Here is a 241494-nt window from a genome sequence, read left to right as displayed (position 1 = left end):
TTCAGCTAAGGCTGAAACCTGCGGCCTTCTGGACCAGGCAGGTGATGTGGTTCTGACCCTCAACATCTGGTTGGACTGGAGAACGCGCAGCTTCCTCAGGGTGACGGTGCACGTGATCGTGGACTTTGAGTTGAAGACCAGACTGCTTGCTTGCCAATGATTTCTGATCAGGCATACCAGCACAAACATTTACAAGGTCTTTGAGGGGATGTGCCCCTCTTTCCAAATCAAAGGTGTGGTACAATGTGGGCAACATGATGAAATCATTCATGATAAACTTCCCTTCCCCTCAGCCACTGCCCTTCCCTCCTGGCACATCAGCCAGGAGGATGAGGAGGACGAGGTCAGCCTTCCTGAGGCGGCAGGGGGCACCAGGGTGGAAAACACAGACCTCTGGCACAATTTGGGGGACAACATGGTTTTTTCCCTTGTGCAGCAGGCGGAGTCAGCAGACCCGAGCATCCCTTTGAAGAGGCTGTCATGCTCTGCGCTCAACCTCCAGCTCTGTGTCAGTGACGGCTTGAAGGAGGTCAAGATCCAGACCGCCCTGGCTGTTAAACTGTGTAGTCTGCTTCACACCAGCACCATTTTCAAAGACATGTCTGAGAGGAGCTTGTGAGCATTCCGCAAGTCACCAACACGCGCTGGAACAGCACCCTGTACCGCTTCAATTCCTTCTTTGCTCTGGAGGAAGAGTGGCTGAGGTTGATGCTAGACAGTGAGCCAGTCCAGCTTGAAATCTTCTCTCAGGGAGTACTCGTAACTGAAATACTAGAGTGGGGTTCTGCAACCCTTTCTAGAGGCCACTCAAGCCATGTAGACTGAGAGGGAGGTGTCCATTTCTGTGGTGGAGCCATTGGTGGTGGGACTCTATCGCCATCTGTGCAACCTGCAGCCCTTCCACTTGGTACAGATGGTGGAAACTCAGCATGGAGGACCACTTTGGCAGCATTCTGGTGATTGCCGGTTTGATGCCCATGCCACAGGGTCCAGGGGAAAAACTGCTCAATGAATACCTGTACTTCATGGCTGCCATGTTGGACCCCAACTTCCATTTCTGGTGGCTGTGCAAGATTAGTGACTGTGAGGAAGACAGCCTCCCGGTGAGGGAGAAGGGGGTCTCCGAACTCCAGCAGTTCTGCGACCTGGTTGTTCAGAATATGCTGAAGAGGTCTGTGCAGTCTGTGATGACCAGCAAGGAAGGCTGTGACACCCAGGTTCCAGCTATCTGAAAGAGAACCTCTTCTTCCTCTGTGCCTACCCACGGATCTGCAAGGATGAGAATCCTGCTGCTGCCACCACCTCCTTCAGCACAGTCCGTTTTGAGCACAAAATGCGCCACTGCAGTGACCTGGTCGATCAAAGTGCCACATGCCTTCCCATCCAGGTGTTCTGGAGAAGTCACTGCAGGGAGCTCTGCCAGCTCAGTGCTGCCACTCTGAGCCTGTTCCTGGCTCCTGCCAGCTATGCCCCTGTCAAGCAGATGTTCTGCCTGGTGATGAGGCCTCACTGCAGCAGGCTGGGAGCCAGTCTCCTAGAGAAGATTTTCTTCCTCAAGTACAATGGAGCTAAGTTTGCCTGATGACCAGTCTGTGGTTGTGTTCTTCAATAAACAGAACTCTGTTTGGTGTTCAGGCAGCACTCATATTCTGACTGCTTCCTGTTGGTTGTAATGTGGTAGTGGGTGACTTGTGGGGCGGGGAGTGCTCTAGGTCTTTGCCCCAATTCTTCATTGAGCTCTGCTGTGGTGGACAAGCTGGTGCCAGCCATGGCCTCTGCCGTTCTCCCTTCCTCCCTCCCTGACCGCCCTGCTGCACTCACTGGACTCTTCGGCTGTAGTCTCTTCCTGGGCTTTCACCCCTCATAGGGGCATCTGTCCAACTTTGCTGTCACCATGTGAGCCTGTTTCACCATGCTCAGGCCTGCACAATCCAAGTGTGTAATCACATGTGCGGCCCTGGCTGAACCAGAGGGTAGAGCTGCCCCCTGGGAAGGGGAGGAAGTACCTTACACCCCTTCTGTATTTCCAGAAAGGACGACCTGCTGCCTGTGTCTCTCGTACCAAGCTGAGCCTGCCACTATTGCCTTAGTTGGAACTCTTCTTGGAGGTCCCTTGCAGGCGGTCAGCATAGTACCACCCTCTCTTCCTTCCGGGGGGGGGGGGTTATCCACAGGGTTGTTGTTTGTTGTGAAGTGTCCTTTCCAGGGTCCAGGTGGTTTTGGAGCACATTGCACACCCTTCCTAAATGTATTCCAGAAATAACAGCCTCCGTTTTCTTTGTCTCCCTACCTCAACAACCCTCCCTTCCTATTGAATCCTACTAGCACACACTCCCCCTCCCCCCCCCCCCCCCCAGTATTCCAGAAATGCAAGGAAACCATTCTGTGGGACCCTATCTGATTATTCAGAGCTGGGCATTCATGGGAATACTATAATTCATGGAAATACTATAATGTTGCCGCCCCGTCAAGGTGACTTGACAGGGGAGGCAACATTATAGTACGTGAGGTTAACAGTCCTCTAAACCACTTTGTGCTGCTGGCTGAAGGAGGTTCACTGTCCATGACTCCTGGTTGTATTTGTCTCCCCACCTTATCCACCCTTCCTATTGAATCATACCAACACATCCCTCCCGTATTCCAGAAACGGCAGTATACTTGTTAGGAGGACTGCGACTGCTATGGCTTGAGGAACTGCCAGTGCCTCACTCATGCTGCAGCCCCTGGTGGTCCACATCGTTCAACCCTATCTGACCACTCTGTGCCAGTGGCAGAAGAAGGCCCAATGGGTTTGGACCCTCCTCATCATTATCATCGACGCTTCCTATCATATCATCTGATATATCATATCGCATCGCATTGTATCATATTGTATTGTATCAAATCATATCGTATAGAATTGTATTGCATCATTATCGTATCATATCATATTGCATTGCATCATATTGAATCCTATTGCATTGTATCCCATATCGTATCATATCATATCTCGTATAATATTGAATCATATTATGATATGATTTAATCATATTCTGATTCCAGAAGCCTGTCGCTTCTGGAAGACTGGAGGCATGTCTGAGCCGCACCACTAGCTCATTGGCTTTCCCCTGCCTCCAGTCCACAGTACAGGTACCCCATCATTTCTGGAATACCAGAGGTGTGTCTGAGCTGTACCACTGGGACATTGGCTCCCTGTTTTGCCAAATTCCCTCTCCAAACTTGGTCTAGAGAACTTATGCCCACTTTAAGTTAATTAGTCACCCAACTCAAACCCAGCTAGCTCTAGGGTCATATAATACTGCTGAACCCCAGCACCAGTGGAAAGGTAACGTAGGTAGCTTGCCTGTGGGACTGCAGGGTCCCTCCTCCCAGTTCTCCAAGCAGCAGCCCTTCTAGTTACAACAGTACCCCCTCAGCTCTCCACCACTCAGCAGTCTCCATTCAGCTAATTTGCCAAGCAATCCATTAGCCAGTTCATTAGTCAGTTAGCCAATCCGTGAGTCAGTCCACCAGTTAATTGTCCTTCTGCCAGTTCATTGGTCAATCTGCCAGGTTGTTAGTTTGTCCACCAGTCCTTTGGTCTGTCAGCCAGTCAATCAGTCAGTTTAGTCCTCTCTCTTTCCTTCCTCCAAGCTCTCTTCCTTCTACTACCCACAAACTCTCCCTGCTCCAGGTGTTGCTTATATCCTGTAATGATCTGGCTGCTTCTAGTGGCTGCAACTGTGCACCCACAACCACTGCTAATTAGAACCCTGGAGTTTTCCTGGTTGATCCTGAGCAAGGAGCCATTGCTAGCACCACACCCTATCTCCTCGGGGGGGGGGCTCTTTCTTGTTTTCCCCTACACTCTCCCCCCCTTTTGTTTCTGACTACAGGTCACTGGACCATTCTGTTCAGACCATATGTTTTTGAGCAGCACAACACACATGCTGGCCAGGCCGCTGCCTGCGGTTGTCTCATGTCCAGCATCCAGTTAGGCTGTCACTGGTTGCCTGGATAGTGGGTACTTTGGCCCCCCATCTTGGAGAGAACACCAGCCTCTAAGTCTGGTGCTCCATTGGTGACAGACTGCCTGTCTCCTGTAATTCCCATGAAGCTCTGAGACCTCCTTGTGGGTCCCAGCTGGTCAGGATCGTCCTACCAACTGTGGTGATGTATAGTGATGTTGTGTGGGGGTGGGAGGGGGTGTTCCCTTGCTGGCGGCTGGCGCTTTTCCTGCCTCCTGCTTACACTTCCGGAAGCGACGGGCAACCTATAGTGTGGACCTGGAGCTGGTGCCCGGTGTCTACCCACAGTGACATACGCTGCTGCATCAGCCCTTCCTGTCCTGGGCCCACCAGAGTGCCTGACTCAGCCCCAGTGCAGCCCTCCCTGAGGGCTGAGGCTGCAGCAGTAAGCAACCCTACTGCAGGCATTCAAAGTCAATCACGAAACTTAAAAACCACCAAGATGACTTGCTGGTGGAAAGCGGCCTGGGCTTCCTGCCCGTGTCCATCTCTCCCCACCATAAGTATCACAGTACACCCCTCCTGCCTTCCAGATGCTTTATAGAATTCTTTGCAGGTTTGCCGTGACAGGTGTCCTCCCTTAGAATTGGGGCATCATCCTTCAGCCCCCCACAGGGTTCATGTCATTCCTTCCTGTGAAGGAGAAGGACTGGGAGGGGCTTCATACTCCCCATCTCTTTGGTGCATTGGTGAAAAGGAGGAGGTCTGGGGTGCCTGCCCATGGGCACTCTGCCTTAACTTATGAGCGGCACAGTTTGTCTGATCTGGTGCATGGAGAGTTTTTTGAACACCTCCCCCCCATCTCGGAGAACAGGACACCCCTCCTTTCTTCCAGAAATACCTAAGTGTGCATTGGAGCGGCATCCAATCTGCTGCATCAGAATCTTTTTGAAATCTCCCGCTCCTGCCCCATCTTGGAGAACGGAACCACCCCTCCTGGAAATGCCATGTTGTCAGTCATTGTGTGTTTGCCTAGTGAGCAGCACGTTGTGCTTCCAGCCTGCCTCCCTTGATTCAGCCTGCCTGATGGGGTCCATGGAGCTCCTCCTGGTGCTGCCTGCCAGCCACTGTCTCATGCCAGTAGTGATGTCACCACCAGTGCTCTCTCCACCCCTGGGGGTCTGGCCACGCTGGTGGCAGGCAAGCAAGCAAGTGCCCTCCCTGCTGCTGCTGATTGTGGGGTGGAGGAGAGGCTGGGGTGGATCCTCTGACACCTCCTCTGACACCTCCGGTCCACAGTACAGGTCTCTGAGAGCTGCAACATATGTTGACCAGGCAGCTTAGATGAGGCAGGCTGAAGAGCTGAGGTGTGTCATGCCTCACTGCCTGCATGCTGTCTGCTTGACCTGCAGAGGCCTCTCCCATGTCCAGGCTGTTAGGCTGCTGTTATTATGGGATGCCTGGATGGATAGTGATCCCTATCCAGCCCTATCCATCCATATCTTTCCCTATGAGGAAAGGCTACAGCGTTTGGGCCTCTTCAGTCTAGAAAAGAGGCACCTGATGGGTGACATGATTGAGACATACAAAATTATGCAGGGGATGGACAGAGTGGATAGGGAGATGCTCTTTACACTCTCACATAACACCAGAACCAGGGGACATCTGCTAAAATTGAGTGTTGGGAGAGTTAGGACAGACAAAAGAAAATATTTCTTTGCTCAGCATGTGGTTGGTCTGTGGAACTCCTTGCCACAGGATGTGGTGACGACATCTGGCCTGGATGCCTTTAAAAGGGGATTGGACAAGTTTCTGGAGGAAAAATCCATTACGGGGTACAAGCCATGATGTGTATGCGCAACCTCCTGATTTTAGAAATGGGCTATGTCAGATGCAAGGGAGGGCACCAGGATGCAGGTCTCTTGTTATCTGGTGTGCTCCCTGGACATTTGGTGGGCCGCTGTGAGATACAGGAAGCTGGACTAGATGGGCCTATGGCCTGACCCAGTGGGGCTGTTCTTATGTTCTTCAGGATGTACCATATGACATTTCACCTACTGACCTCTACCATCACAAGCATGCCTACTAACTATTCCAGCCTCCCACAGATCCAGGCACCCTCTGCCACTCCTGTTAGCATCAATTACGCTCACATTCTTACTGCTTATTTGATAGGTATCAGCCTCATGACATATGACTTGCACATACATACTATGACTTGTAACCCGTAATGAACTTTTTCTTCAGAAATTTGTCCAATCCCCTCTTAAAGGCATCCAGGCAAGATGCCATCACTACTTCCTGTGGCAAAGAGTTCCACAAACTAATTACACGCTGGGTAAAGAAATATTTTCTTCTGTCTGTCCTAACTCTCCCAACACTCAACTTTAGTGGATGTCCCCTGGTTCTGATGTTATGCAAGAGGGAAAAGAGCGTCTCTCTCTATCTACTCTGTCCATCCCCTGCATGATTTTGTATGTCTCAATCTTGTCCCCCCCTCAGGCGCCTCTTTTCTAGACTAAAGAGGCCCAAACGCTGTAGCCTTTCCTCATAGGACTGGAAATCTTAATGATTTCTTTGGGGGGGGGATTTAGGTTTTTGCAGGCAGACTACAGAGAGCACTTGGTGGAACAGGGCTGGCTTCCCCATCTCATCTCCCTTTATTTATTTGTTTTACTTTGCTTAATTGTTCATTTTAATTTATTTATTTTAATTTATTTAATTATTTATCGCCTGCCTATCTAGGGAAAATAGAACAGTTTCAGTGCTTGCTGCATTCTCAGGAAAGTACTTCCTGCTTGATTATGTCACTTCCGGCCATGACATAACTTCCAAGTTAATGAAGTCACTTCTGGTGGGTCATGGACAGACTGTCATGCTAAAAAGTGGGTCCTGGTGCTCAGTGGTGTAGCTAGTGGGGGGTGGTTCACCCTAGCTGCCAGCCTTGGGGTGGGGTGACACCACAAGTGATCAAAATTGCTAAAAATCACAGTTTTTAGGAATAATACCATCATGTCATACTATTCAATGTGGAATTTACAAAATAATACAATGAAATAACCAGAGTCTCAATTCTACTGAAAGTTATGGCCAAAAAACCAGAAAACAAAAATGCATGAAGCCCTACGGAGAGTGAAACGGAGTCATATTGCGCATTTACTTGCAAGTTGGTGAACCTGCCTTAGTCCATCAGAAAGGGCAGACTGAGAGGAATCAGAATGGTCCCGATCCAATGAAGGCAGCCCCCCCAAAAAACCAAGAAGGCAGTCCCTCCCTCCAGTCTGACCAATGTATTGAGCCCTATGGAAAGCTAAACTAAGCCACATGGTCATGTTTACTCATGAGTAAACAAACTTGCCTTGGCTCATGGTCAGGTCAAGCAAAGAGGAATGCAAGGCCACCAGCATGGTCCTGATTTGATGAACATGGAGCTCAACAAATACTCCAGAAGGCACTCCCCCCCCATAAAAAGAATAAAACAGAGGCTTGAGCTGGTAAGGTGAATTTTTTTAGTTTTTTAGACTTGTAAAGTTAGGTGGCTCCTCATAGTGATGTAGTTTAAATATAAGAACAATTGATCTGGGCAGTGAGTAAGGCTGAAAATCTCACTGATTTTTTGTAGGTTTGTTATTGCAGGCAGGTTACAGAGAAAATTTACTTGGTGGAACACGGCTGGTTTCCCCTTATTTGTTTTTCTTTAATTTTAATTATAATTTATTTTAATTTGCTTGATGATGTCACTTCCAACCATGACATCACTTCTGTTGGGTCCTGGACAGATTGTCATTCTAAAAAGTGGGTCCTGGTGCTAAAAGTTTGAGAACCACTGCCTTTACTCAAAACAGACCAATAAGAGACATCCTGAGGGAATGACCAAAATTGTGGAAATCATGGCTTTTAGGAATAATACCATTATGTTATATACCATTTGATGCAGAATTTCATCCATTGCTTTATTTAATGCCAATAAAGGTTTGATTGATTGATCAATTGAAGACATCTTCCGTGGTCATGTGGCCAGCATGACTAAATGCCGAAGTGCATGGAATGCTGTTACTTTCCCACCAAAGTGGTCCCTATTTATCTACTTGCATTTACATGCTTTCAAACTGCTAGGTAGGTTCTGCTAAAACTGGTTAAAGTGGGTTCACATGTGATCAGCACCACTCCAATTACTAGAGAAAAATTAAAAAATGTGACATTTTAATTTGGTGGTATGAACATCATGAGGGGGTATAACCTCATAGCACAGGTTAGCATTCCAGTTAATTATTTTCTTCTGAAAATTGGGCAAGGGTACTTGCAAAGTTGTTTTTTTTTTAACATTTCAAAAACTTTTTGTGACCCACCAAAAATCAGCTCGCAACCCACTGGTGGATCCCAGCCCACAGATTGGGAGATACTGATCTAATGACATTATTTAGCCTTTGTCACCACCAACACTGCCTCCTTGTCTTGTCTCATTTCCTGTCATTTTGCTCGTTTTTTGTCTTGGTCCATTTATGGTGGCCTACTGGCCAGATCTTGACAGGCCTGATCCCAATTTTTAACCATTTTTAACCAAAATGACCCATTCTCCAAACTGCAAAATACAAAGCCAGATGACAATTCAGTTGAATTGTTCTTGCTGAGGGTGTGGGCAGTCTCAGAAACATGATCCAATGTTAACTGATGTAGAGAGAGAAGTTATTGTGTTGTAACACCAATTTTTTGTTTGGTATCATGTATATTATGTACATATTTTCATACTAGGTATTCTTTTTCCTTTTTTTAATTTGTTTTTTTTTGTTTATTTTTTGATTCAATAGTAAAGGATAAGGTAAAAGAAGAAGAAAAACCCTACTGTGTTTGCTGGAACTTGCTCCCAAGTCAGTGTGTGTACTACCACTCAATGTAATTTAATGCAGAATGTAATTAAACAAACCATGTTGAAATATCTGTATTCTATCAAAAATTATAGCCAAATAACTAGAAGAGGAAAAGGACTTATGTAAGGAAATGTACATTTTGTTCAAATGTAACAAAATGTATAGTTATGTACAAAATCTTATGAACTTATGTAACAAAATGAACATTTTGAGGTAGGATTTCCCTGCCTCAAAACTGTCCAATGAGACTGATTGTTCCAAGAGCCAATGAGGTGTTGTTATAGCAGGGAACCAGTCAGGTGTTAGTACGAGTCAGCTTTCATTTCCATGGATCAGAACTAATAGGAGAGCTCTTATTTAGTTGTGTGTCAAGTTGGCTAACAGTTTTTGTTGGTTACATCAACCCTAGCGATGCCACTGCTTTTAGGCTGTATGATACTGAAATTTATTCTGTGTGGGAGGAGGTCCACCATGGGGGTGTTGCAGTGAGCTCTGGCACCAGGTGACACAAACCCTAGTGACTCCTCTGATGGGAGGCCTGCTCTGTGGTTTGCACAGCCATGTGTCCTTCAATCTCAGCCTCATGAAGGGCAAACTTTAATCAGTTGTGAAAGCTTCATTTGATTACCCTGCCAATTAAATTGACAAAGCTTGCAGCTCTAGCCTCTTCCCACCTGTGTATAAAAGCAGATGCCAGCCTCCCCAAGTAAACATGAAGTGTAAGCACCTCCTGCTCCAGTCTTTTAAAAAAAAAAAAAAAAAAAAAATCATGGTATAATCATACCTCTGTGGGAACTTGGCCAGAGATGGACCAATTTGGGCCAGTTGGAGGAAATAGCTGAGAATCATACCAAACCCTGTGGTGATTATGACCCCATGCCCTTGTGTCTCCCACCTTACCTGCATCAATTTACCTGTTCAGGAAGGGGCAGGACAGAGACTCCAAAGCAAAGGCCCCAAGAAGAAGCAAGCAGCTGTCCACCACTATCTTCTGCAGCTTACCTTGTAGAAGCTCCTTCACTGAGCATGCTTAATAGTTCTTACAGATACATCCCCAATGCCTTATGTGCAAAGTTGCTAGAGGCAACTTAGGGCGCAATCCTAACCCCTTATGTCAGTGCGTTCCAGCACTGGCATAGCAGTGCCAATGGGACATGTGCTGCATCCTGCAGTTGTGTGTCACTCATGGAGGCCTCCTCAAAGTCAGGGAATGTTTGTTCCCTTACCTCAGAGCTGCATTGCCCTTATGTCAGTGCTGGAAAGCACTGACATAAGGGATTAGGATTGCACCCTTAACAGAGTACAATTTCTCCTCGTGAAAATTGTTAACCATGACCAAATCTTAGCGCAACTGTAATCTTAGCGCAACTGGTAGAAGGCAAACAGATTTTGATTTAGGAGTACTGAGAACCCTCCACCTAACAAATTCTCCATCATCATTCCAAGCAAGCTCCAATTGTATCATTTATTTACCATTTTATAATTCTGTTTATATATATATACATATATATATATATATTAAAAAAGCCATTAAGAGAGAAATGCAGATAGCAGAAGACCTGACAAAGAGTACACAGGGCAGGAAAGTTTAGGCAGGGGGTAAATGGCATCACAGATCAGGAGAAAGGGGACCTTGTAAAATGTGTTTTTTTTTTCCATAATTTTGTTTAAATTCCAAGCCACCTAAATAGACCAACTAGAAGACTTCAAAACACCAGTCCTAAGACATCTAAAACAAACTCGAGCACAAGGGTTTGAAGTATTTACAGACTAGGGAGAAGGCAGGGTTTAGTGTAGGGCTTCTCAAAACATCTGAGTGCTTTTCTTAATTTTTTTTCTTTTTTCTTTTTATGCAAAAAAGCAAGAATTTATTTCATCCCTGACAAGCAAGGGGAAAAAATTACACCAGATGTTAGTGGAGATGGGAGTGGGGTGAGGGCTGATTCGGTGAACAAGAGGCCACTTTCAAAAAGACAGAATGTGTCGCAAGGCAGCTGTGTGAGATGCATTCAAGAAGCAGGGAGATTCTTGGGTTTCACTGTTGTTTGTGGGGAAAGTTGGGAGAGTGGGGAACAGGGAAAGAGGAAGGTGTTTGTGAAATGGTGGAGACTTGGCCCAGTAGAAGGAGAATGTAGATTTTGGTCATCAGAAAGAAGAGGGACATGGATGAATGTGGCACCCAAAAAGGAAAAGAAAGACAACCCTAAGTGAGAATTCAGCACCAGAAGGGGACAGAGTTCTGACAATAGTTTTCAGACTGTGTTCTAGGGCAATCTGTCCCCCACTATATCACTTTGTATGATCCACCTATTGGAAGTACCACTGGAAGTCATTGGTGATGATATCATTGCCAGTTACTTCCAGATTGGGAGGCCAGATGAGACACAACAGACGCTGGTAAGGGTTCAGGGCGGATGGGACAGCTTTTACAAGCGTGTGAAAAAGCAGCTTGCTGGAGCTCTATCCACCAAGCTGAATCTCCTATCACTGCTCATTGCATTGCATTGCATTGCTGGTAGGTGGCACGGATCTGGGGGTCTTGCACATACCCCCAGACACCATCTCAAGTACCACCAGTGGTACGAGTACCATTGGTTGAGAAATGCTGTTCTAGAAGGAATCCTGGGTTTTCTCATAGGTTTATCAGGAGGTCTTCAATGAGAAGTGAAGGAAAGGCAGCTAAATTTCCTTTCGTGACAGTTTGCCTGCCACCATCCAGCTTTCCTAGCAATGTGACATATCAGGGTGTTATAGTGTGCACTCAGTTCCCACAGAGTGAGGCCCAGCAGACCTGTCTGTCTCATGAACATAATGCTAGCTGTAGAACAAGGGTCTCCAAATTTTTCAGTATGAGGGCAACATATTTTACACATTTTTGCAGGCTGAAAAGAAATTAGTTTTATAAACGAATGAACAAGATTTAAAATTTTCCTTGGATCTGTTTTGTAATCAGCATATGATTCAGAACAAAAGAGAAATGTGACCATTACAAAGAAACAATGCCATGCTTAAACGGAGAATGATATATAATGAGTAAAAATGTCAAGCATTAGCAAATACTCTTGACAGAAAAAATGTTGCTGCAGGCCGGATACAATGTGGTGGTGGGCCGGATGTGGCCCCCAGGCCGTAGTCTGGAGACCCCTGCTCTCAGAATATGACTCAGAATCCTCTGCAGTGCAGCATGCCAGAGATTCACAGTAAACTTGCAGGAATTCCTTGGCAGAGGAGGGGGAAAGGGCTTCCTCAAGGCAGAATGTTTGAAAGCTACTATTCTAAGAGAACTATCTCCTGGGTAAGGTGTACAGTAGTTTGGAAATACAGCAGAAAAGAGAAGGAGGTCTGGCAGATCTAAGGAGCAGGGTTCAGGGGCTTCGGCTGGATCACACCTCCCTCAAATAGAAATGTCAGGAGACCTCAATTGTTTTTGTCCCAGAAAAGAATAGGTGCTTAGCAAAATCAAGACTCACCCCATTTCAACTTTCCAGCCCAGTGATGCTCATTTCCAGGACTGAGCATCAAACACAATTCTAGCATCCAGCCCTTTCACTTATCCCACTAGGCACCCCTCCTCTCCCAGAAGCAGGGAAAGAATCCTAGTAACGCCTGGCCCCCAGCCCTTACTAGTCCACCACCTGTTTTGTCTCCTTTGTTTGTCTGGGTGGGATGGAACTTTGCAGCACCATCTACCTTCCTCCCCTGACTTGTACAAATAGCAAACATTTCTGGAACTTGGGAAGTTAGCATCAGTTCTTTTGGCAACTTTGAACTCGGAGCCTCGCTGATGAAGCCCCACCTGTATCTACATCCTGTGATTCTGTCATTACTCTTCTCTCCCCACCACACACACACAAACATATCATTTGGCTGAAGGATAACTGGTTGGGGGGGGGCATAAATGAGAGACTGACTTTGCTCAGGGTTGGGAAGATGAGTCTGAGAATCCCCTGATTTTCTAACCCTCCCTGATTTGGGGGGAGGGGGTCAGGTAGTGAATTCCCCCAATTATTTCTATTGGAGGGAGAGGATATCATCATGAGGAAATGGGCTCTTTCCCTTGGTGAGGGAGGGATTACCATTTTGCCCCCCTAATCATTCACAGGGAAAATCCTCTTCCCCCAGAGTTGGGGGTATCCTTTGGGGAAATACCCCCTTTTATTCCAGGACAGTGGCCACATTGGTGGGGCTGGTAGCCCCTGAACTGTCATTGCCGCCTCCATCTTTGCCCTTGTGACCGCTGTACTGGCCGATGAAGGAGCCATCCTCATTGAACTGGACATCCACACTGCCCCCATAGTCTGCCAAACTGTCATCGCTTCCCAGGGCCTTGATGTCACCATTCAGGGAGGGCTGACTGCTTGTGAAAGGCTTCTCCTCATTATCACTGCAGAGAGAAAAGGAGAGTGATGAGACAGGGCAAGCTTGCCAGCAGGTGCATAATTTCACCAGGCACGAGATACTTTGAATGGAAGCACATCAGCATTCTAGGGCAGGGTGCACCAAGGAAACACAAGCAAAAGGGCAATTTTCTTAGGTGTGTAATCTTTTTTGCATGCATGTGTGCCAGAGTGGGAGGGCCATCTTGCTCATTACAAAGCGGCTTCACACAATGTAGAAGGTGGTTTCATTTGTGGAGGGTTCAGGTCACACACAGAGGTGGCTTCATCATGAGATAAGAAGGAACAGCCCCTCAGGTTGGAGGTCTGGGGTATCATCACTGGTGTGGCTAGAGGTGGGGCGGTGCAGTAAGTTTTGCAGAGAGCCTCCCTGCAGTGTGCAAGCGGCCCCTCCCCTTGGGAGCCATTCACCTCCATTCCCCCCCAACATGGCTCCAAAGGGGAGGGGAGGAGCCGCTTGCACTCTGCAGGGAGCCTCCCTGCAAAACTTAGTGCACCGCCCCCCTCCAGCTACGCCAGTGGGTGTCATTACATGCAACATAGTGAAATGCTGGCAAATCTGGCCTATGAGGCTCAAGGAACTGATATGTTTTCCTTCACAAGCCCTCCATTCATTTCAGTGAGGCTTGTGCAGGAAAATGTCCCCATAGTCTATCTATAGATATTGTCTAAATGTCTATCTATAGATTATCTATCTATCTATAGATTCCATGTCAACTGATGGAAGGGGTGTGACATCTTGATTGTCCACGTCAGGTGCCAAAATGTCTTGGGCCACAATGCTTCTACATGGAAGCATGCAATTTAGGAAGCATTATGTGAAAACCTTTCGGAATGTGCAAAGTACTCTTAAGAGTAATGTATACTGCACAGCAAAGTTCAGTCTCTTCTACAGAAGACCATCACAACACATACTATGCTAGGTGCACATTGGGGCAGGGAAGGAAGGCATTGAATGGTCATGTGAAAGAGCAAAAACCAAAATACAAGGAGCAGAATCCTGCAAAAGTTAGCCACAAGTAATTCTCACCCAGATCTGTGGCTGCAGAAAGGAATTACATTCCATTGCTTTTAAGTGGTCTGTTGTGCTGAATCACATTTTCATTTATTAAATAATTTTAAGACAATAAAATTACAACGTTCATAAACTAAGAACATGAGAACACGAGAAAGGCTCTGCTGGATCAGGCCCCAGGGCCCATCTAGTACAGTTTTCTGTATCTCATAGCGGCCCACCAGATGCCACAGGGAGCACACAACCACAAGATACTTGCATCTTGCTGTTACTCTATCTATAGATAACTTTTGTCTGACTTAGCACACAATCCTAACCAACTTTCCAGCACTGACATAGCTGTGCCAGTATGGCATGCACTGCGTCCTGCAATGGGGAGGTAGTCAAAGGGGCTTCCTCAAGGTAAGGGCCTGTTTGTTATCTTACTGCATTGCGGCTGCATTGTGGCTAGGTCAGTGCTGGAAAGTTGGTTAGGATTGCGCCCACAGGTTGCAATCCTATTCATGCTTTCCTTGGAGTAAGCCCCATTGAACACAGTGGGTCTTGCTTCTGATTAGACATGCATAAGATTGTGCTGTTAATTCCTTAGTTGGGGGGAGGGGGCTCAGGTAGCCATATCTGCCCAAGGTCTTCTGCTGTGAAGACAGATGCAAAGACCTCTTCAACTTCTCTGCTATCTCCAAGTCCCCTTTTATCTCCCCTTTCATCCCTCATCATGTACTGGGCTGACTGCCTGTCTAGCAGGTTTCCTACTTCTAACATACTTGAAGAAGCTTTTATTATTCCTCTTTGAGGAATGCTGGTAATGTGTTTCTCAAAGTCTTTCTTGGCCTCCTGCATCACCTTAAATTTCTTTTGCCAGAGTTTGTGTTCCTTTCTATTCTCATTTGGGCATGATTTCAGTTTATGGAAAGAAGCTTCCTTGTCTTTATAGCCTCTCTAACTTTGCTTGTTGGCCATGCCGGCATCTTCTTGAACTTTCTAGTACCTTCTTTCTTTGTGGTACACACTTCTGCTGGGTCTTGTTTTAAACAGCCTCCATGCACTATAGAGAGACTGGACTCCTTTGACCTTTCATTTCAACTTCTTTCTAAACTCCTCTTTTGAGGGATGTCTGCCCTTTGGAAGTCAAGGGTTTTTGTGTCAGATTTACTTGGACTTAGACTTGGTGGAAACAACTGATTCCGCTTCACAGAAGCAACCAAAACCAACCCCCCTGTTTCCTCAGGGCCCTGCAAAACCACCAATAGTCTCTTTTCCTGAGTACTAGACACTAAGTAGAAAAACCCCACTGTGGCAAAGCATTCATCTCGTTTAACAGACAAGTTTTATTCCCTGTCAGAGAAGGTTCTCACCTCTCTTCAAGTTCCACCTATGGATTCTCCTGTGGCTGCCCTTTCCTCTGCTGCTGTGATTCTATCGGAGGGGGAAGGCAGCCCCAAGGATGTATGCGACAAATGTATTGAGGATTCCCTGAGATGTGGTTTTCAGGCATCTGCCCAAGCATTCAGAACTTCCATGGCAAACTCTTTAGCAGTGAGAGCGGCCTTTCTATGGGCAGAAGAGTTGGTGGTCTCTGAACCAGGCCTCTCCAGCAAGGCCAAAAGCTGTGGCACATGATTCTGTTAGGATAGTCATGGTAGCACAGTTGTTCCTGAAATGGAAAGGAGTTTTCCAGCTCTACAGTTCCCAACTGGGGGTTGGGAAGCCCTCCTACAGGCTGAAGTCTTGAGAGTTCAGCTGACCCTACCTCCAAGTAGGAGGGGAATTCTCATAGGTTAGAATGCTCCCCTTCCTCACCCCAGAACTGGAATTCTCAAGGTAAGAAATTCCGACGATGTGGTATTAACACTGAATTCCGAGAATTCAATCTTTGAGGTTTTAAAATACGTTGCAGCACAATCCTTTGCTCTATTCAGTCTCCTTCAGTTTGTTTATTAAATGAACTGTTAGTAAGTGTGTTAGGATTGCAACCTCTCTTGGCTTTCTCAAAGGTAAAGATGCTTAAACCTGCTACCTTCAGACATTTTCTGGATTTGATAAACACTACAAAGTCTGATGTTATGGGTGTTTGATAATAAGAGCCTATAATCAGTGTAATATTACTGAATATTACCAATAGTGTAATATTACTTAGCCTACATAAGAAGAGTCCCACTGGATCAGGCTGAAGGCCCATGTACTCCAGCTTCACAGTGGCCCACCAGATGCCTCAGGGAGCACACAAAACAAGAGGGCATCCTGGTGCCCTCCCTTACACCTGGCATTCTGTGGTAGTCTACTTCTAAAATCAAGAAGTTGCACATACCCATCAGATCAGGACGAGACAGGGTGGATGTCAGTGGCCTGATAGATCTATGTGTTGCCGGCATGGATCTGAGTAGGTCTACAGGAACCAGGCAGTGGTTGGAAAGGTGAGTACAATTTTTCTTTACTTATCTCTCCTTGCCAGCCTGGTTCCCTGCTGGCGCATTGAACAGCATGGCTGCTGCACCAATGGCCCTTCATCCTGTGCACCAGCAGCAGGTAGGACTGGCTCATTAGTTGCTCACAGTCCATTTTTGTTGAGAGCATTCTGAAATTATGTCTAAAAGGTGGGATAATAAAGTAAATAAAAATCTCACAAAAGTTTTGCACTCCTGAGAGTTCAACGCTACTGCTCATGTATGTGCACACAACTGTGTGTGAGTCAATATGCATCTAAAGGCATGAATGTGCAACAAGGGAATGCAATGTGAACATACAAAATTGAAAATACAAGGTTGGGTGCTCCTGCATAAGGAGAGAACATACACACTTCCAACAATATGTGTGCCAAGCATTACTGGATACCACAGAAGAGACATTCTGTCAGTGTGTCCACTGAGGTGAATGGCATAACATTTGAAATGGAGGTGCATGTTTGTGGACACAGGGCTAATATGTGCCTGAGAGCTCCAATCGATTCAGGATCCCAGGGGATGTGCTTGCAGACATTTTCTTCTCTTTTGGTTGTTACAGTGTCTATGTACAATGGACACACTGCAAATGCTCTCTCTCTAATTACGGAGTGCAAAGGGAAGAATGTAGAGTTAAAACAAAAACAAATGCCCACAATGCATGAGGCAATGAAACAACATACAAATGGAGCATTTCAGGATATGCCCCAAAGGACAATGCTTAACTATGCAAGAACCAAAAACCGAAAATACTGTCCAGGCAACCATGCAGTTGGGAGCGGTAGGAGGGAAAGAAGTGTGTGCACACTTGGGAAAAGCATCTGCAGGAAGACTGTCAAAAACAAAACCATCCAGACTTGTTCACGTACACAATGGCAGTGGTACTTCAAGTTTCACAGCCATCAGAACAAGAAGCAAAGGGTTTCTTTCCCTGAGTGAAAGTGAGATCCTCAGAATGCCAAGCTTTTGCTACTACCTGCTACAGTGCTAGCACATACACACATGCATGCACATACTGCGGAGTCAGTTTTACTTTCAGAGAAAAATTCAGTTGTGCAACAACACACGTATTGTGATGGCTTCTGGGAGAAATTAGCACTTGCGCAGTATCCAATACCAGAATGCTGAATAAAAGTGGTTGCTCGTAAAAGTGTGCAAACATGCTCATGACTAGTGAAGCAGATGATGCTAAGGACCATTGTGGATCCCTGTGACTCGGTCTCACCAGCTGTACATGTCAGTGGCCATTGCACATAGGAAAACTGGGAGCATGCAGACTGCAGTGCTTAGGGTAAGCATCTATGCAGGGTCTCCCAAAGGAAGGGGCAGGGAACCCCAGTTCCCCATCCCCAAGACTCAGATGGGGGCAGCTGAGAGGATGTAGCTTTGGTGCACAGGGAAGGTAAGTCAGTGCAAAAAGAGCAAAGCAAAAGAAGGCAGCGGGCAGAAAGGTTGTTACCTAATTCTGAACATTGATGAACTTCAAGGAAGAATGACAAATGGGAAAGAAGGAGGTACTACAGTCAGATTTAGGGTCAAATAACTTTATATTCTGATCAAGTTTACTCTGATGGCCTGACTATACAGCGAGATTACACAGATCTAAAGTGCTCTAGCGCTCTCCCAAATATTACATAAAATTCAGGGCCCAATCCCATATCCAACTTTCCAGCACTGATGCAGCTGTGCCAACTCGGCAGGTGCTGTATCCAATCACAAAGGCCTTCTCAGAGTAAGGAAACATTTGTCCACTTGCCTTGGGTGCTGCATTGTGGTGCTGGAATGTTGGATGGGATTGAGCCCTCAGCCTCATAAAAACCAGTGCAAGTTTTGCCATTGGTTGCAATGGGAGGTCGTCTGTACTTGTCAGTATAAATGGCTGCTTCTTACAGAGAAAGTAGTAACTGCATAATTATTGTCTTAAATTGCTGCATTGATGGTCAATTGCTTAGATGATTACTGAATGATGTATTTTACACTCTCGGGAGTATCTATTGTAAGTGTGGCAGCCATGTTGCATGAACAGATCCATGAATCTGTGATTCATGAACAGATTATGAGGTGTGGTCTGAACAGATAAGTAGCCCATTCCTCCTCCTCTCAAAATCACCCTTGAACTGCTTGCCATTCAGACATGTGCTTAGGGAGCAATTTATGGACAAGCTTGGTGAAGGGTTAAGTGTGTGTGCTTACTTGTGTGCATGTATCTGAACATGAACACACATACACACCTCTACTATAAATCTCTTCCTGAAACTGCTTTTCAATTTAAAAATAAAACTGGGGGTTGCAAGCCACAGTCAGCTAGACTCAGAATCAGGAGTTGAATCACAGAATTGGAAGGGACCCACCCACCAGGTCATCTAGTCCAACTTCTTGCCTATAGCAGAAAATCCTCCTACAACATCTCCAACCTGTTGAGCATTTGCATGAAGGTCTTCAGTGAAAGAGAATCCACCTCTCCCTCGCCAATCTTTTCCACTGCCAAACTGCCCTTACCATCAAGAATTTCTTCCTAATTTCCAGTGGGAATTTCTTGCAATCTGTACCCATTTGCTCTAGTTCTACTCTCAGAGGCAGTTGAAGATTGGGTTTGAAACGGGCAGTGAGGGCTCTTAATGGAAAGAGCCCATTAAGGGGGGGAACACGTATCTATTCTTCTCCCCCTTTTCTTCCCCCTCTATTCTTGAGATGTGAGCGTTTGTAGGACAAAGAGGCATCTGAGCACCACCGGTGAGGATAGTGGTAGTCCTACTGTGAAGCAACGTGAGAAAGCTGCCTCAGGTGGCAGATTCTGGATGTGGCAGAGTGGGAGAAACTCAGAGCTGGTTTGTGTTCTTGCTCTTGTTCTTGCCACAAAATTCATATAACAGTTTTCCAGTGGATTGTGCCCCACGTTGAACAATACATTGGTAGGGTGGTGGTGGTGGGGAGATTTGCATATCGTTTCAAGTGCCCAAAATGTCTTGAGCAAGCCCCTGGGCAGGATGGCTCCAAGTCAGAGGCACACCACAAGGTGACTTTTCCAGATTAAAGGCATTTCTTCTCCATTCAACCTCATGTGGAAGAATCTGATAGAAGAATCCATTGAGGGGGAGCACTGCTAAAAAATTAATCGCCATTGTCACAATTTGACACAGAGTGCTTTTTAATCTGGAATGCACCACTTATAAATGTTGCCAATATGAGAGAGAGAACCATTTTGAAATTAATGTAAGTTCTATTCCAATGTATCTTTGTCACTTGAGTTATACGGACAGGAAGAGTAAAATGCAACATAAAATGCAAACACTTGGAGAAAATGGTCTACAGTTCTCCCAGGGGTGATAGGGACAGTGAGAAAGACAGAAAGGGAAGCAAGTAAGTGACTGTCCTGGCTCACCAGCACCAGCCCTTTCAGGCAACACACAATGCCAGCCCATCCCCCTTCCTTTCTTACCTCTCCAGGGACCTGTATTAGTGAAGCAAAAGATAGAGAGAGAGAGAGAGAGAGAGAGAGAGGACACATCAGATTTCCAGGGCAGTCAAGGAAGGGTCAAAAGGCAGAAATATACTAAGAAGGATGTGGGCATTAAGCATGAGGATTGCTACACAGTCTCTCTTTCCTATGGATCCCCACTCCACCCCATTGCTCCAACTAGGAACCTCCTTCTTTAGCCAAGTCTTTTGAGAACCATGAAACCCACAAGTTATTAGTTTCTCACTACCCTGTTCACTGTCAATCCCTAACCACTATATGTTTTGTTCTTCTAGTGTACATCAGTGGTCTCCAAACATTTTTGTGCCATGACCCCAATATATAAAGAATGAGACTGGGGACCCCACAATTGATCCTGCCCCCTCCTGAGACCCTACTTGCCCACCCCTGCCAACACCCACTCCCAGCCATCGTAATGTCCTCCCAACACTGTTCTCTGTAATCAAATATTCTTATTAGAGCAAAAAAAGTACCTATGAACATTAGTGAAAGTTATTTTAGCACAATTGCTAAAAACCTGATCAGGATGGGAAAAAATCTCCTGGTACCTGAAGGAGATGGTACCAGATGCCTCCCCCTTTACCTGGTAGTGCTTTAGGGGTTCAACCTATTTCGTTTCTATAAATTGCCGTGATCCCACAATTGAGGCTTTGTAACACCACTGGAATTCCAACCCCAAGGTTGAAGAACACTAGAGTGTAGATTATAAACCCTCTAGATAGGACTGCATCATGTCAGCCGTCTCTACATTCTATTGGTGCTATATTAATGAAAATACTTGATGTAATAAATCAGCAAACATTCAAGAACCCTTGAGTGATAGTTGCCATCGAAATATCAGTATCTGTCAGGGCCCAATCATATCCAACTTTCCAGCACTGATGCAGCTGTGCCAATAGGGTATGTGCTGCATCCTGCAGTCACGGAAGCCTCCTCAAGGTAAGGGACCATTGATGCCCTTACCCTTGGAGCTACATTGTGGCTGTATCAGCCCTGAAAAGATGGATAGGATTGGGCCCCACGTCTCTCAAACATTTAAAATTCAGCATCCCTTCTAAACTTACTTGATCTACTGATAACCTCCCTATCCACCCTCTGCCCTGCATCCCAGCACCAAGCATCTCTTGGTGGAAAAGTGACCTGTGCATAAAGATCTGTGAATCCAGCCCAATCCCAACCAATTTTACAGCACCAATACAGCTCTGAGGTAAGAGAAAAAATTCTTTTGAGAAGGCTCCTGTGAACTCTCAGCAGGATGGAAAGTTGGTTAGGGCTGGGCTGTTAATATTCACGGCTCCCCTTAAAAAAAAAAAACCTGCACCAGGATAATCCCAATTCTGTGTTAGGAAAACTGGATTCTGCAATCTGTATATATTATGCAAATTAATGTATACATACATCCAGGCTGCAATCCTATACTTACACAGTGGAGCTTACTTCTGGGTAGACATGCATAGGATTGTGCATGCAAGACTTATGCATGTTTTAATCTTATTTTGTCTAATAAATTCCTCCTTTGCAAGTCATAGGCCAGGCAAGGAGCTATCCAGGGCACTGAATTTAAGCATTACCTACAGGAGCATACCTTTGCCACTGTTAGGACTAGAAACTTGTCCTTAAAAAAAGAAAGTCTAGATCCTACAGCAGGAAACTGGTTTCTGTAGGCACATTTCAGTAAGGACATCTCTATGCCAACAACAGGCCACAACCTTCTCAACTAGTCGTGCGAACTGGCTGTGGCTCCTGTCTGACTTAGAGATACAACCCTGGCTTATGACTCCTTGGCCACACAGGAATTGGGTTGTGACCCAATTTTTGGTGGGTTGTGAAACTGACCAGGAAAATGTATTGAGTCCTATGGAAAGTGAAACTGAGCCACACACGCACATTTATTTCCCTGTGACTTTGCCTGAGCTCTTATCAAAAGCCGGGCAAAGGGGAATATCCACCATAATGGTCCTGATCCGATGAACATGGAACTCAACAAATGCTCCTGAAGGTGGTCTTCCCCTCTCCCACAGTTAAAAGGATAAAAACAGAAGTTTGAGCAATTTATGAAACTTTTTTTTTAAAGTTTCATAAGGTGGGTCCCAATAGAATGTTGTTTAAAAAGTGGGTCCCAATGCTCAAAAGTTTAAGAACCACTGACTTAGATCAAATGTTAAATTGCGGTGGTGGGGTAATGGTTACTTGCACTTGGGCAAGATAATCCGTTTCATCACCCCCAGCACAACCCCCATCTTGTTTACCCTCAAATTTGGAGGAACCCTCCCACTTGTCTGCCTTCTTGTACCTGTATTCCCCAAAGGTCTCATCCTTCATTGGCCTGGCCTCTGAATCCACTTGTGTGTCTTCTTTATCTTTAACTAGAGCACAAGAGAAAACATGTTAAATTAGGAGAAAATGTGGGTGGGCAAGAACCACCCAAAGCAGGGATTAAATTTCCTCAGGGTTGGGAGGTATTAGTAGTGGGTGATGGCTCCAAAAGATGGCCAAGCAGAGGGAATGCTATAAAAATGGAGGGGAGGAGTTGTATGCTTCTGATTTTGAAGCATACAAAATCTCCTTTTGCACATCTCCTTTTCCCATGAGGCATTGTGGTGGGACCTATAGGAAGGTGGGTGGGTGGTTAGAGATTGTTGGGGTACTGCCCCACAGCTCTTGGGCTCTGAAGGGCTGGATGGTTACCAGAATGGGGACTCAAGCTTTTGGAAGGAGATAAAAGATTTTCAGAGAGTTGAAGGTGATGTGAGAGAGACATGTTTATCCATGGGCCATGGGCCACTTGTTTTTTCTGTTGCACTGTCATCTCTGGTTGAACAGATTTTGCAGGTCTTTGAAGCAAATGACCACAGATGATGATGGGATCTTCTATGAACAAGTGCTCTAATGTATTGTTTTAAATTTTTGGTTAAGGAACAAATCATCTGTCTCCAGCCTGGGGCTCCTAATGTTCTAGGCATAACAAGTTAGCAAGGAGGGCATGCCAACAATTCAAAAAGATTAGCCAGCTTTTAGACAGTGCCAACAGTTTTTGTGCACTTGCAAGGAATCCTGGGAGCTATAGTTTTGGGAGCAAGCAGAGAATCTGATCGAGGAGGTCTCAATAATTACAATTTCCAGGTTTCCTTAAACAAGTATCATTAAACCAGCTTAAGTTGATGGTATAGGCATGTCCTAACCTAGGGTCCACCCAGCATTTAGGCTTAACCTGCACTGTCCAAGGACTCAAATCTTGGATCTCAACCAGGACACCTCCACTGTGGTCTTCACTAGTGCCGCTTCCACACTTTCCCAACTTCTCAGGCTCAGCTTCTTCTTTCGTAAAATGGGAAAGATAACAACCTACCTCACAGGACAGTTATGAGGACGAATGACACCAGGCACACTAAACGTGCTATATAACTGAAAATGGTAAAAGCCTGGGGGAAGGCCCACGGGGGTCTGCTGCGAGGTGCTAGGGTGGGGCTGGGGGCACCTCACCCGAGTACTTGCCGCCCTTGCTGCGCTTGATGAAGCAGAGGAGCACCAGAACCAGGATGAGGAGAACGATGGCGCTTATAAAACCAATGAACCAACCTTCTTTGGCAAAGTTCGGACTTGGAGTCGCTGTGAAGAAAAAGCAGAATAATGGTCATGCTGTGGCAGACCTGTGAGCTGTCCAGTTCCCAATTCTGATTGCCAAGAGATGCACCTCACAGGAATTGTCTAGTGGGAACATGGAGACTCTCAGTCTGATATAGTGGGCATAACAGAAACCCGGTGGAATATGGAGAATCAGTGGGATACTGCAAACGCAGGCTATAAACTCTATAGGAGGGATAGGAAGGGGTGTTTTGGAGGTGGGGTGGCCCTCAAAGAAGGGGTAGAATCCAGCAGAGTAGAACTAAAGGCAGGTCCAACTCCACCATAGAATCACGTGAGGAGCGATGTAATACTGGGGGCATGCTATTGTCCTCCTGACCAGAAACCTGGAGATGACCTTGAAACGAGGAAACAGATTAGGGAGGTGTTGAAGAGAGATAGGGTTGTAATCATGGGGGACATCAATTATCCTCATATCATTGTCTGGTCACGAAAGAGAGACCGGATTTATTGACAAGCTAAGTGACTGTGCCTTAGAGCAGCTAGTCATGGAGCCCACCAGAGAATAGTTGATTGAATTTAATACTAGTACTCAGGATCTGGTTAGAGATGTAAATGTTTCTGAGCCATTGGGGACCAGTGACCATGCAGTGATTCATTTCGCCATGCATGTTGGGGGAGGCTATCAAGCAAATCTGACACAAAAACCCTTGACTTCTGAAGGGTGGGCTTCCCTCAAATGAGGAGACTAGTTAGAAAGAAGTTGAAAGGGAAGGTAAAAAGAGTCCAATCTCTCCAGAGTGCATGGAGGCTGTTTAAAACAATGGTAATAGAGGCCCAGCGGAAGAGTATACCACAAAGGAAGAAGGGCTCAACTAAGTCCAGGAGCGTGCCTGCACAGTTAACAAGCAAAGTTAGAGAGGCTGAGGAAACTTCCTTCCGTAATCGGAAATCTTGCCTGAATGAGGAGAATAAAAGAGAACATAAACTGTGACCAAAAAATGCAAGAAGGTGATATGGGAGACCAAGAAAGACTTTGAGGAACACATGGCCAGTAATATTAAGGGAAATAATAAAAGCTTCTTCAAATATGTTAGAAGCAGAAAACCTGCCAGAGAAGTGGTTGGCCTGCTGGACAGTGAGGGAGGGAAAAGGAGACTTAGAGATGGCAGATAAATTAAATGAGTTCTTTGCACCTGTCTTCATGGCAGAAGACCTTGGGTGGCCCCTCTTGACTAAGGAATTAAGGGCGCAATCCTCATGGCCACTTGGGCCAGTGCAAGTCCTACAGTACTTTTGCATTGTAAAGCACTTTTGTGCCACTTGGAAGAGAGTTAGGCCAGTGCATGGACATGTGTCAACCTCCCCACACCGCCACAAGCCCCAGAGGATGAGTGAGTTGCACCAGCTGAGCTTGGCTGTTGCAGGGGTCTGGGGGAGATTGGGGAGGGTGGGGAGGAGGTTGGAGGGAGGCATTCCAGGGTGGAGGAGGGTGGGCAGCGGGCGTTCCCTGGGCTGGGCAGGTGGGGACTGGAAGGCGGGGGCAGGAGTCAGCGGTTATGCTGTGTCCTGACCCCCATTTCTGGGCAGCGCAGAGCAGCCTCTGGCTACTTCATTCTGCTCGAATCTGCACCACCTCCTGAGGTGGCTCAGATCCAAGTAGATCCATTGGGGCTGCTGCAGCGCCACGTGGGGTAAGGGGAAGCAATTCCCTTTGCCTTGAGCTGTTCTGCTTTTGGCCCCAAACTTGCGCTGCATACAGCGCAGGCCTCTTGGCCTGCCTGTTCCAGAGCAAGTCAGGATGGGGCTGTAAGTCAGACAGAGGTTAAAAGAGAAGACATTTTCAGACCTAATTGACAAATTAAAAATCAATAAGTCACTGGGCCCAGATGGCATCCACCCAAGAGTTATTAAGGAACTGAAGAATGAAGTTGCTGATCTCTTGACAAAAATATGCAAATTGTTCCTTAAAGTGGCCATGATGCCAGAGGATAGGAGGATAGCAAATGTCATACAATCTTTAAAAAGGGAAGGAGAGGGGACCTGGAAAACTATAGGCCATTCAGCTAACATCTGTTCCAGGAAAGATGGTGGAATGCCTCATCAAAGATAAAATCTAAAAACACATGGGGCACAATCCTAACCAACTTTTCAGCACTGACCTAGCTGCAATGCAGCCCCAAGGTAAGGTAACAAACATGCCCTTACCTTGAGGAGGCCCCCTTGATTGCCTCTCCACAGCAGGATGCAGTGCATACCACATTGGCACAGCTATGTCAGTGCTGGAAAGTTGGTTAGGATTGCACCTATAGACGAACAAGCCTTGCTGTTGGAGAATCAGCATGCCTTCTCTAAGGGTAAATCTTGCCTCACGAACCCTTTAGAATTCTTTGAAAAGGTCAACAGGTATGTGGATGTGGGAGAACCTGTGGATATTATATATCTGGATTTTCAAAAGGAGATTGACACAGTCCCTCATCAAAGGCTGCTGAGAAAACTCCACAGTCAGGGAATAAGAGGGCAGGTCCTCTCATGGATTAGGAACTGTTTGAGGACCAGGAAACAGAGTGGGGTGTCAATGGGCAATTGTCACAATGGAGAGAGGTGAAAAGCAGTGTGCCCCAAGGATCTGTCCTTGGATTTGTGCTTTTCAACCTGTTCATAAATGACCTGTAGACAGGTTTAAGCAGCAAAGTGACCAAGTTAGCAGATAACACTAAACTTTTCCAAGTGGTGAAGACCAGAAGAGATTGTGAGGAGCTCCAAAAGGAACTCTTCAAACTAGGAGAATGGGCGGCAAAATGACAGATGAGTTTCAATGTAAGAAAGTGTAAAATAATGCACATTGGGGCAAAAAAAAAAAAAATCAAAACTTCACATATAGGCTAATGAGTTCTGTGCTGTCTGTGACAGATCAGGAGAGGGATATTGGGATGCTGGTGGACATCTCAATGAGATTGTCAACCCAATGTGCAGCAGCAGTGAAGAAGACTAATTCTATGTTTGGGATAATTAGAAGAGGTATTGAGAATAAAATGGCTAATATTATAATGCCATTGTACAAATCGATGGTAAGGCCACACGTGGAGTACCGTGTCCAGTTCTGATCACCACATCTCAAAAAGGATATAGTGAAAATGGAAAAGGTGTAGAAAAGAGTGACGAAAGTGATTACTGGGCTGGGGCACCTCCATTATGAAGAAAGCCTTTTCAGGTGTTTGGGGCTTTTCAGTCTAGGAAAAAGGCACCTGAAGGGGGACATGATTGTGACATACAAAATTATACAGGGGATGGATAAAGTGAGTAGGGAAATGTTCTTTTCCCTCTCACACAACACCAGAACCAGGGGACATCCACTAAAATTGAGTGTTGGGAGAGTTAGGACAAAAGAAAATATTTCTTTACCCAGCGTGTAGTTAGTGTGTGTGGTATTCCTTGCCACAGGATGTGGTGATGGCATCTGGCCTGGATGCCTTTAAAAGGGGATTGGACTCATTTTTGGAGGAAAAGTCCATCACAGCTTACAAGCCATGATGAGTATGTGCAACCTCTGATTTTAGAAGTAGGCTACCTCAGAATGCCAGATGCAAGAGAGCGCACAAGGAAGCAAGTCTCTTTTTGCAAATTAATTAATAATAATTAATTAATTAATTCATTCATTCATTCATTCATTCATTCACATTTTTATACCACCCTTCCTCTGAGCAGCTCAGGGTAGTGTACATGGTTCCTCCCCTTAGTTTGCAGTGAGGTAGTCTCACAACAACCCAGTGAGGTAGGTGAGATAGAGATAGTAATAGTCATGACATGGAATAAATAATAATAATGGCCAGAAAAATAAATGCAATGAATATTTCCCCACAAGCAACGGATGAAATTCTGCATCAAATGGTATATAACATGATGGTATTATTCCTAAAAGCCATGATTTCCCGAATTTTGGTCACTAGGGTGTCACCCCCTCCCCCCGGATGTCTCATTGGGCTGTTTTGAGTTAAGGCAGTGGTTCTCAAACATTTAACATTGGGACCCACTTTTTATAATGACAATCTGTCCAGGACCCACCGGAACTGATGTATGGAAGTGATATCATCAAGCAAAATAAAATAATTATAAATAATTAAATTAAAGAAAAACAGATAAATAAGGGGAAGTCAGCCCTGTTTCACCAAGTGAATTTTCTCTGCAGCCTGCCTGCAATAACACCCCCCACCCCACAAACAATCAGTGAAATTTTCAGCCCTCCCCAGTGCCCACCTTACCAGCTCAAGCCTCTGTTTTATTCTTTAGGGGGGGGGTTGCTGCCTGCAATAACACCCCCCCATTAATAAATCAGTGAGATTTTCAGCCCTCCCCAGTGCCCACCTTACCAACTCAAGCCTCTGGTTTATTCTTTGGGGTGGGGCTGCCTTCTGGAGCATTTGTTGAGCTCCACTTTCATCGGATTGGGACCATACAGCTAGCCTTGCATTCCCCTTTGCCTGACTTGACTAGGAGCCAAGGCACATTTGCTTATTCGTGAGTAAACGCGACCATGTGGCTTACTTTCGCTTTCCATAGGGCTCTATACATTTGCCTGCTTGGAGGGAGGGACTTTTTTCTTGGGTGTTTTTTGGGGGCTGCTTTCATTGGATAGGAACCATTCTGGTGTCATTGGATTCCTCTCCACTTGCCCTTTCCGACGAACTATGGCAAGTTTGCCTACTTGCGAGTAAACACATGATATGGCTCAGTTTCATTTTCCATAGGGTTCCAGGCATTTCCCCCCCCCCCCCGGTTTTTTGGCCATAACTTTTGATGGAAAGGAGATATTTCAATCCATTTTTTTGCATTCCATTCTGCTGGAAATTCAACATCCAATGCTATATATAGCATGATGGGGTTACTCCTAACCTCCGTGATGTTAGCGATGTTGGGGCATTTGTGGTGTAACCCCCCCAAGGGTGGTACCCAGGGCGGACCGCCCCCTGCCCCCGCTAGCTATGCCACTGTCTTGTTGTCTTGTGTGCTCCCTGAGGCACCTGGTGGACAACTGTGAGATACAGGAAGCTGGACTAGATGGGCCTTTGGCTCTTATGTTTTTAACTCTTAAAATTTTCATGTGAGTTATGAAATCCCTGCCTTCCTTCTCTTTTCTAAAGCCCAGACATACCAGAACCTTTAATGCCTCCAGGGCCTCCCCCTCCCTGGAACACCTCCTCCCCATCCCCGTCCCTGCCCCCACTTACTGTGCCACAGCTCGGCGGTCCGAAGCTGGGCTACCATGGGCGGCAGTCTGGCTGAGAGGCTCTCAAACGTCCCTTATGGCACATTTGCAACAGTGCTTGGAGGCATGAAGTTGTGCCACCGAGCACAGGATTGGGCTCTTAGTTGACAGCATTATAATCAGGCATGCTGGAATTCATTGTTGGAAGCTATCCAGTCTAAGGATACAAGGTGCTTTTGGAAAGTAATTGCTAGAATTAATCAGAGACATGACACTTCTGTGACAAAGATTCTTCCCCATTCATGGGAAGTGTATTTTAGGGGAATGTTTTATGATGACTGTTTGCCTGTGGAGACCCATGATTCTAGTCTGCTGGATAATAAACAGGAATGGCCTCCAGTAACAACAGATGAGATAAAAAGTCTTATTGTAAAAGTGAAATCAGGCAAGGTAGCAGGCCCTGATGCAGTACCACCAGAATTAATTAAGGCAGAACCAGATTGGTGGGCACCTATTTTAGCAGAATTATTCACAAGTGTTGATAAAATTGGAATTATGCCAAAAGCTTGGCAGCAGTCAATTATTGCACCAATATATAAAAGGTGATAAGAGTCAGCTTAGCAATTATCGTCCTATAAGTTTGTTATCGGTGATAGGAAAGATGTATGCTAAACATCTACTTAATAGATGGTCCAAAGGTTTTGGCAGGAGGGCCACATCATCTCTCTGACACCGTGTCGGGGGCCGAATTAATTTACATTTCAAATTTGAATAAATTTACATAAATGAATATATTAAAGATGGACTTATATGAATGAATGAAGGTCTTGCAGTAGTTCAAGGGCTATAAAAGGCCTTGCACAAAGCAAAGCTGGCCTTTCCTTTCCTGCTGATACTGCATCACAGACGTGAAACAACAAGCAGTGGAGGAAGCCCTCATTCCACAGCTCACTCAAGAGGCCAAGCAGTTGCCCTCACACTGAGAGCAGTTGCATCGGGCCAGTGTGGGCTCCAACAAATCTCTGGAGGGCCAGAGGCTCATTGGAGGCTAGGGGCTCCCTGAGGGCCACATAGAGAGGCCCCCGGGCTGGGGTTTGGGCACCCCTGTAATAGACTGACAGAGTGGACAAAAGAAACCAACGCCATCGGTCCTGAGCAAACAGGTTTTCGGTAAGTCCACCATGACTAACTGTATAGTCCTATCTCATTTAATTGTTAAGTATGTGACAGCTTAAAGGCTGTTTATATGTTGTGTTCCTGGACCTTAAAGCTGCCTTTGATTCTGTGAATTGAAAGGTATTATGGAACATTCTGGTGGACTTGGGACTTGAAAAGTAGGCTCCTGTATCTGATAAAAAATCTTTATTAATAGCTGTCATATTAGACTTGCTGCCTCTAACATCTTGTCAGACCCGGTGCAAATTAATAAAGGAGTGAAGCAGTACCAGTAAGCAGGGGTGCGTACTTGCCTCCACACTTTTTAATTTATATCTTAATAATTTATCCCCTCTCTTAACTTCTATAGATGCTCACATCCCAAAGTTAGGTTTTACTTCAGATTCCTATTCTGTTATATGCAAATGATATGATTTTGCTGTCACGTACTAAAGTCGGTCTGTCACGCTTGATTAATGCAACAATTGACTATTTCCACAGACCAACCACACGCTGAGTAAAGAAATACTTTCTTTTGTCTGTTCTAACTCTCCCAACACTCAATTTGAGTGGATGTCCCCTGGTTCTGGTGTTACGTGAGAGTGTAAAGAGCATCTCCCTATCCACTCTGTCCACCCCCTGCATTATTTCGTATGTCTCAATCATGTCCCCCCTCAGGCACCTCTTTTCTAGGCTGAAGAGGCCCAAATGCTGTAGCCTTTCCTCATAAGGAAGGTGCCCCAGCCCCGTAATCATCTTAGTTGCTCTCTTTTGCACCTTTTCCATTTCCACTATGTCCTTTTTGAGATGTGGCAACCAGAACTGGACACAATACTCCAGGTGTGGCCTTACCATCGATTTGTACAACGGCATTATAATACTAGCCGTTTTGTTCTCAATACCCTTCCTAATGATCCCAAGCATAGAATTGGCCTTCTTCACTGCTGCCGCACATTGGGTCGACACTTTCATCGACCTGTCCACCACCACCCCAAGATCTCTCTCCTGATCTGCCACAGATAGTGATTTTTTGCAAACCAGGGAAACTCTTATATCCCATCAGCCATAAAGGTTTTTAATACTAAAATAATAGCTCGATTGTTATATGGTAGCCCAGTGTAGATGACAGGTTTTTCTAAACTCATGGAGCAAGTTCAAGCAGCATTTCTTTATAAATTTTTGCTGTGGCGCATTGCGCACCTTATGCTGCTTTATGTCTTGAGTCAGGACAAAATAGAGACGATAGCCTGGGCCAGGTATATTAAAACCTGAATGAATATCCGTTACCAGGCAGATGAAGATCCCCTGTTACAAAACGTTCTGAGGGATTCTTTTCTATCCCCAGGATTATCCCAATTTTATAAAAAAAATATAACAACTAGGTCTTTCAGGTGATTTGACAGGCACCTTACCTCTAATATCTTCATATAAAACAGTAAGTATTAGATTGTGGGATATAGAAAAACAAGAACTAACAGCAGCAGCTAGAAAAACTTGCTCACCCCCTTTTTTTCATCTCTCCTGGGCGCAAGAATCAAGCTGCAATTATTTATACTGTTTGACCAGTCCCCAGGAACACCGAGCCTTCAGCCTATAGGTTCAATATATTTCCATCTAATCTCCTATGGAGTAGATTTTCAGGAATGGAGATAAGTAGAAGATCATGTCCTTGTGATAAATGTACTGTTGAGAGTCTTGCGCATATGATGTTTACTTGCTGCTTATATAATAATTTGCAACTACAAAACTTAGATCAGATAGTTACCCTGTCAGGGTGGGAGGGGCAGGACATGGTGCGTTTCTTGTTAGCAGGAAGAGATCAAGAACGCATTTGTATGACTGCTAAACATCTGTCTGATTTTTAGTAGGCACAAACATCTCCATTATAGATAGATATATAATATAATATATAATATATGAGCTATGATCATTGAGAAGCTGTGAAGGGGGGAACTGTGTGTGTCTTCTACAGCTCTGTGTGAATTGAAAGATGTGTGATTTTTTAGGCTATTTTATTGTCTCTTTTTTGCTTGTTTTATTTGTTGTCTGTGATGCCAATAAAGGTTTCTTATCTGATCAAAAAGTAGACACTGCATCAGTGGGGGAGGGGGGCAATTAGATCACCTGCAAGAGGTAAGTACAAACATTTTGCACTTACCTCCTGGAAGACTACCCTAGTGCCAATGAGTCTCCTTGGATACAGGTCAACTATTTTGCTGGTGTATATCCAAAGAGAGAAAAGGGGTAGGGAGGTTTGAAAAGGAGGGGATAAGATCTGGTGTGCACCACTGCCACCAGATTCACTCCCTCCCTGTCCCCAGATCCACTCCCCTCCCCATCCAAAAATGCTCCAGATCCTCCTACTCTATCCCCCTCCCCACCCACTGCCTACTCACCTCACTGAGCTTTCCAGGATAGATCAGTATCCAATCCCAACCAAACAAGTAAGTTAACAACAAGCAAAGCGTGAGCATGCAAAGAGTGGCGGACTCCCAAGGGGAGTCTTGGCCTTTGCTGTCACTCACCCACATTCTCGGTTTCCACATCTGTCTCCCAGATGGTCTGATTATCCCCCGTTCGGTGCACTTTCACAAGTCGGACCAGATAACGCTTGCCAGGCTGCAGGTCTGGGATGCTGTATGAACCCTGGCTGGAGCTGGCCTTCCCTACGATACGCCACGGTTCTTTATCTGTTGAAATGTGGAAAAAGACTGAAGAGACCTTACTGTGTTCAAATCCTTTAACAGCCCTGCGGTAGTTAGGAAGCTTCTGCTTTACCCAGCTTTACTTTTGACTGTCTACAGTCAGCACCCCTGTGACACCCTCATTCTTGTTCTGGGTACATTGTGCAGCGCAATCCCGGACAGCACTGGAACAGGCAGGCCAAGAGGTTTGTGCTGTATCCAGAGCAAGACAGGGTGTTAGTAACTCTTCCCCTTACCCCCAGGTATGCCACTGCAGCACCTATGGGTCACCTCAGACTTGCACCACCTCTGGAGGTGACACACTGCTTAGGAATGGCTGGATAACAGCCAAGTCCCAGCCCCACCTCCCACTCCTTGGGACCACCCTCCCCCCACCCTCGAATACCTCCCTCCCGCCTCTGGCAGAGCTTGGCCGACACAACTTACCTTGGGGAAGCTGCCGTGGAGGCTGGATGCAGCCTCCGTACTCCAGCGCACCTCCATGCAGCTTCCTTTTGAGGAGGTGCAAACATGTTTTACAGCATGTTTGCAATCCTCCTAGGACTTGCACCAGCCTAAAGTGGTTAGGATTGCACCCTTAGGGATTTTGCTCTTCATTCATGCAATCCTTAATAATAATCTGTCTTTAACAAGGTTTCTGGAGTTCTTAATCGTTTGAAATAAAACATGGGATAGTACCCTGAAAGGGGACAGATACCGCTCTTCATTGGGAAGAATGCCTTACTTACAACAGATCTTAAATACCTCATTAACTTGTAACTCAAATGATAAGGTATCCAAATTTTAAGTCATATAAAAAATTTGGCTGGAAAGTTCTCTGCCCTCCTTCCTCCAGTAGGAAAGAGAGTCTACTTTTGTAATTACAAGTGTCTGATAGTCCAGTCCTACCCACCACTACCCCAGCATGCTGTATCCACAGGAGAGGGAGCAGCTGAAAAGGTTTCCTTGGATGGGGTGAGTGAATACAAGTGAACTCTACTGGGACTCCTGTGATCTATGCTTGCTGTTTAACAGGCGCAACTCTAGGGGGTGTAACAGCAGCAGTAAGGAAGACGGATGGGGTTAGGATATTAGCACACATGAGTGTAACCCATCTGCCCCTGATCCGCCTCCCACCTCACATAGGAACACCTTCATTCCTCCCCCCCTTGCCCCCACCACTGCTGGATCTACTTTTTCAGGTCTGGTGGCAAGCCTTCTGCGGTTTTGGTGTGATGCCAGTGGTGCCACATGGTGTGCTGCCAGTGGCCATTTTGCAACAGTGGGACTCTGTTCTGTTGTCATATACCCATGTGCATAGCAGTCCAACCCTACCATTGGGCAATCTGCCTCTCTCTACTAGATGGGAAGAGTTAGTTCAGAATTGGCTCATTTCTTGTGGCCAAGATAAGCTCACACTGCTAAATATGTAGGCCTTTTAAGAGCTTGGCTCAGGCATGCATTCACAGGCTGACCATAGCCCTAGGCAAGTCTCCATCTTCTGACCTCAGTTCCGTCATGTGTAAAATTACAGCAACATCAACATCCTACCTTATGTGTGATGACAAATATGAGGAGGGAAGGTTGCCGTTGTGTCCCCTTAAGGGAACACAACCTTAAGAAGGGCACCATCCTACCCTTTTGCTCTTACCAGTTTTGCTCATAACATGGACTGCGAACTCCACATCCCGCTGGTTTGGAGGCTGGGACCAGATGATGGTGGTAAAGTTCTCCCCAGTCTCACTCAGACTGATGTTCACAAAAGACAGGTTCACTGGGCATAGAGGCGGGGAGAGGGAATTTATTAACACTTTAATGCCTTCATTCAAGAGACTTACAATGCAAAGTGCAACCGGAGGAACTACTGAAGGTCCTCCTTAAAGAACAGCAACATATTCAGGGTGGCACGATATGCTTGGTGACATTATGACTCCAAAGACTTTCTGCCTGCATCCTAGTAAGGGCATCTGAGCCCTCTCCCATGTGCTCCTCAATGCTGCCCATCAAGCAGAGAAGCACTACATGAACCACTGCTGCTTGCTGCTGAAGCCATCACACTAGCCTTGGGAAACGCAAGTCTCCTGGACCCTGCGCAGTTTTCCCTGACCTTCTTCCTTGTGGCAGCCCTTCTCAACTTGATCAACCACTGCCCTTCCCACCTCTGAAACAATGTCTTTACCTGCTGGAAAAATGTGCCTGCAGAGCTCTGTTCAGCACCCCTTCTCCATGAAGTGCACTGGTTCAAAACTTTGCCATGTGGTGTCAGTTCCTCCCTGACTTGTTCTCAGGCTCTGCCACATCCATTCTTGCCAGCTCTGGCACCTCCTCTGCCTGGCCCTTTCAGTTTTCTTCAGTTTGACATCCCAACTATGAATTTGCCTCAAGCAGTTTATGTCTGTTGTTCATCTGTTTTGCTGCTCTAGGTGAATTAACATCCCCCCCCCCCATATCACAATGTCTGTGAAGCAGTATAGCAACAGCTTATCTCTCACATCTTCCTCCAAAGAGCTCAGGGTGGTGGGCATGATTCTTCCCCCACTGTTATCTTAAGAACAACCCTGTGAGGGGGTCAGGCTGAGAGACATTTATTTATTTAAAGAATTTATAACCCGCTTTCCGTATCAGAGATGTGCCCAAACCAGCAAACATAAGAAAGTATTAAAAATCAAATCAATAAAACAGTCCCATGAACAAAAAGACAGTAACCTTTGTAGAAGCAGCAGAACAACACTTCATTATAAAAAAAAATTAAACCAAACAAAACAGCTTAACTGCAGAAATCAAAAGGCCTGTTGGAATAAAAACCTTAGTAAAAAGCAGCAGAACACCAGCAGAGAAGGAGAAAATTGCATTTCCCTTGGCAGGGAGTTCCATAGGATGAGTGCCACCATCAAGAAGGCCCTTTCGCGCGCCACCACCATCGGACCTCCAAGAATAGTGCGCAGGAGGACCTCCTCTGAAGAATGCAGGAGACAGGCAGTTCTACATGATGTGACAGGGACTATCTTCTCACGTTCATTGTTAAAGTCTGTCACTTGTTCCTGCTCTGGGCAACTAATGGAGACTGGTTGGAGATCCAATGAAGATCAGCAGACTTTCAGCTGTCCCCTGAAATGCAAGACATAGCACCCATCCCACACATTTCTACGCTGCCTTGGTATGCCTCCTTAATAAGTGCAGGCAACAGCTCCCTTTCCAAGATATTAACACAACTGAAGCTGGCACCCCTGGAAACCTGGCATCCCAGGTGAATGGTCAGTTTGCCTCTAAGTTAGACTGGCCCTGTATGAATTGGACACATCTGCCTGACCCTCTCCTTTGGGAAGATCAACCCAGGCTGTGCTGCTTGCCTCATGACTAGAGGCTTTGATCCTGCAGGGGGGATCCTTCCACAGGAGAGCAGTAAAAAGTAATGTAGGTGCTAACTTCCATGAGCTATAAATGTACTTCATCTCAGACTGAGATCTGCAACATCTTCCAGCATGTTGTTGGCATCCTTCAGTCTCAAAAGACTATGGTGTCACGCTCTGAATGGTGGTTCTGGAACAGAGTGTCCTCTCCAGAGCGCGAAGCCTGGGTAAAGTAGGTATGGAGGATAGGCTGTTACCCATGCAGCAAATCCCCCCTCTCCACGTCGCTGAAATGGTCCAATGGAAAGGCAGAGGCCAATACGGTTGGTTCCAGCGACGTCGCAGGAGTTGCCAGAACGTGACTGTGTTCAGCCATGAACTGCCTCAGGGATTTTGCCTCGAGGTTGACTCCTGAAGCCTTTTCCATAACTGGATGTAGCCACAAGGCAGTGGAGGTTTGGGATCAGAGTTTTCCTTCTCTCAGATGAGCTGCCTTCCCAGGCTAATGAGTCCCATCTAGCCGGTGGCTGTTTAGTCGCCTCTTACGACAAGTACAGCCAAACTGAGGGCCTATTCTTATCCCCAGCCCCCAGGGATGCCTTCCAGCATATATATGCCTTCCAGCATATAGGCAAATAAACTATTCTCATGAGTGAAGGCAGTCATAAAAATTAATGCAAAAACCAGTCCTAAGTTTCTAGTCCTCGTAGTCATGATGAAAATACATTCTAAAACATGCAGATAATAGTAATTGTATCTGTATAATGTCCCACTCCATTTAGCACAACACAAAAAATAACACAATAAAACTGCATTAGGATCTATTTGAAACACATTTTTTAAAAGAAAGAAAAAGAAGAGAAGGGAAAAGACAGAATAAGGAGTGGAATGAACAAATATTTTAAAAGCACCTGGAGGACAGAATAGCCATCATGATAATTGTGATTGTGATTGTGTGTGTGTGTGTGTGAGAGTGAAAGAGAAGCTTAGATCTAGGGAGCAAGTTCCACACAGAAGCAATTCCCATTTTTATGCAACAGATGCCTAGAACTCTAGTCTTCACATAAGACACTCCCTGCTGGATCAGGCCAAGGGCCCATCTAGTCCAGCTTCCTGTATTACAGCTTTACAGTGGCCCACCTGATGCCTCAGGGAGCACAAAGACAACAAGATATATGTATCCTGTTGCTACTCCCTTGTATTTGCATTCAGAAAGAAACCTCTAAAACATGGATATACATATAGTAAAAATGTCTTTAACCTTGTCGTGTGGGAGTGTGGGTGCTCACTCCTCTGTGGTACCGCACCCAGCCACCAGAGACCCCGATGGGAAGTGGGGCATGAGCCGACCAGCCAGGCCTAGTGTCATGAGCTGGGGGCTCAGGGATCGAGCAGCGTGCTCACTGCCACGGACAGGGAGGCCCGGACGGAAGCAACCCCTCATCTTGCCTTTGCCTGACCCTACTGTGAAGGGATGCTAGGTGCCTCTCTGTTAGGGGGCCGGAGCTTCCTTCAGGGTATACACTACCCCGCCGGGAAGGGGAAAGAAGACCAGGCACCAAAGGAGTCCTCACCCAGGTGGCCCAGAGGTGGGAGAAAACTGCTGAGGAAGGAAGCAGCTAGGGGAACCAGACCAAGCTAAGGTAGCTAGCCCCTCCCAGGACCAGCCCCTCCCCACAATCAGCCCCACTCCAGGACTATTGGAGAAACTACAGCCCCAGGCAAGGCCTGACGGGTCCAACACCAGGGAGGGGCCAGCAGGGGAACCAGAAGGGGCAGCAGTCAAGCCACAGCCAGGAGCGGATGGCCCAATGAAACTCATGTTAAATGGATGTTGTGAGGGTCCTTGTAACAAGGACCCCATGAGGGTAAAGCTACACACCCAAAGAAATTGACTCTGCAAGGCAACTCAAAGGCCACTATGGTCCTTCCCCAGTTGGTAAATCTTTAACTTCCTGAAACCAAATCGTGAAGGCACTAGGACCCCTGCCATGGACGTGACAAACCTGTGATGGACTTTTCCATCCCCGTTAAAGATATGAAATCCCCTTTTAAAGATATGTAGGCCAAGTGCCATCACAACATCCTTGGGCAAGGAATTCCACAGGTTAATTGCATGCTGAGTAAAGAAATGCAAGTATTTCCTTTTGTCTGTTCTAACTCTCCTGCCACTCAAATTTAGTGGCTGTTCTCTAGTTTTGGTGTTGTGCGATAGCGAAAAGAACTTCCCTCTATCTATTTCCTGGTAGTATTTATATGTCTCGAACATGTCCTCCCTCAGGCACCTTCTTTCTAGACCAGGGGTGCCCAAACCCCAGCCCTGGGGCCACTTGCGGCCCTCAGGGCTCTCAATCTGGCCCACAGGGAGCCCCCAGTCTCCAATGAGCCTCTGGCCCGCTGGAGACTTGCTGGAGTCCGTTCTGGCCTGACGCAACTGCTCTCAGAGTGAGGGTGACTGTTCGACATGAGCTGTGGGACGAGGGTTCCCTCCACTGCTTACTGTTTCATATCTGTGATGCAGCAGTGGCAGCAAAGGAAAGGAAAGGCCTTTTATAGGCCTTAAGCTACTGCAAGACCTTCATTCATTCATACAAGTTCCATCTCTAATAAATTCATTTATGTAAATTTATTCAAATTTTAAATGTAAATTAATTCTTTTTTTGCCTGGCCCCTGACACAGTGTCAGAGAGGATGTAGCTCTCCTGCCAAAATGTTTGGACACCCCTGTTCTAGATCAAAGAGCCCCAAACACTGCAGCCTTTCCTTGTAAGAGAGATGTTGCAGTTCACTAATCATTTTGGTCTCTCTCCTTTGTACCTTTTCCAGTTCCACATTGTTTTGAGATGTGGCAACCAGAACTGGACACAGTACCAATCAATTTATCCAATGGCATAATACTATTGACAGTTTTATTTGATCCCTTTTATAATGATCCCAAGCATCCCTTTTTTAATGATCCCATGCACTGGGTTGACACTTTCATTGAGCTTTCCACCAGCTCCCAAAGATTCCTCTTCGAAACCATCACAGACAACTCAGAACCCATCAGCGTATATGTGAAATGTTGATTTCTTGCTCCAATGTGCATTGCTTTACATTTACTTATATTTAAGCTCATCTGCCATTCTGCTACCCATTCCACTACTTTGGATCTTTTCACAATCTGGAGATCTGGAGCTTTTCACAATCACTTCTGGACTTCACCACTGAGAAAAGCTCATCCACAAACATGGCTACCTCACTGGTGTAATATTAGCTATCTTCTAGTCCTCTGGCACAGTGGTCATGTTAAGGGTCAAGTTGCATATTTTAATCAGAAGATCAGCAACTTCATTTTCCTTAAGAATTCTTGAGCAGATGCCATCTGGGCCCAGTGACTTATTGATCTTTAATTTGTCCCCTTCTGTTATGAAATGTCTTCTCTTTGAACCTCTATTTGACTTACAGCACAATTCTATGCATGTCTACTGAGAAGTAAATCCTTTCAAGTTCAATAGGACTCACTTCTATCTGAGTGCATATAGACTGTAGCCTTAATTCTTTAGTCAGATGGAGCTGTTCAGCTCAGCTGTTCAGTATCTGCCCAAGCTCTTCTGCCATGAAGACAGAGCTCATTTTATTTTTTTATTTTTTTTTTGGCAATCTCTAAGTTCCCTTTTATATCCCCTTCCCCCCAACACTGTCCAGCAGGCCAGCTGCTTCTCTGGCAGGTTTCCTGCTTCTAACATATTTGAAAAGATTTTATTATTCCCCTTAGTGTTGCTGGCCATATGCTCCTCACAGTCTTTCTTGGCATCCTGTATTGTCTTTTCACATTTCTTTTGCCAGACTTCATGTTCCTTTTTATTTTCCTCATAAGAGCAAGACTTCCATTTACAGAAGTAAGCTTCTTTACAGCCTCCTTTACAGCCTCTCTAACATTAGCCTTGCTGGCATGCTCCTGGACTTAGAAGAGCTCTTCTTCCTTCAGGGTATATACTTCAACTAAAACGCTATTACTGTGGTTTTAAACAGCCTCCATGCACTCTGGAGAGATCTGAGTCTTTTTAACCTTCCCTCTAGCCTTCTTTCTAACTAGTCTCCTCATTTGTGGGAAGTCTGCTCTTTGAAAATCAATTATTTCTGTGTCAGACTTGCTTGGCAGTCTTCCCCCAACATGCACAAAGTAACAGATCACAGCTTGGTTACTGTTCCCCAATGGTCAGGTAACATTTACATCTTGAATCTAAGGTCTGCCTCCCTGCAGTTCCCTCTTTTGTCCTGAACAGAGCTGTGTTGCACAGGCCAAATCCCCACTTGACATCAGCCAGGACACCAGCAACACTATGAGCCTTGGCCCCTCCCCTAACCAGCAAGCTATGGTTTGTACTAAAGAGGAACATATTGAGTTGGTGTGTGTGAGAGGAGGAGAGAGCACATGAGCATGATGCTCATTCAAATAGCTATGAACCATGGTTTGTCATTATGTATGAACTGGAGCAGCCCTGGATCCTGTGTTCAAGGAACAATACAGGAATCATCATTGTCTCTCTGTAGCCCATACAGCTATGTCTCACCATAATTTCCAAAAGGCTTTTGTCTGGGATCAAGCTAAAATCCCTCCAGGGAATTTGAACTCATAGCATCATTGCAAAAAAAGGAAAAACAGGGTCAGATAGGAAGGGTGTAAACGGGCACTGAGGCCATTATGACAGTACTGTAAAACTTCTGCATGGACAATACCATTTCTATCTGTATGCAAAAGATCTGTGTAGAGGCCAATCTCTGAGGAAGGTAAACTAATGAAGGGCCCATTCCTATCCAACTTGCCAGCATTAATGCAACCATGCTGCCGTCCCAAGGTAAGGGAACAAATGTTCCCTTATCTTGAGAAGGCATCTCCCCACTGCAGGATGCAGTGCATGCCCTGTTGGCATGGCTGCATCAATGCAATTAATAGAATTGGGCCCTATGTTCTCATTATTTCAATTGCCTTTTCTCTATATTCAGTGATGAGTTCTGCATAACCAAAAGGTCCTGATCTGTGACAGATCAGGAGAGAGATCTTGGGGTGGTGGTGGACAGGTTGATGAAAGTATCGACCCAATGTGTGGTGGCAGTGAAGAAGGCCAATTCTATGCTTGGGATCATTAGGAAGGGTATTGAGAACAAAACGGCTAGTATTATAATGCCGTTGTACAAATCTATGGTAAGGCCACACCTGGAGTATTATGTCCAGTTCTGGTCGCCGCATCTCAAAAAAGACATAGTGGAAATGGAAAAGGTGCAAAAGAGAGCGACTAAGATGATTACGGGGCTGGGGCACCTTCCTTATGAGGAAAGACTACGGCGTTTGGGCCTCTTCAGCCTAGAAAAGAGGTGCCTGAGGGGGGACATGATTGAGACATACAAAATTATGCAGGGGATGGACAGAGTGGATAGGGAGATGCTCTTTACACTCTCACATAATACCAGAACCAGGGGACATCCACTAAAATTGAGTGTTGGGCGGGTTAGGACAGACAAAAGAAAATATTTCTTTACTCAGCGTGTGGTCGGTCTGTGGAACTCCTTGCCACAGGATGTGGTGCTAGCGTCTAGCCTAGACGCCTTTAAAAGGGGATTGGACAAGTTTCTGGAGGAAAAATCCATTATGGGGTACAAGCCATGATGTGTATGCGCAACCTCCTGATTTTAGAAATGGGTTATGTCAGAATGCCAGATGCAAGGGAGGGCACCAGGATGAGGTCTCTTGTTATCTGGTGTGCTCCCTGGGGCATTTGGTGGGCCGCTGTGAGATACAGGAAGCTGGACTAGATGGGCCTATGGCCTGATCCAGTGGGGCTGTTCTTATGTTCACATTTATCAGGTCTTAAGAGAGTTGAAAGGAGCAGCAGTTACCCCACTGTGAAACCCCACTCCATTCTCCATATACCCAAGGATAATTCCCATATGAGAGACCATGAGCATTGCTTTCCATATTGAGGACCAGCACCTCTCAGTCAGTTCACATGGCATATGCTCTGGAATCCATGCAATGTTTTAAACACTCCCATAATCACAAAACAAGAAAGATAGCAAGGCTTCTATATTTGTTTCTGATGGTATGTGCTTCAATCAAAAAAGAAAAAAAAGGCACCAGCAACTTCAATGTCTCAAAACCAGAACCAGCTCTTCTTCAACATCAGCAGTTCCCAAACTCTTCAGCACCATGACCCACCTCAACCCCCATGGTAGGTCGCAAAGCGATACTCCCAGTAGTGCTATAATGCCTTATTGGGAAGCCTAAGAGACTTTTCTGGGTTGTGCTGGATCCACGACCCTCTCTACTGGCCTCTGCAGGTCTCAAAATGGCTTGCAGAAGTGACCAGAATTGACTTACAGTAAAACCAAACCAGATCATGTCAGGAGCACTGCACTGGGCCCAGTGACATAGGGTCAAAACCTATTGTAATTCACCAGTGGTTTACAACCCACAGTTTGGGAAACACTGCTGTATAATGTAACAGAAAATGTTTTTAGATCCATTGAGTTGCTTAGACATTTCTTGGTTGGTCCAAGGGCAGAGCTTGGCACAAGAGCTGTCTATTTAGCCAAGGTGTACAGCATTTTTTTTAAAAGGAAAAAAAGGGTGCCTCCTCCTTGCTTTTCTGGCAACTAGCTCAAAAGCAAAAAGCAACAATGGTCAGTTGGCAATACTCCCATCAGTCCCTGTTGTAGGATTGTGAGCCTCAAGCCCCCTTTCATTTGTGCAGGGAAGAATTTTTCACCTTCCTATCTTCAAGTAGGATTTGTTATTATGTCCAGCCTTGCAAATTCCAGCTAGCTCTAACCACAATTTGAGAGCAAACCAGAACATCAAACTGGAGTTAAACTCCCAGGCTCATCACCTGGCTCCTTTCCATATCTTTTTCTCCCTACAAACATTTCCTTTCATTGAGGAAAACTTTTGTTGGACTCAAAAAGTTCACTCTGTACCATTATTAAACAGGTGTTGTTTTTTGTTCTTCTATAGATTTTTCCAAATGAACCAACATAGCTACTTGTTGGTGATCCACTAGGACAGGGGTGCCCAAACCCAGGCCTGTGGGCCAAAACCAGTCTGCAGAAACCCAGGATCCGGTCCCCCGAAGACCCAAACCCCACAAAGACCCTCCGGCCCACAGCCACTTAAGCCTGAGCCCTACAGACCTTGGGCGCGAGTTTCCAGGCTCCTGCACAACCGACAGGGCTCTGCAGAGCTTGTGCGAGGTATTCACAGCTCTCACAAGAGGCCTGCAAATCACTACAGGGCTCTTGCGCGAGCTCTGCAGAACCTCCAGGTTGGGAGAGAGCATGGAAGCACCTTTGTGATCTGCAGGGCTCTTGCACGAGCTGTGCAGGTCACCTGAGAATCCTGAAGCTCAAGTGTAAGCTCTGCAGAACCCTGCAGGTCATGTGAGAGCTTGCCTGGAAGCTTCAGGGCACTCAGGGAACCACATGAATTTAAACTGCAGAGACCCACGGAAGAAGAACCATGTGGAGAGGCTGCTAGTGAAGAGACTGTGCTGCTGCTCCTATCACTGACCCTAGTACTGCTTTCCTCAGTCAGGTCTGTGAGGGAGGCTGGAGTTTGTGTGTGTATGAGCAGAAAGAGTGAGAGGAAACTTGCAAAAGCGCTGCTTTCCCCTTTTCCCTTCTCTTAGTTCCTGCCCCCCATTGCCCTTCTGTGCACCAGCATAGCTCCTCCTCCTCTCCCTTATTACTGGAAGTTTCAGCTGCCAGGTTAAAAAGCCCTGCTTCCGCTCCCCCCACTCCCAGAGCCTGTCCCTCCAAAAGCCCATCTTTATACCATGCTGCAGTGAAAGGAGAGATCAAAGGTGTGTGTGTGTGTGTGTGCGCGAGATCGGTGTGTGTGTATGTGTATGGGTGTTTGTGAAACCCAGGGATGTCTCTTGCAGGCTGCTTGTTGTGAGAAATTAACTTCTGCAGCTTTAAATAAGCCCTTTGGGGGTGGGGTGAGGATCTGTTTCAGAGTTTGCTTTATAGGTGACACTTAGAGATGTCTCTTGCAGCCTACTGCAGGTTCTGAGATAGTTCTGTGCATTTTAATAAGGTGTCTGGGGGTTTTGGTGCTTACTGAAATCCAGCAACATTGCTGGTTCTGAGGTACTTAGTTCTGTGTATTTTAATAAGCTGCCAGTGGTGTGTTTTGGTGCCTTGTGAAATCCAGCAACTCTGCTGGGCCTGAGGTACTTAGTTCTGTGTGTTTTAGGCTAACCACACCTAACCTAACATCCTAACCACATCCTAACCACACTTTCCTGAGAGTAAGCCCCATTGAACAAAATAGGACTTCCTTCTGAGTAGATCTGGTTAGGCTTGTGCCCTTAGTAAGGTGCGGGGGGGGGGGGGAATCCTGGACACTTTTTCCTGTAAACAGCTGGTTCTTAGTTCTATGCACTTCAGTAAAGTTAATTTTGCCCTCTGCTCTCCTCCTCCTTCCACCCCACCCACATATTGCATTCAATCAAACTCTCAGCAGATTTGTTCTTCATGTATGTATTTATTTATTTATGGTATCTGACTTGATACCATGTCAGATCTTCAATGCAGCCCTTGTGCTGAAAACTTTGGACATCCCTGCACTAGGATAAGAAGAACCCATTCCACTTAAAAGCAACTGTACTGTCTACTTTTCTTAAACAGGAAGTCATTATGATTCTTGCACAGACATTTTCTATCTAAAACTATTAGTTTAGGAGCAAATATTTGTGAGACTTCACTTACCTGACTCACGCATTGCATGCTCCTCCAGGACAAAGGACTCTCCTTGGCCCTCTGTAGTTTCTGCAGACAAGTAGAACTTGTAAGGCACTTGGTGGATCAGGTCACTGAGGTTGACTCTGAACTGGTCGGGTGGGATGCTGATGCTGCCGATGAGACCTACTTCTGTCACGTTGACTGTCTGATTGACTAGACACAAAAGGGCAGAAGGGTGGGAATTAAAGATTACAGACCTTGGTATAATCAAGTAGGCAATATTCAGCCACTTGGAGCAGTCTTGAAGGAACTGCATAACCAGAACTGCATTCACAGGGAGAGTTTTCAAATATTTAAAATGATCTCAGAAAACAGAAAGGGGACAGGTCTCCACAACATCAATCCAGAAAAGGGAAAAAAGCACAAGGCTGGATCCAGCCAAAGTTAATGCCTTTGAATCCCATTGATTTCAGTGGAGGTGTTAACCCTCCACAGCCATTAAATATTTACCACTGAAATCAATGGAACTTAAGGCAAAACTGCACATTACAAATAAATACATCAGCACACTAACAGTCCAATATGTTATGTGTCCTCCCTAATCAAGCCTCAGAAAGAAGGCGAAACATGATATAAACGTTTACAGAGACAGGTCTGTTGCATTCACATTTTACATGTTTAGGGGTAACTAAAAAAATCTTAGGTATATTAAATAAAATCAAACCTTTATTGGCATAGACCAACCATTTTCAACCACTGTGCCGTGGCACACTGGTGTGCCATGAGTGGTCCACAGGTGTGCCACAGGAATTTGGGAGAAGGTCATTTATTAGTAAGGCCAATAAGGGATGTGAGCCCCTCACTGGCAGTATGGTGTGCCTTGTCAATTGCCAAAAACATGATGGTGTGCCTTGACAATTTTAGTGCTTTGTAAGTGTGCCTTGAGATGAAAAAGGTTGAAAACCAATGGCACAGATGATAAAACCCAAATATTAGTCCTAAAAAATATCCATGTCATGCATGGATTATACTCAGCTTCTAGAGACAATTCCTATATAGATATATTAAAGATACTCAGCCATGATAGTTGATACAACCTCATTCCTGCTGGTTAATAACTGTCTGACGATATCAATTTCAATCCATTAAGTGACACAAGAAGAGGGCGTAAGTAATGACTCCGTAAATCACAGACACAATTTAGTAAAATATGAGAGAGTGTCTCAAAGGAACCTGAGCCACAACAACATGCTTTAGATTGTTGAGCACTGAACCTGGCTTTCCTCTCATTGAAGGGGAAAGAACTAAATCTAGCTAGGAAAACACTCTATGTTCTTATGAATTCGTTATGATAGTTAAATAATTACTACCGAAATCAGCCGCCCAAGTTAATCTGAAGTGAAGCGGAGAACAAGATTTTTTGGCTTTAGCTAGAAGCTCTTGTTTTTCAATAAGCATGGCACCATACCCAGCAAATCCAAGGAAAGCCCTAAGGATAAGACTTTCTTACTGAGTAAAGTCAATCCTTGCGGGTGAAAGGAGTCTTCTAGAATATTTTTCAGTAGAAGGTCCTTTGCAGTGGCACAGCCAATTCTGAACCAGTGTTTGAAGAAGCGGAGCCAAGCTAAAGAATCTCCTTTGTGTGGCCCAGCTTCCAGACATAAAACAGTGTAAAGTACACATCAGAGTACTGTAAAGATTTTATAAAGAAAGAGAGACTGAATCCTCTCAACCAACATGCAGTATGCAGAGATCCAAATGGAGATGCCATATAGGAGCTGTGCCACTAAGCACTGCAGATAAAAAAGAATTTCCCCAAGTGTAAAAAAATTGACTAATTGCTTGAGCTGTTACACTACTTTTTTGAATCACTGATTGTTGGTGTGCTGTCCACAAATGCCTAAAATGAAATAAAACTCCTAGATAATTAAAAGTTTTCATTTGTTGGATGGAATGACCTTCAAAGCTCCATGTTGTCAGTTTCCAGGAACGACCAAAGACTACTAATTTCAATTTATCCAAGTTAAGGGCCAGCTTGTTTTGATCAAAGTATTTTAGATATGTCAAGATTAGCTGCTTTAAACCAATTTTTGTGCGTGCTAATAAAAGCATATTATCCGCAGATAATAGTAGAGGCAGGACTAATTGACCAGTTTTGGGTGGATGAACTTCTACCGTGCGTTAATAAGGGAGCTAGATAATTTAAAAACAGATTGAAAAGGGTCAACACGCAGCCTTGCTTAACACCTTTGTTCACCATTACTATGTCCATCAAGGTCCCATTAGAAGATAGCCTAATCTGACGGGAGGCGTCTGTGTAGAGACTCCTAATTAAGAAAAATAATCTTGTATCCAAGTCCAAGGTTCCCAGTTTGGACCACAAAAGATCTCTACTGATTAAATCAAAAGCCCCCCTTAAATCCAAAAAGGCAGCGTATAATGCAGAATTATAGTGGGCTGTATACTTCGCTATCAAGTGTGAAAGGACAGTGCAATTATCAAGAGTAGATTGCCCAGACCTGCAGCCAGATTGTTCAGGGCCCAATATGTCATTCTCATATAACCAAGAAAGCAGTTTCTGGTGAAGATGCATGGCATACATTTTCTCTGGAAATGAAAGTAAACTGATCAGCCGGTAACTGTTTGGGGTGTTTTTATCACCGTTTTGAAGATAAGAATTAATGTTGATTTCTTCCAGGCATTGAGTATTTTGCCAGAGCTGTCAACCACGATAAAAAGATTGGCAAGAGCGGGAGCCCAACAATCAGCCCTTATAAATTCAGGTAGGATAGAATCAGGGCCTGCTGCCTTCTTGGGCTTAAGTTGGGCTATTGACTCCAGAATTTCAGTAGAGGAAACCGGGGGCCAATCTGGCACATTATCTAAGCTCTTCTGAATTCTATGCTGCAAAACTTGTTGCTCTTCAAAGTATAGTGACCTATAACGTTAAGTGTGACATTAACACCCATGTTAAGGGTGAAATAGGGGGTGTGCTTGAGGAAGATTGGCGGAAAAAGCCTCCAGCCACTTCCCAGAATTTTTTGTTATTATGGTCAATAATAGCTCTACGCATAGCAATCCACCTAGCAAAATTTAGTTTCTGCTGCGCTCAGGTGACCACTGCACGTAGCTGCTGTTGTAACTCAAGATACCTAGCTAATAAATCCTTACCCCGTTTCCCTAAATTCCTGATAAACTCTATGAACCTCCATTTTCAGAGGGTATATCGTGTTATTTAAAGAATTTGGTAAAGCTAGGGTTGATTTGGTGTTCTTGATAATCTTTGCACCCCTTAGAGAAGTTAACAGCTTGTCAACAGTTCATAATTGTAGACCAAATCGCACAGTTCATAATTGTAGACCTGGGGCCACTCGCGACCCTCGAGGACTCCCAATCTGTGATGTGGTAGCAGCAGCAGCAAAGGAAAGGCCAGCCTTGCTTTGTGCAAGGCCTTTTATAGGCCTTGAGCTATTGCAAGACTTTCATTCATTCATATAAGTTCATCTTTAATATATTCATTTATGTAAATTTATGTAAATTTATTCAAATTCTAAATGTAAATTAATTATTTTTTTCCCCTGGCCCCCCGAAACAGTGTCAGAGAGATGATATGGCCCTCCTGCCAAAAACTATGGACACCCCTGAATTAGATTAACAAGACTGCCAAATGGTCTTCCTTTAGTGCGGGATTTGGAGTGCAATCCTAACCAACTTTCCAGCACTGGCATAGCTGTCCCAGTGGAGCATGTGCTGCATCCTGCAGTCAGGGGGTAGTCATGGAGGCCTCCTCAAGGTAAGGCAATATTTGTTCCCTTACCTCGGAGTTGCATTGCTCTTATGTCAGTGCTGGAAAGTTGGTTAGAATTGTGGCCTTAGATGCCAGGAGCTCAAATACTGAATAGCCCTCAAACGTAATAGGAGAGGGCATCCAAGTCTCCTGCACACAAATTATGTCATTTTCCCTAATCATTTTAAGGAAGTCACTGTCCTTTAACTTAGTCACCCACCCTGCTATATTTCAGGAGAGTAACTTAACTAGCCTTTTGGCACGTGTATAATCAGTCGAAATTTGGCATCAGTTTGAATTGATATCTAAAGAGGGAGTTTCTATCTCCAAATGCATACATGCCTGTTGGTCATCATAAAATGGGACAGAATGTTCAAGAAGGTCTGCTTTAACATCAGCTAAGTCAGGGGTGTAAAACTCGTTTTATACAGCAGGCTGAATAGCATTCAAGATGCCTGCTGAGCACCGGAGATGACGTCATTCAGTAGGAAGTGATGTCATTAAACAGTCATAACCAGAAATAAGCAGGTTTTTCTCACTTAGGAACTCATTAGCTGCAAAAAAGAGAAAATATGCAAATCTTGATCATATTTCAAGATAAGGGAGAGCCCAATTATCATGCAGGCTGCCCTTTCACCTCAGCACTGCTCAGCAGCGAAGAGCTCAAGGGCCAGATGAAAAGTTTCAGTGGGCCACATCTGGCCACTGGGCCTTATGTTTGACACCGGAGCTAAGCAGTCAATGATTTTTTGCCATCCTTCCTGAGGTAAGTCCTTGATGGTTTGCATGACCTTCTGGTCAATCACGAGCTCATCAGACTCCAGTTGGTCCAGTAGTGAGGTGATACATGATTCTTCATTTCATAGAATCATAGAGTTGGAAGGGTCCTAAAAGAGTTTGTTGATTCTTCATTGGATACAGTGCCACTTGTTGCAATGATTGTTACTTCAGCATCTCCTTCCGGCATAACAGCAGGTCTGGGGTGTAGAAGTTGGAGTTGTTCTGATAAATCTTCCTGAGCGTGCTTGTTTGGTTGAAGGAGATCTGTAAAAACTGTAAAATCCATCCTGGACGTTCTGGTATTGGTTAAGGGATGTTGCAGATTAGAAGATTCTTTGGACAGTCTTTCCTCTTCCGACCTCATCACATCGATATTCTTAAGCAATTCTTCTTTAACTTTCTCCAGTACATTAACAACCCTCTGTTGTTCAGGGCAAAGAAGTTTTTTTGTAGCTGTTTGTTAATAATTTCCTCCTCCTCCAGGTCGGGATTTAACAAGAAAGCTTCAATAGAATCTTTAGGAGCTAATCCATTAGAGCAGTCAGAGGCTGGGTCGTTAGAGTTGGTTTTATTTACTGTCCCACCACCTGTCAGCTTCTTTAAGGGATTATTTTGTGAAGATTCACAGCTTGCCAGAGCATTTGGAGGAACAGAAGTAGTGTAGTTCCCGATCACCATATCAATAGGCCTATGAGCAGTCAGATCTGTGACATGAATCCAATTGTCTAAACTATTTCAGAAGTGCTAAGTCAAGTTCATAAGTCTGTCCAAATTTCCATTATTTAAACCCTCCTTTGAATAACTGATCTGCTGATTTGTTTGCTCATTACTACAGGAATCTTGTGGAGACTTCTCAGACGTCTGGGCAGAATGCTGGGAGTTACCAGGTGTGTTGGATGGAGCCAAATCAGTAGATAAGGTTGCTTGGTTTCGTTTAAGAAGATATGAGGGTATTTACCAAAGAGGATTGCAAACATCCTCTTTGATCTTATTCTTAAGGAAGTCAAACATTTCCTCATCCTTATTAAGGTCAGAGGAATTGTTGGAGATGTAAATGTTAAATGCACCCTTTTCTTGTAAGGCCTGTCAGAAAACCAGTAGACCTTATCCAGATCAACTTGCAAGAGGTCCACTCGAAGTAGTTTGCTCAAGGAAATAAGTACCGCCCAACTATTATCCCACATGTTCCTCTTAGGGCGCAATCCTAACCCCTTATGTCAGTGCTTTCCAGCACTGGCATAGTGGTGCCAATGGGCATGTGCTGCATCCTGCAGTTGGGTGTCACTCATGGAAGCCTCTTCAAAGTAAGGGAAATGTTTGTTCCCTTACCTCAGAGCTGCAGTGCCCTTATGTCAGTGCTGGAAAGGGTTAGGATTAGAATGGGTTAGGATTGCGCCCTCAATTAAGGTATTCCCAATTTCCATAATAACTTGACTAGGTTGGAAGCAGCATGAATTAGAGGTAAAGCTACTGGCATGTGTAGTTCTTTGATGCTATTTTACTCACAGAATCAAGTCTTGGGGAATCATTCATAGTACCCAACTGAGTCAGCTTTGGGAAGCAAGAGGATTTTGTGAAACCGTCTATTGTGTTAAAGCATTCCTGTAACAAGTCAAGCTGGCAGGAGGTGTGGCAAAGTTTTTGAAACACAGCATTAATTAACAAGCCAGAAGCTATGTAGTGTTCAGACAACAAAGATAAAAAGGAGGAGTTACCAAAGTCAGAATCAGCATATGTTCCTGGGAGCAGACGTCTATGAACTGCCGTTGTTTCATTCATTGCCTCCTTTAATAAGCCTGTCTTTGGGGTGTTTGCTTGAGTCACCAGAGTCACCAGAACAGCATCATTATTTTTTAAAACCTCATCTATTAAGTTGTTATCTCTAACTCCTTCTATCACAGGCTCAGAACCCAGAGAAATGTATCTATTAGAAGAGGTAAAAGTAGAGGAGTTGTTCTCACCCACTGACTTCTTCCCAGCTAACACCTCCTCCAGGCAAAGTTGTTTTGGAGCCTTGCTGGAAGAGCCTGGGGAGTCACTTGTTAATGTCTCTTCTTTCTTTTAGACATGCTTCCCCAATTAAAGTAGGGTATCTAGCACACCAAAATGAGTTATGTCGGAGTTTATCCAAAACTGAATTAAACAAATTAAAGAGCCTCTGTAGTAAGCTAGGAAAGGAGGTCAAGGATGAGCTGCTGACTCACCGCCATCTTGCTGCTCCCTCTTAGGTATATTTATTGTGTTTGTTTTTGTGTGTTTTGTGTTTGTTTAAATCCTTCTAAAAATACAATTATGACAACTATGACAACTACTACTATTATTTATTATAATAATTAGACTTTCAAATGTGATGTGTGGAAGCTTCTCCTCAAGCCTCCATCTGCCCTCTATAGTTTAACCCCCTTTCAAGCCAAAACCTTCTGCAGGCTCACCTTGCTGGTATGTTAATACGTATCTTCGTAAAATTCCATTGGGGAATCTCGGGGGTTTCCACTCCAGCATCAGTGCTGTATCCGACAGATAGTCCAAATGAAAAGATTCAGGGGCACTGGGCACTATGTGAGAAGACAGAGAGAAATAAAAGAGTGAAGGAAACAAGGGAAATATTCAGGAAGAAGTTAGTCACAAGTGGGAGAAAGAAGAACTCTCCTCTGAAAAGTGTCTTTCAGCTTAAAATTTGAGGCGGGCAGCTAAAAGAGCTTTGAACAGATACCAGTTGTAGGCCTCCCACTAAAAAGAGATCTAGAGTGTCATCCTTTGCATGTTTACTCAGAAGGAAGTATCACCTGGTTCAGCAGGTGAACTTACTCCCATGTAGGTGTTCATAAGACTGCAGGCCATAGTGGCCACTCCTATCCCAAGGAAGAGAACTGCCTGACTCCCAGCAAGGATTCACCACTCATGCAGTCCTTCATTCACCCTCCCTGATGATCTTCTTAGTACTGCTGAAGGCAGAAGAGAATGACTCAAGGTTTATGACTGCTGTCCTGGATACAACAGAGCAATGTCCAGAAATTGAACCCTTTTCCTCTCTCCCTCTCTCCCACTTTTTCTGTATCTGCTGGTGTCATGGCGGCCTCTTCAAACATCCATGGTCCCCAAGCAGTTACTTGACCTTGCTGGTAGCTGATACTGGCTGCAAGAGAGATTCTAGTTCAACCCTCTGGCCTTCAAAAATTCTGGACCTTGAAATGACCAGGCAGGTACTCCCCAATCCCCCAAAATAAGGAACACAACTTTTGATTCTCCAATGCTAAGGGTTTTTTGAGGGGGGTAGGAAAGAGGGCAATATAAATAGGATGGAGCTAATCAGGAGACCAGAGAAACCCATGAGATTAAGAGGCTAGATTATTGGTTAACTTGAATGTAAAAATTCCAGTTCAAATCCCCTCTCAGAAATGAAGTTCTTTGGATGACCTCAAGCAAGTCTCTCTCTCTCTCCCCCCCCCCACTAATCTATCACACAGGATTGTTGTGAAGATACAATGAGATGACCCAATCTTGTCATAGATTGGGGAGAGACAACATCCTCCTTTAGTTATATCACTGCTCATTTTGCTTGTGGAATATTAGGTGGAAAAAGAGGTTGAAATCAGGAGATTGTATCAATCTCAGGGTGGGGAGAAAATTGTGCCAGGAAGTGATATTCTGGAGGTAGAGGTGATAATAATATAATGCATTTATATGGAATATTTTGAACTTTCAGAGCATGTCACATATGTGATCTAAGAGAGAAAATATGGCATTTCTAAGTAGGTTTTTGAAAGTATTGTATTCTCATTGTAGTCTCATTGTGTATCTTTTCAATAAAGTGTATCTTTTCAAAACCTGGAGCATATTTTCAGAAAATGACTTTGCAAATTTTTAGAAAGGCCCAATTAGAAACAGAGAAAAGCAGGCTGTGGAGGACACATATTGGCTAGAGCAAGGGTGTCAAACTCATTTCATACAGAGAGCCGAATAGCATTCATGATGCCTGCTGAGGGCCAGAGGAGATGTCATTACACAGGAAGTGATGTCATTAAACAGGCCAAAACCAGAAATAAACAATCTGTTCTCGTGTAGGAACTCATTAGCTGCTAATGACAGGAGAGAAAATACACAAATCTTGACCATATTTCAAGATATGGGAGAGTCCAATTATCATGCGGGCCACCCTTTCAGCAGTGTCACCTCAGCATTAGTCAGCAGCTGAGAGCCCCGGGGCCAGATGAAAAGCTTCTGTGGGCCGCATCCGGCCCCTGGGCCTTATGTTTGACACCCCTGGGCTAGTGTCTGTAAAATTACCCACACATGCAGCCTTTACCCCACCCCAGGGGAGATTTGCAGCTTTTAAAAAATGTTTATGAGGTGAAGAACAGATTTATGAAAAACCATAAATATGCCATTTTTTTTTTTTAAAGTGGACAGCCTGCTTGCTGCATAATGGGTGGGGCAAATTGATGACCAATCCAGTGTTCAAATGGTTAGAATGTAAGGCTGCAATCCTAATCACACTTTCCTGACAGCAAGCCCCATTGAACAAAATAGGACTTACTTCTGAGTAGACCTGGTTACGATTGTGCCCGAAGTCTCATAACATAAGCCAAGTTCACACCCCAGAGAAGACTGTTGTGACTGATTTTAAATGGCCAGGTGCCTCTTCACCCTCAGCAATGCTTACTACACAGCTATAACATATTGCCCATGGCTTGCAGAGGGTATGGGGCAGGGACTGCTAGCTTAGCAAGTTCAAAGCAAATGTGAAATGTGAATAAGAGTATCCCAATTCACAAATCACATAGCAGCTCTAATTGCATGGAGGTGTGTGGAATATTTAGTGGTCTAGTAGCTCAAACAAATTCAGACTGGTGACCCTCCTTGGCCAGAGCATGAAATGTGTCATAGTAGATCCAATTCCTTTATCAGAAGCTTCCTGGCAGAAGAGGCTCCACAGATGGGGCTTGGTGGGACATGGGCAGGCCCACGTCCATGCAACGGATCACACCTATACCAGACCAACGCCTGAGGCAGCGAGGGCCTGCTGCTGCTAGAACTCCACTGCCTGGCAGGCCCAGGCCTATGGGGATGCTTACTGGGTGACTGTGAAAGAGCAGCAGCAGCAAAAGAACTTCTTCTTCCCCCAGTGTCATTTGGCAAATCCTGCAAGCCAGAAAGGAGTCCAGGCCCCAGTGGAGAGGCTTCCCAGGGGGCAGTGGGGAGCAAATGGCATGCCAGTCATCATTCACACCATCATCTATAACCATCTATAGCCAGGGCAGTGAAGCAGGACTGTTGCCTGTCTGCTACCTGGTTTCCAGGCTCTAGGGGAGGCATAGTTTCAGAGCCAGTTTTAACCAGTTAGGACCAATTGCTCTCGGGCCCTGTTCCCAAGAGGGTCCCATGCTAGGGTAATCTACTTTAACCTTGCAGGCCATTTTATATTAAAATGTGCTTAGATCCATTTGGTCCATTAACTCATATGCTTTTTAAGCACACATTTTGATTGCTTTCCATTTTACCACAGAGATAAAACATCTATAATAAATTTTATTTATATCTCGAAGATTTTACAGAGCTGTGAACCTGGGCCCCCTGCAAAAGATGTTTCCAATTGGGCCCCGCAATTCCCAAGGCTGGCCTTGTGTAGCAGGTTCACACACAAGCTTTCCAAAGCATTGGGGGGCCACAGGCCCACCCAAAAACTAGAGCTGGACTTGCCTCCCTAGTCTCCCCACTTTTTCAGTTATATAGATGTCCTATGTTATCCATGGGGGTTCTGTTCCAGATCTCCCATGGTTGCCAAAACCTGATGATGAAATCCACAAGTTTGGGCACCTTTAACCCTCTGGAGGTGATGGGAGCTGTGCTCCCATTGTTTCCAGAGGGTATTCCGAGGCCCACAGAGGCACACCTTCAGGAGGCCTTAGAAGGTCACTTCAAGTTTTTGAGGTGGGGGGGGAACGTTTTAGACATAAGGAAGTGACATTTTAGACTCATATAAGGCTTTACAGGGAAGCCTCTCCAGGCCTCAGAAAGCCTTATAAAGGCCTAAAACATCACTTACTCCCTGAAAACCAGAAGTGACCTTCTAAGGCCTCAGAAGGCATCCTGAGGCCCGTAGAGGCCGCATGCCTCCATAGGCCTCAGAACATCCTCCAGAGGTGAGAGCAGCCCAGTTCCCATTGCCTCCAGAGGGTCCATGTCAGGCGAACGCCACAGGTGATCAAAGTCTTTGGGTAATCCAATCCACGGGTCCTGAAACCGTGGGTAAAGAGGGCCATATACCACCTTGAGGTATATGTTATTAAAAACAAACAAAAATAATGAAAAAGAGAAATATCACTGATGTTTCAGAAATTGAATTGTTTTTGTTTTTTGTTTTTTTAAAAAACCTATTGTGTATCACATCCAAACAAACACACAAAAATCAATGCCAGGGCTCAGAGAGTAATATGAGAAGTGTCAGCCCTTGGAGTTTGAAACAGAAATTGGGAATAGGTTACCAGTGTACACTGAGATCGTATCTGAAAGACCTGAGGTTGATGGATTTAAGGTTGGTGGTTCTTACCTCCCTCAGGTGTGACAAATGAGAAGATCTCGCTGCGGGGCCCCTCCCCCTTTCCATTGAGCACAGTCATCTGAAGGTCATACATGCTCCAGGGCCTCAAGCCTCCCAGTCTGACTTTATATACCTCCCCCTCGATCAGCAGTTCCCCACCGTGATGATTGTGGGAACGGGTGTGCCGACGGCTACGCCTATCTGCATCTCCTTTCCTCAAGTAATAAACCTGGGGAGGAAGGGAGGGAGAAAGTTATTTACCCACAATTCTGTAATCTTCTCCACCTACACTCTCGCAGTTGTTCATTTCTGGCAACTTTTGTGTGCAAAATGCCTCTGAGCATGTGTGGAGAACATTCTCCACTCCAAGAGGAATAATTTTATTTAAAGGCTGTAAAGGAAATTGTCTCTGAGCATCTGAAGAGCAATTTCTCCTCATGCTAAGCAGGTTTTTAATGTAGATTTCTATAATCCCTGAATGCCATTCAGCATGCGCAGGGAACATACTTTTCTGAAGGACATATTTTTAAAATGCCACTTAAAATGTCACGCAGGGAAACAAAACATTTAACACTATAGTGATGCTCCAGTATCTGCAGGGGTTCCATTTTGGAACCCCCCATGGGAACCTGAAACCACAGATATGGGGAACATTCCCCACACCCCTCTATGTCTTTGGGTGACATGAGGTGAAGGGAGTTGCTAACGTCCACCCACAGCCTCTGTGGGACTCAGAATGACTGTTAGATGCAAAAAACATTTAAAATCATAAAAATGTCACTTTCGGTTTTTCTGAAAAACAGGAAGTTGCATATTTTTGCAGCTAACAGTCATTCTGAGCCCTGCAAAAGCGGTGGTCAGATGCACGCAGTCTTTGTGGGGCTCAGAAGAACCTCCCCCTTACCTCTGGAAGGGTTGCGGGGGCTCCCCGCATCCATGGAACCGTGGATAAGTGAAACTGCAGATACGGGATCTGTGGATACAGGGGCCCCTGTAGTTTTATTTCGGCCTTACATACAGTTCCCCAGACAGCTGGCCAGAAGGATTAAATTCTGCCTGCTTGGTAGCCCTAGTTCCAGTCCTGATGAAGCCCTCAGACCAGCCAGAAGTGTTTTTATTTTGCGCTAAAAAGTAAATCAAAATTTTAAATTCTGCAACAAGGTAATCCAAATTCGGCACCACAAAAAGCTAAATTCTACAACACATTTTTAGAGGTTGCCAGTCTCTAAATCCTGACTGGTCCTTGGGCCGGTGCACGTCCCTTGTGCTGGCCCAGGAGGGTCACAAATGTGCCGTAAGAAGGCTCTGAGCCTTGCACTTTATTTATTCTGCCATGGCCTGCTATTTCCAATCACTACAGGGCTTGCTAGTCATAGCATAGGAGAAGGATCACTGAAGTGCTAACCTACAACCCTGAAAATCTTGAATCATTCATGCTTTTTGTTACTGAGTTTCACTAGATACAGTGTCCAATGCAACTCTGTGCCATAAGGGCTAGAAACATACAAATTTCTCCCCCCTCCCCTGGTTAGGCTCAGCTGCATTCTACATCTTCCTAAGGGGCAGGGCATGCTTGGCAGCAAGCACTAACTATGGTTGGCAAAATTTGTGGAATCCCTGATTAAAGAAGCATAAGATCAGGATGCATATCAAGCTGCACACTGTATTCCTGAACCTCTACAAATGCAGCCCTCTCTGTCTGAAAGCTGACCAACTGCATTACCTTGAATCCCTTGATATGCCCCCAAACTCTCTCTTTGTCAGACAGAAGCCAGGAAAGCTTGATGGTAGTCGAGTTGATCACTTCAATCCCTATGCCATCAGGAACAGCTTCAGGAACTGTGGGGAGGAGAACAATAAATCATTTACAGACTTTATAGAATGGATGCAGTAAAGCCAGGAGACCCAGAATCAGAATGCATGATGCCACCGCTTTGCTGAAGCTAAGCAGCTTCAGTTCTGATTAGCATTGGGATGGACCACCTCCTGGGAACCCTCAGATACACCATCAGAAGATGCACCATAGAGGAAAGACAGGACAGAAATATAATTACATAATCAGATATTCTACTGATATATCCCGTGAACCCCGCCACCATATGGGACAAACACTAAAGAAGAAGAAGAATCACATATTATACAGAATTATAATTTCAGTATGTTCAAGGTCACAGAGCAGGAGGTCTCAGCACCTCTCCTTGGCCTCCCAAATGCAGTAGCACTGAAACATAAATATGTGATCCTAATTTCAAAGGGTCCACACTTTAAAACTGCTCTGGGGGGTGGGGGCTAGGTCTCCAGTTCACCCTGTATGTATTGGCAACCTTCAGTCTCGAAAGACTATGCTTTCCTACATACATGTCACAGACAAATATTTGTGTCTGTCACAAATGTCACAGGATCCAATTTAGAAACTCCAAAGCAATGCTTTCCTGACCTCAGTGAGGGGCATGTGATGGGACAGTGTTTTACAATTGAAAGCTATTTTTTTCTAATTCTGTTTCCCCCCCCCCCAAGTACTCTTATCTACCAGTAGAATGTAAGATGGGTTAGATGAATTAAAAATGTAAATTCACGTGCTGTGACATGTAGACACTTTCCACAGTGGTGTCCCCCCCCTCACATGACTCACTTTTTTCTCCTGAATAGCCGGAGAAGATGCTGGGTTCAGGTCCTTTGCCATATTCATTACGTGCCTGCACCTTGATCTCATAAGGTGAAAAGACAGGGGTGCCTCTCACCACCACAGGGGGGACTTCAACTTCTGTCTCATTCCATGAATCATGGTCCTTCAGCCGCCATTGCACATGGTAGTGGAGGTGTGGGGCATTCCAATCTATACGCGGCAAGGGCTGAAAGAAATATGAGGGAGACAGAGAGGGAACAAGACGTTTTTTACATTTCCTGTTTTTTACTTTTTCAACACTTATTTGACATATTTCACTGACTCAGGTTGCAATACATCTTAACATACAACTTCACTAACTTCCCTAAGTTATTGCAACCCTGAAAATTGGCCCAGGAGGGTCGCAAACGTGCTGTAAAGCACATTTGCGCCTTCTCAGGAGTAAGTCGTGTGGTGGTTTCCTCCGCGAGGCTTGCGTTGGCCCACCTGGGCCAATGCAAGGCTCTAGGAGTGGGAGGGAGGGAGGCAGGAAGGAGGCGTTCCTAGGTAGGGGGAGGGTGGGCAGTGGGCAGCCCCATAGGTGGACGGGGAAGGAGCAGTTATGCCGGATCCCAACACTCATTTCCGGGGAGATCCGCTCCACACTCCTTGGACTTGTGCTGCCTCAGGAGGTCGCAAGTCTGAGGAGGTCGCAAGTCTGTGCCGCAAGTCTGAGGAGTCCAACAGCAGAAAAGGTGCCTTACCCAAGGGCAAGGGGAAAACTTTTCCCCTTACCCCGGGGAGAGCCAAAGTGGCCCCAATGGGTCTGCTTCGATCCTGGAGCTGCTCTATGCTGCCTAGGGATCTGGCATAACCACTGGGTTCCAACCCCACTTCCCATTCCCCGCTTGCCCGCCTCTGGGAATGCCCTCCCTCCTCCCACCTGAAATGCCTCCCTCCATCCTCCTCCCCACCCTTCCCACCCCCAAACCCCTGCCGGCTTGGCCAACATAATCTTACCATGCCGGGCCTGGATTCGGTTCAGGGAGCCCAGTGCAACTCCCTGCACTGTCCTCCCCGACTCTTAAGTCGAAACAAACCCCCGGTCAGCGCACATTACTTGCAGCAGCTTACCCTGGGGGTTAGGATTGCACCCTTGGTGTCATATACCATCTATAACTCATCTTATATACATTTTCTTTGATAACACTTAAAATAAATTTCGTATGCTTTGTCCATAATTTCTTCAATATTTCCATTGAAAGTTCATGACCCACATTTTTAGGCCATTGAATCATACATTCTTTAACCTGTTCATCTTTTGTTTCAAATTTCAGGAAGAACTTATAAATCTTATAGCACAATCCAATCTTGTGCTGGAACAGGCAGGCCATGAGGCCTGCGCTGTATCCAGGGCAAGAATGGGGCCAGAATTGGCTCAGCGAGAGGCAAGGGGAAACTCTTCCCCTTATCCCTGAGTAAGAGCTCAATCCTGAGCTCATTGCTCTGGCTTTTCGCCAGAGTGTACTGTCACAAACATGACTTGTCCTGGCCCAGCACAAGAGATTTATGCTGGCCTAACTGATAGTTAGGATTGAGCCCTTAGGGATTATCTGCTCTTCTGATTCTAATTGTTTTTTTAAATATTGATTCTTCCTCTTCAAATCCATACAATTCTTTTAGCGATTTTAAATTTTTCTGATATTTGTACCATTGACAAGTAAAACCTTCTTCAAGTGTTGGAAATATAAACAAGTGTTGGAAATGTAAAAAGCAGAAGAGATCATTTTATCCTATGTGGTGGACATGTACTGAAGCAAAAATGTACTATATACAGATACATGCACAGATACAGCTGGTTTTAAGAACAAATGTGCAAATGAAACCTGAACTATTTTTGCTGGGCATGATAGATGAATTTGAGGGGAAAAAAGATCCAAAACTTTATTTTTATATATGATAAGTGGCTAGAATACTTTATGCACAATGTTGGAAAAGTACAGACATTCCACCAATAGAAAAAAGGTGGGCGAAAATTATGGACTTTGCAGAAATGGGCAAACTTAGGAACTCACTTAAAGAGAAATAACAAAATTTTTTATGAAGAACTGGAAATCATGAAAGAGAGAATGAATTTCTGCATGAAAGAGAAAAATGAGTTAATGAGTTGCGGATTTTAAGATTAGATTAAAAGGAACAGAGAACCTTAATATGAAATAATAATATGAAATACAATAATAATGGGAAGATAAGATGGACTGTCATGTATATAGGTGGAAATTTAGATTATTGAGATACAAAGCTGTAAGTAATTAGAACATTTGACTTTGCCCTTGCTACACTATCAGAGGTATTCCATGTATTTTTTACATTTTAAATGCATCCTTAATGTTATCTTTTTTCCTATCTATTTTCTTTTTCTCTTACCTGTTTTTCCTTTATTATTATAAATAAAAATTTTTTAAAAAAAGTGTTTCACATAAATTTAATAAAGTAAAATGATCACCAAAAAAGACAATTAAAACCTTCTTCTATTAATTCTTCTCCAGACTTCAACTTATTTTGCTCCTGTGTAAAACTCAATAGGTTTCTATATAATAACCATTTCTCCCTGTACTGTACCCAAATCAAAATGTACTTCTTGTGGTGAAGTCGATAATGGAATTTTGCTGTAACACCCATTTTTAAATCAGTTCCATATCCTCCACAATGCATGTCTAACATAGGACACAATCCAGCCCTATGCGCTGGCCCTTGCGCCGGCCCAAGAGGGTTTCTCGGGAGGAAGCCAGGACAGTGCTCAGAGAAGCGCTGGCCTGTGGAGACCGATGCAAGCCTCCGTGCTGGCTTCCTAAAAGCGCCTTGGGTTGGCCTGCCAGATCCCAACCTGGATTCTTACAAAACACACCAATTCATCCTTAGCAAGATTCTTCCAACTCGCAAATCTTGTGTTTACTCCACAGATCCTTTCAAGATCAATCTTCAGGTCTCCCGGGTCAATCTGAAGAAATCTTGCTAAAATATCTCTCATTCTACTCTTATCTCCTCTCCCATCTGCTTTGGTATTCCCCTAAATCTTAAAATTTTCTCTTTTGTTGCCTGTTCCATCAGTGCGAGCATATCTCGAGTCTTATCTTTAACTTCCAAATCCTCAAATTTCCAAACTTTCAAATTCTCAAAGCCCTTATGGGCTTTCATTCTGCCATTCATTCTGTCATTTATTTGTTTTATCTCTGTCTTTGTTTCTTTTCATGTTGCATATCTTTTCATCTCTTGTAATTCTTGATGTAATGCTTAAATTTTCCCTCTATCTTCCACCTTTTCAAATAATTTTTGGATACTTTCTATATTTAATTATCACACTGGGAATTTCAGAGGCAATTTCCCCTCTTGTAGCTGATAAAGCATGTTAAGTCTCTTTCTTGTAGCCATTTTTTCTTTATTTGTAATTTAGAAATTTAAACACAGTTCAGCACAATTTGAAACAGCTTAGTCCCAATTCAGTCCCAATTAGTTCAGCAAATTCTTTTATTTTCCCCAAAATCACCACTAGATGTCAGCATTACTCCATTCTAAATGTCTGCTGAAAAACCATTCCAACATCAACAAAAGACTAAGGAATGTTGTAAGAATGAGTAAACTTTCATTCTGGAATTTCTATTAGTTCTTTAATATTTAATCATTTCTTATCCTGGCTGTTGGTATCACGTTTATCTTTTAAATCCAGATGCTTTCTCTTTATCTCCTAAGTCCATTCTCTGCTACATACCCCAGAAAAGTAAGCTGCAGAGGAGGTCAGATTTACTTGTTTGCTTCTTAAGCTTGACGTTTTCCTTCTCCCTTGCTCTAAACTGTACTAGACCTTTTGTCTAGAACTGTACTAAACCTTCAGTCTACAACTGTACTAGACTAGACCCTCAGAGCCTTTGCTTTAAGGGGATAGGACAGAAGTGTTTGGAAGATTTGTGGTTTATCCCATTGTACACCCTTTCCATTCAGGGGGTATCTTGTTTAAATCTTGTTTAGGTGCAGAGCTATCAACTATGTTGCCAGCCTGTACCTTTAGCCTGTACCTTCCTTTTTCCTAAGGAAGGGGGAGTTTCTGCAATACACTGGTTTGTTATTCAGTCAGATCCCTTGTTCCAATGGAGTTGTGTAGTTCACTAAGGGCCTAATCCTATTCAACTTCCTAGCTCTGGTGTATTCACAATGGAGCCCTGTGGTAAGGGAACACATGTTCCCATACTTTGAGAAGGCCACAGTGTCTGCCCCTCCACCACAACATTCAGTACACACCCCACTGGCACAACTGCATCAATACTGGAACATTGGATAGGATTGGACCCTAATTCCCCTAAAATCAGCTCCATTGGTAACAGAGTGGTATAAAAATGAGAAAAATAAACCTACTGGGGGGAGCAGCACTGCATTATTATTATTTTTTCTTGTTACGTTCTTGTTCTACATGAACGTGCCAGTGATGAGTATGCAGGGTTGTTACCAAACAATCCAGACACTGAACACATATAGCAGGGCAGCAGTACTCTAGTTGTTTGTCCATTCCCATGCATATTACCTGCCAGTGGAGTAGCTAAGAGGGTGCAGGGGGTAGCGGTTGCACTGGGCATCAAGTTTTGGGGGGGGCAACAAACTGAGCTTGACACTAGTGACCAAAATTGTGAAAATCTTGGTATGTATGAATAACACCATCATGTTATATATCATTGGAAAGGTAATTTAATGCAGAATGCAATGAAATAAACTGCATAGGAATATCTGTATTCTATCAAAAGTTATGGCCAATTAACCACAAAATGAAAACACAGTTGCCTTATGGAATAAAAAATGGATTTTCTTAACTCAAAACTGAACTATGAGACTGATTATTCTGAGAGCCAATTACATGTTATTGACATGTTGCAAGGACATGTTATTATGATACAGCATCGAACCAATAAGGTGCTAATATGCAGGGCCTAGGAGAGGGGAGTAAAGGGGGTAATTTGTATCCAGGCCCAGGGTCAGGAAGGGAACCCAGGAGCCAAAGGAGGGGGCCTAGAAAGTTCCTGGGATCTTACATTCTCCAATCTCACTACCCACGCAGGATGCTGGGGGCAATACTGTGGGCACATGACCACAACTATTGCCATACACACCAGGCCCAGGATTGCATACATTCCTTAACAGTGTCACATCTGGGAGGAAACTGACCTGCTACAGTAGCACTTCCATTTGTGGACCTAGACTACAAAGACTATTCCAGCTGGTGCCACTTTCCCCCTACCTGTTTTTCCCCCATTGCCACCCCCACCCCATTGTTTCACCCCTCCCTTTTCGGGAAGGGGCCCAAAGAAACTCTGTACCCCCTGATAAAATTCTTGTCAGAGGCCCTGCTAATATGAGTGAACTCTCATTTCTATACATAATAATACAGTTACCCCTGCTAACTGGGTAAGGATGAGATTCTTTAAGTGGTGCTCTTCTTATATTTAGCAGGGGAAGAATAACGGTCCCTCTTCACTCCAGTGTCTGAAACCAATCAGGGGCACGCCTACCTTTAATTATTTACTTAATTAAATTTGATTTTGTCTTGTCTACAAACCTTCTTTGCCCCAGGTAGCAGATATATGCCTTAACTATGCCAGTGGCTGGGGGAGGTGGCAAAGCAAGTGGGTGGCGAGCTGCTGGGGGGAGGAGGTAGGTTTCCCCAATTTTCACAAAAGTCTGGGCGTGATGTCACTTCCGGTTGTGACGTCACTTCCAGGGCATCATTTGAGTTCAGCACTGGGCTACACGATCATTAGCTATGCCACTGTTACCTGCAGAACTGCTGATGGCACAGTACTGCCAGGGCACAGTAAAGTGGAAGGAGGGGGAACAACAGGATCGAGATGGAGAATGGATGTAAAATATTACTGCAAACATCTTCTTTCTTGCTACAACCACATCTGGAAGTATGGGCAGGTTGTGAGTTGGGAAGTGGTTCCTTCATCACTAAACCAAACAGGCAAAGTATGATTGTGAATTCGTACCCAAGTGTAGCAAGGGATATGAAAGAGTAGAGCAGAGGTGCTCACACTTTTTTGGCTCAAGAGCTACTTTGAAACCCAGCAAGGCCCGGAGATCTACCAGAGATTTTTTTACAATGTTCGCGCCATCATAACATATAACATTTATGTGTACAATGTATGTTGGTGTACCTTGAGCCCCACTGAGTATAACAGGACTTACTCCTGAATAGACATGCCTAGGATTAGGCCGTGAGGCTGCAAACCTAGCCACACTTACCTGGGAGTAAGCCCCATTGAGTACAATGGGGCTTACTCCCGGTGTTTCCTCCCAGAGGCACCTGAAGGGGGGGGTCGGCACTCCGCAATCTACTCATTTTGCCTCGCGATCTACCGGTAGATCGCGATCCACCTATTGAGCACCCCTGGAGTAGAGTGTCAAGAAGATGTAAGCTTGTGAAAATGGAACATGACAGAAGGAAAAGGTCAAGGAAGCTTTGCATTTGAGGCACTGTAATACTCTGAGAGTCCAGAAGGGGTTGGCACTGACTAAGGGCTCAATCCTAACCCGAGCTGGAGCAGGCAAGCCAGGAGGCTTGCGCTGCATCCAACGCGGGATTGTAGTGAGCAGCGGCTCAGCCACGGGCAAGGGAAGCTCTTCCCCTTACCCGTGGGTAAGGGCTGCGTGCCCCTATGGGTCTCCTCGGGCCTGTGCCACCTCCGGAGGCGGCGCAAGTCCAAGGAGAGCAGAGCGGCTTGAAGCTGCTCCACTCGCCCTAGGTGCGGGAGTTGGGACCCGGCATAACCACTGGGTCCCAGCCCCGCCCCGGCTCCTCGCGCACCCGCCCCGGGCCCGCCCTCCCCCCGCCCAGTAACGCCCCCTCCCCACGCCCCCCACGCCTACCTTTGCTGCTTATGTCGGCGCACTCGCGCCAACACAAGCGGCAGCGCGGGAGCCGGGGCGGAGGCTTCTGCCTCCTTCCGCGCGTTGGCATATCTGAATGTGCTGATGCAGCTCCTGACTAAGGAGGCACAAACGTGCTTTATGGCACATTTGCAACCCTCCAAGGCCACCTATACTGGCATAACTGCCGGTTAGGATTGTGCCCTTAGATGAACATCAGGGGCAAGGAGAAAGAAAATCAACAAAGGAACCTTCTACCCCACAGCTATATACACAAATTAAACAGGTGAAGTTTTCTTTTCTCTACTTAAAACGTCTATTCTGGGAAATGTTTCACCTGTATTTTTTATACTGTTAAAAGGCCAGTGTCATACTGTAGAACAGTGGTTCCCAAACCTTTTAGCACTGGGACCCATTTTACAAAATGACACTCTATCAGGACCCACCTTGCTTTATGAGACTAAAAAAAAAAGCCACTCATTACCAGTTGCTCATGTCTCTGTTTTTATTACAGGATTATTTATATTCTTTTTCTATATATATCTTTGTATTTTTTTACAGAATTTATTATTCTCCTGGATATAGGATTTTTATAGAATTTATTAATCTCTTGGAGCATTGTTGAGCTCCATGTTCATTGGATCTGGACCAGTGGAGTCACTAAGATTCGCGTCACCCGGTGCGGGAGACCTGCGTGTCACCCCATGCAGTGGGCGGGGCAACGCCCCAGGTGGTGGGTGTGGTGATGTTCCATCGCCCTGCCCGCACTGGTTTTTTGGCTGTACCTTTTGTTAGAACACAGATATTTCAATGTGGTTTGTTTCATTGCATTCTCCATGAAATTATGCATTGATTGGTATATAACATGATGGTCTTATTCCTCCAAATTCTGATTTTAGTGATTTTGAAAACTTGTAGAGTCTCACACACACACACACACACACCCTGTGTCAACTTACTAACAATTTATTGCAGCAGTTCTCAAACCTTTAGCACTGGGACCCACTTTTTAGAATGACAATCTGTCCGGGACCCATTGGAAGTGATGTCTTGGCCAGAAGTGACATCATCAAGCAAATTAAAATAAATTATAAATAATTAAATTAAAATAAAAGAAATAATTAAATAAGGGGGAGCCAATCCTGTTCCACCAAGTGAATTTACTCTGAGTGAATTTACACAAGTGAATTTACTTTACACAAGTGAATTTACTATTGTGGTCAATGGGGCTTACTCTCATGAAAGTGTGGGTAGAATTGCAGCCTGTGGGCCTGTAAGCCACCACAGTATCCCAAACACGTGTAATTAGGAGAGTGAGGGGCTTCCTCTGACAAAAGCCACAATGCAGCATTCAAAAGGAAAGTGAAACCAAGCAGTAGCTTTTTGACATGTCAAGAATGAAGAAGGGAAGAAAGAAGAAAGCTGGGCTGGCTGTGGCAATGGGAATTATTTCCTCCTTACTGGGTGCTTGCTCTGTCGCCAAATGATTTTGGTATCATTTGCCAAGCTGAACATGGCATAAGTCTCCCTGAACTGAAATGTCTGGCACCTGCTCTCTCCTGGGAACACAGCCCAAAGATCCATCATCATGGCAAGCATAAATCTTCAGGGACAATGCTGGAAGACAAACACGTTGCAAGACGAACATGCTGCCCCTTCATGCTAGAATGCAAACAACATGACAGCCCAAACACAGCCAAAAGCCACAGGTGGTGCTTCTGTGTATGCTGCCCCAGCACAAACATGCCACTCTGACATACTGCAGCACACACACCATATCAGCAAAGAGGCTGCTCCCACACACACATACACAGCAAGTCAAGATGATGAGATGATAGTGGGGCACAGATCCTTTGGGTTCTCCCTGTTCTTTAGGATTCTGCCTCTTCAGTTGCATGATGCTCTTCTGAGTAAACATGCAGAGGCTTGCACTGTGCCTGTAAGCAATTCAGCTTGTCAGCCTCCTTACTTCAGCATGTCTCCCTCTCTATAATAAGAGGATAAAAATACTTGGCCTACATTGTCTTATTTGAACTGGAATAGATTTGGAGGGGGGGGGGGCTAACTGGCTTTAATTGCATTAGTTTGCTGCATTTTGTAAAATTATTTGTTGTCAATTTGATATGCAATATTATAATGATTTGCATTGGAGTTTTTCGTACACAATTTTGAATTTTTTGGAAAGTTGGCATAAAACCATATGGCAACCATATAAAACCAACCAAGTTGGCATAAAACCATAACTAAGCATTAAAAAATAAAGCCCCTTGTGACTTTCCTTCCAGAATATAAAGCCTGTTTGGTTCTGCTCGACTGGTACCTCTGTGGGAGACCATGTCATGAATTGTGCTCCACCCACCCCATGCTGCGACTGGCCCTTTATGTGTTGAATGGTTTAGACACTGACAGACATTGATAGACACTGTGGCAGAGATGCAACTATAGAATGCTGTACTTATCATTTTGACTTACTCCTAAGTTATACCCCCTGCCCCAAGATGGTACTTCTTGGTCAGCAGGGAGCCTACTACTGATGATTGACTTGAGAGAATTTATTAGGAGATTCCAGCTTAAGGTCAGGGACAAGTGACACTATAATGATATTTCTTTATTATTTTACATTTATTTAAATTAGCTCCCTTGTGTCAGCCACTGGAAAAAAGGAAAATAAGTGATGAAAATGAACAGCAAAATAAAGACAGCCAGTCATCCTGCAATTCACCAAGTCAAATGGAACCCGTCAGCCCATCAGGGACTTGGTATACCTCCTATTTTTGTTGCCTGCAAAAGCAGGAAGATGGATGAATGGACAGGGCCTGCCACACACCTGGCAGTTCACATCACACAGCTGGCAGATTGCATGCAAGTCTTGAGGTCACAAACTGTGTTGACCTGCTTAAAGTTATAACATATTACAGTAGCATCGCTAGGGGGGTGCGGGGGGGGGGCAGACCACCCCGGGTGATGCGCAAGGGGAGGTGACGCGCACTGGGAGGGTGACGTGCTAAAATTGTGGTGGTTAGGTGGTTAGGTGTAACCCTATCATTTTATATACCTTTGGATGCGGAATTTCCAGCTGAATGCAATGCAAAAAACAGGAGTGAAATATCTCCTTTCTATCAAAAGTTATTGGCAAATAACCAGGAAACAAAAAATGCATGGAGTCCAATGGAAAGTGAAACCGAGCCGTATTGCTCATTTACTCATGAGTAGGCGAATGTGCCTTAGTCCATCCGAAAGGGCAGGCTGAGAGGAATCCAACAACACCAGAATGGTCATGATCCAATGAATGTAGCCCCCCCCCAAAACACCCGAGAAGGAGGTCCCTCCCTCCAAGCCGGTGAATGTATTGAGCCCTATGGAACGCGAAACTAAGCCACATGGTCGTGTTTACTTGCGAGTAAGCAAACGTGCCTTGGCTCCTGGGCTGGTCAGGCAAAGGGAAATGTGAGGCCACCAAAATGGTCCTGATTTGATGCAACTGGAGCTCAACAAATGCTCCAGAAGGCAGTCTCCCACCCATAAAAAGAATGAAACAGAGGCTTGACAGGGTAAGGTGAATTTTTTTTCTGTTTTAGGCTGCAATCCTATCCACACTTTCCTGGGAGTAAGCCCCACTGACTATAATGGGACTTACTTCTGAGTAGACAGGCATAGGATTGGGCTCTCAGACTTGTAAAGCCAGGTGGGTCCTGATAGTGATATGCTTGAAATATAAGAACTTGAATTGAACTGGGTACTGGTTAGGGGTGAAAATCTTACTGGCTGCAGATAAAATTCACTTGGTGGAACGGGGCTGGCTTTCCCTTATTTATTTAATTTATTTATAATTATTTATTTTAATTTGCTTTATGATGGGTCTTGGACAGATTGTCATTCTAAAAAGTGGGTCCCAGTGCTAAAACTTTGAGAACTGCTCTAATAAGGTGTTGGTAAGCTGACACCCTTGGGGGGAGGTGACACCACTAGTGACCAAAATCACTAAAATCACAGTTTGTTTCATCACATTCTGCATTAAATTACACATTGATTGATATATAACATGATATTATTTTTTCAAACTGTGTTGAAATATCTTTATTCTATCAAAAGTTACAGCCAAAATCCTGCTCTTTAGGATTCTGCCTCTTCAGTTCCATGATGCTCTTTTGAGTAAACATGCAGAGGCTTGCATTGTGCCTGCAAGCGACGGTAGATCACCACATCCACTACCTGGAGTGTTGCCCCGCCCACTGCATGGGGGGGTGACACGCTGGCCTCCCATACCGGGTGACGCGAACCCTAGTGATGCCACTGCATATTACAGGAACATATACTATCAAATACCACCAAAATTATCTTTAAAAACAAAACAACGAACCAAAAAACAAAACAAAAACACCTTTCCTGCCTAAGCAACGACTTCCAAATTCACCTCAGATTTTTGCTTCTGCAAGGTAAGATTCAGCAGCAGCCCTATCAGCATACACTCAACACACCAGAAGTCCACCCTACCATCTTCCAGATTTTGCCACTGACATCAGTGTTGTGGAAGACAGGTAGGTTGTCCTGAGAAATAATATGAGTGGTGCAACAATATTTTCTATTTTACCGTCCAGGTGATGATCATATTATTCGGGTCACTTCCCTCTCCTTTGACATCAGATGGATTCCGCCCAGGGGCTAGAAAGCAATAGATTATTATTGCTCATTATTATGCATGTTTATATACTGCTCTTCAGTCACAAAAATTCACAAAACAATTTCCATAAACAAATAAATGATTCGCTATCCCAAAAGGTCTCAAACCTTAAAAAAAGCGGCAGAAGAGAACAAGCATACAGCCGTGAGAAAAGAAACTATGTTGGGGTGAATAAAGGCAGCGGTAACCCCAATCCTGGGGCTATTCTGCACTTCTGTCAAAATACAGAATCTTGCAGCCCACCCTGCAGTCTGCAACTGCCATAGGAGCTGGGAGCACCAGTATCTCCATATATGCAACAATGGCTGCCCCTCCTGACAAGGAAAGTTGTCTATAGGGCGTCACTTCCACCTCCACAGCACATGGGGCCTCCTTACCTGCAGGGTCTGTTTCATAATGTCTAGAAGGGGGGCTTCGGTCACTTTCCCCATGTTTGTTTTTGGCTAGCACTTTGAAGCGATAGTTTCCATATGGAGAAAGAGAAAGCATGGCCCATGGCTGGTTTCCTGGTACGGTGGTTGCTTGAATCCATGTGTTTGGCCCAGAGAAGCTTTCTTCAAAAAACACAACATACTCTGTGGGGAGGAGAAGAGAACTGGTCAGAGTGAAAGAAAGAAAGAAAGAAAGAAAGAAAGAAAGAAAGAAAGAAAGAAAGAAAGAAAGAAAGAAAGAAAGAAAGAAAGAAAGAAAGAAAGAAAGAAAGAAAGAAAGAAAGAAAAGTTCCAGGTTGCCCAGCACTTGAGCAGGATGCCCTGCTATCAGCTACTGGGGTGGAACTGTATTCTCTGTACATTGTCAGAAGCACTAATTTCTTCAAACCATCCCCCACATCAGTAAAAATAACATCATAGTGTTGTGTTGCATTCCTCTTGGAATGCTCTTCTTAGCGGACTGAGGCATGTTCACGTATTCATGAACGAACGCACACGTTTGAACAAATATGAACAAACATTCACTTCCATAGGGCGCAATACATTTTCCTTGTCAGTCTGGAGGGAGGGTGACTTCTTTCTCGAGTGCTTGGGGGGCGGGCCTGCATTTATCAGATCGGGAACATTCTGGCAGATTTGTGTTCCTTTCAGCATGCCCTTCAAAGTGCACCAAGGTATGTTTACCTGAGTAAACATTCGCATGTGGCTCACTCTCCATAGGGCTCAATACATTTTCCTTGTCCGCTACTAGCTTGTCAGTTTCAGTTTCCCACAAACAATAAGGTCGTGACCCAGTTTTGGAAACACCAATTTAGACTAGAGCATTATTACCACTGATAGACTTGCAGCACAATCCTAACTTGCGCTGGAAACAGGCAGGCCAATGGGCCTGCACCGTATCCAGCACAAGTTTCATGAACTTAGTAGCTCAGCCCGGGGCAAGAGGAATCACTTTCCCTTACCCTGGGAGAGCCACTGCAGCCCCAATGGGGCTACTCGGATCTGCACCACCTCCAGAGGTAGCACAAATCCGAGCAGCCCGTTGCTGGTCCAGGCTGCCTGGAACAGGGTTAGGATTTGGCATAACTGCCGGATCCTGGCCCTGCCTCCCGCTCCCTGCCCACCCACTCCCAGGACCACCCGCTGCCTGCCCTCCCCCAAAACACCCCATCCCTGCCTCCTCCCCACCCTCCCCATGCCCGCTCCAGATCCCTGCGTCGACTAAGCTTGGCCAACATAAACTCACCATCCCTGAAGCCAGCAACAGCTCAGTTCAGCTGGTGCAAGTTCCTTGCACTGGCCGAACTGCCTCCAGGGAAGCACGAAAGTGCTTTACGGCACTTTCGCAACACCCCTGGGCCGAACTACCAGTTAGGATTGAGCCCTTAATTTTTCTTTAGTTAACAGCTGCTAGATTGGGGGATCAGGCCAGCATGGAAGAGAAGAGGTTTTACCTTTCCCTTAATGTCTCAGTCTGATTGCTATTATCTAAAGAAAAAATAAGCTGAGCATGGCTAATGGTGATTTAAATGTTGTATGTGGAATAGCCCTAATTTCTCATGCAAAGTGTATCAATATTTCACTAGAAATATTCCACACTGAGATCTCCCTTTGCATCAATAGCAAAGTGGTGTTTTTCAGTTTATAAGGAAACTTCAGGTTTTAATTTTTTTTCTATCTCTATGATTTAAATTAGGTTAGGTGTTAGGTTTGTGAACATTTTTGTTGAAAAGCTTTTTTTTCAAGCAATGTTTTTTTGAAAATAATAATAATAATAATAATAATAATAATAATAATAATAATAATAATAATAATAATAATAAAGGCTAAGGGTCCAATCCTATCCAACTTTCCAGCTCTGATGTAATCACAATGCAGCCCCGTGATAAGGAATACATGTTCTCATACCTTGAGAAGGCCCCAGTGACTGCCCCTCCACCACACGATGCAGCGCACACCCCACTGGCACAACTGCACCAGCACTGGAAAATTGGTTAGGATTGGGTCCTAAGTAATTGAGGAACATGGTGACCATGTTCTACAAAGCAGTTCTCTAAAGTAAAGTGGCTTCAGGTGCTGCTCTGAGGGAAAGAGGGAGGGATGTAAGAGAAGGATGCAGACAGAATCTCATCAGTTCACCCAAGAACATCCTTGAATGATAGTTTTGGTGCAAGCTCACAAATTCAGAGGCTCTGGATGAGAATTCCAAACTGATAGCCTGTCTTTAGTCATAAGGCACTAATCATTGTTTCTTACTCTCGATAGGAGAGTTGTGATCATCTGCCGGTGTCCATGTCAGCTTCACCTCCCAATCCTGCTGCACTGACAGTTCCAGATCTGACACAGGGCCAGGCTTGCCTGAGATGAAGACAATAACATGAGCCAAACAGGACCCTGAGATGATAAAAGCCCCTAAATTTTCCTTCCAACTCTAGCAGATTTCACAGGGTTGACCAAAACATTCCAGAACCTAAGATGGAAATTCAATACCATAATAACTTGTAGTGTAATCCTATGCACACTTACCTGGGAATAAGCTCCACTGAAAAGACTGGACTTACTTCCAAGTAAACAAAGCATAGGATTATACTGTTAGCTGTCCACAGAACAAGAACAATTTAGTTTATTAATCATCTGCCTTTTAAAACAATTACATGATTTAATACAATCTGTGTAACACCATAACCTCAAAACAAGTGCCTTTTGTGGTACATTGAAAGAAGCATAGGTAAAGGGTGCTGAGCATTCACATATGACGATTCCCTCGGAGGGAGTCTCCAGTTGCCACCCAAACCTTAGACATTTAACAAGCCTAACCCTTCAGCAAAGCATTCTGGGGAAAGGGCACCCTCTAGGGAAGTGGCCCACAAACTCACTAGTATGGGCTGGTGTAAGTCCTTGTGGTGACAGTGTTCTTGCTATTGCTTTTTGGTCTTTTTTAATACTTGCCTGGGGCAGCACCAGCCCTCCAGAGGGTGTGGGGAGCAACACCCTCTGCGGGCCTCCCTGCGCCTCAATACTGCTCCAAAATGCTATCATGACCCAGTTTTCATTGTGAAACTGGAAGTGGACCTCCAATTGCATTTTGAAGCAGTTCTGAGGTGAGGGAGGCCCGCAGAAGGGGCCGCAGGCTCCCTGCACCCTCTGGAGGGCCGGCATTGCCCCAGTAAATATTTTAAAAGCCATTTTTTTCCCTAGCAGTGGCGCAATCGTGGTGGTCCCATTGTTGCTGTCGCTGTTTCCTCACCCGTTAAGAGGGCAGTGACAGGGCTTCCCTGGTTGGGGCGTCACAATGTCCCAGTTTGGAAACTCTGCACTGGGGGCAAGGCTAAGCTGGATGCAATCAGTTGGCCCAGGTAACACACAAGGAGGTGCAAACGTGCTTTCACCTCTCAGGTCAGTGAAAGGTACTTGCACCGGCCAAGTGCTCCTTTAGGATTGCACTCATGTTAAAAAGACTATCTTTAAATATGTTTGTCCTTTCAATCGCTGCTGAAACACACCAGAACCAAAGCGGACTCAAAAAACAACCATGTGCCCTCAACTCACAGCCCCCCAATTAACTTGGACCCCATTGATTAGAAATGACCCCTACAATTCACCAACTAAAGCCTTAGTTGATTCATCTGTCAGTTAAACTTTGCAGCCGTAACGCCAATTGGCTACCCTTCATCATTCACCCTTTGATCCTCTTCAAATCTGCCACATGTGGCAGCAACCTCACTTTGACCCTTTGATCTCATGCTGACTTTCAGTCAGTGGCCCCAGGAAAGAAAGAGCTTGTGTCCTCCTCCTCCTTTTTGGTACTTGCCAACCACCAAGAGCCTGGCGCTTTTCTCCACAGAGTCAAAACGTGTCTCGGCCAGGCAGCTGTATGTTCCTTGGTCAGAGTAGTCCAGGCTGTTGATTGTTAAGGATGTGTAATTCATAAAATATCTAGGAAGGGGTAGACAGACAGGATGAATGTGGCTATGTGGTTTCTCTCAGGGCTATCAGCCTTCAAATAACAGTGCCCTGGTCACACCACTCACTTGTCACTGTTGCCTAGATTTTCAATGTTCCGCCCATCTCGGCGCCACTTGGTAGAAAGCTTTGGGATGGTCTTGTCAAACTGCACTATGCAATGGAATGTCACACTGTAGCCTGTCTTTGCCTCTATGTACAGAGGCATCACCTCAACACGTGTTGGTTCTGGAATAGAGACAGAAACAGAAATTGGGTCCCCTCAATATCATGATGGCTTGCTGCAGATTAAGGAAAGAGACCTCTCTTTAGTAGACTTCGATAAATTTGGCCTGTGTGCCCCGCTTTTCCCACCATCAGTCAGTGGACATTGAGCTCTTCCACTACAGCAAGGCCAGTCTAAAATATTTGATGCCTGCAGTGGAAAATTAAACAGCACCCAAATCCCAATGCCTCTGATGTGGCAATTTCATTGTCCTATAATTACAGCTATCATTGGACTGGCTTTACACTATCTCATCCTTTTAATTTTGTACCTGGAGGAGTTATTTTTAGGTCAGCCTTAACTGGGCAAAAAAACCCAAAAAAACATGTATATGAATCAATGATTAAATATACAGATAAGCAATAACCTTCCCTGCCCCTGACTTAGAGAGGAGGAAAGCCTGCTATGGGGAGATAGAATAACAGGCTGGGAGCCCACAACCACCCAAGACCCAGGAAAGGCTGATTAGTCTCTGTTCACGGGGTGGGAACAGAGCTCTGGCATTACCTGTAAAGGCTATTAGTGAAACTGACTGAGGAGGAATGGGGAGAATCTTAGGACCAACATGTGACATTAAATGTGTCAACATGTATCAACAAGCTTAAATCTACTTGTAAATAGCAGGTGCGCCGGACCACAATTTGGATCATAACTGCAGCATGGAGGTAGGGAGCATTTAACCCTATAGGTCACATCGTTTTTCTCCTGAACCCCCCTTCCCCAAGATTATTTGCTCCCAAAAGTATCAATGTAGCAGATGATCTTAGGGCTTAATTATCACTTTGGAAGGATGGTTTTCAACTAGAAAACAGTGTGGTCGTAAAACGTTGAATGCTTTCTGTCTCCATGCTGCGGTCATGAGGTATACTGCAATTGTTTGCACCTGCTACTCACAAGCAAGCTTAAACCTATAAAACAAGCAGGCTTATCTTAAGTGCTCCCTTAGGCATTTGTTTGGCCACTGTGAGATACCTGAAGCTGGACTAGATGGGCCCTTGGCTTGATCCAGCAGGGCTCTCATATTCTTATACACCAAATCATTCTATGGCTTTGTATAGTTTGACCTTTGGATAAAGCTGTGCAGGAGAAGACATCTATTTTTCACCATTACCCTGCCCTATTGATCTATGACCACTTTCTTTTCATTCTGCCTCACAGATAATTGTTCCCCATTACAGATTTTTCCTGGTTTCCTACAGTCACCATTGTGGCTTGGTATAAGCTGGCAACCCAGTACCCACCTTTGACAAGCAGGATGGCAATGATGGAGATATTGTTTTGATCATTTTCAGCCACACAGGTGAAGTTCCCTGCATCCTCAAGTTGGACTTGCTCAATCTGCAGGGATCCATTTGTGTACTCAGACATCCGGCTATCTTCAAGGGCAGGGTACATGTCCTCTGTAAACCTTGGGGTGGGGGGTGAGAGGGGTATGTGAAAGAGAAGGCTCTTTGCCATCAATATGCCTGGAGTTGCCACTCTTTTTTAAAATGCTGGCAAGCTTTCTGCACCTTCAAGATCTGCATGGCAGGCATTCACTCAACAAATGAATCTTTCCTCCATCCCAATCACAGTATCTGTATGCCATAGTGAACTTCAGCAAGTCATGTCACCATTAAAGGCAAAGACACCTGAAGAGAAAGAAGCATGATGGAAAACCTAAACACTGAAATAACTCAAACACCATTTCTTGGAGAAGGGGGATCCCTGCTTGAAATAAGCATCCTTGCCTTTCCCTTGCCTTTCATGATTTGCTTTGTCTTAATTGCCATGACAGGTCTACTCTTCAGAGAAGACCGAACCAGAATTTGACTCTCTTAGTTGGTTGCCGGAACTAGAAAATACAAAGCCAGACAAAAGAAATCTAGTCAAGTCATTCATATCATTCGTTCATGCAGGAGCTATTAGAGCTCATACTTGAGCACAAGGGCAGCACATGGCAGGTAATGGTTGCATTTGATTCTAGGGCTTTGTTTCTGCACCATGTGCACTGTGAAGATGTGGGTATTGAGAATGCAAAGTGGACACACTGTGCTGCCATCTAGATCTTTGCCTCACCATGAGAGGTCATGCAGGAGGCTGGCACTATTCTGCAGGATGCATTCAGGGAGACTATGGCTCCAATCCTAACCACACTTTCCTGAGAGTAAGCTCCATTGAACAAAATAGGACTTACTTCTGAGAAGACCTGGTTAGGAGGATTGTGCCCTATGTCTCTACATGTTGCTCTCTCAGACACCTCAAATGACAGGCATACCAGCCAGCCCATCAGCTGAAAGACAACCTGCCACCCTAGACAGGCTGAAGGTAAGACATAAACCGGCCACCCTAGACAGGCTGAAGGTAAGACATAAACACAGAAGCTAAACACAGACTGCTTGGCACAATGAGAGGATGCAGGGATAAAGGAGATAATAAGCAGCCCATCCTGGGGGATTCCATGCACAAATGCTTTTATGCAAATGCCCAAAGTCTCTGAGTGAAGATGGGAGAACTGGAATGTTTGATGACTAGAGAAAACTTTGATATAGTGAGCATAACAGAAACCTGGTGGAATGCGGAAAATCAGTGGGATACCGCAATCCCGGGCTATAAACTATACAGGAGGGAGGGGTGTGTTGGAGGTGGGGTGGCCATTTATGTTAAAGGGTAGAATCCAGCAAAGTAGAAATTGAAGGTGGGTCTGACTCCACCGTAGAATCTTTGTGGGTTAAATTACCAGGCCTGAGGAGCAATGTAATACTGGGAGTGTACTATCCTCCTCCAGACGAGAAACCTGAAGGGGACCTTGAAATGAGGAAACAGATCAGGGAGGTGACAAGGAGGGACTGGGTTGTAATCATGGGGGACTTCAATTATCCTCACATCAGCTGGGTCAATTTGTGTTCTGGTCACGAAAAAGAGACCAGATTCCTTGACATGTTAAATGACTGTGCCTTAGAGCAGTTAGTCATGGAGCCCACTAGAAGACAGGTGACTCTGGATTTAATATTGTGAGGTACTCAGGTACTCAGAGATGTCAATGTTACTGAGCCACTGGCGGACAGTGATCATGCTGCAATCCGTTTTGACATGCACGTCGGGGGAAGAATACCAGGCAAATCTGTCACAAAAACCCTTGACTTCCAACAAGCAGACTTCCCTCAAATGAGGAGGCTGGTTAGAAGGAGGTTGAAAGGGAAGGTAAAAAGAGTTCAATCTCTCCAGAGTGCATGGAGACTGTTTTAAACAACAGTAATAAAGGCCCAGAAGAAGTGTATACCACAAAAGAAGAAGGGCTCGACTAAGTCGAGCAAACAAGCCAAGTTAGCGAGGCTGTAAAGGGCAAGGAAGCTTCCTTCCGTAAATGGAAGTCTTGCCATAATGAGGAGAATAAAAAGGAACATACACTGCAGCAAAAGAAATGTAAGAAGGTGATATGGGAGGCCAAGAGAGACTATGAGGAACACATGGCCAGCAATATTAAGGGGAATAATAAAAGCATCTTCAAATATGTTAGAAGCAGGAAACCCAACAGAGAAGCGGTTGGCCCTCTAGATGGTGAGGGAGGGAAATAAAAGGCGACTTGGAGATGGCAGATAAATTAAATGAGTTCTTTGCATCTGTCTATCAGGTTCTTTGCATCAGGTATCAGGGTAGATACCTGAAAGGCCCCTCCTGACTGTGGAATTACCTTAGATACTCACCTATAGTATGTAAAATTTTTGCAAAGTAATCAAGCTGCAATTATCACTTCACCTTATCTCTGGGTCAATCAGAGGGCAGAGCCTTTCAACTCCAAAAAGTTTTGGTTCTTGCTAAAGCAGGCTCATTAGAAAGCCTGCTTAAGAACATAAGAACAGCCCCACTGGATCAGGCCATAGGCCCATCTAGTCCAGCTTCCGGTATCTCACAGCGGCCCACCAAATGCCCCAGGGAGCACACCAGATAACAAGAGACCTCATCCTGGTGCCCTCCCTTGCATCTGGCATTCTGACATAACCCATTTCTAAAATCAGAAGGTTGCGCATACACATCATGGCTTGTACCCCATAATGGATTTTTCCTCCAGAAACTTGTCCAATCCCCTTTTAAAGGCGTCTAGGCTAGACGCCAGCACCACATCCTGTGGCAAGGAGTTCCACAGACCGACCACACGCTGAGTAAAGAAATATTTTCTTTTGTCTGTCCTAACCCGCCCAACACTCAATTTTAGTGGATGTCCCCTGGTTCTGGTATTATATGAGAGTGTAAAGAGCATCTCCCTATCCACTCTGTCCATCCCCTGCATAATTTTGTATGTCTCAATCATGTCCCCCCTCAGGCGTCTCTTTTCTAGGCTGAAGAGGCCCAAACGCCGTAGCCTTTCCTCATAAGGAAGGTGCCCCAGCCCCGTAATCATCTTAGTCGCTCTCTTTTGCACCTTTTCCATTTCCACTATGTCTTTTTTGAGATGCGGCGACCAGAACTGGACACAATACTCCAGGTGTGGCCTTACCATAGATTTGTACAACGGCATTATAATACTAGCCGTTTTGTTCTCAATACCCTTCCTAATGATCCCAAGCATAGAATTGGCCTTCTCACTGCCGCCGCACATTGGGTCGACACTTTCATCGACCTGTCCACCACCAACCCAAGATCTCTCTCCTGATCTGTCACAGACAGCACAGAACCCATCAGCCTATATCTAAAGTTTTGATTTTTTGCCCCAATGTGCATGACTTTACACTTACTGACATTGAAGCGCATCTGCCATTTTGCTGCCCATTCTGCCAGTCTGGAGAGATCCTTCTGGAGCTCCTCACAATCACTTCTGGTCTTTACCACTCGGAAAAGTTTGGCGTCATCTGCAAACTTAGCCACTTCACTGCTCAACCCTGTCTCCAGGTCATTTATGAAGAGGTTGAAAAGCACCTGTCCCAGGACAGATCCTTGGGGCACACCGCTTTTCACCTCTCTCCATTGTGAAAATTGCCCATTGACACCCACTCTCTGCTTCCTGGCCTCCAACCAGTTCTCAATCCACGAGAGGACCTGTCCTCTAATTCCCTGACTATGGAGTTTTTTCAGTAGCCTTTGGTGAGGGACCGTGTCAAAAGCCTTCTGAAAGTCCAGATATATAATGTCCACGGGTTCTCCCATGAGATGAGCTAAAGCAGGCTCGTTTGTTTCATAATGTCCACGGGTTCTCCCATGAAATGAGCTAAAGCAGGCTCATTTGTTTCTACAGTAACTTTCCTGGGAATTTCCCGCCAAAGTCAACCTTTTATTCTCCTTCTTTCTCATTTGCTGCCGCAACCTGATTCCTTTTTGCAAATGCATGCATTTGGCAGAAGCCTTTTTTTTTCAACATCAGGATGGGATCCTCCTTTCCATTAGAAATAAAGTCCCAGGCTACAATTCAGTGCACCATTACACCCAGGGAAAGCCTTTTTACTTCTGAGTAAAAAGGGTTGCAAATATATGCAGCTGCATCTCTCTGCTGTGAATTGAATTGCACACTCTCAGTTATCTGCTATGGGTTGTATGTTATATGTAGACCTTCTGGCTTAACACACCAGACACCTTAAAGGTGGATTTGATTCATGGTTCTCCTGCAGTGTTTCCCAATATTTTTCACTTGCATATCCCTTGGCAGCCTGTTTCCATAAATTGTACACTTCATATTAGCAAAATATTTGTAATTAATAATACAAGCCCTCATCTCCTCTATATGAAAGCCCAGACTTCATGTATTCATCACATATTTTCTCTTTTCATCTGTTTGAAGAACAGAAGACTCTGCCTTTGCACTGTTTTGCACCAGAAGTGTGTTGAGAAATTCTGGCTGATTGATCACTTTCCATATTACGTTACAGCTTTTTTACTGTGCTGATTTTCAATCACTGGTTCATACATGAATTGATGACCAAAAACTAGCTATTGGTGGGGCTTTCACACCCAACTAGCTACCTCCCTTCCTGCCTTGCTGGTCCTTGCAAGGCATTCCTTGCAAGGACCAGCAAGGCAAGAAGGGAGGTAGCCTTGCTGGTAGCTGGAGCACGACCTGCCTTTTTCTCCTATTATTCCATTCTTTTTCAAGTACCCCTAAAGGTCCTGTTGAGTGTCCCTGGGAGTATATGAATACCAGGTTGGGAACTACTGTTCTACTGGTATGTTGTTTACAGTGCACTTACTCTGATAGTGTTTACAAAATGGTGGTGAAGACCAGAATTTAAAAAGAATAAAAATGTATCTTAGAGACTACAGTTCTTAGGTAACAAATAGTGGTAGGTTATTTTTCAGGATCTGGCCTCGGGTAAAATCAGACAAAACTATAGTCAGACACCCCCCTAAGTTTAACCCCCGACTTATCCGAGGGTCATAGAAAATTCCATGATTTTGGCTCAGAACCTGCCCTCGACTTATCTGTGGTGTTGACTTATAGGCGGCTTTCTATGGTGAGTCGAATAGAGGTTAAAAGAGAAGATGTTTCAGACCTCATTGATAAATTAAAGATCAATAAGTCACTAGGCCCTGATGGCATCCACCCAAGAGTTATTAAGGAATTGAAGAATGAAGTTGCTGATCTCTTGACTAAAATATCCAACTTGTCCCTCAAAACGGCCACGGTGCCAGAGGATTGGAGGATAGCAAATGTCACACCTATCTTTAAAAAGGAAGGAGGGGGGACCTGGGAAACTATAGGCCAGTCAGCCTAACATCTATACCAGGTAAGATGGTGGAATGCCTCATCAAAGATAGAATCTCAAAACACATAGACAAACAAGCCTTGCTGAGGGAGAATCAGCATGGCTTCTGTAAGGGTAAGTCTTGCCTCACGAACCTTTTATAATTCTTTAAAAAGATCAACAGGCATGTGGATGCGGGAGAACCTTGGACATTATATATCTAGACTTTCAGAAGGTGTTCGACACAGTCCCTCACCAAAGGCTACTGAACAAACTCCACAGTCAGGGAATTAGAAGGCATGGACTGAGAACTGGTTGAAGACCAGGAAACAGAGAGTGGGTGTCAATGAGCAATTTTCACAATGGTGAGAGGTGAAAAGTGGTGTGCCCCAAGGATCTGTCCTGGGACCGGTGCTCTTCAACAGGGTTGAGCAGTGAGGTGGCTCAGTTTGCAGATGACACAAAACTTTTCCAAGTGGTGAAGACCAGAAGCTATTTTGAGGAGCTCCAGAAGGATCTCTCCAAACTGGCAGAATGGGCAGTAAAATGGCAGATGCATTTCAATGTAAGTAAGTGTAAAGTACACATTGGGGCAAAAAATCAAAACTTCACATATAGGCTAATGGGTTCTGAGTTGTCTGTGACAGATCAGAAGAGAGATCTTGGGGTGGTGGTGGACAGCTTGATGAGTCAACCCAATGTGCAGCAGCAGTGAAGAAGGCCATTGAGAGAAGGTATTGAGAACAAAACAGTTAATATTATAATGCTGTTGTACAAATCAATGGTAAGGCCTAGTTATAAAGGACATCTCATAAAGGACATAGTGTGTACTGATTATGCATAGTAACATTAGGTTTTAGTGAACGTGGCAACAGCGAGCACACTCGCTTCTGCGCAGAACGTATTCTGAGCCGGCCTTGTTCATTGCCTGATACCTAGTAAACAGGATGAGATAGTGTTTTAGAGATGCGTTCATATCTTAAGAATGTGTGGTTGCCAGCTAGCGTTATCAGTGCCCGACAGTAACCCCAGCGTGCTCTGTATTGCTTGAGGAGAGTAAATAAAAGGCCGAGGGGGAGACTGGTATAACGGCTTCCCTCCCTGCATCTACCTTTGAAACCTACCTGCCGTCTCTTCATTCTGCCTCTCTGATTCCTCACTGCCTCTGCTCCTTGCACTATATCAGGCAACCGACTCTGAGTCTTGTTTGCTTCCCAAGTCGTTGCTACAATAGTGGAAATGGAAAAGGTGCAAAAGAGGGCAACTAAGATAATTGCTGGGCTGGGGCACCTTCCTTATGAGGAAAGGCTAAGGCGTTTGGGCCTCTTCAGCCTAGAAAAAAGACTCCTGAGGGGGGACATGATTGAGACATACAAAATTATGCATGGGAAGGATAAAGTGGATAGAGAGATGCTCTATTATCTCACATAACTCCAGAACCAGGGGACATCCACTAAAATTGAGTGTTGGGAGAGTCGGAACAGACAAAAGAAAATATTTCTTTACTCAGCGTGTGATTGGTCTGTGGAACTCCTTGCCACAGGATGTGGTGACGGCATCTGGCCTGGATGCCTTTAAAAAGGGATTAGACAAGTTTCTGGAGGAAAAATCCATTATGGGTTACAAGCCATGATGTGTATGTGCAACCTCCTGATTTTAGAAATGGGCTATGTCAGAAGGCCAGATGCAAGGCAGAGCACCAGGATGCAGGTCTCTTGTTATCTGATGTGCTCCCTGGGGCATTTGGTGGGCTGCTGTGAGATACCGGAAGCTGGACTAGATGGGCCTATGGCCTGATCCAGTGGGGCTGTTCTTATGTTCTTATTAACCTAATATGCATACCTGAAATGAAGGCTAAGTACATATAGCTGCACTTGGTCATATTACCAGAATGTCTCCTACAGGCCATGATCTGAAGCCGGGATGAAATGGTGTGAGAGTGGCATGTTTCTGAAACTTGTGGACATTGTGCGCAGCCATGGTTTAATCCTGGCTCCACATGACATCTGAACTCAGCCTCTATAACACATTATGTACCCTGATGATGCAATACATTACAATACTAAATAACAATCAGATTTCACAGCATACCCTGACAGTCTTCTGACAGGCAAGGAAGCATTTTCATTCATAAATGGAAAGAACTCCACACATGTACAATGACACTCATGACATACAAGAAATGGTATATGTAGCTAAAGACAAAGCAATCTCCAGCACTTTTTTGGGAAGCTGACCTATAAAATCATGGGCAAGGCCCAAACTCACCATTTTACAGTAGGTCCAGGTGCCCCAAAAGTTTTGCAGTCCAAGATGACTGTCTGGTTCACGACCACACCATATTCTTTCCCATTTGGGGTCAGGATCTGTGCTGGCAGGCCTAGAAGAAATAAAGGAACATCTCGATTCATGATACACCTTTGAGCACCAGATTGACCGGTTTGTTAAAGAGGCCTTTAGGGGAAGACTGAACCAGTGAATATTTTTTACAGTGGCCAAACTGGATTTTATTGACTGCCAATTCTGTGAATATTGTATTTTATGTTGTTTTGATTCTTTCTTTATTTTTACTGTCAGTAGAAATGCTGGGAAGGTATAAGACTATGCCACAGGTAGGGTGGCATTGAAAGTCAACGTGGAAAAGGCAAAATCGAAAAGAAAGAAGCTTAGTTATTTACAGTGCAATCCTAAGCAAGTTTATTCACAAGTAGGTCTCCTAGAATTCTGTGGGCTTTATTTCAAAGTAACTATGCTTAAGACTGCAGCATCAGTGTATCAAATAACATAATTCATTTTAAAGTATTTTAACTAAATACCAAGTGCTTGTCACTCAATAAAGTTTTTTTTGCAATCATTGGCCAGAACACCAGAAGAAGGCAATAGATTTACTTCTTACAGACCGATTAGGTACTAGACCTGATTCGTATTTCCCTGTAACTTCATGAAATAATACTATTACACTAGGGGTCAGTCTAAATGGCCCTTCTGTTTACTGTTACTGACCTGGGGGCCTTGGTGTAAAGTCTTGCACTGGCGTTGTGCCCCCACCCCCGGTGACGTACTGGGTGCTAACACTATCACTAGTGCTGAGGATTCAGGGGTCAGAAGCCACAAGGGCTCTCTTGTTATCATGGGCTCTTTGTCAGTGCTCCACCTGGTTGATCTCTGTCCCTGGTTATGGTTATCATGCAACTATATACTGATTGTTGTTTTTATTTTTTAATAAAAGCTGACAGTTCAGAAAAGGGGCCTGGATGACTATGCCCCTTAGTACAGTCTCCATGATTTGGGGGGCACCATTCATTGGCTCTTTAATTCAGAAGTGCTGAAGGATGCAAACTGATTCTCTCCTGATGGAGAAGTCTCATGAGGGCTCCGAAGTGAGAATGGTGGCAATATTTGGGGTAGAGAGCCCCTTGCTGGGCTCCAGAAAACAAATGACCTCACCACCCTCTGGAACCAACCCTGCCCTGATCCAAGGTGAACAGAGAAACTCACGGACAACATGGATGTAGGCATTGGCCAAGAGGCTGCCATGTTTGTTGTGCGCCTCACACTGGAACACAGCTGTATCATTTGGTTGCACCTTGCTGAGGATAAGGGATCCTTGGTGGTTTCGGGTCCTTTTTGGGTCTGCCTCCAGCTCTGAAACCCAGACCAGAGTATTTAGGCAACAGTGGAAGAAGTCCAAAGCTGTGGCACCTCTGGTCCTTCCCACTCACTCACCATCCCATAGGACCCCATTTACTCTCCAAGTCATCTTCGGTTTGGGTTTTCCATAGGCCTTGCAGTCCAAGCGCACATTCTCTCCTGGTCCATAAATCTGGCTAACCGGCTTCTGTATCCAGTATGGAGCAGCTGGGGAAAGAAGTCTGGGTGAACGGAGTGCCCCTCAATATTGGCCTGCAACCTCACTGCCGATTCAACACACCACAACTGTCAACATCCTCAGGTGCAGCCAACAAACAATTAGTTAATAATACTTGCCAATATTTGAAAACCCAAAAGAGAGAAATTCAGGTTTCTCCTCCCCATCCCCACCTTGGCCCTTAATGAATGTAAAGTCCTCTCTACTGTGATCCAGGCAAAAGCAACATGGTTTAAAGCAGTGGTTCTCACACATTTAGCACCAGGACCCACTTTCTAGAATCAGAATCTGTTGGGATCCACTGGGAGTGATGTCATGACCAGAAGTGACATCATCAAGCAGGAACATTTTTAACAATCCTAGGCTGCAATCCTACCCACACTTACACATGAGTAAATCCCATTTACTATCATTGTTATAAGAATACACATAATAGCTTGTTAAAAGTACAGATCTGTAACATTTTCCCAAATGCAGTCACTTACCATGGTAGCAACAAGTCTACTATTTTAAAAATAAAATACTGAAATAAAAGGGGACCCACCTGAAATTGGTTTGTGGGTCCCAACCCACAGTTTGAGAAACACTGGTTTAAAGAATGTTGGGCTGCCCTTCCTGTGCTTTTTCCCTGTCATCAAACTTTAAGCTTAAAACTTCAAGGTTTTGAGCACTTCAGGACAGTGTCATGACTTTTTTTTCTGCTTGTACTGTAAAGTGCCATGCACACTGATGACACTGTATAAACAATGAATAATACTGGATGTTACTCAGCCAGACTGGCCTGAGTCCCACTGACTGCAATGGAAGAGTTAAGCTGCACATGGAGTGTTTACAGTATTTCTAAACATGTCCTTGAGTTTTGCTCCTTCAACTGTATACCCTCACCTACATGAACATTTCCTTTGTCTTCAATGACTCCACCCAATCTCCCTTGTTGCACATTGGGCCTGGAATTCCCTCCCAGATTTTCTATGTGACATCACTTCCCTAGGTTCCCTAACACCTAGTTATCATAGCCCTTCAATGGTGGTCAACAGCAAGAAAATGGAAGACATTTTTGACTTGTGAGGCATATCTTGCTCCAGCACAGGTTGGTAGTGTGACTGCCAAACTTACTCTGGCAGTTCTATAAATTCTATTCCAGACAATATAGTAAAACAGAAGACCCAATTTACTGTTGAATGCTACAAAACATTTTCACCCGGTATATAACTACACCAAATTATACCAGGTATATAATGAAATGTTTGAGACAATGACTCTCCCTTTTACAATGTACGCTGGCTATATAACATTAATTCCCAAACCACATAGAGACCATACCAAATGTGCTAGCTAAAGACCCATTTCTTTAATGAATGTTGATGCCAAAATTTTGACTAACGTTCTAGCCAGATATCTCCAAAAGGTTATCAAGACATTGGTCACTTCCCTACACTGAAGGTGTAGCAGCTTCCCTACACTGAAGGTGGATTTGAATTCCCAGACCTTGGCTTATATCAGGGGTACCCAAACGTTTTGACAGGAGGGCCACATTATCTCTGTGACACTGTGTTGGGGACAGGGAAAAAAGAATTAATTTACATTTAAAATTCAAATAAACTTACAGAAATGAATTCATTAGAGACATACTCATTTATGCATTTCTTATATCATATATAATAAATTTTCCCAAACTCCCTATAATATATTTTCTAAATATTCACTTTCTATCAGTCCTCAACTAATTCAATTACTCATTAGTATTAAGTAAAAATAATCTAATTTCCAAAGGTCAACAGGCATGTGGATGCGGGAGAACCCGTGGACATTATATATCTGGACTTTCAGAAGGCGTTTGACACGGTCCCTCACCAAAGGCATAATAAAGATATATATTCCAAACTATGATGGAACCAACAATCTCTTATAATACAGGTATATTCTTTACCATTCTTCAATCTAATTACAGTTTTTTTCTTTGATATAATAGCCACATATAAAACAATTCTTCCACACGTTTACATTTCCAGCTATTTTTTTAATACATTCTAATTCATATTTATCAATTTTGTATGTATTTTTTTTAAATAAGTTTGAGCCATTGTTATTAACTGAGTAACAGCCCAATCCTGAGCTTCCTGCAGCGCCCATGCTCAGAGGCTTCGTGGAGGGCTGCCACTGGATCCTGCGCCTCCCACGCTACCACGGGAGGCACCTCGGGAGAAGGGGATGTTCATCCCCTTCCCCTGAGTAAGGGAAGCAGCCCTGCAATGGGGCTACTCTCTTTAGCGCTGACCAAAAGGTAGAAGAAAAAAGATATGCCTGATGTATAAGCCAGGGGTGCCCAAACCCTGGCCCGGGGGCCATTTGCGGCCCTCAGGAACTCCAAATCTGGCCTGTGGGGAGCCCCCAGTCTCCAACAAGCCTCTGGCCTGCAGGAGACTTGCAAGAGCCCGCACTGGCCTGATGTGAGCCGTGGGACATGTTTTCTCTCCATTCATCGCATTCTGCATGAAATTACACATTGATTGATATATAACATGATGGTATTATTTTTGCAAACTGTGATTTTAGTGATTTTGGTCACCAGTGGTGTCACCTCCCCCCCGGGTGTCAACTTACTAACACCTTATTGGAACAGTTCTCAAACTTTTGCACTGGGACCCACTTTTTAGAATGACAATCGGTCCAGGACCCATCAAAAAGCAAATTAAAATAAATAATTATAAATAAATTAAAGTAAAATAAATAAATAAGGGAAAGCCAGCCCTATTCCACCAAGTGAATATTCTCTGTAGCCTTTCTGCAATAATGCCCCCCCCAAAAAGAATCAGTAAGATTTTCACCCCTACACAGTACCCAGTTCAATTCAAGTTCTTATATTTCATGCATATCACTATCAGGACCCATCTGGCTTTACAAGTCTGACAGCCCAATCCTATGCCTGTCTACTCAGAAGTAAGTCCCATTATAGTCAGTGGGGCTTACTCCCAGGAAAGTGTGGATAGGATTGCAGCCAAAAACAGAAAAAAATTTCACCTTACCCTGTCAAGCCTCTGTTTCATTCTTTTTATGGGGGGGAGGGGTTGCCTTGTGGAGCATTTGTTGAGCTCCAGGTGCATCAAATCAGGACCATTCTGGTGGCCTCACATTTCCCTTTGCCTGACCTGCCCAGAAGCCAAGGCACATTTGCTTACTCGTGAGTAAACATGACCATGTGGCTTAGTTTCGCTTTCCATAGGACTCAATACATTCACCAGCTTGGAGGGAGGGACCTCCTTCTCGGGTGTTTTGGGGGGGGGGGCTACATTCATTGGATCAGGACCATTCTGGTGTTGTTGGATTCCCCTCAGCCTATCCTTTCAGAAGGACTAAGGCACGTTCGCCTACACATGAGTAAATGCACGATATGGCTCAGTTTCACTTTCCATTGGACTCCATGCATTTTTTGTTTTCCGTTTTTTTTGCCAATAACTTTTGATAGAAAGGAGATATTTCACTCTCGGTTTTTGCATTGCATTCAGCTGGAAATTTTGCATCCAACGGTATATAACACAATGGTATTATCCCTAACCACTGGGATTTTAGTACGTCACCCTCCCAGTGTGCATCACCCCCACCTTGTGTGTCACCCGGTGCGGTCCACACCCCCCGCACCCTGCTAGCGACGCCACTGCCTGACACCAAGATGTTAGCAGATTTGTTTTCTGGCAAGTAGGAACTTTCAAAAGTTGGAAAAGTTTCACTTTCCCTTTTGGTTCCGGAAAGTGTAATGAGCAGATCAGCAGCAAGAAAGGAGGTGGAGTTTCTGCAATCTAGAGAAGCAGACAACCCTCATTTGCAACCTTTATGCATGGGAGAAGTCAGGAAAGAGGGTGAGAGACCTGGTACTCTGTAAACTCCAGCAGGCACAAGCAGTCACATTTGCAAAATTTACTTTGCATGGTGCACGGTAGAAAATGCTAGTTGTCTGTGAAATCCAACAGCAGCAAAACTCATTTGCAATTCTGTGCTGGGTTTCGTAGGAGACAAAACGTCCGGTCCATACACAAGCATGACCCCAAAACATGCTTATCTTTATATGTACGTTAAATGCAGTACTAGCAGGTAGGGATGAAATCTAGCAGGTAGTTAGATGTTTAAAGTTTGTATGTTGCTAAACGTTTAAACTAGCCTCGCTTTGCAAATGCTATAGCAGACCTTGGAAATCATGCAGGGACAGTGCTCAACAAACACATTAGGCTGGTTGCTGGGGGTGGAGCTGAGAAAAAGGTAGAGCTGGGAAAGGGCATCATTAAGTTTTACTTGTATTCTGCTGCTTCTCTATTCCAGTTGCCACAAGAACAGATCATGCTCTTGCAACAGCAGGTCAAAAATCCACTGCTTGAATATAATTTAATCACAATTTCCCTGACTTTCCCTGACTTCCGACCAATTTCCCTGACTTTCCCTGACCAATTTCTATTTCCCTGACTTGCGAGAAAGTGGCAACCCTGGAATGACAGCATCCTGTTAGCAGTAGGAAAGAATCTCCTCATATGTTCCTCAAGATCCTCTTTCTAGCTCTGCTCCTCATTCAATCTGATCCTGCTGGCACCCTTATGTAACAGTAGTGAACATACCCTCAACAGTAACGTAGTAGTTGTGGCGGACTGTGCCATGTTTGTTGTGAGCGATGCACTGATATTCTCCGTCATCCTCCACCACTACATTTGGGATGTGCAAAGTTCGGTTGAAGTTCTCAAAGACCAGCCGATCCGAAGGTGTCAGCCTATTCATTTGGACCCATTCCACAGAAGGTGTTGGGCTGTGGCGGGAGGAGAGAAAAGCAAGAGAATGGGTAACACCAACGGTCTAACTCTGCTCTGGACCACCTAGTTTGATTGGTATGTTCTCCACCCCCAGTTCCATGTCACTGGCAGGATGGCCTTAATGTTTAGTTGGTTCATCAGTAAGGTAACTGAATTAAAAATATTCTGACAGGCTGAAAATGTGCCCTCATTCACATTGTCTATTTATACAATTTCCTTAGAACCTTTGGAAGGTCTGATAGTTGTGGTTTCACTAGCTAAGGAAACTATCAGCCCAATCTTATTGTGGCTACCACCCCATAGTATAGCGACACCAAAACAGCTGCTGCTGTATCCTGTGGGGCAAGGAGGCAGCCGGAGGTCTCTTCGGGTAAGTGAACATCAGTTCCCTCACCCCATGTCGAGCACAGGCAGCCCCATGGATCTATTTGGATCTGCACCAGTTCAATAGCTGGCACAAATTTGATTCACCCATGCAGAGCTTTCAGGAGCAGGAGGGGGATGGGATGTGGTGGCAGCCTTTGCTGCCATCCCTGCTCCCCTCCTGGGCCTGATCTACTCCCTGGGCCACCCTCCCTTCGCCCAAAAACACCTTTCCCAGGACCAGGCTAATGATTTCCATTTCCCTGAACCAAGGAAATGGGGGGGGGGGGGTTTAAATCTCAGAATACATTCCACAAACTTTTCTTTTCTCCTCCAGGGGCAAGATGCAATAGACACACCTGCCTGCTGCAGGGATTTCCTCCCTTATACATACAAAGAGTCACTGTGATAGCAAAATCCTCTGCATCTTTACTCAGAAGTAAGTCCTATTAAGAACATAATTATGTTCAATAGGGCTTGCTCCCTAGTGAGTGAGTATAGAATTGCAGTCGACAAACACTTCAAGACACACATATAGGCACTGCTACCCAATGGCGTAACTAAGGAATGCCAGGGGTATCAATTGCCTCGGGCTCCATGCTGCGGGGGAGGGAGGGCTCAGCAATTACTCAGAATCTGCAGGAGCCTGTAAACAAGGACGCTTTACATCACAGATGCCTTTGAGTCTTCTTCAGCAACATCCTTTGTACCCTTGACAACAATTCATCAAGGTACTTACAATCCTTCCACAATGCATTCCAACACCAAGTCCTTTCCCAGCAGTGCCACATACGAACTGGTTGTCCCCTTTGGCAGCATTAGACGTGGCCTTCGGGCCACTAAAGAGTTGGCTGCATGAAAGAGAAAGAAGGGAAAGTTTCTGAGGCAGCAAGGAACCAGCAGACTCTGAGCCCACACCTGCTGGGGAGTAACATGGTCTGCTGCCACCCCACCCAAACAGCAGCAGCAGCTCCTTGCACAAACAGGACCACAGAAGACTGCAAGTAGGGAATGTTTTGTTGCCTTATAAGGACTGTTGGTTTCTAAGAACATTCTTACCTCTGCCCTTTAATATGCCAAGGGTAACCCACCCATATACCCAGATCTGATCCAAACTATGCAGTGCCAAAGTTGTCTCCCTTTTTTACCCTCTACCTAGCAGCTACCTGGCAGCTTCTTCAGCACAGGCCAGATGGAGCATATGAGGAGAAAGAAAGGAAGAAATCCGCCTATGCTCCCAGTACACTCTGCCCAGCCCATTTGGAAGGAATGGCCGGGCAGGCCAGAAGGAGGTGGCAGAAGAGAAGCAATCCTGTTCTGATCATTCTCCTGGAAGGGGAGCAATCAGATCAGGGTTGCAGTAGTCTCTGCTGCTTCTTTGCCATCTGCTGCAGTCTTTGCCAAGCTTCTTTGCTTGCACTAGTGGTGGGTCGCCCTGCTCTGATCATCTCCTCACTCTCAGTGAGCAAGAATGGGATTGGAGCACCAGATGAAATGGCTGAGTGGATGGCAGGCTGGGGAAGGCAGAAGGCAGGCACTGGATGCAGGACACCCCCACCAATTCACTGCCTCTCCCAGACCACTCAATGCAGCTCTCCACCTGGCCTCTTGGGAGGGCAAACCCAGTTGCGCACCTGTCATAGACTTAGATGGGGCAAAAGCCCCAGGCGCCAGCTGCTAGGACCCTGCGGAAGCTTCTCTGGATATCAGATCAGATTAGGAATCAAATGCAGTTGTGAGCCACTTAACCACAGGGATGTGGACCGGCATCCCTGTCATCAAGCAGGGTTTGATGCTATGTGAAGCCTCCAAAGGCGAGAGGAAGCTCCACTCCCCTCGCCTCTGGAGGCTTTTCTGAGCCTCCCAGAGGCAGCACAGGTCTGCGCACTGCCTCTGCAAGGCTTAGAATGCCAGAATCATGTGAGAAACGCAACTTCTGGTTTCCTCCTGGAAACAGAAAATCTCTTGCATGATTGGGCCATTCTGAGCCTCGAAAGACATGCGCTGCCTTTTGGAAGGCTCAGAAAAACCTCCAAAGGCTTGGGGGGTGCAACCTCCTGACCAGAGGCAGCCATCACATATATGACCCATTACTGACCAGAAGTTTGTTAAGGTGTGCATGCCTGTACTAATTAGGAACGTTGAATAGCTGTTAGACAACCCATGCCAAAATCTGCTGCAGTAGTTTTGGGAGAAGATTGGGAGAGGTGATCAATTTTAACACTATTCTCCAGCACATTCTACATTCTAATTCTTTAATACCTCTTTAATACCACTCCTTTCTTCTCAATACAATCTCAAAGGAGTTCGCATATTCTCCACAGAAGACACAAATTGACTGAGGAGTCAGATGTTTATGGAAAGGTGACTGATGAATTCTTGTAATAAACAACTATTTTCCTATCCCAGAAGTGGCTACATCTCATAACTGCAAGATATCCTGAGGACTTACTGGGATAGACTTTTAGTTCAATAGGCTCCTTCTGGATGATGATTCGGGGACCTTGGAAATGGACGTTACAAATATAGTCTGGATGGCTATCGCGTATCTCCACATTGGCAAAGTAAAGATTTCCATCCTGGCCCATGGTGACTCGTTCATTTTGTGAGAAGTGCTGAATCACTGGGAGAAGGAAGAAGGTGAGAAAGAGGTTCGGTATAGATACTGTATACAATACAGTTAACAATGTCTCCACAGCCAGCAACACAGGAAACACCCCATTCCCTCCTCCCCCAAGTAATTTAGCTAATATCCATATGTGGATAAGCAAATGCACACTGGAGAAATAAGAGAAGTTGACTTTATTGTTATTTAAAGGCTCAGCTGTGCCATTCTAAACAAGTACCAGAGCAGAGCCCTGAGGAAACCCTGAGACAAATGACATCCTGAGAGTAAGCAACAAAGTTCACATTGCTGGAGTTATACTTTCCAACCAGGACCAAAAATACTTCCTTTTTTCAAGGTGCCTATCTTCATTTTCATGAGAACATAAGAACTAACTTGGTGATCTTTGTGACCAAAGATCTCCTTATAACCTTTTGCTTCCAGCCAGATGCCTCTGAGAATCTCACAAGCAGGGCATGAAGGTCAAGGCCTTGGGGCTGGGTTTAAGCCAATTGGTCCAATTGCTCACAGTTGGACTCCCATGCCTAAGGACCCCTGGCGCTAGGGTAATCTACCTTTAGTCTTGTATGCTATTTTTATATTAAAATGTGCTTAGTGGTCCATTAACATTTGGTCCATTAACACACATGAACTTTTTACATACCCATTTTGATTGCTCTCCATTCTACTATACTGATATAAAGTCTATAAGAAAATTTATTGGCTGTGAACCTGAGGTCCCACAAAAGAAGTTTCCATTTGGGCTCTATGGCTCCTAGGGCCAGCCCTGACAGCCTTCCCAACCCACATTTGAAATGCTGAAATGCAGAGAACCTAAATGCCCCTTGGCTACCAGAACCGCTATGACAAGTTCCAAGCAAAAATACCATGCTTAAGCCATCATGTGACACTGTCCTGGGCAAAAGTTCATTTGAATTAGATAATCTACAACATTATAGTGGATCCTCATTATCCACGGATTTGGTATCTGCAGATTCAACCAACAGCAGGTTCTGAACCCACAGTGGGAGCACCCACAGAGGATCTCCCAGACATGACCTCCAGATATGTCGGGGGGGGGGGTCCTATTTGGGTTAGACAGTGGATTTCTTTATCTATGGTTTTCAGCATCTATGTGGGTTCTAGGAACGGAACCCCTGTACAGAAGCCGAGGCACAATCTATACTGTGTATTCCAACAGGTTTAATAAGAGATGTCAAGGTCTGAAGCTGGGACTTTATACATTTAGAGACCTGGTTCCACCATGAAGCTGTCTCCCTTTCCAAAACCCAGTCAGGCAACAGTGATGACCCCTTCACTCCTGAGAAAACCTCCATAACCACTCAACCAAAAAGTGGGCTTAGTGCCTACATTTCTAGCTGAGTGCAAAAACAATGAGAGATCCTGTCTTGGTTGTATCAGCCTTGACCACTTCTACAGACCTGGGGAAGAACAATCAGGAATACTCACTGCTGTTGAGCCAATAGATTTTAGGGGAGGCAGCACTTGTGGGTGGGTTACAGGGTAAGATCACAGAGGCCTCTTCCTCCACTACAATGGGTGCCACCTTCTCCTTGGGCCATTGTGGAGCACCTGGACAGTAAGAAAGAGTGAAATTGGTGAGCAGTGGGTGGCAGGTGAGGGTGATCAGAAGTGGGATAAAGGTACCGTAGACTGAGAGGCATCATGTGCAAAGTCCCCTGGAGCCAGTTCTTCACATACATATTTCTTCCTTGGCCTTTGGCAAGAATATACATCTAACAGGGCTTTCATTATTACAAAGTAAACAAAACACTTTGCTTTGGAATTTCTTATTTATCCCCTGCTCCCCGCATCACACCACCATTCTTTGAAGGTACCCAATCTGTATACACAAATAGTGAACTTGGTGGTCCTAGGCCTGTTACTATGGAAATGAGACAGGGCTATCCACAGACAAGGAAGAAACTTCTGCATATTCAGAGGACTCACAGGTCTGCAGAAAAATATTAGTTTATAAATTAGAAAGGAGAAAAATGGAAAAACTGGCCTGATAGGGACTGAACATGCTCACTGCTTTTAAGGAGTCATAGATTGCTGGGGACAGTTCAATGTTAACTGGGAAAAAAGAAAATGGCATGGAGTGGGGAGATATGTCCTGCTGGAACTCCTCATAGTATCCTGGAGGGGGAGCTTAGAGTTGGGGCAGATGAACCGTAAGGTGGGCATCCCTCAACTCTGACAACCCACACCATTCAGAATGCTATAATGCTAAGGACTTTGAAGCTAAGAGAGGCCTCTCTCTCACAAACTCTTGGGTTGTGAAAGAGCAGAGACCCCAACAGTTACCGTAGATACTCAGTAGTGAAATTTTTGCCAAGTAATCAAGCTCCAATTCTCACTTCGCCTTATCTCCGGGTCAATCAGAGGGCAAAGCCTTTCAACTCTGAAAGGTTTCGTTTCTCAAGCGGCAGACAGGTGCCAAGTTTCTCAAGCAGCAGGCAGGCAGCAGGCAGGCAGGGCAGAGATAGTCTCTACGGCAGGGGTGCTCACACTTTTTTGGCTCGAGAGCTACTTTGAAACCCAGCAAGGCCCAGAGATCTACCAGGGGGGAAGGAAGCGTCTGACAGACACCCCCTTTAATGTATGGAGCCCTGCTGGAGTCTAGTCAGTTTCGTCAGTTTTGTTGCTGCATGCCTGAAGAGCAGCTAAAGTGTCAGTTTCAGTGTCAGTTTAGCTAAATATGTCAGTTTTGTCTAGTCACTAGATGAAACTGACATATTAGCAGTTTGGAGAGACAGGGCTCCGCGATCTACTCATTTTGCCTCGCGATCTACCGGTAGATCGCGATCCACCTATTGAGCACCCCTGCTCTACGGCAACTGGGACATTCCAGCCAAAGTTAACCTTTTATTCTGCTGCAGCCTGGTTCTGCTTGGCAAATGCTTGCAAAGCAGGTTTGTTTTTTGAAAAACCAGGATGGGACCCTCCTTCCCAGACTGCAATTCAATGCACCATTACTTCAGAATAACACCCATGGAAAGCAGTGGGTCTACTTCTAAGTAAAAAGGGCTGCAAATATATGCAGCTGCATCTCTGCTGTGAATTGAATTGCACACTCCCAGTTATGTGTTATATGCTGTATGTAGAGCTTCTGGCTTAACACACCAGACACCTTAAAGGTGGATTTGATTCATGGTTCAACCTTTTTCACTTGCATATCTCTTGGAAGCCCATTTCCATAAATTGTACCCTTCCTATTAGCAAAATATTTGTAATTAGTAAGACAAGCCTTCATCATCTCCATATGAAAGCCCAGACTTCATGTATTCATCACATATTTTTCTCTTTTCATCTGTTTGAAGAAGACTCTGCCTTTGCACTGTTTTGCACCAGAAGTGTGTTGAGAAATTCTGGGTGATTGATCACTTTCCATATTTCAGCTTTTTTACTGTGCTGATTTTCAATCACTGGTTCATACATGAATTGATGACCAAAGACTAGCTATTGGTGGGGCTTTCACAGCCAACTAGCTACCTCCCTTCCAGGTCGTGCATTCTGGAGCACGGTCTGCCTTTTTCTGCCATTATTCCATTCTTTTTCAAGTACCCCTAAAGGTCCTGTTGAGTGTCCCTGGAAGTACATGAATACCAGGTTGGGAACCACTGTTATGTTGTTCACAGTGCACTTACTCTGATAGAGTTTACAAAAAGGTGGTGACCAGAATTTAAAAAAGAATAAAAATGTATCTTATGATCTTTTACTGTGCTTTTAATAAATTAGAGACTACAGTTCTTAGGTAACAATTAGTGGTATGTTATTTTTCAGGATCTGGCCTCGGGAAAAATCAGACAAAACTATAGTCAGACACCCCCCTAAGTTTAACCCCCGACTTATCTGAGGGTCATGGAAAATTCCATGATTGTTGGCTCAAAACTTGCCCTCGGCTTATCTGTGGGGTCGACTTATAGGTGAGTGTCTGGGGTGAGTGTCCTGGAGCAAAAGATGAAAATTAGGAAGGGGGATATGCTGAGCTCAGCAATCTCAAGCTGTTGAATAGGGGTCAGCATTGTCAGACAGCAAAGTACTATCAGACAGCCAAAGACCTGGGACCTCAGAAGGGTCCAATGATGATCTCCCAAGAGCCCCTCTGCGCCATAACCTTCATGTGGCGGATGGACTCCCTTCAGGTTTACCCAGGTAAGAGAGAGCCAATGGAGAGCAATTTGCCAAGGGCCTCCTGAAACCTGAAGTCAATCCTGCTTCTGAGCAATGGTGGAGTGGAGAAACCTCCGAACTGTTCCTCATGCCTGATGTAATACTTTGCAGGCACCCCACTGTGTTTTGGTAAAGCAGACGCATAATGGGCTATCAACTTGTTTACCACCATCACTCACTATAAATGGCACCCAATGAAATACAGTGCAGTTAGGGAAACGTGAAATGAAAGGTTTACCCTGTGCCCTTTATGTGAGAAGGAGGCCTCTGTGTTAGCAGCATGTTCAACACCAGACTTAGGTAAGACTGGAGGTAAGGTCTAAACCAGAAACTTCCTAGCTTATAGCTCATGTTCATATTCTACATCATCTCCACCATCAACAATAGTAATATGCAGTGAAGGGCAGGCAAATTTCTATGCCAGATGAAAAAGGATGTTCCAATTGTGGAACACAAGAAGGAAGTTTTCAAAAAATTGCAGAATACCACCATCTAGCCTCAAACACGTTCTTTTCTGATATCAGTTATCTTTGCTGGTTACATTCAGGATCCTTAACATGTCTTCTCTTCCCTCCCCCCCCTTTTATTCCTCCTCAGCATGCATGGGGAGGGGGAGGCAAAGCTGGAGAGAAAGGGTGGGGGAGGGGCCCACAGAGGTGCTGATGGAGAGGACTGGCAATTACATCACTCCAACACCATGAATCCATGGCAACTGTTTCCATAGAAACAGGAGCAACCGGCTGCACTTCAGGGAGTCCGGGCAGGTAAAAGCAGGGGGGTGGGGGGAGCTGGGGATAGACATTTATTGTGAGGGGGAGGGGACAAATATATTACTCAGAGAACTGGGGTGTGTGTGTGCGCTCGTGTGCCATGTGCATTTGTGGCAGTCATTGTGAGTCCAGGAATGAGCAGCATCAGCAAAGCTTTGGCGAGAAATATTACAGTGTGTGTGATGTAGAGCTGGAGAGAAGAAAGGAGTGATAAACATAATAGGGTAGAGGGGCTGGTGCAGGGACAGCATGGTGAAGGGTGAAGGAGGCTGAGGGGCACTGACAGGTGGTTACTCACTTTCAGCCACAATGCGGCTTTCTGTGCTCATGGCAGTGCCCAAGCCGTTGCTGGCATAACACCGATACACCCCCTGGAACCTGGTTGCCACATTTCCATTGTTTGTAGTGATGACCAGAGTCCCTGAACCATTCCGTTTCATCATCCCTGGTTCACTATCTGGGTCAAACAGTAGCCCATCCTTGGTCCAGCGGAACCTGCCAGATGAAGAAAGCATGACAAAGTCACAGGGGCACATGTTGAGCAGAAGCCAGGAGGGAAATCCCTCTTATGTCAACCGAGCAGTTGCGTGGACCAGAAACAGAGACATCCCTTAGGCTGATTGTGGGTTTTTTTTTGTTTTTGAGGGTGGGGGGGACAACATGCATGGGTGGTACTGGAATCAGTTTCATGCAAAAGCTGACCATTGGGGAAAGGTTTAGCAGAAAGGCATTAAGGACTGGCTTATGTACAAGTCTTGCACATGTTGAAGATTCACCGATTCACCAATTCACCGATTCACTGGATGTTCATACGACAGGAGAATTTTACTTTTAGGGGATTCTCAGGAATAGTACATGGTGGGGGGGGGGCTCAGAGAAGCAGTTGTGGTAATGTAAGGTGATAAGAATGAAAGGCTGGGGAACAAGATTTTCTCTCATATTAATGATTGTTGGGTAAAGACTGGGAAGTAGGTTACGTGATGCGTGGAGGTCAGAGTAAGGTCAGGGACATTACCAGAACCTCACATGAAGAAAAAATTGAGACATTAATTACAGAATGAAGTGGGGACTGGAATACTGTGCACTCTGAAATATCCAGTACCATCAGCCTAGAAACCAGTTCCTGAAAAAGGCCCATCTTGAGGCTGTTCAGTCTGACTCAGAAATAATTTCAGTGTGCTGCTCCAAAATGTAATAAAAATTAACAGAACTGCATCCCATATGTACTCTTTCACATACATGCATTATGTTGGAACAACTTAAACCAAACTTGTCATTTGAGAATTTGGAATGTGTTTGGTGCAGAACAGGGTCAGAGTCAAAAGGGAAGATATCTGTAAGGCAGTGGTTCCCAAATTTACTGCGGTCATGGACCCCTGTGGTTATGGTACTCTGTTGTAGTGGTACCACTGTCCAGCTCCATTGGGTGCTGCCATCTTGAATTGTGCCAGATCTTGTGTGATTAAAGATGGTGACACCCAGGAGAGCTGGTAAGAAAAGGCCACCGGGTACATCCTGTGGCACCTTTGTGAGTTTGTTTTGGTGCCTTTGGGTGCTGCAGCACACAATTTGGGCATCACTCTTTCCACACCAGCCAATGATTTCTCCTAGTGTCTCTATACCACTAGCTGAGTAGTCAATCCATTATACCTTTGAAGACTACTCTGGAACTCTAATTGCTTCAAAAATGCATTAGCTAAATTCTTGGTTGGCATGAGCTGCAGAGTTCTCATCAAGACATGATAGCATTACACTGCAACACTGACGCCTGTTCATTTACAGGCACCATGGACAGTCCAGCCAGGAAGTGACCCAATGTGACTTGTTTCGGCAGCAGATAGTAGAGGAAGTGGGGGGTGGATTTGGGGTTGCTGTTCACCTGGAGACTGCCGCCATTCAGCCCGCCACAGACACAAGCCGCATTGATCCATTGCCTTTTTGCTAAAAATAAGAATTGGATCATCCTCTTCTCTCCCCATGCTCTGTCCTTACATGGGGTTTAAAGTTTAAAGGGAATGTGTCCTTTTAAATGTTAAACCCCATGTGAGGAAGGAGCACTTTGCTACTTTTGCTACCCCCTCCTTTTGCTCCACATCTATGCGGCATTTAAAGGTATGCATTTCCATTTGAGGGGAGGAGAATTTGTGTTTCCTCAAAGTCAGCAGCAGGAAGTTGCAGCAAAGGCTGCATCAGGCATTGAACCCTGTTGGGCCAGTCCTGACAGGCAGAATTCAAAATGCTGATTTGAACATGTGAAGCCCTTTATGGTTTGGTACCTCAAGGACCATCTGCTCCTGTATGAATCTGCCCAAGTATTAAGGTCATCATCAGCAAACTTTCTCCAGGTGCTTCCCACTTCACCTCCAGTAGCAAGGCAGGTGGCAGCTGGAGAGAGATGGCTTCCTGGGTCATGGAGCCCCAGCTGTGGAATGCTCTCCCCCAAGTGAGCTCTACTTGGCTACTTCATTGCTGAGTTTTAGGGATCGGTTTTATTTGATTTCATGTACCTATTACTAGTGGCATAGCTAGGTCATTTGACATTTGGGGTCCATCAATTTTTGTCACCCCCCCATATGTCAACATTAATTTGTCAGGGTGCCTGCTAGGATGGGGAGCAAAATTGGGCAAAACCAATCAGAATGGGAGCCCAGGTCTATTTGGCAGGTAGATCTGGGCTCCAAGTTCAGATGGGAGCCCAGGTCTACTGCCCAGCAAACCTTGGCCACAGAGGTCAAAGTTCAACCAGGAGCCCAGGACTACCTGCCTGGTTGACCTGGGCTCTGGAGGTAAGGTAGTGCTCATGTCCCCCCAACAAAAACACTGGATCCACCCCTGGTGTCACCCCCCAGGGTGTCACCTTGATAACACCTTATTGGTTCCATAACTTGGATCCAGAAATGTGTTATAATTACATCTCATTGGCTCTTTGAGCATCTCAGTCTCATTGGTCCAGAGTTAAGGAAATTGTACTTTTTGTTACAAAAGACAGTTGCATTTTTCTTTTCTGGTTTTTCAGCCATAACTTTTGATGGAATGGAAATATTTCACTCCAGTTTGTTCCATTGCATTCTGTTGTAACTTATGCATTGAATGCTATATAACATGATGGTTTTATTCCTAACAACCATGATTTTAGCAATTTCGGTCACGAGTGGCATCATCCCCCAAGGGTGGCACCTGAGGCAGACCATCCCTCACCCCCACTAGCTACACCACCACCTATTACTTATTGTCCATAGCTACTAGCATAGCTGGATTTAATATTTTATTCTATCTCTTTTTTTCTATTAAATTTACTGCTGCTGTTGTCGCTTGATTTTATATTTGGCAATTTAAAATAACCATTTGCTGTTTTGAGAACATTTCAGTTGAAAAGTGAGCCAAAATTGATTGTTCTCAATCAACCAACCAATCATTCAATCATTTAATCAATATGTCAACTCCAGAGCTAATAAAGAGCAGTAGTTAAGAAACTACTTAACTGCAACTGTGCAATTGTTCAACTGTTCAACTGTGTAACTGAAGTGCAGTTCACATTTTGCCTCTGCCACAAATTCACTGGGGGCCTTTGGTATGCCACTCTGCTCTCAGCCCACCATGGGCATGTGGGTGATAATAATACCAACCTACCTGATTGTCAGAGTGACAGGGATAAGGTATAACTAGTGCTCTGAACACTCTAAAGCAATGTTTCCCAAACTGCGCGTTTGTTGCAAGCCAATTTTGAGTGGGTTATGAAAGAAAAGAAAATCAAAAAATCAAAGAAAACAAAAAAGTTTGCAGAAGAAAATTGTTAGTTGGAATGCTAACCTGTGGAATGAGGTAACCTTCATAAATCCAAATTAAAATGTCGTATTTTCCAATTTTTTTCTAGTATTTGGTGTGCCATATTATCATGTGTGAACCCAGTTTCAGCATTTTGTCTGCCTGGAAGTTCCTGACTGCACATCTTGCTTTCCAGTTCAGCTTTCTCGGTACCTTGGAATGACTCTTAAGGTTTGGGGGAACAGTACTTTAACTCAGTTTCTGGAGAGAGTCTAGCAAATGTCTACACACGACCAATATGTAGAGTTCCTAGCAGCCTTGGGAGCATAGAACCCTGATTATTAATTAAAATAATAATAAAATAATAATATAAATTAAAATAATTAATTAAAATTATTATTAATTTTAAAAATATTTTAAATATATTTTTAATAAATATATTTAAATATATTTAAATAAAATTTAAATTTTAAATTTAAATATTTAAATTTAAATATTTTAAATAAAAATTAAAATTAAAATTAAAATAATTAATCGTTAGTTAATTAATTAATTAATTAATTAATTAATAATTATTAATTAATGAATAATAATAATTTCTTTGTCGTCGTTATAAATAAATAAATAAATAAAATGCTAGATTTAGTGGGTCACAATAGATTGTCATTTTAAAAAGTAGGTCCCAGTACTAAAGAGTTTTGGAACCACTGCTCTAAAGTACTACATCAATGGATTCTGTATAAGGATTCTTATACAGGGTGGCCCTTGGTATCCGCAGGCAGGGCCTAGGAGAGGGGAGTAAAGGGGGTAATTTGTACCCGGGCTCAGGGTCAGAAAGGGGGCCCAGAAGCCAAAGGAGGGGGCCCAGAAAGTTTCTGAGATCTGACATTTTCCTGTCTCATCTGAACTCGCTGCCTGCACATGATGCTCGCACACAACCACGTGCATACAGTGTTAACAGCTGCTGCAAGCCATACACACTGCACTCAGGAATGTATCCATGACCCTCCTGAACACAGTTTCAAATCTGGTAGGAAACTGGCTTGCAGCAGCAGCTCTTTAGCTTGTGGATCCCATTACCATGAAGGAGTGTATAGAAGTTCAGGGACCCAGGTGCGGGGCTACTGCTGCAGCATAAGTTCATTTTGGTCCATTGTAGTGTGAGCCTAAATACGATGATGCTAATTTTCTGCAATCGATTTTCTATATTTCAAAGATTTTAGAGAGACTTAGGAGTGGGTTTGGTTTTCCATATTACTTTATCTAGCTGCCAGTGCTGCATGATCAGGTAGATCTGGGCTCTGCATCAAGAAGACTAGTAGACCTGGGCTCCAAAGACTACTGTGGCTGTCAGCACCCTCCCCCTGCCTTATTTTGCCCCCATTCTGCCTGCTCCCATTGCCCCTCCCTCCCCTTCCCCAAAGGGAAGACTTTGTACCCTCTGATAAAATTCCTCTCATAGGAATTCATGGAAGAAATTAAATTTGTACTGGGGGCTTCACCGATTCACAGCATAATTTCTCAACCACCATATAAGATGTTTCACATGCACATGTTAAAACAAAAACAAAAACGTGTGAACAATCTAAATAGGTGACTATAACGTGTAGATTCTCCAAACAAATCACTGGCCTCACTTCCTTCCAATCAGCCTTCCCTAAGGCACAGATACTATGCCTTGTATCTCTGTTGAGTGTGAACAGACATGCCTTGTCTCTCTGTTGGGACATGACATGAAGAACTGACATGAAGAACATCCTGAACCGGTGAAGACTCCTCTAATGTGGGTAGCTCTTATTCTAATACAATCTAACAGTAAACCATTTTAGGTGTGAGCCTCCAAGTTTAATTCATGGAAAAGGTATACTTCAAGGTCAAAGGAGTTCCATGGGAGTGTGAGTGTGAACTTGATGGTGACTGTGGCACTGGGGCATAGCACATTTTGTGTTTCCAAAGTGTGTTACTTGTATAATATTGTAAACCTTACAACAAACTTGTAAGGTAAGAAAATACTATCATCCCCATCTTGCAGATGGGAAGTTGAGGCTGAGAGGAGGAGGCACTAGGGTAGCCCTATTTGCAGTCAATTAGCCATGTGGTTTTTCTAATCTAAATCCCACCCATCCATACCTTCTACTATTATTACACCACAGATATCTGTCTTTTTCCTAGTCAGCAGCTAAAAGCAGCCTGCACAGGGGGGAAAATCTGAATGAGGGAAATGGGGGAGGGAGTTAAATCCCACTCCCCCAGTGCCATGAACCTGATCCAGGTCACCTCGTGCCCTGCAGGTGCTTTAAATGAAACAGAAATCAGTGGTGGCCCTGGTGGTTTTCCTACCAAGGGCCAGTATCCCACTCGCCATCCTTGATCCAGAATTAATTGCGGTGATGTCATTGTCACTGCAGTTGCCTCCTCCATTCCCCCTTTGATAAAGGGGGAAGGAAGGAGGCAGCCCAGTCTCCAAAGGAACCATTCTCACCACTTCTAGCACTGCCCACTTTCTGGGCACCTTCCAGCAGCACAAAAAAGCTCCTCAGGAGCCTTCTGCGCTGCTACCGTGTTTCCCCGAAAGTATGAGCTACCCCCAAAATAAGACCTAGTTGTGATCAGGGCCAGGACGGGGGGAAGGTGTCCTCGGGCGGGGGCGGGTGGACAACGTGACCAGGAAAGCTGCACTCCCATGTGTGCCACCTAGAAAGCGCCTGCTGTGCTGCCTTGGGCAGAGGATGCTGAGGAGGAGCTGAGGCGGGAAGCAGCAAGCGAGGCAACCCTGCCTACCTGGCTCTGAGGCTCTCCACACTTTCCAGGGAGTAAGTCCCATTAACTATAAAGGGACTGACTTCTGAGTTGACAGGCAGGCACGGATCCTCCTGGGTGCTAAAAGGATACCCTCTCCACACCTTCCAGGGAGTAAGTCCCATTAACTATAAAGGGACTAACTTCTGAGTAGACAGGCAGGCAGGCAGGCATCCTCCTGGGTGCTGAGGGGATATTTTTGTAAGGTATATTTTTGTACATGAATGACTATGGATTGTTGTACATTAAAAAAAAAAAAAGACCTAACCCGAAAATAAGACCTAGTGTGTTTTTTTGAGCCAAAAAAATATAAGACAATGTCTTATTTTCAGGGAAACACGGTAGAAGCAGTGCAAACAGCTCTTTGAAATTTGAAGTAGCACGAGCCTCCACCAAAATCAGATAAGAAGTGCGGCATTTCCTGCCAGGTGGGCTCCTTGGCCATTCTGAGGGCCATCCTCCGCTTCTCCCCTTTCCTTAAAGGGGTGCAGCCACTATATGTGTGGTTCATCGCTGATCGGAGGGTTGCCCTCCTCTCCTCCCCTTTAAAGAAAGCCACTGCAGCCACTGTTGGCATGGTTTCAGACTGCTTCAAAAGGCAGTAGGCGGGTCTCAGTGCTGCCCCTCTGGGCGCCTAAATTCCTGGCACCTGGGGCATTTACACCCCAGTCCCCCTGGGTCCACCACTGACAGACATTACATCTAGTTTGGGACAAACAGAGAGACATCACATTTAATTTGGCCTTCAACTATCAGATTTGGAAAGCATTGCTCTCCAAATGCTGCAGAAGGACATGCTCCCTTCTGAGAGGGGTTGAAGGGATCAAAAGAGCCTCTTTTCTACTGACATTAGTTCAGGCTTCCCGGTGGCCTCGCACTTCAGGGTGACTTCATCAGTGGGAAACACAACAATCTCCGGCTCCGGCTGCTCCGTGAATTCAGGTGGTTGTTGCACTGCAAAACAGAGGCAGAGAGGAGAGTTACAAGCAGAAATCCCCAAGGTTCAGGGAACCCAGGCCTGGAGGCCTTCACCCCTGCTCACGAAGGCCATGACAAAATAGCTGGCCCTTGCAGAAGGATATGACAAGATTTGTGTCCTTCAGATTCAAAACACTAAAGGAGACCCCTCCTTAAAACTGCAACACCAGTCAGCTCTAATTTTAACTTCACCCCTCCATGGGCAACACCCCCCACCCATTTCCTGTTAGACTTACAGTTCCTTTGGTCATCTGTTCCAGCAAAGAAGCAAAGTGGAAAGAGAGAAAAAAGTACTGTAAGAGTTTGTTCCACTGAAATGGTAAAAAAATGACAAGCGCATGGATGTGGAAATAAGCATGGGGGAGATGGGTAGCATACTGGTTAGTAAGACCTAAGGGGTGTGTTGTGTGCATGCACACACAGGCAGAAGACTACATGCCCATGCACACGTTGCTTCTTTGGGGGACTGAACATATCACATCCAGTTCCACAACTCACATGCCTCAGTTTGCCTTCACAAATGATTGATGAAACAACAGATAAACTAGCAGTGATTGGCTGTGCACTCTGCCTGTACGGCTGGTTTCTTGCAGGGATGGGGAAGTCAGGCATGGCTTGACTCAAGTCAAGTCACAAGTCTTCGCCCGTGTGACTTGACTTGAGAACGAGTCGTAACGGGGGCACTTTCTGAGTCGCCTTTCTGCATCTCAAAAAGACTCGGGCCACAAGTCAATCCTTTAAAAAGCACACCATGGAAAAAACAGGGCTGTTACCAGGGTGTGTACATGTGCGTGAGAGTTCTCTTTAAACACTCCCCTGCTGTCCCTGCCCATCTGCAAACAAGATGGGAGGGGGGTGGGACAGACAGTGTGAGAGCCAGAACAGAAGTGGCAAGAGGAAGGAGGGCCCTGTGCAGCAGCTGCAAGGCTTACCAGGATGACCCAATCCTTTGCATCTCTACTGAGAAGCGGTCCCATTTGTACTGGTTGTTCAATGAGGCTCCCTCCTCCCAAGTAACAAAGGAGCCATGAGGAGGAAAGCATGATAGCTACAAACTACCTCCTTCCCCTCCCTGGGCTTTTCCAGCTAATCCCAAGGCTTTTCCAGCTAATTCCCTTGGGTTCCTCTTTCTGACCTAACTCAGTTAAAGAAAATATCAGACCTTCCATCCTTTGTCCAATGATCAATGCTTCTTTCAGAGATGGGCAAGATAACCTGCTCCCGCCTCCTGCCTCCTATTTGTTTCAAAAGCAAACATTAATCCTTCCCTGCTTCCTGGCTGGGACTTCCCTGCTGCTCGCCTGGTCTGAATGATAGCTCCACAAGGTTTTTTACGCTGTGAAAACAGTAAGCAAGTACACCCAGAAACAGACTTGAGTTTGTGTGTGTCGGGACGAGTGCCAAGTCAAGGGGCCCTTGACTCGAGTGTTTTGCTGAGTCTTCCACATGAGCAATTTGAGTGTACATGAGTTGGCAAAAAACACGCATTTTTGCAACTCGGATTCCAGTCACCCACCCCTGGTTTCTTCCTTTCATTGGGTGGCTTGTGGGGAAAGACTACGCCTCCCCTTGGACTGTGTGTCACAAGACCAAACTGGGAGTGCCAGTGACTGGCTTGCTGTGGCACTAGGATTGCCTATGGGCCAGAGGGGGAAAAACACTCTGTTCTTGTAGCATTAACAGCATCTTGATGAGTAAAAAGAAACAAGTGAAGCTGTCCATGGCATGGAGAGAAAAATCTTCACCTACTAATGTCTGAAGATCAAGCTGTTATTTAAAAGGCACAGCTACAGGGGCTGGTTGAAAAGCTGGCAATCTTCCTAGCAGCATGCCTTATGTAGTGAGCCACTAATTCTGTTAGCATCTCAGTACAGATCAAACAAAGGAAGGGGGATTTTCCCAACATGCCATGAATCACACTAGAAGTTCAGGCAACCTCCTGGCTTTCTCTCCATGATCCTCTTAATGCAAGCTGAATTGATTCTTGTAGGAAGCATTGCATCTGGTTGAGTCAATGACAGGTTGGAAAGAGGCTCCAATTAGGGCAGGGAAAGAGTCTCCTGGGATTGTCTTGCCTGCTCATCCCAGATGTAAGGAGAGAAGAGAAAAGAGAGACACATAAACATGGAGAACCAGGAGGGGGATGGGATAGCAAGAGATAGCATAAGGTGGAGGGATGAGACCCCAGGGGCTTATGGTAAGTAAGCTCTTAGGGCCCGAACCAGAGCCTAGTGCACTGGCTTCCCACCGGCACACACTGTTGCAAGCACGCCATAAAGCATGTTTGCGAGCCTTACTGCAGGCCCAGCACCAGAGCTGGCCCAGTGGGGGCTCACAGTATGAGCCCTCACTGGGCCAGCTCTGGTGCTGAGTCCACATTCCACCACCCAGCACTTGCTTGGGCCTCCAGGCAGTGAAGAGGTGAGTGGGGTTGTGGGGGGAGGCATGGGGAGGTGTTCTGGGATGGGGAGAAGGTGAGGTGGGGAGCGACCAGGATGGGAGGAGGGCAGGACAGTGGAGCTCAGTTCCACCAGATTCTGAGCACTGTGCTGGGTTGTGCGGCCAGGCATGCGACTCCTTGATTCTGCACCAGCCCAAGAGCTGCTGCAGAATCACCTAACCCTGTTGTGGGGTTACTTCCCTCACCCGGGGGAAGGGGATGAATGTCCCCCAAGGAGCAGCCGCGGGTTGCCTGGGGCACGTTGGATGCCGTGGTAGCCATTTTTGCACCATGGTAGCCTTGCGTGCCAGGCAGCTTAGGGTTGGGCTGTTAGTCACTGAATAACTCTTCTCCAAACTAAATTATGCAAACCATTAACTGGTGCTGGCACAGCGCCAGCGCTCCCTCCTCTCTGGGTGTTGGGGACATGCCTTATGGCATGTTTGCTACACCCAGCGCTGGCAATGGAGCACAGCGCTGGTGGCCCATAGGATTGGGCCCTGTCCTATTATAGTCAGTGGGGCTTACTTCCAGGTAATGGTCCAATTCTCTCCAACTTTTCAGTGCAAATGCAGATGCAATGAAGCCTCAAGGTAATGCAGCCTCATTGAGGAGGCCTCCATGACTGCTCCTCTACCTCAGGATGCAGTGCATGCCCCATTGGCATGGCTGCATCAGCCCTGGAAGGTTGGATAGGATTGGGCCCTTTGTGTGCTTAGGACTGTAATTGTAAGCCTGAGAATTCTATACACACTTAACTTGGCAGGAAGTGCCACTTAAATCAATAGGTCTTATTTCTCAGTCGTCGTGCATAGTCATTGGATGCATTTTAAATATGAATACAGAGGAACGACATATGCCACAAGACATAATTGCATCCATGTGTTTCTGTGTTTCTTTTTCAGTTTATATGATACGTAGTGTACAGCATGCACGATGACATCACTACGGTCAAATGCAATGAAATGTTTTTGGGATTCATTTGTAAGCACAACAAAATTTGTCTGGAGTATCCACCTACTCCTCTAAACAAAAAAAAGTCTTTTTTTGATTACCAAATGAGGCGGTTCAAACATGTCCATTACTGTCCTGGTGCCTGCAGCATCAAAAGGTTACTTGTATGTGTCAATAAGCCACCCCATTCATATTGCCACAGAGTGCAGTGATTCTCCATGGCATCAATTCATCCATGCAACTGCAAGTCATTAACGGTTAAGTAATTCAGTCATGAGAAATCTTAGGGATGTACCTCCATGGGTGAACATATCCTAAATATTCATTGGGGCAAAACACTTCTGACTACACATATCCACAGAAGGGTTCTGAACCGACTATAATTCCTCAGGAAGCAGCTCTTCAATCAGAACAGAAAATGCTTTCTGAAAGAATTGACTCATGTTTTAAAGGAAGTATGTAGTCAGACAAATGCAATGCTGGGGAGCAGTTGAAAACAAGATAACAAATATCAGAGGTCAGTTCCTCATTTAGGACACTGCATGCAATCCTACTCATTCAGTTCCAGGGAACCCTGGCTGAAACTATGCAAATTGCCCTGAAGTTTAAACCTCATTTTGGACAGGAAAACCAGGGAAAACTACATCTCAAATCATGAACATGCTTGCTTTGTCCTGTCAAACTCTGGGCGCAATGCTAACCCATTTCAAGCACCGACACAAGGGCAATGCAGCTCCGAGGTAAGGGAACAAGCATTCCCTTCCTTTGAGGAGGCCTCCGTGAGTGACACCCAACTGCAGGATGCAGCACACGTCCCATTGGCACTGCTATGCCAGTGCTGGAAACTTAGTTAGGATTTGAGCCTTGGTTGTATGTCCAGCCCTTTCTAGATACTGTGGTTTATCAGGTAAGGCCTATACAGCCATCACTAAACAATGGAAGCTTTTCTCCTTCCATTTAAGGAGAACACTATCAGAATCAACCATAGCAAGGGCAACGTCTCAAAGTTGTCTACTCCAACCCACACGTGCACCCAGGCGCGTGCGCACACGCACGCACACAAACATACACACACCCAAGTGATTAAGAAAAACAAAACTTGGGCCAGCACTTGAATAATTTCAAGTATTACATGCTTTGGCCCACAGAGATGACGTTGCTCCAGCAAGTGTTTCCACAGTTATGATTACAGGAGCTATAACACCACTGATTCAAGCTGCTGCTCAGCTGTAGGTCTTGCCCCAATGATATAATCATGCAAAATAATGCACAATGATGCTGTATGAGTATTTTTTAACCCATATTAGGCCAGTCTTCGAACTTCTGCATAGATAGGAAGGATTTCTGCATTACTAAGAGGGAGTGGTTTGCATATGGCTACCTCCTGAGTTCACGGCGGAAGAGAGATTCAAACCAGGGCTTCGTGTTTTACCAGTAGAGTTGCTTGACAGAAGTTGGTTATCAGCCCAAGACTCATATCTGGAGGGCCATCTCAGGTTCTCCAGATAGGCTCCCAGATTTCAGGCTTTGAAAGGCCTGAGACAAGCGTAAGGAGGTTACCTCTGCTTCCTCCCTGGCTTTCAAAATCTAGTTTGCACTGCCACTCCACCTCCTCCAATTGGCCTAGAGGACAGGAGTGATTTGGCCAATGAAGTTTGGTAGCAATGTATGCGGCTGGAACAATACAATGTGAAAGCACTACTGTACTTTAACAAGTACCGTAGATACTTGCCTAAATAGCAAGAAATTTCTGCCAATAAATCAAGTCTAGCTCATCACCTTGCCTTATCTGCAAGGTTACTCAGGGATTAGGGCTTTTCAAGCAAGTCCCGGCACAGGAGAAGCAATGCAGAGACAATTAGAGGGCTGTTGATCTCCAGGGCAACCCCTCCACTAGCAAGCTGCAGCCACAGTTACCCTTTTATTCTCCTCCTGAGAGAAAACAGGGAGATTTTTGCCGTGAATCCCCTTTTTGGTGGTCTCCATGTCAGGGTCAGTCGTGCATTCTGGGTAGCTCCTCCTTCCTCAGGTAGGCAGGTCAAGTGAAAGTTTTCCTGAGGAGGAGGGGCTCCCTGGATTTCCCAGACTGTCCAAGCCCAGACTCCTTCCCAGACTGTTCTGGTCCAGGAATGGCATTTGAAGGCTCTCTGGAATAGGATGTCTGACTCGGGGCATCAAGTGTCCAGGTTGTTCGTGGAATTCTGGCTTCACCGCCGCATGTGGCTCGTGAAAGAAGAAGGGGAGGGGGCAAGACAAGGAGGTCCTGGGACCTATCTAGTCTCTTTCCCTCCCCAAATCGTTGGTGTTATTTTTTTCTTCCCACACGCTTCTGGCTGTGAGGGTGGACCAATTGACCCTGACATAGAAATCACTGGGGGGATTCACAACATGGAAATCATGAAGGGGGATTCGTGGTAAGTAAAAATCTCCCCGTTCTCCCCATTCTCCATGTCAGGGTCAGTTGTGCATTCTGGGATATGCCCAGGTCATGCTCCTCAAGGGTGGAAGCTGCCAGAAGCATGTGAGGCTATGCTCTGGAGGATGCACCTGGCAAAGACTGCATCCCCCGACACATAGGCGTCAGTTTTGTAACATTTGATGAATGTGTTGGGCGAGCTCCAGGTGGCTGCCTTGCAAACATCCTCCAGGGAGGGGTGTGCCCTCAAGGCTGCTAGGGTGGCGGTTCCCTGTAGGGATTGGGCCACGATCCCCTTGGGGGGGATCCCTGCCTTTTAGCCCTGTAGGCTTCGGTAATGGCCTCCCTCACCCATCTGGAGATGGTGGAGGGGGGCCCCTTCCTACCCTGGTCACTAGATCTGCAGGGAACAAACAGCGCTTTGGTTTGCCAAAAGTCGGAGGTCCTAGAGAAGTAAAAACTCACCATCCTGCGAATGCCAAGGGTATGCCATTCGTGTTCCTTGGGGTGGGAAGGGTTGGGGCAAAAGGTTGCGAACACCACTTCCTGGGACCTGTGAAAGACAGTTCACCTTTGGGAGAAATATGGGGTCTGCGCAAAGGACAATCCTGTCCTCCTGGACTACATAGAGGTCCCTGGCAACGGAGAGCGCCGCCAGCTCTGAGACCCTCCTGGCTGAGCTGACTCCCACCAGGAAGGCCGTCATCTGGGTAAGGGTCTTAAGGGGACAGGTCACCATGGGTTCAAAGGGGGTCTCGTTAGGGCCTTGAGCACCAGAGTGAGGTAAGTTAATGCTCTGTGCACGAACAGGGGGGTTAATGAGACTTACCCCACGGAGGAATTTAAGCACCTGGGGGTGAGTTGCTAGGGCCCTGCCCTTGGGGGACCCCAGGATAGAGTTGATGGCCGAGACTTGACGCTTGAGAGTGACCGTGCTGAGGCCCTTCTCCACGTTGGACTGGAGGAAGTCCAGAAGGTCCTTGACACGGATCTTCTCCAGGTTAAGCTGGTGGGGGGAACTCTCCATGTACTGCTGTAGATTCTATTAGTGAATCACCTCCTGTTGGCCAGCAGGGTTGAGAGGACCAAGAGAGAGTAGCCTAGCTTCATTAGCTACTTCCGCTGAACCTCCAGGCAGCAAGGTGGAGTATTCCTAGCTGGGGGGGGGGAGAGGATGGGGCCCTGGGAAAGAAGATCCGGGTGAAGGGGAAGGAGCATGCGAGGTACCATGGACATTTCCCTCAGATCTGTGTACCAGGCGCGTTGGGGCCAGTCCGGAGCTACAAGAAGGACCTCTGCCTGCTCTAGCCTGATCATTTTGAGGACCCCTGTGATGAACCTGAAGAGGAGGAAGGCATACAGGGTGCACTTGGGCTAGGGGCGATGAAGAGCATCAATCCCTTCCGGGCTCACACAGCGGTGCCGGGAGAAGAATCTCGTAAGGCGGTGGTTCAGGCTGCTTGTGAACAGGTCCATGATCAGAGGGCTGAAGCGGTGATTGACGTTCAAGAATACTTGTGGATGAAGGCTCCATTCCCTGGTCCAGTCTGTGCGGCTGCGTCCACCACAAAAGGTCAGAGATTGTGAGTGGGTCCAGTCTGACACTCTTGCTCCCTTGACATGCAATGAGGTCCTGAAAGGGGAGCAGCAGGCACTGGAGGGACCGCACTCTGGCCCAGGGGATGATGTCGTGGCATGATGTGAGCATGCCGAGGAGTCGGGCCAGGGACAGGATGTCTGGCCTGTAGGGTCGAGGAGATCAGCGCTGCTGTCTTGTTCCAGCGCTCCTGGGACAGGAAGACCTTGAACATTTGGGTGTCAATGACCACTCCCAGGTGTTTGATGGTCTGGGAGGGTGTCAGATGGCTCTTGTCCAGGTTCACGATGAACCCATAGTGGGTGAGTCACTGAATGGCCCCAAGCTCCAGCGATCTCAATCTCAGGAGGATGTCATCCAGATACGGAAAGACAGCCATGCCCCTTGCACGGAGGTGGACTATCAGGACGATGAGGATCTTTGTGAACACTCTGGGTACAGAAGACAACCCAAAAGGGAGGGCGCAATACTGGAAATGCTCCCCCTGATAGCAGAACCTCAGGAACCGGCAGTGGGCAGGGCGAAATGGCACGTGAAGGTATGCCTCCTGGAGATTCAGTGAGGTCATGTAGTCATGTCTCCTGAGGGCAAAGAGGATGGATCAGAGAATCACCATCTTGAACTTCTGGTGGCGTAGCCAGAGGTTGAGCAACTTAAGGTCCAAGATGGCACTTGTATCCCCGGACTTCTGGGGCACTGTAAAGAAGTGCAAGTACACCCCAGAACCCCGTTGCTCCATTGGGACTGGTTCTATCACTCCAATCTGAGTAGGTGCCAGATGGCTTTGCACATTTGGGCATGCTTCGGGTCGAACTTGGGCCTGTGCACCTGGATGAACCGATCTCGAGGAATGCCGCGGAACTGGAGTACCCCATGCAGTGTCCCCAACAGTGTCCCGCACCCATCTGTCAGTGGTTACCTCATCCCATCTGTCAGCAAAGAGCTGCAGCCTTCCCCCAATGAACTGGAACAAGGATTGCTGGGCGTCATTGAGACTTGTGCCCCTTGGGGCTGAAACGCTGGGACGGCTGACTGCATAGTTTGTTGGCTGGCTTGCATGGTTGCTAAATGGGCTGCTGGCTTCTGTAGTATCTCGCTGCGGGGAGGTTGGAGTAGTGCTGACTTGAAGGACAAAAGGGCTGGTGCTAGGGCTTGTGGGAAGATTTGCAGGGTCTGTCCCTGGATGACAGCACTTTTTTCTTTCTCTTGGACCCGACCAGCAGTGGGTCCAGGGCCTTGCCAAAGAGCTTGCCGCCCTGGAATGGAACACTGACAACGTGGGATTGAGAGGAGGCATCTACATGCCAGTCGTGCAGCCATGTAATGCGTTGAGTCACCACCCCGGCAGCCATGGACCGGGTTGAGAACTGGATGCAGTCCGCTGTGGCATCTGCCACAAAGGCAGAAGTGGAGGCCATCCTCCTGAGATCAGAGTGGGCCTTGGTGGAGAGGGGGTACTTCCTGATGAACTCCTGCAGCCATAGGACCACGGCCCAGGCACAGAGAGAGGCTGCCACAGAGGCCCAGATGGAGAAGGTGGAGGCCTCAAAGGCCCTTCTGGTTGCCAGCTCGACCCTCTTGTCAAGGGGGTCCTTGGGAAGGCCATCGCTGTCTGCTGGGAGGACTGAGGGGCACCCCACAGCAGCCACCAGTGCATCGACTAATGGAGACTTAAGGGTTGCCATGACCTCATGGGGCAGGATGTAGAACCTAGTAGAAGGCCTGGTTGCGTCCCAGCTCTAGGAGGGGCTAACCCACTCCTTACTGATTAGCTCTTTAAAGTATGGTGGCAGAGGGAACCACTGGGAGGCTTACTGCTGGTTGGGCAAGACTGCCGCTGCTCCCCACTTGGGTTTTGATCCCAGCCTCCTCGGTAGGGCTCTTGTCCCTCTGCAGCTCCAGAACCTCCAGCTTCCTGGAAATGATCTTGCGGAATTGCTCAGGGTAGAAGAGGAGGGAACCCTGCGGTAGATTCTCTTCCCCCAACAGCTCCCCCTCCTTTGTAGAGGATGCATAAGTTTTGGTCCTGGGTGCTCTAGGCCTGTTCTGAGAAGGTGCTTTGGATCCCCTTTGCCGCTTGGGTGGAAGGGCTGGGGGTACCTCCTCATCCTCAGGAAGGAGGTAGAGGGACTGGCAGGGGGAGGTAGCTGGGGTTGCCCCTGGCCTCTGGAAGGCCTGCATGGCAGCTGTGATGTTGGCCTGCACGAGCTCCCTTATGGTGTCCCTGATGTCTCCCCAGTCTAGGGCACTCAGGTCCAATCGGCTTCTAGGGCCTCTGCTGGGCTGGCCATGGACACATGGGGAAGCAGGAGTAAACTCACCACCTGCTGCAGTCGGGTGTTGAGCTGGGGAGGCCTTGGCTTGATTCATGCGTCCTCCAAGATGGTGTTAGAGGCTGGGGCAGAAGCAGGGCTGCTGTGTCTGGCCCGGGCTACTTTGCACTCCTTCTGCTCCCTGTGAGGGCAGCCGCACTGTTCCTGGGGCGCCTGCAGGGGCTGAGGGCTCATCTGCATCGTCCCTGCCTTTGGGGGGGCAAGAGGCTCCTCACATATGCGTCATGCATCCTCAAAATGGCCACTGCCTGGAGGGAGAGAAGTGGGGTGGCCTGATGCAGCCATGGAAGGCCTGTTCTTCACCCCCACGCTGGTCCTGTGAGCGGCTGCAGGGGCCTGGAAGCGCCAGAGACAGCAAGGCTTCCATTGAAATCAAGCAAGCCTCATTCTCTTTAGCAGACCCTGCTGCAGCCTCATTCCACTTTGCAAATGCTTAGCAGAAGTCTGTTTTGTTTAAACACCAGGATGTAATCCTTGTTTCCATCTGAAACAAAGTCTGAAACAAAGTCCCAGGCTACAATTCAGTGCACCAGATGCAGTAATGGGTATATATCTGAGTAAATAGGGCTGCAACTATGTGCTGCTGCACTTTCTCACAGCAATTCCTTGTTGCCTGTCTGGGCTGTGAATTGAATTGCACATTCCCAGTTATGTGTTATAAGTTGCATGTTATATTTAGGCAACACACCAGGCAACTTAAAGAAGGATTTGATTGATGGTTCTCCTGCAGTTGTTCCCAACCTTTTTTCACTTGCACATCCCTTGGCAGCCCATTTCCATAAATTGTACCCCTCATATTAGCTAAATGTTTGCAATTAATAACATAAGCCTTCATCTCCTCTATGTGAAAACCCATACTTCATGTATTCATCACAGTATTTTCTATTTTTATCTGTCTTTTTATCTGTCATAGAACTGAAGACTATGTCTTTCACTGTTTTGTACCAGAAGTGTCCTGAGAAATTCTTGGTGATTGATCACTTTCCATATTATGTTTCACAACAAAACTATTGTCAGACACCCCCCTAAGTTTAACCCCCAACTTACCCGAGGATTAAAGAAAATTCTATTATTTTTGGCTCTATGATTTTTGGCTGCTTTCAACTTATCTGTGAGATCAACTTATAGGCGAGTATTGATGGTATTTTATGTATCCTGAAAATATTGTCATTATTCCACTTGAAAAACTGCAAAAATCCCACTTGAAAAAATTAGGATTGTTTCCCAGATTTTTTTTTTCCCCATTTAATCATATGCACTTACATGACATCACCACCACCTCCTGAATCTCAAGTTTGGGGGTACTTCCAACCTGGCAACCCTATTTAACAGTCATCACTGTGGGGTATCATCACTCCCTCCCTACATGAACAAACCATTATAAAATGTGTTTTCCCAGTGTTTTCCTCCCCTGTGAAAGTCGTGTGCTCACTAACTCCAGATCTTGACTGCTTCTCTCCTACAGCTAATGATAAAATTGCCTTCCACACTGCCCACAGCAAGCTACGTCTGACAGCTTATTGCCTTCTGTTGTGGAAGGATTGGAATATTACTAATAAAGTACTAAGAGAAAGCAACAGTATTGCTCTTAGAGAGACCCTAAATAAGACAGAACGCTAAGGCATCTGGGTGTCCAGTCATGCATTTGCTTACCTGAATGAATGTTAAGTCAGCAGATTCTGCAGAACTACACTCTTGGGTGTAGGAGGAATTAACTACAAAAATCTCAGGAACACTTGCAACAATCTTCGAGGAGGCTCAGTGGCTCCAGCAGACAAAAAAAGGGCAAACCAACAGGGAAGCACTTTACAAAGCCTGTCTACAACACCCATCCCTGTGAAGTTGTCAGAAGAAATCAGGAAACAACTGATTTGAAAAGCATGCAGAATCCAATGCACATCTGTGGAGAACAAATTATGTGTAGCCAAAAATAATCTCCTGTCTTTGACAAAATAATTCATTTCACAGACAAGATGAACAAGGTAGAAAAATTTTGAGCACAGGAACGTTTTGGATACTGGTTCAGTTTGACTTTCTCACAAATAAACTGGAGACATCTGGGCTGAAAATCACTGCTAACCTGAACACACAGCTGATAGCTGAGGTTCTTAAAGTGGGACATTGCAACGCGCCAACCTGAGAACCTCAGCCTCTGACCCCTTAAGGGGAGGGGGAAGGGGGAAGGCAGCAACGCATTCCCCAGGCTCACGCTGCTGCTGGGGGCCAAGGAGGAGTTGTACTCACAGCAGCAGCCTCCAGGAGGTGCTTGGAGCCCGTGGAGCCCTCCTCACGGCTCCCCAAGTCGCAGAATAGTAAAAATAAGCAATCAGAAACCACTCCCAGTTTTACAATCGCAAACTAGAAGAGGTTTCCAATCGCTTATTTTTACTATTCTACGATTTTGGAAGCCCTGCGGAGGGCTCCACAGGGCTCCATGCACATCTTGGAAGCTGCTTTGTCACCCTGTAAAAAATCCCCCCCACGGCCCCTGGCAGTGGTGCAATCCTGGGGATTGCATCGCTACCTTCTCTTCTCTCCTCCCAAGACTTAACCCTGTTCTCAAACTCCGAAGGAGTTAAAGAACCGCTGACTGATAGGAAAGACACATATGAATGTTGTATTATTAATGGAGTGGGACCACATGCAAGGTAGAAAGCAACCAACAATGTTTCACAAGTGTGAAGCTACTCAACATTTTTGGGAACTCCATGAAGAAAGGGGGAAGAGAACACTTCAGTCTCAGCACATGAAGCAAAAAGAAGAACAACCAATACTGCAAGGGACAGAATTAAAATTCAGTACAGCAAACTGGAAGATGGAAGTCCTGAAATTAAACTCAACCATGATGGGGGAAGGATGGGGGAAGGAAAAGTGAGATTGAGCAGGTACAGAACCCCAGCATAAGCTTGAGTCACACTGACACCATAAATTATAAACTATAAACATTCTGAAAAACAAAAGTTTGGTCTGTATTCCCAAAATGCTGTCACAGAATAATTAGGCAGTACTTGATTTTTAAAAAGAGGACTCAGGCCCAGAGTCACTGAGACCAGGGGATACAAAGTTTCTTTTGGACCCTTTCCCTTCAACTGTGAATTCAGCTCCTGAGCCCCCTTTTTTGCTCCCTTTGGCTCCTTGGACCCCTTTTTGACCAGGTACGTACCCCCTGCACTCCCTCAAGTTTTACCAACTCCCCTGGAAAAAAGTTCAATTTCTTAGCCCTACGTGCATGGTAACAGTCTGTAGGTGTTTAGTAGCTGAAGAAATGTACTATGTACATGTTCAGTGGAACAGTACTCTTTTTAAATTGTATATTTACTTCACATCTGTTTCTTTAAAGAAGGGTCATGACCACAAATAGAAGAAATGAAGAAGTGGTGAGCCTAAGAGACCAAGAGATTCTTTTCTTCCCAACTTATACCATAGGGAGGCAAATGCAGAGAGACATGGAAGGAAGGGAACTGATTATGCCTTAACACTAACAGAAGAAATAGATCTATGGGTTAAAGTCGGACTCATTCAAAGCATGTCAGCAATTATTTGCACACAACCATCAACAGACATGACACTGCACAGAATTTCATCAGCATAAAAAGGCAAGTCCCTGCCCTCAGACCTTACAGTCTAAATGTTGACAATGAAGAGGCAATAACCAAGGCTAATGGAGGGAGGGAAAGAATAGAGGAAGCAAGGGTAACAAAGGTTGAAAATTAGCAAATACAAGTGCATGTGCTGAGATTTTCTTTGGGTGTATTTATTAATTACAGTATGTATTACTGGGGACATATTTTATTTTACTGCAGCTTTACTTTTGTTCTGTAAACTGTCTCAGGTTGCCTTTGTGACAAGAAATTTTTATTATTTAATAAAAATAATATCACCACCCCCTCCATTAATCACAAGCCAGCAAGAAAAGCCAAAAAGTAGGTCACTCCCACTTCCCTTGAATCTGCGAAATAATATTGTAAGTCACACACATAGGAGCTGCCAATATCTATACTAGCACCAGCTGTCTAAGGAGCTCCCAATTCTGTGGCATTTTTCCCTGTTGGATGCTGGCCATGAATGCTACCCACACTCTTCCCCCCCCCCCCCACCAAACCCATCCCTCAAGCTGGACTGTCTTCTTTGTACAGAAATGTTTCCCCCTCTAGATCGATCTCTCACCTCACCTGCCATTGCAAGCAATCAGCTCCTTTTCCCACAGAAACCCCACTAGCCACAGAACCTAGCCTACAGTAGAGAGGAGGGCAGGGATGGTATCACACTAGGGAGCAGTCTGTCACAATGCACAAGACAGTTGCAGTAGCTCTCTCTCTCTCTCTCTCTCTCTCTCTCTCTCTCTCTCACACACACACACACACACACACACACACACACACGCATGCACGCACACGCACACATGCACAGTGCATCTGCAGCACCTGGAGAGGAGGGGTTGCCGAAGCCAGGCCAGTGCCAGTCACCACTGAGCCACAGCGCTGGCCAGCAGTAAGTAGTATCGGGGCTGGGGAGAGGCAGGGCGTGGGCGGAACGAGGTGGGGGAGAGGAGGTCGGTGGGAGGAACCAGGGTGGACAAGAGGTGGGACCGAGGGAGTTCTGCTGCACCAGACCCTGAACTCTGTGACAGGTCAGAAGGCCCGACACAGAATCTCTCAACTCTGCACCACCAAAATAGCCGGTGCAGACTTGAGAAGCCCCATTGCGGGGCTTGGAGCTTTCTCAGGGGGAAGGGGATGAAAGTCCCCTTTCCCCAAAGAGACCTCCAGCAGTTGCTGTGGAGCCACAGGATACAGTGATAGCTGCTTTGGTGCCACTGCACCCAGCAGCAGCACTGCCTTTAGGATTGGGCTGCCTGTCTCTCTCTCACACACACATGCATCTCAAAAGACACATTTTCACAAAATTCCCACAAGAGATATGGGTCAACACTGGTTTGTTACCTGTTTTATCCACCCACGATGCAGTCTAGGACAACTGAGGCCCGGTTGTCACAGAAGAGTTAAGCTCATATCTGAGCTGCACAAGTTCAGACTTCAGGTCGGAGGTCATGTGATCAAATGCTTCTCCATACACCAAACATTTCCAAACATAAAAACTAGACTGTTAGGGAACCGTTTTCTAGTCCAGCCCTCTTGCTTCCAATTTTCTTTGTGCAGCGAATTTTATTTTGTATGGAGGAGCATTCAACTACATTATGTGTAAGCTACATCATTTCAAATTGCAGGGAGAGGTTCACGAATCTGAATGCTTCTTCATTAAAAAAAAAATCCCTCTATAACAACAATTTGTATGTAGGCTAGTTGGAAAACTTTCCTTGACTTGCTGGGATTCTGTGTGGAGGGATTTTTCTGTATAGAGTAGAATTTCATCAGGAACCGCCAGCTGCAGTCTAACATAGTGCAGTCCAGACAAAGGTTTTCCACCTCAGTGAGAACTAGGCCTGAGTGGATAACATGAGGGAAAATCAACACATATATGCATTATTCCTTTTCCACAGAAAAACAATAAACCAAGGGACAAAGTACCCTAGACTCGCCTATAGGGTGAGAAATTTCTGTCAATAAATCAGTAGATCATCTCCTCGCCTTATCTCCGAGGTCACTCAGGGGACAGGGCTGTTGAGGCAGCAGAGAAAATGACAGGGCAATCAACGTCCATGGCGGGCTCCAGGGCTAAGCTGCAGCCAAAATTAATGTTTAAACTGTCCCTGAGACTTCCATCACACAAGGAGCACTTTGGATTTCTCCAAAGTGCTTGAGAAGCCTGATGTGGAGAGTGGAGACTGCTGTATGGGTGGTGGCAAGGGGAGATTTCCGGGCGCCTCCCCCTCTGACTCCAGCAGCAGCTATTACAAAACATTTAAGATCAACTCCACGCGTAAGAGCCAGTCAGCATCTTCCACCTTCCAGGTCTGCCAGAGCTTCAGGCTGTACCATTCCAGCTTCCCTGCTCTGGAGATGCATTTTCTCCTTTCTTTGATGCTGACTTTTGCTTTCCTTCTCTGTGTACTCCCCTGCTTTTTGGAAGTGTTTCCAAACAAGACATTAAGAAAGATGCAGCCAAATTAGAGCAGGTTCAGAGGAGAGCAACAAGGATGATCAGGGGGTTGGAGGACAAGCCCTATGAGGAAAGGTGGACGGAACTTGGCATGTTCAGCCTGGAGAAGAGAAGGCTAAGGGGATATGATAGTTCTCTTCAAATACCTAAATGGCTGTCATATGGAAGAAGGGAATAATTTATTCTCAGCTATCACTGAAAGTAGAACTACAATCAATGGGTACAAACTGAGATTTCAAATAGACATCAGGAAAAAATTCCTGACGCTCAGGGCAGTTCGGCAGTGGAACAGATTGCCGAGAGAGGTGGTGGGCTCTCCCTCCCTAGAGATATTCAAGCAGAGGCTCGACAAGCACCTGTTGGAGATGCTGTAAGAGGATTTCCTGCCTAAGGCAGGGGGTTGGACTAGATGACCTATTAGGCCCAACTCTATGATTCTATGAACACAGACGTTTTCGCTACCTCACTGCCCGTCCCTCCCTCTTAACATTTTTATTTCAGTGTAGATTTATCTGAGGAGCTGCATTATTGCAAGCACAATAACTTCTTAAAAGTTCTTCTTTTTAAAATCACTTCTCAAAAAGCTAGCAGCTAGTGAAGTGAGCTGGGCTTCTCAGCCTATATTATTTGCATAATACTTGCAAACAGATCAGAGCTGGTTGCTCTTTCCTGGAGCCATCCCCTTCTCTGCTCTCAGTTCAAGATTTTTTCTTTTTTAAGCCATTTAGTTATTTGATTTTTCTCTGTAAACCACTTTGTGAACTTTTAGTTGAAAAGCGGTATATAAATACTGTTGTTAATTGTTAATTGTTAAGCACAGAACAAATCCTGTATGTAAGGCTTTCTTTAGTGGATTCAGCCAATCTCTTCACATGTGGGAAATGCCAATGTTTCTGCAGTGAATGTGTAACATCTATGTATAAAGAGGCATCAGACTTCACTTGCTCCCAGTGTGGAAGGGATTGTCACTCCCAAAACGGCCTTTTCAGCCACACTAGACGCTGTTCCAGAACCACCATTCAGAGCGCGATACCATAGTCTTTCAAGACTGAAGGCTGCCAACTTGCATGCCTGGGGGCTTTAAGTTGCTGCAGGAAAATCCATAGGTTTCTGCAGCCAGCATGCAAAGTGGAAGAAAGCATGCTTCTGGCTGCTTTTAAATAGCTACATGCTTGCATGTTTGAGTAATACTTGTTGACATGTTCAACAGACTTCCAGTTTATACACTTGCTGCAAAAAACACCATATTCTCTGCAGCAGTCATAATGCATAGAACTGACTAGACATTTGTCACCTATACCACAATATAGCTGTCATTTCTACTTAATGAGTTCCTAGGCAAGAACAAAACGTTTATTTGTGGTCACTTCCTACTTCCTGACATCACTTTTCAGCCCTCAGCAAGGTGCCATGAGTGCAGTTCGGCCCCCTGTATCAAATGAGTTTGACACAGCTGATTTAAATAAAGCAAGATGCCTTCTCTTTTAGCAGACATTTTTGCACTCCTGTTCCATTTTTCAAATGTCTGATTTTTAAAACACCAGGATGTAATCCTCGTTTCCATTTGAAACGAAGTCCCAGGCTACAGTTCAGTACACCTTTACTTAAGAACAACACCCATGGAAAGCAATGAGTCTACTTCTGAGTAAATCAGGTTGCAACTACGTGTAGCTGCACTTGCTCAATCATTCCTTGTTGCTTGTCTCTCCACTGTGCACGCTCCCAGTTATGTATTATATGTTGTATGTTATATGTAGAGTCTGTGGCTTAACACACCAGGCATCTTAAAGAAGGTTCTGATTAATGGTTCTACTGGTATGTTGTTTAGAGTGCACTTACTCTGATAGTGTTTGCAAAAAGGTTGTGAAGACCAGAATGTAAAAAACTAATGAATAAAAACGTATCTTATGATCTTTTACTATATATTTTTTAAATAAATTAGAGACTGTACAGTGCTTAGGTAACAATTACTGGTAGTTTATTTTTCAGGACCTGGCCTCAGGTAAAATCAGACAAAACTATAGTCAGACTGCCCCCCCTCCACCAAGTTTAACCCCCATCTTATCTGAGGGTCATAGAAAACTCCATGGTTTTTGTCTCAAAACCTGCCCTCAACTTATCTGCCTTATAGGTGACTGCCTGTGGTAGATGAGACAGAAGCAGGCTTGTTTGTTTAAATCTGGGTCCACCTCAGTCATGTACAATGTGAGAGGTGGTGTCTGATCTTTGGAGCAAAGTGAGGGCTTGTATATGGTGAGCTGAACCTCCCTTCTGTTTCTATCTTACCTCCCCATTCTTCCCAGAGAAACTTTTCCCTCAAATGAATTCCAGTACCAGAAGTTTTCTCAAAGCAGAGAAAGAAAACATGATGGGTCAGAAACTACAGAGAGGTACGTGACCAGATGTGGGCTGATCAAAGTCTCCTTCCCCTGGCTATAAAACTCAGGCTCCCAAGCATGCATGAGCTAACCCCACTTAGGGCACAATCTTGAGTGCGCCTTGGACTGGTGCAAGTCCCTTGCGCTGACCCAGGAGGGTCGTAAACATGCTGTAAGGCACGTTTGCACCTCCTCAAGAGTTGGCCGGCGCAGGGACACGCGCCAAACTGCGGAGGTTGAATCCAGACTCCGCAGCAACTCAGGCAGAGAGGGTTGCATTGGCTGAGCTCAGTCGATGCAAGGGTCTGGGGAAGGTGGGGAGGAGGAGGGAGGGAGGTGTTCCAGGATGGGGGGAGGGTGGATGGAGGGTGGTCCCGGGGGTGGGTGGGTGGGGAGCATGAGGCGGGGTTCAGACCTGGCTGTTAGACCGGATCCCAACCCTGTTCCCCAAGCAGTGTGGAGCAGCTGCAAGCTAGTCCACTCTCCTCTGACTTATGCCACTCCCAAGGTGGCACAAGTCCGAGGAGACCCATTGGGGCCGCGGTGGCTTACCTGGGCATAAGGGGAAGAGTTTCCCCTTTCCTCTGGCTGAGCCACCTTGGGTCCCTATCTTGCGCTGGACACAGCGCGAGTTTCCTGGTCTGCCTGTTCCAGCGCAAGATAGGATTACGCTGTTTATCTGTGATCATTATCTAAGATTAAATGGACCTGCCACCATCATATCTAGCTTGGAAGGACCAGCTTAGTCCTACAAACTAAGAGAAGCCCAGCTACAAGAAGCTCCAGAATTCTGAATTTAAAAGAGAGATTCTCTGTCTTCCCAGCCACTACTCTACAAACATACCACAAGGATTCAGGCTCTCAGGTTCCATTGCATAGTTAAACCCAGACTATTTGAAAAAGTCCTGCCTAAAAGTTCTTTCCATGGTTCTGAAACGGTGAATTGTCAACTAGCCAGCCAGCCTCTATGCACTATACTCGGAAAGTGTTGGGCAAGCACGTTTTGAATGCAACCTGAACTTCTCAAAGAATCAGTTTTATGAACTCCTCAAAAGAATTGACAAACAGGCAAGAAGACTGAAAAGGAGCATTAACTTCAACAGGAGAGGGAAAAGGAAGGAGGGTTTACAGCTTCTCCTAACTTGGTGAATTGTTGCCAAAGCAGCAGATGCCGCTGCATCGGTAGTGGCAATGTAAGCTTGTGAACAGATTGCTGGGCTTGGGTCTGGAAGTCCAAAGACCAAACATGGGCAATCATGGACACCTTGCATGGCCTTGATCAAGTCGCTATCTCTGACAGTTTTGTTCCCACCCATTTAAAATGATCCTGTGACAATTAATCTTACAGAGTTTTGGTTAAGATGGACAAGGTCTATGAACCTCTTTGCAGAGTGCAAATGCTACATACATTAGAATCGCTATTCACAACTAGTAAGATACTCACCAAATAGTTTGTACATGTATGAACATGTGGCCATAAAGATGGGACATAGAGGAGTGGGTGGGGGACGTGTCAGACCTAATGTCTTTTCACAGTCGGCTTTACCCTGGTTTTTTTCCTCTAAGTCTAGAGCTATGACTTTTTCCTCTCTCTGTCCTTTGCAATTCCACTCCTTTGCAACTCCTCTGTCTCCACTTCCCCAAAGTCTGCACCTTCACTTACAGTGCAATCCTATCTTGTGCAGGAACACGCAAACCAGGAGGCCTGTGCTGTATGCAGCACAAGATAGGTACCCAAAGCAGCTCAGCTGGAAGTAAGGGGAAACTCTTCCCCTTACCCCATGGTAAGTCACTGCAGCCCCAATGGGTCTCCTTGGATTTGCCTCACCTCCGGAAGTTGCATAAGTCAGAGGAGAGCAGAGCGGCTTGCAGCCGCTCCATGCTGCTCGGGAATGGGGACTAGGATCCAGCATAACTGCTGGGTCCCAGCCCCACCTCCTGCTCCCTGTCCGCCCATCCCCAGGACCGCCCTCTTTCCTGCCCTCCTCACCTCAGAATGCCTCCCTCCTGCCTCCTCCCTGCCTACCTCCGATCCTTGCGTTGGCTGAGCTCAGCCAACACAAGCCTCCCCATCTGAGTTGGGTCAGAGGCTGGATTCAGCATCCGCGGGCTGGCATGCATCCCTGTGCCGGCCCAGGCAACTCTCTTTACAGCATGTTTGTAATCACAAGGGACTTAGTGCCGGTGCAAGGTGAGCCCTTCGTTGTATATCCAATCACAGCTGTGCTGGTTGTTGCTCGCATTCAAGATTCACATTTGAATCTTGACCTTTGCATATTGTTATGATGGCAATTTTTGTCCCTTTCTTCAGTGTGAGCTATCCTGGTTGCTAAGCATCCAAATAGGTCTGAGATGAAAGTGGGAAGCAATGGCTACTGATGTTACAGGAGAAACCAGTGCTATCCTCTTGTGAAATGTCCAGGAAGAAGGGACATTTAGTGAATGGGGCTCTCTCACTGGTGAAATGGTGCAGGTTCCCCAATGAAGTCTGCAACCCTGTTCTCCCTTTTAAATGGTACTACTACAACCACCACTAGCAAATGAGTTCAGGAGAAGGTGATCAAATAGACAGATTGTCAGTCACTCACAGATGCATGGGACAATATTCCAAAAGGTGATAGCATAATGCATACATAGAGAAAGTTGCTGCAGATGAAACAGTGCTCTGTGCAACAAGAAATGCAAAATGCATGCAAGTCTCTAAGTTCATGGAGAAAAGTCAACAATAGGGAGAAATGCACAAATTCACAAGTTCTCAAACAACAAATCATTGCCAGAATGCATCACTACCCACTCTCACATTTAGTGAGCATGCCAAGATACACAGCAGCAGTGGATCCCATCCCACACATTGTCAACCATGGCAAGAAGATGCAATGAATTCATTACTCACAGCCTTCAGGTAACTGGATGGACACTGCTGGATCACAGAGAAGCAAAACCAAAGTCCAGAGCATCAGCAAACAGGACAGCATTGAGGCCGTCTTCCCTGGCATCTTCGGCCAGGGCTGCTCGCTGAATCTGGGCAGTAGCGCAGCAACAAAGGAAGAAGCAGCATGCAATCCTCAGAGCGACTTGTGGCTGAAGGAGGGAGAGAAAGAGACCATTAGCAAAAAAAAACATCTGTGTAATCGCAATACCCCCTCCCCCACAAAACACCCTCTCCCCAAGGACTTCAGCACAGACACAAAACTGGAATTGGAGAACAGGAGGGAGCAAATGCAGCCCTGAATTTATTTATCTCTCTCATCCTTCACTCCAACTTGTTGGAGGCGTATGCCATGTGTACAAGTGAGTGAGTGCCTAGCCTCGCATCCCCATTCGCACTAGCCAAAAAAAAGTGGGATTATAAGGAGAGAAAGAGAAAGAAGATGATCCTTAAATGGGAATAAAGGCAAAATGACACGCAACTTGGCCTGTGCAGTGCATTTTCCAGGCAGAAAGAAAGGGGAGGGGCCCTTTTGTTCTGGGAGGAAGGGTGGGTCACAGAAAGGCAGAGTAAGGATGAGTGGGGGGATGTTTATGGGGAGAGATGGCTGGAGAATAAGAGAAGCGGTAGTACTAGTATTTACAGAAATGAATAATGGGTTGATAGAGGGAGAAAGTGGAGGATGGCAAAAGAACGGGGGATAAAGTGAGGGGGAAAGGACGGGAAAAATATATACATGTCATAGAAAAAGATAACTAGAAAGAGAGAATGAGAACAGACAGAGAATTAGATAGAATCTATCTGGCTTATAAGCATTCTTTATCAGTTGACGGCCAAGTTTCATACATCCCCTGTCCTCATCCAGATAGATATTTCAAGTGAATATGAGAGGCATAAAACTTCTGCAATACACTGCAAGATCTCAGTTCATCATCTCCTCTCTAAGAAGTTCCACAGATGTTGAGATGTGGGAGGGCAGAGATATTGCAGAGGTTTCCTCTAGATAAAGGAACAATCATTCCCTTGCCCAGAGTGAAGCATTGTACCTCTGTGGTACAGAGAGGTTCACTCAGAACTGTGACAGCTATTTTGCTGTTAGAAGTCTATGTTGACCTGTGCTGCAGGACTGGGCCCAGGAAGGGGATTAGGATATCGGCAGCACTGGTGGCACCAGACCCAACCATTCCTGGGCCCGATCTGACATTCCTCTGCCCCCTCCCCCTGCCCCACTTTGCCTCCTCCACACTCCTATAACCCTGCCTTTCCCACTCTGCTCAACAGGAGACATGATGATGTGGACAGGAAGGCACAGGCCTTCCTGCTGGCGCTCCTGGCAGTGCACTCTTACAGCAGTCAGTGCCATCACAGGGGAGGAAAAAAGGCAATGCGGGAAGTTTGGGCTGTAACACTGCAATTCAATACATGTCTACTCAGAAGTAAGTCCCACTGGGTTCAATGGGGCTTACGCCCAGGTAGGCATGCATAGGATTGCAGCCTAAGCTCTGCTTAGAGAGTTACTTGTATGTGTGTATTTACAACTCCATTCAAAAGTCATTATGCTACAGATGGGGGAGCTGAGATTGAGAGAGACTGTCTTGAGAAGCAAACAACCTCTGACTCACCAAGCCAAAGATAGTTCACCAGGCATGTATGGTTCCCCAGCAGATGCTCAACACCTCCCTTGTTTTTGCTCCTTGTCTGGGACTGCAAAACCAGGAAGGTTGTCAAGCACTTGGCAAACTCCAAGGCAAAGCTGGCAGGCAAGGATTGGTTTAATGAGCCACAACTTGTGCAGACTTGGCCTAAGGCCATCGAGTGAATTCATGGTAGAGATAAAATATGAGCCAGGGACTTCTTGGCTCATTGCTCACACTCTTCACAACCCTGCTACACCACATTTCTTTGTAATGTCAGAATGGTCTGAAGTGATTCTAATAAATAATCTACATTTTTTAAGGGGGCACAAAATGAAAGAAGCAGCCCTGCAGCTTGGTTGCCTCCAAAAAAAGGCTTCCATGTGGCAAGGAGTCTCCATTCAGGTTTCACCTTGCATGCAACAAGGCAGTATCATTAACCCTCTCTTACCACACCAGGAGCCTTGGATCAGGTTGAGTTGTACTCCATTATATCCTTGTCATGCTCCCTGAATGTGTCAGTCCTCACCTCACACACTTCACAGGCTTCCAGCACAGCCAGTTGTTGGTGATATCAACTCCTTGTTCTTGTTATCTTGGAGTATGTGCAGACAATTCTGGCATGGCTTTGGGACATTGACTGGGTGTGCTAAGATTGCATTATGGTGTTCATTTCAAATTCTAAAATCCACACCATTGTTTGGCAGAGATCAATCCATACATCTAAGATCTGCCAAAACTTTCTAGAGTGGATCCAAGTGTCTTCACTCAACCCTAGTGAATAAAAATGGTAATTCACAAGCTTACTGCAGTGTGCATATCAGCATTTGTAGAGCCAGCCATCAGAATCATCTTGCCAAGTGAAGAGAACTATATCACTCCTTCTTCCTCCACAACCCAGTTTCCCAGATTTCAGATCATGACAAGAAACATGGTAAAAGTCTTCCTTCAATGTGGCAATGCAAAGAACTACCTTAACAAAGTGGTTGCATGCACTCAATAGTAAATTGCCCCTTAGTAAATGATCATCAATATTCCCCTGTTATGTGCATAGAAAACAGGGCATTGTTCTGGATTCCATTAGTCCAGAAGAAAAATTTTGTGTATGGCTCATACCTCCCTCCACCAAGTCCCCCCCTGCTTGCTACCCCGTATTTCCCGCCAGTCTCCCGTCTTCCTCTATTCATCTGGCAATTACCAAGTGAGGGGCTTATGTTGTTAGCTCAGCAGGGGCCCAGCAAACAGCAGCCAGGATGCAGATGGAGCCAAGGGACAGCTATAGGGAACTGAATTATTTAAGAGAGGAGGGAGAGGAGAGATGGCAACCTGTCAGCCATGGTGGGGGGAATGGTGGAACCCCACAGGGGACAGGCCATGATTCTGATTATGCTGCCCAAGAAGGTCAAGGCAATGCAAATAGAAAGGTCAGCAAGGAGGAATCACAGACTGGGGAAAAGAGAGATGTTTCTGATCAATGTTCTTTCAGATCATAGAATGATTGGCTGAGGAAAGAACTGGGCCTGCTTACTTAGCCTACAGAAGTGAAGATTAGACATTAGAGGAGTTGAGCCCACAATTTTTCATCTGATTTTTTAAAACATCAGAAAGAGATCCTATCTGCCAAGCAAAAAGACAAGAAAGCAAGGAGGCTGAGAGCACATGTGGAGCTGGATCAGACTACCTATGTCAGTATTCTGTTTCCAATAGTGGCCAGTCAGATGAGCCTGGGAAGCCCACAGGCCCACAGCCCACAGGAAGACCTGAAGGTGATGGCCTCCCCGTCTCCTGAGTCCCCAGCCAGAATACACAGAAGCCCACTGCTGTCTTGATTCAATTCAGATCTCACAACTAGTTACCATTGATCAATGTGTGAACAGAATCCTCTCTTAAAGCATCCACTTACGTTAGGAGGACATTGCCATCCCTTGTTGTAGTGAATTCTGTGATGCGCTGTGTGAAGGAGGACTTTCTTTGGGCAGTCTGAATCTATAGTCAGCAAAACATATTGGATGACTCAAACCATCAAGAAATAGCTGGAATAACGTGCCTAGGGGTATAGCAGAGTTCTCCTACCTCAATGGGAATCTCAGGAAAAGTTCATGCCAGGGACGATTCTGGGAAGGAAAAATATCATCTGCCCTGGGACAGAAAGCTAAATCATAGACTTAAAGAAACTGACATGCAGTCCTGAACCCGTGCCAGCACCAAGTTGCTGGAGGCTTTGGGAAAATACCCCTCATTGGGCTCCCATGTTACACACACGCCGCATAATCCCTGATGGCTACCATGGCACAGGCTATCACTGCCACTGGTCCTGAGAGCTCAGGAGTCAGCCTAGCCCAGTGGACTCTCTGATGAGTTTGGGCCCTTGGTCAGTGCTTGACCTGGGCAACCTCTAATGCCGCTCATGGTAATGACCTGAAAGCTGTTATCTGTGTGATAAGGCCACAAGACAGATGCATCCATATAGGCAGGGCTATGGGCAAGGCCCATCTATGAGGCCAACTGAAGTGCTCACGTCAGGCAGCAGAATGGCAGGGGACCTTCATTCCATCCACCTGCACATCTCCACCAACTTTCCTCATCCCACGCCTGAACTGAAAAACAAAGAGGAGGACAAAAAGAAGCATGGAAGAGAGGAAAGCTAGAGGAGCAGAGGATGGCGCATCACCAGGTAGGGGGCAGTATCTGGAATGCCACCACAGGCACCAGCAGGTCTTGGGCCAGTCCAGCATATAGTGAAGGTTCAATTTGCCTATCACTGGTTACCACCCAAACGAGAACATTCAATTTTGTATGTGATCTGCTGCTGAAATGGCAGTAGGGTGGGGAACACTTGAGCTGGACAGGATCATCCAATCATCCTTTCTATCATATGAATCAAGTCCTTTGAAGCCTGCGGAGGCCTCAAAGTGAACCTGCAGCTCTCATCATATAATACTTGATACAGCATTTCAGTAACTCTTACAACAGCCCTGTAGGATGCTTAAATATTATTTACACAGTGGGTGGGTGGGCTGAGGAAATTAGCTTGCCTAAGGTCACCTAGTGACACTTAGTGACACTTTGAAGACACCTAGTGACACTTTGAAGAGACACTTTGCCAACAGTCTGAGGCTAAGAGGCAAAGAAGGAAGGCCCATAGCCAGGGAGACAGACCAGGGACAGACTGCACTTGCTCCCGGTGTGGAAGGGATTGTCACTCCCGGATTGGCCTTTTCAGCCACACTAGACGCTGTGCCAGAACCACCTTTCAGAGCGCAATACCATAGTCTTTCGAGGCTGAAGGTTGCCAATACAAAGGTCACCTAGTGAATGCATAGCTTTGATGAGATTTGAACAAATAATTTCTGGGCACATTTTCTACATCACACTACACAGGCTCTCAATATACCCCACCACTGAACCCCACGTGCCATCACTCTGTAGGGGACCTTTAAAGCTTCATGTGCTCCCTTGCTGGGAAAATGTATCCCCTCACAGCCCAGGCCTAAGGGGTCTGGCTGGGAGTGGAATGCGCATTCTGCTGCCAGAGACTGTTGCAAAAGCGCTGGAAAGTGCTTTCCAGCAGAGTGCTCTGTAGCGAACTGCTGGGACACTGGTGGGAAGGCGGGTGCCTTTCCACTTATGTCATTGGCTCTCCCACTGCTTGCCGTAGCAAGTTAGCAGGAGAGGCAGGGGGTGGGGAATGGTGTAATGGGGTAGGGAGAGGTAAAACTGGGCAGGGAGGATGCATAACGGGCAGGAAGGCTGTGGGAGGAATGGATCTGACAGCAATGGTGCTTGCTGGATTCTATTCCCCTTTCCTGCAACCTCCCTGTGGTGGCACGCACCACCTTGCGCTTCAACTTGTGCTTAACACAGATGCAAGGAAATCCACTACAAGTCAGGTGGCTTACAGATGTGTAAGAGGGTTTAAATCCCCTTTCGTCTCTGAAACCTCCCAACCCAACCCCCCCTTTGCTGGATTCAGTACACCCATTTTTGGTGAAGCTGCACCAGTGGGGAGGAGAGGATTGGGTTCTGAAGTCAACTACTAACTAATCTATAACACCCTTTCATACTTAACCACTCCCCCTCCAAAAAAAATAGGCAGAGCTCTGAAATTCCTAGCTCTCATTGACTGTTTATTTGGAACAACAGCTGTTTCTAACTCTCGTGGATGCATAGAAGAAAGACAAGTTGTGCCTACTAGGTTAGGCCTGTAGCCCAGACCCCTGCCTTCGGCTCCATCCAAGCAGGTGTTTCCCTACCTACCACCATTTACTGCAAGCTTGTCTGACAGCAGCTACCTGCTGAGGCCAAGCGAGACTATGAGGAACGCATGGCCAGCAACATTAAGGGGAATAATAAAAGCTTCTTCAAATATGTTAGAAGCAGGAAACCCGCCAGAGAAGCGGTTGGCCCTCTGGATGGTGAGGGAGGGAAAGGGGAGATAAAAGGAGACTTAGAGATGGCAGAGAAATTAAATGAGTTCTTTGCATCTGTCTTCACGGCAGAAGACCTCGGGCAGATACCGCTGCCCGAATGGCCCCTCCTGACCGAGGAGTTAAGTCAGATAGAGGTTAAAAGAGAAGATGTTTCAGACCTCATTGATAAATTAAAGATCAATAAGTCACCGGGCCCTGATGGCATACACCCAAGGGTTATTAAGGAATTGAAGAATGAAGTTGCAGATCTCTTGACTAAGGTATGCAACTTGTCCCTCAAAACGGCCATGGTGCCAGAAGATTGGAGGATAGCAAATGTCACGCCTATTTTTAAAAAGGGAAAGAGGGGGGACCCGGGAAACTATAGGCCGGTCAGCCTAACATCTATACCGGGTAAGATGGTGGAATGCCTCATCAAAGATAGGATCTCAAAACACATAGACGAACAGGCCTTGCTGAGGGAGAGTCAGCATGGCTTCTGTAAGGGTAAGTCTTGCCTCACGAACCTTATAGAATTCTTTGAAAAGGTCAACAGGCATGTGGATGCGGGAGAACCCGTGGACATTATATATCTGGACTTTCAGAAGGCGTTTGACACGGTCCCTCACCAAAGGCTACTGAAAAAACTCCACAGTCAGGGAATTAGAGGACAGGTCCTCTCGTGGATTGAGAACTGGTTGGAGGCCAGGAAGCAGAGAGTGGGTGTCAATGGGCAATTTTCACAATGGAGAGAGGTGAAAAGCGGTGTGCCCCAAGGATCTGTCCTGGGACCGGTGCTTTTCAACCTCTTCATAAATGACCTGGAGACAGGGTTGAGCAGTGAAGTGGCTAAGTTTGCAGATGACACCAAACTTTTCCGAGTGGTAAAGACCAGAAGTGATTGTGAGGAGCTCCAGAAGGATCTCTCCAGACTGGCAGAATGGGCAGCAAAATGGCAGATGCGCTTCAATGTCAGTAAGTGTAAAGTCATGCACATTGGGGCAAAAAATCAAAACTTTAGATATAGGCTGATGGGTTCTGAGCTGTCTGTGACAGATCAGGAGAGAGATCTTGGGGTGGTGGTGGACAGGTCGATGAAAGTGTCGACCCAATGTGCGGCAGCAGTGAAGAAGGCCAATTCTATGCTTGGGATCATTAGGAAGGGTATTGAGAACAAAACGGTTAGTATTATAATGCCGTTGTACAAATCTATGGTAAGGCCACACCTGGAGTATTGTGTCCAGTTCTGGTCGCCGCATCTCAAAAAAGACATAGTGGAAATGGAAAAGGTGCAAAAGAGAGCGACTAAGATGATTACGGGGCTGGGGCACCTTCCTTATGAGGAAAGGCTACGGCGTTTGGGCCTCTTCAGCCTAGAAAAGAGACGCTTGAGGGGGGACATGATTGAGACATACAAAATTATGCAGGGGATGGACAGAGTGGATAGGGAGATGCTCTTTACACTCTCACATAATACCAGAACCAGGGGACATCCACTAAAATTGAGTGTTGGGCGGGTTAGGACAGACAAAAGAAAATATTTCTTTACTCAGCGCGTGGTCGGTCTGTGGAACTCCTTGCCACAGGATGTGGTGCTGGCGTCTAGCCTAGACGCCTTTAAAAGGGGATTGGACGAGTTTCTGGAGGAAAAATCCATTATGGGGTACAAGCCATGATGTGTATGCGCAACCTCCTGATTTTAGGAATGGGTTAAGTCAGAATGCCAGATGTAGGGGAGAGCACCAGGATGAGGTCTCTTGTTATCTGGTGTGCTCCCTGGGGCATTTGGTGGGCCGCTGTGAGATACAGGAAGCTGGACTAGATGGGCCTATGGCCTGATCCAGTGGGGCTGTTCTTATGTTCTTATGTTCTTATGTTCTTACCTCCTCAAATTTGCACTGATCTGGTGGCAGGAGTCCTGCAGATCAGAACGGTGAGCTGAGCCTGACACCATTCTGGGCATCGATAGCAAACACGCTCTTCTGAGCCCATCATCCTGCCTTGTAACAGATGGCTCCAGCAAGGAAAAGCTCATTCACCAAAGAACTGTTAGTACACAGAAGCAAATACGCAAAGTGCAACCATTTTTGCTGACTTCAGTGCCTCAGTCCAAGTTCCTTCAGGTTAACTGACACTTTTAAAGTCAGGATATTCAGATCATGATATAATGCCCACTCATTAAAGGGATAATGCACAGAATGAAGCAAGGTAAGCTGGGATTTTGGATGCCACGAAGGGCAGCAGAGTGGGACTCAATGGTACAATCCCCTGGGGAAGTTCTCCTGCACAGATTCTCAATGAAATGAATGGAAGCCATACAAGACCACATACCATGCTCTGCTCACTTCAGTAAAGACTATGCAGAAGAACTTTCCCAGTGGATTGTGTCCCATGTTAATTGATCAGGAAAAGTGCCAGTTGATTTTCTTCCTCAGATGCCAAAAGTCTTGAGCCAGCCCTGACATTGTGTGATACGCACACATGCGCACGCACACTAATGCACTTCAGTCTGAACCTCCCCGTCTATCCAGGCCTGGTCTCCAGTTCCCACACACCCCTAGTGCTCTTGGTGTCACCTCACCCTTTGTTGGCTCAGCTTGATTCACCACCCTGCCCTCTTTTTTAACCTTTTCATATTTCCCCTTCCTTTGTACAACAAACATCCTGGAAGCAAGAGAATTAATGAAGTAGGTGACAGGCCTTGTCAAAAGGCCCCTTAACAAGGGTTGGGAGTAGGCTGGGGGAAGGAAAGGGGATCTGATGATGGGCCCTATCAGATCTTGACAGGGACTATAGCAGCTTCCAGCTTTTTGAGATGCTGAAGAAAAGGTACAATCAATTTGACTATCAGCTGAATAAAGATGACTGATGATGAATCATCTGCCTTTTTTCCTACTTATCACCTGGTTGATGGAAATGATTGCCAAAATATTGCCCAAACCTCAAAAGGTGCTTTTCTGATGTACTGAAGGAAGTATACAGTCATAATGATAGGAAGGCTCATAATTTTGTCATCAAGCAGATGATCTGTATGCAGATCATCCCAGATTCAGAGTCCAATCCTGAGCTCTGCATGCCAGCTTACCACCAGCACGCACTGTTGCAAAGGTGCCGTAAGGCATGTTTGCAAGCACTAACACCAGGCGAGCACCCATGCTAGCCTGGCACTGGCTGGCGCTGGGCTAGCACCGGGCGGACACCTGGCCTCTGCCGTTTGGCAGTTGCACAGACCACCAAGCAGCAGAGAGGAAAGGGGGAGCATGGGGGGAGATGGGGAGAAGATGTTCCGGGAAGGGGGGGAGGCGGGCAGAGAGAGGGCAGGGAGGAGTCGTGATGGGGAGGCAGGAGGCGGGGAGAAAGCAGGGAGAGGGAGGGAGGCGGGACTGGTGGAGTGGTGCTCCACCAGATCCTAAGCCTCTGCGTCTGGCTCAGCACTTGACATGGAGGCTTTTTCTTCCTTTGGTGGCTACACCAATTTTGTGGTGTCCTCACATAGGGCTCCATGCATTTTTCCTTCCAGTTTTTTGGCCATAACATTTGAAAAAAGGGAGGGATTTCAATTCCGTTTTTTGCACTGCACTCCACTGGCCATTCCGCATCCAACAGTGTATGGCATGACATGGTAGCTCCTAACCCCGCGATGTTAGTGTGTCCTCCCCCCAGGGCGTGTCACCCCTGGCACGTCACCTGGTGCTGTCCGCACCCCCTTAGCGACGCCAGTGAGAGTAGGAAACACCAGGCAAAATGGGCCCTGACTCAGTAACAAGCTAGGTACCTCTGCCTCTCCAACATTTTCTTTTGTAATGATTTCCTCGCTTGATTGTTTATAAGTCAGTCTGGGGAGCAGTGACATAGCTACATGGGTGCAGGGGGTAGCAACTGCACCTGGCAACAAGCTGAGCTTGGTACTAGTGACCAAAATTGTGAAAAACTTGGTATGTACAAATAATACCATCATGTTACACATAATTGAAAAGGAAATGTAATGCAGAGTACAATGAAACAAACTGCATTGGAATATCTGTATTCTATCAAAAGTTATGGCCAATTAACAAGAAAATGAAAACACAACTGCCTTATGGAACAACAGCAACAACAACAGTATTTATATACCGCTTTTCAACAAAAAGTTCACAAAGCGGTTTACAGAGAAAATCAAATATCTAATGGCTCCCTGTCCCAAAAGGGCTCACAATCTAAAAAGATGCAACACCAGCAGACAGCCACTAGAAAAGACACTGCTGGGGTGAGGTGGGCCAGTTACTGTCCCCCTGCTAAATAAAAGAGGAGCACCCACTTGAAAAAGTGCCTCTTAACCAGTTAGCAGGGGGAACAAAAAGTGGATTTGCTAATGGCAGGGGAGGGTGATCCCGGGGGAGGGCGGGTGGGCAGATGGGGAGCGGAGGCGAGGTTGGGACCCAGCAGGTATGCAGGATCCTAGCCCTGAGCAGCCTCGAGGAGGAGGCAGAAGTCTTCCTGGAGGAGGCAGAAGTCCTAGGAGACCCATTGGGGCTGGGGTGGCTTACCCAGTTGAACCACTTGGGGTCCCTATCTTGCGCTGGATACAGCACAGACCTCCTGGCCTGCCTGTTCTAGTGCAAGATAGGATTGTGCTGCAAATTTGATTTTGTCATGGGGAGGCTACAAAATCTTCTTTGACCTCAGTTAGCAGACAGATGCCTTAGCTATGCCACTGACTGGGAAAAGGCAGCAGAGCAAGTGGGTGGTGAGCTGCTGGGGGGAGGAGATGGGTTCCCCCCCCCCATTTTCACTTTTTAAAAGTCTAAGTGTGACATCACTTCTGGTTGTTACATCACTTCCAAGGGCATCATTTTGAGCTCAGCACCATTAGCTACACCACTGCTGGGGAGTTTGTTGGTTGAAGGGAGGGCTACAAAAGCTGCAAATAAAGAAATATATGAATTCAAAGTTCACATTCCTACTTTCAGTCAATTTGCTTCCCTCCTCTATATGATCTCCAAGGGAAACAAGTGTCACATGAGGGGGAAAAAATCTACTAGTTCACTGCCCCCATTCAAGCCAAGATGACTTCATCCCAAAAAGAGTTTAGAGAGGAGGCAAGACCCTTCATGAACAACGACTGCATGAGAAAAAAAACACCAGCGATAACTTTGCATGTGAATGAAGCAACATACATTTCAGAGGTGAAATGTGTTCCACATATTAAATCAGGGATGTCAAACTAGTTTCATACAGAGAGCCAAATAGCATTCATGGTGCATGCTGTGGACCAGAAGTGACATCATTTAGCAGAAAGTGACATCATTAAGCAGATGATGGCCAGACACAAGCACTTTGTTCTCACACAGAAACTCATTAGCTACAAATGACAGAAGAGGAAATGTGCATATCTTGTTCATATTTTCAAGATACAAGACAGCCCAATTATAATGGGGGTCAGATAAATTGCTTCTGGGGCCGATTTTGGCCCACGTGCCTTATGTTTGACATCCCTGTGGTAGATTTTTGCAAGAAAAGTAACAATGTATTTTCCAAATGCTCTCACCCAAAACATTAAACGAAGTGAGCCCATGGAGAACTGCTCTTTATATTTATACTGTATGCCAATACTTTTCTCACAAAGAGAGTCTGGTCCAACAAGAAGCTGACGGAACATACCAAGATCCAGGTCTACAGAGCTTGTGCCCTGAGTACACTTCTGTACTGCAGCAAGTCATGGACTCTTCGCTCACAACAGGAGAGGAAACTGAATACTTTCCACATGTGCTGCCTCCAACGCATTCTCAGCATCACCTGGCAGGACAAAGTTCCAAACAACACAGTCCTGGAACGTGCTGGAATCCCTAGCATGTATGCACTGCTGAAACAGAGACGCCTGCGTTGGCTTGGTCATGTCGTGAGAATGGATGATGGATCCCAAAGGATCTCCTCTATGGAGAACTCGTGGAAGGAAAGCGCCCTACAGGTAGACCACAGCTGCGATACAAAGACATCTGCAAGAGGGATCTGAAGGCCTTAGGAGTGGACCTCAACAAGTGGGAAACCCTGGCCTCTGAGCGGCCCGCTTGGAGGCAGGCTGTGCAGCATGGCCTTTCGTAATTTGAAGAGACACTTGGCCAACCGTCTGAGGCAAAGAGGCAAAGAAGGAAGGCCCATAGCCAGGGAGACCGACCAGGGACAGACTGCACTTGCTCCCAGTGTGGAAGGGATTGTCACTCCCGAATTGGCCTTTTCAGCCACACTAGACGCTGTTCCAGAACCACCATTCAGAGCGCGATACCATAGTCTTTCGAGATTGAAGGTTGCCAACACACAATACTTTTCACATTTCTTATTGATGATAATTAAGGAAAGTACCCTGAGCATATGAAAAATGCTCTTCCTTTGAGTTACCACAAGGGTCCAGCAATGGTGGTAGGGCAAGCTTCTTATTGGGGGGTGATTGCCCTCCCTCATCTGCCCTCTCGCACCGCCTGTGTTCAAGATGGAAATCTATCCCCTTCCACCAGATCCATATCCCAAAAGCAGCTCCCTTAAAAACCTGCCAGCCTGAAATCCAGCCTGATGCCCTCTAAGGGACATAAATAGCATCTCATCGGTCTAATATCCATCAAATGGAGCCCCTTCAATCCTCTGCAATTAGTTGGATCTCTTGCACTTTCATTTAAAGATTTATCAGTGGCTCCAGCATTTAATAGGAAAGTGAAAGGCAAGGGGGATAAGAAGGTACTCTACTCACAATGATTATGTTCTTCTATAACAGATCTGCTGTATACTTAAAACTCCAGGAAGAACTAGAAACAAGCCTGTTGATATCACCTCACCACCACCACCACCACTACCATTATTTCTTCTAACTCCAAACTGAGGAGGTTGAGTGCCAATCAGTTTAGAGGGCCACCCAAAAATATAGTTTCAATGTCAGTAAGTGTAAAGTCATGCACATTGGGGCAAAAAATCAAAACTTCACATATAGGCTGATGGGTTCTGAGCTGCCTGTGACAGATCAGGAGAGAGATCTTGGGGTGGTGGTGGACAGGTCGATGAAAGTGTCGACCCAATGTGCGGCAGCAGTGAAGAAGGCCAATTCTATGCTTGGGATCATTAGGAAGGGTATTGAGAACAAAACGGCTAGTATTATAATGCCGTTGTACAAATCTATGGTAAGGCCACACCTGGAGTATTGTGTCCAGCTCTGGTCACCGCATCTCAAAAAAGACATAGTAGAAATGGAAAAGGTGCAAAAGGAGGACTTTTGCACTTCGGAGGAGATGCGTGCCGCTTCCCAGCCCCCACAGAGCCTTCCGCACAGCTTACAAGCTGCACGAAGGTCTCTACTGCAGCAGTCTGGGGTCACTGAAAGCAGCCCCAGACTGCTGCCATGGAGACCCCTGCGGCACGGAAGGCTCCAAGGGGGCCTCGGCTGCCTCCTCCATTCCCCCTTGTTTTCAAAGGGAGAATGGAGGAGGCAGCTGCGCGGAAGTAATTGCGGTGACGATGACATCACCACAATTACTTCCGGGTCAGGTGCGTGGGGGGGGCAGAGAAGGGGGCAAAATGGGGTGTAGGGGGCAAAATACTGGGGTTTGCCATGGGCGCGGGGACCCCAAGGAACGCCACTGCCTGAGGGGGGAAAAAGGTGGCAAATGCCCCAGGTGCGGGCTTGGGGAGGCCAAGCCACCATTCATTTCTCCTGCAGCGCCCACCCCACAGCACTCGGTTAACTGCTGACAGTATCATGCACAGAGGCACACCTTGCGCAGACTCCCCGGACCTCAGAAGGCCTTGTAAGGTCTTCTGGAGGCTGAAATAGGATTTCAGCCAAAACCCAGAAGTGATTATTTTGGGGCCCCAGAAGGCCTTACAAGGCTTTCTCAGCTGTCAGAACACCTGAGGAGAGGCAAGTGGGTGTGAGGGGCGGCACACCTGGAAGTGTGCCCCTGGGCAGTACAGTGGCCAGCAACACCACTGGTCTAGATTGCCCCTTTCATGGGCAGGAAGATCTGACTCTTTGTCTTTACAACATCTTCACAGATTACTTTTGTTTGTTTGTTTGTTTGTTTGTTTGTTTGTTTGTTTGTTTGTTTGTTTGTTTGTTTGTTTGTTTGAAGAATTTCTACTCTGCCATTCTCACAGTAAGGGCAATCAAGGCAGCTTACAAGATTTAAAACCTATAACAATAATAAAACATTAAAAGCAATTAAAACATTAAACCAAAGAAAAACTCTAATGGATTACATAAAAAACAATTACAGGTATACCCCACAGAATCAGCGTATGTGCAGATTCAGCATCCATGGTTTCAGTTTTCCGCGATACTGCAGATACCAGGGATGCCCTTTAAAAAGGTAGGGGAATTAAGGAAATGGATAAAAATAGCTCAGCCTACCAATGTGCAGTGAAACAGCTGCGTTTTGTGGGCTGCAGGCAACTGCTTCCAGGCTTTTCTGGGTCGCACGAGGCTCCTCCCTTCATCCAATGTTGCCCCAGACATTGGGGGAACCAGAATGGTTGCACATTCTGGTTCTGCACATTCTGGTTACACATTGGAGCCTTGTGCAACCAGAAAGAAGCTGCAGGCCGAATTTCATTTCAAAGGTAGGCTGAGCTATTTTTGGCTGTTCCCTCTACTTCCCTAAACTGTGCCCCTGGTATCTGTGGATCCCCAGTATCTGCGAGGGGGGTCTGAAATAGAATCCCTGTGCATACAGGGGTACACCTGTATTTAATTAACTTAAACTTAATTAAAATGCCAGTCCGTCATGTCAGTTATCACATGCCATCCTGAGCAGGTCTTAAGGACCAGTTGAAAGGTTTCCCAAGGAAGGAGCAGTTCTTAGTTTCAAGGGGAGGAAGGGCCACAATTCGGGCATCCTCACCACCATCCCCCTCACCTCCATTAATGGTGGCATGATTAAAACAGCCCCCTCTGATGATCTTAGAGAACGGGTTGGATTCTATGGATTATATACTCTGTTGTTCTATTTATCTGGCATTCTATTTACTCTCTCACCCCCTCCCAACAAAGGCACTAGGCTGCACTGGGGTTTAACACTTTTCATTATGAAAATTGCCCATTGACACCCACTCACTGTTTCCTGGTCCTCAACCAATTCTTAATCCATAAGAGGACCTGCCGTCTTATTCCCGGACTGTGAAGTTTTCTCAGGAGCCTTTGGTGAGGGATTGTGTGAAACACCTTCTGAAAATCCAGATATATAATATCCATGAGGTTTCCCGCATCCACATACCTGTTGACCTTTTCAAAGAATTCTAAAAGGTTCATGAGGCAAGACTTAGCCTTACAAAAGCCATGCTGATTCTCCCTCAACAAGGCTGATTTGTCTATGTGTTTTACGATTTTATATTTAATGAGGCTTTCTACCATCTTACCTGGAACAGAGGCTGACCAGCCTGCAGTTTCCCAGGTCCCCTTCCTTTTTTAAAGATTGGTGTGACATTTGCTATCCTCCAATCCTCTGGCACCATGGCAGTTTTACAGGAGAAGTTGCATATTATAGTTAAAAGATCAGCAACTTCATTCTTCACTTCCTTAAAAACTCTTGGGTGAATGCTGTCTGAGCCCGATGACTTACTGATCTTTAATTTGTTTCCACACTGTCCAATGAACACTCGAGACAACAGATATGGGAGAAAGGGCAACTTTATTTCAACGGTGCCCACATGCACAAGGAGGAAGAGGGCTGGGTCTCGTCCCCTTTTAAAAGGTCCGGTCTGCTGTGGCTGCCCGACCCAGCCCCCTTCCCCTCCCCCTTGGGGAGGGGCTGGACTCTCGTGTCCAGGCCAGGCCCAAACAAACTCCGACCACCTCTTTAAATGGGTGATCGGGATTATCAATTAGGTCTCAAACATCTCTTTTAACCTCCATCTGACATAGTGCGCAATCCTAACTGCACCCTGGGCCGGCACAAGCCCCTTGCACCGGCCCGGGAGGGTTGCAAGCGTGCAGTAAAGCACATTTACGATTCCATGCAAGTAAGCTGCACCAGCGCACAGAGGTGCTCTGCCCCACAGAAGCCAGATTCAGCCTCCACGGCAGTAGCAGCAGGCGAGTATGCATCGGCCGAGCTTGGCCGACACAGGGGTTGGGGTGCATGGGGAGGGCGGCGAGGAGGTGGGAGGGAGGCATTTTTGGATGGGGGAGGGAGGCGCTGAGCATTCCCAGAGGCGGGCTGGGAGAGGGGTCTGGGCCAGGCGGGGTCAGTTATGCCGGATCCTAGCCCTGTTCCCCAGGCAGTGCAGAGCAGCTCCAGGCTGATCCGTTCTGCTCGGCTCTATGACACCTCCTAAGGTGGCGCAGATCCAAGTAGACCCATTGGGGTCTGCAGCAGTTTGCTACAGTGAAAAATGTGGGAAATTCCTAGGGCTGGTTCAAGACAGTTTAATGCCTGAGACAGACAAGCCAGATTACAGCCCCCTCCCTCAATGCTTCATTTGGGGTCCAATCCACCCCACTGAACTGAACAGCAGCTGCACAAGAGTGTGGTAATTTTTCTCCCATTCATCTCAATGAAGCTTAAGAAGAAGGTCGCAGAAAGGCCCCATCAGATCTGTCTGTCTCCTATTCTGATACTCTCAAGAGCAGCAAGCACCTGCTATCTGAGGGGCTGCTTCACTTTGCCACCTTTGGGCATGGCTTCAAAACCTGGAGCACTCTCAGAAATCGGTCTTTATGAGATTTGTCATGTATGACACATACCTGAGTCCCTCGTCAAATCATTAACCTTTGGCAGAGTGCTGTGGCATTTGCCACACATATATGCTGGGTCTTTTTTGTCAGCGCTGATCTGCAAGGCACTTTCCAGCAGGTCATGCATTGTGCATATTGTGTGCTTCACAATGGAACAACTCTCTCCCTACTCCAACTCTACAGGACAGTGCCAATCAGCGGTCTCCATGGTAACTGCAGGCAAAGATAAACTAACAGGCCTTTACCCCCAAATTCACAAAAGACAGGGAAGTGGAGAGGCTTCTGCTCCAGCTTGCTCTAACCATGAAGCACCAGTCCTTTCTCAGAATCAGGAACAGAACCTTAAAGATCTTGGCTCCCACTTCCCCAATGTCTCCACTCCCACTGGGTCTCTAGATCAGGGATGTCAAACTCGTTTTATACAGAGGGCCAACGTTAGCATTCAGGGCTCCAGCTGAGGGTCGGAAGTGATGTCATTAAGCAGAAAGTGACATCATTAAGCATCTAATCGCCAGAAACCAGACCTTGTACTCACATAGAAACTCATTAACTGCAAATGACAGAAGAGAAAATACGCAGATCTTGATCATATTTCAAGATTTGGGAAAGTTCAATTTTCATGTGGGCTGCCGTTTCAGCGGTAACACCTCAGCAGCTGAGAGCCTGAGGGCCAGATAAAAAGCTTCTGGGGGCCGCATCCAGCCCTTGGGCCTTGTGTTTGACACCCCTGCTCCAGATCTTCAGCTGCTGGAAAGGAAGATTTGATTTTCACTTTCAAGGCCAAGTAACAATCTGCCTCCCCTCACGACCTCATTTGCAAAAGAAAACATGCAAACCCCAAGGAGAGAGAAAAATATTTATCAGCAGAAAAGAAGCAGTTCCAGGGTGGGGAAGGGAAGAACAATGCCCCGTCACAACACAGCACAACCCCCTGTTACTTCCACTCTGGGTTCCCCCCCCCCTTTAATCAGCAACCTTCAGTGTCATCAGGAAACCTACTAAATCCTCAGCCTCTGTGATTATGATGAGAAGGGTTACATTGAGTAGCTGTCTCCAAATTGCTCACATTGGCACACCAGAGGTCCCTCCACCCTCTCACATGGCTACAGATTGCCCTGGAGGGTGGCCTTTAGCACCCTGTGTATTTTCAAAAGACATGTTGAAAAGAGAAATCTAGTAGATGCTGCTTGTCTTGTCCTGCAGATGTGACAAAAGCAGTGCCCACTGAAACTCCTCTTTCCACAGAACTATAAATGCACAAAGTGGCCCCATCAGGTTATCTGCCCTATGTTCCTGTTCTTCAGAACTTAGCATAAACCACCATTACTGTGTTGCAGCCTCCTATGTAATTGGGGTCTCCATAACTGAGAACACCAGTTCTAGCTGGGGGGGGGGGAAGGTTAAGCTACTGAGGTTCCTCAATGCTAAAATATCCATAGAGCTACAGAAAAGAACAATTTAAGAATTCCCAGCCCTAACAAGCTGTAGAGAAAAAGCATGAAATGCAAAAACAACCTTCTAAAAACAAGTAATTTAGGCTACAATCCTAACCACACTTTCCTGAGAGTAAGCTCCATTGAACAAAATAGGACTTACTTCTGAGCAGACCTGGTTAGGATTGTGCCTAAGGGCACAATTTAGAATCTCCCTTGCAGAAAAAAAAAAACTCATCTTTTTACAGTGAAAAGGGGGAAAGTCTGCCTCTTCCTGACAATGGCTGCTCTTTTTCTCACTACCCCTAAAATTACTACATGAGAATTTCATCCTCGAAACACCTTCCAGAAATTTTAAGTGTTTGGTCTTCTCCCTCTCCCACCCACCAACAGACCTCATTCCAATTCCTTCCCAAGGCTGCAAAGAGAAACCAAGGAAGCCTGGAATCTAGGGTGAATGTACTCAAGATCATTATTAGTAAACCCACAAAACACTGTCAGTACCCTTGCACTCACAACCAGTTAAATGGAACTAATGTGGGGGGCAACCACCTTGCCTTCTAACTATTTCAATTTTTGCTGATGCTATGGAAAGGAAGCTCTATATACATGTTCACAATTGTGAGGACATTTCTAGGACCTGATATGCATTTCAGATTGATTAATTTGGGTGGAGGAATGCATCCCTGAATCTGTGTGTCCCACGATCCCACAGATCCAATACAGCTTGGATTCATAATATGAGGAGATCCCAAACTGTTGAAATAATACCAGTATTTCAAAACCTAGGGAATAGAAAATCAACCTGGAAAAACAACCAGGTCCTTATGAGACAATGGAAAAACCCATATAAAGCCCTGGTGGGTCTAGGGTTGAGAGACCAGTATTCAATCCCCACTATCCAAGTTTTATGAGCCCCAGTTCCACATCTGTAAAATAGAACTATTATGAACATGCATCAAGGATTAGTAGGAGTTGAAAACTAAATAACATAGTGCAGGTCCAACCTTGTATTACACAGATTTTTTATACACGGATTTGACTCAGCACAAATGGTCACTGCAAATGAGAAGGAATGTGCTGATCCCTGGAAAAGGGAACAATGCATCTCTTTAAAATCATTTTAAAACTTGCTTTTCTTACTGTTGTAGAGAGACAGTCATGTAAGCAATCGTTCCGTTCTTCAGCTGAGCCAGGCAAAGGCAGGGGATCCTCTGCATTTCTAATTGCTGACTGCCTCTCTACAACAGCAAGGAAAGCTGTTTTTAAACCACAATTGTAAAGAGATGCACTTTTTAATTTTTTTTAAACTGCTTTTATCTAACACATTTTATGGTATCAGCAGGGAGTCCCAGAATCAAACTCCTGCAGATTTTGAGGCATGACTTTATTCCATTAGGAGCAATGGATGGGCAAGAAACCTGAAGTGGGTCTTTAAATCCATTTTTCCACTTTTTTATCCATGGATTTTTTTTTATCCACTAGGGGTTCTTGGAACGGAACCCCAGCAGATGACAAGGGACGACCTGCATACAAATTATTACTAATATTTTGTATTAAATGGAGCAACCCCTTTACACCTAGCCAATAATAGGGGGCAATGAATTCATGGGCAATTTGGATGCTCTTTATTCAAAGCCACACTGGGATGTACTTTGGGTCACACCCACTGGGAGAGTGAAAATAGGCTAATATTCTGAGTGCATGCACATGTGCAAACATACATTTCACACGAACACAAAAGCAAGTCAGATTCACAAGCCCTGCTTTAACAGATGTGGGAATATAAGAACATGTGATGTGTGAACTGGTCACACACAAGAAGCTGGTTCAGATGCAGTGGTGCATGAAGGCCATTTGGCACCCAGGGTCCATAAAATTTTGGCACCCCATAATATAATTATTTAATAATAATAAATAAAATTATTGTTATTATTTTGCACATCATAGCTGCCCGTTGCATTATGCATCATTTGATGATTTCTCAATTCTGGCTTTTATTGCATTTGTTCGATTAGCCTGCTCTTGGGTTGCTAATATTAATGATTCTGTTCTTTTCTTTAAGGTTCCAGATGTTAACCACAGCCAGGTTTTTTCATTATCTGTTTTGTCTTTCATCTTTTCCATATATTGGCCATGCAGAGCTTTATTGTGCCAGCTTTCAGTTCTTGTTTTTATATTGTATGTTTTATATTTTATATTGTTTATTTTATATTTATTGCGCCGGCTTTCAGTTCTTGTTTTTGTAGCATTTTTAAGAACATAAGAACAGCCCCACTGGATCAGGCCATAGGCCCATCTAGTCCAGCTTCCTGTATCTCACAGCGGCCCACCAAATGCCCCAGGGAGCACACCAGATAACAAGAGACCTCATCCTGGTGCCCTCCCTTGCATCTGGCATTCTGACATAACCCATTTCTAAAACCCATTTTCTTATACTCCTGTTTAGTTTGCTTAGCTTTTAGCAAGTTCCTGTTCTTTACTTCAACCAGTGCTTGTCCTGACTTTCTTTTACATAATCAGCCAATGCATGTTCCACAATAGTCAAAGGGGCTTACTCCCAAGAAAGTGAGGGTAGGCTTGCAGCCTCACTTGCCCACTCACCTTTACCCCTGCAGTCTCTGGCTGGCTGGCACTGGCTGGCTCCCCGCCACATCCCTGGATCAGGACCACCAGTGGTTGACTAGTTCAGTGCCCAAGCCTATGCATGTCTACTTGGAAGTAAGCCCAACTGTCAAAGGGTCTTACTCCCAGGAAAATGAAGGCAGAACTGCAGCCTCACTCACCCACCCTCCTGACCTCACTGCTTCCAAGCCCCAGGAAGCCGCCCCCTCCCCATTCTACTCAGGCCCCCCCCCACTGCTCTCTGCCACAGGTGCACCACTGCCAGAAGAACTGTCATTGCCACCAGGTGGTCACAGCAGGAGGAGGAGGGCACCCCCCCCACTTGGTTCCAAATGAGCTCCTGTGCTGACAAAGCTGGAGGCAGTGCTGGAAGGCTTGCCAGCGTCCTGTGCCTGGCCAGTCTCACCACCTGTCCTGGTTTGCCTGCAAGACTTCCTTCTCTGGGCTCAAGCACTCCACCTCCAGCTCCCGCACCAATCAGAGCGAGGGAGGGCAGGTACTGCTGTGCCACCCAGGAGCTCAGCAGCAGACTGCAGTGGCTCTCAGAAGCCATGCGCCTGAGGTGGGTGCTCACTGTGCCACAGCCACCATGTTGGGGGGCACGGGGGACAACTTGTCACCCCCCCATTGTGGCACCTGAGGTCAGCAGCCTCCTTGGCCATGGCCTCACAACACTAGTGTTCAGATGATGTCATCTGAGCCAGGAAGGACATACATGAGCATGTCTTATTTCTGGTGTGCCATTGTTGTTCTAATCCCATGTGAGGAAGACTCACCTGAACCACTCCCTCACGTGCAATGTAAATACTACTGTAAAGTAGTAAATATTACTGTAAAGTAGTTTTTAGACTGTGCGTATGAGGGGATGGTACAGAGGGAAAGAAAAACCACTCCTGTGATTTTGAGAAAGAGAACAGGAATGATACATTGGGGGGGGAGTGGGATGTATGCAATCCCACCCCAGTTTTGGGGTGGGGCCAGTTCAAACAGCATCATTCACACCAGCACAACCCTCACCATGACTCTGAAACCCAGTATTTAAAAGGGGGTGTTGGATTGTATGGGTCTCTCTGCAAACGGAGCCTACATTTTCCTAATTTGTGGTCTTAGGTTCATACTGGCTTGGTCTGGTTGGGATTAAGGCCAGAAGCAGGTTTGGAGTGAGTCTTCTATTTCTGGTAAAAGGCGTGAGTGTGGGAACACCTGTATTGTTAGCTAACCTTAGTCACACTACCAGCAGTACAACTAGAGCGTTTCCTTCCCCACCTCCCTGCCACCTGTCTCTGTCCTGTTTTGCTAAAGCGTCACCATTCCAAGTGACTTCTTTGCCCCACCCCCCAAGACCCAGTAATGCCTTGTTCCCCAGCTGTGCTTAGTGTAGCCCTTGTTAAGCCCTCACTGTAGCAATGGTGCCTGGGGCTGGGTCAGGCTGAGGGCAAGGCAGCGGAAATATGGGGGCAGCAGGGCTCTTCTGTCAAAAACAGGCAGTGAGTGTACAACAAGATGCTGATTGTCTGGGTCCCAGATTCCAGAGCAGTGATGGCAGCTTGAGCCACAGCATGAACCTCACAGCCACAGAACATACCGATCTCCTGGCCCTCCACTCTGCCACACTTTCAGTAGGGCCCCAGAGAGATGGAAGAGGGCCACTCAAAGTGGAAAAGGAGAAAAGTGTTAGGCTAGATGTCACTCTGTCAGTCGCCTTGTACTCAATCCACTGGATCAGGGCTACTCACTGTAGTCCACAGACCGGTGCCAATCTGCAAGCCATTGGCTGCTGGGCCCTGGGGAATTTCCAGGAAAGAAAGATACAATAGTAATAATATAGCACAGATATTGTACCAGTCTCAGGCACATTGGAAAAACAATTTTTCGGTTTGCCACGTGAGATAGGTTGAGAAGCACTGAACTAGATGATAGGCATCTCCTCTAAATAGTTGTGATATGTGTTCTTTCCCTAGGTCAATGGTTCCCAAACTGTGTGCTGTGGCACCTGAGGGCACCATGGCAAACTCACAAGCGTACTGCGGGATGTTCCAAATGGGTTCTTTATCCTGACTCTCCAAGGTGCCAAGATCTTGCATGAGCCCAGATGGTTGCATCTATCTTCGTGGTGTCACCATCTTAGATTACGTGAGATCTCATGGAAGAAGAGGCTGCTGCAAAAGAAGGGCACTGACTCAGATTTCAGGATTCAGCGGAGCAAGACTCCACTGACCCCACCCTCCTCCTGCCCCGGTTCTCCTCCACCCCACATCACTTCTGTTGGATCCTGACAGATTGTCATTCTAAAACGTGGGTCCTGGTGGTAAAAAGTTTGAGAACCACTAATCTAAGCTTTTCTTTCTGGCCACCTGGAGGCAGCCCCAGGCAAGCGTATTTACAAACCACAAAGGGTCATCACTAGATTTTGAATTTCCCTCTCCAAAGTCCCTTTTGCATGCTTGTGGCTCACGGTAGTCTGGATCACATAGGGGAACTGAAAAATAGATGGTCCATTCTTGAATCATGAGAAGATTGCCTGAGTTTCAACTTCAGGGTCCAAGAAGGATAGAAGCCAGAACAAAAGGTTTCACTCCATTTGCAGGTCTAGTGCAAAGTCTAGGCCTAGTGCAGTGTTCTTCAACTTTGGAATCGAGACCCCAATGGGGATGCAAAGCCTCAGTTGCGGGGTCACAGCAACTTACAGAAATGAAAGAAGGTTGAAGGTCCACTGGACTGGAGCATCACCAGATAAAGGGGGAGGTATCTGATGCACTCCTTCAGGTACCAGGAGATTGTGTCTCAGTCCTGCTTAGGTTCTTAGCAATTGCACTAAAACAGGCTTCACGGGAACTTTTTTCTGCTCTCTCTAATAAGAATATTTTGTTACAGAGAACAGCTCTGGGAGGACTGAACAGGGGCAGGGACTGGGCAGCAATGGGGTAGGGCAGTGGTACTCAAACTTTTCCAGCCAATGGCTCCCTTGACCCCCCGTGGCTGTTGGCCATGACTCCCCATCATGTTCCTGAGGGCTGGAAGTGACATCATTAAACAGGAAGTGGCCAGAAATATTAACTATATTAAATATATTAAATATAATATTATAATATAATATTATAATATTATATTTATTATAATATAATATTAAATATTAAATATATATTAATTATATTAATATTAATTACTATATTAATCATATTATTAATTTAATGCAGATCTTAAAAATATATTATTAATACACAGCAATATACATGCTTTATAACTGATCAGCTGTTGATCGCTGTTGGAGACAGGATGCTGGAGCAGGTAGATTTTTTCTGGTCCAGAAGGACTGATTTTTTTAAACTTTGTAAGCATACCAATAGAATTGTTTTATCAAATGAACTTTGTGAACAACCAGTCTGACCAACATTACACACACACACACACCCCTGTGGACCCCAATCCAACTAATCATTTCTCCCATTCTCCTTGGATAGGATTGAACCCTTTATTAATTTAATCAAATTAAATTTTTCCAGCAGCTGGTGGGGAAAACAAAAATAGACCATGAAAATATATCAGAGCTGATAAGGGTTTGGTTAGGAAGCTGATTTGCATCCTATACTAGGAGATGCACAGCTCAAGCCTATGCATGTCTACTCAGAAGTAAGTCCCATTAGAGTCAATAGGGCTTACTCCCAGGAAAGTGTGGATAGAATTGGGCTGGCAATCACTTCATCAATGGCTAATAAGTATTCCCTTCAAAAAGCAAGATTCATCACTTTAAAAATACAGCCTTTCCTCTTCCGTCAAACAACAAGATTAATAAATCACTTTAAAAACATTACCCTTTTTCAGCTCCTGGCCAAGTAAAGTGTGTGCCTCTCTCTCTCTCTCTCTCTCTCTCCCCCCCCCCCTTTGCCAACTGCATGGAAACAACTTTAAGACCCTTGGTGACTGGTAAAATATGAAGCATTTTATTTGGGGAGGGGGAGGAAAGCAGGAAAGTTTGGAGATCGAAAGGGGGGAGTGGAAGAGGGAGGGGGTTGAAAAGAGAGATTTCACCTTGATGAGAAGCGATCCCAGGCTGGGAACTAGGAACCAACCAGACACGGATCAGCGAGGGTTAAGGACTGCAAGCTGAGCATGCTCAGTACTTGCCAGATGGGGGTTGGAGTTGAAGAGCTTTGGAAACAACATGCAGGGAACACAGAAGGCAGCAGCCTCGGAGTGGAGGGAGAAGAGGGCGGGGTGGCAGCAGCCACTCTTGCAGCTGAGCAACTCCCGTTCCTTCTGCTTAAAAAAAAAGCGCAGATGACGGGCTCATATTCTGCCCAGGGGTGTGACTGTATCGCTGCGAGAGGACATCCCGCGCCTCCCCTTTGAGTTCCTGGCGCCTCCCTAAAGAGCCACGCTGCACAGTTTGAATAACACTGGAGTAGGGGTTTGACATCCCTACCCCTGGGATGGGGATGAGCAGATAGAGTTCCAGGAAGAGAACATGGCCAATGGTGGATCCCCAATTTATTTATTTATTTGGATCGTGACATGAAAAATGTTGAAGACCACTGGCTTAGTGGAATGGAATGAACTTGCAAGGCACTGTCAGAGACACCACTTTTATCTACGGCACAGGTCAGAGGCCTGGGAGCAGTTGGTCTGGGAGCAGGTGTGGGGTATTTCCTCAGTATAGTCTGAGTGCACACAATGCTGAAGCTAAATAGGTTTAGGACTGATCAGTGCCTGGATGGGAAATGCCCAGGAGCCCCCATGGAAACCATTTGGCATTTCACCATGGAAGAAAGATGGGATATACATGTATAAATAGCAATAAATTTGTCTGCTAGGACAGTCTTTGCCCCCTTCCTCTCCTCCCATGTCCAACCCAGAATTTATTTCTGCAGGTGCTGATTAGGTGATACAGAAGTTCTAGGCAGGCAAATAAGCAGGATAAAAAGGGACAGAGAGATGAGTCATTGTGTGCCTGGTTACAGTGACAGGGCTGGATGTACAGGTGCACCTCTGGGTGGGGCACAGAGCCAGGTGAGAGCAATGACTATAGGCTGCTCAGGATGAACCCCCAGGACTTGCTGTAGCTGGAGATAACAAGAATCCCAGCATTTTCCACAGCACCACCAAAAAATCCCTGCCAAAAAGTAAGAGGATTCTTCTGCTTCATTCCCACTGCACTCAGAGGCACAAGGCTAGGGACAACAGGCAAGGAGGGGGAATTCTAGGAACAAAGAGCCCTTCATGGCAAGGAGAGATGGAGAGACCAAGATCTAATGCAGATGGAAGAGACACGATTAGAGATGGGGGGATGCTGACTTGGAGTATGGAGCATTGTCAAGGCTGGGGGGAAGGAGGCAGATTAGACTACGTAGAGGACTGTGGGTCAAGACTGAGGGCATCATGCAGCAGGGTAGATTGGGCATAAATATGTCTCTCCATCCTGCCACTAGCACTGTTGACAAGGTGGATTGATGGGGAACATGCCACACTATAATTCCCCGTTGCCCAGCAACATATAGCTATGCATTCTCTCTCCCCACCACATCTCCTGCCTCAGACAAATTCCTCCTGTAAATCAATTGCCACCTGCTGCCCCCTCCCCAGACCTTCCTGTCAGGACCTGAGTGAAAGAAAAAGAGGCAGATAGAGGACATCCTGGGTTAGCTTATGGGTTTAATAACAAAGAAAGCACCAAGATTCCTGACCAAAGCCCCAGCCCCAGAAAGTGTTGTCCTGTGTAAGCCAGACTGAAATGAATGGGAGCAGCATAAGGAGCCCTGTACTACTCAAAACAGCAAGACCCTGGCCAGGTTGACTCCGAAAGTGAGCTGCTCTGAGCTTAATGCAATATTCTCTTGAGTAAGTATATTTAGGAAGATAGTCTAAGGGGGACATAAATTGGACTTTTGTCTATAGATTAAAAACAGGTCTATTCACTTAAGGGAGCAATCCTATCCTGTGCTGGAACAGGCAAGACAAGAGGCTTGCGCTGTATCCAGTGGAGGTTAGGGGCCAGAATTGGCTCAGTCAGAGGCAACGGGAAACTTTTCCACTTACCCCTGGGGAAGGCGCCCTGGTCCCTATGGGTCTCCTTGGACTTGTGCCACCTCCTGAGATAGCACAAGTTCAAGGAGAGCAGAGCGGCTTCAAGTTGCTCCAACTTGAACAGGAGCAACTCCCCGGGAACAGGGTTGGGATCCAGCATAACTGCTGGATCCCAGCCCCGCCTCCCACTACCCACCCACCTGCTCCTGGGGCCGCCCACCGCCCGTCCTCCCCTGCCCCGGAACTTGCATCGGGACTTGCAAGGGACTTGCATCGGCCCATGTGCAGCTTAGGATTGTGCTGCATTTGAAGCTGTATTTGAAAGTCAAGCCTCGCCTGATTTTCCCATCCCTGGAAAATGAAACAACCCCAAATCTCTGATGGCACAGTGATAGTTTTGATTCGGAAGGAGGAAGAAAACATTTTTTCCCATCTGCCCCTTTTCTTTCTTTTGTTGACAGCTCCATGCATTGTTTGACTGTCTGGCTCGTTGCCTTGTCTGGTGGTGGTATTTAATTAGATGGTATTTAATTATCAGCTTAATAACAGTAGGATTTTAATATATGAACACATGATTTCAGAATCAGAGTAATGTTTTGCCTTTGGATTTCTTATAAAAAGTGATACTGAATGTGTACTGGACAGCTATGCAGGAGGACACCACTATCTAGTTTCTGGCTCCCATTTCCCCTTCTTTTCCTATCTCCCAAGGCTTATCTTAAAGAAGCCACCCAAGCAAATTCTGCAGTTTCAAATACAGCATGCAGCACAATCCTAAGCTGCACATGGGCCGATGCAAGGAGGGTTGCAAATGTGCTGTAAGTTAAGTTTGTGCCTCCTCAGGAGTCGGCAAGGCCGGTGTGCAGATGTGCGCTGGCCTGCGGAGGCGGATACAAGCTTCTGTGCCGACGGAGGCAGTAAGCCTTGCATCAGCCCAGCTGGGCCGACACAAGGCTCTAGGTGGGCAAGGAGGAGATGAGGAGGAGGCAGGAGGATGTTCCGGGGCAGGGGAAGGCGGGTGGTGGGCGGCCCCAGGGGCAGGTTGGTGGGTAGTGGGAGGTGGGGCTGGGATCCAGCAGTTATGCTGAATCTCAACCCCGTTCCCAGGGAGTTTGGAGCGACTTGAAGCTTTTCTGCTCTCCTTGAACTTCTGACAAGCTAACAGACAATTGGGCAGCCCAATCCTGAGCTGCCTGGTGTGCGGGGCTATAGTGGCACCAAAAATGGTTGCTGCTGCATCCTGCACACTTCAGGCAGCCGCCAGAGACTTTTGTCCCCTTCCCCCATGTAAAGCAAGTAGCCCCACAATAGGGCTACCAGATTCTACGCTGACCCAAAGGTCGGCGTAGAATCAAGAGCCTCCATGTTGGGTGGCCAATCTGACACAGAGAATCTGGAGCCGGTGGAGCAAAGCTCCACCAGTTCTGCCTCCCTCCCACCCCATTCCCTCCCCCAGAACACCTCCTCCCCGCCTTCCCTCTACCTCACCCCTCCCCGGGATGCCTCCTCCCCACCTCCCCGCTGCTCGGCTGTCTGCGCAACTGCCGAGTGGCAGAGCTCCGGTGCTTGCCCGGCACTAGTCCAGCACTGGCCAGCGCTGGGTTAGCACCAGTGGAGCACTGGTGCTAGGGTTCGCAAATGTACCTTACGGCACATTTGTGACAGTGCACACTGAGCTCAGGATTGGACTCTCACTGAGCAGAAGTAAGATGCAAATATTCATAGTAAAAATAACTGCTCAGATGCTGACTGTACAATTATTATATAACTATCTCAATAAAGTTGGGAGGAAAGGGAAGGGAAAAAATACACTGTTTCTCTGGAAGGGTTTCTAATTGCCACAACAGACTGCCTGCCTGCCTCTTTATGTCGGGCAGGACAAGCGGAGGTGAAAGAAACTGAACACTAAAGAAGTGAGGTAACTGTGATGATCTGAATCAGTGGCGTCACTAGGGTTCGCGTCACCTGGTGTGGGATGCCAGCACGTCACCCCCTCCATGCAGTAGGCGGGGCAACACCATCACTCCACCCCCACTGTTTTTTTGGCTGTACCTTTTGATAGAACAAAGATAGAACACATTCTGCATGAAATTACACATTGATTGATATATAACATGGTGGTATTATGATTTTAGTGATTTTGGTCACTAGTGGTGTCCCACACCCCCAAGGGTGTCAACTTACTAGTCAACTAGTCAACTAGTAAGCTAGGATGTCAACTAGTAAGCTAGTAAACACTAACTCTTTCTTTCTTTCTTTCTTTCTTTCTTTCTTTCTTTCTTTCTTTCTTTCTTTCTTTCTTTCTTTCTTTCGCCTTGTTCAAACTTTGGCTGCCTAATGCAATATCTAAAAGAAAGTAGTGTATCACTGCTACTAGGTTAGCTGATGATGAGAGATCAGACTGGATGCAAGAGACCCCACATAGCTTGAGCTTATCTGGCTGCTAATGAAAATTCTTTTTGGAAACACCATGCAATCCCTAAGCAAAATTAAACAAACAACCCTGCTGCCCCTCTTAGTAGAATAAGAAGCACCCCCTCATAAAAAGAAAGGTGCTGCTGCTGCTTCTGCAGAAGTATATATCTTGATGACCAATGATGCCCCTGCCCTGCCTGTCTGACCAACCAAAAACTAAGGAAGGCTGCCTGCCTGGATGGACATTATGCTAGGAGCATAAGAAAAAGCGCACAAGACAACTGCTTGCTTTGGCTGCTATGGATGCAATGAACATGGGAGGTGGAGATGACTGTTTTTCTATCCTCCAGTAACAGCTTCCCCCCTCTTCTCCCTGCCTCTTGCAGCCCCTCCTTCTGCTTGCAAAACCCACTTGTCCCTATGGGAAAAATGGCTCCTCCTGCCCCCTCCCTCTCCCTGAGACGCATCCTTCTTCCAATGGATGCTCTGGGGGCCCGCGGAGACACCTTCCTCTCTAGGTTCTGTTTGCAGAACCCAGGTAAAATGGGTACTTCTGCAAAAATTGCAACAAGTTTTGCATCACAAGACCCTGTAAAATTTTTTACAGAAAAAAAAAGTAAACAAAAAAAAGTAAACTCTTTCAATCTACCCCCCCAGCCCATCTCTGAATAGAGCATACCTTGCTGCTGTTAGTGGTGCTCATGTGCATAAAAAACGGCTTCCAGATGAATGCAAGAGGTTTTTTGTGTGAGTTGGAGGCAGCACAACCCATGTTCATTGGCAGGCAATGCGAGTCACCCGAGCTGATGGCGACTCACGAGTCAGGGGCCCTTAACTCTAGTGTTTTGCTGCGTCTTCCACGTACATGACTCGAGTGTACACATGTCAGCAAAATAGCTGATCTTCACAACTCAGATATGACAAGTTCCCATCCTGTCACTTTCCTATACATGGAAATCTGGCCAGCATTAGGGACATTTCCTAATCTCTCAGGGCAAAAAAATGTCATTGATTTCCCTTCAGTTTCCTAAATACCCAGTTGATTGCTGCTGGGGTGTGTGTGTGCCAAACTGACTGTGGTTGGACCTTGACTGGTAGGAATCCAGGGATTTGGGTGTCACAGATGGTACTAGCTCAGTTAATTTCTAGACAAGGAAGGGCTCTACTCTAAATATTAACATTCTGCTGAGATTCCCCCCCCCCCACACACACACACACACACTTCCAAATGACATTAAAAATAGAATTCTGGGTCCATTCCCTACTCCATCTTGCAGACTAGTGCAGAAGGAATGGAAGGGGGAAGAAGCACTGAAGAAACCAGTACTGGTGCAAATCAAATATTACTGACCCCATTGCCTAAGGATGAAGGAAGTGACCCTTCTTCCCATTGAGACCCTGTCTCAGAGCAGTGAAGGATGTGGGTGTCCTGTTGTCTTGTATACTCCATGGGGCATCTGGCGGGCCACTGTGGAATGTGGAAGGCTGGACTGAATGGAGCTTTGGTCTGATCCAGCAGGGCTTTAGTGTGCTGAGAGCGGCTGTGCTCCTGCATCCTCTCTCAGTGCAGTTTCTGGGCATGTCCGAGGCTGCCCCCCTCTCCTCCTCTTGAAAGAAAGGTGAAGTCAGGGGTGGTCCCAGCACGAGAAAGCCCAGGACCAGCACTCTTCACTGCACTGTGACAGGGTCTAAATGATATGAAGAGTCACTCTTTCTAATTACTATTTTACAAGTTCTGGGATGGTAGCTGACCTCTGGTGCTGTTCCCAGTCCTGCAACTGGGACAGGTATGAGGCAGATACAGCGGAAGCCCCACCAGCACATAATCACCAACAATTCCCCAGACACTCCCCCAAATTGCTGCAAGACCCTATCGTACAGCAGCCACACCCCTACACACGCAAGCAAAAGCATCCTGACACAAGCGCAGTACCACAGGCCCCACCCAGTACAGGCAACTTGTCTTTTTCTAGTGTCTTACATTGTAATAAAGACACTAGAAAAAGACAAGTCCCTGAACACGCACAGACTGCATCCCCCTTTCACATACACATATATACCCATACACTGCAAATATAGACTTCTGTATGTACAACTCTCTTCCTGCATGTCTGATGGCATTATACATTAGGAGTCTCAGCCGCACGGCCTGACGACACTATTGGACTTGCACCAAACAGCTGAAGTAAACCTAGAAACTGACCAATCATTCACACACACTTGTTACACACACCAAAAACCCTGTTGCACACCCCTGCGCAGTAGCTCTTCACACACATATACACCAACGAAACCTTGTAGACCTGAGACCCAACCCGACGCCACACACCCTAAATAAGCATCCAGGGGGATACTATGCCCATAACACAAAATACAACTGCCCCCCACTCCTGCCTCCCCCTTTTCTACCCAATATATGTCACCACAGTCCTCTCTTACACACATATGCACACACACAGCTGAACCACAGTCCCTCTCCCCTGAAAAGCGCAGTCTGTTACTACTCATATACACATGCTCACAGGCTTGCTGCTTTTCATGTACAACCAGCCAGCTTGTGCCTCCTTCCTGTGACACACATGCAAACCCCACAACCTGCACACACAGGTTGGATAGCAGAATACTAGACCTTGGGGCAATTTGTCCTGCCACCCAACTCGATCTGCATTCCCAGAATAGCACAACCTTCCACAGTGCCTCCCAAACAGAACATCACTTTGTCAGAGCAACTGCCTCCTGTGCAAGCATTTTACACCTGCTCTCAGACATGCGTACGCTCACACACAAACACACACACAAAGTGTGCTTTAAAAACCAACTTATTCTTGTGTTTCCCCGGATGCAAAGATTACCCGAAATATTCTTCTGCCTGTGGCAGGCAGCAGATCTAAATGGCAGATACACCCACTCCACCATCATTAAAAATAAATATTATCATGCATTAAATAATTAACAACCTGCTGCTCTTTAATGGTTCCCCAAATCTGCTGCCTCAGGCAGGCTACCTCTGCTGCCCAGAGATAATGCTGGCCCACCAAGAAGGACGCAAACAACCACAGGCTCCTGCTTAAGGCCCAGATCTGGCAGCCACACCCTTCTAATACCCCCTCTATGGCCATAACGCAACGGTTTTCGCCCCACACGCTGCCCACAGTATCTTCACTAGCACACCCTTCTCACATACCCGAGGTCCACTTTTGTACCTCTCCACCCAAAACCTTATCACACACCATTCTACCCCCCCCCCCCAATACACTCAGAGATGCCTAGACCGTTCCCTGGGCATCACTCTTTGAGTACGCGCGGATACACACCCCATCCTGAAGACGACCTCGTCCCCTGTTGCTCTGTAAGACCCCTCCACGCAAGAACACGAGCGCATCCTGACGTGCAATGGGTGTGCGCATCTGTATCCCTGGCACGGAACCCGCCCTCGCACAGATTCACACGCACAGGGGGCCCGGGTGCACACCCATCTCTCGCTCACACACACACACCCTGCTGGAAGGAGCTTCGGTTCCCCAGACATCCTTCCCAGCACGAATGCACAGCAGCCCGCGCGGGACCCTGGAATGGGCTGGGCGCGCCTGCAGGTTTGGCTCCCGTGACCCCCGTCTCCTCCTGGGCCGCGACCCGACATTCCCAGGCACGGTCTCCCGGGGATGCCCCTTTCACCTCGCGGCCCCTCCTCGAGAAGCACACGCCCGACCACCGCTTCCAGCCTGGAGAAGCCCCCGCCCCACACTTGTGCCAGAGAAGACCAGGTCGAAGGTGGGCAGCGCTGCCGGACCCCGCTCGCCTTTATGCCCCCTCCCCTTTCCTGCCCAGATGCTGACAAAGACGGGGGCACAGCTGCCTGCCAGGGGGGCGCCCCGGAGCCCTCGCCGCCCGCCATCCCGCAGGTTTCTGCGGAGACCGAGGGGAGCCTCCCGCAGCCCCCTCCGCCGCCTACCTGAGCCGCGCCCGCCGCCCGCCCGCAGCCGCTGCCGCTTCCTCGCCGGCTCCTGCCGCTGCTGCTGCAGAGCCTGATCGATGTGACATAATCGGCGGCGGCGAGTCCCCTCCCTCCGGGCCCCGCCCTGCCCCCATCCACGCATCCACCCAGCCTCCCTCCCCGCCCGCCTCTGCCGGGGCCCCACAGCGAGGGGGAGGATGGAAGTGGCTGCTGGAGGGCACGGTCCCCCGCGCCAGCCCTGCTGCAGGAGAGCCTGGGAGGCTCGGCTGCGTTGCGGTGGAGCTGGCCCGGCTCCCATTCATTCATTCGCTGCTTACGGGAGCGGGAGGGGGCGCCAGGGGCAGGTGGGCTCCGGCGAGAACAGGGACGGGCGGGACCCGGCGCTCCTGGGCTGCCTTCTGCGCTCGGGAGGGGGGCTGGGGGCGAGAAGACGGCGCTGCCAGGTGGGAGCCAAGCCTCTCCAGAGGAAGGAGAAGAGGAACTGGGCTGCCAGACCTGCTGTGTTGGGGGATCGCACACCCATATCCTCAGGTATGCAGCCTGCTCCTGCGGGAGTCCTCAGGCTCAGTGCTGTCCGCACTGCTGGAGGGGCATTTTCCAGCCCGCTTGCAGATGCCAGGGACTGAACCTGGCACTTTAGCATGCAAAGCAGCTGTGCCACCCATGAGCTCCGGCCACTCCCTCTTGCTTGCGAGACCCAAGAGAGTCACACCATCGTCCATCTAGCTCAGGATGGGGCAAATGTTTGTGCTCTGGGGCCACACAAGAACAGGCAAAGCACACAAAGGCCACGGTGGACATTTGGTGTTACAACTGCCGCACCATCAGAACATCCATTCCTGCTCCTTAAGCAAAATATTTTGCCTTCCAACCTTTCTTTTCTATGCACAACGTTCATGGTCCACTTTGGGGTTTTTGCAGTGCTCCGTTTCATATTGGAGGAGTTCTGGGGAGGCAAGTGGGAAGTTTGTCTTTCTGGCTCCTGTCCAGTTCTTGTCAATGTGCACTGCTTCCTGACAAGATGCATGCTTGCTCATAGTCAGAGCAGAGCAGAGGATGTGTGCCGACACCCTTCTTCCAGGAACACACTGTAGCGGAGAGTGAGGCTGCTACATTTGGGTGGGCAGCTACAGCCCACCACTGCCGTGTGTGCATACTGAAGGAGGGCCTGCTGAGAATCAGCTGGTTAGCAATGGGTGGGGAGCAGCTGGAGGCTCTCATGGGCCAAACCCAGCTCTGGGTGTTGCCTTCCTCTGTCCACCTCTACACCGACTGGCAGTGGCTCTTCAGTGTTTTAGCTGATGCTGTTTTCCATCCCTCCTTGGTGATGCCAGGGATGGAGCCTCTGCATGTGAACCCAGTGTTCTGCCTCTGAGCTCCAGCTCAGACTGCTCCAACTTGGACTGCTCAGACACTGTGCACATGCAGTCTTGCAGAGGGTGCGTGCTCTGGTGCGAGCTGTATGGCTGCAGGGGGGAGGTGTCTTTTAATGATTTCTTCTTCATAAAATCCAAAACACCCAGAAACCGGGAACGGAATGAGGGTATCAGGTATCATTTTGAAAGATGGACACTGGGGTCTGCAATTTGACATAGGACAGCACTTGCAGTAACCATGGGGAGAAATAAAATAACCTCCGTGTGGGAGAAGCAGGACGCTGTCCAGACCCTGGGAAAAGCTTGCCTTTAGGCTTCCTGTCTTCTAGAGCTGTGGCAGGACGCAGCTAAAGGACAGAGCAGCTCTCGCCTCTTCATCATACCAGGGTTGGTTGAGAGTAAGACGCCAGCTTGACTGCTGTATATATTGTAGGTGAGAGCAGGGCCTGCCGGTTCACACAGGCAGAGAAATGGATCCTTGCGCCTTTCAGCTTCTGATGTGCAAAGCAGCGTGATGAAGCTTAGTAGCTGGGAGAGGGGGGAAAGGGATGGGAGGAGGCCACTGCCATCAGTGGGGGAAGGGGCTAAGAGAAGGAGACAAGGCAGAAGAGTGGGTGCTTGAAGCGAGGGCATCAAAAGATATTGGGAAAACCTAGGGTGGTGGAAGCCAGTGTTGCTACTGGTGGCATCAGGCAAAATAAGCCTCAACCACAAAGGTCAGGAATGGACAGAAATAAGCAGAGAACTCAAGAGACTCAGAGACTGACTCTAGAGTTCAAGCACTTCCTAAGGGGGAAGACCAGAACTGAACATCTGGGCTGTAAAGCTCTGTGGTGGGAGCCTTGGAGGGAGAAGCAAATGAATTTTTTCATTCACTTGGCAGTCCAGAATAACCCTGTTGACCAGCACAGTCCAAATTATGCAAATAGCAACTCCCCCCATCTCATGTTGTTTCATTTTTTTGTTCTGCAAACACCTGAGGAATCTGTTTTAAAGGACTGAGGATCATTTAAAAATTGGGCCTGACCACGGTCATTCATGCCCTAGTTATGTGCAGGTGCACAGAATCAAACAGTTGAAGAGTGCCTTTAAGGCCATCTAGTCAAACGCCTGCTAGAGCTAGGAAATTCCTCCCTAGAGCAGCTCCAAAAGGTGCTTATCAAGCTTCTGCACAAAGATCTCCAGTGAGGGAGAGCCCACCACTTCTCTTGGTAAGTAGTTCAATTGCCAGTCCACTCTGACAATCAAGAAATATCTCCTGATAGGCAACTGGAATCTCCTCCACTGCAGCTTAGACTTATTAGATCTAGCCCTATTCTTTGGGGGAGCAGAAAACCAATCTTTGATTGTGATCCACTGTAACACCAAGATCCCTTTCACATGTTGTACCACCCATTCTATACCTGTACACTTTGTTTGTGGGTACTGATATAAATCCATATTTCAGATATTCCAAACCATACAGTCTACATTTCTTCTTTGAATTCTCTGTTTTTACCATTTTTGTTCAATGAAAAACAAAAACACACATGGTGACAATAGTTTCTCAAAACAGTATACATGGTATACTGTTTTGTATACTGCCTAGAGCTCCAGTAGCATATTTACTAAAAGTTATGATAAGTTCCACCAGATTTCAGCACTATGCAGAAGTCAAAATTTAGAGTGCCATTTACCGGCGTGGTGCCATAATCCCCCCAGTTCTAGCATGCACACGCACGCACACACACACACACACGCACACACCTTAGCACCCCCCCTAGGTAATCCCACTGCCCCACAAGGGGTGGTACGGTCCACTTTGGGAACCACTGCTTTAGACTAGCCCATATTTTAATAGCTTGCTAATCAAGGCATCACAGGGAATTTTGTCAAACGAGTTCCTAAAATCAAGATAAATTACATCCATTGCATCCCACCATTCATTAGGAGTTAAGATTTGTTTGGCAGGATTTATTTTTGACAAATCCATGTTGGGTTCTACTAATCATTGCACTGATGTCTAGATGCATACAGATTGTTTTATAATCCGTTCTAATATCTTTCCTGGTACTGAAGTCAGACTGACAAGTTTGTAATTTCCCAGGTCCTCCTTTTCCCTCTTTTTGAAGATTAGGACAAAATTAGGTCATCTCCAATTTTGTGTACACTTCCCCTACCTTCCAGAATTTATCAAAGGTAGTTGACAGAGCTTCTGAGAGTACATCAGCAAGTTTAGTATTCTAGGATACAGTTCATCTGGTCTAGATGCCTTGAACTCACTGAAACCGGTTAGGGAGTTCTTAACCAGCTCTCTGACAATTCTAATCTGCAGACCTGTCCCCTTCCCATTTTATACTGCTCATGTAAACATGGACACATTTCCCCCACCCTCGGCCAATGGTTCAGAATAAAGATATGAATAAAAATCAATTACCAATTTAAAAATTGGTCACTTGTGTTTAATAAAGTGACCCAAGTTAAACCCAAGCCACAGCCTGGGTCTTCATTCGGGGCTGAGGGGATGCAATGGTAAATAGAATGCCAGATGCAGGGGAGGGGCAGCAAGATGCAAGTATCTTGTTACCTTGTGCACTCCCTGAGGCATCCGGTGGGCTGCTGTGAGATACAGGAAGCTGGACTAGATGGGCCTTTGGCCTGATCCAGCGCGGCTCTTCATATGTTCTTCTTATGTTCACATGCCATAACTGCAGGCAAAGGCATTGTTAAGGGGCAACAGCATCCAGGGCAGAGACAACATCTTTATGTCCCCTACACATTTTCCCTTCTTTAGAAATCTGGAATGCTTGCTGGCAGACACTTTAGTAGAGAGTCTCCAGCAAGAGTCTGCTGGCAAGTGTCAAGGCCATGCGTGTGCTCCAGTTTTAAAGAGTCTCAAGCAAGCAAGCAAGACTTGTTAGAACTCAAGAGAACTCCATGCATGGCCACAGTGCTTGCTAGCAGATGCTTACTGGAGACTCTTAGAATTCCACAGTGCTTGCCAGAAGACACTTTAGTAGGGAGTCTCCAGCAAGCTTCTTTTGGCAAGTGATGCAGTCACTCATATGAGTTCTAAAGAGTCTTGCTTGCTGAAGATTCTAAATTCTGGAGCACATGTGTGCGGCCATGTTACACCCATGTGGCACCACCTTGTGGCCTGGTACCTGGGGTAGACCAGCCCCCACTTGCTACACAACTGCCTGCAGGATTACCTTCGGAAAAGGCTCAGAAGCTACAGCTTATTCAGAGTACAAGTGTGAGGCATTATTGGCATATCACTCCAGTGGTGTTCCAGCAACTGCACTTAGCAGTTGCTTCCAGGTTTAAATCAATGTGCTGGTTTGATGTCCCAGGTTCAGTCCCTGTCATCTTTAGGTGAACCCATCTTGGCTAGCTGGGCTAGAAAGAAGCTCTGCCTGAGGCCCTCGAGAGCCATTGCCAGGCAGATAAGAAGATCCTGGGCTAAATGTGCCGATATTCTAACCATATGCCTAAATGTGCCGATATTCTAACCTCCTATATTTGTCCTGGCACATGACTCTGGGATCATGCCATGGAACCACGTGGAGGAAGGAAGGCCTCTTGAGCTAGCTGTAAATCGGGAGCAGGGGTTGGGACTCCCAATTATTTCAGATATTTATGCCCCTCCTACTAGCCAAGACCCTTCAACTAGCAATCGAAGGACTGAGCCTGGAACCTTTTATGTGCAAAGCAGGTACTCTGTCATTAAGTAGAGGGTTCTGCATGTGTATGTGATCCAAAGGTTATATTTCAGTACTTTCTATCATAAGGAATTGGGGGGGGGATGGGACACACCTAATGCTGCTTCCTAGTCCTCCCTAAGTATATTGCTATCACAGGTTCCTTTCTGCTGTTAGGCCAGCTCTGCCAAGCTCAGGATCAGTGACCCACCAGCCTCCTCCCCTTCGGTGGCAGGCTTTTACTGACGAATGCTACTGTCTTTGTGTTTTTGTCACTTGGTTTGATTTGATTATTTTTGAGAGCTTGTTGAACAGTAGCTGAGAATTGCACCAAAATAAAAAGTAAACACACACAAAGAAAAAGTATACCAGCATGTCTCAGCTGCAGCCAATCCTATGTGTCGTTTCTCAGAAATGAGTCTCACTCTCTTAGGTTTGCTCCTAAGTAAGAGCACATGTTTCTTTGCATCATCATAGCAGGTGGCAGAATTTTTCTGTTGTTGCAGTGAGCCCAATATGGCTGGCCCCAGGAGTGATGGGACCCAATGCAGCACGTTTGCACAGGACCCCACCTCTGCAGCCCCCATTCACCAAGCATCTGCAGTGACTGCAGCTGCAGCAATCCCATTGCTGATGGTGCCATTCACTAAGTGCAGCACCCAGAAATAGTTGGTGGTGACATGATGATGTCACCACCAGCTGCTTCCAGGAGGTGCATTTCAGGCTGTGTGAAAGCAGAGGTGGGTGGGATGGCTAAAACAGTGCTCCACTCACCCAGCCTTGGCATGGATTATTCCATGCTGGGGCAGTGGCAGCACCGGGCCACTCTGAAGTGGAGGGGCTGATTTGGTAGAATTAGCCAAATTGCCCAAAAGCCCATAAAGATTCTTTATACACAGAAGATATGAAAAATTACAGACATTGAGCCTTGCTCTCGATGCCACAGATGGTAACAGCAGAAGTGGAGGCAAATTTTTCTTTTATTCCGTTTGCTTTTGTTTAACCTTAGTCATTATTTGCATATTCTCCAGTGTTTGTAAAGGTATTACAGTTCTGGGGCAGGAGGATCTTTTCAGTGGCCCTTCTTTCCTAGTTTATTAAGGTCACGTCTATTTCTGTGTGTTCTACCAGAAGCTGAACTGAAATGAAGGACATGGTCACATGGTTTTGGTCCACCACTCTGTTTCAAAGAGTGTCATTGTAATAATTTATAAAAAGTGTTTAAAAGAGTGCTCAAAACAGCAACATATCACATGGCAGAAGCCCTCAGTGCTGCAGATTCATAAAAGGCAATACCAGAGTTGGCCCCTACCATAAGTCAAAGCTAGTTAATGTTGACACTAAGGGACGCAGTCTATGAGATGGACAGAACCAGTAGCTGAGAGACTCGTAGGGAATAATCCATCAGGAACCCTCCTATGCAAACCTGAAAGGGAGACACATGGCAGTTGCCACTTTTTTGTTTTGTTTTTACTGACTCTGTTCCTGCGTCATTAACAGCAGCCAAACACATAGAAGCACAGCCACTGAAACTTTTGTAGGCGTGGAGTGCTGCCTCTTCACCCATAATTACCAATATATATAGAAATGAATAAGGAATATGCACCCGTAAATAAGGTTTGGACTGCCACAAATCATACACTCACACCACCAGGAACCTGCTTTCAGTGAGACAGACATATATTGTGTCCCACCCAAAGTTTTGTTTATATGCAAATTATGCTCAGGTGTGCTACTCATAGCGGCCCATATCCATACATGGAAGAATTGGGGATGCATACTCAAAAATAAGCCATTAGAAGTGACTTTTTGTAATGGGCCATTAGAAATTTGGGCCATTAGAAGTGACATATACCAAACACCAAAAGACTCTCCTCATGACATTGATGAGACACCCTAGCATCAGAACTGACTCATAGCTTCATTTCTGCATAATGCTCTCGTGCTGCTTATTTGTGTGTGTGTGTGCATACATGTGTAACCTGAGACAGTTCCGTTTTTCATGCCTCCTCTCACAAAGGAAGGTTCTGGGTATCTATACCCTTTTACCAGAACTTCCCAGGAAGTTCCCTCAAATTTCTAAAGATTCTATTATAAGAAAAATCATATTTCATCCAACATTGTTTGCATCCGAAGGCATGGTTTGATACCTTTTTCCCCCAAGAGGCAATTGATTAACATCTATTAACAGGCTTCATTCTTATCTGAGAAGTGTGCAGCTCAATCTTAACTTGTGCTGGAACAGGAAGGCCAGCAGACCTACCCCATATCCAGCACGGGTTTCAGGCTGCAAGCGGCTCAACCCCGGGGCAAGGGGAAACACTTCCTCTTACTCTGGGAAGAGCTGCTGCAGCCCCAATGAGTCTACTTGGATCTGCCCCACCTCAAGAGGTAGCGTAGATCCAAGCAGATCCAAGCAGCCGGAGCTGCACCGCAATGCCCAAGAACAGGGTCAGGATCCAGCATAACCCCCACTCTCCCATAATCTGTCCGTGACCCCTTCCGCCACCTGCCTGCCTTCCCTTGTCTGGTAACACCTCCTCTCCAGCTCCCTCCCGCCCTCCTCACATACCCCCAGATCCCTGTGCTGGCCAAGTTTGGCCAGCATTGACCCACCTTTCTCTGTTGGTGTGGAGGCTGAATGCAGCTTCTGCAGGCCAGGCACATCCCTGTACCGGCCCAGCCAATACACAAGGAAGCACAAGCATACTTTACAGCATGTTTGCAATCCTCCCAGGCTGGCACAAGGGAGTTGCGCCAGCCAAGCACTCTGTTCAGATTGCACTCTAAGGGAATTTCCATAATCCCATATTGACAGAATCTTCCCATTTCATTGAGATGATTGAGTTTCAAGAACTTGTTAGGCACTGAGAGGCTCACTTAAACAGCATCTGAGCATGAACAAAGTAGAAACCTGGAAGTATGCGACAGACATAGGAAATGTTAAATATTGTATGTGGGATGGTGAGACAGTTCACCACAGTATCTGTTGGCATCAAGGGCTAAACTACACATTATACCTGTCAGGGAAGCTGAAGACGGACCAAGAAAAGTAACCTCTAGTAGCTAGCACTCAGCATGCACACACTTCACTCTCTGCTTCACTAATTCAGTAGCTGGGCGGGGGGGGGGGGGAATTGGTAAGTCTCTGCTGTCACTCTCCCAAGCTGGGAATCCAAGCAGGGGGGCATCTCCAGAACACTTCTTCTCCCAGATAAGCACAGAATCAAGCAGTTCTTATTTAAAACCAAATTGTAGCACCAAACCTATATAGAGATGGGCTATAGAGATGGGATTCAGTTACCCGAGTCAAGAGTCAAAATACGAGTAGTTTAGTAGTTTATTAAAGCCCAAAACAAAATGAATTAACCAACAAGGGGAAGGGAAGGAGAGAGGTACCACAAGCAGACTGAAGAAAAATGCCTGGCCTTGACTGCTAGCCACAGAGAGATGGGGTTTGCAAAATTGGATGCAGAAGCTAGTGATGACCAGCAGAAGTCAGGGAGTTACTTAAAAGAAAAGCATACAACGTCTCAAGGCATTGCTACACAAGGGAAGTTTGGCAGGCTACCTTGAAGTGGAAAGAGCAAAACAAAATTGATTCTTGAAACCAGTCCAGCTAGAAACACAGACCCAACTGCTAGCTACTTACATGGTCCCAGTAATGCTGGCCTTCTGCACTTACCAGGGAGTAAGTGAGTGCGCCTTCCATTAACCAACAGCTGGTTCTAATGGCAGACATGGCAAAATGTTTCCAGCTGCACACAGGAGATGATATCACCTAGGCTGGATGATGTGAGATTACCTGATTGGTTAAGGGCAAACCACCTGGCCACCCCAGCTGTCCCCTTTCTCTAGACAGGTGAGCTTCACTGCCTTATTGGTGGGCACATGCCAGTCACAGCAGGAGGGTTGTCTTCAGCTGAACTAGGACAGGAAAATAGAGCCTGCCACGTTTTTGGGAATGACATTTCAAACAAGGAACCTCAGAGAAACATTCCCAGGTCATGGCTCCTGCATCTCAGATGTCAGACAGTCTCTTTGGAAGACTTACAGAATTCTATGGGGGAGGGGGGGGTGCTAGAAATGTCCAAAAACAAGGAAAAATAAACAAAAAACCAGGGCATTCATCACAACATATTAGCCATATATAATGTTAGTCTATAAGTCCTAGCAAAACATCTTTGGGGGGACGATTTGTAGCAGAGACACCACAGACAGGAAGGGGTCTTCTCCCTCCCTTTTCCCACCTAATATTTTCCCCCTCAAACCAGTTTTTCTCCCATCAGGGACTCTGAGAGGGGGAAAAACGGGGACATTTCTACCTGAGCCCAGGGTCAAAAGTATGGGGCCAAGAGCCAAAGGGAGCCAAAAAATGTGACTCTGGGGAGTAATTCGCATTTGACAAGAGAAGGGAAGGGGCCCAAAATAAACTTTGTACCACCTGATAAAATTCATCTCAATGGCTTCGCCTTCCATGGGGTACATCGGTCACATTGGTCTGAAACCTGGCAGGGTAAAAGGGGCTGAGAGACAGTTTCAGTTATTCATGCTCTGGCAACTTTCTGATTAGATCAATGTTTAGCCCAAAACATAGGTGCCTTAATGTTTAGTCCACATAGGTGCCTAACTGGGACTGGCTAAGGGAACGTATCTTGTGCTAGTTTGGAAAACCCTTCACTGGTGGCAGGTCCAGGCACAATCTAAAGTGCCCTTAGTTTGAATCCCTTTAGGCTACCTTTTCCAGCATCAACATGTCCAGGACAAACCCAACTGATTGTTGGAGGCCCTTTTTCATGCACTCCCATCTATAGAAGTTAATGAGTGCAAACTTGGGAGACAAGGGGGTTCTTGGCTGTGGTGTCCCTCTCACTTTGGAATGCTGTCCCCAGCTAGGCTCCCCACCTCTCCCCTCAGTCATCGCTCTTTTGCATGAGTTGGAGACCTTTCCGTTTTCCCAGGCCTTCAATCGTTATCCAAATCTGGCTTTAATCTACTGACACAATCCTCTCCTGTTTTATTTTCCAGTGATTTTTTTTATACACTTGTTCTGTTATTTTGATATGCTGTTTTAATTGAATGTCAGCAGCCCTGACATTTTATCACTGAAGACTAGAGTACTGTATATGTTTCTAAAATAAATAAAGCCATGGGAGAGGGAAGAGTTAAGTCCCCCTCTCCTGCCTATTACGTCTCTGCTGCCAATAGCACTTTCTGGCAGTGACCCAGTCTCCAGGCCTGCCTCCAAAGGTAGTTCTAGTCAGAGTCTCATCATGTTTCATCAAATGTCCCCTTCACCCCTCCATTCTTTATGAATTAAAACAGCCTTATTGGGCATGTGCAGATTGCCTTCTTTCACTGCTGGAGCAGCTGCATCTCATTTCCATACATGGAATTAGGACTGAGAAGAAGAGCTTCCAAGTGTATACTTGTTGAAGGCATTTTATCATTGCTTCTAACTTAATCCCAGCTCCACATTTTTTGCTCTATTCAGGATAGCCTGCCAGGATATTGCATAAAATTGTCCTCAACAGTCAGATTTGTTGCCTAATTGGAGACAACAGAGTTGAATTCAGAGGAATCTGTGCCACCTACTTCCAACCAGGAGGAGTATGGCAAACAAAAGATCATACGCCTTATTTCACACTGAAAATTGAAAGCATGTCACAAATACTACTAGAAGACCCCAAGAACCTTTCCCAGCTGATTCATCATTCAAACCCACTGCGCTCCAAGCTAAATTGTAGCCAGTGGTGTACCCGGGGGGGGGGCAATGCAGCAAATATACTGGGCACCACCCAGCAGGACACGGCACTGTGACACACCACTCCCCCTGCCATCAGATTTTTTGGAGAGGTCTGGAACCACACAAATGGTGGCTGTGCTCTTGCATCCACTTTCGGCACGATTCTGGACTGCATCAGAGGGCTGCCCTAAAGGGGAGGAGGAGAAGGCAGCCCTCAGAACAGTTGGGTAGCCATGCCTACCTCCTCCAATTTCAGAGGCGGGCACTGCTTCTAGTTGCAACAGAGCCTTTTGTGCCACTGCCAGCAGCACAAAAGTCTCCATCAGAACATTTTCAAAGTGCTAGAAGCAGCGGCCGCCTTCTCTGATTTCAGAAGAGGCAAAGTGCTGCTTCCAGTGGTGCAAAAAGAGCTTTCACTGCTTGTTTCCTCTGAAATTGGAGGAGGTGGACGAAGCAACTCCGAAATTGAAGGAGGTGGAGCATGGAAGGCTCCATCGGAACCTGGACCACCTCCTTCCTCCTCCCCTTTTTTAAAATGGGAAAGGAGGAGGTAGTGCTGAAGTAATTGTGGCAATGCCACTGCAGTTACTTCTGGATCAGGGGTGGCAGATTTTTGTGCGGGGGGAGTGGCAACAGCCTGCGGGGGTGCTATCACAGACCTTTGCCCCTGGCACAGGGCTGGGGAGGTCCGCTGCTGTGATGGCACCCCCCCCCCACAGGCTATCACTGCCCCCCCACGCAAAAATCCAGCCCCCCTACTCACCTGAGGCTCACAGAGTCTCGTGCAACCTCCACCTACATCAGGGAAACCTTTCTGAGGTTCCCCAGTGCTATAAACTGTGCTTCCAGGAAACCGGAAGCAGAGTTTCTGCCCCTGGCAAGAGGCTCAGAGAGGCTTTCGCAGGGCCCTAGCGCTTCGTGCCTGGGGCTTTTGCTGCATCAGACCTTATACTAGGTCCACAGCTGCTATATAGTGCCCTCCCTGTCCTTCCTGTAGAGTCCGTATCCTGGATACAACTGGTATTCCACTGGTTCTCTCCTTCCCATCACTACAGTAAGCCCCCAAGATACATAAGTCTTGCCAAATTCCTCTTCTGAGCTTCGCCTAAAGGACTTATGCCCAAAACTAGTAAGTTTCCCCAGCTTGATCTAGCAGACCGCAAGAAACTACCACTGTAACCCAGCACCAGCAGTAAGGAGACTAGTAGGTGGCTGGCATGCCTGTAAGTCTGCAGGGTCCCTCCTTCAAGCAGCAGTCCTTTTGGGTACAGCAGCACCACCTCAGCTCTCCACTACTCAGCAGTCTCTTTGAGTAGTCAGTCCATTAGTCAGTGAGCCAGATAATCAGTCCAAAAGTCCAGTACATCATTAGCCAGTTCATTAGCAGAGTTGTGGGTCAGTCCATGGGTTAATAGCCAGTAAGTCAGTTAGCCAGAAGGTCAGTCCAAAGGGCAGAGCTGTAAGTCAGTCCATGAGTTAGCAGTCTAGTAGGTCCGTTAGCCACAAAGTCAGTCCTTTAGTCAGCCAGCAAGTCTCCTTTCCCTCCTCCATTCTCTCTCCACTACAACCCACAAACCCTTCCTCCATCAGGTGCTCCTTATATCCCTAGAAACCTCATTGCCTCTACTGGCTGCAGCTGTGCAGCAACCCTCTGCTGAAAGCCCAGGCCTTAACCCTTAAAGGAGCCACTGCTGACACCACATCCTCTCTCCTCGCCAGATCTTCCGCGATTCCAATACAGTGTTCCAGTTCTATTCCAGAGGTTTGTCCACAAGTCAGACTGTACATCATTGAAACACCCTATTCTTGCCAGTCCATCACTTTCAAACCTGTATAAAAGCACCATCACAGACAGTGCAAAAGCACCGAAGCAGCCATCCGATGCAGCCACTCAGACATCCATAACTTGAACACCCATAACTCAGGAACCCAGTATATCTATGTTCGCCTTTACAAACACTCCATCTCCTGCCTTACCTTGCAAGCTTCTGGCATTTTGCATATAAATACTATACATTATACCAGTGGTTCCCAAACTTGCCCTGGTCACAGTGACCTTAGTGTCACAGGAAATCTTTCACATTGCCCTGTCGTGATGGTGCCAGGCCATGGAAGCACAAGATGACTGGCAGCTCTGCCCTGAGATAGCACAAAATCTTGCAAGATTGCATAAGATTTCACATGAGATTTCATGCAATTTTGCATAATCTTGGCCCAGCCAAGATGGTAGCACCTGGGGGAGCCAGCACCCCTGTGAGTTCACCACAGCACCCTTGGTCGCTGTGGCACACAGTTTGGGAACTACTGCATTATACTTGTTGGTGTGTGCCTGTCCCCCATGACGTTTTACTCAATTTGACACATGGCCCTGTCTTCCATACTCTTATTTCCCAGCTGATCCTTGAGATAAATGCCCTATTTTGGGGGGGGGGGGGGAAACGGGACTATTTTCTCTAATTTTTGGACACTTCTAACGCCCCAGAAGCTTCTGTGCTCATTCAGCAGCCTAAAAGCTGCTTGGACATCTTCCAGTAGAAGCCTTTGTTAGAAAATACCATTCTCAGATAGCCATGTGCTGGATGTGGATTTGATCCTTCCTTAAGGCCTTCAGTGAGATGACAAGGTGCTGAAATTTCCTCTTCTATACAATTCTTAAAGGTCCAGGATCCCTAAAGTTGAAAGTTTGCCCACCCCTGATCTAGAACAGCATTTCTCAAGGTTTATCCCCCACTGTATCACTTCACATGGTCCACCTATTGGAAGTACCACTGGAAGTAACTGGTAATGTCATCGTCAATTACTTCTGGATTGGGAGGCTAGATGCAACATGACAAACACTGGCAAAAGGCTCAGGATAGATGGGAGGACATTTTCGAGTACATGCAAACTGCACATTGGAGCTCAGCCCACCAAGCCGAACCTCCTATTGCTGCTTTTCACATTTCATTGCTGGTCTCGCTGCCAGGCGGTGGGGGTCTGGGGATCCCACAGGTAGCACCAGACATCATCGCAAGTACCACAGGTGGTACAAGTACCATTGGTTGAGAAACACTGATCTATAACAGCATTTCCCAAACTGTGGGTTGTGAACCACTGGTGGGCTGCGAGCCCATGTATGGTGGGCCCGACATGATGTTCTTTGTAGTGATGTAACACCTTATTGGGAGGCCCAGGAGGTTGGTTATAGGTTGTGTCAGGTCCATGATCCACTCTATTGGGCTCCACAGGCCTCAGAATGGCCCACAGAAGCAAGTCTGCAGACGCGTGTGGCCTCTGGGAACCAAGTGCCTCTGGGAACTAAGTGCCAGGTAAGGCACAAGAGTTTAGCATCTGGGCGAGTTCAGCAGCAGGGCGAGGAGGCCAGGGCCCCAGACACTGCCCTTCCTCTTCCCTTGAGAAGAGGGCTGCTATCCAGTGTACGGTTTTTAAAAGAACCCCTAAATAAAACAACAAAACAACAACAAAAAAGCTATGCAGTCAGACAGCCAGCAGCAGGGTGGGGGCTATCCAGTGTTCTGCATCGAGTGCCACATGTATGATTATATGCCTCTGGGGCATAAGTCATGGGTGTGTCCTCGGTGCAAGGAGCTCCAGGCTCTCAGGGAACGCGTCCGCTCCCTTGAAGCCTTGGTGGCCGACCTGGAGAAGCGCAGGCAGCCAGAGGAGGACCGTGGGGAGACTTCCGGGGACGATCAGGCTTCGTCCCAACCTCAGGCGTGCAGCTCCTCGGCTGCCCGGGTGGGAAGTCTCGGGACTGGAGGACGTCATCCTGGAGAGGAGGGAAACAATCCCCTAGGGGGGATCCCTTCTCCAGGGGATGGGCCCGTATCCGAGCGCACTCGGGATACTCCTCGGCGGGAGGGGGGTCGGGGGCTTCTTGTAGTGGGGGATTCGATTATTAGAAACATAGAGAGGGGGGTTTGCGACGGATGTGAGGACCGCATGGTGACTTGCCTGCCTGGTGCGAAGGTTGCGGACATCACTTCTCGTCTAGACAGGCTGGTAGACAGTGCTGGGGGAGAGGTAGCGGCTGTGGTGCATGTCGGCACCAACGACGTGGGTAAGTGTAGCTGGGAGGTCCTGGAGGCCAAATTTAGGCTTTTAGGCAGGAAGCTGAAAGACAGGACCTCAAAGGTAGCGTTCTCTGAAGTGCTACCTGTTCCACGCGCAGGGCCAGCTAGGCAGGCGGAGATCAGGGGTCTCAATGCGTGGATGAGACGGTGGTGTAGGGAGGAGGGGTTTAGATTCGTTAGGCACTGGGGAACGTTTTGGGACAAGCGGGGCCTGTACAAGAGGGACGGGCTCCATTTGAACCAGAATGGAACCAGACTGCTGGCGCATAACATTAAAAAGGTGGCAGAGCAGCTTTTAAACTGATCCCTGGGGGAAGGCCGACAGGAGCCGAGGGGCATCCGGTTCGGGACTCCTCATCCCTATGGGATGAGGATGGGGAGGTTAGAGAACAACAAGACAAAGGCAGGGTAGGAGAAGAAATTGGGAAAGGTAGGGTGAAGGGATGTGATAGACGGTTTGGCACAATGAGAGGATGCGGGGACAAAGGAGCAAATAAGCAGCCCATCCTGGGGCATTCCGTGTATAAATGCTTTTATGCGAATGCCCGAAGTCTACGAGCAAAGGTGGGAGAACTGGAATGTCTGGTGACAAGGGAAAATATTGACATAGTGGGCATAACGGAAACCTGGTGGAATGCGGAGAATCAGTGGGATACCGCAATCCCGGGCTATAAACTCTACAGGAGGGACAGGCAGGGGCGTGTTGGAGGTGGGGTGGCCCTTTATGTTAAGGAAGGGATAGAATCCAGCAAAGTAGAGATTGAAGGTGGGTCCGACTCCACCGTAGAATCTCTGTGGGTTAAATTACCAGGCTTGTGCAGCAATGTAATACTGGGGGCGTGCTATCGTCCTCCAGACCAGAAATCTGATGGGGACCTTGAAATGAGGAAACAGATCAGGGAGGTGACAAGGAAGGACAGGGTTGTAATCATGGGGGACTTCAATTATCCTCATATTGACTGGGTCAATTTGTGTTCTGGTCACGATAAGGAAACTGGATTTCTTGACGTGCTAAATGACTGTGGCTTAGATCAGCTAGTCAAGGAGCCCACCAGAGGACAGGTGACTCTGGATTTAATTTTGTGTGGTACGCAGGACCTGGTTAGAGATGTAAACGTTACTGAGCCATTGGGGAACAGTGATCATGCTGCGATCCGTTTTGATGTGCACGTTGGGGGAAGAATACCAGGCAAATCTCTAACAAAAACCCTTGACTTCCGACGGGCGGACTTCCCTCAAATGAGGAGGCTGGTTAGAAGGAGGTTGAAAGGGAGGGTAAAAAGAGTCCAGTCTCTCCAGAGTGCATGGAGGCTGCTTAAAACAACAGTAATAGAGGCCCAGCAGAGGTGTATACCGCAAAGAAAGAAGGGTTCCACTAAATCCAGGAGAGTGCCCGCATGGCTAACCAGCCAAGTTAGAGAGGCTGTGAAGGGCAAGGAAGCTTCCTTCCGTAAATGGAAGTCTTGCCCTAATGAAGAGAATAAAAAGGAACATAAACTGTGGCAAAAGAAATGTAAGAAGGTGATAGGGGAGGCCAAGCGAGACTATGAGGAACGCATGGCCAGCAACATTAAGGGGAATAATAAAAGCTTCTTCAAATATGTTAGAAGCAGGAAACCCGCCAGAGAAGCGGTTGGCCCTCTGGATGGTGAGGGAGGGAAAGGGGAGATAAAAGGAGACTTAGAGATGGCAGAGAAATTAAATGAGTTCTTTGCATCTGTCTTCACGGCAGAAGACCTCGGGCAGATACCGCTGCCCGAACGGCCCCTCCTAACCGAGGAGTTAAGTCAGATAGAGGTTAAAAGAGAAGATGTTTCAGACCTCATTGATAAATTAAAGATCAATAAGTCACCGGGCCCTGATGGCATACACCCAAGGGTTATTAAGGAATTGAAGAATGAAGTTGCAGATCTCTTGACTAAGGTATGCAACTTGTCCCTCAAAACAGCCATGGTACCAGAAGATTGGAGGATAGCAAATGTCACGCCTATTTTTAAAAAGGGAAAGAGGGGGGACCCGGGAAACTATAGGCCGGTCAGCCTAACATCCATACCGGGTAAGATGGTGGAATGCCTCATCAAAGATAGGATCTCAAAACACATAGACGAACAGGCCTTGCTGAGGGAGAGTCAGCATGGCTTCTGTAAGGGTAAGTCTTGCCTCACAAACCTTATAGAATTCTTTGAAAAGGTCAACAGGCATGTGGATGCGGGAGAACCCGTGGACATTATATATCTGGACTTTCAGAAGGCGTTTGACACGGTCCCTCACCAAAGGCTACTGAAAAAACTCCACAGTCAGGGAATTAGAGGACAGGTCCTCTCGTGGATTGAGAACTGGTTGGAGGCCAGGAAGCAGCGAGTGGGTGTCAATGGGCAATTTTCACAATGGAGAGAGGTGAAAAGCGGTGTGCCCCAAGGATCTGTCCTGGGACCGGTGCTTTTCAACCTCTTCATAAATGACCTGGAGACAGGGTTGAGCAGTGAAGTGGCTAAGTTTGCAGATGACACCAAACTTTTCCGAGTGGTAAAGACCAGAAGTGATTGTGAGGAGCTCCAGAAGGATCTCTCCAGACTGGCAGAATGGGCAGCAAAATGGCAGATGCGCTTCAATGTCAGTAAGTGTAAAGTCATGCACATTGGGGCAAAAAATCAAAACTTTAGATATAGGCTGATGGGTTCTGAGCTGTCTGTGACAGATCAGGAGAGAGATCTTGGGGTGGTGGTGGACAGGTCGATGAAAGTGTCGACCCAATGTGCGGCGGCAGTGAAGAAGGCCAATTCTATGCTTGGGATCATTAGGAAGGGTATTGAGAACAAAACGGCTAATATTATAATGCCGTTGTACAAATCGATGGTAAGGCCACACCTGGAGTATTGTGTCCAGTTCTGGTCGCCGCATCTCAAAAAAGACATAGTAGAAATGGAAAAGGTGCAAAAGAGAGCAACTAAGATGATTACGGGGCTGGGGCACCTTCCTTATGAGGAAAGGCTACGGCGTTTGGGCCTCTTCAGCCTAGAAAAGAGACGCTTGAGGGGGGACATGATTGAGACATACAAAATTATGCAGGGGATGGACAGAGTGGATAGGGAGATGCTCTTTACACTCTCACATAATACCAGAACCAGGGGACATCCACTAAAATTGAGTGTTGGGCGGGTTAGGACAGACAAAAGAAAATATTTCTTTACTCAGCGTGTGGTCGGTCTGTGGAACTCCTTGCCACAGGATGTGGTGCTGGCGTCTAGCCTAGACGCCTTTAAAAGGGGATTGGACGAGTTTCTGGAGGAAAAATCCATTATGGGGTACAAGCCATGATGTGTATGCGCAACCTCCTGATTTTAGGAATGGGTTAAGTCAGAATGCCAGATGTAGGGGAGAGCACCAGGACGAGGTCTCTTGTTATCTGGTGTGCTCCCTGGGGCATTTGGTGGGCCGCTGTGAGATACAGGAAGCTGGACTAGATGGGCCTATGGCCTGATCCAGTGGGGCTGTTCTTATGTTCTTATGTTATGTTCTTAAGTCCCAATTGCCATTCTGAGGGCTGCAGGCCCAGCATGACCCAGAAGCAGATGTCAGGGCCTCCCGGTATTGTGGCACTATGAAGAGCATTGTATTGTGACCCTCCATGGAAGATAATAATAATACAGGTATTTATATACTGCCTTTCTTGGTCTTTATTCAAGACTTTATTCAAGGCAGTTTACAGAGGCAGGCTATTTAAATTCCCGTAGGGATTTTTACAATTGGAAGAAGGTTCTATCTTTCAAGAACCACAACATTCAGGTGTTTCTTTCTGATCTGGTTTCACATTCTGGCCTCCATCCTCCCACACTCAGAGCAGATGGAATAGCTTGGCTTCAGCTTGTCAGCTGCTTCGAGGTCGCCCAGTGCTGGTGGCCTCGAACTGGCGACCTTGTGGATGTTATCTTCAGGCAAATGGAGGCTCTACCCTCTAGACCAGACCTCCTGCCAGATGAGGTGGGTCATGGCACTGAAAAGTTTGGGAACCACTGATCTAGAATATTTATACTATCTCTTAGGCATCTTTTAGTATGAATTAGATGCTACCCAGCTCCTGTCAGCTTTCCGCCAGGGGTCAGTTAAATAACTGCTCTGTAACTGATGTTGTGCCAGTAGTCTGGTTCCAGTTCAGTTCCAGCAGAGCCTATCACTTTCATTCAGGTTTGTCTCAAATGTTCTCCAATGCCTAACAGATCCAGACCCCCCCCCCCCCGCTCCCAAACCACTGTGTCATCCACACATTGAGACCCCTCAACTCCACTAGTATTGCTGGCCCTGCTTGTGAAACAGGCTGCATTTCCAAAAATGCTATCTTAAAGGTGCTGGCCTCCAGCATCCTACCTATTAATCTAAATTTGACTGCCAGGACTACATATTGCATTTCCCAACAACACTAGTGCCACTGTAGCCTCCTCCCAGCACTGTCCACCTGCCTATGTAGATGATGTAATACACCTACGACTTTCATGTCCAATGCCCATAACAACCCAACTCTCTATATTCCTAATTATTGAATCACCCACTACTAGGAGCGCCTCATACCCTACCCCTGGAGGGTTATCCTGAGAGGACTTCTTTCCTTGGAGACAACTTGCAGCAACATCTGTTAATTCTTACACACTGCTACTAATAGCACAGCTCCAGATTTAAAAAATGGCCATCCTAACTGCAGCACCGAGGTCACGTTATCACAGACTTACATAATTGGGGCAACGCTATGGGAAGGGAAAAAAAATGACATTTTCTGGAGGTTTTTACAACTTTACTCTGTGTTGATGCTACCAGCTCACAAGGCCAGAGCCTGTTTTCCATGCCAAGTGGTCAGCCCTTAGAATATGTGAAGTATAAGAAAAACAAATGTATCCGAGCAGATGCAAAGTGCACTTCTGATCATCAGAAACAGCTGATATATATCTGAGAGGAGAATGCAATAAGGGTGCCAACTTTTGGATCACTTCCTGCAGCTGTGCTTTTAAACAGCAATTTGATCTGCAGACATTAGCCAGTCATCATCTCCATGCTGTTAAAAGCTTTGCCTGCTTGCTTCTGATGATCCAGCTGCTGTAAAAGATCCAAGAACAAACCAGGCCATTTTTCTGATCAGTTGGCTATCCTAGGGAGCAAGGCTTCTAGACTAGGAAGGTACAGATTCACAGCAAGATTGAGACCTGCCACTAAACCATTTGGAAATCTGATCCCTGCATTCCCCTCGCCCTGATGCCTGCCCTGTAAATGTTCAATGAAGTTGCCCTCTAGTTTGGAGGTCTCAGAACTGCTAGGACGAAAACACACACACCCCAAGCAGCATAGAATAAAACTTACACAAATACAAATACACACTCTCTTCTAGTAACGGATTTGGGAACTGCTGCTCTGCCTCACTCTCCTCCTACCCCACAAGGAATGGGAAGAAGCAGCTTCAGATGTAGGTTCTGGATGCTGCTTAGAGCAGCTGAGTGGGAGATACACAAATTTGAGCTCTATGGAGCACAACCCAAGGAGGATCTCCTGAAAAAGATCCACTGAAACATTGGAATGCAGCAGGTAGGATAAGGAAGATAAGTGCCCCACTACCACCACCCTGTTGCCTAATCCGAAACTGGAAATTAAAATAAAGCAGCAATCCTATGCATGCATCTTATGCATGCTTACTTGACCACCATCAAAATCAATGGGATTTTCATTCAGAGAAACATGGTTAGTGATATGTGCAGAACTTGGGCTGAGTTGACTGCTGTAAATTGGCCTGAGGGGATCGTAGCCTGTGCCTTTCATGAGCCAATAGACAGTCAGTCTGAGTCTGTCTGGGGAGGACCAAATGGGAAACTGCTGCAGGAGAGAAGGCTGCAGTACCAGTGGAGGAAAGGTGGAGGCTGCTGTGTGCAGAGGAACTGAGGCTATAAAAGGTGCTGCACCAGCAAAGAGCTCAGGAACCACCATGAAAGCTCTGCAGAGAAGGAGTTAAAAGAGTAAGCTGAGGAACCACCAGGGAATCTCTGCAAAAAAGGAGCTAAAGCCTCTCGCTGGAGCTGAGAACCAGGGAACAACCATCCAGCCTTTGCCTCAAGTTCTGCTGCCTGCCTGCCTGCCTGAGGTCCTCATGGAATTTGGGACAAGGTCACTTTGATTTGTTTGGTTCAGGTTCCATTCCTCCTAATAAAAGCCTTAAACTTAGTTTGGTGTCAGTGGTCTCTTTCGATCCTGCATAACAATAGGAAGGAAGGATTAAATATTCTGTTATTTCTCTTTTAGGAAACTAACATGTGAGACAAAGCTGCCCCCCCCCACCCCGAAATGCACTTTGTCCTTTAGTGGCATTCCCCAAAAAATTTTCTGATGCTACTGCTGGGGATGGTTCTTGCACATTTCCTATGCCCCCTGTTTCTTAGCAGGAGAGGATGCAATGGGGGCCTTCAGGTTAGGCATCCAAATGTCTTGGGACAGCCCTTCTTCTCACCCTTCCCCAATACCAGAGAAAGAAGCCAGGAGATCTGGATCTCTAGACATTCCACTGTCTTCCAAAGCTTAACGCAGAACCAAGGAAAGACTCCTGGATTCCATTTTCACCTTGCCATAGCCTCAGGTAGGCTGCTCAACTGAAATGAAACAAACACCAGCCTGGTCTGGGGTCACCCACTAATAATCCCTTCTAATCAAGCTACTGTTGCAGGCACAAGATCTTCACAGCTGCCAGGATTTGCACAGACATGCTCTTCCTAGATTTGTGGTCAGACCCACAGGTTTCCTGGCTTCAGCAGAAAACATGAGGCACAGTGAGGCACGGAAGTGAAAGTATGTTCCAGGAGAGACCGTGGTGAAGGCAGTGGCTGTAGGGGTAAGGGAGTGCACTGCTTCATGCTGGGGAACAAGGACACACGCAGCTCATCACAGAGCATTGTCATCAGTGAATGGTAGCAGTTGACAGCTCCGCCTGAGCAGTCACTCTATGTGTGCACACGTATGTAATGCTGTGTGCTCCCCACCCTCTGCTGCTGGAATGGTGAAGGGCAAGTGAAGAACAGGCCTCAGCTGTAGGTGGAGGGAGTTCCACCCTCCTTCCTCCCCCCACTTTCAAGGCCATGCTCCTTGACTCTTCTTGCTGCAGGGAGGGGCCAACCCCTCCCACCAACGTTCAGCACAAAGCCATCACGGCACACATCACATCCCAACCTAAAGACGGTTGCCTGTGTCTTTAAGAGCTGTGGGCCAGGGAGGTGCTCTGAAAGGGGGGGGGGGAGAATGCCTATCACTCTGTGCCACTAGGCTTAATATTAACTTCATCCCTTCAATACAGATTGGGGAAGTGGCAGTATTATTAGTCCACCTCTCCCCCCCCCTCCCCAGTTTCTGTGCCTTCAGTGAACAAATGCAGAAGAGAATAGAGGGGTTCCTGTGTCTTTAACAACTGTGTGGCAGTGTGAAGTTCAGGGACAGGAATTTTTCTGAAACACTGAATCTACTGGAATTTCCCTTTTTTGTTAGGCAAAATTGTTACAGAAACTTCACTGCCCTCCTCCACATCTACTTTGAAGATAAATGGTTGTGGTTGCCATATTTTTTCAGTCTCTGCTCTTGACCCTTTAACAGCAGCTTCACACCACACTGTAAGTCGAGGGAGTACCATCCTCCTTCCCCCCCAAAGCCTGTGCTCCCTGACTCTTCCTCCTACAGGGAGGGGGGCCAACCCCTCCCACCAACCTTTCACCAGCTGAAATGTAAACACTGAAGCTTTTCTTGGTGTCTAGGTATAGAACCACAAAGCAAATTCAGCATCTGCTGTGTGTCAGGCTGCTATTAAAGGCATAGGTGCAGTACAAAAGGTGGCAACCTTATTAGGAGATCCCTTTGTCAAGATCTCTTTCAGCGTTTTCTCAACCCTCTGTTGCCATCACCACACCACCTCCCCCACCCATTCCTTACCCAGTTTCCTTATGGCTACAAGAATTAATTCTCTGCTATCTATCACAAACTGAGAGTGGGTGTGATTTTGCGCATTCACGACTGATTTCACAGCTTCAGATTCACTGGCTTGTGAAAGACAAGAGGACGAAGGAACTGGCACCACACCCCAACCTTAATTGTCCACCCGCTCCCACATGGAGCAGGCTCTTCTGCTTTTCTAAAACTGGACATGAGCCCGGGATGTCATGAGGAAGGTTGGAGAACATGAAATATAGGGAGCATTTCGAGGCCAGAGGAGACCCAATACTGGGGGGAGGGATGTACTCTGAATAATTCATCTGTCCTCTGCAGGCAGTGCCCAGCAAAGTGCATCTCACAAGGCAAGCCCACTGCTCAGAGCTACTTAGTCAGCCAACCAGCCAGCCTCAGGCTAATGCACTCCACATCTGTTTGGTCAGGCTGACAGCTTGGGGGTGTGGAGGGGACCTCTGTTACAGCAGGCCATTCACTACTATGGAGAACTGAACCCAGACACAAGTATGTTTGCCAAATGTTTTCTGGCAGTGCTTATGTGCCTTTAACAGCAGCCTGAGGCACAGAAATGTAACAGGTCAGTAGCGTAGCTAGGTCATTTGACACATGGGGCCCATAAATTTTTGGGACCCCATACAGAGCCCAATCCTGTGGTCCACGCTGTGCCTCTGCGGCACAGACCACAGTTGCAAACGTGCTGTAAGGCGGGCAGGAGGAGGATCCGTGGAGCTCCACTCTGCAGGATCCTAGGCGCCTGTGGAGGCTAAACATGATGACTAAAACATGATGGCATTATTGCTAAAAGCCATGATTTTCAGAATTTTGGTCAGTAGGGTGTCACCCCCCCCCCAGGACGTCTCATTGGCCTGTTTTGAGCTAAAGCAGTGGTTCTCAAATTTTTAACACTGGGACCCACTTTTTAAAATGATATTCTGTCTCGGACCCACCAGAAGTGGGTGTAATGGCTGGAAGTGACATCATCAAGCAAAATAAAATAAATAATTATAAATAATTAAATTAAAGAAAAACAAATAATTAAATAAGGGGAAGCCAGCCCTGTTTCACCAAGTGAATTTTCTCTGTAAAATCCCCCCCCCCCCCCCACAAAAAATAGAAATGCAATTTTCAGCCCTCCCTAGTGTCCAGGGTAAGTTCTTATATTTCAAGCATATCACTATCAGGACCCACCTGGCTTTACAAGTTTAAATACAAATAAAAATTCACCTTACCAGCTGAAGCCTCTGTTTCATTCCTTTGGGGGGGGGGGAGGTGCTGCCTTCTGGAGTATTTGCTTAGCTTCACTTTCATCAGATTGGGACTATGCAGCTAGTCTTGCATTCTCCTTTGCCTGACTTGACCAGGAGCCTGGGCATGTTTCTTACTCATGAGTAAATGTGACTGTGTGGCTTACTTTCACTTTCCATAGGGCTCAATACATTCCTCTGCTTGGAAGGAGAAAACTCCTTCTTGGGTTTTTTTTGGGTCTGCTTTCATTGGATAGGAACTATTCTGGTGTTGTTGGATTCCTCTCAGCCTGCGCTTTCCAATGGACTAAGGCAAGTTCACCTACCTGCAAGTAAACACACAATATGGCTCAGTTTCACTTTCCATAGGGCTCCATGCATTTTTTGGTTTCCGGTTTTCTGGCCATAACTTGATAGAATGGAGATTTCACTCTGGTGTTTTCCATTGCATTCTGCTGGAAATTCCGCATTCAAGGGTATATAGCATGATGGCGTTATTCGTAAACTCCTTGATGTTAGCAATGTTGAGTCATTTGTGGTGTGTGTCCCCCAGGCTGGTACCCAGGGTGGACCGCCCTCCCGCCTCTCACTAGCTACACCACTGAAATAGGTGAAGCCTTTCTTAGTATGGGAACAAAGCTGGGGGAAATTTACTAATTTGCTGTGTAATAAGACTAAGGCGCGGTGACCTTTGACCCCAGACTGTAACCCACATGTAAAGGCCACTGGATAGCCCAGTATAAAGCATAGCAACACATAAGATGAAAAAAAGAGGCTGCTTAGTGGACTTTAATTGCAGTCGGACTGAAGCTGGGGCTTGGGGCCTCATACAGGTTGTTTACCCTTTGAAATATAGCAGAGATAACAAGAAGTACCAGTGCCAGACAATGAGCTGTCACGCCTTGGTAAATGTATGTTATGAACCTTTATGCTTTTAGAGTAAAAGCACATGTCTAATATGGAGACCAAGTGATCCCTTGATGCCAAACTGTACCCAAGGTAAAAGGGTCACAATAGTTATATCAAAATAAGCCATAGAAATCAAATTGCTTGTTTTTAGTAAAACTTTTAAGACTCTTTAAGACCAAAAAAACCTTGGCTTTGCGAACTGGGCCCCATGGGTGTTTATGTTAAGCAACAGGTGTAAAAGATAACAGGAGACTAGGCAACTGTATCAGGCCACACTAACGAGATGGGCCTGAAGTCCTGCCAAAAAAATGGGTCCGAAGTTCTGCCAGGATGAAGTCATGTCAATCTCCACACCTGTCTTTAAGTATTTTATGTTATACTGCTCTCTGCTAATGATGTTATTCTAAACCTTGTCAAAACAATTGGTATAATTGGCTTGAATGATGACCAGGTTATTGAGTACTGGATAAATGGTATTATAGTGCACCCTGCTAGGATTTAGAAACTTTTGTACTTTTCTAGGTTTTAAGGTGAAACCCCACCTGTATGTAAATCATAGCCAATCAGTTGTTTTGCCCACTTGTTGCCCACCTATTTCCCATCTTTAATGCAAATTGTACCTTATCTGTAACCTATTAAGTGTTTGCCCCATCTCTGATGTAAAATTTCAGCCAATGAATCGTCTAGATTTGAGGACAAAGGACGGCAAATTGTATAAATGTCCAAATCTCCATTAGGGAGGGGCCCAAGCTTTGAGACAAGAGTCCCATGGGCCAATTGCATGCAAACCTTCACTCCTAATACTGAGTCCTGCTTTCTTTCAACCTTGCAACAAGACTACTATTCAAGGCTGAAAAGGACAACTCTAAGTGCAGAAGGCAGGACTTGAGGCCTCCACACAAATCTGCCCAAGGAGCATGGCCAGGATCTGACAGAAGCGGGTCACAAAATCAGGAACAGAGAATGGGCATGGCAGGAACAGGTCTTGGGGATAAATCTGTCCAGGCAGCAAGAGGCAAGTAAGACTCAGATCCAGGAAACAGAAGAGCTCTGCTGGATGACACCAAAGTGGGCCAAATCTTGTTTGCAGTTGTGACTAGCCCAATACTCTGGGGAAGTCCATCAGCAAGACATGAAGCCACCGGACTTCTTGTCATCTGTCCCCAGCATCTGCCATTCAGATGTAAACTGCTGCTGAGCATGGAGATTCTGGTAACCTACCATGGTTAATAAATAGAGGGCCTGTGGGGGAACAGCTGGAGTCTCAGCCTTTCTCTTCCTTCAAAGCAGCTAGGGGAGTGTTATGAACGCTTGACCAAAGAAGAAGGGGGATCTCCTTTCCGAACTGTATTGCCAAATCTAAATCTGACATGGAGATTATAAGGCTGGATGAGCTGCAGATTGGTGTTGGAGCCAGTTTGGGGGCTGGTTGAGTCTTATCCAAGCAATACAGGAAGGGAAAAAGATTCTTCATCTCCCTGTGGAAAAGTTCCTTCCTTCTCCTTGTGAAACAGAGGGGTAAGACAACTGTGGAGGGAGGAATGAGTTGAGAGGGAACAGCCTCCACTCAGTGGAACAGCAGGGAGAGAAGGCTGCAGAAGGACAAGGAGTGGAACACCTGTGGGGTCGGCTGCTGGACTCCAGCTACCTTTTCTCCTCGTCCCCACATCTTGAGGTACATTAGCCTCTGGTGTGCTAGAGGCGCAAGCCTTTAGCAAGAGCCTAAGGGCTCTTTGCCCGTGGATCAAGACAGTGGATCAGGAGGCTGTATGACTCTTTGCTGTGGTCCTTGTTGCTGAGCAGCTCATCATCTTTGGATCCCTGATCACCAGCACTATACCCTCCCCTTTAATGTTGTGTCCTGCTGTTTAATGATTGGACATCTGGGAGGGGTTAGGAAGCATTGTGTCAGCATTAGGGTTTGTGTGAGACTGAATGCAGGACTGCGAGTGGGTGGTTGAAGAGCTGTCATGTGAGTGAGTTTTGCCAGATTCTCAGTCCAGACTTCACTTAGAGAATTAGGCCTACTTTTAGTTAATTAGCTCCCCTTCTTTCCCCCAAAATGACCCTAGTTCTGCCTTGCAGCACTGCTGGTCCCTATCACAACCAGGGTAGCTCACCTGTTTAACCTGCAGAGGCTCTCCTTCCTCCCTCTCCTGCCAGCAGCTCCTTTCACCACTATAGCAGCACTTTGGTCCTCAGCAGGCCTTGGGCGTGGCAGCCAAACACCAATCTCAGTGTCTCCAGCAGTCTGTTCCAGCAGTCTCCAAAATCCATTCATCAATCAGTCCATCAGCAGTTCCAGTAGTCCATTAGCCATTAATCCACTCTCCCCTTCTTCAAGCTTTCCTCCTTCTGCTACCCACACCCACCTCTCCCTTCATCAGGTGCTTTAATGCCTGAGGGCCCTATTGCCTTCAAGTGGCTGCAGCTGTGCAGCGCACTCTCTGCTGAATGCCCAGGCCTTACCCTTAAAAGGGCCACTGCTGACACCACATTCTCCCTCCTTGCCAGATCTTCCACGATTCCAATACAAGAGGGGGACACAGAGAAGGTAAGGATCTCTGGCTCCATGAGAGGGGGATGGGGAGAAGGTGGGGACCTCTGGCTCCGTGAGAGGGGGACAGGGGGCGAGAGAGTTCAGTGATAGGGGGTGTTGTATGTAGTAATAATTTAATAGTGCAGTGACAGTGACTGAATGCCGAGTGGAGTATGTGGTCCAGGATGTGTGGTTTATGGGTCAACCCTGCGGAAGGGTAATGTGTTTGACATCTCAAGGGAGTTGGGGGGTGGGTGGGAGTGCAGCCACCATTAATAGAGTGACGGGTTACGGAAGATATGGCGGTGACAGTCAGGCAGCATGTTCCAGGAGAACAAGGGTCAGTCATAGACGGTCCCTCTTTCTGGCCCTTCCTCCATCCCTCAGGCCCTTAATCTGAAACTCCTGCTTTTGAATGCCAGGTCAGTGAATAACAAGGCCTGGCTCATCCAGGATTTAATCCTGGATGAGGCCGCTGACCTGGCATGTATCAGACCTGGCTGGATGAGATGGGAGGTGTAGGCCTATCCCAGATCTGTCCCCCAGGTTTCTGGGTACTGCAGCAGCCACAATTACAGGGACAGGGAGGTGGGGTTGCGATGGTCTGTTGCAGGGGTCTCCAAACTCCGGCCTGGGGGCCAGATGCGGCCCGCAACAAGCCTCTTTCCGGCCTGTGGCCAACCTCTTGTCCCCCCTTTGGCCCACTCAACTGAACATGACCAGAACTGTGCTCTGATTGTGTCTGGAGGGTGTTCTGAAGGCCAGAGAGGTTGAATGAATGAGCCTATTCATTCATTTATTCACTCATCTAAGTTCCATCTCTAATTTATTTATTTAAATTTTATAATTAAATTTTTTTTCTGGCCCTCAACACCATGCCGGATATTTGATGCAGCCCTCTGGCCAAAACGTTTGGAGACCCCTGATCTATCCTGATACCATCCATCTTACTTGGTACCCTGTCCAGTGGTCCACAGGGTTTGAGTGCCTTCATGTCGTGTTGGAGGGGTGAGACAGAATAGGGATTCTGTTGGGATACCGCTCACTGTGCTGCCCAACAGACTCCCTGCCTGAGCTGACTGGAGTGATCTTGAGCATGGTGTAGGAGTGCCCTCACCTATTAGTGCTGGGGGACCAACATCCATGCCGAGGCCCCCAAGATGGCTGTGGCTCAGGACTTCATGGCCACCGTGGCAACCATGGGTCTGTCTCAGAGAATATCTGTCCTGACACATGATGCGGGACACACGCTGGAGCTAGTTTTTACTGTTGGGCAGGTTGATGGTGATCTGGGTGTGGAGGAGATTAAGATCACTCCTTTGTCACTTCCTGGTGGAATTTAGGCTTATTGCAGCCTCTTGCCTCCACAGCAGCAGGGGGCCGCATTGTATGGTTCGCCCCTGGAGGCTGATGGATTTGGATGGATTCCTGAGGGCTCTGCAGGACTTACTTGTTGCCAGAGCTGGCAACTCACCTGGTGTCCTGGTTGATCTCTGGAACAGGGAGATGACCACGGCCCTGGATGAGATCGCTCCTGAGCGGCATCTGCCCAACCGCAGAGTAAGAGCAGCTCCTTGGTTTTCTGAGGACCTGTGAATGATGAAGGGGCAGGGCAGACATCTAGAGCGACGGTGGCAAAAGACTTGTGCTGAGTCAGACCGCATAGAGGCCAGAGCCTATTCTAAGGTGAATGCGGCAGCTAAAAGATCATATTTTTCTGCCGCCATCACGTCTACAGAGAACTGTCCGACTGAGCTCTTCTGTGTGGTTCGTGGCCTACTCCATCTCACCCCCCTACTGATGGGGAGGCGCACACGGAGGCTTGCTGTGACGAGTTCACTAAGCACTTCACGGACAAAGTCGATCAGATCCGGCATGACTTGGACGCCACATTAGCAGTACCTAATAATGTCCCTGGGGCATCTGTCTATCCAATCTTGTGGGATTCTTTCCAGCTTGTAGAACCTGAGGATGTGAACAGGATTCTCTGGAGTGCGAGACCATCTTTTTGCCCGCTCAACCCTTGTCCGGCATGGCTAATTAGATCCACCCAGGGGGGACTGGCCGAGTGGACAGGGAGGGTGGTGAATTCTTCTCTGAGGGAAGGAGTACTGCCCAGCCTGGACTAGATGGGCCCTTGGCCTGATCCAGCGGGGCTATTCTTATGTTCTTATGACATTGAAGCAGGTGGTGGTTCACCCCCTCCTGAAGAAACCCTCCCTGGATCCTACTAACTTAAACCACTTCCAGCCAGTATCTAATATGCCATTTCTGGGCAAGGTGATCGAGCGGGTAGTGGCATCCCAGCTCCAGAGGATCTTGGATGAAGGTGATTATCTGGATCCTTTTCAGTCTGGCTTCAGGCCAGGGTTTGGGACAGAGACTGCCTTGGTTGCCTTGGTGGATGACCTGTGCTGGGGAATGGACAGGGGGAGTGCGTTCCTGTTAGTCCTGCTGGACCTCTCAGCGGCCTTTGACACCATCGACCATGGTGTCCTTCTGGGTCAGTTGGCTGAGTTGGGGCTCAGAGGCACTGTCCTGCAGCAGTTCTGCTCCTTCCTGGCTGACAGATTCCAGAAGGTGGTGCTGGGGTGATGGTGATGCTTGTTTGGCATCCTGGCCTCTTCGGTATAGGGTGTCGCAAGGCTCCATTCTGCCCCCCATGCTGTTTAACATCTACATGAAGCCACTGGGAAAGGTCATCCAGAGGTTTGGGGTAGGGTGCCATCAATATGCTAATGACACCCAGCTCTTTCTCTCCTTTCCTCCTGATTCCAAGGAGGCAAAGTTCTGGACTGCTTTCTGGAGGCTGTTGGGAGCTAGATGTGGGCAAAGAAGCTGAAATTGAATCTTGATAAGACAGAGGTTCTCCTGGTCCAGAAGTCCAAGATTCAGGTATTGGACTACCATCCTGCTCTGAATGGGGTTGTACTCCCTCTGAAGGAGCAGGTCTGCAGCTTAGGGGTGATCCTGGATCCGCAGCTGCTCTTGGATTCCCAGGTAGCGGCTCTGGCCAGGGGAGCCTTTGCTCAGCTTTGGCTGATTCGCCAGCTGCGACCATACCTGAGTCATTCAGATCTGGCCATGGTGACCCATGCCCTAGTGACATCCAGATTAGACTACTGCAACGCACTCTACATGGGGCTGAAGACAGTCCGGAAACTACAATTAGGGCAGAACGTGACTGCCCGTGTGGTTGCTGGGGCTCGTCCGTTTGACTCAGTTGGGCCACTGCTTCGGCGGCTACACTGGTTGCCAGTTTGTGGCAAGGAAAGAGGCAAAGGAAACCCTTGCAAGGAAAGAGTTCTGATGCCTTTGGTTACCCTGTCTTGTACCTTTTCCAGATCTACAATATCCTTCTTGGGATATGTCAACCAGCACTGTATCCAGTATTCCAAATGGGACAACACCATAGATTTATATAGGGGCAAAACAATATTAGCAGTCATATTCTCAGACCACTTCCTAATGATCCCAACATGCAATTTGCTTTCTTCACAGCTGCTGCACATTGCGTCTGAATTGTCACTGCAGTCTCCACCACAACCCCAAGATCTCTTTTCCTGGTTTATCACAGGCAATTCAGAGCCCATCAGCACACACTAAAGTTTTTTGTTTGGGGGTTTCTGCGTCCCAGTATATCTACAAGTCTGTCACAAGTACTATCAGCATGAGTTACCAGAAGCACTGTGTGGCACATGCAGGTGCATGTTGTTGAATGAATCTGCACACCCCCAACCTTTCTAGGCCCTGGCATCTCCAATCTATGGCAGCAGGGCATGGTATTTCATGGCATGCCAGCTCTAATCCTGGGACAAGCTGCTTTCAGCTTATGGGGAGTGACTCTACCCAGCTGGGGCTCTCTCTGTCTGCCTGGTGGGTGCCCGAGCCTGGCCAGCACAAGTAACTAATCAAATCTGACAGATCCAATTGCTCAGAAAAGTCCCGCAGATTTCCAATGCCTCCTGGCTCTTACTTCAACTGTACTGCCTCAGAAAGAAACAGCAGCAGAAATGGGACAAGTTGTACACTGTGCGGCACAAAGCACATACTCATTCTCTGTGTCTGGACAGACTGAACTGAGAGATCAATCCTAACACCTCTTTATTTTCAGTAACCACAACTCACTTGTTCTTATGTTCACCTCTTAACACATCTAACCAACAACAACAACAACAACAGTATTTATATACCGCTTTTCAACAAAAAGCTCACAAAGCGGTTTACAGAGAAAATCAAATATCTAATGGGTCCCTGTCCCAAAAGGGCTCACAGTCTAAAAAGATGCAAAGGAATACCAGCAGACAGCCACTAGAACAGGCAGTGCTGGGGTGAGGTGGGCCAGTTACTCTCCCCCTGCTAAATAAAAGAGGAGCACCCACTTGAAAAAGTGCCTCTTACCCAGTTAGCAGGGGTAAGAGGCATTTGGTTTACATGAGGGGACAGGTCATCACTTTGCAAATCTCCGCAGCTATGTGTTTAAAAGATGTTTAGATTGTATGCCCAAGGAAGGGGAAATTACAGAGCAACTATGGGCAAAACTGCATGTGGACTGCTTATCTAGCAGTTCTGTTTGTTATTCTAGTCTTTGTATAAGACCACAGCACACCCAGTGTAGGATCAGCTAAACTATATTGCTTTCCCTGCTGAAAATTAATCCAGTTCCCCACATCACCACCACACTTTAACACAGAGAGGAGGATTGTGTTTGCTCCATGGGGTTTTCCCTGTTTCAACCTTTTTCCTCTGCTCTGGAAGTGAATGAAGGTGAGGGGAAGGAAATCTGGGATACTGTGGAGACAGATCCTTTGTCCTATACCTGTTGCTCCAAGGTACGGGGGCAGAGAGGGGACAGCCCTAAAGCTTCTCCAGAGCAACCTAACATTCCTGAATCCAGAAACTTCAGGCCTTTACTGCCTATCTCAGTGTTTCTCAAACTGTGGGTCAGGACCCACTAGGTGGGTTGCAAGCCAATTTCAGGTGGGTTCCCATTCATTTCAATATTTTATTTTTGACTTGATGCTACCATGGTATGTGACTGCATTTGGGGAAATGTTACAGATCTGTACTTTTAACAAGCTACGTATATTCTTTTAACAATGATAGTCAATGGGACTTACTCCTGGGTAAGTGTGGGTAGGATTGTAGCCTAGGATTGTTAAAAATGTTCCTGCTTGATGATGTCACTTCCGGTGGGTCCTGACAGATTGTTATTCTAAAATGTAGGTCCTGGTGCTAAATGTGTGAGAACCACTGGCCTATTCGGTTGGCAGCTGTGCTCCAGTGATGTCACTGTAACCCCTGCAATAAAAGCAATTGTGTCATTGGAGTAAGGGGAGCTGGGCAGGGCAGGGATGTTAGAGAAAAACTGAACAAAGATGCTGTAGAAGGAGGAGGGAGATGCCGTCTGTCCCTCCAGCCATTCTTGATTCAACCCTCCAATCTGTTCCTCTGCTTCAGTTTTTTATATATTTAACATGGACATCAACACACCCAGCTCCAGCAATGCCCTTTCACTGCCCCATGATCCTGCCAGCCATTCAGGCTTGCCCTTGCCACAGTGATGCCTGCTCCCCAATTGGGAGTCCCTGTGCCCCTTCCCTATAACACCCTTGTTTTCCTGCCTTTGCTGATATCTCTCAGTGCCGATATCTCTAAGAGCCTCCTTCCCCCAGCTCCTGCTTTCTCTGGTTGCTTCTTTCTTGCTCCTGGCTGCTTGCAGATTGAATTATTTTATACTTGGTAGGCAATCACTGCTGTGATTTACGAGGCCATGGGGGCAGGGTGGCTGGGATGCACGAAGAGCTCTGGCAATGTGGAAGGGAGAGGGCATAGGACCACTGGGTGAACTCAACATCACACCACATCCTTTTCAGCCCTTCTTGTGCTGGCAAATGCTGCCATCTGGTGGAAATCCAGATTATCTTACATGGAAAAAGGTTAGTTATACTGGACTTTCCAGACAAACCAATTTCCCCTTCTCACACCCCCCCCCTCTCTCTCTCTCTCTCTCTCACACACACACACACACACACAGTTTCTCACTCACTCACTTGGTTAGAAATACAGAGCAAAGCCATCCAAAACCACTGCCCCCACGGCAAAAGTTGATCCATATCAGGATGGTGACAGTTGTGTAAACTGTGTAAAACTTTTCCTATGCCCAGACAGTGTCTCTATGCCAGAACTAATGGCCAGAGGCCACTTCATCAAGGCACATATACTTCTTGATAACTCTCTGCTGAATGTGTGAACTGGCTCAATGTAAATGCAGCGTCTTTGGATTGACACTGAGTGGTATGAAAATTCTATCTGTGGCATTTCATCTGTGATGTGATCATTTATGCATGTAAGACATTGCCAACAGGTCACGATTATGCAGGTGCCAACCAACTACCAGCATTAGAGCGATGTGCGGCATTTAATGTGCAGCGTCGGCATAAAGATCCTCCATGCAATTGCACTAGTGCACATTTAGTGTCAGGGTTCCAAAATTATGGTCAGCACCATAGGAGTACTGCCTGGCAGAAGCAGTTTCCAGAGCCTACCACACATAAGATGTAAGATGTGATACTGCTTTAATTCTAGCCCTGATCTCTATGGAAATATTAAAGGATAGACTTGCTGCAGCTTTGGGAGGATTCCTAGGACTCTGCTGTTCGATTGCATGCTGCTTAATTCATTGCCACTCCTAGAATTAATGCACTCCAGTCAAATACCTGGGTTGCTTATACACTCTGGCCAGTCTTGTCCATTGGAAATGTTCATTTGTTTTGTATGCTTTCATAGTTTAACACTAAGGCATTATGTGCCTGACTGCACAAGACATCCCCATGCATTTAGACTCCACAAACCTGGGAGGGAGAAACCACTAGAGCCTGGTGCTGAATTCTTCTAGGGATGATGTTGTGGCTGAGACGAGCAATTTAAACTACCCCTCAATCAGAAGTCACAAGTCTTGAGCATACTATCCTCTGACTGAGAAGTTTTGGCATCAGTCAGAGTAGTTACAGTAGCCTCCAGCTAAGGAACAGTGTTCCACATGGAGTCCTGCAATTCCTACGAAGATGGCTCCTGAAAGTGATCCTTCCAGCTGCAGCCAAATCCTCAGACTGAGCATCAAAGCTGGTCACATTGCAATCTCTCTGGCTTCCACACATGGGATTTCTGGAAATGGAACAAAGGGGGTCTATGCAGACTAGCTCCTAAATCAAATCTGGCTTTGGGACATCTTTTGCCTTTCAGAGAAAGTTTGTCTCTGTGCATATATATGCACGAGAGCTGGTGACGCAGAGTGACTAAGGGTGCAATCCTAACCCCTTATGTCAGTGCTTTCCAGCACTGACATAAAGGCAATGCAGTTCCAAGGTAAGGGAACAAACATTCCCTTACTTTGAGGAGGCCTCCGTGAGTGACACCCAACTGCAGGATCAGCACACATCCCATTGGCTGGAAAGTACTGACATAAGGGGTTAGGATTGTGCCCTAAAAGATACAAGACAGCTGCAACACAGGAAGACTCCAGTTTGAAAATCACCTTTGCCATCAATGCACTAGGTAACCTTAGGTAAGCCACCCCCTCTCAACCTCAGCTCCTGCTGCAATATGAGAAGAGTAATATTTTCTTACCTTTCAGGGTTGTTGTAAGGAAAACATGAAGATAATGCATGTGAAATACACTCAAGAATGGCTATACAAATGATATTATAATTGTTATTCAGGATTTAGCCCTTTCCCACATCTCTAGTCAAATCTATAGCAGCGGAGAGAAACTGTACATCTTGCCATGAGTTCACATATGTGTCCATTAATGCTTGGATTATGGGCCCATGAAATGGGCATGCTCCACTCCATAACTCCCCCCCAACTGAGCGGTATTACCATCGCCATCCCTGCAATCTTCTAAAAATGGAAGGTCAGTCTGGGTCCCCTACTCTGGGCACTATCTAATTTGAGCAGTGATATAAATACACACATGGGTGAACTACTAATGCATTGCTTCTCACCTTCCCACTCCACCCATCATTGCCTTGTCTGCTTATGGTGTTTAACATACAAGAAGCAGAGAAAGAAGTGGGGGAGCTAACCTTTCAACTGTTAACTCTTCCTCATGCACTGCTTTCAAAACAAGAAGGGGAAGGGAGAGAGAGGGAGTAAAAAGGAAAAATCCAAGTGGTGCGTTGTTAGGCAGATGTTTACTCAGCCAAGTCTGTTGCTTTTAAAGACAATAAAGCAGGAAGTGGGCTTATAATGCAGACACTGCTAATTGGATTACAAATGGCCATGTTGGTAATATTCAGTGAACAAGAATTCCCTTCAGGGAGAAAGCAGTAAGTGGAAGCAAAAAACAGAAACTTCCCCTTGGAAATTCAGCAGATAGGAAGAGAATTAGTCTGTAGTGCTGTCTTGCCTGATTTTCCCTATCCTACCGACTACGCCAATTTGTCCCATCCAAATATTCCAACTCCCTTCGCCCGCTTTTTGGCTAATTAACACCCTCCTTTTCCAAGGACAACAGCTGCAGTGTGCAAAGGAAACAAACAACTCCTTATCAGTTTGTGCAATTGATAAGCAGCTGTTGTCCTCTCCAGCAGTGTACTCTCCAGCAGGGTCCTGGCAGTCCTCTCTTCTGTGTCCTCCAGTCGAGTCCTGGCAGTCCCCTTCTCCCATAGGTCTGGGTCAGGTAGCTCTGTCTGGTCAGGTAGCCTCTCCCGCTGGATCAGGGTACCTCTGCCTGGGTAGCTTTCCTCCTTCTGAAGCTGCCTTTTATCCTTGGATGTCTCATAATCCAAAATGCAGCTCACCTGTGAGCTACCTTGTTAGCCCCTTGTTAAGTCCAAATTAGGCTCAGGTGAGCCATCTCTTCAGTCCATGTCCATTCAAAGTTCCATCAAGGTCAAATGAAGCTCAGGTGTCCATCAGAGTCTCCATTGGCCTTGATTGATTACAGCTGTGGAGACAGCCCTGCCCTTCCCAGAGCTGTCAAACAGCTGTCAAAACATGGAATTGCTGTCAACACCACATCATCCACCTGAGGATCTCCTGATCTTCCATTACAAGCTCTGGTACCATACAGATTCTCTCACAACATTTGGAAAGCAGAAGCAACCAAACATAGTGACCATTGTAATGGTCAAAGATTAATTTTGAAAACACATTCTCAGTAGCAAGTCAATTATGGTCAAATTCAGATTCAAATTACAGACCTGTCAGTCTGACTTCAATACCCAGGAAGATATTAGAACAAATTATAAAACACCCAGTCATGACACATCTAGATAACAACTCTACAACTGTGATCAACTGTGATCAACAACAACTGTGATCAACAGAACGCAGCATAGATTTGTCAAAAATAAATCTTGCCAGACAAATCTCATCTCCTTTCTCAATTGGGTTACTAGATTACTGGACGGTGGGAATGCTGTGGGAATCTTCACTTCAGTAAAGCATTTGACAAGATTCCACTAGTGGCGTAGCTAGAGAGGGATGGGGGGCGGTCCACCCTAGGTGCCAGACTTGGAGAGGGTGACACAACAAGTGACCAACATTGCTAAAATTGTGATTTTTAGTAATCATACCATCATGTTATATATCCTTCGATGTGGAATTTACAGCAGAATGCAATGAAAAAAAAACCAGAGTGAAATATCTCCATTCTATCAAGTTATGGCCAGAAAACCAGAAAACAAAAATGCATAGAGCCCTATGGAAAGTGAAACTGAGCCATATGGCATGTTTACTTATGAGTAGGTGAACTTGCTTTAGTCCAGAAGAAATGGCAGGCTGAGAGGAATCCAACCACACCGGAATGGTCCCGATCCAATGAACGCAGTCTCCCCCAGAACACCCAAGAAGGTAGTACCTCCCTCCAAGCTGATGAATGTATTGAGCCCTATGGAAAGCGAAACCAAGCCACACAGTTGTGATTACTCACGAGTAAGCAAATGTGCCTTGGCTCGTGGTCAGGTCAGGCAAAGGGGAATGCGAGACCATCAGAATTGTCCCTATATGATGAATGTGGAGCTCAACAAATGCTCCAGAAGGCAATCCACTCCCCAAAAATAATAAAAAAAGAGGCTTGAGCTGGTAAGTTGAATTTTTTTTATTTTTTAGACTTGTAAAGCTAGGTCAATCCAGATAGTGATATGGTTTAAATAGAAGAACTTAAATTGAACTGGGTACTGGGTAGGGCTGAAAATTTCACTGATTTTTCTTTTTGTGGACAGGGGTATTATTACAGGCAAGCTACAGAGAAAATTCACTTGGTGGAACAAGATTGGCTTCCCCTTATTTAATTATTTGTTTTTCTTTAATTTAATTATTTCTAATTTATTTTAATTTGCTTGATGATGTCACTTCCAGCCATGACATCACTTCCAGTGGATCCCGGACAGGTTGTCACTCTAAAAAGTGTGTCCTGATGCTAAGTTTGAGAACCCCTGCCTTAACTCATAATAGACCAATGGAACATCCTCGGGGGGTGGGGGGGTGACACTCTAGTGACCAAAATTGTGGAAATCATGGCTTTTAAGAATAATACAATCATGTTTTATATCATTTTATGCAGAGGACAAAATAATTTTTTTAAATAATTTTATTCATAATTTTATGTTGTGAGGACAAAATAAGGGGAGGAACCATGCACACCACCCTGTGCTCCTTAGAAGAAGGATGGTAGAAAAATGTGAAAAATTTGAAATAATTATTATTAATTAATTAGTTATGGGGTGACAAAAATTTATGGGCCCCAGGTATCAAATGACCTAGCAACGTCACTGGGTTCTACATAATATCTTAATCAGCAAGTTGTAAAATATAGGCTAGAACAGGGCTGTCCAAAGTTTTTGGCAGGAGGGCACATCATCTCTCTGACACTGTGTCAGGGGCCCTGGAAAAAAAGAATTAATTTACATTTAAAATTTGAATAAATTTACTTAAGTTTACATCAATGAATATATTAAAGATGAACTTATATGAATGAATGAAGGTCTTGCAATAGCTCAAGGCCTATAAAAGGCCTTGCACAAAGCAAGGCTGGCCTTTCCTGGTGGGAGCCCTCATCCCACAGCTCATGTGGGAGGGCAAACCGTCACCCTCATGCTGAGAGCAGTTGCGTCAGGCCAGTGTGGGCTCCAGCAAGTTTCCAAAGGGCCAGAGGCTCATTGGAGACTGGGATCTCCCTGAGGGCTGCACTGGGAGTACTCGAGGGCTGCAAGTGGTCCCAGGGCCGGGGTTTGGGCACCCCTGGGCTAGAATATAGCCTCTAGATGACACAATCATTAGGTGAATTCACAACTGGTTGGATGGTCGTAAACAAAGTGTGTTTGTCAATGGCTTCACATCAACCTGGAATATGGTTTTGAGTGGGGTTCCCCAGGGCTCTGTCTTGGGCCTGGTTCTCTTTAACATCTTCATCAATGATTTGAATGAAGGGATACAAGGGGACCTCATCACATTTGTGAATGACACCAAACTGGGAGGAGTAGCGAATGCAATAGAAGACAGTAGAAGTCTTCAGGAAGACCTAGACAAAAATGGAATACATGAATAAGATGAAGTTCAACAGGGACAAATGCAAGGTTCTAAAGCAAAAATAACCAAATATGTAGGTAAAGAATGGGAGGTACCTGTCTTGGTAGCACAACATGTAAGGGGGATCTTGGAGTTGCAGTGGATGACAAGATGAACATGAGCCAGCAGTGTGATGCAGCTGCAAAGAAAGCTAACTCAATTTTAGTCTGGTTTGTAGAACCATAGCTTCCAAGTCATGAGAAATTGTGGTTCCGCTTTACTCTGTGTTGGTTAGGCCTCACCTGGAGTAATGTATCCAATTCAGGGCACCTCACGTTAAGAAAGTTGCTGCCAAACAGAAGCAGATTCAGAGGAGAGTGATGAGGATGATAAGAACATAAGAACAGCCCCGCCATAGGCCCATCTATGGATCAGGCCATAGGCCCATCTAGTCCAACTTCGTATCTCATAGTGGCCCACCAAATGCCATAGGGAGCACATAAGGTAACAAGAGACCTGCATCCTGGTGCTCTCCCCTGCATCTGACATTCTGACATTTCTAAAATCAGGAGGTTGCACATACACATCATGGCTTGTAACCCATAATGGATTTTTCCTCCAGAAATTTGTCCAATCCCCTTTTGAAGGCATCTAGGCAAGATGCCATCACCACATGCTGTGGCAAGGAGTTCCACAGACCAACTACACACTGAGTCAAGAAATATTTTCTTTTGTCTATCCTAACTCTCCCAACACTCAATTTTAGTGGATTTCCCGTTTCTGGTGTTGTGTGAGAGGGAAAAGAGCATCTCTATCCACTCTATCCTTTTATTATCCGTATATAATTTTGTATGTCTCAATCATGTTTCCCCTCAGGCGCCTCTTTTCTAGGCTGAAGAGGCCCAAACGCTGTTGTCTTTCCTCATAAGGAAGGTGCTCCAGCCCAGTAATCATTTTAGTCGCTCTCTTTTGCACCTTTTCCACGATGTCCTTTTTTGAGATGTGGTGACCAGAACTGGACACAATACTCAAGTGTGGCCTTACCATCGATTTGTACAACAGCATTATAATATTAGCTGTTTTGTTTTCAATACCTTTTCTAATTATTCCAAGCATAGAATTGACCTTCTTCACTGCCGCTGCACATTGGGTCGACACTTTCATCTAGCTGTCCACCACCACCCCAAGATCTCTCTCTTGATCTGTCACAGATAACTCTGAACCCTATATGTAAAGTTTTGATTTTTTTGCCCTAATGTGCATTACTTTACACTTACTTACATTGAAACGCATCTGCCATTTTGCTGCCCGTTTGGAGAGATCCTTCTGGAGTTCCTCACAATTGCTTCTGGTCTTCACGACTCGGAAAAGTTTGGTGTCATCTGCAAACTTAGCCACCTCTCTGCTCAACCCTGTCTCCAGGTCATTTATGAAGAGGTTGAAAAGCACCGGTCCCAGGACAGATCCTTGGAGCACACTGCTTTTCATCTCTCTCCATTGTGAAAATTACCCATTGACACCCACTCTGTTTCCTGGTCAGAGGGCTGGAGGACAAGCCCTGTGAGAAAAGGTTGAGGGAACTTGGTATGTTCAGCATGGAGAACAGATGTCTGAGAGGAGACAAAAAAAGGTGGTAAGGTGCTGTTATAATTTATAAGTCATTCCCAAGCTCCTGCCCGCCCATTCATGAGGCCAAGAGGGTGGTCACTTAATTCCCCACTTCATTTTCAAAAATCCAGGAAAAGGGAGGAAGAGCTGCAGAGGTCGCTTACCTTAGCACTAGATAAGAGGGGGTGGCATTTTGTAGAGCAAGGTGCCTTGCAAGCATTTGGCACTTCACCTCAGGCACTGGGAGGTCATGGGGTGACCCTGTTCCCAATATATTTCAACAGACGTTTTTTAAATCCCAGCAACCTTGCATATAATATTTAGGAGATGCAATTTTGTGTCTGACTAACTACTCAATAAATTATCTTGCTGAAGGCAGCCTAAATGCACTGAGAATCACTTATTACTTTATAATGGCCCTTTAATTGGTCTTGCCTTCTTCCTGTTATTGGTGCCCCTTCTTTGCTAAAATTTTGCTCAGTTTAATTTACAAGAAAAGAAAGTTATTTTCAAAAAGTTTTATTCAGGTGAGAATGATTCCACACTTTATCATGAATTGTGTTGGACTAGGATTAAGGAGATTTGAGTTCAACTCCCCATCATTCAGTAATGAAGTTGACTTGGCCTGTCACACTTATTTGAACTATCTCACAAGGTTACAGTGAAGAGAAAATTGAGGAGAGAAACTTTGATCTGCACAGAGTTCCTCAGCAGGGACAAAATGCAATCCAGTACATAAACAAAATGCTACAACACCCTTTTAATTCTTTATGTAGATTAATTCATTTTTTAAAATATATATCCTGCCTTTTGGCTAAACTGGACCCGCAAAGAGGCAAGTACAACCCCCTGCCATGCCAAACCCATGGCCAGCTTGAGTACATGCATCCCACTGATCATATTCACAGTGTGCCTTTCCTTTAAGGATCTCAAGACCACTGGTGTCACTAGGAGGTGCAGGGAGTGCGGGGGAGCACCAGGTGATGCGCGGGGGGTGACGAGTCCTGGGGGAGGACGCACTAACATCGCGGGGTTAGGAGCTACCACGTCATGCCATATACCGTTGGATGCGGAATGGCCAGCAGACTGCAGTGTAAAAAACAGAATTGAAATCGCTCCTTTCGTTCAAAAGTTATGGCCAAAAAACTGGAAGGAAAAAATGCATGGAGCCCTATGGAAAGTGAAAGTGAGCCATATTGCATGTTTACTCGCGAGTAGGTGTACTTGCCATAGTCCTTCGGAAAGGGCAGGCTGAGAGGAATCCAACAACACCAGAATGGTCCCGATCCAATGAGTGCAGCCCCCCAAAAACACCCAAGAATCTCCCCCCTCCCAGCTACAAGTCGGAGCCCACGAAGCCACGTGGTTGCGTTTACTTGCAAGTAGGCAGACTTGCCTTACTGGAGGCAGACTGAGAGGCTCCAAGGACATCAGAATGGTCCTCATCCAATGAGTGCAGCCCCCAAAAACACCAGAGAAGGAGGTTACATAAGAACAGCCCCACTGGACCAGGCCATAGGCCCATCTAGTCCAGCTTCCTGTATCTCACAGCGGCCCACCAAATGCCCCAGGGAGCACACCAGATAACAAGAGACCTGCATCCTGGTGCCCTCCCCTGCATCTGACGTAGCCTATTTCTAAAATCAGGAGGTTGTACATACACATCATGGCTTGTAACCCATAATGGATTTTTCCTCCAGAAACTTGTCCAATCCCCTTTTAAAGGCATCCAGGCCAGACACCATCACCACATCCTGTGGCAAGGAGTTCCACAGACCAACCACATGCTGAGTAAATAAATATTTTCTTTTATCTGTCCTAACCCGCCCAACACTCAATTTGAGTGGATGTCCCCTGGTTCTGGTGTTATGTGAGAGTGTAAAAAGCACCTCTCTATCTACTCTGTCCTTCCTTTGCATAATTTTGTATGTCTCAGTCATGTCCCCCCTCAGGCGCCTCTTTTCTAGGCTGAAGAGGCCCAAACGCCGTAGCCTTTCCTCATAAGGAAGGTGCCCCAGCCCAGTAATCATCTTAGTAGCTCTCTTTTGCACCTTTTCCAGGTTCCTCCCTCCCAGCTGTCTCCCTCCCAGTCTATGGAGCCTTATGGAAAGCAAAGCAGCCTCACAGTCACATTTACTCACAAGTAGGCAGACGTGCCTTGGCTGGTGGTCAGCCCAGGCAAAGGGGAATGTGAGGACACCAGAAGCGTCCTGATCTGATGGAGTTGCTCTACAAGGCAGCCTCCCACCCCCTAAAAAGAACAAATAAGAGACTTGAATGGTAAGGGGAAAGTTTTCTGTTTTGCACTTGCAAAGCCAGGTGGGTCTTTATCTTGATAGCTTGAAACAGAAGAACTTTAAACTGGGCACTGGGGAGGGCTGCAAATCTCACTGATTCTTTTTGGGGCGTTGTTATTGCAGGCAGACTACAGAGTAAGCTCCATTGACCACTATGGGATTTACTTCAGAGTAGACATGCATAGGATTGGGCTCACAGGCTGCAATCCTACCCACACTTTCCTGAGAGTAAGTCCCATTGACCACAATAGGACTTATTTCAGAGTAGATTCACTTGGTGGAACATGACTGGCTCCCCCTTATTATTTTATTTTGATTTAATTATTTTTAATTATTTATTTTAATTTGCTTGATTTCATTTCTGGCCATGGCATCACTTCCAATGGGTCCTGGACAGATTGTCATTCTAAAAAGTGGGTTGGGCAGCCCTCCACGCACTCACCCACCATTGCGGTGGGTGGTGGCACCTGCTGGGCTGTTCTCCTGGCTCTGATGGGGCTGGCTAGCTGACTGGCAGGGCGTGGGGGGGACCCGTTAACTGGTGAGGCTGGTTCCAGTCGCGAACTAGAAAATTCGAGGCCCTGTTCGTGATGTACAAGGGCTCTAACCTGGGCCACAAGGCATCTGCCAGCTCTCTAGCATGCTGGCTTGGAGCCTGCATCCAACTCACTTACAAGGCCTGGCGGGAGGTACCTCCAATGGGGCTTACGGCCCACTCCCTCCGGAGCACCATCACAACAGCAGCAGCATTTGACGGGTATTCATACCTGGTAGAGATTTGCAGGGTGGTCCAGCAGTGCTGCAGGGCAGAAATAGGGCCATTGTTAGGGAAAGAAGGGGAGCTAATTAGCTTAAAGTGGGCATAATTCTTTAAGTGAAACTTGGACTGGGAATCTGGCAAAACAGAGATGCCACAGAGACCTCACTAGACATTGTCAACACGGAGTCCAAGTTGTGGCAAATCTGAGTGATTTTATCTGCAACGTGCCTGAAGAACATGTCACAGTTGACTTCTGTGTTTTCCTCCTGATTAATTGTTGTGGTCTGATGGAGAAGACTGTACAGCATGGAATGGTTCCGCTGGTTGGCTCTGTGCGGATGCAATGGTGGTCATCATCACCACAGAGTAGGCCCTATAATGGGCCCTAGCCTGGATTCAGTTGGACTTATCACGAGTCTTTCTCCACCATTGCTCAAGACGTCTACCTTGCCACTTCATCATCCGCAGTTCCTTGGTAAACCAAGGAGCTGCACTGACTCTGCTACCTGGCAGATGCCACTTAGGAGCAATCTCATCCACAGCCCTGGCCAACTCTCTATTCCAGAGGTCAACCAGAGCCTCAGATGAGTGATTGGCCTTAGCAGCAGGAAAATCACCCAAAGTGCTCAGGAAACCATTCGGATTCATTAGTCTTCAGGGGCAGAGCATACAATAAGGTCGCCTGCCTCTGTGGAGACAGGAGGCCGTAACAAGTTTAAAACTTACCAAGAAGTGATCTATCCGTGACAAAGGAGTGATCTTAATCTCTTCCACATCCAGATCACCATCCCTTTGTCCAGACAAAAACACCAGGTCTAACATGTGTCCAGCCTTGTGGGTTGGGGTTGAGATCTTCTGTGACAGGCCCATGGTTGCCATGGCGGCCATGAAATCCTGAACTGCACCTACCTCTGGGGCCTCGGCATGCACACTGAAGTCCCCCAGTACGAATAGGCGGGGGGCTTCCAATGCAATGTCTGAGATCAACCCAGTCAGCTCAGGCAGGGAGACTGTTGGGCAGCAAGGTGGACGGTACACCAACAGAATCCCAATCCTATCTCGCCCTTCCAACAAGACATACAAACACTCAAACTCAGTGAATTGCTGGACAGGGCTCCTGGCAAGGGAGATGGAATCCCGATAGACTATTGCAACCCCCCTCCTTGTCCCTGCAGTCGTGGCTGCTGCACTACCTGAAAACCTGGAGGACAAAGCTGGGAAAGACTCACTCCTCCAGCTTCATCCAACCAGGTCTCCATAATACAAGCCAGATCAGCATTCTCACCCAGGATTAAATCCTGGATGAGACAGGTTTTATTATTAACTGATCTGGCATTCAAGAGCAGTCGTTTCAGACCCAGGGCACTACTACCAAGGCCCCCAGTTGTCAGAGAGCTGGAGGGAAGGCTGGAGAGAGGGACAATCTGTCTATGGTGGGCCCTCCTCCCCCTGGTGGGGGGGGCCAGCCCGCCCTCCCCCACCATATCTTCCATGGCCTGTCACTCTGTTGATGGTGGCACTATTCCCCTCCCCTAAGCTCCTCTCTGAAGATAAACACATCCCTTACCGGCAAAGCTAACCCTATAAATCACTATAATAATGCGCCTGCTCAAATTAAATTTAGCATTGAAATTTCCACATCTACAATTAAAATTAAAAGCTAGAGGAATGGGGGGGGGGCAAGGACAGACCCTGGTCTGCAAAGTCCAACAGCCCACTCCCAAACCACCTCACCTATGTCCAGTTCTGATAACAGAACACTGAACCTTCCCTCACAGAGGTGCAACCTCACCCTCCTTCCAGCTCCCCTCTCTCTCAGGGGGCAGCTTCACATAGGATCCCTCACCCTTCCCTCACAAGGGCATGAGCCTCCCTACTCTTCCCTCACTCCTGCATCAGGACTTAGGGTAAAAGACAAGGGGGGGGGGCACCAAACCATGTCATTCCCCAAAGGAGCAGATAAGGGATTTACCCCCTTTTGTATTACCCCTTTGGTAATGTAGACCCCTTTTTTGGTAGAAAAAGTTCCAGGGCAGAACAGGGCAATCGGTGGAGATGAACAGTAGAAATTCCAGCTGTGCCCACAGTGGTTCTTCAATCAGGTTGCTATAGATAACATGTGTCTCTTACAGGCATCTACAGTGTTACTCTTAATCTCCAGCAGATGATCACATAGGAGGGGAGGAGATGTTGCTGCTGCTCTGCTCAACACAGGTCAGCTACTAATGTCTGCTGCTGAGAGTGGCTCTCTGGTTCACTAGAACAGGAGCCCCTGGGCAAAGAGCCCTTTGGCTCTTTTCCTTCAGCTTGCACCAGAGGCTCAAATAGAGTACCTGGAGGAAGGGAATCCAGTCAGCTTGGGTCAGCCCCACAAGCCACAGGTGTCGCCATTACAGTAGTGAGAGGGAAAAGAAAGCTTCGGGTTGGGAGAGGGGGGTGCTGCAAAATGTTGAATGAGGCTCAGTAAGCAGTCCAGGGAAAGCAGTGACAGATTGGCACAAATTATTTCAGTGTCAAGCTACCTGAAAACAGGAAAATGTGTGCCACCAAAGAAAGCTCACAACCACATGGACTACCAGCTGTCACAGGTTTGAGATTGGAGTAAGGGAAGCATAAAGTTCATACCAATGCCAGTGAAAGATCAAGTGTGGCAATCACAGCAGCCTGGTGAAGACAACTTTCCTCGTCAACTTCCTTCTTCCCCTGCTTTTCCACATGAACTTCCCTCTTCTCTTTTCAGCACTAACTATAGTGCTGAGTTATATGTGTGTTGATGCTAATGCTAGCCATGTTTGACTTCAAACACCATTCTGGTGGCCTTGCTTTCCCCTTTGCTTGACCTGACCATGGGCCAAGGCACGTTTGCTTACTCATGAGTAAACGCGAACGTGTTACTAAGGGCGAAGTTCTACCCTGCACAACAACAGGTAAGTCGGAGGCTTGCACTGTATTCAGCACAGGATAGGGGCCAAAAGAAACTTTTCCCCTTACCTCTGGGCAAGGTGTCCTTGCCCCTATGGGTCTCCTCAGACTAGCGCCACCCCTTCAAGTCGCTCTGATCTCCCAGAGAACGGGGGTTGGGATCCAGCATAACTGCCCCAAATCCCGCTCCCCGCCCGCCCAACCCTGGGGCTGCCCACCACCCACCCTCCCCTGCCCAGGAACACCTCCCTCCTGCCTCCTTCCTGCCCTCTCCCTGCCTACCTCAGAGCCTTGCATCCGCCCAGCCAGGCTAACGCAAGCCTTGGTGCCTCTGTAGGCATGGAGGCTTGTTCCACCCTCCACAGGCCAGCACGCCTCAGCACACCAGTGTAGCCGACTCCTGAGGAGGTGCAAACGTGTCTTATGGTTACAAGTCAAGGGCTAGATGGCGCCCTTAGCTTTGCTTTCCGTAGGGCTCAATATATTTGCCTGCATTTGCTCTGCACTGGGGCTCTGGTTCCACCCGGAGCCATTCTGAGGCCCAAAGAGGCCACACACAGTTTTGGCTGAAACCAAAACCCTTCCAGAGGCCAGAGGCCATATTGAGGCTCATAAAGGCCACATGCTGTACAGCTCTGGTTGCCTTCAGAAGCTTCAGGTCAGAGTCAGGTCACAGTCCAATAAATGCAGATTGCCAACTCACAGTCCAAAGTCAATATGCTGGGTCACAGTCCAAGGTCAAAGGCCAGGTCAGGTCTCCTCTGGGTCAGGTAGCATCTCCCTCTGGGTCAGGGTAGCCTTTGGTCCTGCTGAAGCTGCCTTTTATCTTTGGATATCTCATAATCCAAAATGCAGCTCAGCTGTGAGCTACCTTGTTAAATCCAAATTAGGCTCAGCTGAGCCATCTCTTCAGTCCATGTCCATTCAAAGTCCCATCAAGGTCAAATGAAGCTCAGGTGTCCATAAGAGTCTCCATTGGCCTTGATTGATTACAGCTGTAGAGCCAGCCCTGCCCTTACCAGAGCTGTCAAACAGCTGTCAAAACATGGAATCGCTGTCAACACCACACCATCCACTTGATGATCTTCTGATCTTCCATTACATATTGTAAGCCTGTGGGCAGGACCTGTGTCATCTTGACATAGATGTACAGCACATTTTAGTTACTTTAAATGTACAGCATTTCCTTACTTTACAGAGGAATTTGCCACAGGCTCAGAATGAGAAAACAACAGATGAAGAGGATGCAGCTGTAATATCTAAAAGTTAGCAACAAAACTGCCTCTGAACCCAGCTGGTCTTAGCAGATAGCCTTTGATAGTGCTACAGTCCTATACTCCATGATTGTGCGTAATGCTTTTTAAAACCCATCTTTGCCAGTAACCATCACCACATCTGGCACTGACTGGATGCAGTAACAACCCCCTCCCCAACTTCTTGTTCTTTGTTCTCTGTTAGCCAACCATGTGTCCTACTCTTCCCTGCATAGTTTGGCAATGCTTCCAAAACCACAGAGTCGCCTGAGAATGGAGTTACCATGGAGGGGACTGTGCTTTACTAAGCAGCATTTTCCAGGCTGCTCTCACAATTGTGGGGGAAGTTGGGTAACCCTTCCAGGCAGCCTGGACCCACTGAGTGAGATGAACTGGAGATTAAATGGGTGAAAAATGAGGAAATGATTTTAATGGGGATTCCAGGTGCTCAGTGAAGGTCAGAATAGCCAATTCAACTGGTGCCTCCAAGGAGAGGGCAGAGAGAGGGCATTCTGAAACCAACCTATGGGTCTCCTATCCTGTTATGATCTAGGAGCAACAAAGTAGGGAGCAGGCTTGCTGATTTTTCAGTTGATCTAATAAAGATATTACTCTAATGGGGCTTCTAAATTTTTTCTACTAAACTGACCTGGCTATCTACAATTTTTGATTCCTCTAAATGCTCTCAACCCATTGTTTACAATACACAACTGCTCAGTGTTTGGAAAATTACTAACCAAGTTTCCAGGCCATAACTAAGAGCAGGAAGTGCATAAACATACATAAGGCAAATGTGGGACTGGGAGGGTATTTGCCAAAAAAAAAAAAAAAAAGAGTGTGATGTTTTATCTTTCTCCTGCCTCCCCTCTATCCCCCCCCCCCCATCAGAGACTGGAAATAAGCCCAGTTGGGGAGAGAGAGGCCAGGCTGGAGGAAATTAGTTTGATGTCATTAACACGTATTTGGGGAACACACATTTGAAAAACATTTATTTGCCAAGGTAATAGGTGGTTCTACTCTAATGACCATGTCAAACAGCTTCATTGAGGCAGTGCTCCTATGGGAATTGTACCACCTAACTTTCATGGGGGGGGGGGCATGGTCATTTGTTTAAATGTTTCCCCATGGGAAAACTGTCCCTCACATGAAAAATTGCATCACTCCTGCTTCTTTCCATGAGGATTCTGCTGGAGAACATCTTGATGAATTGTGCCCTGCTTTGTGTATAAAGTATGTGTAAAGGTGGAGCCATTTGACTTTTCCACCACAGGTACCTTACTATTAATGAATGAATGAAGTATCAGTATGTCCTGTCCCTTTCCAGGATTCCCTGAAGAGACTTGCCTCTGGAAGTGGCAGTTCCTATGAAAAATCAATTTGCAAGATTCTGCTGCTTAGGGATGGGGAGCAGTTGTTTTAAAAATGACATCAAAATACACTTGGGAGTGAACTAGTTGTGTGATTTGTCAACAGCACAGATCATAATTTTGCACACTAAAAAAAATTACTCCTATGGTATGTTGATCATAAGAATGTAAGAAAAGCCCTGCTGGATCCAGTGAAGCCCCCTCTAATCCAGCATCCTGTTTCCTACAGTGGTCCCATCAGCCACATCTTTCCCACCATTACTCCCTGAAACTGGTATTCACAGGCATACTGGCACTGAAGCTGAAAGTAGCACAAAACCATCATGACTAATAATCCTTGCTAGCTCTGTCCTTCATGAATTTGCCCAATCCCCTTTAAAAGCTATGCAAGCTAGTGGCCAATATCACGTCTTGTGGCAATTGTGGCAACAATCTGTTCTGCCAAATCCTAATCCACTGGGCCTTGTGCCCACTTAAGGCTAATTAGCTTCCCTTGTTAAACTCACAAGTGCAGCAGGCAAAAGTCAGGGTCCAGTCCAAGGTCAAACTCCAGTCAGGTCTCCTCTGGATCAGGTAGCCTCTCCCTCTGGGTCAGGGTACCCTTTGGTCCTTCTGAAGCTGCCTTTTATCCTTTGAATGTCTCATCATCCAAAATGCAGCTCAGCTGTGAACTACCTTGCTAGCCTCTTGTTAAGTCCAAATTAGGCTCAGCTGAGCCATCTCTTCAGTCCATGTCCATTCAAAGTCCCATCAAGGTCAAATGAAGCTCAGGTGTCCATCAGAGTCCCATTGGCCTTGATTGATTACAGCTGTGGAGCCACCCTTCCCTTCCCAGAGCCGTCAACCAGCTGTCAAAACATAGAATCGCTGTCAACACCACACCATCCACCTGATGATCTTCTGATCTTCCATTACACAATCTTGTGGCACCATGACATCTTGTGGCAAAACACAGTCTAATCGTGCACTGTGTGAAGAAGTAGCTCCTTCTGACTGTTCTAGATCTCCCGTGAATCAATTTCATTGGATGCTTTCAATGTCCTGGCAGTAGCATTGCTAAGGGGGGGCAGGGAGGCAATTGTCCCAGGTTCCACGCCTGGGGGGGGCATCAGGGGGTGCCTTTCTGAGAATCAGGAAAGTCATTTGCAGCCTTCCTGAGCTTTGCAACTCATTACGCAAATTTTTCACACCCCATTAGAAATGCACTTCCTATTTTTGTGAAAACCAGAAGCGTGTTTGTAAGGCCTCTGGCAAGCCTTCTAAGGATCGAGAAGGCTGTGTGCTGCCTCCCTGACCCTCAGAAGTTCTATCTGAGGTCTTAGAAATGCACTTCCAGTTTTTGCGAAAACCAGAAGTGCATTTCTAAGGGGGGGGGGCATAAAATTTTTTTTGCCAAATGGGGTTATGCTGGGGTTACACCTAACCACCGCAATTTTAGCATGTCACCCCCCCCCCGGTGCACGTCACCTCCCCAGTGCGTGTCACCCAGTGCGACCCGCACCCCCTAGTGACACCACTGCTCAGTGGTCTGCACAACCACCAAGCGGTGGAGGTTGGATACCCAGCCAGCAGTAGCCTGGCACCAGCCAGCACTGGGCTACTACTGGCACTTGCCCAGCAGTAGGGCCCACAAACGTGCCTTGCAGCTCATTTGTGACAGTGCACGCTGGCAGTGAGGTGGCGCACCAAGCCCAGAATTGGGCTCACACTGGTTGAAAATTGCTGCTCTAGGGTAGTATTTCTCAAATGGTGGGTCAGGACCCACTAGGTGGGTCACAAGCCAATTTCAGGTTCCCATTCAGTTTAATGTCTATTTTATTTTTAATATACAATACTTGATGCTACCACAGTATGTGACTGCATTTGGGGAAATGTTACTGTACTTTTAAGAGGTTACTGCGTATATACTTTAAACAGTGTATTCAGTGGGGCTTAGTCCTGGGTAAGTGTGGATAGGATTGCAGCCTTTGGGATGTTTGGGGAAATTTTTTTTTTTAAACAGACCAAATCCTCCCTGCTTGGGAAGTTAAAGAGATGTTATACAGCAAGAGTGACAATAATCCCCTGAAATATGCTTCTTTTGATACTAACTTCCCCAGTTTCCTCACCATAGGCCATTAACATAGTTTTCCTTTTTTTCATGTTTTCTTTGAGGAACTACTGGATGTTCTTGCTAATTCCAAACATTTTAAGCACTTATTGATCCAGCTAGGTGGCAACAAATCAAACACCTTTTTTAAATCTATCCATGCCACATTTAGATTTGTTCTTTGTCTTCTGAATTTTTGAGCACCATTTTGTCAATTAGCAGCTGATCTTTTGTGCCTCTTGACTTTTTGAAGTTCCCCTTCTGTTCAGTTGGGTACAAGTTGTTTTCCAATAAATACTCATATATCGATCTTGCAGTTATTCCTATAAGTAGTTTGAATGTTGTTGGGAGGCGTGTGACTGGCCCATAGTTGTTACGTTCATTGCCTTTTTCTTGATAATTTATTATTAAAAATGTGCGACCTGATGTTATCCAGTCTTCAGTGACGGACTTCTGAAGAACGTTGTTGAAATGCATTACTAAGTGTTGGTGGAAACTTATTAGATGCTTTAACCATTCAGAATCCATTCAATTCATCTGGCACAGGTGAACTCTAGTTTTTCACATTCTTTACTTGCTTTGTAATCATGTCAGTTGTTATCACAGTTCATATGTTTTCTTTCAATTCTTTACAAACATCTTTAATCCATGAGGCATTTTTATCATGTTCCATTGGGCTTTCCCATATGTCTTTACAAAATTTTAGGGAGCCCCCCTCCCATCCCCCACTTACCTGAGAGGAAGGGGACAGGACAATGCAGGATGAGTCTGTGGTCATGGCTACAGAAGCAACCTGCAAACACAGCCAGAATACCTTTATGGCTTGTCTGCCGCCTCCTCCAGGGTCAAGATCCTGTGAGAACTCAGGCAGGGAGCAGAGCAGGAAGGGCAGAGCCTGACAGGCTTGCTGGCAGGCTCATAAGGAGCCAGACAGTCCACAGGAGAGAAGGCTCTCCCCTGGGCTCCTTCCCAGGGAACAAGATGCAAGGCAGAGATCTCGGGAGTCTGGGCCTGAGAGTGATGGGTGGAGAGAAGGGCCAAGGAGCCCTTCAGGGCTGAGGGAGGGCCAACTTCCTATGGGGCAGAGGCTAGATCCAGCAGCCCCCTACAACCTCCAGGAGAGGGTGCCCACCAACACCAGGGCAGAACCCATCCAGCTGAACTACCTTACTGATATACTTCCCTCAGGGAGAAGGGGGTTGTGGGTCATTGGCAACCCTCCTTGGGGGTGACGTGGATCCTGAGTCTTCCTGCCAAGCCTCAGCAGGGGGGAAACAGCATCTTTTGGCTCCAGAACCGGAAGGTATCGTATGCTAGACCCTGTGATGTAACAGGGCCTAATGAATGTAAAGAACTTGAGCAGAATAGAACAGTGATTTTGAAAGATGTATGTCTACCAGTGGCATTGCTAGGGGGGTGCGGGCTGTACCGGGTGATGCATACTGGGGAAGTGACTTGCATGGGGGGGGTGACATGCTAAAATCACGGTGGTTAGGAGTAACTCCATCATATTATATACCGTTGGATGTGGAATTTTGAGCGGAATGCAATGCAAAAAACCAGAGTGAAATATCTCCTTTCTATCAAAAGATATGGCCAAAACACAGGAAAACAAAAAATGCATGGAGCCCTGTGGAAAGTGAAAGTGAGCTGTATCGCTGGTTTACTCATGGGTAGGTGAACTTGCCTTAGTCAGCCAGAAAGGGCAGGCTGAGAGGAATCCAATGACACCAGAATGGTCCAGATCCAATGAATGCAGCCCCCCAAAACACCTGAGAAGGAAGTCTTTTCCTTCAAGCAGATGAATGTATTGAGCCCTATGGAAAGCTAAACTAAGCCTCACAGTTGTGTTTACTCATGAGTAAGCAAATGTGCCTTGGCTGGTGTGGATGATCAGGTGAGGGAGAGTGTAAGGGCAGGAGGTCTGGTCTAGAGGGTAGAGCCATTAGGGTGCCTGAAGATAACATCCACAAGGTTGCCAGTTCGAGGCCACCGGCACCGTGCGACCTTGGAGCAGCTGACAAGCTGAAGCCGAGCAATTCCATCTGCTCTGAGCGTGGGAAGATGGAGGCCAGAATGTGAAGCCAGATTGGAATGAAACACCTTGAATGTAGTCGTTCTTGAAAGAAAGAACCTTCTTTCAAATTGTAAAAATCCCTATTTAAATAAGGGATTTAAATAAAAGCCTGCCTATGTAAACCACCTTGAATAAAGTCTTGAATAAAGACCAAGAAAGGCGGTATATAAATACCTGTTGTTGTTGTTATTATTATTAAGGCTACCAGAATGGTCCTGATCCTATGCATCTGGAGCTAAACAAGTGCTCCAGAAGGGAGCCCTCCCCCCCCCCCCCCCACTAAAAAGGATCAAAACAGAAGCTTCAGCTGATAAGGTGAGCCTTTTTGAGACTTGCAAAGCCAGGTGGATCCTGAAAGTGATCTGGTTTAAACAGAAGTTCTTAAATTGAACTGGGCACTGGGAAGGGTTGAAAACCTTACTGGTTTTGGAGGGCCGGTGTTATTACAGGCAGGCTACAGAGGAAATTCACTTGGTGAAACAGGGCTGGCTTCTGCTTATTTAATTATTTGTTTTACTTTAATTATTTATACTGATTTATCTTAGTTTGCCTGATGATGTCACTTCCACCATGACATCACTTCCGGTGAGTCTTAAACAGATTGTCATTCTAAAAAGTGGGTCCCAGTGCTAAAAGTTTGAGAACTGCTGGAATAAGGTGTCAGTAAGTTGACACCCTGGGGGGGATGTGACACCACTAGCAACCAAAGTCACTAAAATCACAATTTGGAAGAATAATACCATCATGTTATATATCAATCAATGTGTAATTTCATGCAGAATGTGCTCTATTTTTGTTCCATCAAAAGGTACAGCCAAAAAACCAGTGGGGGCGGAGTGATGGTACATCACCACGCCCACCTCCTGGGGTGTTGCCCTGCCCACTGCATAGGGGTGACACAAACCCTAGTGACGCCACTGAGCAGGGGCATGGGTAGAGATGGGGAGGAGGTGTTCTGGGAGTGGGGAGGCAAATGGAGTATGGGGAGAGAGTGGGGAGGAGACATTACAGGGAGGCAAGAGGGTGGGGGAAGGTGCCGGAGGGAAGGAGGCCCTACACAGAGGCTGTTGATTCACCACTGACCTTTTGGTTGGTGGTGAATTGAGTAACCCCATTGCAGGGCTACTCTCTTTACCTGGGGGAAGGGGACAAAAGTCCTGAGGAGCCACTGGTGGCTCCCCAAAGTGTGCAGGAGGCTGCAGCAGCCATTTTTGGCACAGCTACAGCTGCGTGCCCCAGGCAGCTCAGGATTGGGTTGTGTGTCATCAATGGTCCACAGGTGTTTCATGGGCATTTGAGGGAGGGTCATTTGTAAGACCAAAAGGGGATGTGAGCCTCCCACTGGCTCTGTGGAGTGCCTTGTCAATTATTCAATGAATGGGGAATAGAACTGGGTTCCAGGCCTTCCTCTGACATTTTTCCTCACTGAGAATGGCACTTGCCCTGGGCTGCACATAAGGGAAGGGAGAACAGTTTCTCTCCCAGGTGACTGCACGTGAGATTTTCAAGTCAGGATGATGATAAAATCTCTCTGGCCCATATCCTCTTGTTTGATAAGGTGGTAACTGATGTGGAACAGGATGATGGCTGCTCCAAGAAAAGGAACTGCATTCCTTTAGGGTTGCAGTTAAGGGGGGCTGGGGTTTGGATTCATTTTCCAGGGCTTTTGGATTCTGTCCAGGTAAGAAGATCTTGCTTGCTTGCGTGAAGGGCTCCTGTACCTTTAACAGCTACATGGCTGGCAGAACTTCAGACAGAGCAGCTTCTCCCTGCTGATAGGGAGACTTCTGTTGAATTTCTACCTGCTGTGCAGCTGTTAAGGGCAGGGAAAAACTTTGCTAGAAAACAAGGCCATGACCTTAGTCACTGTGGGTCACAAAATATGTGGGCATGTCATAATCTGATCCCTGGGAAGGAATGGAGTCTACTGGTTAGAGCAGGCAACAGAAAACCTACAAAAAAGGCTACAGGAGGCTGGATATGTGCATGTTATAGTACTTTGGAGAGCTGCCAAACTCAGAATTGGAGTAATGGTGCTATTTTGATCAATTTGTGATTCCAGAGTTCACATATTTGTGGAGGGGAGAAGGGAGTCTTCAGTATTTCCTCTTTGTTAGGTTCCCTCTCCTTCCTCTGCTGTGGCTGAACTCTCCTAAAAGTGAATGAAATCCTACTCATTCATATTTAGGAGCATTCAACCATGGCAAACTTATTTAGTTTGGCAACAGACCAAGTTATATCAGCTGTGTTGCCCAGGGGGTGGGGAAAAGCCAACCCAATTGGCCCCCTCCTTCCTTCAAGCTGCTTAAGATTCCACACCGACTTTCTCACCAAGTCTCACTGGGAAGAGCACTGCAGCATCCTTGTCACCAAAATTCAGGAATCAAGCCAGGAGTCTGGGAACCGTTGCCCTTAAGAGGGGGAAGATCTTTCATATCTTGGAACAGACCTATCCTTCTCAGTGGGTCCTGCAAGCAAACTGTGAGTGGACAGAGTGAGGTTTAGTCCCTGAAACTACTAGCCATCTGATGCTCTGACTATGGATGACAAGGTAACTGAACAGGTCATACACCAAAGTGGCAAGCTTCTTCGTGGATTCTTCCAGGACTGTGCAGCAGTTTCCCAGGGTTGTGAGTCCCACACACCCCCATATACTTTCCAAAGCTAGTGACAGAGCCCCCAGCTCTTGGCTTTTGATGCAGAAATTCCTGGCTTCTATTTTAGGAGGCAGACCTGCCACACGGCAAGGTGAGACAGTCCCTTCAGGTGGCAGATTCTGGGTGTTATTAAATGTGGCTGAGTGAAAGACAGATATGCCCCATGGGGCACAATCCACCAGGAAATTCTACTGCATACGCCTCCTTATATTTTAGTTTAGAGATTGATATTCCACTGTATAATGTTGCTGGCACAATATTAAACAAAATATTAAAACAATCACATCCACTGTGAATATCAATAGCAAAGCAGTGACTGTAACAAACATGCCTCAGATTTCAGGTATTCCCAGGTGGTCTCCCATCCAAGTACTAACCAGGCCTGACTCTGCTTAGCTTCTGAGATCAGACAAGATCAGGCACTTTCAGAGTAGTATGGCCATAGACAGGTTAATTCCCTGGCATCTCCTGTGAAATTAGGTTCTTAAGTGGCAGCAGTGGATAGGTCTCTAACCGTGACCTTGGAGAGCTGCTACTCCCCAGTATAGACAATACTGGGCTGATGGTCTGACTTGGTTTCAGGCACATTCATAATGTAAAACTGAGATAGCCCGATGGTCAGCACATCTAATTTTCAAGGCAGTGTTGCCAGCTTTTTATCTGGCAGAGCTGGGGTGCCCAGAGGCAAAGGGGGACAGACTGCCTGTACCTTTAAGAGGTATAGAAGAGGGAATTTTGTCAGGTGCAGCTCAACATAGAAGCTATACCTGCCAAAATTCCCTCTTCTATACCTTCAACCACTGTAAAGGCACTCTCTTCCCCTTTGTATCTAGTAACCCTAGGCAGAGCCCCTGCCACTTAAAATCTTCATGACTTTTTCCCCATCAGTAACTGAGCTTCACCTACTGCCTGTTAAAGGCACAGGAGCTCTCCCAGAAAAAATGCTGGTATGTTGAGGAGTTTCCCTGGTGAGATAGGTCTTTTCTGACTGAAAGATAAATGGGCAAACAATAGACATTAACAAAATCCAGAAAGATTTCAGCTTCCTGGAAAACTTTCTGCGCAAGCCAGCTAAAATTAAGCACTTCTTAAAGCCAAGTTAAAAAATTAAGCAAGTGGTTAACTTCCCCACTGAAATCCATGGGACTTAAATATCCTTTTTTCTGTTACCTCAGACAATAGGATTGTTACACGATACTACAGTAACAAGTCAAAGAACTGTTGAAGTGAGAGGGTGCAATTGTTTTTCATTGTTTGGGATATCACATGAATGAAGGTTATTTATCTTACCTGTTAATGGAATTTCTGCAGCTCCATTTGTGTACATGGCACTTAAGAGAATTTAATAAACAAAAACTAGACAGGCTGGAATGAATGGACAAAAAGAGGATTCTCTCACTATAAAAAAAATGATTTTCACTCGTCTTTGACTTGCTTCTATAGCAGATGCTTAGGTGATGCACTGCACCACTGTCTTGCACACACCAACTATCAAGATGCATTGTTGTAATTCCCATTGCTTATTTTGTAATGCTGTTCTCGGCTTGCTCTCAAATGCTCTTCAACCCAATTGAAGCCCACCAACATCTCAGCCTACTTCATTTACATGATAATGTAACTATCCAATTTTGTCCCCGCCACCTGTAAGGGAGATCAAAGGTAACCCAGACTTATACATAAGTTTAAACTTGGCACAGCTGGTTTACACAGCTTATTTTGGGAAATCTCTGTTAAAAAGATCACTGCCACACTTGTCTATCTAGACAATAGAAACTTGCCTATTAGTTTCTATCAAAAAAGAAAAAAACTTTATTGAAGGAAATAGATAACTGAATAGGAGACGGGCAGCCCAATCCTAACCAGCACCAGTGCAGCAGGGCCAGCGCGGCCATTCTGCATCCTGTGCTGGAACTGAGCAGGTTGGAAGTCTCCTCAAGGTAGGGGGACATTTTTCCTCTTGCCCAGGGAAAATCCCTAGCCTGTGCAATAGATCTACTCAGACCTGCACTAGCTAAATAGTTGTCAGAAGTTCCAGTTGAGCCTTGTCAGGATTTCAGGCCTGGGGAGGGGGATAGGATATAGCATGTGTGGCTGCTGCTGATCCCGCCCCCTCCCAGGATCCAATCCACCTTCATCAGTTGACACAAGATTTGCACCTGCAATATCGCTAGTGCAGGTCTGAACTGACCCTTGGTGGCAGTGGGAGCTTACCCCAGGGAGCTTGCCAAGTTTTGGCATCTGGAAGCCAAAACTTATTGGAAGTTTTGGCTTCCAGATGCCAAACTCCCTTTCAGGATAGAGCAGGTGCCATGTTGGTGCAGCTACATAGCTGTGCTGGGAGTTAGGTAGGATTGGGCTGTTGGTGAACTAAACAGAACTTACTCACAAAATTAGTATACACAGGATTACAGCCATGGCAACTTCCCTAAGGGCATTGTGAGCTTCAGGACTGAACATTTATATAGGTCTCCCTCATCCAAATCCAACTCTGTCTACAAAAATTCTGCCTATAAAAATTAAAAGGACAACTAACAGACTATCTCTACAATGCCTTCCACATACTTAACCAAACTTAGCTGATCTGTACTGCTTTCCGTTGTTATATAGTACATAGTTGGAGTAATGCATGATCTAACAGTGCTGTTTAACAGCTGGGGTCAGACACAAGGCAGAATCATGGTTTGTGCTAACTGTAGTTTAAAAAAAAACAAACCCACACCATGGTTTGGGCTGCAGGACAAAGCCTGCTTTAGAGCTGCATGTCTGGTTTTTAGCCCAATCCTATTGAAAGGCAGTGCCAGTGGAACGTGTGTTCTCTCCATGCTGGCTGCCACAGAAGTGCCTTAAAGCACTTTGCAGCCCTACGGGGAGCTAGCGTCCCAGCAGAAAGGCTGGTGTCTTCCCACACATGCCAGCAGAACAATGAAAGTCAATCAGAGCTAGTAACCCCAGCATAGGGGGTGCAATGGGGTGGGGGGAGGGTGAGTAGGGGGTTGAATGGGGCAGGGAGGCAGAATGGGAAGGATATGGGGTGGAATGGGTGGATCAGGCCTAGAAGGGGAGCGGATTCAGCAGCAGTGGTGGTGCATGCTGAATCCCAACCCCTTCCTGGACCCGATTAGATCAACATAGACTTGCAGCAGTATTGCTGGTGCAGGTCTGAGTTGACCCATTGCAGCTGCTGGGGCAAGGGGACAAATGCCTGCACCTGTGCTGCTGCATAGCTGTGCAAGGATTTAGGTCGGATTGGGTTGTTTGTCTCCCATCTGCTCAGCACTCAGCTTCTTAAGTTCAGGGGCAGGACCCTGAGGTGGAGCAATGGCCCTAAATGTGATCTGTGAGTTCAGACATGATAGGAAACCACAGTTTCAACCCATGATTTTCAGATACCAGTTTCTGGGCAGGCCTGCGTCCATATGTAGTTTTTTGTAGCAAAACTACAGTTCTGATAAGCAAATCACACTTTCTTATTACGTCTAAACCCAGCTTATGTGTATCTTTCATTGTGTTTTTGTCAAAACATATATATCAATTGAACTATTGTGCACTCTTGTTCTAATGTTCTCCACAATCTCTCTCTCTCTCTCTCTCTCTCTCTCTGTGCACTCCACCTTCGAAAGCAGCAAATGTTCAATGCCTCCTTCATACTGTTGGGTCCCACCCCTAATACTTCTCTTCCTATATCTGATGACCGTGATGATGCTCTGGCCCAAGCTGAGATTGCTGTATTAGCCACCATATTCCTGCTAGCCACTCTGAGCAACGGGATGGTGCTGGGAGCTCTCCTTCGCCACAGCAACCATGCTACACCTATGCACCGCTTCATCCGCCACCTCTGCCTAGCGGATCTGACTGTGGCTCTCTTCCAAGTGCTACCACAGCTCATCTGGGATATCACCGATCGCTTTCAGGGCCCAGACATTTTGTGCCGCACCATCAAATACCTGCAGGTGGTTGGCATGTTTGCCTCCTCCTATGTCATTGTGGCCATGACTTATGACCGCCATCGTGCCATTTGCCGGCCCATGCTGGCTTTCCGGAAGGGCCCAGCCTGCTGGTATCGGCCTGTAGTTGTGGCATGGACAGCTTCGTTCCTCTTCAGCCTCCCCCAGCTCTTCATCTTCTCCAAAACCAAACTGCCAAGTGGAGACCATGACTGTTGGGCAACCTTTGCTGAGCCCTGGGGAACTCGGGTCTACATCACATGGGTGACTCTGATGGTCTTCATCCTCCCCACTTGCTTCATTGCCACCTGTCAGGGCATGATCTTCCGTGAGGTCCACCGCAGCCTACGCCTGAGTCCAGAGGGAGCCCTTGCAGGCAGGGGCAGCCACCGAGGGGTCTCTCCAATTTCCGGTGCATTGACCAAAACTCTGAAGATGACACTGGTGATTGTGCTGACTTACGTGTTCTGCTGGGCCCCCTTCTTTCTAGTTCAATTGTGGTCTGTTTGGGATTCCCAGGCACCTACTGATGGTGAGTCATGCACAACCCAGGAGTCACCCTCCACTCAGCCCCTCCGCTGCTGGGGCTCTTCATCAGTAATTTTGTGTATAGTTTGGTACTAGTAGTTAAATTCCTGAAAAAAATCTTCAGACTGTTTTCTTTATGATAAGCAAGATTTTGGTCTGCAAAGGCAGCCCAGGGTGTGTGTTTTTGCTGATCATTGTGTCTTATATGCAAAATGAGATCACATTAAATGATCCAGAAAATTACCAAAAAATTATTTCTCTTCTTAATTTTTTATATCTGTCAATTCTTTACTCCATTCTCTTTACAACTGTGCCTCTGGGCAGCCAATGGAGGTCAGACCCTCTGGACAATTTCCTTTAGAATACAAGGAAAATTTCCCAGCTGGCTTTGTGCACCTCCTTCAAAGGACATATGTTTTTTTCTCTGAGAAAAGACAGTTCAAAAACTTTCAGTTAAAAACTTTTAACTGAAGCAGGCATCTCTGGAAAGTTGGTACCCCAGAGCAGTTGCCTACCTTGCTTTTGTGGCAGGGCTGACCCTTCTAGTCCTCCCAGTTATGGAGATGAGTTTGGCAATAGGCAGCTAGTGCCCACAGAACGCTCCAGGGTTCAGGAGTACAGGCTTGAACACGTGGTCCACCTTCACGCTCTCCCTATGGTGCTAGGTGCCATACTTGCCTATGACCCAATCCTCTTATAGCCCAATCCTGTCGTCGTCTCCCACTGGTACAGCCGTGCCAAAACATGCAAGCTGTATCCAGTGGGGGGGGGGGGGCAGATTGGGAGACTTTGGAGGACTTCACATCTCCATAAGCCTCCCACTCTGCAATGGGTGGCTTATGGAGACCAGCTATTTTGTTGGCACAGACAGAAAGAGGGCAGGGAGGCTGCCCACAGAAGGGATATGATCCAGTATGCGCCACTGCCACCAGATCCACCTCTTCCGTAAACTTGCTGCCCCCATTCTGTCCCCTCCCTGCCTAGTTTTGCCCCCTCCCCACCCCCACCTCTCTCTTCCTCCCCCACTGGCTTACCTGCTTCTGTAGGTGGCCAGTGATCCCCTGATATGTGTGGGAAGGCTCTAGTGTGCTGCTGGAGCACTTTGCAGTTGCTTTGCAGCAGTCATTCCAATAGTATGAGGAGGAGCCCAATAGGATTGAGCTGTTTGTGTTAACTCTGTGCTGGGACCAAATATTGCTGAAAATCCCATCAGGAGCTCAGCATGAACCATGGAACTGGAACAGATTTATGCAAAATAAGTCAATTTGCACACATCCTCTGGATTTGCCTCATTTATTCTGAGCTTGGAAGTTAAGCACTTTATGGCACAGAATTCATGTATTTTAATCAGCACATAATGTAAATAGCCCTACTGGGCTGTGCAGAATGAAGCGATGAACAAGCAGAGATTCCAATCAATGATCAACTTGCAAACCAAAAAGGTGCTGGAGCTAAAGCCCCCTTGGAAATTATAACTCCCCATGGGTGGGGAGGGTGTGGTTTCTCAGTGGGGAGGGAATTATACTATGCCTATGTTCAGATGCCCCCTTGCCTTATGATTAATGAATGCTTTCCAGAACTGAGCTCTGACTCCTAACTGTGCCTGTAACCTGGTTGATTGATGCCCATTCTGTTTTCCCATTCCAGGTCCTGTTTTCACCCTCCTGATGCTTGCTGCCAGTCTTAATAGCTGCACAAACCCCTGGGTCTATGCCACCTTCAGCAGCAGCATCTCAGGCGAGTTATGTCGAATCTTCTGCCCTAAGCTGGCCCACCAGCGAGTCAGCTCCCTGCACGAGGACTCTACCCTCACTGCCAACTCCTGCCTGGGACGGGACACTCTCTCCTGAGCCCCCAGACCCAAAGCTGCACCTAAGAATCTGTTCTGCCAACAAAAAAGTACTGGGTGTGAGTGTGACAAGATAGACAAATGGGAGAGAACCACTCTTTCAATGACCAGGGTGGAAGGATGTGCAGCACATTGAGGTTTGATGGGGTGGGGCAGGAAGCATCCTTCAGTCAAATGAAGAGAAAGGACCCTGCAGCACTTAGGATTGCTGGATGGCTCTCTATTTTAAAGTGGCACCCAAAACCAATGAATGGATGCCTTCATCTAGAGCAGTGTTTCTCAACGTTTGTCCTCTGCCATACCACTTAACATGGTCCACCTATTCCAAGTACCACCAGAAGTAACTGGCAATAACATCATTGCCAGTTACTTCTGGGTTGGGAGGCCAGATGCAATTCAAAAAACACGAGTAAAAGGCTCAGGGTGGATGGGAGGGCTTTTTTGAGTGTAAAAAAGTTTTCTTTGGAGCTCTGCCCACTGAGCCGAGCCTCCTACCACTGTCTGTTGTGTCACATTCCTGGTCTCGCTGTTGGGTGGCAGGGCTCCAGGGCTCCCACAAGTGCTCCCAGACACCACCACAAGTAGCACTGGTGGTACCCATACCACTGATTGAGAAACACTAATTGTGTTGACCAGAGGTCAGAATATAATTGTGGGAGGAGAGTGGAAGACAGGCAGATCTGACCCAATTCTCACTAGATTCAACTGTATTTGTGCAAAAAGAGCAGATTGTGCCTTGTAGTGGCTGTGTGTGGGGGGGGAGGGGAATTCTCAGACAGCAGAATGAAACAAAAGACTAAACCACTTGGAGGACATATTGGGTATAGAACATGTATACATAGAAGATCAAAATTCATAAAGCAGCAGCATTATGTGAAATTAAGATAGCCCAGAAATACAAAATACTGGAGTATTAATTCATGCCAAATGGGCTCAAATTTTACAGCAGGAGAGGGATTCAAGGTTCTGGAGGCTGGTGAAAGGAAGTCCTCAAGAATTCCAGAGGTAACATTGGGGCATGGTATCCTTTTGGACCACTTTGCTGGGATTGGGGCAAGTAAGCACTGCTTTGCAGTGGCTCTGGCCTTTCAGGAGGATTGGTTCCAGAAGGTGGCACTGGGTGACTCTTGCTTAGCACCACGGCACAATAAGGCACTTGCTGCATCCTCTGTTTTGATTGGTTTGCCTTTGCTAAAGTGCTGTGGGGATTTATTGGCTTCAGATTTTTGCATTATTGTATGGACTATTTAATTTTTTGTTGTAAGCCGCTTTGAGTCCCTTACCAGGAAAAAAAAATATGGGATACAATTTTTTTTCTCTCTTTCTTTTTATTTAATATAAATCCCAAAAGGTATAGGGCAGTGGTTCCTGACCTTTAGGAGCCTATGGACCACTAAGACAAAAATTGGAATTGTTGTGGACCACATGCAATCCCCTTCACATAAAAAATACAATTAAATTTATAATGATTAGAGAAGATTTATTAGAGATTTTATTGTTAATAGAGATGAGTGGCTGCAGGGGGTCTGTTCTTCACCCTCTCTGGTGATCTGTGGAAGTGTCTCCCAAGTGAGCGCTCTCCCGCAGACTACTAGAGACTTCAATGCCTGCTGTGGCTGTGGGCAGTCCATTCTCCACCCTCTCTGGTGATCTGTGGTGGAGCGCTCCCTCGGCAAGAAGCTGGAAGTGATTGAAGACAATCTTTTTTTCCCCCTGAGTCCTTAGAGATTACTTCTAAGGGTCTTGTGGACCACTTGTGGTCCATGAACCACAGGTTGAGAACCAGTGGTATAGAGTATATCTGAGAACATAAGCCCTGCTGAATCAGAAAAAAACACCCACTTAATCCAGGAACCCCATGGCATATATAATGGTACCCAGGGCAGGCTGCTCCCACTGCCCTGCCCTTGACTGCTCAAAGCTATGGGTAGACCTGGCCTCCACCTTGAGATCCCTTTCCCTGTGGGGAGGCCAGGTACCTAGCATCTGAATGCTGGGCAGACCAGACCTCTGCCTCAAGATTCCCCACAGAGGAAGCCAGGTCTACGCAGCATTTGACAGGACAGGTACACTGACATCCCATTATGGCATGCACCTGGGGCCAGTAACAGACCTGTCCACCAAGAATTTGTCTAGTCATCTTTAAAGCCATCCAAGATAGTGACCATCACCACCTTATATCAAAATGCATTTTCCAGTTCCACCTGTTGTATATTACGGACTCAAATAAAGAAAGTTTACAATTCAGTGTTCTATTCTTAAACTCTGTTCCATGTACTCTTAGCTGAAACTAGTGTAACCTCAGCAGAACAGTTCCATCTAGCAAATGAGTTATTTCATTCAGCTGTAGACAACTTTTATAGTGAAAGCATCAACAACGCTAAACACTCCACATCTTATGCAAAGTGAAAGATGTCCTCCTAGTACATATTTCTCATTTTATATAAGAAACAGTAAACGGAAATGGAAGGACAGTAGTTTCTTTGAATTGGTCCCATACTGTCACTGCCACAAAAACACAAGTGTTGTACTTTATTGAACATTTTAAAGTCTTGTCTTTTTTTCTTTTTTCTTTTATTGCACTGTACCAAGGAAGAATGGTACTGCTATGCTGTTCTAGAAGATACCAGGACATTTATGCAGGTGTATTTAGCCATTGGCGACTATCTTTAAATGGCACCTGTAGCAATATAGTAATACTTTACTGTATTTGGGACACTCATGGTCCCATTTCCAAACTTTTTTTCCCCAGTGTGGCCATAGCTACTCTTGCCTTTTTCCCAGCCAAAACTGATTTTAAGAGCTACCAGTTCTTTAAGATAGTGAAAGATACAGCTGTTGACATATTTTCAAACATAAGCAGAACTCTTGCTATGATATTCATTTTAATAGCAGCAATTCCACCTGGCCAGAAAATACCGGCAGTAGACCACTTAATAAAATCTCATCTCACCTAATTGAAAAGAAGTATATATTAAATGGCAGCAAATCACAGAGGCTACAAATAACTTTACTCCTAGATATCTCACAGAATCTGTCCTTTGGATATGAAAATTATTTGTTTCTGGTCTTTAATTTGTTGTGAAATATTGAAAGCAAAGAAATCTGATTTTTGAGCTCTAATTTTTGAACCAGAGATAGCACTAAACTGAGCCATACATGTAAATGCTGCTTATCAAGAGAACAAAGTCTTTGTCATTGTGTCATCAGCATACAGATATACAGCATACAGAAACATTGTGAGTTCTATACATTCTGAATAACATTTTTCAGTAATGAAAGTATAGTTTGCTCTACACAGCACACTCAAAAAAACAATTGCCTGAATAATGAATACACATCCTACAACAATAAAGTCTTACAGCTTTATAACTAGTTGTGTGTGTATGTGTAACATAAGAGTCCAGATTTTCACAAGGGATGGAAACTAACCATCTGCCCACAGGAAAAAAGAAATATAACGTTTACAGCAATAGACTTGGAAGCTTTTCTTTCAAAAAAGGGAGAGGTGGAATTGCAGCCCTCCAAATGAGAGAGAGAGATGTGGGGTTCTGGAGAAACATTCTTGGCTCTTTCAAATTCTCATTTCCACAAATGCTTAGGTAGGAATTCCACTCATCATGCAGCTGCTTCACTTTCCTCTCCTAGTTTGCCTACTCTCCCTTTACACACTTGCTCCCAGAGTCCACATCTCCAGCCTTCCCAGCTGGTCACACATAGCTCTCACTCCAATTTGCAGGTAGAACCTAGGCAAGACCCTCTGGGTCCTAATGCCCTACCATTCCATGCCATGTTTCCTTCTCTTCCACATCTGCAGCTCACCACCAGCCTAACCTGCAAGATTTATGTTAGGCATGATTATCAGCAGAGAACTTACACTCCCTTACACAGAGCTAGCCGAAGACATTTTGGTTCCTGAGACAGAAAATACAAATGGTGTTCCCGTAACTGATAATCTGTTGCCCTTTTATGGAGCCCCATACTAACTCGCCAAAGCAGCTGCCTCACTCTGCCTAGTGGAACAACCCTAGACTTGCCTTGCTTTGGACTCCTACGAGTATATTGTCTCTCAGTGTTGCATTGCATGGCTCCACTGCATCATTTTGTTGCACTGTAGTCTCACAAAATTGATTCAGGTTTCTCATAAATGGCCTTTCCAGCAGTGCTGATTCATATACTTAGGAAAAGGGACAAACGCTGGACCAGTGGTTCTCACACATTAAGCACCAGGACTCACTTTTTAGAATGAGAATCTGTCAGAACCCACTGGAAGTGATGTCATGACAAGAAGTGACATCATCAAGCAAGAAAATTTTTAACAATGTAAGTTCCATTTACTATCATAGTTTAAAAAAATATACACAGTAGCTTGCTAAAAAGTACAGGTCTGTAACATTTCCCCAAATGCAGTCACATACCATGGTAGCATCAAGTCTAAAAATTAAATATTGAAATGAATGGGGACCCACCTGAAATTGGCTCTTGACTCTTTGAGAAACACTGCGCTGGACCATTTTCAGTGCAGACTACATTGTCATCACAATACAAGGTAAAAACAACAAGGAGTCTTGCAGCACCCTAAACAATGAACTTGTGTATTTCAGCATAAGCTTTTGTGGACTGCAGTCTACTTCATCAGATGTATGAGCAGACTAACACAGTTTCCCTCTGGAAACACTACAAAGTGTCATGCCAACATGGAGTTCCTCTGCACCATGTCATACCCTCTTTTTGATAGCACTGGCATTGCTAGGGGGATGCAGGGAATGAGGGCCACACCAGGTGTTATGTCTGGGGGGAGTGATTCGCCAAGGGGGAATGACACCAGATGAGGATCTGCCCTAAGTGCCATTTGTAGAGGCACCAAAAATGGCAGCACATCACATTCAATAGGCACATGTGAGTGCCCAGACAAGCTTGAAAGGGAAGCAGGGGAGGGTTGGGGCTTGCAGGTGCATTGTAAAGTGGGCACGTGTGTGTGTGTGCAGTCTCATGGTGGGCTTCAGATTGTACACAGCTCTGGCTGGCCATGGCTACGTTTGCAGCAGAGGCACCATGCCACCTGACACCTCCATTCTTCAACTTGAACCTTCAGGTGAGTCCTGGCAGCCTGGTTTCCCAGGAGTTGGGTTGGGACTCCAGCCAGCCCAGGAAGCACCTTTTGCCTGGGGGGAGGAGGAGGATGAATGGCAGCTAGGAGTGGCTCGCAAAGGCACCACTGGCTGGGCATGGGGGCACTCCAGGCTCTGAACATGGTTTCCTGAGAGTTGGGACTCCAACTGGCCAGGAAACATGGAAAGAAATGGAATGCTCAAGCCCCGGCCCTGGTAGCCCCGTTCCTGGTTGGTGGGTGCACCCATCTGGTACAGAATGTGGGCTGCAAATTCCAGGCACCCCCTTTCTTTTTAAGGAATTAGTTCTTTTCTGACTGTCATGTAGACAGAATGGGGGGACCCTTTTAGCACACTTCACAGCTGAGGAGAGATTAGGACTAAGGTAGCACCAGTGGGGCAGTTCAGCTGGACCCATCTCCTCAGATTGCAGTCCTATACACACTTACCTAGGAGTAAGCTCCAATGACTTACAATGGAACTTACTTCTGAGTACACATGCATAGGATTGGGCTGTTAGTCATGGTGTGGCGTAATTCTATCTTGCACTGGAACAGGCAGGCCAGGGGGCCTTTGTATCCAGCACAAGATTGGTACCGGAAGTGGCTCAGCCGGAGGCAAGGAGAAACTTTGCCCCAATCACAAGCCCTAGTGGGTCTTCTCAGACTTGCGCCACCTCAGGAGGTGGCATAAGTTTGAGGAGAGCGGAGCAGCTTGAAGCTGTTCTGTGCTGCTCTGAGAACAGGGTTGGGATCCAGCATAACAGCTGAGTCCTAGTCCCGCCTCCCGCTCCCCACCCACACCCTGCCCTTCCCCCGCCCTGGAATGCCTCTCTCCGGCCTCCTCCCCACCCTCCTCAGACCCTTGCATTGGCTGAGCTCAGCCAACACAACCCTCCCTGCCCAAGTTGGCACAGAGCCTGAATTCAACCTCTGCAGGCCGGTGCTTGTCCCTGCACTGGCTCAGCCAACTCTCAAGGAGGCATAAATATGCATTTGCAACCCTCCTGGGCCGGCGCAAGAGACTTGCGCCAGCCCAAGCCAAAGTTAGGACTGTACTCCTAGTTAGTCGTGTGGCTGCTTTACTCAGTCACACATGTAAGAGAAATTATGTCTCCTCCCCTTTTTTTCTTCCTTTCTATTCCCCTCATAAAGGTTGATCTTCTGTTCCAGGACATTGTAATCCAAGGGAACTGACTTTTCAGTATATGATTATTCACAAACTGCAAAAATGTCATCTTTTGTGAAAGATTAAAAAAAAAAATTCCAGTTCTAGACAAGAGGGGAGTGCAGGCTGCTGCTTTGGTTTTTGCAGGGATGCTAATGAGGCATTAATTTCTCTCAAGCTGTGTCATGCTGTATGTCACTCTTTTGGGTGTTTCTTGGATATGTCTCTGGGTGACACTACTACGGTCAAAAATTTTAAAAACTTAGTATTTTCCAATAATACCATCATGTTATACATCATTCGATCTGTAATTTCATGCAGAATGCAATAAAATAAACCACGTTGAAATATTTCTATTATATCAAAAGTTATTATATTATATTATTTCTACTATATCAAAAGTTATAGCCAAAAAACTAGCAGGATGGGATAATAGTGCATCACCATGCCCACTGATCAGGGGGTTGCCACACCCATTGCACAGGAGGAGATGCATCAGGCATAGTTTGCATCACAAACTAGGGTTTCTGTCACCCAGTGCGTCACCCAGATGCAGTGGGTAGGGCAAAACCCTGGGTGATGGGCGGGCAATGTAACATTGCCCCGCCCCCACTGGTTTTTTTCTGCTGTACCTTTTGATAGAAAACATATTTCAACGCAGTTTGTTTCATTGTATTCTGCATGAAATTACACATTGATTGATATATAACATGATGGTATTATTCTTCCAAACTGTGATTTTGGTCACTAGTAGTGTCATGCCCCCTCCCCCGGGTGTCAACTTACTAACAGCTTATTGCAGCAGTTCTCAAACTTTTAGTACTCAGACCTCTAGAGTACTTCTAGAATGACAGTCTGTCTTGGACCTGCTGGAAGAGACATCATCAAGCAAATTAAAATAAATAATTATACATAATTAAAATAAAGTAAAACAAATAATTAAATAAGGGGAAGCCAATCTTGTTCCACCAAGTGAATTTTCTCTGTAGCTTGCCTATAATAATACCCCTGTCCACAAAAAGAAAAATCAGTGAAATTTTCAGCCCTACCCAGTACTCTGCTCCCACTGCCCTGCCCTTGACTGCTCAAAGCTATGGGTAGACCTGGCCTCTACCTTGAGATCCCTTTCCCTGTGGGGAGGCCAGGTACCTAGCATTTGAATGCTGGGCAGACCAGACCTCTGCCTCAAGAGACATCATCAAGCAAATTAAAATAAATTATACATAATTAAAATAAAGTAAAACAAATAATTAAATAAGGGGAAACCAGCCCTGTTCCACAAAGTGAATTTACTCTGTAGCCTGCCTGCAATACCCCACTTCCTAAAAATCAGTAAGGTTTTCAGCCCTAGCCAGTGATCAGTTCAATTTAACTTTGGTATAACCCATATCACTGGCAGGATCCACCTGGCTTTGCAAGTCAAAAAAATAAAAAAATTTCACCATACTAGTTGAAGCCTCTTTTTTAACCCTTTTTGGGGGGGGGGGGGCTGCCTTCTGAAACATTTGTTGAGCTCCATGTTCATCAAATCGGGACCATTCTGGTGGCCTTGCTTTCCACTTTGACTGACCTGACCAAGAGCCAAGGCACATTTGCTTACTTGCAAATAAATTCGACCCTGTGACTTAGTTTCGCTTTCCATATGGCTCAATACATTCACCAGCTTGGAGGGAGGGATCTCCTTCTTGGGTGTTTTTTGGGGGCTGTGTACATTGGATTGAGACCATTCTAGTGTCATTTGATTCCTCTCAGCTTGCCCTTTCTGGCGAACTCAGGCAAGTTCATCTACTCATGAGTAAACGCTCAGTTTCACTTTCCATAACGCTCCATACATTTTTTGTTTTCGGTTTTTTGGCCATAACTTTTGATAGAAAGGAGATATTTCACTCTGGTTTATTTAATTGCATTCAACTGTAAATTCCACATCCAACAGCATATAACATGATGGTATTATTCCTAACCACCGTGATTTTAGCGCATCATCACTCCAGTGCGCATCACCGCTCCAGTGTGTATCACCTGTGTGGTCCGCACCCCCCGCACTCCCTTAGTGCATTAGGGGCTGATGTGCTGCCTCCTGCACTGGGTGACGCATATCTTTGTGACGCCACTGCCTGATAGTTTCAGAGTTAAAGGTTTGAAGTACAGGCTTCTGTAAAGATGAACCTTAAGCATAATGAGTAGGAGGTAAAACATAACTTCAGTCTACCTGGCTTAGCATCAGTTCTTAGAGGAAGGCAGAGAAACACAGTTTTACTGTTTGTAGGGAAATTAAAGTAACAAATTTGTTCTGTGCATGGCTTAATATCACCACCAAGTGGAGCATCAGATGCAAACAGTTTTGGTGCAACCAGGACACTTTCCATTCTAGTGTGAGCATAAATATCCTGATGCTAAATATCTGCAATGATTTTCTATACTTTAAAGCAGCCATTTTCAACCATTGTGCTGTGGCACACTGTGGCACACGTGGTCCACACGTGTGCCACAGGAATTTGGGGGAAGGTCATTTATTAATAGGACCAATAGAAGATGTGAGTCCCCATTGGCAGCATGGTGTGCCTTGTCAATTGTCAAAAACCTGGTGGTGTGCCTTGACCATTTTAATGCCTTGTCAGTGTGCCATGAGATGGAAAAGATTGAAAATCACTGCTTTAAAGGTTTTAGAGAGACTTAGGAGAGTGTTTGGTTTTCTGTGTTACTACCTTAGATACTTATAGATACTCGCCTACAGGGTGAGAATTTTTTGCCAAGTAATCAAGCTTAAATTATCACCTCACCTTATCTCCGAGGTCAATCAGAGGGCAGAGCTTTTCAACTGCATCCTGTCCTGAGTCTCATTTCAAGCAGTTGCATTTCAAATGGCAGGCACCCCTTCATCATTAGAAGCAATGCAGAGATCATTAGAGGGCTGTTAATTCCTATGGTAACCACCCTGGGAAATTCCAGCCAAAGTCAACCTTTTATTCTCTTCCAGAGACAAGGGCTCAACCATTCCATTATGTAAATGCTTGCATTTGGCAGAGATCTGCTTTTTAAACACCAGGATGAGATCCTCCTTTCCATTTGAAGCAAAGTCCCAGACTACAGTTCAGTGCACCATTACTTAAGAATAACCACCCATGGAAAGCAGTGGGTCTACTTCTGAGTAAAAAGGATTGCAGTTATAGGCTATAGTAAAAAGGATTGCATTTGTTCATCTCTCTGCTGTGACTTGAATCCCAGTTATGTGTTATAAGTTGTGTGTTATAGGTAGAGCTTCTGGCTTAACACACCAGGCACCTTAAAGGTGGATTTGATTCCTGGTTCTCCTGCAGTGGTTCCCAGCCTTTTTCACTTGCATATCCCTTGGCAGCCTATTTCCATAAATTGTATCTTTCATTTTAGCAAAATGTAATTAATAATATAAGCCCTCATCTCTATATGAAAATCCATACTTCATGTATTCATCACAGTAGTTTCTCTTTTTATCTGTTTGAAGAAGTGAAGACTATGCCTTTGCACCAGAAGTGTCCTGAGAAATTCTGGGTGAGTGATCACTTTCCATATTTTGTTTCAGCTTTTTTTACTGTACTGGTTTTCAATCACTGATTCATACATGAATTGATGACCAAAAACTAGCTATTGGTGGGGCTTTCACAGCCAGCTAGCTACCTCCCTTCCTGCCTTGCTGGCCCTGCAAGGCATTCTGGAGCACTACCTGCCTTTTTCTGCCATTATTCCATTCCTTTTCAAGTACCCTTAAAGGTCCTGTTGAGTACCCCTGGGGGTTCATGAACTCCAGGTTGGGAACCACTGTTTTACTGGTATGTTGTTTACAGTGCTGATAGTGTTTACAAAAAGGTGGCGAAGACCAGAATTGTAAAAGGATAAAAATGTTTCTTATCATCTTTTACTATATTTTTCATAAATTAGAGATTGTACTGCTCTTAGGTAACAATTACTAGTAGTTTATTTTTCAGAATCGGGCCTCAGGTAAAATCAGACAAAACTATAGTCAGACACCCCCCCTAAATTTAATCCCTGACTTATCCAAGGGTCATAGAAAATTCCATGATTTTTTGGCTCGAAACCTGCCCTTGACTTCTCTGTGAGATCAACTTATAGGCAAGTATCTGCAGTATACCTGACTGTCACCACCACCCGGGCAGGTAGATTTGGGCTCCTCATTGGGAAGCCTGGTAGACCTGGGTTCTAAAGACTATTCTGGCTGTTGTCACTCTTCCCTGGCCTGTTTTGCTCATCTCTACCCTCATTCTTCCCACCCCTTTGCCACTCTCTCCCGCTTTGGGATGGAGCCCCAAATAAACTTTGCACCCCCTGATAAAATTCCTCTCAGAGGCCCTGTCTGGTTTCACCTCCCTGCATAATATATTATGCATATAGGTTGCATAGATGGAAGACTGGACCCATTGATGTGTACCTATTGTGCATACCACTGGTGTGGGAATGCAAAGGTGCACAGGTGAGGATATGTACTCCCACTAGAGTAATGTAGCCATGTAATCCACATAGATTGAAGAGAAATGTTATATTTACACCACAGTGGAACTCTTGTGCCCGTCACTGACACATAGTATTGATCAGGGTAGGGAACCAAGAGATCAGCTCTTCCCTGTGTTCTACACAGTGTATCCTATGGTCTACCATTGGATGTGATCATGCTTATCAGATAAGCATCAGATAAGAACTATGAGGGCATGCAAAGTCACGTACTGATGGTCCACCAAAGTCTGAACCTGAGCATTCTTCTGGAAGAAACATGCTACATTGTTCTAAAAGGAGCTTGGTATAGCTAACAGTATTTTAACTGTTATTTTGATCTAAACATTTCATTTTCTGTTGTATTATAAAATGATTGTTTACCTACTGCATCAAAGGGAATATTTATTTTATTTATTTAAAAGACTTATCTACTGCTTGCCAAAGCTCAAAATGGTACATAACAATTAAAAAATTAAAATATAAAATTACAATAAAATAAGAACAACTGAAAACAATACAGGAGCAGATTACAAGACCTGCAACAAAACCATAAAAACAGTATATAGTAAAGCCTAAACACACTAAATAAAAAGGGGTCCCTAGGAACATCCTCCCTCTTCAAAAGCCAAGCAAAACAAGATGTGTTTTTAAACCCTGTCGGAAACCATGTAAAGAGTGGGCTGCCCTCAGATCTTCTTGGAGGTGATTAGACCAGTGGTTCTCAAACTTTTAGCACAAGGACCCACTTTTAGAATGAGAATCTATCAGGACCCACCAGAAGTGATATCATGACCAGAAGTGACATTATCATGCAGCAAAAATTTTAAGAATCCTAGGCTGCAATCCTACCCACAGGTACCCAGGAGTCCCATTAATTATCATTGTTAAAAGCATATACATAGTAGCCTGTTGAAAGTACACATCTATAACATTTTCTCAAATGGAGTCACATACGATCAAGTCTAATAGATTAAAAATAAAATACTGAAATGAATGGCGACCTAACTGAAATTGGTCTGTATCCCACCTAGTGGGTCCTGACCCACAGCTTGAGAAACACTGGATTAAATAGAAATGCCACAACAGGAAAGGCCCTGCACCTTGCTGACATCCCCTTGGCTTCAAATGGTAGTGGTAGCTAAGCAGAGTCCTATCTGACAGTTGTAGGAGACATGCAGGATTTTGAAGGCAGACCTTAAGATACATTCCATCCCATATAGGGATTTAAAGGTCATCACCAGCACCTTGAATTGGACTCAGATCTGAATGGACAGCCAATGTAGTCGCTAGAGTAACAGCATGGCAGACTTAACCCACCAAATCCCAGTAACAAAGCAGGCCACCACATTCTGCACTAACTTCAACTTCTGGACCAATGGTTCCTCAACTTTTTAGCATCAGAGCCCACCTAAAAAAAGTTTCACTTTACCAGTCGCTGTTCTCTACCATCTTCAAGGGCAGTCAGTGCAACACTATAGTTTAATAAGAACAACAATCTGGAGGAAAAATCCATTATGGGTTACAAGCCATGATGTGTATGTGCAACCTCCTGATTTTAGAAATGGGCTATGTCAGATGCAAGGGAGGGCACCAGGATGCAGGTCTTTTGTTGCCTTGTATGCAGGTCTTTGTTGCTCCCTGGGGCATTTGTGAGATACAGGAAGCTGGACTAGATGGGCCTATGGTCTGATCCAGTGGGGCTGTTCTTATGTAAGGCTAAAGTAGGTTACTGGTATTTCTGATCCCACAATCTGATTCCTGGCATGATCCCACAATTCCTGATTCCTGGCATGATTTTAGGGCACACAAAGCAACCATCTTGCTGGCTATGCAGATTTAGATCCAATTGGTGCATGGAAGGGGGACTGTTTGCAAACCCATATATACAACCTTGAGTTTCACTACAGAAGAAAGGCAGGATATATATTAATGAGGGCTGCTTCAAAGACTACAACAGACCATACCTCCTTATAGAAAAAAATCACGTGTGAGAATCACACATGCAACTATTTCACAGTATGTCCTTACCAAGAAGCCACAATTAGTCATGACTCTTGGGTAATGCAAAGAAATCCAGTCAAATAGACTTGCACACATACATTCCCTGTAGCAAGCTGCATGTAGGATTCACGCAATTTCCTGCATGAAGGGAGTCTTCCATGTGCAACAGCCACTAGATGGTTCCCCATGTCAATAAATCCATTTAGCTGCCATGTGTACTATAAATCCCATTTAGTTTACTTGGCTGTGAGCCCTGCTGCTGTAATCCACCAACCCTATTCTGCTCCCAGTTCCAAGAAGATGCCATCCTTGCATATATTTAGCTGGGCCATTTTTGTCCATTTCTGCTCCTCGGGAAGGAACTGTTGGATGGTGACATACTTATAGTCCCTGTTTCAGTTGCATAGCTCATCCCATGGCTGCAAATACCAGGCGGGGGCGTGCAATTGCTGAGATCCATCCGCCTCAGCTCCCCCCACCCTTCAGCCTATGCTGCCCAAGGCTGAGAATAGAACTGGAGTCAGGTTCCTGCACAGAGACAGAGAAAAACTGTGCAAGAGGAGAGAGGATAGATATACTGTATTAGATAAGCAAGAGGACCATTTCAATAAAATACATAGCATATGGGAGAAGGAAAAGGACTGGAGACAGAATTATAAGAGGTGCCCCAGACCATTCCTGGAATCTCCCTCTCGGGTGAGCTGCTGTGCTCGCAGTGTTGACCTCAAATCTACCCAGCAAGATGATCAGCGATGAATACATGACTGAGTACAAATTGGACCCAGAAGACCATCACCCGCAAGAGCTAGGATCTACTCGGCTCCTGCACTCTGCTGTAGACATACCACCCAAAGCGGATCCCCGGGACCCACGTGAGATCAACCAGCACCTCAAGGTAACAAGGGGAGGCAAGGTGTGGCCTATGCTTAGTTGAGGCTACCTAGTTTTTTACTTCCTAGACTCCAAGCTTCCTAGACTCCAAGCTAGACGAGACTCCAAGCTAGACTAGGACTTCCTAGTGCACTCGAAGCTCCCACCCACCCATGGGAGTTGTGTGTGTCTTCATCAGCTACTGAGTCAAGCTCCTCCCAGAGTTAGAGTTCAGGCTTGCAACTCTCTCCCTTCTTCAGCCTCATAGAGTCCTCCTGTTTTTGCTCTCCACCCATGCCCCAGAGCCACAAAGAGAATCAAAGTTGCAAGATCCTCGGTTCTACACTTCTTAATATCCAATCCCACTGCTGGGAAAGTCTCACTGACCTGATTGCCCATTCCTACCTGCAGCTGGAATTCTCCGACATCCTTGCTGAACCTTCCTCGTTTCGCAGCTTTGACCGGGTCTGGACATGGAGCGACATCGTCTTTGAGAGCTCACGCCTCTGGTGCTATCGCATCATCTCACTGCTGTGCGCCGTGCCAGTCTCCCTGTTCTCAGGCTTCCTCTTTGCCTGCCTAGGCTGTCTGCATATCTGGTGAGGAGAAGGGGTGCATTCTCTTTGCTCTGCCTCCCTTTACCCTTTGTGTCTGCAAGCTCTCTGGGCCAACCACAGCTTTACCTGTTACTTGCCTGTAGTTCAGGCCCAGCAACACACTTCGGCAGCCGCTGGTTTCTCTATTTCTATCCTTGGGCCCCTAGAGAGATAGGGTCTAGTTACTGGTGGACTCCATTTTTCTTCCACATTGCCCTGAACCAGTGCTACTTTGGAGGCATTGTGGCAGAGAATGGTGGCTAATGACTGCCAAGCGAAGTGCCATGGCCACCTCAAATAAGCCCATCTCCACAATCCTTAGGGAGCCCCATCTAGGATGGGGCATTTTGCTGAGGTCCTCTCAGACCTGGATCCAGCCCTGCACACATTCATTCATATTCTAGCTCAGTGATTTTCAAATGGTGTCCTTCAGGAAACCTTAACCTATCAACCTCATAGATGAACCTCTCTCATATGATGAACCAGCCATATCATATTATAGATCTGCTGATCTCCCAGGAGGTCTATATACTATACGTAGTATTCTATAGTATAGTATACAAATCAGCCTTTGTATGCTGAGTGTACAAAATATACTTCTTATACAAAGCTTCGTATACAAAGCATACTCAGGCTGCAATCCTAACCACACTTTCCTGAGAGTAAGTCCCATTGAACAAAATAGGACTTACTTCTGAGTAGACCTGGTTAGGCTTGCACCCTTAGCCTTTGAGTATACAGATCAGCCTTTGATCTCTTACTGGCTTGGAAGGGAAGGAGCGTGAATGCATTAACAGTGTATAAGAGCCCTTTACACCCTACACTGCCCTCCCTATTAGGGAGACATAGGGAGCCTTTTTCTCCTGTGTGTAGACTACAGAAAGAAGGGTGAAGCCTTGAACAGATGGTAGAGTGCCTGCATTTCACAAGAATTGTTGGCAGGACTAAATTTTTGGAAAGTGAAATCATCCTGTGAAATAAGCTCTAAGTAGCTCAAATAAGGGACAGCAAATGTTCACCCACTCCTCTGTTGCTAAGGCCATTCTCAACACATTTGCTGCTCCCAAGTGGTTGCAATGTATACTCCAAGGGCACTGATATGAAGAATGTAAGAATATGGGAGAGCCAGATTGTTATGAAATTGGCAAGGTGAAAATTTTGCACAGCTTAAGCATGGTGGCTGGCAGATAGGAAGGGCAAAAGAAGGAAAGAGTCATTTACCTGCTCCTCCATTACCTGGTCAATCATGTACCTGCTCCACTCACACTCCTCCACTCCTCACTCCTCTGTGTGTGTGTGTTGAGAGGGGAGAAAACCTACCTGCAAACTAGATTGTCAGGGAGAAAGATTCAGCCTCATTTTTTTCTCTCCTGACTTCTTTTTCTTTTTCTTCACACAGAATGATTTTTTTTCATGGAGGAGCATTTGATCAATGTAATCCCTCACTTGCAAACTACAGTGGTACCAACTAGAAAAAATGTCACCATTTTATTCTGACTGTATGAATGAAAACAATATTGTTTAGGGCAAGAGCATGTTCCAAGCACACCACACACCTAATCAGAGTAATTATTTCAACTCACCAGTTTAATTGGGGTGTTGGGTTGTGTATTTGGGGGAAAAATCAGCAAGGTTTTGGGATTGTTCACACTTGAGGTATATCAAGCAAAGGTAATTAGTGTCTTATACCTTCCTTCCACAGGTGTGTGATGCCCTGTATCCAGCTCTGCACCATGGCAATGCCTCCAGTCCGCACCCTGTGGGCCAGTATCCTGGATGTGGCAATAGCCCCACTTTTTGCCAGCCTGGGGCGCTGCTGCAGTTCCATCTACCTAACCATCACTCAGAAGTGACTAACAGCAGCCATCTCTCCCCTGACACCTTCATGACAAAGACTCTTCAACGTGTTTCATGAAGATATTCTGAAGATGTTTGATTTCATACAAGATAGAACTAATGGGGACCCTTTAACCTTGCTTGTCTTGTTTCTCACCTGATTGTTTTCAGAACCAATGGAGTTATACAGAAATGAGGGGAGAAGCCCTCATTGATATTGGGTGTTACACTTGAGAGTGAGCTGTGTATACAAATAAAGCCTTGGGCCAGACACAATCCTAGGGAGCAGTCTCCCAATGGTTTGAGTGTATCCTTTGGGATGACCAAAAGCTATTCTGGGGGCACCAATCCCAGTTCCTTGGGATGACCTGGGAGAGCATCATTCACAGGTTAAAGTGTGCTGTGCAGAAACAAAGCTTTGTAACCGAAGGGGTGGTGGTGCACCTCAAAGAGGACAGTAGTGTCTCACAGCTATGTAGGCATTGCCAGCTTGCTGGGACAAAATTTGAACTGTGCCCCTGCGGCACCCCTGCCTGGTCCTCTGATAGGACACTACCATTGCCTCCCTCTGAGGGTTCAGAGGGTGGACTCTCTGATGGGGGTGAGCCCTCAATATGGCTTAATCTGGCCAATGCTTGATGTCATCCCTGCAGCAGATGTATGGGTGCGGCAGGGACATGTAAACTTCTGTTCCTTATTCAAGCTGCTCCAGTGTTACTGGAGGCCCTGGGACAAAGCCCTGCACTGATCTCACCATGGTACCCGCTGCCCAACCCTGGATAATAGGTTGGGCACTACCACTGCCACTGAATATGAGGGTTCAGAGGTTAACATGGCCAGGTGGGCCCTCTGATGGACATAGGGTGTAATCCTATCCTGCACTGGAACAGGCAAGCCAGGAGGCTTGCGCTGTATCCAGCGCAGGATAGTGGGCATAAGCAGCTTAACCAGAGGCAAGGGGAAACTTTTCCCCTTACCCATGGGTAAGAGCTGCTGACCCCAGTGGGTCACCTCTGGAGGTGGCACAAGTCAGAGGCCAGCGGAGCGGCTTGAAGCCACTCCATTCTCCCCGGGGAACAGGGGTTGGGATCCGGCATAACTGCCGCATCCCAGCCCTACCCCCTGCTCCCTGCCCGCTCACTGCTGGGGCTGCCTGTCTCCTGCACTCCCCCCGCCCAGGCGTTCCTCCCTCCTCCTCCTCCCCCCCACCTCCCCCTTGTCTACCTTTTCTGCATGCGTTGGCCCAGTAGGGCCGATGCAAGCATCTGAGAGGAAGCCGGCGCAGAGGCAAAAGTTTTTGGCAAATCCCTGAAGCATTTGGTGGGCCACTGTGAGATACAGGAAGCTGGACTAGATGGGCTTTTGGCCTGATTCAGCAGGGCTCTTCTTATACTCTTATATTGCTTCATTCTGCATAGCTATGCTGGTTTTGTGTAAGGAACAAACCAATCCTATATGGGTTTACTCAGAAGTTAAGCTTTATTTAACTCAGTGAGGCTTACTCTCAAGTAAGTGTACACAAGATTGCAGCCTTACCCTGTCTCCCCAACCCCCATCTCACTCCCTACTGTAGGCAGACCTCCATAGTGACAGGAGCAACACCTTAAAATGCCATATTTCCTTTGCATGTGGCTGCCAAGCACACTGCAAACTTCAGCTGGCAGTGCCCATCACCAGAGTGCGCCCTAATGCTTCAGCTGGAAGCAAGCCTGCTTCGTGCATATATGCAGCAAGTGTAGCATTACAAGTACATACCTCCACTTCCCAGCCACTCCTCTGAGCTGGCTGGAAGCCACTATCTAGCTGCACATAGTTGCCATCAATCCCAGAGACAGCTGCACAATGGAGGATTCCCCAGCTATGGTCCGCCCCAGAAGTTGACTCATCTGAGAGTAAGAGGAGAGAACCATTTCTAAATACTAGAGTAGGCCAGAGGCTAGTAAACTACTCAGCAGGAACATGCAGTGCGGGGCGGCAGGTGAGGCAGAACTGCCCTGTTGCCAGAGGAAAAGCACCACAGCTGCCCCACTTGCTTACACTTGAGGAGGGTCTCCTTACTCCTGAGGAGGCTTTCTTTACATCCAAGGAGGATCTCCTATACACCTGCTTTCTTGGGTGTAAGGAGAGCCTCCTCAGGTGTAAGTGGGTGGGGTGGCTGTGATGCTTGTCCATAGACAAGGGGCAGTTCTGCCTCACCTGTCGCCTCTGCACTACATGTGCCTGTTATAATTACTTTTAACATAAAGCAAAACTCCATCTTCCTTCCTTTAGGGCAGGGTTTCCCAAAGTGTGAGTCATGACCCACTGACCCCCCTGCCCACCCTTGCATGGTTGGCAGCCTTCAGTCTCGAAAGACTATGGTATAAGCCTACAGCACCTACAGTATTCCCAGGTGGTCTCCCATCCAAGTACTAACCAGGCCTGACCCTGCTTAGCTTTCAAGATCAGATGAGATCGGGCATGTGCAGGGTAACAGTTGCTGTCCCACTCTTGCAGGTTGGCTCCAAATTGGAGTGCCTTCTGGATTTTGGATGCAGCCTCCAGTTTGATTGGAGGTCGTTTGTAGATACTTCTACAGGCCATTCTGGTGCCTGTATTGCCAGCAGAGTGGGTCACTGGCCCAGCACAACCTGGAAGAGGCCTCTGGGTCCTGCTGTATGGCTGCACCAAAAGGAGCATTGCAAGCATTGCCTTGTCAAGGAAGACAAGATGGGTCGTGGTACTGAAAAGTTTGCGAACTGCTATTTTAGGGCAAGGCAATCCTATACAAAATTACCTGGGAGTAAGTCTTTCTGAAATAAATGACTTATTTCTGAGTAGACGTGCATAGGATTGTCTCCGACTCTGCTCAGGCCATAGCACTTTGCTACAGAAGTGGGCACAGACCAGACCCAGCCTTCTAACTATCACTGCTTCTGAGGTGGTTCTTTCTGCAATGAGACTGGGAGACAAGAAATGAGGTGCACCACTCTGCAGGGCCCTTCCAAATGTGGGGTCTGGGGCAGCCACCCCGGCTGCCTTCCCCAAGGGACAGATGTGGTTAGATGTGTATTGTTACCCATGGTGTACATGCTCATTCCACAGTCATCTCTGCAAAAACTGTACACAGGTTTTTGTCGTGCTGCAAAACCGGCATTATCAGAGA

The 241494-nt window shown here is 46.3% G+C and overlaps 3 protein-coding genes and 1 pseudogene across 4 annotated transcripts; 2 read left to right on the top strand and 2 right to left on the bottom strand.

Annotated features, from left to right (window-relative positions):
• Nucleotides 1-10296: 10296 nt before the first annotated feature.
• On the bottom strand, nt 10297-126806 carry L1CAM (L1 cell adhesion molecule). Of its 2 annotated transcripts, XM_066613299.1 has the most exons (27): nt 126672-126806; nt 105471-105576; nt 98357-98553; nt 94562-94684; nt 92939-93109; nt 91226-91337; nt 89935-90119; nt 85189-85320; nt 84961-85107; nt 83731-83842; nt 76051-76217; nt 74613-74772; nt 74393-74517; nt 72838-72939; nt 70528-70725; nt 70061-70131; nt 58585-58804; nt 57676-57791; nt 55962-56181; nt 51844-51966; nt 44872-45057; nt 34425-34547; nt 32615-32779; nt 23627-23752; nt 22437-22509; nt 20105-20116; nt 10297-13199 (listed from the first exon to the last, which is right to left on the bottom strand). In XM_066613299.1, the coding sequence occupies exons 1-27, from the start codon at nt 126772-126774 to the stop codon at nt 12971-12973; spliced, it is 3804 nt and encodes a 1267-aa protein (XP_066469396.1). In that variant the 5' UTR covers nt 126775-126806; the 3' UTR covers nt 10297-12970. The 2 variants fall into 2 exon arrangements, with proteins under 2 accessions (XP_066469396.1, XP_066469397.1); XM_066613300.1 differs by lacking the exon at nt 20105-20116.
• Nucleotides 126807-216290: 89484 nt separating this feature from the next.
• Nucleotides 216291-216409, bottom strand: LOC136643215 (5S ribosomal RNA; annotated as a pseudogene).
• A 3179-nt stretch (nt 216410-219588) lies between these two features.
• On the top strand, nt 219589-222284 carry AVPR2 (arginine vasopressin receptor 2). Its single transcript, XM_066612703.1, has 2 exons — nt 219589-220438; nt 222082-222284. The coding sequence occupies exons 1-2, from the start codon at nt 219589-219591 to the stop codon at nt 222282-222284; spliced, it is 1053 nt and encodes a 350-aa protein (XP_066468800.1).
• A 13263-nt stretch (nt 222285-235547) lies between these two features.
• Nucleotides 235548-238610, top strand: LOC136641778 (caveolin-2-like). The gene is made up of 3 exons (XM_066617805.1): nt 235548-235942; nt 236329-236516; nt 238216-238610. Exons 1-3 carry the CDS (start codon nt 235790-235792, stop codon nt 238364-238366), a joined length of 492 nt encoding a protein of 163 aa, XP_066473902.1. The 5' UTR covers nt 235548-235789; the 3' UTR covers nt 238367-238610.
• The last annotated feature ends 2884 nt before the right edge of the window (nt 238611-241494 follow it).

Source organism: Tiliqua scincoides, chromosome 2, assembly GCF_035046505.1.
Source record: "Tiliqua scincoides isolate rTilSci1 chromosome 2, rTilSci1.hap2, whole genome shotgun sequence".
NCBI classification, from domain to species: domain Eukaryota; kingdom Metazoa; phylum Chordata; class Lepidosauria; order Squamata; family Scincidae; genus Tiliqua; species Tiliqua scincoides.
The sequence above is the reverse complement of the archived record's forward strand: the minus strand, read 5'-3'. Positions and strand labels throughout refer to the sequence as shown.

What these genes read in the sequence shown, in the direction of transcription:
- L1CAM (XM_066613299.1), bottom strand. Translation starts at nt 126,774, where the DNA reads ATGCCAGGGAAGACGGCCTCAATGCTGTCCTGTTTGCTGATGCTCTGG. An exon ending in AATCTATTGGCTCAACAGCA is followed by an intron (nt 93,110 to 94,561) that starts GTGAGTATTCCT and finishes TCCTTCTCCCAG; the next exon opens with TGATTCAGCACTTCTCACAA. An exon ending in TTATGAAACAGACCCTGCAG is followed by an intron (nt 70,132 to 70,527) that starts GTAAGGAGGCCC and finishes ATTGCTTTCTAG; the next exon opens with CCCCTGGGCGGAATCCATCT.
- AVPR2 (XM_066612703.1), top strand. Translation starts at nt 219,589, where the DNA reads ATGTTCAATGCCTCCTTCATACTGTTGGGTCCCACCCCTAATACTTCT. An exon ending in TTCCCAGGCACCTACTGATG is followed by an intron (nt 220,439 to 222,081) that starts GTGAGTCATGCA and finishes TTCCCATTCCAG; the next exon opens with GTCCTGTTTTCACCCTCCTG.
- LOC136641778 (XM_066617805.1), top strand. Translation starts at nt 235,790, where the DNA reads ATGATCAGCGATGAATACATGACTGAGTACAAATTGGACCCAGAAGAC. An exon ending in AGATCAACCAGCACCTCAAG is followed by an intron (nt 235,943 to 236,328) that starts GTAACAAGGGGA and finishes TCCTACCTGCAG; the next exon opens with CTGGAATTCTCCGACATCCT. An exon ending in CTAGGCTGTCTGCATATCTG is followed by an intron (nt 236,517 to 238,215) that starts GTGAGGAGAAGG and finishes TTCCTTCCACAG; the next exon opens with GTGTGTGATGCCCTGTATCC.